General features: G+C 45.1%; 6 protein-coding genes across 16 annotated transcripts; 4 read left to right on the top strand and 2 right to left on the bottom strand.

Moving 5' to 3' along the window:
* Positions 1 to 7,012: 7,012 nt before the first annotated feature.
* On the top strand, positions 7,013 to 54,277 carry IKBKB (inhibitor of nuclear factor kappa B kinase subunit beta). 2 transcript variants are annotated; one of them, XM_082608721.1, is made up of 22 exons: positions 7,013 to 7,099; positions 7,686 to 7,808; positions 18,152 to 18,246; positions 19,048 to 19,165; positions 21,514 to 21,583; positions 33,445 to 33,533; positions 34,558 to 34,647; positions 36,980 to 37,104; positions 40,314 to 40,421; positions 41,580 to 41,709; positions 42,013 to 42,207; positions 42,832 to 42,946; positions 43,576 to 43,699; positions 44,193 to 44,320; positions 44,500 to 44,561; positions 45,561 to 45,670; positions 46,869 to 46,918; positions 47,006 to 47,105; positions 47,297 to 47,444; positions 49,272 to 49,399; positions 51,854 to 51,944; positions 52,984 to 54,277. In XM_082608721.1, the coding sequence occupies exons 2-22, from the start codon at positions 7,704 to 7,706 to the stop codon at positions 53,158 to 53,160; spliced, it is 2,358 nt and encodes a 785-aa protein (XP_082464847.1). In that variant the 5' UTR covers positions 7,013 to 7,099; positions 7,686 to 7,703; the 3' UTR covers positions 53,161 to 54,277. The 2 variants fall into 2 exon arrangements, with proteins under 2 accessions (XP_082464847.1, XP_082464846.1); XM_082608720.1 differs by having other exon boundaries at positions 44,193 to 44,344.
* Positions 54,278 to 84,437: 30,160 nt separating this feature from the next.
* On the top strand, positions 84,438 to 105,242 carry POLB (DNA polymerase beta). Its single transcript, XM_082608752.1, has 14 exons — positions 84,438 to 84,634; positions 84,963 to 85,020; positions 87,777 to 87,843; positions 89,102 to 89,176; positions 89,793 to 89,851; positions 91,832 to 91,881; positions 93,978 to 94,029; positions 95,816 to 95,870; positions 95,968 to 96,040; positions 97,187 to 97,257; positions 97,853 to 97,939; positions 103,318 to 103,382; positions 103,875 to 104,014; positions 105,010 to 105,242. The coding sequence occupies exons 1-14, from the start codon at positions 84,574 to 84,576 to the stop codon at positions 105,102 to 105,104; spliced, it is 1,008 nt and encodes a 335-aa protein (XP_082464878.1). The 5' UTR covers positions 84,438 to 84,573; the 3' UTR covers positions 105,105 to 105,242.
* A 1,531-nt stretch (positions 105,243 to 106,773) lies between these two features.
* DKK4 (dickkopf WNT signaling pathway inhibitor 4) lies at positions 106,774 to 110,002 on the bottom strand (the record flags this gene model as incomplete). Its single annotated transcript, XM_082608618.1, is given in 5 exon segments — positions 106,774 to 107,024; positions 107,931 to 108,129; positions 108,749 to 108,835; positions 108,837 to 108,878; positions 109,892 to 110,002. Coding segments are annotated over 5 exon segments (690 nt in total).
* Positions 110,003 to 121,488: 11,486 nt separating this feature from the next.
* On the top strand, positions 121,489 to 133,549 carry VDAC3 (voltage dependent anion channel 3). Its single transcript, XM_082608491.1, has 9 exons — positions 121,489 to 121,644; positions 123,802 to 123,870; positions 124,692 to 124,741; positions 127,656 to 127,808; positions 128,649 to 128,701; positions 129,776 to 130,003; positions 131,226 to 131,376; positions 132,199 to 132,256; positions 133,406 to 133,549. The coding sequence occupies exons 2-9, from the start codon at positions 123,804 to 123,806 to the stop codon at positions 133,495 to 133,497; spliced, it is 852 nt and encodes a 283-aa protein (XP_082464617.1). The 5' UTR covers positions 121,489 to 121,644; positions 123,802 to 123,803; the 3' UTR covers positions 133,498 to 133,549.
* A 16,582-nt stretch (positions 133,550 to 150,131) lies between these two features.
* On the bottom strand, positions 150,132 to 256,844 carry SLC20A2 (solute carrier family 20 member 2). Of its 9 annotated transcripts, none has more exons than XM_082608460.1 (14): positions 256,737 to 256,820; positions 252,432 to 252,826; positions 250,938 to 251,036; positions 250,068 to 250,126; positions 199,100 to 199,626; positions 193,355 to 193,495; positions 192,002 to 192,087; positions 189,201 to 189,297; positions 180,140 to 180,256; positions 175,063 to 175,266; positions 172,987 to 173,554; positions 164,017 to 164,202; positions 162,648 to 162,732; positions 150,132 to 151,628 (listed from the first exon to the last, which is right to left on the bottom strand). In XM_082608460.1, the coding sequence occupies exons 5-14, from the start codon at positions 199,386 to 199,388 to the stop codon at positions 151,464 to 151,466; spliced, it is 1,938 nt and encodes a 645-aa protein (XP_082464586.1). In that variant the 5' UTR covers positions 199,389 to 199,626; positions 250,068 to 250,126; positions 250,938 to 251,036; positions 252,432 to 252,826; positions 256,737 to 256,820; the 3' UTR covers positions 150,132 to 151,463. The 9 variants fall into 9 exon arrangements, with proteins under 9 accessions (XP_082464586.1, XP_082464580.1, XP_082464581.1 ...); XM_082608454.1 differs by lacking the exon at positions 256,737 to 256,820 and adding an exon at positions 256,659 to 256,732 and having other exon boundaries at positions 252,432 to 254,931; XM_082608455.1 differs by lacking the exon at positions 256,737 to 256,820 and adding an exon at positions 256,659 to 256,716.
* On the top strand, positions 256,801 to 269,442 carry SMIM19 (small integral membrane protein 19). 2 transcript variants are annotated; one of them, XM_082608465.1, is made up of 5 exons: positions 256,812 to 256,899; positions 258,541 to 258,660; positions 260,925 to 261,062; positions 262,590 to 262,714; positions 267,959 to 269,442. In XM_082608465.1, the coding sequence occupies exons 3-5, from the start codon at positions 260,929 to 260,931 to the stop codon at positions 268,021 to 268,023; spliced, it is 324 nt and encodes a 107-aa protein (XP_082464591.1). In that variant the 5' UTR covers positions 256,812 to 256,899; positions 258,541 to 258,660; positions 260,925 to 260,928; the 3' UTR covers positions 268,024 to 269,442. The 2 variants fall into 2 exon arrangements, with proteins under 2 accessions (XP_082464590.1, XP_082464591.1); XM_082608464.1 differs by lacking the exon at positions 258,541 to 258,660 and having other exon boundaries at positions 256,801 to 256,899.
* Positions 269,443 to 288,358: the final 18,916 nt, after the last annotated feature.

Here is a 288,358-nt window from a genome sequence, read left to right as displayed (position 1 = left end):
GTGGGTGGGCCCGGAAAGGACAGGCTTGGGGCCTCAGCCTAAAGCGTTGGGATCTGAATCTAGTTTAGAAGCCGTGCAGGCTGCCTGAGGGCCCCTGGCTGTGCTCTGTTGGGGACCTAACTGAGGACGGGGCTGTGGCCGAGAAGAGTGGGCTGCTCTGCCCGAGATGTCAGAGGGATCTGGCTCTTTGTCCACAAGCAGGAGGCCTGGAGCTGGGCGGCCAGGGCAGGTGGGAGGTGGAGGTGGGGGAAGCTGGGCCAGGTGGTGGGAATGGAAACTGCTCAAGAGAAGCTGTCTGAGGCCTATTTCAAATCGCCTGTGGTGCTGGGATGTAAATGTCTCCATCTCTGCAAACCTTTGGCAAAGTCTGCAAATACGAGTCCTGCGAATGATGCTTTGGGTGAATTCGAGCTGAAGGGCTGTCTTCCAGGTCTGGGCAGAGAACTGGATCCACAAACCCAGGGGGGCAAAAGGATTTAATTTAAATCCTGATGGGGTTTCTCAGGTGGTGCAGTGGTTAAGAACCCTCCTGCCAATGCAGGGGACACAGGTTCGAGCCCTGGTCCGGGAAGATCCCACATGCCACGGAGCAACTAAGCCCGTGCGCCACAACTACTGAGCCCGCGTGCCACAACTACTGAAGCCCGCGCGCCTAGAGCCTGTGCTCCGCGACAAGAGAAGCCACCGCAATGAGAAGCCCGCGCACCACAACGAAGAGTAGCCCCCGCTCGCTGCAAGTAGAGAAAGCCGCGCACAGCAACAAAGACACAACGCAGGCATAAATAAATAAATACACAATTCTGTTAAAAAAAATTGAAGTCTTTTTTTAAAGATTAGTGATAATGGCTCTTAAGGACTAGAAGAGAGTGTGGTGACAAAATCGCTGGCTGTGGTGGAGAGGAAGACCGATTTAGAAAGGACAGTCAAGAATTCAGCAAAAGCAGGAGCTCAAAATCAGAGGAGGCTGCGAAGCACACTATCTTTTAACACCACCACCTCTTACATCAAATTCCTGGAGAGACGTGAAAGGTGAATGGACACAGGGCCTTTCACCGTTAAGTGGGGGCCTGCTGGAGCCCACTTCACTTGAATCACAAAGGACGAGGATCTCAGCTGAATTCTGGATTATTGCATTTAAAAACTAACAGTATTAGGACTTCCCCGGTGGCGCAGTGGTTAAGAATCCGCCTGCCAACGCAGGGGACATGAGTTCGAGCCCTGGTCCAGGAAGATCCCACATGCCACCGAGCAACTAAGCCCGTGCGCCACAACTACTGAGCCTGCGCTCTAGAGCCCGCAAGCCACAACTCCTGAGCCTGCACACCCTAGAGCCCATGATCTGCAACAAAAGGAGCCACCACAATGAGAAGCCCATGCACCTCAATGAAGAGTAGAGACCCCACTTGCCACAGCTTGTAGAAGGGTGACTGAGGACATGGGAAGAGACGTGACCCAAGGTATTCGGTTCACCTAGCAAGCTGGGTGCGTGCGAATGTTTCAGGACTGCAAGCGGTACTGATTGTTTTGGGCACTGACCCACGCATGTCCTTGGTATAATCGGGAACATAAGGAAATAAGGAGGTGCACTGATTAGATGTTCAAGGAAGGCACAGCCTGCACTAAACAGAACCCTTTGTATTAGATAAGGTTATAAGTAAAGTACATCTAGCTCTTAAAATGTGCTTTTGATTACAAAAAGTATAATAGATATAAGATAAAGCTTAAAAAAGTACGCCATAGTGGACTGAGGGCTTGGCTGTTTTGCCTGAGCGAGCAACAGCCCTCTGCCACTGTGCTTTAACGCATACATCTCGTGTGTTGGACTCATTTTCGTCCCTGACTGAACAGCTGCAACACAACTAGAGAAAGCCCGTGCTCAGCAATGAAGACCCAATGCAGCCGAAAAAGAAAGACAAAAGAACACAAAAAAGTATTAATAACTACTATTCAAATGGGTGTTAATAAGCACCAAGCTCTGTACTGGGCACTTTATAGATCTTATCTCACTTAAACCATATAACCATGAGGAGTAGGTTTTATTAGCCTCCAATTTATTTTTTTAAATTTTATTGAAGTATAAGTTGATTTACAATGTTGTGTTAATTTCTGCTGTATAACAAAGTGACTCAGCTATACATATATATATTCTTTTTCATATTCTTTTCCATTATGGTTTATCACAGGATATTGAATATAGTTCCCTGTGCTCTACAGGAGGACCTTGTTGTTTATACATTCTCTATATAATAGTTTGCACCTGCTAATCCCAAACTCCCAATCCATCCCTCCCCAACCGCCCTCCCCCTTGGCAACCACCGGTCTGTTCTCTATGTCCGTGAGTCTGTTTCTGTTTCATAGATAAGTCCATTTGTGTCATATTTTAGATTCCACATATAAGTGATATCGTATGGTATTTGTCTTTCTCTGACTTGGTTCATGCAGTATGATCATCTCTAGGTCCATCCATGTTGCTGCAAATGGCATTATTTCATTCTTCTTAATGGCTGAGTAATATTCCATTGTATATATGTACCACATCTTCTTTATCCATTCATCTGTCAGTGGACATTTAGGTTGTTTCTATGTCCTGGCTATCGTGAACAGTGCTGCTATGAACATAGGGATGCATGTATCTTTTCGAATTACGGTTTTCTCCAGGTATATGCCTAGGAGTGGGATTGCTGGGTCATATGGTAACTCTATTTTTAGTTTTTTAGGGAGCCTCCATACTGCTCTCCATAGTGGCTGTATCAATTTACATTCCTACCAACAGTCTAAGAGGGTTCCCTTTTCTCCACATCTTCTCCAGCATTTATTATTTGTAGACTTTTAAATGATTATTAGCCCCCAATTTAGAGATGAGAAAACTAAGGCTCAGTGAGGGCCAGTGAACTGCCTGTTCACAAAGCCAAGAAAACGCAGAGCCAGGATTAGAACCACATCTCTCTGACTCCAGAGACCACTTATAAGCAAATGCTAAAGGGTGCAGTACCACCAAGTCTTTGCCTTGGCCAATTCACCCATTCATTCCGTAAACTCTTATTCAGCACCTGTGATATTCCAAGCACTAGGAATGTAGCAGGGAATAAAATCTCTGCTCCCATGGGGCACAGGTAAGAGCTCAGAACTGAGGTGAGCTAAGAAACATCCTAAGGTATGAGCACACACACCCAGCCCACATCCACGGTTTCCCCACCACCACGGCCAAGGGATGGGCAGCTGTGCTTTAGCAGCTCCTTCCTCTTTAATTCGCATTTACTGGAATAAAAACATGTGCATGTACAAATGAAAGGAGCTTACAAGCTGATTTCCTCCCCCAGCTATCATCCCTCTCAGGACAGGGACTCAGGGCCCCAAATCCCCAGCTTTCCGTGTTTCACCCAAGGTTTGAGGCACGATGGCCGGACTGGCCCAGGGCTCATTCACAGAGGTGGAAGTTAGCTACAGTTTCTTCCCTTCCTCACTGCAGCCGGCTCTGCGCTGAGCCACGTAGGGTCTGGGCTGAAGTTCATTCTCACCATCAGTCTCCACCAGCCCATTCCCACCTCCCACTGTCTCCCCTAGAAGAAAGGCGGGATTTCTTTATGTCCTCCAACTGAACAAGTTTTCCAACTTTTGCGACAAAAGATTTTTTGTTTGTTGAAGGAGCAGGTCCTGACTTGCAGAGCTCTCTCCCTGCAGGGCTGGGATAAAACAAACTCAGAAGGATAGTGAAAGAGTTGCTGAAATCACTGAACCAGAGCTGACTCTGGGGCTGGGGGACTGGGGAAATCCTCCCTCTGCCAAGTGGTCTGTTTTATTGCTTTCTTATCTTTTAAGCTGGCTTCTCTTACTATGACTCAGCTCCCAGATTGCTCAGAAAACAATCCTTTTCTCACTCAAGGGAGCTCAGTGCTGTTTTGTTCTCAAAGATCGAGCAAGAGGATAGTTATTTTTGACTTACCCTGTGAAGAAGACTTTTATTTTAAAATAACCCCATTGGAAACGTTACCCTTATCACCAACACCATACCGCCTCTACAGCAGAACAAATTAGCACTGGACTTTGTATTGCCTTGTCCCCAACTCTCATCACTTGGGGACCCTCAGTGAGTCGTACGCCTCCAGTAAGATTCTAGGTGCCTCTAATGAGAGTTGGATACCCTAGACCAGCAGTACCCAGGGCTGTGCGGGGCACTCATGCTGCTCAGTGTTTCTGGATCACCCTAAATAGCACATTCAGCCTCAAAACAGGAAGGAAAAGGAAGACTTTTCTGCTGCATCTGAAAATATTTTTTGTAAAAAATCTGCTCAGTCATCTCTAGAACAGGATAAAGACCAGACGTAGGCAGTGGATGCGTCTTACTTGGAGGGAAAAAGGGACTTAACATGATAAGCATCTCAGGACATGATAAAACCCAGAGATTCCTTCCTGTGCCATCATTAATTTTTTTTTAAATCCAGTAATATGTGACTTATCAGAGAGATTTATATTCAGTTGGAAACCAAGCTATTTTTAGCTGAGCAAATGAGAATTCTTAAATTATAGTGGTGCAGAGTGAACCTTTGGCATATCTCTGGATGTCTCACTAAGTTTCTCAGGGACAGTGATTTTCAGTGGTGACAGCATTAAAAAGAAACCTTTTGTGATGTGAAACAGGAAACACACTCTAGAGAGGGGCCAGCACCTGTAGAACTCGGTAAAATTTTATTTATGAAAATAAATTTATTTTAAAAATTGATGTATTAAGGAGACTCTTAGGACTTCCCTGGTGGCACAGTGGTTAAGAATCCGCCTGCCAATGCAGGGGACACAGGGTCGAGCCCTGGTCTGGGAAGATCCCACATGCCGCAGAGCAACTAAGCCCGTGCGCCACAACTACTGGGCCTACGTTCTAGAGCCCGCGAGCCACAACTACTGAGCCCACGTGCCAAAACTACTGAGCCCGCGTGCCACAACTACTGAAGCCCGCGTGCCTAGAGCCCATGCTCCACAACAAGAGAAGCCATTGCAATGAGAAGCCCGCGCACCACAACAAAGAGCAGCCCCCACTCGCCGCAACTAGAGAAAGCCCGCGCGCAGCAACGAAGACCCAACGCAGCCAAAAATTAAAAAAAAAAAGAGAGAGAGACACTTAGACTGCACTTAGAATATGTCAGGCACTATTCTCAGTGTTTTACAACTGTTTACTCATGTTCTTTTCTCTTCCTGCTTTGAGGCCCAGCGTGCTGTTTAGCAGAAGCAATAGGATAAGTGGAGAAACTCTGAGCATCCTGGCGTGGCTAGGGCAGCCCTCGGCACACCGACCCGTCTGCTTGGGTTGACGTCTGCTCCTAAGAGTAAACTTCAGCCTCAGGCTCTGTCCAGGCAGGAGCGTCCTCTGTGTCAGGCACGGCTCTTACCATCTTATCACCTGTCCTTCACAACACCCCTGCCCTCCCAGCCCTCCTGTCTCTGACTTGTGTGCCCTCTTACCTCCTGCTGCTTTTAGGCTGAACCAGATGAAACTGCTAATCTTCGTTGCTGATGTTTCAACTGGTTTTGTTTTATTTAAAGAATGATAATTTCATGCAATTCACCCTTATATTGCCTCCCTTTAAAAAAAAATTGAGGTGTAGTTGATTTACAATATAATTAGTTTCAAGTGTACAACATAGTGATTCAAAATTTTTTATAGAATATACTCCACTTATAGTTATTAGAAAATATTGGCTCTATTCCCTGTGCTGTACAATGTATCCTTGTAGCTTATTTATTTAATACGTTGTAGTTTGTACCTCTTAATTCCCTACCCCTATCGTGCCCCTCCCCCTTTCTGTCTCCACACTGGTAGCCCCTAGTTTGTTCTCTATATCTGTGAGTTTGTTTCTTTTTGTTATATTCACTAGTTTGTTGTATTTTTTACATTCCACATATAAGTGATACCACACAGTGTTTGTCTTTCTCTGTCTGACTTATTTCACTTAGCATAATACCCTCCAAGCCCATCCATTAATACTGCCTACATTTTAAAGAAGAAAAATGGCTGCTTAGAATGGTCTAAGTATCAATAACTTGCCCTAAATTCTCAGAGGTTCTCAATAGCAGTACCCGGATTCAAAATCCAGTTTGCTCCCTTCTGAACTTACTAGTATGCTACTTTTAAGAGTGTGCACCCAAGAACCAGCTGCTGGGGTTTAAGCATCAGATCATCATCCTCTTATAAGGCTGTGACTTTGGGATAAAGATTTTTTGCTCTGTGCGTCAGTTTTCTCATCTGTAAAATGGGGATAATAATAATGCAGTATTGTCCAATTTGTAGGATGGTCTTGACAATTGGATGAGGAAATCCAAGTACAGAATTTAGACAGTGTCAGGCACTCAGTAAGCACTCTATAAAGTGAGCTATTATCTTCAGGTTGCCCTTAATACTTTTTTTCCTGCTTGAGTAAATATACCAACACACAGAGGCCTCTCCTTTGTCTGCTAATATGAGGGCCTCGAACTGAGAAAGTCAATAGTAAAAACCTAATTATGATGCCAAGTAGGTAGGAGATGACCGATTAACAGCTGTTCTCACAATTTCCAGACGACACTGGGGCTGAACCTGCAGTTCTGTGTTACGCTACTGGATTCTTTCCCTTGTTCTTTATTTTTTTAAAGGAGGAAACGGGGCTGTCACTCCTCCTAGGGACGACAGGTGTGACTTATCATTCTCGATATGAGCCAAGGAGCCTCCAGACAGGGCAGGGAGCGCAGCCCGGGAACAGGAGGCCCAGGGCAATTCGTGTAAACCGGCCCTAAACCAGTCCTAGCAGGGGCCGGGAAATTCCCCCAGTTCAAAGTCTAGGAAGCGTGTCAGGCTGACCCCAGGGGTGCCAGGTGAGGAAATCCTCATCTTCCCTGTCCCAGAAGCCGCTCAGGTCGAAGTCGCTAAGTCTAAAGAGGACTCTGGCGTTTCTTAGGGCTGGTCAACGGACGGAGCGGGGCGGGGCCTGGGCCGCGCAGTCCCTTTAAGGCCTCAGCCCACGTGCTCCATGACGTCAGAGTAGGAAGTGTTTGAGGAAGTGGCGCTCGGCTGGTGGGTTTGAGATTCCCGCATTTTAATGTCGTCTGGGTGGCGCCCGCGCCCCGCCGCCAGGTGAGTCCCTCGGGCGGGCGCCCCCGGTGTCACCTGTCCGGCGGGCTCCCACCCCTCCTCTCCGGGGCTCGCGGGGACGCCCGTGACGGGTTCTGAGTCGGGGGTTCCTGGGCGGGGGGAGCTGGGAGGCCCCGGAGCCCGGCCCCGGCGGGGTGGTGCCGGGTGGCGGCCGTGAGGCGGGGGCCCGGGACGGGGCGGTGATTCGTCCGCGCCGCGGTGACGCAGGGACCGCGGGGAGCTGGGAGGGGAGGCGCCCCGGCCAGCGGTCAGGGCACCCGGGCGGGGTCCCGGCTGGGGATCCCCTTGCAGGTCCTGGGCAGTGGGGCGCCCCGTCCTTTGAGGGACTCTCCTCCCTGCTGCTTCCATACAGCTTGGGGAGGGGGGGTCGGTGGAGGGGCTGCGAAAGGCCGGAGTTGGCTACCAAAACCAAAACCAAACCAAACAACCTGGTTTATGTACGAGGTGAAAACCACTTCCGATTTTTCTCCTTTCACATGGAAGGGCTGTAGTATCTCTTGTCCATCTCCTTGCGTTCCATTCTTCCTTAACCTTCGCTTTTTGTCCCCCACCGCCAAATTGCTTACAGAGTTAGCAGGACATCAGTATGAGCTGGTCACCTTCCCTGCCAACCCAGACATGCGGGGCCTGGGAAATGAAAGAACGGCTTGGGACAGGGGGATTTGGGAACGTCATCCGATGGCACAATCAGGTAGGCCCGGTGCCACTGGGAAGAGCTGGGGGCGGCGGGGTTGGGGGCAGGCTCCCCCCTCACTGCCTCTGCCCGACCCTGGGCTCCCTGGGTGAACGGGGCTCCCCTTGGCCATGGGCTTCTTGGGAGAGAGTGAGAGAGGGGGCCTCAGGGCCCCTAAGCTGACTCTAGGTTAGTGGTCTCCAAGCTTTAATGACTGTGTCACCTAAATAAATAGTAAAAAAAAAAAAAAAAAAAAAAAAAGTTTAAGCTTTCAGCTTCAGTTATATATATTGAAAATTCTATATCTATGCTAACCTTAGACTAACACCTACTAATACATTGTGTAGTAATATATTACATGTTATGAAACATGCAAAAATAGAAAAATCTACAGTGTGAAAATAATAAAATATTTTTAAATGTTTGAAAAGTTAATTTAAAAAATATTTTAAGTACTTACCAATTGTGATGTCTTCCCAGTATTGTTTGCAATACTTCACAGCACGAATTATACAGAGACACACGAAAGTGAGAATTATCGTTAAGGATGGTGGGTGAACATCCGTATTTCAAATAATTTTTATAGTTCTGAATTCTTTGGACCGATTTCTTTTTAGCTCTGCTAGATCCTGATTGTTTTGTTTTAAACGTCTTCACTGGAGTATGATCGCTTCACAATTGTGTGTTAGTTTCTGCTGGATAACAAAGTGATCCTCATTGTTTTTATTCCTTATGTGTCTGACGTGAGTTTCTCACCCCACAAGCGTTAGGTCTTCCATATTACTGTTTGTTTGTACTGGTGTTACATGCACTGAAATTCTCCACAGCAGTGTCTTTAAGCCATTCGTCCATTTTATGAGAGTTATTTTGTTAAAATCGGATAATACCATCCATAATTCTACCAAAGTGGGGCACACGGAAACTGCAGCACATCCTCCATCCCCTGCCTGTGGAATGCCCATCTTCCTTGGGATCCCTCGTGTGTCAGAAGCGGCACATGACCTGACAGATGATCTGAGGACGGTGCTGTACGGTTAATATCAGGAACGCTTCATTCGGTGTTTATTTTTTGGATTCCAGTCTTGGGAAACCCCTACATATACCCAATTTGGAGACCACTGCTTGAGGGAACCCCCTCTCACCAAATAGATAATACTAGTTTCTTGACCCAAAATTCAGACACCCCAGAGCCCCTGAGGGAAGAAGGCTCCTGCTTTTTAATCAAGGGCCACGAGCATCTTTTTGGACTCAAGAGATGGAAAATTTCGTACCGCTTCCCAGGAGCCTGGCTGCAGCCAGCAGGGAGGGTCATCCAGGCCCCCGGCCAGCCACACAGAGGGCCATCTCAGACAGCCACCCTCCTGTATCAACTGGAAGACATTTTAGGTCCTGCCCTGAACCCTGTCAGCTCTGAGTGGATGAAGCAGCCCCTGGAGGAATGTGAGAGCCAGAGCTGGAGGGCAGAGGACAGTCCTGCAGCTGGTAATTCTCACACTCACCCAGGAGACGCCAATTCCAGCAAACCCTGTGGCTGGGACGGGGTTGGGGGAGGGGGGCAGGGGGTGCAGCCAGGGGCCTGGCATCAGGAAAGGAGAGTCAGATCCTTCCACAGCCCCACGCAGACCTGGGCCGGGCTGCTCCCAGACAGGCCAGGGCTTCTGGAGTCTTGACTACAGCACGTGTCCCGCTGCAGCTGAACTGGAGACATCTTGGTTTCCTGCGGGAAGAGTTCTATCAGGATGTGCCGAGTGTCTGCCACCTCTCACCCCAAGTGGCCTCCATCTGCTCTCTGGGCTTGGGATACGCTTGTCAGACGGAGTTTGTTTCTGGCTTTACAGCTGCGAGCCCAAGAGTGTGCGTGTGTGTGCGTGTGTGTGTGTGTGTGGACTTGTTTTCTAGAATTACTGCTTTCCAGTTTCTTCTCCTGTTCAGAAACCTTACTTTTTAGAAAGCCAAAGGCAGAGCTCTCGTTCTCCCGTTTGCGGCCCCTCCACCCCCTGCCTTTCCCCCGTCGGCTCCCGGCTGAGCCCTGTGTGGGACGAGCCCCTCCCTCCTGGACATCTTTGTGTGCATTCTGCCCCTGCCTCCAGGACCCCGTGTAGACCACCTCCCACGGAGCCGGCAGGACCCCTCGTCCCACGGGAGCTGGTTCTCACTGAGCCCTTCACCCTCGCTCGTTTGGGCGGCCTCACGCGCTGCGTGGTTTTCTGCCTAGGAGTGTTCTCATCAGCCTGGGCACTGCCTGGCTTTGGGCTTCTTTCACTCCCCCCCCCCCAGAGACTCTCTTCGTGTTACACGTGTGTTAGGTGCACAGGGTCGTCCACTCCTGGCTAAAGGCCTTTCTGGAGAAGGGAAGGAGCCGCTCATCAAGTGTTATAAATGTAAGCTCCCAGCTGTGATCACTGCGACCCAGGAGAGGGGCCCGGTGCAGTGAGACCTTGTCCCGGAGGCCGGGGCCCGTCAGGGGGTCTGGAAGGCTGCCCCAAGGAAGCAGCGCTGGACAGGAGACCTGAGGGTTGGTGGAAGCTAGCCGGGCAGAGAAGGCGGGAGGAGGATTCCAGGCCCAGGGCGCGGCCTGTTCAGAGCCCCTGCTGGAGGGTTGGGAGGGGTAGGTCATGGCAGGTGGATGTGAGCGGAAGGGCTGCTGCAGGGAGCCCCGCTTGGGCTGCAGGAACACATGGCGGGGCCCAGGCAGTGCTGGGCTGGGAAGTCAGCTGTCCGAATAAACTCCCCTACGCCTGCAGCGGGACGGCTCCCACCGCGGCTTGTTTCTTGCCGCTGGCGGCTTAACCTCCTTTCTCACCGAATTCCTGAATATTAGCAGTCAGCTCTCGGGATCCGGTACTGGGCCCCCACTGGCAGTGCCCCGTCTGTTGGGGAGACCAGTTAAGTAAGAGGTTTCCGGAGCAGTCCAGGTGCGACATTGGACTGGGCTGATGGTGGTGGACGTCAGGGGAAGTGGGCAGATTTAAGAGCTTTTCAGGGTGACATTGGCAGGACACGGGTGGAGTGGACGGTGAGGCGCTGGGGGAGAGGTGTCCAGCGTTCCCAGGTGTGTCGTGAGTCCTGGCTCCGTCCAGGAAGCACTCCAGGTCCTCCGGGCGTTCCCCCCTGGGGGAAGTCCCTGGGCTGCTCTGGGTGCTTAGGGGAGGGTCTTTAATCGGTGTTCAGAATCGGAACACGAGTGTGTTCTCGGGGTGGGGACACCCCTGCTTTCAGAACCTCTGGAGGAGAGCAGCTGGGATAGGGAGGTGGTTACTTAACTCCAGTTGGGCAGAGTAATTGCTTATATTCGACATGACAACTGTGTACGTTTTTCTCATATGCCATGTACCTTGTCTACAAGAGAGAATATTTGTCCTTCGTCACAGGAGAAGCATAAAGGAGCCTAAGCCTTGGTGTGCTCAGTCAGATGAGTCAGACTAATGATCAGACCCATCATTTTTTTTTCAGTATTTTTAAAATTAATTAATTAATTAATTTTAAGTTTTGGCTGCGTTGGGTCTTCGTTGCTGCACGCGGGCTTTCTCTAGTTGTGGTGAGTGGGGGCTACTCTTCGTTGCGGTGCACGGGCTTCTCATTGCGGTGGCTTCTCTTGTTGCGGAGCATGGGCTCTAAGCACGCGGGCTTCAGTACTTGTGGCACGTGGGCTCAGTAGTTGTGGCGCAAGGGCTTAGTTGCTCCGCGGCATGTGGGATCTTCCCGGGCCAGGGCTCGAACCCGTGTCCCCTGCACTGGCAGGCGAATTCTTCACCACTGTGCCATGAGGGGAGTCCAGACCCATCATTTATTGAGGACGTCCTGTATGCCAGCACGAGCGAGGTGTTTCACGTGCATTATCTCCAGTCTGCTCAGCCACCCTAAATGGACGTACTGTTGTCTTTCCTCCCTTTTTATAACTGAGGAAACTGCAGCCTAGAGAAGTCAACCCCTTACTCAGAGAGGCTAAGCTAGTAAGTAAAGGAGCGGGAATCTTCTGAACCTACATCTGTTTGAATCCCAGCCTCATGCCTCCTCCACTGGCTTGTGGCTTCTCCAAGGTGGGGATCCAAGGTCAGGGACACCCCGGAACAGGTTCAGTTGAAGCACTAAAGGAAAAACACCCCTTTGGATGACAGACTATATAAGTCTTCCTTGCTAAGCAGAGAACCCTAAAGTGAATCTTTCCCACGGAGGAAAGGCAGTGCAACAAATGACCCGACCCGTGTGCGTGAGTTTTTTGGTTCTCTTACCAAGCATGGGCCTTGACAATCCTTGCTGTGTGGATACTTCCTTAAATCTTCAGCCCAAGGGTCAGTACTTTCTAGATGGGCTGATATTTTCAATAAGGTGTTTGTCAAACACGAAGAAGAAGCAGAGGCGGGGACCTCCGTGACCTCAGCTGCAGCCCCCTTCGGGAGCGAGGGGGGAGAAAACTCAGGACTCGCAGTCGCACAGCCTGAGCTTCAGGGCTCTGGGCCACAGCCTCCCACACGGATTTGAAAGAAGCTGAGATATCGATCCCCTCTGCTCTCAGCTTGTCTGGGCCAGACGTGGCGCTGCTACGCCCTGGAAGCCTCCGGTCACGTCCCAGGGTACCTCACAGATACCACATACTTACTCTGTGTGCTGTGATGGGAAAGGCTGGGAGTTGCTGCCCTGGTCCCCGAGGACACGCCGGTTATCCCTCTAGAAATGGCGCTAGCTCTACTTGTCCCCTCACTGGATGACACTGAGCTCACTTTAGCCTGTCTGTGTGTCTTCAGGCCTTAAACACTTTGAGCACGGGCCTGAGGCCGTCAGGGAAAAAAGGAGGTGACCCTGACATACTGTGCTCTAGTCAAGGGGATAAAGTGAATCCTCAGGAACGTATCGAGTGTAAATATGAGCACCAAATCACGAGGAAGTAATCACAGCTCCTGTTTATCGGGAATGTCATTGCCATTTGTGCCGGGTGCTTTACCCGCACTGTCTCGTCGATGCCCGGAGGCGATCGGAGGCTTCTCAAAGCAGGGTTTCACGGGAGGTGGACTGCAGGTGGTGGGACGGGGAGAGCACCGCCTACACGGGGCTGGGAAGGGAACGGTGCTGCGGGAATGTGCACCAGGCCCTCAAGGATCAGATGCTGCGTCTCATTTAACTGACAGCACCGGCAGGGGTAGGGTCGCCTCCACCTTGTGGATAAAGACTCAGAGGCCTAATGGGCTCAAGGTCGCACATGCACCAGGCGGAGTACAGGGATCATGATCTGACCTGCTTCACCCCTGAGCCCCTGTGGGTGAGTTTGGAGGCCGACGTGCCCGTTAGGTGTTTACTCCGAAGGGAGTTGGGTGGAGTCAGCCGTCTTGGCGTAGACTGGTCACCGGGGTTGAATCAGGGGTGAAGCTGCGGCCAGACCTCGGCCTTCTGACTCTCAGGCCTGGGTTCTGTCCCTAGGATCTCTCTGGGCCCAGCTTCGCACCTCCTTCCTGAAACACTCATCTTGGAGGGAGGACCTGAGGAGGAACAAGGCAGGTATTTCTAATCCCCCTCTTGGATCACAGAGGCCTGTTGGGTGGTTGCCGTGGTAACAAGAGTCGGCTTTCTGACCTGAGTGTGTGGAGGGACCTCTCGGCTTCCCGTGCATGTCCCCTTGTCGTTAGAAGAACACCGTCCGATGGTCTCAGAAGTCTGAGGATGCATGCCCCCCGCCGCCCTCACTTCAGAGTATACCCCCGTTTATACGCCAGGTTCGTGTTTTCCTGTACAAAAGGCAGAGTCGCAGACACTCAAAGGACCTTCATAATCAACTGCCTTTGATGTAGGTACCACTGTGAGCCCCTTTCTCCATTTTCTCAAAATACACATCACTTCTAAATTTTGCCCCAACTTACTAGGAGTCGGATACTGTGATGGTTTGGGCCGAGTCTGGGTTTCCAGAGAACTGAGCTGAGAGAGGGAGGTTCTGAGCCAAGTGGAGAAAGTCATCCATGCCCTCGAGTGTCATTGCTGCTGCGGAACCAAGCCCCCCACCCCCCCGACTTTCAAAAACATCTTTGTAGTCTGTTTACAATGAATTGAATTTCGCTTTCCGGAGCCAGTATGTTTTTAGCAATGGAAGGTCATTCTCTTTGGGTTTCTGTTTCAAGTGAAACATTACTCATGGAAAAACGGGAATGTTTTAGAGTACTTCCTAGAGGGCCACCGGGTAAGAAAAGTTGTGTCTGTGTCTGCATGGGACACTCAGGCCTAGGAAGTCAGGATATCCCCTGCCGCCGGAGGACGAAGCTGAGCTGTCCAGAGTCAGTGTTGGTGTCTGTGCCCACTTAGTCTGTGATGTGTTCCGTGTTCATACGTTAAGTTTGCTCTTTAGGTTTGGTTTGGCTGTTGAGACCAATATCGGATCAGTCTTCAATATCAGAATCTATTTGTGGATTCTGGGATGGGCCAGGTGATGGCTGTGTGTTAGCTCCAGTGTTTGTGTTGGGCAAAAGACTACAGTTATCTACAATCACCCAGCATATACAGGTAAGAGTCTATAAAATATTTTCTAAGTCACTTAATAAGTCAACCCTTTGGGTTTGATTTATCTGTTATCTTTATGAGGGAAGCATACTGTTTATGCTTGGGAGAATAATGACGCCTCCCGAAAAGTCTGCGTCCTGTCCTAACCCCTTGAGCCTGTGACTGTGTTAGGTTACGTGGCAGAGGGAATTAAGGTTGCTAATCAGCTGACTTAAATGGGAAGATTATCCTGGGTGATCTGGGCAGACCCACTGTGACCACAAGGGTCATTAAAAGTGGAAGAGGGAGGCTGGAGAGTCAGTGTCAGAGTGATGCAACCACAAAGACTCAGCTGGTCACTGATGGCTTTGAGCTGCAGGAAGGGGCAATGAGCCAAGGGATGAATGCAGCCTCTAGAAGCTGGGGCGGACGGGGATGTGCCTTCTCCGGAAAGGGACACGGCCTGCCCACATCTTGATTTTAGTCCAGCGAGGCACTTTCCAGACTTCTGACCTCCAGAACTATCAGGAAATAAATTTGTGTTGTTTTAAGCCAGTAAGCTGGTGGCAGTTTGTTGTAGCAGCAATAGAAAACAAATACACTGTTCTGTGTATTGAATTTAAAGTAGGTGCAGATTTTTAAACTCTCAGAGACATCCTGAGGTAACACACCATGCGTGGCAGTATCTTCTTCGAAATGGTTGCATAAAGCACTGTCCATCGCAACGTCACACGCTCCAGTGGACACTGCCAGCAGCGTCGCCTCCTTTTACAGCCTGGCCGTCGGTCTTCTCTCATTGGTAGATCCCGGCATCCCAGCCCGGGTTCCTGTGCGATCCCGCCCACCTGGAAACAAGCATCTAGACGCATGTCAGAGCGACTGTTGGTGAAGTTACTGGAGACCTGGGTGAAAACGTTGTAGTCTGAATGCTTAGTGGGAAGTGAAACTCGAAAGCAGATTCAAATCAGTTCGAGAGCAGAGGAAGCGGGAAGTTCACGCTGTAGAGAACAGAACATCTTTGAGATGTAACTCAAGCCTGTTTGTACCTCGATTAAAGAAATAGTGGTCTCTTGACACACGCCATAACTCTTGACAAGTATTAGCTGGACGTCCACCCAAGTTCACTGGTCCAGCTGCAGTGATGGGTTCAGGAGCAGCAGGGTTGACAGTTTTTGGAAGACGTCAGCTCTTCTTCAGTAGGGCTTCGGAATCCAGGCCAGAGATCAGGATTCTGAGAGCAAAGTGAGTGAACGATGTGGCACAGCCTGGCCATCAGGGCCTGCCTGGCACCAGGGAGTGTTGGCACAGAGGCAGGCATGGACCACCGCAGGGTGAGCCTGGGGAACACTGTGCGGGGTGAGAGGCCATCACAAAAGGCCACATCTTGTATGATCCCACTTAGATGAAACGTCCAGACAGCTAAATCTGTAGAGACAGAGTGTAGACGGGTGGTTGCCTGGCGCTGGAGGGGGCTGGGGAGAAACGGGAAGTGACGGCTGATGGGTGTGGGGTTTCTTTGGGGGATGAGCGTGTTCTAAAACCGACCGTGGCTTTGGCCACGTTACTCTGAATGCGCCCGAACCGTTAACGTGTCTGCTTTATTTATCTATTTACTTTTGGCTGCGCTTGGTCTTCGTTGCTGCGCGCGGGCTTTCTCTAGTTGCGGCGAGCAGGGGCTACTCTTCATTGCGGTATGCGGGCTTCTCACTGCGGTGGCTTCTCTTGTTGCGGAGTATGGGCTCTAGGCGCACGGGCTTCATTAGTTATGGCTCGCGGGTTCAGTAGTTGTGGCTCGCGGGCTCTAGAGCGCAGGCTCAGTAGTTGTGGCGCACGGGCTTGGTTGTTCACTGGCACATGGGATCTTCCCGGACCAGGGCTGGAACCCGTGTCCCCTGCATTGGCAGGCAGATTCTTAACCACTGTGTCAGCAGGGAAGTAAGTCCCCACATGTGTGTTTTAAACAGATGAATTGAATGATATGTGAATTATAGCTCAGTAGAGCTGTTGAAAAAAAATAAGCATGTGAGGTGACTGCATGACAGAGGCTTACCCACAGCCATGTGGGGATTTGATAAAAGCCACTTACTTCTGAGAGTGCCCTGGAGGTGTGGCAAGTACCTGCTTCGGGCCTTGGAGCCGTCACGGTCAAAAAATGCCTCTGCCTTCTTCCCGAAGCTGTTGTTCTTGAATGTCAGCTTTAGGGACAGGTCTGTTGACCAGCGAGTCAGGGGTCTTAGTGGACACCGTCTGTCTCTGTCCTGGACTCCGATTTTCCTTTTCCTCCTGGGTGGGTCCTTGTTCACAGGGATAGTGGCTAGTTTGGTGGACGTGTGACCGCGATGCACTTCCACCGCCCTCGGGAAGCATGTGTTCCTGGGGACCTTGCCACGTCCTCAGCATGCCTCTGATAAGTCCCATCTGTACCGAATGAACTCCTGCACTTACAGAGCTTATGATTCCTTACGGTATGCATTTTCATAAACAGAGACAATGGTCCGACAGGGCCTGTAGGACACCCATCCTTCAGTTGGGAACTAGTAGGATTTTGGTACCATTCTGAAGCCTTTTCTTGCTGGATTTACACTCTGCCCGTCCCACCGGCTGGGGCTTGTCCCAGGGCTCATGGCACGTGGGCTGTTGGGGGAAGGGGTCTCGCCGCAGGTGTGTCGGGTTCGCGGGGTAGGGGTGGAGGTCAGCTTGCTCGCTGATGGCCGGGCCAGCACCCAGGCTGCTACCACAGAGCCATGGCCAGGGCAGCTGCTGACCCTTGGCCGTCCTGGGGGCCCCATGAGCCAGGAGGTGGCAGCTGAGCACTGTCCTGGATTCTGTCTAGACACCCAGGGGAAGGGAAGAGTTAATTCTCGGGGCCCAGGCAGTCGCCCATTCACGAGAACTGTAGTGATTGCCTTCGTTCATGGAGGCTCCATCGAGGGCACTGTGCCAGGTACTGCATTAGAGCTTAAACGCACGAGGAGGGACAGGCCCATAGTTTAACGGAGAAAAGAGAAAATAACCCTGTGACCCTACAGAAAGTAAGTCTTTGGTAGGTAAGTTCAGTGAAGGAGTCGGGGGTCGGTGCCTGGCATCCACACGAGCCAGAGCAGAGACCCTAGAGCACAGGACCGGGCCGATGGTCTGACCTAGACTTGGCGTCAGACGCCTGGGGTGGAGTCGACGGTGGGTGATGGAAAGGCAGGTTAGAGCGCAGCCTGGAAGGGTTTTACATGCCAGGAGTGCCTGTGTGACATGGGTCTGCCCCCAAGGGTGTTACTGAGCACCCCTAAGGGCTGGACACTGTTAGGGGCTCAGCTCCATGACAGCCCTGAAAGGTGGGTGTCAGTGTTCCCATTTTACAGCTGAAGACACTGAGCCAGACCTCGTGGTCTGCCGAGGGTCACAGAGCTGGTACATGGCTGCATCGGGATTTGAATCAGCCTGTGTTCCATCTCCTATACCAGGCTTGCATTCTCTCTGGAGAGAGAAATCCCCCAGAGGCAGAAGCATGAAGACTGAAGCCAGGGCATTAACTGTTAGGTTGAAGTGCAGGGAAGTGCCCTTTGCGTGGGTCGGAGGTCACGTCCAGCAGCGTTGGGGTCTGAGGAGTGAGGACCCTCTGGGGCAGGAGTGGCCAGCAGAGGTCTCGTGGAGGAGGTGGGGATGGAGCAAGGCCTCGGTGTGGACCTGGGATGGACAGAGATGGGGGGGGGGCAGGCTGGGAGGTGGGGCTGGTGGGGACCCACGTGACGGGCTGGACGTGCCTGGGGGACATCTGTTCAAGTGGGCACCCATGCAGACCTCGGGAGCCTGGAGGTGACGGCGGTCCGTGCTCAGGTCCCAGGGAGACAACTTCGGATTTGACCCTCGGCTTTCTCTGATCCTCCCGTATGTGTCCTCTGCAGGAAACGGGCGAGCAGATCGCTATCAAGCAGTGCCGGCAGGAGCTTAGTCCCCGGAACCGCGAGCGCTGGTGCCTGGAGATCCAGATCATGAGGAGGTGAGGGCCTGGTGCACGAGCGGGCCCGGGTGCGGGGCCGCGGGGCCGGGGGACCGCAGGACCGGGGGCCTGGGGCGTCGGAATGACTCTGGAGGGACCTAGCAGGCAGGCCGAGCTTTGGGATGTGGAGCAACAGCCCCAGTTCCGTCTGGGCAGGAGCCATAAATCCCAGTCCCTCAGTAAGGACCCCAGGCCACACTGTCCAGAGGGGTGACTTCTGGAGGAGTGGCAGTTACAGCCCACCACTTGGCCTTGCCAAGGGCTCTTGGGGGTTTTCTTTGTTATATTAAATTATTTAAAATCGCCATCACAGTGAATTTTCCTTTGTTGGCAAAAGTCCTTTTTTCTCCAGTGTTTCCATTTCCGAGCTGGTATGTGAGTCTCCCGAGCCCTGAGCCTGTTGCTCTCGTCTGTTCCTCCAGGGTGCCCTCAGCCAGGAAGGCATGTGGGGAAGCTCACAGGCCGACAGGCCCCAAACAGGGGCTCCCTGCTGGAGCTCAGGGAAAGGGGAGGCATCCCCTTGTTTGTAGGTGCACATGTGCGTGCGCGCACACACACACCCCCCACACACACCCACACACACCCCACACCACACACACACACACACCCCCCACACCCCCACACCCCCCCACACCCACCCATCCCCGCCCAGTGGTGGGCGCCCAGAGCCGGGGCTACGGTGCCCACAGTAGCGCTGCCCGGGCCCTGGGCGAGTGGTGAGCCCCGTGTCTCCCCACCGCTCGCTCTCCAGGGCCCTCGGCGCCTGCAGGCCACCCTCCCTCACTGGTTCCCTCCCCCCAGGCTGAACCACCCCAACGTGGTGGCCGCCCGGGACGTCCCCGAGGGCATGCAGAGCCTGGCTCCCAACGACCTGCCCCTGCTGGCCATGGAGTACTGCCAGGGAGGGGACCTGCGGAAGGTGAGGCTGCGGGGGCCGGGCAGGGCGCTCGGGAGCCTCGGGGTGGGGTCGTGGGGTTGCGGGTGCACGGAGGGCAGGGAGGGGCTTGCCGTACACCCTGCGCAGCTGTCCCTGACGTGACGCGGAAGACCCACCAGGTCCGAGCGCAGGGAGAGGCCGGTCAGACTCCAGGACGGGCCTTCCTCCCTTGGCACGCTGGGGCCACTTGAGCCCTTTGGTGTCATCGTGGCCACTGGCCCGGATTGGAGGGCTTCTCCCAGATGTGGCCACCCGGGGTCCTGGAGCGAGGCAGGAAGGGACTGGCTCGGGCCAGCCGGGCTGGGGACCCAGAGCCCCACTGACTCAGCTTCTGGGCCCCTCTCCCTTTCTTCCCGCCGCATCCACCACGTCCCCTTGCCAGCACGCACGCTGCGGGGTGGGTGTCGGGGACCGTTGTGTGTCCCCCCCCTCCCCAGCGATCTCCGGAACAGTGTCACGACCCGCTCTTACACGTGGCCTCGTGTGATTCTCAGCAGCCCGTGACGTGGGTAAAACGGATGGGATCCCGTGTGAAGGGTGGGCCCCGCAGCCCCGAGGGCCCACGTGGGTGTCCGGGCCTCACACAGCTGCAGCGGCAGAGGCTGGGTCACGGCCGGTGGGTCCCAGCCGCAGGCCCCCCTCCGTCTGTGAAGGGAATAGCGCCCGGCACATGAGGACCGTGAGAGCTCTGGGCAGAAGCTGGTTTTGTATCAAAAAGAGGTTGCCTGTTCGTCTCCACCCCCTCACCTCGCACTCTGGACAAAGGTCTGCATTGTTCGGGGGCGCGGTCAGGATAGCCAGGCGGTTCTTCCATCCGTACTCAGCACTTTCCGGGACCCGGCATCGCATGCTTTCCCAGCACTCTTCCGGCCCCTCCCGCCTTCCCTCTCCAAAGGAGACTATCCGTGAGGGCTGGTGTGCCCGGGTGGCTCTCCCATCCGGGGAGATGGGCTCATCCTGGGGCTCAGGGCAGGATGTGAGCACAGTCATTGTCAACCCCCAGCCCAGGGACTGATAACCGATGACAAATGGGGAACTTGACAACGCTTCCGTTTTCCTCTTTTATCTTCCTAACCTTTGACAGCTGTCTGATTCCTAACTGCAGCTATTTAGGGAGATAAAGCCGTGTCATTGTAGTTGAGTGGACAGTCCTTAGAGGGCAGCGTGGGAGGGGTGGGAGGTGACCAGCTTACAGAGGCACAGGACTTTGGACGTCATCTTGTAGGCAGCAGGGAGCCAGTTGGCCAAGGAAGAAGCTGACACAGACTTTGGCGTGATTGACCTGGCACGGGGTGCAGGATGGTGCAGGGGACGCGGGAAGCGATTGTACCCCACAGGGCCTTGGTCCACACGGTCACCAGGGGACCTGGGGTGCCCACGGTCTGTCCTCTTTGTTCTCCAAATGAGGTGGCTCGTCTTTCCCACCTCTAGAAAGTTCAGAATCCGCACCTGGTCTGGGGAGACAAGCTTGACCAGCACGGGAGCGAGGGTAAAAGCCAGAGCTGATTGAAGGAGTGCCGTGTGTGTGCCTGTCGCAGGGAGCGGCTGGCGGACGTGCACGGGTGTGGGTGTGAATTAACGACGGGGCACCCCGTCGGGAAGTTACTTCCCGAAGTTGAGGCCGGCTTCCAGCAGCAGATGGAGTCCCTCGACAGGCTTGCCAGGGCCAGGAGGGCACAGGGGCTGAGCGTTTGGGCACGAGCCTCAGGTGGACCTGCGTCCTATGGCAGCTCTGCCGCGCAGCGGCCGTGGTGGCAGACGGATGGCTGGACCCCTCCCGTCCAGCACCCTCACCTGTGAAGTGGAAATGCCGCCAGTGCTGGCCTGGGCAGGGGAGCGGGAGAGAGGGTGAAGTGAGACGGGGCAGATGAGGCTGCACTGAGCCCGTCCACGCAGCTCTGCTGGGTGCCAGGCACGTACGAAGTGCCCACTGCCCGGTCCCTGCTGTCATCTCCACCCCACAGCAAGGCCGCGTCGGGGAGGGGGTCGGAGGGAGGTGTTCAGTGGCTCTTTCGGGCTCCCGGGAGCAGTGGACCAACTGTGGCTGAGCTCAGATGGGCCTGCTTCCCGCAGGACCGCGGCCCAGGTGAGACTCTGAGAATGACTCAGGGTTAGGGTCACACACGGGAGCGCTTCTAGGAGCTCTCAGATGCTTCCTCCTTCCCCGCCTGGGCCGACCCTGCCAGTCCTGCCCGGGTGGGCTGTCCACCCAGGTCCCCAAGGCCCAGGGCCCGGGGAGTGCTCAGCCGGCCTCGGCTGGTGAAGGACACTTGGGGGCGCATTGGTGGCTGGTGGCCGCTCCCCTGACGCCTCTTTCCCCTTCTTGACAGTACCTGAACCAGTTTGAGAACTGCTGTGGCCTGCGGGAAGGAGCCATCCTCACCTTGCTGAGCGACATCGGTAAATCCCAGCCCTGGAAGTCAGGCCGTGCCCTCCGGGGAGAGGCCTCTGGGGGCGAGGAGGGGAGATGACTGGTCCTCCGGTCTCTACGGAGGTGGGGTTGTCGGGGACAGACGGTGGTGGAGGACGGGGGACGGTGGGGGTGTCAGCAGGGCCTGGTCGGGCCGGCGCTGGACTCAAATACCTTCCTTCCGGACGAAGTCATGAAGTGAATGATGGTGTATATAGGGTAACAGATTTCCTTTCCCATTTAAAGCTCCACTCCCTACTTTCCCGGAACAGCCAGTGATGGAGCAGGTCGTCTGTTCTTTGAGTGAATTTCATCCCTTGGCAGTGAATTTTTCCACTTCCACACTGGCGGTTCTTTTGCTGGCCGCAGGCTTAGGAAAAACGGGCCTTGTTTATCCCTTTGGTGCCCTTGGTGTCCTCCGAGGAGGGTGTCCATGGCCCTCAGAGAAGGCCTGGCTGGCAGCCCGGCTGGCCTGGGGAGCGGGAGCCTGACCTCAGCCTGCCCGGGTCAGATCCAGTCTCCTCCACCCTGGCGCCTGCTATTATTTAGGAGTAAACCTCCGAGGTTGGTGGTGCAAGGATCTAAAGTTTAGAGGTACCCCAGAGTTCATCACTGAGCCTTTGCCCCCACATTTGGGGAATGACGTCATTTTCACCCCTCTGCCACCACAACCTCTTCGAAGCTGTATTTTTCTTTTTTCCTTCTGTGCGTTCAAACTTTCTTTTTAGGAAAATATCAAACATATAGGAAAGTCGGAAGAGTAGTGAAACCCACACACCCGTCACCCAGGTTCACCAGTTGTTACCGTCTCGCCACGTCTGTAAAGCTGCGTTGGCTGACACTTGGCCTGGGAGGGCAGGGGGGCCTCTGGTCCCCGCGGCTCTGGGTCTGCCTCCCTCTCGCTCTGGTCAAGAAGGAAGTGAGCGGAACCGAGGGATGACATGCTTAAGGTTCGGATCCAAGCGGTCGGACATAGAAAATTCCCTCTCCCCCTGTAGCCGGTGTCCCTGTCCTGTGGATGGGGTTCACGGTGAGGGCAAGTTGACCTGGCGCCAGTTTGGGGTTTTTTTTTTTTCCAGCTCTGTTGAGGTATAACTGACAGGTAACACATGTAAGTTTCAGGTGTGCAGCGTGAAAACATCGCACCGGTTTTACGTGACCAGCGTGGGCGTCCGTCACGGGCCAGACTGCTTCCCTCGTGTGGGTGTGGGTGTGGGTGTGTGGGAGGTGCCCTCTCTGACTCCCTAGGGCGTCCAGTCCTTAGGCCAAGATCCCACCTGTTCCCTCGACACCTTGCCCCACCCTGGCCCATCCACGCTGTGCTTACACATTTACCTGTTTTTTGCCCCAGTGGCCACATCATCAGTTTATTCTCTGTTGGGTTGGAGGCAGGTTAGAAGGTTGGGGAACATTCTTTTGCTCTTCATGGGCAACTTTGGTTTTGTTTCTCTCTGGTTAGAGCTGTTTCAAGTTATTTTTTTGTATGTTATTCCCTCAAATATCGTGCTTCCCCTCATTAGATTATTTGTGCATTCAGGAGATGGTTATTAAGAAAGTCTTTAAATTATTGGCTCAAGCACACGAAACTGTCTACTTCCTCATGCAGCCTTCTACTGCTTCAAGTGACTGTAGTAATATTCATGGAGCCTCTGCTGGTCACGTGTCCCTTGGTGTGGGCATGTATCACATCCAGTTACCTTGGCCTCCTGCGGCAGCTTTCCTGCGATGCATTCAAGGTGTCTGTGTGTAGGTTACATGTAAAGCACAGTCATGAAGACAGGAGACAGGTTCACTCCACGTGCCTATGTGGCTCCGTTCTTCTGTCGGTGGATGAGTATCGAAGGTCTTTAGGTCGCTGATGCCCTGTCTTTCCTCTCTGTGGCCCCAGGTTGGAAATAATGAGGCTTTGAAGTATAGTCAACTAGACTTAAGTCCATGAAGGCCGAGACTTAGTCAGTGCTGTGTCTCTGGCATCTGGAACAGCAGTAGTACCTTATGTAGCAGCTTGTTTGTAAATATTTTTCAAACGAATGAAATAAATCCCAAAAGAAATTAGAATAAGGACGTATTTTTGTATTTAAAAGAACCGCTGTCCACATATAATTAAATTAACACTCCCAGGTCAAATACCAGCGCTTCCACCTGTTGGCAGCGTGACCTAGGGCACGTTATTTAATTCTTAAGGGCAGCAGCTTTATTTGCTGTGAGGTGGGAACGTAACTCACCACGGGAGAACCGCTAGGAGGGTGGAGAGAGGGAGGTGGGACACGTAGTCCCAGCACACGCTCTGCTCGCCGCGTTAATGTGCAGTGAGCCCGTGCTCGTCCCTTCCTCTTGTCCTTCCCCCCTGGGTTTGGGGTCATGGCACCCCTTTTAGAAAACCTCCGTCGCCCTCACTTGGGTTGTGACCCGAGGCTGGGATCCAGTGAGCCAGGCAGGTGGCTGTCTTCTGAGATGTCCCTCCCCGGAAGTGGCTGCCTCCGGGATGCCATCAGGCCCCCTGATTTGGAGGCTTCGGTGGAGGTTGCTGATAAGCCTGTATTGTACTTTCACTCCCTTTTCTGATTTGTGTATGAGATTCATGAAGTTTATTTATTTTGCACAGATGTCGTCACAGAGCCCAAGTCCAGAAGTTTTTCTGGGAGTTCATCTAATGTAACTCTTTTGTATTCTGGAACATTTCCTGAACCTGTTTTGTTCCAGTTTGTCCCAAGGGCCGGCCGCACGTCCCCTTTGTGGAGCTGCCCTGCTGGTTCCTGCCAGGTTGACTTCAGATAAGGGCAGAACCCCACCCTTGCCTGCCAGGTCAGATTCACGACCTTCTCCTCTGGGTGACACCTACTTGCCTTTAACCTCTTCGGTGCCCCTGGCCTCCCAGAGATGCCCACTCAAAGCAGCGTCAGGATGATAGACGCAGGCAGGGTTTTTTCCAGTGAACTTCACATTGCCCAAGAAGATCTTGCAGAGTATGCATGAGTGAGCGAGCAGACGCCGGGCAAGCGCGCGGGTGAGCCCGTGTCCTGTGCCAGGACGGACAGGCCTGTTAGAACATGGCTCTTATGCTAGCAAGAGGTCTGGGGACAGGTGGTAGAGGCAGCTGGAAGTGATCTGTCTTCCGCATAAAGCGACCCTAAAATAGCTCCAGGAAGTTGTATCTCAGTGGACTCTATTTAAACAGTGTGCTCAGTATCCTTTGGAAAACATTGCCATGTGTTTCCCTCTGCCAGCTGACAGCAAACCCCTACACGCTCTGGAGGCCCAGGTCTCTGCTGCCCAAAGAGCGGGGACCTGCCCACACCCAGGCCAGCTGGGCGGGACGGTCAGCGATCACCACGGCCTTACCGGATCTTTGATCTGTACCCTTCTTGATTCTCCAGGTGGCCGGGGTACCGTGGTGACCGACCATCCTGTCCTGTAAGCGTTCAGGGCCCCCGCTCCCCATTTTGTCTGTGCTCCATTCTCTGAGTCACCATCTCTGTCCCTGTTAGAGCTGCTCCTAGCAGGCGTCCAGCCCTTCCACCTTACAGGACAGGGAGGGTTCCAAAGGGAACTCAGGGCTTTAGGGAATCAGAACACTGGGCTCTCTGCTTTGTGTGTATGTAATTGTGGATTTCCTTGCTTATTCTATTGAATACTTACGTTCTGACTGCATTGCTGATTATAATAAAAGATGACTACCTGGTCTCAGCAGTCCAGGTCATTTATATATAAAATACATGGAAAGGCGTAAATAACCAGATTAATGAATGTAATCATAATAAAAGAGAAGACAGCTGCTCTCAGCCCTGGCCTCACTGCCTCTCCAGCTCCGCTGCCTCTGACGAGGGCCTTTCCTCTCTGGAAAACCAAGGTGACTTTCTGGGCCTGCGCATCTTCAGCTTTAAATGAGGCATTTGGGCTGGGTGACCCCTGGGGGCCCTTCTGACTCTGAATATTGCTTTTTCATTGTTCAGGTTCTGATTTTCAGAAAAGTTGCCCAGAATGTCTTTGACATCCACTGCACTGCCCCAGCCTGACTGCTTCCTGCGGTCCTCATGCATCATCTTCTGCCTGGAACCTTGTCTTGATGCTGTCTGTCTATTCCTGCCCCAGCCTGTGTGTCCCTCTCTGCACCTGGGTGACCGCCCGCTGCTTCCAGTATTCTGTGTGCTGGGCCATTCTCACGACATCTTTATCAACCAAATCTTTTCCGAAGTCTGGACATTGAACGCTGACCTCCACCCTCAGCTCCATATCCACGTCTACACGACATTTCTCCCCAAGTCACTTCCAAATTGAAGTCCTAGACGTTTTCCTTAAAGCCGATCCCTTCCTGACGTCCTCTTTCTTGGGTCACTGGCCCTGCCTTTCTGCCAGCTACCCGACACGGGTGCTGACCTCGAATCTCGTCTCTTCCTAGAACCTGCCCTCTTCCTGGTCCTCACCATCCCATTTAAAGAGTCTCCATCCAGGGCTTCCCTGGTGGCACAGTGGTTGAGAGTCTGCCTGCCGATGCAGGGGACGTGGGTTCGTGCCCTGGTCTGGGAGGTCCCACGTGCGCGGAGCGGCTGGGCCCGTGAGCCATGGCTGCTGAGCCTGTGCGTCCGGAGCCTGTGCTCCACAACGGGAAAGGCCACAACAGTGAGAGGCCCGCGTACCACAAAAAAACAAAACAAACAAAAAGTCTCCATCCTTTTCTTCCTGCTGAGCATCCCACTTTCCCTTTCTGTTCCCACCACCTCTGCTTATTCAGTGTCACAGCACATCACTTACCTGGAGTCCTTATTCCCATTTTACTAACCCATCTTTCATGCTTCTGAAAGGATGCTTTCATCATAATCCACCACTAGATCAAGGCCAAACCTCATAGCCTCCCATCTCTCCTGATCCACTCTAGGCAACTTCAAAACCCACTTTTCGATCCCCCTGTGAGCCTTTGTCCGCACGCTCCTTTTTAGAATGCTGCTCCGGCCCCTCCCCACGACCCTGCTCTTTCGACCTGACCCTCCGTGGGGACCGCCCTGGCCTGGTGAGCGCAGTGGGTCTCCCTCTCGGGATTCTTCTGCCCTCGTGGCCTCCTCCACTCAGGACTTGGTTTCCCTGCTATTGTTATGTGACCTCTGCCTGTCCTTGACAGTAAGGACTGACTGCTGTGTTTGGGGCCCATTGACCAGACTGTGCAGTAAGTGAAGAAAACGGTTCGATCCAGTGGCACATTTTCGGCAACACCTGGCACACTTAGGTATGAAGACACTTCCTGAGGATGGTTGAGTGAATGAGAGAATGATTTTGCACTTTTCGCTCAGCACTTGGTGTGACTGCCTCGCTACCTTGCTGATGAGTCATAGGGGCTCTTTTAGCCAGGAAACCATTAGCTGGACTAAATCTCCACATGTCTGCACTTGGCCTTCCAGCCTGTTTTGCTTGGAAAGCCCAGTGACACCAAAGTGACTGGCACATAGTAGGCCTGCGGCCAGTTCTTACTGAGTAAGCGAACGTCCTCTTGCCCTTCTCCCACACTGGTGACTCAGACCACCAACGGGTAACTGTCTTCTTTCCCTTCTTATCCCTGCGTCAGCATTCTGGTCCATTTATCTTTCCATTTCTTCCATCGTTGCTCGGGACTGTATCCCGAGCAACAATATTCTCAAGAGAGCTGAGTAATCTCTTTCGGTTCAGGGTCTGGTCAGTAGGCTTCATGGTCACGATCCTCACACAGCCGCTTCTCGACATGGGAGTCTAGCTGGTCCTGTCTGTTCCCTAATTTGTGGACTGTGGTTTGGGATTCTGGCTCATCAGTAAGAACTCCAGGAGTGCCACCATCTTCAGTTACAATGTTTGTCTCTCCCTCTTGAGCTGAGAGAAAGCTGGGGTCCAGACCTGGGTGCTGTTCCTGACAAGGACAGCAGGGGGGGGCAGGTGCGGACCCCTCCGAGCAGCATCTGTCCTGGGAAATGCCACTGCATGGTGTAAAACAGTTCACACGGAGTACTGCTTGGTGACACTTTTCTGTCACTGGAACATGAGAAATTAACCTGCAGGCTTTTCCGCTTTGTGGTGTGCTTTTCCATTTCTATACACCTGTAGTACCTCTATTGTTAAGGGCTTCATTTTTTTTGTTTTTTTTTTTGCGGTACGCGGGCCTCTCACCGCTGTGGCCTCTCCCGTTGCGGAGCACAGGCTCCAGACGCGCAGGCTCAGCGGCCATGGCTCACGGGTCCAGCCGCTCCGCGGCACGTGGGATCTTCCCAGACCGGGGCACGAACCCGTGTCCCCTGCATCGGCAGGCGGGCTCTTAACCACTACGCTACCAGGGAAGCCCAGGGGCTTCGATTTTTAAGAAACCTTTAGACACAAAGGTATTGTTCTTTTTTTTTTTTTTTTTTTTTTTGCGGTATGCGGGCCTCTCACTGTTGTGGCCTCCCCCGTTGCGGAGCACAGGCTCCGGATGCGCAGGCCCAGCGGCCATGGCTCACGGGCCCAGCCGCTCCGCGGCATATGGGATCCTCCCAGATCGGGGCACGAACCCGTATCCCCTGCATCGGCAGGCGGACTCTCAACCACTGCGCCACCAGGGAGGCCCAAAGGTATTGTTCTTCATCTCAAATTCTTACGTTCCATCCAACTGAAATCAAATTAGATTCTCTTGGCTTGAGACAATTCCGATTCATGACACTCCCCTGAGGTACCGTTGTGTAAAACAAGGCACCTTCAGACTGAACTAAGCCTTTTAAGGACTGATCCCGTAAGGGGAGCTGTCTAAGAGCTCCTGCCCATCAAGGTTTTGACCGTTTCCCTCAGTCCAAGAAACCGTGTATAACAACACCTATAGGATTTTTTAAATTCCGGGCTTTATTAAGTTAACAAAAAAGCATTTGAGAATAAATGACTCCCCCGAAATGAGGACTCAAGTTTGTCACGTACAGTTGCTTAAGCATAAAAACAGACAGCTGTTAATAGTGATCACTGGTGTGGTCACCAGCTTGCCCTCTGTCCTCCCTAGAGACCTGGTGACAACTCTCAGTCTTTGTAGTGTCGAGGGCAGCACTCTCCGTGTGACCTGACTGCCCTCCCTGGGAGCTTCTTGGGACACCCCCCCGGCCTGTGCCCCATGCCACTGGCTCTGAGAGGTTCACATCTAGCTTCAGAGGCCTTACCTTAGTCCGCGTTTCTACTCGCTCTGAATACAGTGAGTTTCAATGTTCATGTATCCTGCTGTTGAACAAACTGACCCACGCCTTTATGTATTACACCCCGACACTGTGTCACATACCCAAGCGGGCCCTTGTGACCCAGTCACTGAGCAGGCACGCCTGGTCTCCCCACGTGGTGCTCCCGCCGGCCATGCGTTCACATTCAGCAGTAGCAGCATCCCTGTGTGCAGTGTCGTGTCTGTGCAGTTATTAGTATTTGTTAGTACACATTGCTTTGATCCTTTAATAAAGCTGAGTCAAATAAAAACGAAAGTGCTGATAAGAAGCATGTCTTTTAAAAGTCACCGTAACCGAGAACAAGGTTTGGGGGAATTTGGTGGGGCACACTTTGAAAGCAGCGAGTGTGTTCCTTCATTTGGACGTTTGCTGGACCTAAGCCAGTCACTGTACCCAGTTATGAAAGAAAAGAAAAGAGGGAACAGGTGTGAAAGGTTGGAACTCTGTGGTCAAAGGCTGGGTTTAAAAAGGCAGATTTAAGGAGAGGTTTTACGATTTGACTTACTATGCGGATGGAACATCCCTGAGAAGATGGGTGTTTATTTATTTATTTTTAAAATAATTTATTTTATTTATTTTTGGCTGCATTGGGTCTTCGTCGCTACGTGCGGGCTTTCTCTAGTTGCGAAGAGCGGGGGCTACCCTCTGTTGTGTTGCACGGGCTTCTCATTGCAGTGGCTTCTCTTGTTGCAGAGCACGGGCTCCAGGCATGTGGGCTTCAGTAGTTGTGGCACGCGGGCTCAGTAGTTGTGGCGCACGGGCTTAGTTGCTTCGCGGCATGTGGGATCTTCCCAGACCAGGGATCGAACCTGTGTCCCCTGCATTGGCAGGCGGATTCTTAACCACTGAGCCACCAGGGAAGTCCCTGAAGTTGGGTGTTTAACTCTCAGTTAGACCTTCTCCAGTGTCTTCAGGAAACATTCAGCATGAGGTCTTTACACAGCATATCTGATCCCTTGGTTTCTGCGGAGGGCTTCTCTCTTGCCTCCCTCCCTGCTGTGCCCTGGCCGAGGACCCGTTAGTAAACCTCTCTTAGTGTTGTGATCACTTTTGCTTTTTACCTTTTTTTTTCCTAATAAAAAAAGGTTCATACCATTACATCGTTGACATCCCTCTGAGTTGGGTAATATAAACCTAAATAATTTTTAATAATTGCCTGTTATATTATGGATCTTCCATAATTTGTTCAGCCGTTCCCTGATTGATGACTTTCCATTAGTTTCTCATTATTTCACTCCACACTATGCAGTCCACATCCGTATTTGTACGTGATAGTGCTTTTGATTTTGTAAGCTGGATTACCAGAGGCGGAAATGAAGGGTCAAATGATATGTATGTCTTAAAATTTAATAGCTTTTGCCATATTTCTTTCCCCCAATTGCACAGCAGTTATTACTCCTTCCAGCAACGTAGGGAGTGCCTTTTATCTCTCATCTAAAATTCCTGCCAGCTGAAGAGGTGAAAGGCATTTCGTTGTGGCTTTTTTTTAACGTATTTTTTCTGGCTGCGCTGGGTCTTCGTTGCTGTGCACAGGCTTTCTCTAGTTGCGGCGAGCAGGGGCTTCTCGTTGCGGAGCACGGGCTCTAGGCGCGTGGGCTTCAGTAGTTGTTGCCCGTGGGCTCAGTAGTTGTGGGTCGCGGGCTCAGTAGTTGTGGCGCACGGGCTTACCTGCTCCGCGGCATGTGGGATCTTCCCGGACCAGGGATTAAACCTGTGTCCCCTGCATTGGCAGGCGGATTCTTAACCACTGCGCCACCAAGGAAGTCCCTCAGTGTTGCTTTAATGTGCACTTTGTGGACGGCCAGTAAGCTTGAGCGACTTTGTGCATAATTGCATAATTGTTCACGGTTTGCGTTTCATTTCTACTCCTGTAAGTTACCGCTTCACGTGTTCTTTGCCCTTTTTCCTACTGGGTTGGTTGCTTTCTTTGTGTTAAAATGGTCTTTCCTTTTTTACATTATTAATTACTAAATTATGTTGATAGTGGATAATATTTATTATTTTTAGATGAACTTAACCTGGCAGAATAGAAATATAGTAATCTTCTCTTGGACCCCATCCTCAGTTTTTATTCTTAGTTCTACTGGTCTGAATCCAAAAACTTTGGAGCCACCTATGTAACCCACCTCTTTGTTTTTTTTTTATGTTTTTTTAAAGTAAAAAGCTATGTATTTTTTTCATTAGAAAAGTAACATAACATTATGATTTTGAAAAATAGAGGTTCAAAAAAGGAAAAACGAAAGTTTTCTTGCTACCCTAACATCTGGGTTGCTTTTTTATTGATTTGTAGTAGCTTTTGTCTGTTAGGTATATGCTTTTTGGCATATGTGCTGCAGATATTCTTTTCCCTTTTTTTGGCCTTTTGCTTTGTGTACAGTGTCTCTTGCCATAAAGCTTTCTTTCTTTTTTTTTAATTGAAGTGTAGTTGATTTACAGTATTTCAAGTGTACAGCAAAGTGATTCAGTTATACATATGTGTGTGTGTGTGTGTGTGTATATATGTGTGTGTGTGTGTGTATATATATATATATATATATATATATATATATATATACACACACACACACATTCTTTTTCAGATTCTTTTCCACTGTAGTTTATTACAGGATACTGAATAGAGTTCCCAGTGCTATACAGTAGGTCCTTGTTGTTTATCTGTTTTATATATAGTAGTGTGTATCTATTAATGTCAACCTTCTAATTTATCCCTCCCCTGCCTTTCCCTTTGGTAACCATTTCTTTTCCATGTCTGTGAGTCAATTTCTGTTTTGTAAATAAGTTTTTACATTCTACATATAAGTGATATCATATGATATTTATCTTTCTCTTTATCTTTCTACTTATTTCACTTACTGTGATAATCTCTGGTTCCATCCATGTGGCTGCGGTTCCATCCATGTGGCTGCACATGGTGTTATTTCATTCTTTTTTATGTCTGAGTAGGATTCATTGTATATATGTACCACATCTTTTTTATCCATTCGTCTGTCAATGGACATTTAGGTTACTTCCATGTCTTGGCTGTTGTATATAGTGCTCCTGTGAACATGGGGGTGCATGTATCTTTTTGTTTATTTTTTAATTTATTTGGTTGCACCGGGTCTTCGTTGCAGCAGGTGGACTCTAGTTGTGGCTCGCCGGCTCCTTAGTTGTGGCATGTGAACTCTTAGTTGCAGCATGCATGTGGGATCTAGTTCTCTGACCAGGGATCGAACCCGGGCCCTCTGCATTGGGAGCACGGAGTCTTAACCACTGCGCCACCAAGGAAGTCCCCTGGGGTGCATGAATCTTCTTGATTTAGAGTTTTTGTCTTTTCCGGGTAAGTGCCCAGGAGTGGGACTGCTGGATCATATGGCAACTCTATTTTTAGGTTTTTAAGGAGCCTCCGTACTCTTTTCCATAGTTGCCATAAAATTTTAAAACTCTTTATGTTATTTGTATTGCTTTTCTTTGTGCCATATAGTTTTCCTCACATGACACTACTTTTTTTGCTAAATTTATCCCGTGGTGTTTTAGAATTTTTGTTGCTAATGTGAATGGGATTTTATTTTCTTTTTCCTTTCAACTGGATCTATGACAGGGAGAAAAACTATTGATTTGTATATACTTGTTTTGCTTCCAGACAACTTACTAAATTTTTCCCAGTTTTTAGTCTATTGAGTCTTCCTGGCATATAGTCAGATCATTTCCAATTAAAGGTAATTTTATCTCTTTCCAATACTTCTTCAGTTTTTTTTCTTTTGTAGTACAGGTTGTTAGGACTTCTGTTGCAGTTATTAAACCTCTCTTAGGGGTAAAAATCATGTCCTGCTTGGAGTCTTAGCCTTGGCTGTCCTGGGTCAGTCGCATAGTCATGTTTGCTCTTCACGGCAGAAGCTGTGGTATCAAGTGACTTCACAGCCAGGTTGTGCAGGCTCCTTCCTTGCCAGCTAGATTCTGAGGCCTTTAAAGTTGGGAACCATGCCCTCCCTGATTTTATGTCCCTCAGAACCCAGCAGAGAACGGGGCGCATAACAGGCACACGTTGGACTGTCAGATGTATTGAAGGCGCCCCCATTCTCTCCTTCCAGAGTCCCCCACTTCTTCCTTGGAGCCATCTCTGCCCTGCAGACTCTACATCAGATGACCAAGTGCTCTCTGCCCACAGGGCCCTTCTCCCTGAGCTGCCCAGCAGAATTTAAATTTTTTTTTGAGCCTCTAGACCAGAGAAGTTCCCCTTCTCAATCTTTATCAGCATCACCTGGAGGGCTTTGTAAAACACAGATTGTGGGGTAACCCCCAGGTTTCTGATTCACTTCGTCTGGGTTGGGACCCAAGGGTTTTGCATTTCTAACAAGTCTGCATGCTGCAGGTCCAGGCAGTGCAGTTTGAGAACCGCCACTCAAGACTGGACTTGGTGACCTCGTGGGTGGAAGGCTCAGAGTTCTTTGCGTGAACGAGGCAGATTCTGGTGCTGGTCCAAGTTCTGCTCACGTAGCTGGGTCCCCTTCCCTTCACCGGGGGGGTGTCTGCCGGTCCCTGTCCCTCCACTGTGATCCCCTGCACCGAGTCAGGGTGTGTGTCGGGGGCACGCGGTAATCATCTTTCACTGGGTAGGCGATTCCAAGTGAAAAGCATTGTCCAGCCTTAACGAAAACTCACTCCCCTTTCCACCCTGTCAGCCTCTGCACTTAGATACCTTCACGAAAACAGGATCATCCATCGGGATCTAAAGCCAGAAAACATCGTCCTGCAGCAAGGGGAACAGAGAGTGAGTGACCCTCCAGGGCCTGCGGAGGGCGGGTGGCAGCTGGGCGGGGGAGGAACCCACTTTGTGTGTTTGCGTTTCTTTGCTCACATATTTGCTTTGATTCTCTGGGAATGCTTTTTGATTTGAACGAAATTCAGCGAAAAGTTCTCGCTTGCAGATTGAGGCAGGTTTGAATGGACCACATTGTTAGTCATCCAAGTTGCAGGAATCTGATAAGAAAAATGTTTGTCTTCCAGCTGACACCCCCAGCCTTTGGGAGTTGCACTTCTTGGAAATGGACTTTTTGTTTTCCATCTGTTTGAGAGCCTCAGCTTTTGAAGCTAACAGGGAGTCCATCTATAAGTTGGTTCTGGACGTGGCTGAGAGGAGGCATTTGGAGCTGGCACCTGCCCATGGGGCCTGGTCCAGCCTGCAGTTTCCCCAGAGCTCTCGGGGACCTTCTCCAGCGCCCCCTGCTCAGGTGTGGGGTAACCTCCCCGCAGGGCTTGGCCCTGTGCTCTTCCTGGCCTTGTTTGTTCAGCTGGGTGACTGGCAGGGGCTCAGCTGAGTGGAATGCAGTAACTCAGCTCACAGACTGTCTGATCTCTTCCACGCAGCTTCCTGCAGCATCCTAGGTGTGACCCATGCCTGTCCTAGCTCTCACCTTTGGCCCAGTTCACGCTCATTCCTGCCAGTTCTAAGATTTGAGAATTAAAGGTATTTACTGAGAAGGAACTGGCCTGGTCCTCTGCGTCTAGGTTTAGCAGTCCTGAGGGCTGGTGCGTGTTCTGCTAATTTTGACCTTCCTCTGGCAGTTGGTCACAGAGCAAGGGAGAACATGTGCCTGGCGTTTTTACATTGTTTTCTTTTGCCTAAATCTACCACGTCCAGGGCACTCTCCCGTGTAGTTGGTGGTCCTTTGGAACTTAGGGTCTTAGGATCGGGAATTCAGAAATATCCTCTGCTCTAACAGAGACGTTCAGAATTCTGGAAGGACAGTATACTCTCATAACCGTCAGGTTTCTCCTCCTCCCTTTTTTTTCAGTTAATACACAAAATTATTGACCTAGGATACGCCAAGGAGCTGGACCAGGGCAGTCTGTGCACTTCCTTTGTGGGGACCCTGCAGTACCTGGTAAGAGACGGGGTTTCCATGTTTGTGTGTCAGTTGCTGTCCGATGGCCGTGTCTGTGGGGCTCTTCCTCCACCCTTGCCTTCTGCCATCTAAGTTTGCCGGCTCTTGGATGTTTCCTGGATGCCTAGGAACTGTTGTATGAGGTCAGACTCATAATCCATTCAAGTCAGCACGCTTTGCCAGCAGAGGCCTTATGGAGGGATGTGGTCATCTTCTCATATCAGAAGGACCCTGCTCCTGGGCCCTCGCAGGAGCCCCATAACCTCTCATGCTGCAGTATTTCACCTGAGGACAAAGAGTTTAAACCAGGTTCTTGCTGGTCTGTAGGGGGCCTCAGTTTCCACGCAGCATCTCAGGGGCCATGGAGGAGAGGGCTGAGCTTCGAGCTCCCACCCTTTCTTTTTGTTATTTGGTCTTCATACTGCGATTCTATTTGAGTCACTCATTCATCCAAGAAATATTGGTCAAGTGTAGTTTTAGAGTTTAGGAGGAAAGCAGGCATCACCCTGATACACAAATAATGAAGAAATTACACTTGTGATCAGTACTGCAAAGGGCAAGTGCAGGGTGTTATGAGAATATATTTTAGGAAGACCTAGCCTGGTCTGGGACCTGAAGGATGGGGGCGGTGGGGAAGGAGGACTGGGGGAGGGGAGAGAGAGGAAGTTCCAGGTAAAGGGATAGGACATGGGAGACCAGAAGGTGTGGCAGGAACCAGAGAAGAAGGAAGAGGGTATCTAGAGTTGAGGCTGGAGAGAGAGGTAGAGGCCAGATTATTCAAAGCCTTGTTGGCTGGGTTAGAGATTTTAAACCTTATCCTGAAACCTCTGGAGAGACATGGAAGGTTTTTAAGTGTGAGACGGATCGGGTTTACCTTTTTTTTTTTTTTTTTGCGGTACGAGGGCCTCTCCCTGTTGTGGCCTCTCCCGTTGCGGAGCACAGGCTCCAGACGCGCAGGCTCAGTAGTTGTGGCTCATGGGCCCAGCCGCTCCGTGGCATGTGGGCTCTTCCCAGACCGGGGCACGAACCCGTGTCCCCTGCATCGGCAGGCGGACTCTCAACCACTGCGCCACCAGGGAAGCCCAGGTTTACCTTTTGAAGAGACCACGCTTGGCACAGCATGAAGGGTGGATTGCAGGTAGTGGGTGAGTGGTAAGGGGGCTGTTGTGCTGAGCTGGTCCGAGCTGGTGGAGGGCCTTGAGGATGTAAAGGATGGTTCAAGAAATGCCTGGAAGAGACCCAGCAGAACTGGGTAATAGATTGTTTGCAGATGATAACCAGTACCTGTTGATTAAAGGAATCCACAGTTTAAAAAAGAAAAACAAAAAAAGGTTGAAAGCCACTGGGCTCGACGAGCTTAATTATCCTACGTGGTTCTTATATAGAAAGAGAGAAAGCAATTATTGAGGTCCTTTTGAGTGTAGCCATACTTCCCGCTAACCCCCCAACCGGGCAGTGGACTGCCGGTTTATCACCTGCCCTGGGGACTAGAGGATTCAGAGCGGGGACTCGGGGCTGTGACTCGGCACGTGTATCCACATAACGTGACCCTGTGGGTCCTGCCCAGTGTCCTCTGGACCCCTCCTCAGCTCCGCAGCAGTTAGTGAGGACCCCAGGCTCTGACAAGGATGCTAGGCCAAATTGTTCACTTGCGGGCCTAAAACTTCTGGCCATAACCGGACACACAGGCTGACCTGTGCGTCCCCACGTTTTTCCTCTTGGTTTGGACTCCGTGGTCCTTCATGAGCGTCATGCCTCCAGCCAGCCCGGGCTCAGTCCTGCCTGCACGCCTTCGCTTGTCACAGTCCTTTCTGGGCTGTCTGCCCTGAGGCACTCTGATCCGTTCCCGTCCCACCTGTGCTGGGAAGCTTTCCTCGGTTGTCCCAGCCTCTCTGCTTGGGCAGCAGCCATGCATCTGGCCTTTCCTACCTGACTGCAACAATCCATCCCGCTGTCCGACCGCATGCTGTGGACCTCGTCACTTTAGGGGACCAGCTGGCACGCAGTGCGTGTGCTGTGAACGAGTGTGCATGGCCGGGATCACTTCCCTTTGTTGTCCGTGCCCTGTCTTCCCCTCCCTGCACAGTGCCGGGAAAAGGGTACACGCTGCCCTCCGGTTCACCTGAAATACCCCCAGGCCCTTGTTTCAGCACCGGGACTGAATGAGGTCCAGAGAGACCTTAGGTACCACCTGCTGAACACGTGGTCACCTCCTCACCTGGATCGGGGCCCCGGGAGCATATGGGGCACGATAAGAGGCTGGGTGCCCCCCCTCCGTGGTAGACCCTCAGGCGGGGAGCAGCTCAGGTATGTCCCCCCATTGTCACCGCAGGCCCCTGAGCTGCTAGAGCAGCAGAAGTACACGGTGACCGTGGACTACTGGAGCTTCGGCACCTTGGCCTTCGAGTGTATCACGGGCTTCCGGCCCTTCCTGCCCAACTGGCAGCCCGTGCAGTGGTGAGTGAGGGCTCGGGGCGGGCCGGCCGCCCGAAGCGGGGAGTGTCCCCCCTGTCTTTGTCAGATGTCACCTCGCCTGTCCTGTCCCTCTGGGCACCCCAGGCTGGGCCTGAGACACCTGTGACCTCTCGCCCAGAGGAAGTCCGTTAAGACCTGGCACGTGGGCAGTCTGAGCTCCCAAAGCCTGGAAAGATGGAAGGTTGTTAAGTGTCAACCTGGATTCTGGACCTTAACAGCTTTAAATCCAGTACTGTGTAAATGACTGCTCTATGCAGGGCTGGAGATCATTGTGTTTACAGAGTGTGTGTGTAGCGTACGCTTACACTGAAAACACTGTGCGTTAGTAAACAAACAAATAGCATGTTCACGTGACAAATTATGAGCTGTATTTACATGAAAATTTATTGTTGACAAATTTTACTGTTTTTAAAAGCGTCAAAAAGTGGCTTAAAATGTGAACTGAATACATTTCCAAAAAGATTTTCTAATAAGAAAAGTCAAAGGATACAATTAAGTTATTAAAAATTACTCTATATTTTGAAACTTCTTTTCTGATTATGATACTAACGTGTGGTTCATTGCATACATAAAAGTTAACCTTTACTGAAATGCATCATTTAAAAACTAACATCCCCCAAATCAGTTAGGATTCATTCAAAATGATTCCTTGAGAGACCACACACTAATTGAAATGATGCTACCGTTGTTCAACATTATTTTTTTATCTCCAGTTTTTATTTTTTGGAGCAGTGGTAAGTTCATGTGGTTCAAACTTCAGAGTATAAAAGTGAGAAGTCATGGTTCCTCCCCACAGGCATCCGGTCCCATTGATTTTGGGTCCTCCTCTGCGGACGTCTTGTATGTGTACAAGCAAATGGGCACGTACCTGTTTGTTAACTCATTTATGTATGCCGCCCCATTTTACCTCAGTGACAGTGTAATGTGCACACTGCCCTGTACGTGCTCTTCCAGGATTTTTACACCGAGAATTTGCTCCAACTGCTGTGAACATATCTCTGTGTCTCCAGCTTCTTCACTGTGCCTGTGTTAATTTAAAAAACAAAGTAGGTTACCATACATACTCTCATAGAACCTGCCTTTCAAACTTGCTACGGAAAATGCTTTCTGTTTTTCCATGTTCTTTGTCACGTCTGTTTGCTGTTCCACAGTAGTTGGTTTAACCTGTTCCCCATTACTGGAAGAATCAGTGGTTTATAATTTTTACTTCTTAAAATAACACCAAGAATAACATCATTGTACGGAAATCCTTGTATGTCCGCATTTATTTCCCTGGGATAAATTCCTAGAAATGGGATCAACAGATCAAAGATTATCCGCGTTTTAAAGGTCTTCCATGTGCACTAACAAATTGCTCCACAGAAAGTTTGTATAAATAATGTTTCCACCAGGAACGTACGAAGCTGCCCCTTTGTGGGTCCACACTGGCTGTTGTCACGTTTCTCAGTATTTTTCTGGAAGTAGCGAAAACATTGACTTTTTCAAAGGACATCATGAGATGGTTTATTTATAAGACTAAGATGTAGCCTTTGAAATCAATTCCAGAAGAGTAGTTTTGTGTGACGCGGTCCAGTTCAGTCACCATTCACATGCCAAGACACTGGAAGAGATGAACCAGGCATGGTCCCAGCTCCTGAGGAGCCTGGTGACATGGCAGAGAGTGCCCTCCTGTGGGGAGTGACTTTAGAAGAGGCAGCGCTCCTAAGCTGGGTTCTGGAGTTGAATTAGCTCATTACATTAGTCACACCTTATCATGTAACCATCATGACAAAAACTTTAAATGTCTGTACCTCTATAGTGTTTTTAACTAACCAAGGAATTACTGCATTTTTTTCAGTTCAAATGTCGAGCGTTTCCATTATTTATAACAAGATGAGTTAAAGTCCATTAGAACTAGAAGAAGAAATGCTATTTGAAGCTATCCCTAATGGCCTGGCATCTTCATAGTAAGTTTTTTGTCTGCAGAGCCAGCCTCCTGTACGGAGCCGGGAGGCCGGGTGACCACTTGCAGGTGGACATCTCTGAAACCCGGTAGCCGTGAGACGTGCCTGTCTTGTCTGCCTTGTAATGCCTCAGGCAGCTTTAGCAATTTCACTCTCATCTCAGATGGCAGGTAGATAGTAATTTCAGGACAAATGCAATTTGAGCTTTATTATCCTATCACTGAGCTACTGTGAAGTACATTTTACGACTGTCCTGAGCAGTAAGCATTTCACTTACTGTGTCCTTTTCTTTATCTGTATAGTTTCCCGTTGATAGACCGAGTTTCTATCAGAGGACCATCCCATTGTGTGTAATGACAGCCTGACGTAGAGCAGGCAGGTTCCAGCTGGACCCCAGCTCTTCCAGGCTACGTGTGCTCCACGTGGTCCGGTTCACCCCTCGCCAGTGAGGCTTCAGGGCTAAAGCATTTTGCGTTTGAATTTCTTACGTGTTTTTGAAAAGGAAGGATGTAGACATTTAGACAGAGTAGAAGGAGCACCAGACTTTGGATCTGAGTCCCCGGTTGTGTGACCTTGGGCAGGTCACCTGATCTTCACTTCCTTACCGCTGAATGGGTGGCTGAAAACCGTCTACCACGTTGGGTCATCGGGCCGAGAAGGGCGTGTTCACAGTCAGTGCTTGGTTATCTGAAGCAGTATTCAGACTTACATCATCACCCTTGTCACCAAGAAGATTTGAAACCAGTTTAAAAATTTGCTTCCTTCAAATACTGTTTCAGATACATCAAAAGGGTCTCTAAGTTGGGAAATGTAACCATTCATTCACCATCAGAAGTAACGCTTAGCCACATGCATTTAGAGGGAAGTGTGTGGCGCGTGCAGGTTTCACGTGAGCAGGACCCTCGTGCAGTAATCTTGGTGTGCACGTCCTAATTTCATCCATACCAAAACGTGAGAGTTTTGTGTTCGATGAAAAGTAGAAGAAAGATCAGGGTGAGGCCAGGAATCAGCAGTACAAGCCTGAAGGTCAGTGACACTCACCGGGCAGTACTGACGGCCTTAAACTCTCAGAGAAGCATCCTAGCAGGACGCAGACGCACTGGCCGGCATCCCAAGGGGTTAACTAGCAACCCGGGGGCATCCCGTCCGGTTGTCATGTGGAAGGCTACCGGTGTAGAGGGGCTGTTGGCTGCTGGGTGACGCAGGGTCGTCACAAGCAGCGTGACAGACCAGGCCCTGCGTCCGCAGGCACTCCAAAGTCCGGCAGAAGAGTGAGATGGACATCGTGGTGAGTGAGGACCTGAACGGAGCCGTGAAGTTCTCCAGCTCGTTACCCCACCCGAGCAACCTCAACAGGTACTGCCCCGGGCCTTCCCGTCCGCGTCGTGTCCTTCCTGTTTTAGAAATGGATGTCGGAGCCGACGTCCTGGTAGCTCTGACATCGGGACATCCTGCTGTGGCCGGCACCTGGCATAATCCATCTCAGTGTTAAACTTAGAACACCTTCCCCCCGACCCCATCTAGAAGTCATCTCTTTCCCGAATTCACACAGCAATCTGTACCTTTCCTCACTCCAAGGAGCTTCTACCTCGCGTGACATTTGGTTTTGCAGAGGGTTTACCTTCTGGTCAGCCGTAAGCCTTTGACGGCCAGGGGATTACGCTTTATTTCTCTTTGCCTGCAGCCTAATCGTGTGTTACTGTCAACAAACAAACCTTTGCGGTTTGAACGGCACTGCCGTCTGGTCTTAGAGCCAGAATATGAGCAGTCAGGTAATCCTATCAGAATTGGGGACTAGTACAGAGGAAAGCTGCCAGGCGGCCACACACAGCTGAGGAGCACGGAGCACAGTGGCTCCTGAGTGTTTGGAGGACGGGGAGAGAGGTACCGAGTGGACTAGCTGTGCGGGATGAGTGGGCGGGCTGGAACTTTCTGGAAGGATCTGGAAAGACGTGCAGGATAGGCATGGGGAAAGATGGGGGGGTGCCCAGGAGAGGCAGCTCGTAGCGGTGCTGGCCTCTGCAGGGCTTTCTTGGGAGCGTGGCGAGGGCTGCTGAGGGTGCCGGCAGGACCCCGCTGGACCGGGAGAAGTGAGAACTTTGTCGTGTGGACCCCTCGAGGGGTCCCCAGGGCGACCGACAAAGCAAATCAGCAGTGAGGGGTCTGGATTGTGTGGGCGGTTCTCCTGAGGTGGGGCGGGCCTGGGAAGCACATGGAAAGCTTTCTGAGGTTCTGGCACAGCCATCTGCCAAGACAGCCCTGATGTGAGGCTGTTGGCGCAGGTCCGGGAGGGGTGAGCGCCTGAGTGAGTCATTTTGTTGGAAAGGCTCGTCTTTCCTCAGGTTAGTTCATCCTCAGGGATCACTTTGGCCCCATCCGCGTGATGGTCACGTTTATGTGAGGTGTGAGTGCCTTTCAGTTCCCACGCGGGGCCCTGAGGCTGGCTCTGGGCCCACACGCATGCACGCCCACACACACACACACACACACACATGCACGGCCCTCTCTTCTCAGCGTCCTGGCCCAGCGGCTGGAGAAGTGGCTGCAGCTGATGCTGATGTGGCACCCCCGACAGAGGGGCACCGACCCCGTCTACGGGCCCAATGGCTGCTTCAAGGCCCTGGACGACATCTTAAACTTGAAGGTGAGCCTACGCCGAGTTAGCCCGAGGCTGCGGGCTGTGGGCTGCCCGACCAGTGGGCAAACACAGGCTCCCGTGAGGGCGTCTCCACGTGAGAGGATGATGGGACCCCTTGCTGACCGACGTGGGTCGTGAGGTTGTAGCTGTGGACGGACAGGAGTGGGAAGACTCCGCCTGTGTGTGGCCCAGCGCTGACCTTCCTCCCCAGGCCGGGCCTCTGGGAGGCTGGGAGGTGTGGGGAGTAGCAGAAGATCCGGGCCAGCAGGCGGGAGTCTGTCAGGTGGTTTGTCCTGGGTTGTGTTGCAGCTGGTTCATGTCTTGAACATGGTCACGGGCACCATTCACACCTACCCCGTGGCAGAGGACGAGAGTCTGCCTAGCTTGAAGGCCCGGATCCAGCAGGACACAGGCATCCCCGAGGAGGACCAGGAGCTGCTGCAGGAAGCGGGTCTGGCCTTGACCCCCGACAAGCCCGCCGCTCAGTGCACCTCCGACGGCAAGGTGAGACTGGCCTCCTGCAGGCGCCCCAGCCCCGCCCGACCCCTGGAGGCTGATCGCCCGTCCCATCCCACTCCTTCATGCCAGGCAGTCTGTTACCACGCAGGGCAGGCGCCTGCCTGTTTTGAGGTTGGAATGCGAGATCCCGTGAACCTGATAGGAGACCTGAGTTACCCCACGCTTCACCCGTTCCTTCCAGACCACTGGGAGTGCCTTTCTTTTGCCTTTGCTGCCAAAGTGATGCTTCATTTTTCCGAGTCAACCAAAACTATTTTTGACACACCTCGTGTGTGCAGAACCGTGCTGACAGCTGCACAGAAAGAGCTGGAAAGTTAACACAGGAGAGAGAGTCACTGGACAGTAAAGCAAACCATCTAAGTTGCACGATATAGACAATCAGAGAATAGAATAGAGTAAGTTGTAGATGAGGTTTGCATTTGGGAATAAGTGTAAAAGGAGCAGCCAAGGGAAGCAGAGGCCGCGGCCCCTAGGAAAGGCTCAGTGGGCGCCCGGCACCTGCTGTCTGAGGACGGTGCTGTCGGGACCCTCCGAAGACTCCCGCCTTGTTGCTTGAGAAAAGGAGGGGCTGGGTCCACGAGGCCTCATTTTGCTCTTGTCCCTTTGCAGCTGAACGAGGGCCGCACCCTGGACATGGATCTCGTTTTCCTCTTTGACAACAGCAGGGTCACCTATGAGACCCAGATCTCCCCACGGCCCCAGCCGGAAAGTGTCAGCTGTATCCGTAAGAGCAGCGTGATCTTTTAAAAGATAATTACTTACAGTGCGTGGGACGAGGCTGGAGGGAGAGCCCTGGACCGAGGGAGGGGTTGCCCCTGAGAAGATGAGTCCCTCCAGCCCTCAGGCAGCCTTCCTCACTTGCACCCATGAGGGGTAGCCCAGGTGAAGAGAGGAAAGGACATCCATCTTCAATTAATGTCAACCTCATTTAAACAGAGGACAGACAGTACTGCCCACAGGCTACTGAACTTGAACCACGTGACCATTTTCTTGATTCTTGAAGTCGTCTTCATATTTTAATAATCAATACGTGCACGCGATACCAAAAAATCAAAAAGATTGTACGGTAGGCAGTAAGTGCCTCCGTCTCCCCAGCTCCTCAGGGAAACCACTGCTGCCTGACTCCTGGGTCTACCTTCCGGGGTGTTCTGTGCGTCTGTAACTTTTGACGTGCCTGTGCTCTACCAGGGCACAAAAATGTCTGCGACGGTAACCAGGCCCAGCACCCGACACGGTTGTGTAGCAGCAGAGCATTACATAACGGAGCAGTGTAGACGTGCCTGCGAGCTCTGCGGGCAGGAGGCGGTCCGTCGCAGGCGCCGCTCCCTGACGGTCGTGTGTGTCTCTGGCCAGTGCAAGAGCCCAAGAGGAGCCTCCCGTTCTTCCAGCTGAGGAAGGTGTGGGGTCAGGTCTGGCACAGCATCCAGGCCCTGAAGGAGGACTGCGGCCGCCTGCAGCAGGGCCAGCGCGCTGCCATGTACGTGCCCAGTGGTTCGCCTTTGCTTGCTCAGAGCTGCCCGGTGGCCCAGCCGCAGGACGGTGGCAGAGGCGAGGGCCCAGGGGTGGCCGCTGGGAGAGCGGGCAGGGGAACGCTGGTCTGGAAGGGTGGGACGGAGGGAGGTTCCGTCAGACCCGACCGGGCCAGTGTGGTCAGCGGGCGGCACTGGGGCCGCGGAAGGGCTCACTGCGGCGTGGGTCGGCCGCCCTCCCCTGACCGTCCTGCCAGGCTGGGCTGCTCTTGCCCCGGGTTGTGGCTGATTTGGGTCACTTCGTGTGGTACTTGGCCTAATTCACCCATTGCCGAGGGCCAGGAGCTTGTCGTTATGGTTATAGGTGGCTGCTCATGTTGCGGTTATACCAGTTACAGCAGGGGCCTGCCGTCTTGTTTGAGCTGGGTTTGCTATCGGTCCAGGAACTGGCACTTGGATGCCAGAGACACCCCGCGGTTCTGTTTCTCGGGGTCCCTGCAGGATGAATCTGCTCCGGAACAACAGCTGCCTGTCCAAGATGAAGAATTCCATGGCCTCTATGTCTCAGCAGCTCAAGGCCAAGCTGGATTTCTTTAAAACCAGCATCCAGATTGACCTGGAGAAGTACAGTGAGCAGAAAGAGTTTGGGATCAGTGAGTGTACTGTCTGTGATGAGTGTCGAGAGACCGTTGCTTTCTTCTCTCCGAGGTGTCTTTTGTTCCCTTGCCATTGAATCGCTTGTTTTCTGTTTGGGTTTGGGGATGTTTTCACTTTGCTTTTAATTTATTTTCCTTCCATTTTTTTTCAGCGTCAGACAAGCTGCTGCTGGCCTGGAGGGAGATGGAGCAGGCCGTGGAGCTCTGTGGACGGGTAGGAGGCACCCTGGGGTCCCCAGCCCGGCCGAGGGCGCGAGGCTCTTCCCCGCCGTCCTCCCCTTTCTCACTGTGTGCTCGGTCGAGCTTGTATGTCGAAAATGAGATTTTCCTCTCCCAGCTCTCTGCCCTCAGCTAGGACTTGCTGGAAAGAGTGGGAGAGGCAGGGGGTGGGGGACAGTGCAGGGGGGCCTGCCGTGGCAGGTCCGGGAGCTGCACAGACTGGAGTCAGGATTACGACGTGATTGTCCTCTTTCCACGAGAAGGGGCCTTGGATGAAGGAGCAACACTCCGTCTTGTCGGAGGTTGTCCTAACCTCCTTGGGACAAGAAATCCCCAGGAAAGAACGGGTCTAAGGGGCAAGTCTTAGGACAGTATAAATCAGATGCCGCTGAAAAGTGCTGATTATGAGGCCAGGGTGTGACGTGGCAGACCTCACACAAATGGAGGACTGTGGACTCCAAGGCTTTTTCCTGGACTTTGTCACCATTTTCCCTGTGAACTGGGGCAGGGAGTTTCACCTCCGAGTCTTAACGTCTGTTTCTATAAATCAGTACCGATGTGCCTCCTTAAAGGTGGGTGTCCATCGGCAGTACCTTGTCCAACCACAGGGACCCCAACGCACCCCCAGTCTTGGCACTCGTGGGTGTAATCCCTGAGGTCATCGATGACTTTGGAGAAGAGAATGTGCCCCGGCCGCTTCTCCACGCCAGGACTGGGCCAGGCCCCGACCTGCTCTATCTCCTCTCACCCTAACGCAGCCCTGTGAGAGCCTAGTTTACAGTGGAGGAAACTGCAGTGCAAGGTCAGGGGACCTGCCCGAGGGCCACACAGCGGACAGGTGGCCGACCCCAGATCCGACTGCAGGGCTCCAAGTGCGGGTCCCTTCCGGCTGGTCAGCTGAGGGTCTGCGGTGAGGCCGGAGGGCTCCCCCGAGAAGCCCATGTCTCAAGAGTTTGTCGCCGCGTCCTTGGCCTCAGCACCTCTCTTCCTGCAGGAGAACGAGGTGAAGCAGCTGGTGGAGCGGATGATGGCGCTGCAGACGGACATCGTGGACCTGCAGCGCAGCCCCGTGGGCCGGAAGCAGGGCGGGACGCTGGACGACCTGTGAGTGTGTGTGTACGCGCGCGTGCCTGTGTGTGTGTGTGAGCGTGTGTTGTGTGAGAGTGAGCCTGTATAGGAATGTGTATGTCTGTGTGTGAGCGTGTGTCTCTCTTTGTATGTGTGGGTATGAGTGTGTGTGTCGGGATGGTTTGAGTGTGGTCCCGGTGGGGCCCCGTGGGCCCGTTCCCCCCGGAGCTCGGCCCCCGTGGGGTCACCTCGGCACACGCAGAGATGAGCACAGGCACAGCTCCGTCACTCTGAGCCTCACAGGATAGAGAAGCGCTGTCTGACCTCACAGTTATGGGGACCAGTTCAGATAACGCCCCCAGCGGTGGCTCGTGAACTACGGAGGCTGCCGTCCCAAGAGCCTTTGCTTGACCAAAGTATCAGATTAGACGCCAGGGCCGCCCAGCCCACCCTCACTCGCCGTGGCCCGAGGAGCAGAAAGTAGAACGGGTGGAGCCTGGCAAGTCTTAGAAGGTGGGATCTGGACACTTCATTTGAGTCTTGATCAGGAACTTGGCCTTGGCTCCGGGAGTGGGGGGCAGTGCAGGGGGGTGCCTAGGCAGAGCAGCCCCGCCTGCAGCCCTGGGAGCGGACAGGAGGGGCAGGTGAGCCTCGGGGCCCCTCAGGAGCTACCTCCTTCGGGCTCAGCCGTGTCCTCTGATGCTTCTATTAGGATTCTTAGGACCAGATGCCGAACATCAGAAATTTAGTTATTTGTAATCCTTATTTTCTCAAGTCATTTAACCCTTTATTCTCCTCTGATTTTCAAACGAAAGTCACCCCTGAAAATGTCAGCCCGTCTCACTGTGTTAGGGGCACGGGGAGGGTGTCTGTGTCTGCTCCTGGGCTTGGGTTTTCGGGGGCCGCATTCTACGGGCTCAGGTCCAGCAACAGACCGCACCCAGAGTCCCGATGGCAGGAGCCGGGCGGGCAGGGAATTCAGAGGAGACTGCTGTCCTGAAGATTCTTACTAGACCTTGGAGGTGTTTGAGTTTTGATAATGAGGCGGGCCTTCCCTTGTCCTGGATTTCACCTGTAACATCACCAGGAACGATCGTTTGCTCCAGTCGGGATGTGCTGCCCGTCTGGCTTCTAGAAATCAGTAGTCCGGACGGCAGGAGTTGGCCCCGGCGCTTCAGGTGAGCTTGTTGACCTCTGCTCGATGCTGACGAAGCTGCTGTCTTGTGTGTTTCAGAGAAGAGCAGGCGCGGGAGCTTTACCGGAGGCTGAGGGAGAAGCCCCGAGGTGAGTGGGCCACCTCCCGGGTCCCTCACTACCCGGGCACCAGGCCAGCGCCCCCCGCGGACCGTGCGACCCCGTCCCTCTTTGCAGACCAGCGAACTGATGGCGACAGTCAGGAAATGGTACGGCTGCTCCTGCAGGCGATCCAAGGCTTTGAGAAGAAAGTGCGAGTGATCTATACGCAGCTCAGGTATCAGGCCGCCTTCCCTCCGGCGGGGTGGAGTGGGGAGGGGCGGTGGGCTGTGTGTGAGGCCTCGCCCACTCGCCTGAGCCCCGCGGGACCTGCACCTGCGGCGCCGAGCGGAGCCTTAACGGCCGGGGCTGCGTCCCGCGTCCTCTGACCCACGTGCCGCTGGAGCTTGTCACGTTTGTTCTTCACAGTAAGACTGTGGTCTGCAAGCAGAAGGCTCTGGAGCTGCTGCCCAAGGTGGAGGAGGTGGTGAGCCTAATGAGCGAGGACGAGAAGACTGTGGTTCGGCTGCAGGAAAAGCGACAGAAGGAGCTCTGGAACCTGCTGAAGATCGCCTGCGTGAGTGACCTCGGCGCGGCCCTGTGCTGCCGTCCCCAGCCCAGCACCCGGCGTGGGGGCCGCGGGGCCACCACCAGCGCTCCGCTGCTGCCGCTTGCTTTCCACTTCTCTGCTCCGTGACTTGGTGTGAGTGGGGAGGGGCGGGGTGGGCGCCTGTGTCCTCGTGTTACTTGTGCGGGTGGCGGCTGTGATCAATCAGCACAGTTACTCTCACGGTCCTGGAGGCCAGAAGGCCGCCATCCAGGTGTCGGCGGGGCCAGGCTCCCTCTGGAGGCTGGAGGGGAGAATCCCTCCTCCGTTGTCGCCTCTTCTTCGATTTCCGCGGCTCCCGGTACTCCTTGGCTTGTGGCATCGTCCCTGCAGTGTCTGCCTCTGTCTCCACGTGACCCTCTTCTCTGCGTCTCTTTTCTGAGTATCTCTTGTAAAAACACTTGTCGCTGGATTCAGGTCCCACCCACGTAGTCCAGGGTGATCTCATCACAGGCTCCTTAGCTACACCTGCAAAGATCCTTTCTCCAGACGAGGCCACACGCCCAGGTTCCTGGAGGTCTGCATGCAGCCCCAGCAGCGCGTGCCCGTGTGGCCTGGTGGGTCCTGAGCTGTGCCGTGCTGCGCAGCACTCAGCCCACACTTTGTGTGCCCGCCGTCTCAGCGTAGCTGTGATCCCACTGAGTTGCTCAGAGAGAGCCCTCAGCACAGAAGAGCCCAGGACAGAGGAGGGAGAAGAGCCAGGTAGAAGCCGTGTCTTGGAAGCGAGCTGGTGGGACAGACCGCGCCCGCCGCCCTGCGGGCTGAAGGGCAGCTGAGGAGGTGACTGCAGAGCGACTTGGTCGCGGATCAGGGCAGCACGGCTGCATGAGGTGGAGCGGCCACCGCGGCCTGGGGTGTCAGAGCACCTTGGTCTCCTGTCCTGCGATGGTGCGAGTCACAGAAGGTCACTTAGGACCTTTGTGTGTCTGTCTTCTACTTGGAAAGAGTAAACACACCTTCCTTCTAATTTCCTTGTAAGAGTTTGTTAAGCGACCCAACTAATAGAGCCCTCAGATCTCTCTGTAGTTAGAATCTGGGTTTTTTTAGTAGATTGATTGATTGATTGATTTTTGGCTGTGTTGGGTCTTTGTTGCTGCGTGCGGGCTTTCTCTAGTTGCTGCGAGCAGGGGCTACTCTTTGTTGCGGTGCACAGGCTCTAGGCACACGGGCTTCAGTAGTTGTGGCATGTGGGCTCAGTAGTTGTGGCTCGCGGGCTCTAGAGTGCGGGCTCAGTAGTTGTGGCGCACGGGCTTAGTTGCTCCGCGGCATGTGGGACCTTCCCGGACCAGGACTCGAACCCGTGTCCCCTGGATTGGCAAGCGGATTCTTAACCACTGCGCCACCAGGGAAGCTCCTAGAAACTTTTACCAAAAAGCACACCTATAGATACAGAAACAGTTTCTAAACTGAAATGCAAACCATCAAATAGCGATGTTGACCTATTTCTCCAGGAAGGGCCTGTGTCTCGTGGCCAGTTGTCTCATGAGAAAATACCCTGGTGTGGTGCCTGGGACTTCCCTGGCAGTCCAGTGGTTAAAGACTTCACCTTCCAATGCAGGGGGTGCAAGTTTGATCCCTGGTCAGGGAGCTAAAATCCCACATGCCTCTCAGCCAAAAAACCAAAACATAAAAAACAGAAGCAATATTGCAACAAATTCAATATAAACTTTAGAAAGGGTCCACATCGGAAAAAAAAAAAAAAACTTGAAAGAAAGAAAATACCCTGGTGTGAATGCAAAATGTGAAACATCTGTTTGCTCCAAAACTGCTGACTCTCTTCCTGGTTTTGTCGTCTAGAGCAAGGTGCGAGGTCCCGTCAGTGGAAGCCCGGACAGCATGAACACATCCCGCCTGAGTCACCCCAGCCAGCTTCTGTCTCAGCCTTGCCCAGCCCCTGACAGCTTACCCGAGGCCATCAAGAAGAGGTGCGTCCCCGTTCGCCGTGCCCAGTGCAGGAGTCGGGCGTGTCGGTCACCTGTCGGCGGTTCTGTGCGTGTTTGCCGGGCGCTGCGGGGACAGATGCGGCGTTTTGCTCCCAGAGCTCCTCCTGACTTGCCGACTAAGGTTTCCTCGTCTGAGGTCGGGTTGCTTGTTGCTGGACGGGAACCTTGAAAGTGCTGGCCAGTCGCTGCTGTCCGCTAGTCCACCCATCGCGGTCTGCTCATAGAACCAGGTCCCTGCGGGCGTGCCCTGGCCTCCACGCCTGAGTCGCGTGTCACTGGTCCCCCCCGTGGCTTCTCCCTGCCCCACTCATCACCTGCACCCCTGCCGCAGAGCTGGGAGCAGAGAGCCCCAGAGCCCTTCCGGCGAACTTCTCCCTCCCTGCTTCCCCCGCCAGTGCTGCTTCCAGGCCCCACTGGTCAAATCAGTCTTCACAGGAGACCATTTTTCTTTTTTTTTTTTTTTTTTTTTTGCGGTATGCGGACCTCTCACTGTTGTGGCCTCTCCCGTTGCGGAGCACAGGCTCCGGACGCGCAGGCTCAGTGGCCATGGCTCACGGGCCCAGCCGCTCCGCGGCACGTGGGATCTTCCCGGACCGGGGCACGAACCCGTGTCCCCTGCATCGGCAGGCGGACTCTCAACCACTGCACCACCAGGGAAGCCCCACAGGAGACCACTTTGATCGAGTTATTCCTCGAGTTATTTAGGGACCAGCCATGGCTTCCTCCTGCCTCGGGGTCCAAGCCTGAGCCTTCTCAGGCCTTCAAGCCACCTCCGCATTCTGACCCACTGCTCCCGGGCAGATTCCTGGCTCTGCCGTCAGGGGTCTTAAAGCCTGGTCCAGACCAGCAGCATCGGAGGGTTCTGGGTACTTGCCAGAAATGCAGATTTGGGGTCAGGAGCTCGGGGTGGGGCGGAGCAGTCCTGTTGAACCAGCCCTGGCTGACCCTCCTGCGCCCTGAAGTTCCAGAACCTCGGCTCCGCTGACACCTTTCCCCGCAGCCACCCTCCCTCTTCGCCCACCTCCTCCACGGCCCTGGCACACGAGCACAGGGATCCTTCTCCTCCTGGACCACCTTTGGGGGTTTTTTTGTTTCTGGTTCAGTCTCACATTTATTCAGCACCTTCCCTTTGCTGGGCCCCAGGCAGTGGAGACAGTTAAAATCGGTTCCTGTGGGCAGATCTATAGAATGGAAAATACATTAATGATTGCCGAGGGCAGGGGGCAGGGCAGGAATGGGGAGTGACCGGCGACAGGTACAAGGTTTCTTTTTGGGTGATGAAAGCATTCCAAAACTGGATTACCAGGATGGTTGCACAACTCCAAAAATGTACTCGAACTATGGAACTGTGCACCTTAAATGGGTGAACTTTATGGTTTGTAAATTTATCTCAATACAGCTGTTTTAAAAAATCCTGTTCCTGTACTTGGGGGCTTTGTAGCCTCTACAGTTTTGGATTTTTTATTTTTAATTATTTTTAATTTTTTATTTTTTTTGCCGCTTGGCTGGCGGGATCTTAGTTCCCTGACCAGGGACTGAACCCGGGTCCTCAGCAGTGAAAGCGCAGAGTCCTAACCACTGGACTGCCAGGGAAGTCCCTGTTTTGGATTCTTAATTCTCTCCCAACTTACTGTTAGCTCCTTGAGGATGGTAACCAGGTCCCGCGCCTCTCACGGGGCCTCTGGGGCCGGCCCGGAGCCTGGAGCCTGGTTAGTAGTCCATGGATGAGTCTGGGCAGCGCCGTGCTTTGTTCCGTCCATCAGTGCCCCCTTCACGGTGAGGGGAGGGCATCGAGGGCCCTTCCTCCTGGATTTGTCACTCTCTTTCCATGAGATCCTCAAAGCTCTGGAGAAGTCATCCCGGGGGCACAGGCCGCTGTCTGTGTCTCCACGTCCTCAAGCCAAGGTTAGAAAGGACAGATGCCTCGCCCTGCTCTCCTCTTTCTCACTGCGGCCGGTTCTCAGGGGGACACGTGCATTTCTCATCAGAGGGAAGGGGAGAGAGCGCGGTAAACAAATCAGTTCCCAGAACTTGCTTCCCCCAGATGTCAACGAGCTGGGGACATCTGGGGGAAATTGCATGGTGTGTATATTTTTGTCCGTTTCAAAAAGTGGAAAACAGGTGGTTTGGGAGAGATCTTCAGATTACGGCAGTTAGGAGAGAATCTAGTTAAGTCAGAAAGAGCTTTGTTATTAAGCCGGGTCGCTGCTTTTTCACGTGGTGAACAGTGATGCTCGTAGCTGGATTCGAGCTTCTGTAACAGCACTTAACTAGACAGATGAAATCACTTAGGCAATAACACAGTGTTTTAAGACACTCAGCCTCAGAATAATTATTTAATTTTTAAAACCTTTCCAGAAGCTCTTTAGCGTATTTGTAAACACTTTTGAAAAGTTGACATTGACCACGTTCTAATAATTCAATCGTTTTTTTTAGTGAAGACCTCGTGGCTGAAGCACACACCCTGTGCACCCAGCTGGAAAACGCCCTGCAGGACACCATGAAGGACCAGGACCAGAGCTTAAGGGTAATGGCCCGTGGGAGCCCCCGCCGCCCCACGCCCTTTCTTTCCACAGCAAACGAGAAAAAGCAGATCGAAAGGCGATGCCGTGCCTCCTCGATCTCAGTGTACACTTAGGATTTTCTAGTACGTGCTTCTTATTCACCGTGATAGCAATGCTGATGCCTGTTGAACGTGTGCAGGTACTTTGTGCGCATTATGTCATTTCATCCTTGCTACCCTTGCTCCTTACGAAGAAGGTAACCTCATTGTGAGAAGGCCTCTCCCCTGCTGCACCTTCTGTACAACTGCCGGGCATCTGTGTGTGGGGTGCAGTGCTGGGCTCCGGGAACAAAGCAAGAGCCCATCACCACCCCGCCTCTCAGGGACTCGGGGCTTAGCAGTCCTAGTTACAGGGAAGCTGACCTAAAGAAAAACGAGTCCAGATGCAGGTACGTTGAGACAAAGCTGAAGTTGCCGCGAGGATGCGAACTCATCCGCTTGGCTCTTCGGCCTTTTCCTGCCGATACAGTCACATGCTAGCGTCTCCAGAACTTCTGATTTGGGGGAAGAATCGGAGGGGATACTGCTCATTGTCATCACTTCTTACTTATTCAAGTGTCCTTCTCTGGTTTGGGGCTTTCTGTGTCTCTTCTTGCTGTTCTTCCTCCTCCAAGCCGTGTATACTTTGATCCTTTCACTGCCCGTTGGCACTTCTGCCAGAGGAAAAGGAAGTCTGACCAGGCCATTTCACCTGGTGAGGTTGGAGGTCGAGAGCTGAGGTTAGCCCAGGGTACCAGCTGCCCGCAGTGAGCATGAGTCTGTGCTGTGAGCTGCAGTAACAATACTTAAATCACCTTCCTGGAATCTCAGGGCTCCAAGCCCATCTGAAGAAAAGGCTCCGGCACGGTTTTGCAGACGTAGCTGTAGCTCAGGGGTACCCTGCAGAAACAAGGCTGTCTTAACGAGAGGAATTCATTTTCCCTCTAAACTGTGCTGGTTGCCTCCCGAACAAGGCAGATGTCTAGGTGGCCATGGTGTCTTTAACGTGCCCGTTGACTTTCAGTCTCTAGACTGGAGCTGGTTGCAGTCGGGGGAGGAGGAGAAGCCTGGAGCGGGCCTCCTGATGGTGGGCGGCCCTGACCCTGCCGGGCTGCCTGGCCTGAGGCCCCCGGGGCCCCGCCACGTCGCGTCCAGTGTTCTCGGCACCCAGATGGAGATCTCGCTTCCCCAGCAGCCATGACCATCACCGTGGACCGAGGATGCAGCCCTCCGGGGCAGTGCCAGCAGCTTGTCTGCACGCTGGACGTCCTCCGCCACAGAGGCCCAGCAGACGTGGATGCCGAGCACGGCGTCTGGGGAGATGGAGCCACGGCAGCCACTGCCTCTGAGCGGAGAGAAGTGCTCCGAGTACGGTGGCTCCACAGACCACTGGCCACACGTCTAACTGACTTTTAGGGCGAAGTATGAACGGCACTTGGTGCTAGCTGTCCTCTCCTGACCCCTCCTGATCTCCAGAGGCCTCATCCACCTGTCTTCATAGCTAAGGTTTAATCTGGATCCGGCTTCTCTTGAAACCGTGGATTCAGCCCAGCCCGGTCCTCCCTCCTCTTCTGACTTCACGGCTGCTAACGTTTTCCTTCTGCCTTCGACCTTGGGCCAGGCTGGGTGAGTGCTGCTTTCCCCATCCGGAGTCTCTCCAGCCAGAGTGAGTCGCTGGTGCCAGGAGGGGAGAGCGTCTCCCTTCCTGTGGGTCCCAAAGAGTCCCCGGGAGCAAGCTGCCATGGAGAAGAAGGAAAGAAGAGGAAGGTGTCTGTCAACCACCAGCTTGCTGACCCCTGTGCCCACACCCCCTGCCCCTGGGTGTGGCAGGGTGCACGGGGCAGTTCCCATCCCTCGTATCATCCAGCGGTATTATTAAATGGATTTATATTTAAAAAACAGATTCTCTATTTTGTAACATGACTCAAATCCCACAGTCTATTTTTATAATACCTCTGGTTGGGACTTACGAACTCGAAGCCCAACTTTAATGGAAAGTTTTATGAAATTGAATGGTGCCTGATCAAACAGTGCCAGAGCGCCAGCACTGCCTCTTTGACGTTTCACAAAAGCTGCTCCTTCCTATAACAGCAGGAAAGCAAAGTGAGTTCAGATGATAAACAGGCAAGTTTGGTTGGAGAAGAAAGTGGGACGAGAAGAGTTTCACAGAGTGCCTTCCATGGAGGCGGTACAGTGGGTTCTGTGTCAGGGAAGTTTGGGAAACGCTTCATGCTTTAACTGCCTCTTGGAGATTCACCTTGTGCACTGGTTTATTAAAGAATCTGAAAGATCTATAATAATAAACTGGCTTAAATCTACCTAAATCCACTGTTTACCCAATTCATTTGACAGTAGAGCCTTTTTCTTTTTTCTCCCGTGTACATGTAACATTGATTGACGTCCCAAAGAACTGAGTTTGATAAAGCGTGATTTTGGAAACACTGGTGAGGAACACAGTGGGACATTCTACCAGAAAGGTAGGCTGGGACGGGGTCAGATTAGGGAGGGAATGAATGTGGAGTTAAGAGTCAGGGGCTGATTTTGTAGGCAGTTGGGAGCCACTGAAGAATTTTGAACAAGGAAGGACACATCACCAAAGCTAATGTTTTAAAACGAGTGATGTAACTGGAATATGCTAATTGGTTGAAAAAGTGAAAATTCTGGAGGTAGGACTTCCACTTCCAAAAGGTGGAACAGATGTACTTTTTTCCTGTTCCTCCTGCTAGTACAGCTGAGATCCTTGGACGTTATTTATAAACAAAGGTAAGACCCCAAAAGGCAGTGAGAAGGAGGCAGACCAGCTAGGGACCTTGGCCCTGAGCGGTGATGTGGTGGTGAGTTCCCTGGGTTTTCCTCTTGCCTCCTGTGTCCCTGACGGAAGGCTGGAGATGCCGACCAATGGCACAAACAAAGAAGCTGCTCTCCAACTCTGTTAGATTCCTAGGTCTGCTGTAACAAATCACCACAAACTATATGGCTTAAAACAGACATTTATTCTCACAGGTCTGGAGGCCGAAGTCTGAGATCAAGTCCTCCAAGGTCCCTAGGGGAGATTCTGTTCCTTGCTCCTTCCAGCTTCTGGTGGGTGCAGGAGATCCTTGACTTGGTGGCTGCAGCTCTGCCCCTGTGGTCACATTGCCACCTCTTTTTCTATCTGTCAAATCTCCCCTGTGTACCTTTCATAAAAAACCCTCGTGATTGAATTTAGGGCTGATCTGGATAATCCAAGATAAGTGCCTAAGAGGCACATAATTTGATCAAGACCCTTAATTTGGTCTCATGTTTTACAATATAAGACGATATTTATAGATTCTGGGGATTAGGATGTGGACATTTCTTCCTGGGGGGCCACCATGGAACCCACTACAGTCCACCATCTAGCCCCCCAAAGTTCACATTCGTCACATGCAAAATACATTCACCCCATCCCGAAAAGTCTCAACCCACTACAGAATCAACACGAAGACCAAAATCTAAATATCATCAGCTCAGAAGTCTTGAATCTCATCATCAACATCAGGTTTGGCAGGCTCTGGGTGTGATCCATCCTGTGACAAAATCCCTCCATCTGTGGGCCTGTGAAACAAGAAAACGATTTGTCTGCTTCCAAAATACAATGGCGAGATAGGCATGGGATAGACATTCCCATTCCAAAGGGGAGAAATTGGAAGGAATAAAGGAGTCACTAGCCCGAAGCAAGTTTGAAATCTACCAGGGTAAATTCCGTTAGGTTTCAAGTCCTGAGAATAATTTTCTGTCACTTGAGGCTCTGTCCACTGAACCCAAGGCAGCTTCATAGGCCTCTGCACCCACTGCCTCTGTAACTGCTCTTCCAGTCTCTTCCTTTGCACCCATGGCTCTGCCCTCAGAGTCATTCCTCCTTTGTCTTGACAGCTAGCACATGTTTACAACCAAGTCACTCTGTCAACCATTTCCTGGCTCTGGAGTTTTAGAAGTCCAGTAGACTTATGCCATCCTCTCTCTGTCCTTTTCAAACCAAGCTTGTTTCTGCTGATATAACATTCTTAATAATCTTGTGGGTCTCCTGTGTATGTCATGGGAGTCCACACCGTTAACAAAAGATCCACAGGTCTTTCTTGGATAACTCCACTTCTATTCCTGGCTTCTGCTGAGATGAGTGAGTGGGTCTGTGAGTCACACAAACAATCTCTTCAGCAAAAGGTTGTCCAGCTGCGCCCTTGGACTTCTCTCCAACAGTGAGTTTTTTAATTTTAGTATCCTTTGCAATATGGATAGATGGAGAATCTCCTAAATCATCAAATGCTGCTGCTTTTCTTCTTAACAGTTCTTTCTTCAATTTATTTCTTTTGTCTTGCATTTTACTGTAAGCAGCAAGGAGAAATCACACTGCACCTTTAACACTTTGCTTGGAAATCTCTGCAATAAAATACCCAAGTTCATTGCTTACAAGTTCCGCTGTCCACATAATGGTAGAACACAATGGCAGAGCCAAGTAGCATTCACATCTACCGACATTCTGTTTATGATGATGTATGTATCCTCTGAGACATTAGAAACTTTTTCTACCATGCTTCTCACTTTCTGAGCCCTCATCATCAATTTCTTTAACACTCATTTATACCAATAGTCTGTTTAAGGCAACCTAGGCTTTTCCTCTCATGCATCTCAGAATTCTTCTAGCATCTAATCATTATATAATTTGAAAGCCATTTCCACAGTTTTAGAGTTTTTTAACAGTAGCACCTCACTTTCCAGTACCAAACTATAACAAGTTGCCACAAACTGGGTGGCTTAAAACAACAGATACGTGTTCTCTCACAGTTCTGGAGGCCAGAACTCTGAAATCAGGATGCTGGCAGGGCTGTGCTCCCTCCAGAAGTTGTAGGAGAGATACGTTCCTTTCCTTTTCCAGCTTCTGGCGGCTCCAGGTGGTCCTTGGCTTGTGGCTACATCTGTTCAGTTTCTGCCAATGTGATCATATTGCCTTCTCTTCCATCCATCAAATCTCCCCTGTGCATCTCTTATAAGGACACTTGTCACTAGATTTAGAGCCAATCCAGATAACCTAGGGTGAGCTTCTCCTCTCAGAGTCCTTAACTGAATCACGTATTTTGCCGTATAAGGGAATGTTCACAGGCTCTGGGAACTAGGACATGGGCAAGCCTTTGGGGGTGTGCACCCACCTCACTACATCAGGTGAAGGGTCAGGACGGGGCAGCCTCGCAAGACAGAAGTGGAAACGATAACCACTCTATGGCAGCCAAACATCACAAAACATACTGCCCCACCCCTGCTTGCAAAGACCAAGGGGGAAACTTAAACTTCCACACACATCAGGCCACAATTAAGTGCCCCACTGGAGTGATGGGGCGGGGAACTGGGACTTTCATTGATGCCGGACAGTAACAAGGCCTCTCCTGCTGGTATCAGGGGAGACCACGTGGGGATGCCCAGCAGGAACGAGGCGTTCCTGCCCCCAGGTGACAGCAGGCCTACTGGGGAGCCGGGACTCCTATTGCCCCCCAACTGTGAGGAAGAGCCCTTTCCACTCGGGAAGCCTGGGCTTCCACTCCCACTTGCTGGTGATGAGATAGCACCCTGCTTCCCCCATGGATATCGGAGGAGGCCTGCTAAGACAGGAATTAAATGAAAGCCAGAGTCTCATAACCTGAGACTCAGATGTCCAGGTCTTATTCCAAAATCACTCATCATACCAAGAGTTAGGAAACCTCAACTGAGAAAAGGTAACCCAACAGACACAGACACCCAAATGGCAGAGATTTAGAATTATCTGAAAAGGATTTCAAAGCAGCCATCATTTAAACATGCTTCAAACAATAATTATGAGCTAGCTTGAAACAAACAAAAATAGTCTCAGCAAAGAAACAGAAGATGTAAAGAAGAGCCAAGTGGAAATTTTAGGACTGAAAAATACATGAAGTAAAATAAATGAAGTAAGAATATCAATGGATAGGCTCAGCAGCAGAATGGAGGGAAACAAATCAGTGAACTTGAAAATAGAACGATAGAAATTTCTCAATCAGAACAACAGAGAGAAAACATTGGGAAAAAGCAACAACAGAGACTTAAAGGCCTGTGGGGCTATAACAAAAGAGCTAATATTTATGTCATCTAAGTCCCAAAAAGGAGAGCAGAAAAGAGGTGTAGCTGAAAAGTATTCAAAGAACGAATACCTGTAAATCCTTCAAATTTGGCAAAAAATATAAACCTGTATATTCAAGAAGCTGAGCAAACCCCAAACAGGATAAACTCTCACAAAGAAAGAAATGTATATGAAGACACATACAGTCAAACCCCTAGAAACTAAAGATAAAGGGAAAAAATGTGTAAAACTACAAGAAATACACCTTAGTTATGGAGGACGGGAAACTATTTGAATGATAGCAGATTTTTCATCAGAAACCATGGAAGTCAGAAGAAGTGGTATATTTTTCAGGTTCTGGTAGAAAAGAACTGTCAACCCCAAATCCTGTGTCCAGCTAAAATATACTAGAGGCATATTCAGGAATGCCTTCTGAATGAAGGGGGAAGTCACGACATTCTCAAATCAAAGAAAATGAAGGGAATTTGTAGCCAGTAGACACACCCTAAAAGAATGGCTAAAGGAAGCTCTCTAAACAGAGTGAAAAGGATAAAAGAAGCATTCTTGGAACTTCAGTAAGTTAGGAAGAATAAAAGAAAGACTAAAAATATGGATAAATATAATAGACTTTCTTTTCTGGAGTTTTCTAAGTTATGTTGGTGGTTGAAGCAGAAATTATAACATAGTTTGATATGGTTCTCAGTATATGTACAGGAAGTATTTAAGACAATTTTACTATAAATGGGATAGAGTAAAAGATACAAAGAGAAGCAAGGTTCCTATACTTCACTTGAATTCAGAGGGAATTCATAAATTGACACTTTAGGCTCAGGTATCAAACTGTGATAAGATATGCATATATAATAGAACACCTAGAGCAACCTGAAAAAGGTATACCAAGAGGTACACTCAAAAACACCATAAATAAATTGAAATGGAAGCCTAAAAGATGTTCAAGAAACTTACAGAAAAGGAGGAAAAAGACAAAGAGAAGCTAGAAGCACAGAGGAAAACCAGAAAGCAACCTAAAATGAAATGGGAGACTTGAGCCTTAACACATCAATAATTATATTAAATGTAAATAGACTGAAATGCAGCAATTAAAAGATACTGGCAGAGCGGATCTGAAAAAGACCCCAATATATGCTGTCTACAAGAATCTCATTTCAAATATAATGATCAAAGCAGGTTGAGAGTCTAAGGATGGAAGAGATATACCATGCAAACATTAATCAAAAAATGCAGGAGTGACTATATTAATGTCAGGTAAATTATACTTCAGAGCTAAGAAAATTACCAGTGACAGGGAAGAACATCATAGTAATAAATTGCAGCAGTCCATGGAAAGACATAGCAACTCTAAATCTATATGCACCAAACAACAGAGATGCAAAATATATAAAGCAAAAACTGATAGAGCTGCAAGGTGGAAAAGACAAGTCCACAAGTTAGTTGGGGATGTTAACAATTCATAGAACTACTATATAAAATCAGCAATATATAAAGGATATAGAAGAACTCAACAGCACCATCACCCGACAGGATCTCATCAACATTTATAGAGCCTTCCCCCAACAACAGAATACATATTCCTTTCAAGCACCCATGGAACATACACTAAGATAGACCAAATCCTGGCTCATAAGACAAACCTCAAAAAACTTACAAAAATTTATATACAGAGTGTGTTCTCTGGCCATAGTGGAATCACGCCAGGAATGAGCAACAGAAATATAGCAGGAAAATCCCAAACATACGCAAACTAAAAAACATGCTTCTATATAGCTCATGGACCAAAGAGGAAGTCTCACAGGAAATTTTAAGAATACATTGAACTGAAAGAAAATAAAAATACAATATATCAAAATTTGTGGGATACAGCTAAACCAATTGAAAGAGAAATTTATAGCACCAAATGACCTCAAGGACTTAAAAAAAAGAGCAAAATAATCAAAAGCAAGCAAAAGGAACAAAACAAGAAAAGACCAGAAATCAAAGGCATTGACAAAAAGGAAAACAAAATCAGTAAAACAATGAGCTGCTTCTCTGTTAAGATCAAAGAGAGAAGACACAAATTATCAATATCAGGAATAAAACAAGATGATATTATCAATGTTGCAGATATCAAAAGAATAGGAAAGGAATACTGTGAACAACTCTATGCAATAAATGTGACAGCTTAGATTAAATGAACCAATTCCTTGAAAAGCACAAGCTATCGCAACTCATCAAATATGAAATAATTTGAATAGCCTTATAGCCATGAAGGAAATTGAATTTGTAATTTTAAAAATCCCTGAAAAAGAGATCTCCAGGCCCAGATGGTTACATTGGAAAGTTCTACCAAACAATGAAAGAATTAACACATGCTCCACTATCTCTTGCAGAAAATAGAACAGGAGGAAATACTTCCCAATTCATTTTGTGAAGGCACTATTAACATGGTACCAAACTAGACAAAAACAGTACAGAAAATGAAAGTTAACGCATAAACATCTTCACGAACATAGATGCAAAAATCCTTAACAGAATATTAATGAAAATTCAGCAGTGTAACAACCCATGACCAAGTGTGGGTTTTTTTTCCATGGATACAAAGCTGGTTCAATATTTGGAAATCCATCAGTGTAATCACATATTAAGAGGCTAAAGAAGAAAAATCACACGATCATATCAGTTGATGCAGAAAAACTCTGGACAGTATTTAACATCCATTCAAGGTAAAAGGCTGAGAAAAATGGAAATGGAAGGAATCTTCCTCAACTGAATCATCTACAAAAACCCAACAGCATCTACAAAAACCCAACAGCAACCACTTAATGATGAAAGACTGAGTGCTTTCCCCTTACATTTCAAATAAAGCAGGGATGTCCTCTCTCACCCCTGCTGTTCAATATAGTAGTAGAAGTGTTAGCACAATAAGGCAAGAAAAGGAAATAAAAGACATAGGGATGGGAAATGAAGAGATAAAACTGTCCCTATTTGCAGATGACACGATGGTTTATGTAGAAATCCCAAAGAATCTACAAAAGCTCTCCTAAAGCTAAAAAGTGACTTAAGCAAAGTCACAGAATACAAAGATAAACATTCAAAATTCTATACTAGATGAGCACATGAAACCCCAAATTAAAAATACACTAGCATTTATAATTACTCAAAACCAAATTAATACTTAGGTGTATTAATATCCAGCATATATAAACAGCTCATACAACTCAATGTAAAAAAAACAAACAACCTGATTAAAAAATGGGCAGAAGAACTGAATAGACATTTTTCCAAAGAGGAAATGCATTTGGCCAACAGGCACATGAAAAGATGCTCAACATGGCTAATCATCAGGGAAATGCAAATCAGAACCACAATGAGATACTACCTCACACCTGTCAGAATGGCTATAATCAAAAAGAACATAAATAACAAATGTTGGCAAGGATGTGGAGAAAAGGGAACACTTGCACACTGTCAGTGGGAATATAAATTGGTGCAACCACTGTGGAAAACAGTATAGAGATTCATTAAAAACCTAAAAAGAGAATTACCATATGATCCAGCAATTCCACTCCTGGGTGTTTATCTGAAAGAAATGAAAACACTAATTCGAAAAGATACATAGACTCCACTATTTGTAGCAGCATTATTTACAATAGCCAAGATATGGAAGCAACCTAAGTGTCCATCAACAGATGAGTGGATAAAGGAGATGTGGTACATCTATACAATGGAATACTACTCAGCCATAAAAAATGAAATTTTGCCATTTGCAGCAACATGGATGGACTTGGAGGGCATTATGCTTAGTGAAAGAAGTCAGACAGAGAAAGACAAATACTGTATAATATCACTTATATGTGAAACCTAAAAATACAACAAACTAGTGAATATAACAAAAACGAAGCAGACTCACAGACGTAGAGAACAAACTGGTGGTTACCAGTGAGGGGGGCAGTGGGGAGGGGCATTGTAGGGGAGGGGGAGTGGGAGGTACAAACAGGGGTAAGACAGGCTACAAGGGTGTGTGTGCAACACGGGGAATAGAGCCAATACTTTGTAATAACTGTAAATGGATTGTAGCCTTTAAAATTGTATAAAAAACTGAGAATAATAAGAAATTTGAAAATCATAAAATAAAAATGGATCCAAAGGCAAAAAAAAAAAAAAGATACTTAGTGTAAACCTAACAAAACGTGTATAGGACCTGTATGCTGAAAACTATAAAATGCTGATGAAAGAATCCAAAGAACTAAATAAATGGAGAGAAATACCATGTTGTGGATTGGATGACTCAACATTTTAAAGTATCAGTTCTCCCCAAGCTGATAGTCAGGTTTAACACAATTTTTATCAGAATCCAAGCAATACTTTTGGTAGATATAGGCAAGATTATTCTCAAATTTATATGGAGAGACAAAGGAGCTAAATAGCTAAAATAATTCTGAAAGAGAAGAGTGAACTGGATTAATGACTCTACCAGTTTCAAGATATTCTAGTGGTTAGAGAAGTAGACACACAGATCAATTGAACAGAAAAGAGAAACTGGAAATAGACCCACACGAGTACAACCAACAGATTTTTGACAAAGGTGCAAAAGTAATTCAATGGAGGAAGGTTAGTCTTTTCAACAAATGGTTGGATATCCATTAGCAAAAAAAAAAAATTTTGACCTGTCTCACACTTTATATAAAAAATGTCTCAAAATGGATCATAGATTTAAGTGTAAAATGTAAAACTACAAAACTTTTAGGAAAAATACAGAAAATCTTCAGGGTGTAGAGCTTGGTGAAGTTTTCAGACATTATATCAAAATCATGGCCCGTAAAATTTTTAAAATCAATAAAGTAGACGTCATCAAAATTGAAAACTTTTGCCCTGTGAAATATACTTAAGAGAATGAAAAGACAAGCTATAGATTTGGAGAAAATATTTGTAAACCATATATCTCACAAAGGATTCATCTAGAACATATAAAGCGTTCTCAAAACTTAACTTTTTTTTTTTTTTTTACTAACAATCTGATTAGAAGATGGACAAAAGCCATGGAGAGATACTTCACGAAAAAAGGATGCACGGGTGGCAATCATGTAAAGAGATGTTCAATAGAAATTCAAATTAAAATAATTAGTGATACAATATCATTATCACTTACAAAGCAAGTAAATTTTAAAATGGTGACAATATCAAGTCTGAGTGAACCTGTGGGGAGCTGAATCACTCAGACATTGCTCATGGTGTATAAAGTGGTGCCCTGGAATAGTTTGGCAGTTTCTTAAAAAAACTAAATAGATTCCATATGACTCAGCAATCACATTCCTGGCATTTATCCTAGAGAAATGAAATCTTACGTCCACACAGAAAAGTGTTCATTGCAGCTTTATTTTTAAGAGCCAAAAACTGGAAGCAACATTTCCCACAACAGGTGAATAGTTAAACAGACTGTGATACATCATAGCGTGGAGTACTACTCAGCAATAAAAAGACACAAACTATCGACACATGCAACAATTTGGATAGACCTCAAGGACGTTATGCTGAGTGAAAAAAAAAAAGCCAGTCTCAAAGGGTCACATACTGTGTAGTTCCATTTATATAATGTTCTCAAAATGACTATGTTATGAGATGGAGAATAAAGGGAAATGAGTGATTTCCTGGAATTAGTAACGTTGGAGGGGTGGAGGGGGGGTGTTTAAGGGATAACCCGAGGGAGATATTTCTGGTAATAGAATGGTTCTGTATCTTGAGTCTGGTGGTGGTTGCACAAATCTGCATGTGATGACACAGAGCTATACGCACACATTGAATCAGTGTCAGTTACCTGGTCTTTATGTGACCATTGAGAAAAACTAGGTGCAGGGTGTGTGGGACCTCTCTATAGTGTATTTGCAACTTCTTGTAAATCTGTAATTGTTTGGAACTTCCAGTGAATCTATAGTTATTTTAAAATTAAAAGTTTTTTTTAAGAAAGCAAAAAATCCCTGGAGGTAGAAACCCAGTTTTGTGGATGGGTGTTGGGCTGGGGCTTGGAGAGAAGAGGAAGGTGTGGACAGAGAGAGACGGTAATGGTAGAAAAGGAAAGAATGTGAGTGACATGGACACTTAGTAATATATTCTGTGTATATAAGAAGTGTATGTCCATTGCAGCAACACGGATGGACCAGGAGGGCCTTATGCTTAGTAAAATAAGTCAGACAGAGAAAGACAAATGCTCTGTGTTATCACTTATATGTGGAATCTAAAAACAAAACAAATGAATATACATAACAAAACAGAAACAGACTCACAGATATAGAGAACAAGCTAATGGTTACATGGAGGGGGGAGGGGGGAGGGATGGGGGAGGGATATGATGGGGGTAGGGCATTAAAAGGTATAAACTATTATGTATAAAATAAATAAGCTACAAGGATCTATTGCACAGCACAGGAAAATATGGCCGTGATTTGTAATTACTTTAAATGGAGTTTAATCTTTAAAAATTGTGAATCACTATGTTGTACACTTGGAACTAATATAATATTGTAAGTCAACTATACTTCAAAAAAAAGAAGTGCTCAGTACTTCAACAAATTGACAATCTGTTTTCTAGTTAGCGATGCTGGTTTTATCTTATCCTTTTCTTCTATACCTGTTCTGATTAATAAATAATAGGTAGCATCCTCTTTACTCTCCTCACCCCGTTTCACCTTGACGCCAATCTCAGTGAGATTAAAAATTGTTAAAAACAAAGATATGCATTTTTGCCTATTCCAAGTTGCTGAAGATATTTTCATAATCTACATTTACTTTTAGAAGCTTTCTATGTTTAGCATTTAATTTAAAATAATATTTTCAAAAATTTCAATTTTATCCCCCCCCAAAATATATATATATGTCCTTATTAATAGAAGTTTCTAGAAAAGTGCTTCTCAATAGAACTTCGTGTGGCAACAAGAGCCATCTAATCTGCACTGTCCAGTAAGGGGGCAGCTGAGACTTGAAATGTGGTGAGTGCAACTGAGGAACTAGATTTTTCATCTTACTTTTTATTTAATTGCATTTTCAATGTGAATAGCCATGTGTGGCAAGTGACTACTATATTGGACAGTGCATTCTAGAAGGAAAACACTGTCTTTGAAAGATGTATCTGGAGCAGGACCAGCATGTGTAGACTGGTTGAAATATGCCGGGCACTGAACTAACTTTACTTGAAATATATGTTTCATCAGCGATAAAAAGTGTGTAATTTTTTCAACGTGGGACATGTTTTTGAATCAGTGTCATGTCACAATTATGGTTATTGACTTACAGTTATCATTTGCATGTGGGAACTTAGTCATAGCTGTCATTCAGTTGAGCCATGTACACTTGGTACTACCCACGTTGAATCTAATTGCCTTTAAAAATCTATTCAGAAAGATTACCTTTTTTCTTTTTTTTTCCTTTGGCCTCGCCACATGGCACGCGGGATCTTAGTTCCTCAACCATGGATCGAACCCGTGGCCCCCGCGGTGGAAGTGCGCAGTCCTAACCACTGGACCGCCAGGGAAGTCCCAGAAAGATTACCCTTTGATTCAACTTGACACAGAAATGTATTGTGTACGCAGAAACGCATAGAAACAGCAGTGAGCATAAATCTGATGTTGGTCAAATAAATATTTAATGTGGAGATATGAGCATAATTCTACCAAATTCTAATGGGTCATAAGAACAGAATATACCTACAAAAAGGCGAGCCTGTCTGTCACTGAAACACAAGCCAAAGGACAAAGGTCTATCTTGCATGCCAAGCAATGCAATGGAAGGCAAGAGAAACTGCCAGTTCCCTCAGGGAAGCTGAAAAAACTTAAAGCAACAAGAGGCTGGCATGACTCATTCATTTGTCATGGCGATTACTGCTAAGACGTGGTGCCAAAGTTTCGTTGATGGCATTTTTTTCTTACTGGTACAGAAAATCATGGTGTTTCTTACAGTTCAGTGGGTTTAGGTTGTTGAAATACAGCCTTTGGTAGCCCTCACAATTCTGATGAGGTTAAGTGCTATCATTATCCTCATTTTATCCACGAGGAAACTGGGGCTGTAATCAGCTTAAATTAAATGTGATCTTCTTATGGGGCCCAGGAGGTCTCTCAGAAGTGGCTCTCTCTCTCCAGGAAGAGCTGGCTGTGGGGTGAGGACAGCAGTCAGATTTTTCCCATCACAGACTCTCCCAGTTTGTTGGAATGGTGCTGGCTCTCACAGGATGTGCCATTCCTGCATGGATCACTGCACACAACTCACTGAGAAACTGCCTATGGGCCTGGGCCCCCAATAGGAGCACATCCGAGCAGCAGGAAGAGTCCCTCCTCCTCTGTGTCCCTCCAGTGTTCCCAGTGACAAAGCTGATAACCGGGGCAGTCGGCAAGGCGGAGATGTTCCAGCATCAAAAGCAGGACCGTGAAGGGTGGATTTGGGATGAACAGGCAATAAGCCGGTGGTGCGCAGAGTCCAGCCCTTTGACCGTCAGCTTCCATATCCGTCCTCCCACATACACTTAAACTTCCTTCCAACAATAAAACAACTCTGTTTCCACCTAACAAGAGATGAGCATCCCGCATAGAAATGAACATGTTCTCACCCTTACCCCCAAATCAAGAGATACAGTCACTGTATCCATCACCAGCTATATGAATGACTCCCCTAATTGAGTCGCACTAAATTATAAAGTTTTATCTCCAACAACCTGTATATGAAATACTATTAGGAAGAAGGAGAGAGAAGAAAATGGATCGCATGTACAAGTAAGCACACACGTAACAAGCAAAGAGAAACTGCACACAGCCCCTGTGTCCTTGTTTCTGTACCTGACACCTTTGTCTTCCATGAGGCTGGAACTGATCAGATGGCTTTCTTTCCCCGCTACGCGTTCCATATTTCCCCTGCCCTCAGCCAGAGCCTCAGCTGGTCGGGATTCTTTGCCAGGTGCTGTGATCCAAATCTTCATTCCTAAAAAATCCAAATCCAAAATCATAAAGCCTTTTTTTTTTGCTGTAATTTTACATTAATCTTAACTATTGCACATAAAGGTGCCAGGAGACGCTCCAGAGAATACCCTGGGTTCCAGACACAGTTCTCTCTGCCCCGATTGTATAGCAGCAACTCAATTTCTTCCTGGCAGTCAGGATCAATCATTCTAATCAGTAGAGTAGGCACTTTGCTGGCCTGTTGGCTCAGTGGCGTCAGGAACCCAGAATGGGCAGGTGGCAGTCTCATGCTCCAATTCAGGGGAACGCTGCAGGTTGAAGTGTTCCCTCCTTGGGCACTAACACCTCCAGACCAGCAGAGCTCAAGACTGTCAGTGTGGGAAGCAAAAATTCTGCAAGGCTTTTTTTTTGTATATATAGTGAGCAAAGTCTCTCCTTTCACCCTTTCAATCCCAGACCCATGCATTCTCACTATGGCAGAGATCGCATCATATAATGTCCTTTGATTCAATGCGTAGACTGCATCCTATAAGGCAGAATCCCATCCTTTCAGGATGCTGTGTCCCAACTGGTACTGTAACTGTGTCTTCATTAAGCCACTCCAGTTTCTGTTTTCCCAGCCACTTCCGGACGATAGAGTATGTGGCTGCACTTCCTTTGCTGTGAAATGAGCTCTTTCATCAGAAGCAGTACTGTAGGGAGTGGGGTTCTAAGGGTCCGCAGACGGTGGTGCTGACAGAGGCAGATGGGGAGAGCAAGTCCGTGTCCCGAATGCGGAGCTGTTCCAGTGGAATGCTGCCCAGGATGAATCTCTGCCTCTTCCACTATAATCAAGCTGCCGTCATTTGGCTGGCTTGTCTCCCTGGGAACAGTGCCACGCTGGGGGCTCGTGGGAGTCTCTGCTGGCCGGTTAACAGCAGCATTATCCAGCTCTGCCTTGGTCAGAGGAAGGTCATACTATTGAACAAACAGTGTGGTGGCCGGGCAGAGAAACTGACCAGCATCCACTTACCATGTAATTTTGCCCGCCTCGTTATTAACAGGCTCCCTGCGGTGGATCTTCTCTGTGGGCGCTTACAGGAGACACAAGTATCTTCAGTCTCTGCCCATCCTGGGAGGTTCATCCACGTGCCTCTCCTCCAACCTCCCTTGCCCACTCCTTCCATGTCCCTTATCATCCAGCCACCCATGAGTGAAAGCCCAGGAATCAGAGTAGATCCATACTTCTGGCCATTTCTTATTCCAGACAAAGTGGACAAGAACTGCAACGCTCAGAACTGTAACGCTCACCGAGAGGCTTGGCCTTCACTTCTGTGCTTCCGAGCTACCCAGGTGGAGCTGTCGTGCTGCAGCTATTTACTTCCAGGTGGTATCAGCATGTCATGCAGAGCCATCCACAAACCAGGCTTCAGTATTTTCTTCTTTAGTCCGCTGGCCATAAAGAGCACCCCCAAGAGGCCATAGGCATGGATTGAGAAAGAGGAAGAGGAAGCAACATCAGTTAGTGTTGAAGGGGTCTGAGCCACGCACTCCTGCAACTTCACACCCTCCGGACCTTCCCTCCCAGGCAATTACCCCCCTCACCAAAAAAGAACCAGTATTCTGACCTCTCTCACTGTAGATTAGTTTTGCCTATTTGCACTTCACATAAATATGGTCACATAGTATATACTCTTTGGTGTCCGACTTCTTTCCCTCAACATATGACTGTGAGATTCATCCATGTATTGTATCTGTCCATTTATTCGGGTCTTCCGTAAAGCTTTAAACAGCTTAAATATTTTCCCCATGTAGATGTTGTGCGTTAAAAAAATTTCTAGACACTTTGTTGCTTTGTTCTACTGTAACTTAGGCCATTTTTTCCAATATATTTTATTTCTACAGTTTTTTGAACCCTAACCAATAATTTATTCATTTCTATATCTACTTACATCTTTTAATTTTTAAGACATACATTTATGGTTCTTTCTCGATTATACTGACAAAACATTTTTCTTACTTTCAGTCTGGTAGGTCCCTTTTGCTATCTGTCTTGTTGTTGTACTTGGACTGTAGTCAGTTTCTGGCTTTATCCAAACTCACTTTTCAGAGTGACTTTTGCATAGAAGGGTTTTGAAAGATTAAGAAGACTTTGTATAAGGAATCTCATCTTTTCTAGGAATTACGAAAAGAGTATAACCCTCATTGGACTTATTCTGTTGTGTTCTAATAAGGCTCTGCTATTGAGGCCATGCTGTAAGGCCATCCTTGTAGAGGTAGACATGATCTTCTCTGAAGAAAGTGAGTATCCCTGCATCAATCATCTGGAAAGGGCAGTTCCTCAGACCGATGTCAAGATGTTGGAAGGTGGGTCTTAGACTTGGGTGAGAACTCCTGACTTCCTGTGGGACCACACTCTTGCTGGGCTTTTAGGTGGACTGACTATCTGATGATGCTCCCTGGTGGTATGGAAAAATGGCTTCTCCCAAGGGCTAGGCAGGAAGGCAGTATCCCCCTGTAGGGGATCCTAAGATGAAGTGATACACTTTCAGATTATCAAGCATTATGTTGCTCTCTGTGTTCATTCCCATCTAGCTATGCCTAAGTCTTTAGCAAAGCCTTATAATAGTTTCGCCTGGCTCAGGTCTCAGTTGTACACTAAGGACCTTAGGTGAGAATTTGGAGCTAAAGGAGAGACAGTAACTTGTTAACATAGTTATATGTGGTTATAGTTACTAATAAGGGTAATAACTATCAGGTATCGGGTACCCACTCAGTGCCAGGCACTTTACGTAGGCTAACATCTCATCTAATCTTCACAAAAATCCTCAGAGGTAGGTTCTATTTGTATCCTATGTGGACGACGAAATCGAGACTCAGAGAGATGACAAATTTGCACACGTCCCATAGCTACTGGGAGGTGGGTTTTCAATCTGGGTTTCATCTGACTCCAGAGGCCAAACATACTCTTGTCAAATGACTTAACTTCTCAGAACTTAAGTTCTTCTGTTTGAAAACATCTACCTTCTAGGGTTGCCATAAGAATTCAGTGAAATGATGTATATAAAGGTCCCAGGCCATTCACTAGAAGACAGTAGGTATCCCCCAAAATGGTGCTTATCATTATGTTTTCCTTCTGCCTTTCTGGACATTCCTTCTTAATATCTTTCAAGGCTTCCTCTTCTTCTGATGGCCTGCTAAATCGGTGTTCCCTAATTTGTTTTTTTGTTTTGTCTTGGTTTTTTTTTGCGGTACGCGGGCCTCTCACTGTTGTGGCCTCTCCCATTGCGGAGCACAGGCTCCGGATGCGCAGGCTCAGCGGCCATGGCTCACGGGCCCAGCCGCTCTGCGGCATGTGGGATCTTCCCAGACCAGGGCACGAACCCGTGTCCCCTGCATCAGCAGGCAGACTCTCAACCACTACGTCACCAGGGAAGCCCCCTAATTTGTTTTTTAACTAAGCACTCTCCTTAACCCAGGGCTTCAGCCACCATTTTTATTCTGGTGACTTCTAAGTCTTTATCTTCAGCCCTGATCACTGCTGAACTCCAGACCCAGATATCCATTTATCTGACATCCCCACTTGGATGTCTCATAGATACACCAAATTAAATATGTCCCAAACCAAACATATCGTCTTCCTGTTCCAATTCTGGCTTCTGACTCAGTAAGTGGCATCATCAAGTCGCCAGACACCTCACCTAGAAGCCTGGGAACCTTCCTCTATTCCTCATTCCCACTCATCCCTCACACTCAGTCATCAGGTTCTCCCGGGTCTCTTTTTATTACCTCTTGTATCAGTCCCTCCCTCTCTCCCTGTCCTCCCTCAATTTCATTTCTACAGCCACTCTCACTGCCTCAATTCAGACTCTCATCACCTCTATCAGGCACTACTGCAGTATCTTCTAACTGGTTTCCCTACAATCTACTCAACCCTCCTATGTGCCCTCAACATTACTGACAAAATGATCTTTCTGAAAAGCAAATTGTGTCATCTATTTCCTACTTAAAATCTTTCAAGAGCTTCCCATAGCTTTCAGGACAAAGTTCAAATTCAGCACACAAGAGCTTCCCTGGTGGCGCAGTGGTTGAGAGTCCGCCTGCCGATACAGGGGACACGGGTTCGTGCCCCGGTCCGGGAGGATCCCACATGCCGTGGAGCAGCTGGGCCCGTGAGCCATGGCCGCTGAGCCTCCGCGTCCGGAGCCTGTGCTCCACAACGGGAGAGGCCGCAGCGGTGAGAGGCCCGCATACCGCAAAAAAAAAAAAAAAAAATCAGCACACAAGGTCCTTCAAGATATAACTTCTTCCTGATTCTTAAGCTGTATTTCCCACTATTCCTTTATTTTTCAACTTTACCCTTTGTATCTGCTTTAAAGAATTACTTGGGACTTCCCTGGTGGTGCAGTGGTTAAGAATCCGCCTGCCAATGCAGGGATACGGGTTCAAGCCCTGGTCCAGGCAGATCCCACATGCCGCGGAGCAACTGAGCCCGTGCACCACAACTACTGAGCCTGCGCTCTAGAGCCCGTGCTCCGCAACAAGAGAAGCCACTGCAATGAGAACCCTGCACACCGCAATGAAGAGTAGCCCCCGCTCGCCACACCTAGAGAAAGCCCACACGCAGCAACGAAGACCCAACACAGCCAAAAAAAAACAAAAACAAAAACAAAAATCAGTGCTTAAAATAATTGGCTATGAATTTTAAAAAAAAAGGACTTACTTGAACTTCTCTAAAGGAAGCTATTTCTAGCCTCGGGCCTTCAGACGTGTCCTTTGGATGCCCATCCTTCCTCCCTCCTCCGTCCTCCTCCTCTGCCGCCACCTTGCCCAACTGCCCCCCTTTCAACTCCTTCCGTAAAGCTCAGCTCAAGGGGCACTTCTCTGGGGAGCTTTTCCTTGAGCTTGACTCTGGTGTTTCTTCTTCTTCTTTTCTTTTAATTATTATTTTTTATTGGAGTATAATTGCTTTTCCATGTTGTGTTAGTTTCTGCTGTACAATTAAGTCAATCAGCTATAAGTATACCTATATCCCCTCCTCTTGGACCTCCCTCCTACCCCCACCCCATCCCACCCCTCTAGGTCATCACAGAGCACTGAGCTGAGCTTCCTGTGCTTTATAGCAGGTTCCCACTAGCTGTCTATTTTATGCATGGTAGTGCATATATGTCATTCCTAATCTCCCAATTCGTCCCACCCTGTGTCCACATGTCCCTTCACTACATCTATGTCTCTATTCCTGCCCTGCAAATAGGTTCATCTGTACCATTTTTCTAGATTCCATATATATGCGTTAATATACAATAATTGTTTTTCTCTTTATGACTTACTTCACTCTGTATGACAGACTCTAGATCCATCCACCTCACTACAAATGACCCAATTTCATTCCTTTTTATGGCTGAGTAATATTCCATTGTATATATGTACCACATCTTCTTTATCCATTCATCTGTCATTGGACATTTCAGTTGTTTCCATGTCCTGGCTATTGTAAATAGTGCTGCAATGAGCATTGAGGTACATGTGCCCTTTTAAATTATGGTTTTCTCAGGGTATATGCCCAGTAGTGGTATTGCCGTGTCATATGGTAGTTCTATTTAGTTTTTTAAGGAACCTCCATACTGCTCTCCACAGTGGCTATATCAATTTACATTCCCACCAACAATGCATGAGGGTTCCCTTTTCTCCACACCCTCTCCAGCATTTATTGTTTGTAGATTTTTTGATGATGGCCATTCTGACTGGTGTGAGGTGATAACTCATTGTACCTTTGATACGCATTTCTTTAATAATTAGTGATGTTGAGCAGCTTATCATGCGCCTTTTGGCCATCTGTATGTCTTCTTTGGTGAAGTGTCTACTTAGGTCTTCTGCCCATTTTTTAATTGGGTTGTTTGGGTTTTTTTGATATTGAGCTACATGAGTTGTTTGTATATTTTGGAGATTAATCCTTTGTCTGTTGCTTCATTTGCAAATATTTTCTCCCATTCTGTGGGTTGTCTTTTTGTCTTGTTTATGGTTTCCTTTACTGTGCAAAAGCTTTGAAGTTTAAGTAGGTTCCATTTGTTTTTATATTCATTACTCTAGGAGGTGGATCAAAAAAGATCTTGCTGTGGTTTATGTCAAAGAGTGTTTTTCCTATGTTTTCCTCTAAGAGTTTTTTGTTTGTTTGTTTGTTTGTTTTTTGCGGTATGCGGGCCTCTCACTGCTGTGGCCTCTCCCGTTGCGGACCACAGGCTCCAGACGCGCAGGCTCAGTGGCCATGGCTCATGGGCCTAGCCGCTCTGCAGCATGTGGGATCTTCCCAGACTGGGGCACGAACCCATGTCCCCTGCATCGGCAGGCAGACTCTCAACCACTGTGCCACCAGGGAAGCCCTCCTCTAAGAGTTTTATAGTGTCTGGCCGTACATTTAGGTCTTTAATCCATTTTGAGTTTATTTTTGTGTGTGGTGTTAGGAAGTGTTCTAATTTCATTCTTTTACATGTAGCTGTCCAGTTTTCCCAACACCACTTATTGAAGAGGCTGTCTTTTCTCCATTGTATGTTCTTGCCTCCTTTGTCATAAATTAGGTGACCATAGGTGTGTGGGTTTATCGCTGGGCTTTCTATCCTGTACCATTGATCTATATTTCTGTTTTTGTGCCAATATCATACTGTCTTGATTACTGTAGCTTTGTAGTATAGTTTGAAGTCGGGGATCCTTATTCCTCCAGCTCCGTTTTTCTTTCTCAAGATTACTTTGGCTATTTGGGGTCTTTTCTGTTTCCATACAAATTGTAAAATTTTTTGTTCTAATTCTGTGAAGAATACCATTGGTTATTTGATAAGGATTGCATTGAATCTGTAGATTGCTTTGGGTAGTATAGTCATTTTCACAATATCGATTCTTCCTGTCCAAGAACATGGTATATTTCTCCATCTCTTTATGTCATCTTTGATTTCTTTCATCAGTGTTTTATAGTTTTCTGGGTATAGATCTTTTGCCTCCTTAGGTAGGTTTATTCCTAGGTATTTTATTCTTTTTGTTGTGATGGTAAATGAGATTGTTTCCTTAATTTCTCTTTCTGATTTGTCCTTGTTAGTGTATAGGAATGCAAGAGATTTCTGTGAATTAATTTTGTATCCTGCAACTTTACCAGATTCATTGATTAGTTCTAGTAGTTTTCTGGTGGCATCTTTAGGATTTTCTATGTATAGTATCATGTCATCGGCAAACAGTGACAGTTTTACTTCTTCTTTTCCAATTTGTATTCCTTTTATTTCTTTTTCTTCTCTGATTGCCATGGCTAGGACTTCCAAAACTATGTTGAGTAAGAGTGGCAAGAGTGGATCTCCTCGTCTTGTTCCTGATCTTAGTGGAAATGCTTTCAGTTTTTCACCATTGAGAATGCTGTTTGCTGTGGATTTTGTCATATATGGCCTTTATTATGTTGAGGCAGGTTCCCTCTATGCCCATTTTCTGGAGAGTTTTTATCATAAATCAGTGTTGAATTTTGTCAAAAGCTTTTTCTGCATCTATCAAGATGATTATATAGATTTTATTCCTTAATTTGTTAATATGGTGTATCACATTGATTGATTTGTATATATTGAAGAATCCTTGCATTCCTTGGATAAATCCCACTTGATCATGGTGCATGATCCTTTTAATGTGTTGTTGGATTCTGTTTGCTAGTATTTTGTTGAGGATTTTTGCCTGTATATTCATCAGTGATATTGGTCTGTAATTTTCTTTTTTTGTGATATCTTTGTCTAGTTTTGGTATCAGGGTGATGGTGGCCTTATAGAACAAATTTGGGAGTGTTCCTCCCTCTGCAATTTTTTGGAAGAGTTTGAGAAGGATGGGTATTACCCCTTCTGTAAATGTTTGATAGAATTCACCTGTGAAGCCATCTGGTCCTGGACTTTTGTTTGTTAGAAGATTTTTAATTACAGTTTCAATTTCATTACTTGTGATAGGTCTGTTTATATTTTCTAATTCTTCCTTGTTCACTGTTGGAAAATTGTACCTTTCCAATAATTTGTCCATTTCTTCGTGGTTGTCCATTTTATTGGCATATTTTTGTTTGTAGTAGTCTCTTATAATCTTTTGTATTTCTGTGGTGTCAGTTGTGATTTCTCCTTTTTCATTTCTAATTTTATTGATTTGTATCCTCTCCTTTTTTTTCTTGATGAGTCTGGCTAAAGGTTTATCAGTTTTGTTTATCTTCTCAAAAGACCAACTTTTAGTTTTATTGATCTTTGCTATTGTTTTCTTCATTTCTATTTCATTTATTTCTGCTCTGATCTTTATGAGAGAACCAGTATTCTGACTTCTCTCACTGTAGATTAGTTTTGCCTATTTGCACTTCATATAAATGTAGTCACATAGTATATACTCTTTGGTGTCTGACTTCTTTCCCTTAACATATGGCTGTGAGATTCATCCCTGTATTGTATCTGTCCATTTATTCAGGTCTTATGTAAAGCTTTTAAATAACTTAAATATTTTCCCCATATAGATGTTGTGCATTAAAAAATTTCTAGACAGTTTGTTGTTTTGTTCTATTGTAACTTAGGTCATTTTGGGGGGGGGCTGTGTTGGGTCTTCGTTTCTGTGCATGGACTTTCTCTAGTTGCAGCAAGCGGGGGCCACTCTTCATCACGGTGTGCGGGCCTCTCACTGTCGTGGCCTCTCTTGTTGTGGAGCACAAGCTCCAGACACGCAGGCTCAGTAGTTGTGGCTCACGGGCCTAGTTGCTCCGTGGCATGTGGGATCTTCCCAGACCAGGGCTCAAACCTGTGTCCCCTGCATTGGCAGACAGATTTTCAACCACTGCGTCACCAGGGAAGACCCTAACTTAGGTCATTTTTTCCAATATATTTTACTTCTACAATTTTTTTTTTTTTTTTTACTGGCTGTTGCTCATGGGAAAGTATTAATTAATGTTTATAAGTCAATTGTGTATCTGAGAACCTTACTGGGCTTTTATGAGTTATAATAGTTTATCTTGACTCTATTGTGTTATCTGTATAAAAGTTATTTTTAGCTGCAAATAATTATGGCTTTGTCTTTTCCCTTCTAATCCTGATACCTTTTATTTCTTTCTCCTGTCTTACTGCATTGGCTAGGATCTCCAGTACTGTTTGTACAGTTGTGATGATAGTGGACATCTTTGCCCTCTTCTGAGACTAAAGTTTCCCTGTCAAAAAGAGTGTTTACCCTAGGCTTTTAACAGAGTCTTTGTCAAGTGAAGGATATTTTCTACTGTTCAGTTTTCTGAGTCCTTTTAAAACCATAAATTGGTTTGAACTTTATCAAATGCTTTTTATTTATATATTGAGATTATCATGTGATGTATTCTTTCCTTTATCCCATTATAGTGAGAAATTGCATTGTTAGATTTTTCCGGTGTTAAACTGTTCTGGTATTGCTAGGATAAACTCTACTTGCTCAAGATTTTTAAAAATAGACTTTACTTTTTAAAGCAGTTTTGGGCTCACAGCAAAGTTGGGCAGAAGGTGCAGAGATGTCCCATAGACCCCCTGCCCCCACACATGTGTCACCTCCCCCGCCACCAACATCCCCACCAGACGGTACACTTGTTACAACTGATGATCCTATGCTGACACATCATTATCATCCAGAGGCCATAGGTTACATCAGGGTTCACCCTTGGTGTTGTACATTCTGTAGGTTTGGACAAATGTATAATGACATGTATCCACCATTATAGTATTGTACAGAGTAGTTTTGCTGCCATATAATTTTTTGTTTTGAAAATCAGCTAATATTTTATTTGATATTTTTACATTATTTTAATATCTGAAATGGGCCTATACTTTTTCCATGGGCACTCAAAGTAGAATGTATATTTTATGAAATTGAAGGGAAATTCTTTTTTTTCTCATGGTTGATGTACATGGACTGTCATCTTTATGTTGATGGCTCATAAATCTACATTTTTAACCCCAAATTTCAGATTTGTATATCTACCTGTGGTGAACATACCCCATTACCTCAGAAACACTGACTTTATTATCTCCCCTCCCCCAAACCTGTTACTTGTATGTTTTTGATTTCAAGTATTAGCATTGCCTTCCACTGAGTCCTATAAACTGGAGGTTAGTGATCGTGCTGGACCCCTGCATCTTCTTCACTCCCTCCCTATTTTCTACATTTTATTTATTTATTTATTTATTTGCAGTATGCGGGCCTCTCACTGTTGTGGCCTCTCCCGTTGTGGAGCACAGGCTCCGGACGTGCAGGCTCGGAGGCCATGGCTCACGGGCCTAGCTGCTCTGCAGCACGTGGGATCTTCCCAGACCGGGGCACGAACCTGTGTCCCCTGCATCGGCAGGCAGACTCTCAACCACTGCACCACCAGGGAAGCCCCTCTACATTTTAATTTTTTTTTCATTTTCTCTCTCATGTTCTCTTGCCTTAGTTTTTAAAATAGTCTCCCTGTTTTCAGCCCACTTTCTAACACCTCCCACAAAACAAAAATTCATTCTCTACAGTGCTGCTAGAGTGATTTTACTAAAGGAAAATTGAAAAACGTCACTTGGCTATGTGAAATCTTCCAGTGACCCCACAGCACCCAAAGATTAAAGTCTAGTCTCCACAGTCTGGCATACATGATCCCATCTTGGTTTCTTTTTTTTTCAATCTTCTAATTAAAATTTTTTAACTGAAGTATAGTACTTCAGGTGTACAGCAAGGTGACTCAGATATATATATATATACACACACACACACATATATATATACATATATATATATATATACACATACATATATATATATATACATATATATATACACATACATATATATATATATACATATATATATATACACATACATATATATATATATATTCTTTTTCAGATTCTTTTCCATTGTGGGTTATTACAAGATATTGAGTATAGTTCCCTGTGCTATACAGTAGGTCCTTGTTTATCTGTTTTATATATAGTAGTGTGTATCTGTTAATCCCACACTTCTAATTTATCTCTCCCCCCTTTCCCCTTCAATAACCATAAGTTTGTTTTCTATGTCTGTGAGTCTCTTTCTGTTTTGTAAATAAGTTCATTTGCACTCATCTCGGTTCCTGACTTCACATTCCTCTGTATACACCAATTGTTTCTTCTTTATGGAAGGTTTTTCACATGCATCACCTAATCTAATCCTTTTCATGATCATTGGTGGCTCCTCCTGTATTCTTGGTTGATTCCGTGACCTCTCCCTGACCTCTAAACTAGTTGCCCTCCCCGTATCCGACCAGGAGTTCTCTTCTGTAATCTATCTTTACTCCCAAGGTGATTTAATCCTGCCTCATGGCTTTAAATACCACACTATGCTGATTCTTTCACCTCAACCCTGAACTCCAGAATAATGTACCCGACTGCCCCTTCAGCATTGCTGAGCGGATGTGGAACAGGCATCTCACATTCCAAAGTCAGCTCCCGATTTCTCCCTTCCAGTGTGCGCTCCATGGTCTCCCACCTCCTTACATGGCAGCTCCACTTTTCCAGTGGCTCAGTCACGGAACCATGAAGTCATCCCTGACCTCTCTCTCTTGCTCACATCCCACCTCCCATCCATCAGTGACTCCTGTTGGCTCAACCTTCAGCCTAGAGCCGGAATGTGAGTACTTCTTACCATCTCCTCCAGCCTCGCCTGGCCCAAGGCATCATCACTTCCTGCCTGCATTATTGCATTATCCTCCTAACTTGTCTCCCCACTCCTGTTATGTCCCCGCTCCCCTACATCAGCCAGAATAAGTCTTTTCAAACCAAGTCAGATCCAGTCACTCTTCTGCTCACAACCCTGAAAGGGTTCCCACCCTGCTCTTAGTAAAGCCGGAAGTTCTCACAGTGGCCCTGTAGGATCTGGCCCTGCTGTTCTCTGACCTCACCTCCTACCCCCCCTCTGATGCTGTGCTCTGGCCACCTCCCTGGCCTCGGGCTGGCTGCATCCTCCTCTGAACGCACCTCCGACCTCGTCACCTGTTCCCCTCATCCTCGCTCACTCTGCACCACCCACACTAGCCTCCTTGCTGGTCCTCGTATAAAAGAAAAAGATTTCCTTCCAAATGTGGTCTCATTAGTATCACCATTTGTTAAGTGCCTGGATCACTTTCTCCCCAGATATCCTCCTGGGTCCCTTCCTCTTCACCTACATCTCTGTTCATCCGTGGCCTCATCAGAGAGGCCTCTCCTGCTCATCCTCTCTATCCTGGTACCCATCCCCTTCCCCACCTCCCAGGCACTGCCCTGTAACTCTGTTGTCTTGACTTCTTTGTTTTGGTTTTTTTTTTAAAGATTTATTTACTTATTTATTTATTTTATTTTTTTGGCTGTGTTGGGTCTTCGTTGCTGCACGCAGGCTTTCTCTAGTTGAGGCGAGCGGGGGCTACTCTTCGTTGTGGTGCGCGGGCTTCTCATTGCGCTGGCTTCTCTTGTTGCAGAGCACGGACTGTAGGCGCGTGGGCTTCAGTAGTTGTGGCTCGTGGGCTCAGTAGTTGTGGCGCATGGGCTTAGTTGCTCCGTGGCATGTGGGGTCTTCCCAGACCAGGGCTCAAACCCGTGTGCCCTGCATTGGCAGGAGGATTCTTAACCACTGCACCACCAGGGAGGTCCAACTTCTTTGTTTCTATGCCACTTATCACCATCTGATATATTTATTTGTCCCTCCACACCCCCACTAAAAAGCTCCACAAAGCATGGGATTAACAGATACACACTACCATATACAAAGTAGGTAAACAACAAGGATTTACTGTATAGCACAGGGAACTATATTCAATATCTTGTAATAACCTATAATGGAAAAGATTTCAAAAAGAATGTATATATATCTTAAATGTGTATATATTTTAAAAGAATGTATATATATATTTGGTTATATATATATGTATTTTAAAAGAATATATATATTTAAAAAGAATGTATATATATTTGGTCAAAAATATATATGTGTATATATATATGTATATACATATATATATATATATATAACCAAATCACTTTGCTACTGAAACTAACACAATATTGTAAATCAACTATACTTCAATTAAAAAAAAAAACCTCCGCAAGATGGGACTCGGTCTGTTCATTGCTGTATACCCAGACTCCAGAGCAGTGCCTGCCTCTTAGTAGGTATTCAATAAGTGTTTGTTGATTGAATGAGCACCTTTTACCCCAGAGAAACTCCCTCAATCACATTTATCTCAGAAGTACCGAGCACGCTCTCTTTAAATGGTTCAGGCTTTGGGAATCCTAAAACGAAAGACAGGGGCTTTTTGCTGTTACTTTTTTCTCCTGAACAAATGAAACAACTACAGTTATTGTCTTGGGATGGGTGGAAGGGAGGAGGAAATTGACAGATCAAATTTCAAAAATATTATCCCCTACAGCAGTTCTTATGTCCCATTTTCCCAAGAGAGTCCACAGACTTGTAGGTTCTAAAGTAGAGAATGGTTTTTTGGCCAGAGCCAAATGCTATTTCCATGTGGGGCCCTGAGGCCCTGCTCACCACTTGAGTTCCTCTCCACCCCGGCCACCTCTGGCTCTCTCCTTTGTGTGTGAACCTTTCCAGTTCTCCCAATGAGTCCTGTGGCTTCTATAGCTCTCAATCCCTCTTCCTCCTTTTCCCCTCCTATGATCAATTTTATAGACATTCGATAAATATTTATTTTTAAAATTGCTCCAATTAGGAGCCCTGAAAGAGTGCTCAGTGTTATATTCCAAATTAGGTTTTGTTAGTGTCACGATTTGTTAAAATGGTGACAAAAGTTAGGGTGACCCACTTGTCTCGGTTTGCCCAGAATATTCCTGGTTTTAGCCTTGAAAGTTGTATCTTAGTAAACCTCTTCTTTAATAAACCATTTGTATCTTAGTAAACCTCTCAGTCCCTGCCAACCTGGGATGATCAGCCCTCCCACATCATAATCGGTCAGTATCCTGTGTAATTTGAAATATTTGACACTTCACTTCAGCAAGATTACGATTTAGGATATTCATCCAAGTTATATCGAGCACCTCTATATGGCGAACAAAGATGAAGCCCCTTCTCCCATGGAGCTTACAATCCATGTCGGCGGGAGGGAGGGTCGGGCAGGGAGCAGGTAATAGGCAACTAACATGTTTCAAATAGTGTTCATACTAAGAAGAAAATAAAAGGCGGTAATGGGACAGAGAGTGCCTGAAGGTTGTTCAGCACTGTGACTCAAATGATGAGCAGAAAGCAGCCAGGCAGTGGCCGGAACGATGAGACATGAGCCCTGAAGCAGGTACCTGTGTGCACACCTGTGTCCTAGACAAAGGGGAAAGTGGCAAGAAGTGAAGCAGGGGAGTTGGAGCTTGGATTTTATTCTAAGTGCAATGAGAGGGTATTTAAGCAAATGAATGACATATGCTGATACATGTTTTTAAAAAATCACTCTTGTCCTATTTGGAGAGTGGCCTTTAGGGTAGAGGTCCCCAACCGCCAGGGCACAGACTGGTACCTGTTAGGAACCAGGCTGCACAGCACAGCAGGAGGTTCGCGGCAGGAGAATGAGTGAAGCTCCATCTGTATTTACAGCCTCTCCCCATCACTCGCGTTACCGCCTGAGCTCCACCTCCTGTCAGATCAGCGGTGGCATTAGATTCTCATAGGAGCACAAACCGTACTGTGAACTGCGCATGCGAGGGATCTAGGCTGCGCGCTCCTTTTAAGAATCTGATGCCTGATGATCTGAGGTGGAGCCAAGGTGGTGATGCCAGTGCTGGGGAGCGGCTGCAAATACAGATTATCATTAGCAGAGAGGTTTGACTGCACAGAGACCATGATAAATCAATTGTTTGTAGACTCATATCAAAACCCTATCAGTGAGTGGCAAGTGACAACAAGCTCAGGGCTCCCACTGATTCTACATTCTGGTGAGTTGTATGATTATTTCATTATATACTACAATGTAATAATAATAGAAATAAAGTGCACAATAAATGTAAAGCGCTTGAATCATCCCACAACCATCCCCCCCCCGACCCCGGTCCATGGAAAAATTGTCTTCCACGAAACCGGTCCCTGGTGCCAAAAAGGTTGGGGACCACTGCTTTAGGGGATAAGAGCAGAAGTGAGGAGGCCACTAGGAGGCTATGGTAGTCATTGGGAAGCAAAATCATGGTAGACTGGACTAGGGTGGTGGCAGCAGAAGCCGTGAGAGGTGATCCAATTCAGAATAAATATTCTGGAGACAGACCAGACAAGACTTGCTGACGGATTGGATGTGGGGTGTGAAAAGAGCAATTAAGAATGACTCCTAGGATTTTGGCCTGATGGCAGGGTGGATTAAATGTCATTAATGGATATGGGGGAAAGTTAGGGAGAAGCTAGAGGGGCAAGAAGCAAGAGTTTGTAGGACATTTTGTCTTTGAGATGGTATATGAGACTAGAGTTCGAGGGAGATCAGGGCTAGAAAGATAAAAGGAGTCTTCAAGCTAGACTTCGCATTTAAAAGGGCGAAACAGGACAGAGTGGAAAAGCTGGTTAAAGGATCAAAGCCTGAGGCACTTTCCCACAAGGCTGGAGAGTGGAGGAGGGCTGGGAACCAGCACACACACAAACGAACCAACACTTGAGAAGGGGTGGCTAGTAAGGAAGACTGAGGAAGAAGGAAAACCCAGAGCACGGGCTAACTTAGAAGCCAAGTGAAAACAAATTGTTTCCAGGAGAGAGTGAATGAGTGGATCAAATGTTACTAGTTTATCCAAGAAGATGAGGACAGAGAATTGATCATTTTCCTTGGATTTTCTGGCCCTGATCTTTTAAAGGTTGACATAACTCATATAGGGATCCCGCAATTCCCTAAAGTTGTAACTTTCATTACCCAGAGGTGAATAAAAACTTTTTTTTTAATGAGAAATGATCATTCTTCAGAACCAAATAATATGAACATAACCTGGAATAGAGATTGCATAGGAGAAAAGGAGAACAGAGAATATCTAAATGAAGGTGGGAATCAAGGTGGTAAGAAGCTTTAGAATAAAGTTAAAAGGCAAGGGACAAGAGGATAGTGCAAATATGTACAAAAACTTTACAAGTAAAATATACAAAAAAGTGTTAGTAGTAGTATTTTAAAAATCTAACAAGTTCATAACAGATAACTACCCCATTAGAAAAATGAACAGGACTTCCCTGGTGGCGCAGTGGTTAAGAATCCACCTGCCAATGCAGGGGACGTGGGTCCAATCCCTGGTCCAGGAAGACCCCACATGCCATGGAGCAACTAAGCCCATGCGCCACAACTACTGAGCCTGTGTGCCACAACTACTGAAGCCCGTGCACCAAGAGCGCAGCAACGAAGACCCAATGCAGCCCCAAATAAATAAATAAATAAATAAGAAAAATGAACAAAGGATATAAATAGGAAATTTAGAAAAGAATACAAATGTCCAAGAAGCATAACTTAAGATGTACACTGACAGTGTAAATAAAAACAACAAAAAAACCCCACACACAACCTAATCACAAAAACTTATTATATCTAAATAATTATTCCATTATTGAAAAGGATTTAGAAAGGACTGAATTAGAAGACTGGAAGCATATGTCCCAAAATATTAATAATGGTTAAACAGGATGGTGAGATAATCATTTATGTTATTTTCTATTCTCCTTTTATATATTTCTTAGATTTTTCTACAGTAACCATGTATCATTTTGTTAAGCTTTTAATTTATTTATACACAAAGCAATTGCCTGGAATTGGCAGTTGAGTATGAACCCCAGGAGTTACTCTTGTAAGTAACATATTGCTGATGTCACATTTCCGTTTCTTAAGCAGAACTGTAAATTTCTCAGATATAGGTCCTCATGTTGTAATGACAGTTGCATTGCTCATTATCTAGGTTAAGGGGTTCTTAGTGGTTTTTTCACTTTGGCCCCTGCCGCAAAAGGAGGGGAATAAAACATAAAATATCTTTTGACACTGGGTGACATATCTGCTAAAAAGTTTAGTATGGGAGGCATTCCTGTGATCGACAGATTTCATTCCAGGCTCCTGCCGCAGACTTACAGCACTCCTCTGCAGCGTGGACTGAATTGAGGTCTATGTACTCTACTCGCACCCCATCATCTTACACACCCCACCATCTGAAGTTTTGACTTCAGAGTCAAAACCAGACTTCCCTTCTAGGGAGAGGACTGCAGAAAACGTTATGCCTGGGAAGACAGGTACAACGCCTTAGGTTAGGAGTCCAGGTCTTCCCCATAGGAACCCCACTGGGTTGTAATCCTGAGGCTCCCGTTTCCCGTCCGCCAAATCTAAGCTCGGGTCCAACAACCTCCTCCCGGTCCTGCTGGCTCCAGGCTCCTTTTTCTCTCTCGCCGTTGAGGCCCCGCCCCGGCCCCGCCCCCTGCCCCTGGGGTCCCGGCCCCGCCCCGCCCCGAGCGCGTGACGTCACTCGCGCGCCGCGCCCCCGCCCCCCCAGTCAGAATCCCTCATTGTTCAGCCAGTCGCGCTGGATTCGCCGCGTTGGGCTGATCCTGCGTCCTCTCCAGGTTCCAGCCCCTCCCGAAAGCTGGGCGAGGGGACCATCCCTGGCTGTGAGCTCTCTGCGGTCCTCGGGTGCAGGCCACCATGAGCAAACGGAAGGCGCCGCAGGAGACGCTCAACGGGGGCATCACCGACATGCTCACAGGTTAGCCCGGCCCGGCGCCGCTGCCTTTCTCCTCTCCTCCCTCCCCGCTGCTTTCCCTTCCTTCTCTCGAGTCCCGACAGCCCAAGGATGGGGTCGGCCCCTAGCAGCCCGGAGTCTTCCGTGCGGATCTCCCTCCGGCGCCGGTGGCAGATTGTCAGTCCTGCTGGGGACCTTTGAGTCACGCTTGGGCTGCCCTTGGCCTGCCTGGCCGGTGTACAAGCGGGGGTCCCTGTGCCTTAAGAGGTTGTTACGCCCCCTTCCAGGAAACTCAGTTCTCGTTTGTTTACTCGTGGTTCTTGTTCACCCGAGCCTCTTGTTGCCTTTTCAGAACTCGCGAACTTTGAGAAGAACGTGAACCAGGCTATCCACAAGTACAACGCCTACAGGTGGGACGGAGCGGCATTCTCTGTTAGCATGCGTTCTCGGATGTGTGGCAATTAACAGGGCTGAGGGTCCAGTGGATATTAGGACCGTCTGTAGGAGGAGAAAAAAAGCAAGAACTGAGGGTATTGACTCTGGTGGCACCTTACTGCGATATTTCTGAGAGAATTTGGGCAGAGTTCTGTAGGATCAGTTTTGATTAGTTGCCAATTCTGATTGAAAATAAGCTAATACATATTTTTCCCATGATCGAACGTGAATTACTGAAAATGCAGTTTGATTTTAAGTCATAATGAAAGATAGTGGGTGAGGTCTGTGCTGTGAAATAGATGTGGTTCAGGGGAGTCTTTCCATCTGGTTGGTGTGTGGCTGATCTGTCACCTTTTGAATCTCATCCTTGTCCATTTCACCAGGGCCCTTATCCTAGCCGTTAATGCCATATCCACCTGCTTCCGCCCCTTTAATCTGTAAACCTGTCCAAGTCCCTCAGCTCTTAAGAGCAAAAACAAAGCAATCTTCTTCACCTCCCTCTGCCCTCTAGCTAGCACCTTTCTCTTTCCTCCACTTTACAGTTAACCTTGAATAATCTGTATTCCTTGCCTGGAGTTCCTCATCCCCAGTCATTCTTTTTTTTTTTTTTTTTCCGGTACGCGGGCCTCTCACCGTTGTGGCCTCTCCCGTTGCGGAGCACAGGCTCCGGACGCGGAGGCTCAGCGGCCATGGCTCACGGGCGCAGCCGCTCTGAGGCATGTGGGATCCTCCCAGACCGGGGCACGAACCCGTGTCCCCTGCATCGGCAGGCGGACTCTCAACCACCGCGCCACCAGGGAAGCCCCCCAGTCATTCTTTATCTGATTGCAGTGTAATTTCCATCCTGCCATTCCTCTGAAAAGGTTCTCACCCATATCTCATCTTATTGGACGCTCAGTGGCATTCATCTTGACTTCCATGATGGCACGATCTCTGTTCTTTCTCCTCTTCTATCTTACCTTTTAATGTTGGTAGTTCCCAGAGGTCTGCCCTTAGCCCTCTTTTCTCACTTTTATACTTTCCTTGGCAATCTTACCATTCTTGGCTTTGAATACCAGTCAGTGACTCCAGATCTGTATTCACTGGGCTTTTCTCCAGATTTTCAAGCCTGTGTTACCTTTGTCTCTACCCTTTCAAAACTCAACTCAACTCCCATCTTTCCTTCTCACTCACCATAACTAAAAACTGATTACACTCCCTTTCTTTACCTCCTGTGAATTCCTCTGTAAAATATTTGTACTGTGGTCCACACATTTGATGATCTCAACATCCGAGAGAGATTCAACCCCGTATTCTACTTGAGTCTCAGGAGGCTTCAGAGAGGAGGTGTTTAGTCTTCAAGGAGCCCATCAGGAGATAAGAGAGAGGAGGAACAATCTAGAGAAAGGAAACAAAATGAGCCAAGGCACTGAGACGTGAAGGGGTATTGCATTTTCTAGGAAGTCAGTAATTCAGTTTGCATAAGGGGTATAGTCTGAGTGGGCAGTAAGTCTGGAAAAGCAGGTGATGCTCTACCACCCCTGCAGGCTCCTCCCCAGCCCCCAGTCCCCATATACATTTCTCTTGATGTGACCAAAATATTCTCTTGAATGAAATATTTCCTCTTTACCTTGATGAAACCCCAAAGCGTCTGCATACAAAAGGCCTTTCCTGATTTAATTCTTCTTCCCTTTCAGGCTTTGTGCCATAGTGCCAATTATGTGGAACTGCTTGTCTTTGCTGAAACAATTTCCTCCACAAATTGCCCTCAACCTACCTTTGCAGACTCATCATCAGTAACATGCTAATACAGAAGTCGAAATCCAAATCTGAAGGTTATATGTGCTAGAACAGAGTGAAAAACTAAGGCTTCAAAGACTATCCAAAAACTACATTTAGCATTGAAATTATAGACAGGATACCATCAGTGAGCTCCCAGGGTGGACCCAATCTGTCACCAGACTACTGAGCTAGGTATGTGTGGAGATGGCAAGGATACAGGTCACTGCTTTATGTGGAACCGAAATGAGAGCAATGAAAAAAAAGAACTGGTACAAGGACATAGGGGAATAGTTTTAAGCCATGAATTTAAAAATAACCATCCATAAGCCAGTTTGGTATGTAGTAGTTTGAATACGTCTAGGTGGCACATTTTTTTTTTTTTTTTTTTTTTTTTTTTTGCGGTACGTGGGCCTCTCACTGTTGTGGCCTCTCCCGTTGCGGAGCACAGGCTCCGGATGCGCAGGCCCAGCGGCCATGGCTCACGGGCCCAGCCGCTCCGCGGCATATGGGATCCTCCCAGACCGGGGCACGAACCCGTATCCCCTGCATCGGCAGGCGGACTCTCAACCACTGCGCCACCAGGGAGGCCCTAGGTGGCACATTTTTTATGAAAAGAGAGTTATGAACAATTTCTAAAAACTAGCTATTAAAAAAAAAAGCTCAATGATGTTTTCCACTTAATCCCAGAAAGGAAAGACTACTGGTTTCCTGAATCTCCCTAGCTTTACATATACGGTTAAAACTGTCATTCTCAAATGCGAGGGTTTTCAGGATACTTTTACAAGTTAGAGATGCAGGTGGTCTGTCAGCTCATTGAGTTTTAAATTTTTACACGGATGTGGAAAATAAGTTCATCTTGGTGAAAGTTTAAGCTGCATATTTGTTTGTATGTATATTCCAGTTTAAGAAAAACTAATACTTTGCTGGCTTTCTAATTGGTTTTCCCTTTTTTTGTTCGTTTTACTTGTAGAAAAGCAGCATCTGTGATAGCAAAGTACCCACACAAAATAAAGAGTGGAGCAGAAGCTAAGAAACTGGTAAGTTTAGGGAGCGAGTTGATCGAAGAGCTCACACATGTCCCGATCTGATGGGTTCCCACAAAATGAAATTTGCCTCCGAAGCTGCCTTGACCCACACGGGCAGATTTCACTGCTTTCTTGGAATAAGATTAATGCTATTTCAAGCATACTTTTTCAAGCTTGGAGTGTTTTTATTGGGGGAGGGGGTGGATTTAAATTTTTTTTTAACATGTAATTACAATTTTCTTTCTCTACTTTGCCATATATATGTGTACTCATTCTCACACTGAATTTCAGCTTGAGTGTTAGTCCTCAAGAGAGTGCGGTAACGGAGTGGTCGTAGCATGTCTGCTCGCTAGCTGTTCCTTCTGATCCCCAGCTAGAGGAACTTATGTGAGTTAGTGTTCCCAAGGAGATCTCACCCACTAATAAACACATGATTAAGCCCCTTTGCATATTACGGCATTTAGCCCTGTTCTCTGTAATTTCCATGAAGCCCTGTGTGCTAATAGTGTCCCTCTCAGGTGGGACTTGGCATTCTCTGTTCTAACACATCCCTCAGGTGATGCAGGTGTATGCAAAAGACTGAGAACTTCTGTTCTAGAGGAAGTCCACGACAGCATTGTTATAATTTCAAAAATTGGAAAACATCTAAATGTTCTCCTGTAGGGTATTTTTAAAGTAAGTTATGATACATCCATACAATAATACACTATGCGGTCATTAAAGATGTAGTTTATTTATCGATATAGAAATTTGTTCATGATGCATTTTTAAGTTAAAGCACTTTACAAAGCAGTATGATTCTATTTTTGTAAGAAAAAAGTAGGCGTATGTATACACACACACACACGCATATATATACACGCACATAACTTTGCATATGTATATGAGCAAAAAAGAAGTCAGTATATAGCAGATGTTAAGTGGCAAGGTTACAGGTTATTTTAATTTTCAGGGTGATGAAATTAACAAGTGATTCTAGTATTTTCTTTATGCAACTTTATATTTTCTAATTTTTCTACAACAAAAGTTAATTTTGAAAAAGCAAGGTCATTTAGAATTGTCTTATTAGGGCTCCTCTTTTGCCAATCATTTAAACATTTTGTCTTTGGGGGAATATATTTTTACTGGTGCTCAATTTTCTGTGTCCTTTGTTTGAAAACTGGTCATGTGATGATCATTGTTTTTTCATTTCTCATTTTTTCCTTTATCTTTTAGTGATTTGGTAAGTATAATATTTATGTGACTTTTATATTTTTTATTTTCTATGTAGCCTGGAGTAGGAACAAAAATTGCTGAAAAGATTGATGAGTTTTTAGCTACTGGAAAATTGCGTAAACTGGAAAAGGTAAAATGCTGACTTATTTGTTTGCTTATAGTGTCTGCCTTTATGGCAGCTATCATGTAGCACCATTACAGGGTGGGTGACGTCATCCACCCTCTGTTAGATTCAGTGAGAAAAGGAAGGAGCAGTTTATGGCTTTGTAAGTGTCCTATATTTTAAATTTGGAATATTGTTCTTATAAACTGTTCACTTATTTTATGTTGCATTTAAGAGACTATTAGCATCTGTGATAGAATTACTTCTTATTTTCAGTACCATTTAGAAGGGAGATTATAAACTTTGACTAAATGATTGTTATCTTTTAGAATTTCTATGCTTAAACTCTCTCAAGCATTTTTATTGTTTTATTTCACCCTGATGATAGTCATTATATCACTTCTGGTCTTTTTATGAATAAGCCTTTTAAAAGTATTGGATAATTCAGAGAAGAGCCATCTTCATCTGCTTTCTTACTAACCTGTAACCACTGGGGTTTTACATGAATCCTTCTGCATGGGTTATCCGGCCAGTGTAAATGGCTCTTCAAGTCTCTTAGCAGCCTAGTGTATTTCTCATAAGATCACTTGAGTCCTCAAAGCATTCCTAAATCATTGTTAGACTTTTTTTTTTTTCCTTAAAGATTCGGCAGGATGATACGAGTTCATCCATCAATTTCCTGACTCGAGTTAGTGGCATTGGGTAAGACTGTTTTTTTTTTAAAAGAAGATGTTGGGGGTAGGAGTTTATTAATTAATTTATTTATTTTTGCTGTGTTGGGTCTTCGTTTCTGCGTGAGGGCTTTCTCTAGTTGTGGCAAGCAGGGGCCACTCTTCATCATGGTGCGCGGGCCTCTCACTATCGCGGCCTCTCCTGTTGCGGAGCACAGGCTCCAGACGCGCAGGCTCAGTAGTTGTGGCTCACGGGCCTAGTTGCTCCGCGGCATGTGGGATCCTTCCAGACCAGGGCTTGAACCTGTGTCCCCTGCATTAGCAGGCAGATTCTCAACCACTTCGCCACCAGGGAAGCCCCAAGAATTATTTTTTAAGCAGACACAGTAGTAGGGTTGTTTAATTTTTTTATGTCAGCCAAACTAAAGTACATGCTGTTTCTCTTCAAAGCCTGTACCTTTCCACCTCTGCACCTTTGCCCATGCAGTTCACTCACCCATATTTTATATGTCTCAGGCTGGTTCTTCAGAGGCTGCCGCGACTTTAAAAGCCCCATTCAAGGCACATGAATCCAGTTTGAGTCCCCAGCCAGAAATAATCCCTCCTTCCTCTAAGCTCCATTAGCACTTGCTCTGTGGACTTATTATCACTCCCTCCAAATTGTGGCTCTTTTGCCTCTCTGAGCGTGGTATTATCCTAAACATTTAAGCTTTTTCTGTAGTACCTGGCATATGAGCTTGGAACAAGCACTCAGGTCTTTCCTAATGAAGGCATCTCTATCTTAACTTTGAACTAGCAGAGGCTTCTTTGACACTGAGGAGAGTAAAGGTTAACACTGAAACATTAGGGCTGCAGCGCTTTCCTTAACTCTCATCTTGATGGAATGAGGTCATTCTTTTAGGTATATGATGATTGTTCCTTAATGGCAACCATTTGATGAATGTTATTTTAAAATAGATTAAATTCCTAAACCTAGTATACTGAAAAGGAGCATGACTCCTTGGGGACCCAAGACAATTATAAAATGTTAATATTTGTTTTAGAGAGCATCTGTTACATTATTCTCATTGTCCAGGCAAGAAAACTGAATGCAGAAAGTGAGATAGCTGTGGCAGGGCCAGAATCAGAGCCTAGGTCTCCCGGCTCCCAGTTCAGACCTATTATTTCTATGCCACATTGCCTTCCTGATATGAATATCAGTTTCTTTACTGCACAGTTTCTGTACCAAGGCTCTTTGTCATTAAAATCTCAGTTTAAATATCATCTGAGAGGCCTTCCCTCACCACCCAATCTAAAGAAGACCCAGCCACTCTGTCATATTATCCTATTTTAATTCACCTACCAGATATTTTTCTTTGTTTATATATCTGTTTATTGTCTCTCTCTAACCACTGGAATGTAAACAGGTAAGACCAGGGCCCTTATTTGTCTTATTCCTGCTGTATTTTCAGCACCTAGAAGAATATCTGACACATAATAGGTCCTCATTAAATCTCATTTGAGGGCCTCCCTGGTGGCGCAGTGGTTGAGAGTCCGCCTGCCGATGCAGGGGATACGGGTTCGTGCCCCGGTCTGGGAGGATCCCATATGCCGCGGAGTGGCTGGGCCCGTGAGCCATGGCCGCTGGGCCTGCGCATCCGGAGCCTGTGCTCCGCAACGGGAGAGGCCACAACAGTGAGAGGCCCGCATACAGCAAAAAGAAAAAAAAAAAATCTCATTTGAATGAATGGTTTTCAAGTGCCTGTATTTCTGGTGTATGAATAATGTACATGGGCATTATGCCACCTAGCTGCTTGGATGTCTTTTTCATATCTAAATTTATGACTGTCTTCCTAGATTAAGGCTTCGATAATTTGAACATTACCAAAGTAACCACACAATAGTTTAGCAGGTGTTTTTTTTTAGCTCAGCAGTAGCTTTTATGTTTGACAAGAGGAGACATAACTGTTTATTTGTTACAAGGATCCTGAGTTTCACTTGATACTGAGATAATGCTTTTCTTTCTTTGTAGTCCATCTGCTGCAAGGAAGTTTGTAGATGAAGGAATTAAGACATTAGAAGGTGAGTCTGTACAGTAGGTCACTAATTTCAGGTCAGATATAGTCCTGAAGGGCCATGCTCTAACAAACTGGAATTTGAAAAACCCTTTCTCAATTAGTAGAAACGAATGGTAAGATTTTCTTTTTAACTCTACAGTAGAGAACAGATATAAAGTATAGTTTATATTCCCATTTTAAACACGTTTTGGTCTATAATTTAGAAAAAAATCAAGAAGAACAAGAAGTGGCTTCTTGGTTTAAAGGCAATGATTCATTTGTAGATTTTTAGACGATTTTTAAATTGCTTTTGTTTCTTTAATAAAATTCTAGACCGTAAAGTCCTATACATTCAGCCTAAAAGCCAAGTTATGTATATTGAGAAAAATTCTGTTAAGAGGCTTGCAATGCTTATTGAAGGGATTTTTGCTTTCAAAGAAGTGATAAAAATAAAAGTCAAGTAATTATAAAACATTTTCCTTAAACCTAATATAGCAATCTTTTAAATATAATTTACCTCTTCATGCTTTCAAGGGTGTATACTATATGGATTCATTACAGCACATCTGTGGCACTTGGGGATTAATATTTGTGGGCTCAACTATTTATAAGCAACCCAGATGGTCAGGTGGACAGATTTTGGAGACTGACCTGGGTTTGAATCCAGTCTCCACCCCTTTATTAAAATAGTTGACTGTGGGGGCTTCCCTGGTGGCACAGTGGTTGAGAGTCCACCTGCCGATGCAGGGGACATGGGTTCGTGCCCCGGTCCGGGAAGATCCCACATGCCGCGGAGCGGCTGGGCCCGTGAGCCATGGCCGCTGAGCCTGCGCGTCCGGAGCCTGTGCTCCGCAACGGGAGAGGCCACAACAGTGAGAGGCCCGTGTACCGCAAAAAAAAAAAAAAAAAAGTTGACTGTGATACTTCAGTCTCTCAGCTACAAAATGGTATCATAATATCTCTCTCATATGATTTAATGAAATAATGTATGTAAAAGACTTAGCATAGTGCTTGGTACCTAGTAAGTACTTAAAAATAGTAACTGACTCTTAAAGGGCATGATTAATTAGTAATATTATTAACTTAAGAATTTGTGTGAATCACATAGCTAGAGAATGAATTGTTCTAATATATGCATCCCAGAGAGGGTTTGTGCTTTTCTGCTTGTGGCATATATAACTTACCTGAGTGAAATATTGGTTAAAGAGGTCAAGAGTTTGTTTCGCAAAGGTATTCGTTCATCCCTTGGGAGTGTCTAGGATCTCCTGTGGTGGTTTTACATTATTTCACCATTCACAGATACGTAATGTAATAGCTGTCGATATCCCTCTCTCCGTATATAACAAACTCAATATTTCTGTGGCATTTTCGGTCATACATCTTAGTGTTTTCTGTGTGCACACAATTCTGAGAAATATCACGTGCTTATTTTTAATAATAAAGGTGCTTATTTTTCTCCATTTTATGTCTCCAGAGAGAGTTTATGTTTGTGAATATAAGGGCGACCATAGGAATTGCTTTTGAAGCATACTTATCTTGCCATTTCTTTAACAAGGCTCACTCCTGTGCCTGTACCCACTAAAGGACCACCCAGTTGGAACTCGGTCACTTTCGATTTAAGATATTATAGTTTTCTTGATTAAAAAAACGATAATACTGCCTCTCCTTTCAATGGGATTTTTAGCATAGTGCCTGCACAAATCGGTACTCAGTAAATATTAATCCAGTGAAGGAGTGAATGAACAAATGAACAGTATGAATGAACTTCTGCTGCTATTAACCATAAATTAAGCAATATACGTTCTTAGAAGGCTGCTTTTTGCTATACTCAGTGAAGTTTGGTATGATCCTGGTATGTTTTATCTATTCTTCTATGTAACTATAATTGAAATTTTGATTCAGTAAATAAAAATGATTATGCAGTCACTGTTGGATTTTACTATTGACTTGAAGAATCACTTTTATCTAGTTCTTAATATCTGAAAGTTTTTTTCATTTTCTTTTCAAAGTCGTTTCAGTGTGTTTTCCAGGTAGTTATTTGAAAAAAAGGATCACTGAAATTAGCATTTTTTTTCAAAAATGTTTAAATCAGCATCTCAACTTTATTTATCTTCTATACAGATCTCAGAAAAAATGAAGATAAATTGAACCATCATCAGCGAATTGGGCTAAAGTAAGATAGCAAATTTTCTTTTGACACTTGAAATGTAAAAGTAAAAAATTTTATAGCCATTCTTCCGTACACCATAAGTCTTCAGACTTAGCTAAACACAGTCATTTTACTATTCAGAAATGCTAAGATTTGTTGCAGACTCCTATAGAGAATAAGCCTGTATTCACACGTGTTTTTTTACTGCCTTCTAGTTTGTTTGCTTGTTTTGAGTATATCCCACATTCCCTTGACTTTAGCTGGGAACTTCGCCTTAAAATACATAGAACTGAGGGCCTCAGTCGGTCAGGGTGTTTATTTCATGCTTACATTGTAGAAAGCACTGCCTCTGAGGTTAGGATATAAACAGGTTCAGTGTAGCTCTTAAGAAGTTGAGAGTCTACCTGAGAAGACGGGACATGACCATGAAACACTAAATTTTTTTAAAAAGGAAAAGGAAGAAAACCCAGACACCTAAATACCAGAATAGGAATAACTAGTAGACGTGTCGTCTGTCAGCATGGGTAATTACTTTGTCAAGTGCAAGATACAGACCCCCCCCCTTATGACTGATTATTTACAGAACATAGTGTACATGCATAAGCACGTATCTCCTCTGGTCTTAGGTTGTCTTGTTGGCCATTCAGTCCTAATAACCTTCTGAACTTCCCTGTTAATGCCTTACCACAATATTTTAAAACTTACACTGCCTTTCCAAAACTCTGAACCAGTAAAAGATCAGGATGGTGTAGTTCTCACTCTCCTTGCATTTACATAGTAAATGGAGATCTTCTGAAGAACTTGCTTGTTGTGAGAATTGGTTTTGAACAGGCACTTTATCATTCTTAGATGTTATTTAATACTAAGATAGTTTTTTTGTTTTTTTTTTTTTTTTTGCGGTACGCGGGCTTCTCACTGTGTGGCCTCTCCCGTTGCGGAGCACAGGCTCCGGACGCGCAGGCTCAGCGGCCATGGCTCACGGGCCCAGCTGCTCTGCGGCATGTGGGATCCCCCCAGACCGGGGCACGAACCCGCATCGCCTGCATCGGCAGGCGGACTCTCAACCACTGTGCCACCAGGGAAGCCCTAAGATAGTATTTTTAATAGCCTTATTGAAATATCATTTCATATACCATGTAATTCACCCACTTAAAAGTGTGCAATTCAGTGGTTTTTTATATTCACAGAGTTGTGCAGCCATGACCGTAGTCAATTTTAGAACATTTTTGTTGTCCCCAGAAAAGCCCAAACCCATGAGCCATCATGCCTCATTTCTTCCCAACTACCCTTCCCTCCCCCAGCCCCTGGCAACCACTATTCTACTTTCTGTCTCTATAGATTTGTTTATTCTAGATATTTCATGTAAATGAAATCATAATATATGGTCTTTTGTGACTGACTTCTTTCACTTAGCATAATGTTGTCTCGGTTCATCCATATTGTAGGATATTTTAAAATACAAGTGTTTTTCAGGATCTAAGAGCAATAAACTGTAATCCCTGGATTTGCCAGTAGGGAACAGTCTAACTTGGAACCGTATTAACTTAAATATATTTATTTACTCTTGGTATGTGAATGCGAAGTTTATTTAAAATAAGTTTGGATGGAATATCTGGAATATCACAAAGCATGACACTTAAGGATTTTGATCCAAGTTAAGGAATAAACCTCTCCCCACCCCCCCAATTTTACTCTTGTCGTAATGAATTTTAGTCTTGAGTTTTGAAAGATCTGCTTGTATAAGGACACTCGATAAAGTAGGCAGTTTAATTTCTAAGATTCAAATTTCCCAAAAAATCTGTCTTTATAGATATTTTGAGGACTTTGAGAAAAGAATTCCTCGTGAAGAGATGTTACAAATGCAAGTAAGAGTGTGCTGAATTGTATTCTTTGATTAGAATTGAGAATGTCAATTGGTGAAAAGCCATTTTTAGAATACTGACTTAATTTTTCTTCTATTAGGATATTATACTAAGTGAAGTTGGCAAAGTGGATTCTGAGTACATTGCTACAGTCTGTGGCAGTTTCAGAAGAGGTAACATACTTCCTAAGCTTAGGTTATTCATGTTAAATGATGTTAAAATTGCCTAATGTATATGAAAAACATGGATTAAAAAGATGTAATTTATGTTACTTTATAGATTTACTAAGATCTAGTAGTCTTAACTAAATTTATTTGTTTACAAATGGGAATATAAATTAGAGGAAATTCATCCTGATTTTATTATAGGATGGGTTTTTTTGATGACTAGTTCTAATAAAATTATTATAAAATAATTTTAGGTATATTAAATGCTAATAGTGGTTATCTGGCTAGATGCTAGTGAAGCCATGAGTAGTTTTTTTGTTTGTTGTTTACCTTATTTAATTTTCTAAGTTTTCTCTAATGGATCTGCGTTTAATGTCTCAGAGACATCAGCTCAGAACCAATTCTCAAAACACCCAGATTCTTCAGCAGATCTTGATTTACTCTGTGAATGTGAACAAAGTGAGACCCACCCAATCCTGGTCTCTTACTGTTTCAAAATGTTGGAAGGGTAACCTAAAGTTTAAAATAGTACCGTAAAAAATTGAAATAGAACTTTATTTAAAACCTTGAACTAGATGTCTGACTGAATCTCTGGCCACCTCTGGAGTTTTGCTTAGGAAGTGGTAATAGGCTATCAGAAATTCTCTGGGTAGCTGCTATAAGAATCTAGCATTCTTATCTATGATGCCATAATCGTAGTTGTTACCAGTACTCATTAAGTGAATTCATTCAGAAGAATTGAAATGAATTTTCTGATTAACCTTTGCAGAGTTAGAGCATATTGTTTAATTTGAGATTTTTAAATATTTAGTGTTCATAGATATATTTTAAAGGTATATTTAAATGTTATTTTTATTCATTATTGAGTAGTTACTTAGGTACATTTTTAATAATATTTAACCAATTGTATGCAACGTATATCTAACATCAGTTACTGTTGTTATCCCAGATTCTGCTGTTTACATCAATATACCTGAATAGTTGGACAGAAAATTGAACTCTTTTAACTAATTCTGAATATGAAGCACATTGAAATAGAAAGTTAGGCTGTAAGAAGTAAGACTCTTCTATGTGTGTCATCACCTTGGTTCTGTGTTTGCCTAATTGATACATTTGTGAGGAGAATTCCATACGTATTTTTTGCATTCACAGGTGCAGAGTCCAGTGGCGACATGGATGTTCTTCTGACCCATCCACACTTTACCTCTGAGTCAACCAAACAGGTGCCTCAGAATTTATAAGCAAATGTGATCGGTCTTACACAGCAGTGAATATCATTTTCTAAATGATAATTGGATATTTTCAGAATGAGTTTTTGTTTTAATCTTTCTGAAAGTCAGTTGAAGTGTTTTGTACTGACTGAATTCTTTGAGAGGAAGAGTAAGTTGTTGGAAGGGATACGCATTGTTTGTCCACAAAGAACTGGCAGGACAGTCTAACATTTGAAAGAGATGAAATTTCGTAAACTACTTCCAGAATTATTTATTTGTCTATCAAGAAACTTAAGCTCTGTTAGAAGACCCATGAAGGCAAAATGCTTTTGATTTTGGAATATATACCTTTTAAAGATGAAGCAGGTAACTTTTTGTTTAATGAAACAGATAAAGACAAATGATGTCTATTTGGGGGTATCATGATATTGGTGAAAAGTGGTGGTTTCATTTGATAAGGTGAATTTTCTGTTAGAAGAAAAAGTACTCAGAACATAGGAAAACTAGGCATTTCTGCATAGAGCATCAGAAAACTCATTTTAGAAATGCTCTCGTGCTGTAACAGACTAATTGCTTTTTTTCTTATTCCCTAATTATGATTCTACAGCCAAAGCTGTTACATCGTGTTGTGGAGCAGTTACAAAAGGTCCATTTTATTACAGACACTCTGTCAAAAGGGGAAACAAAGTTCATGGTAAGTACTCGCTTGAGTTAACACATTTAAAAAAAAACTGTGGAAACTGTCCAGTAACCATTCTGAGTGTGACCTCACTGTAGCTTAGTGTCACGGTCAGTAAATAGGACATCCTAGACCTTAGAGGAGATATATTCTCTAATCTGAGAATATTTTAGTAAAGAGGGTGTTTTTGTTTTTTTGTTTTTTTTTTAATTTATTTGGTTGCTCAGGTCTTAGTTGCTGCAGGTGAGCTCCTTAGTTGCAGCTCAAGGGCTCCTTAGTTGTGGCATGCGAATCTTTGTTGCAGCATGCCTGTGGGATCTAGTTCCCGGACCAGGGATCGAACCCTGCATTGGGAGCGTGGAGTCTTAACCACTGTGCCACTAGGGAAGTCCCAGTAAAGAGTTTTATTCTAAATTCCCCACTCGTAAATAATCTGTGCCATTGGAATAGGTAATTATGCATAATCTGCTATTTTTAAAATATCCATAATGACTTTAATATATTATATTTTTTCCCTAAAATAACAAATACTCTTTGACTCAGAATATATTAATAAGTGAGATTAGAATTGTCTGAAGAGTATTAATCTATTACAAGACCAAAGAAAGAAGGCATCAGGGTACGTGATAGAACGTTCAGGGGAAGAACCATGCTGTGTGAAATGATAAGTAGGGGGCTCGTAGAGGGGGCACCTGTGGAGTCGTCCCAGTGAAACCCATTGTGATGGACCGTCAAAGTCCTGTGTTCTTCCTAGGGGATTAAGATTTGAGGATTCAAGACAAATAGCAAATGGATTAAGAACATTAATAAATGGTCCTGGGCTTCCCTGGTGGCGCAGTGGTTGAGAGTCCGCCTGCCGATGCAGGGGACACAGGTTCATGCCCCGGTCCGGGAAGATCCCACATGCCACGGAGCGGCTGGGCCCGTGAGCCATGGTCGCTGAGCAATGGGAGAGGCCACAACAGTGAGAGGCCCGTGTACCGCAAAAAAATAAATAAATAAATAAATAAATGGTCCTGTATAAAAACCGAAGGCAAACAGAAATCTAGGGCTAATGTAATAAAGGCTTACATTTATCTGCTGCTCACTTAAATACAGCATTTGGGCGCTCTTTTCTCCATGCCCCCCTTTTCCTAAGTCATGTGACTGAAAGGAAAGAGACTGTGCTTTTGGAGCATGGACACGCTAAAATTAGCAAGAGTCTCACTGTGTAGATTTGACCGTCTTAGCCAAAAGTAGAAGAAGATGGTTGAGATAGATAATTGAATTACCATGTCATTCAGAAAATGGAACGGTGGTTGCCAGGGCATGGGCGGGGCAGCGGGGAGATGAGTGAGTGTTTATGGGGACAGAATGTCAGCTGGGGAAGATGAAAAAGTCCTGAAGACGGTGGTGATGGTCGCACAACAGTGTGAGTGTACTTAATGCCACTGAACTGCACACTTCAAAAGGGTTAAAGTGGTGTATTTTATGTTATGTGTATTTAATCATATATGCAAAAACACGTCATTTGATTCAGCATGGTGATTTTAATGGGCTGTGAAAGTATATTGCCTAAGTTGTCACACTTTATCAATATTTTCAAAAGAACTTTGGGAAAGGTAAACCTAAAAATTCTAGTCAGTGTTTGGGAATTACATTTATGAGCTGTTCTCCCTAGTCTGTCAGTTTTGAGCTCTTACCCTATGCCCAAAAATATATGCACACATGAGATATTAATAAAAATAGGATTTGTATATGCCATATGAACACCCTTTTAAATGTAGATTGACTTTAAATGACTCAAAATGAATGTGCATAAATCTTACGGTTAAAGACCATTCAATCAGATAAAATTCTAAAAATCATGTGCTAGACAAGATAGGTTGTTTTTTTTAAATAGTAGGAAAGTGTCCTGGTATGCCACTGGGGACCCCTTCTGGCCTGACTCTCTTCCTTCAGTAGTCATCTCTGTGAAAGCACTGGACTCTCTCCTGGGGAAGCGCAGCAGCTGTTTTCAGAGTTAGCCACCAGGAAGGTGTGTTTACACAATAAAAAAGCAGAAGCATTTTTTTACAGTCTGAACAGTATTCTTCTGTGCCCAAAGAGATCCAGAGGGAAGACCTACAGAGGCTGTAGTAATCCAGCTAGCAAGAATACAAGGAAAAATTACAAGCTGGTGGGCTGGGTGTAACCTGAAAAGGAAGGTGGGTAGCCAAGTATATGAACGTAAAGAGTTGCTGACATAGTGGAACTGGGTTATCCTAGTAGCTGCTCAAAGAGGAGAAATCCTTTGTCTAGGAAGGTCAGAGGCAGCCAAATCCCAGTGGTGCTGCAGAGTCGGCCGGTCCAGACCTCACAGTATCTGTGGTATGTGAAAGACTAGGAGCACTCACCCATCCTAGGATACGGGCTGGAGTTGTGGAAATCGTGGCTCTATCTTGCCTTCCGTTCTCTCGGTCATACCTGGCAGCACGTGTACAGGTATTGCCAGAAAGGGAATCCTCCAAACCTCTTTCCAGAAGAAAACAGGTTAAAAAATAAGAAAGCAGGCTTTTTGTTTGTTTTTAAAGTATAGAAGACTTAGGCCACAATAAGAGACTAAGGCCTGTATGTTGTGACATAGGAATCCATCTTAGTGGATGATCTGTATATAAAGTTTGTATACTGTACATGTAGTTCATGTCTTTACTGAAGCTTAGAAAATGCCATGTTTGAGCCTGCTGTTTTGACATTTATAATTAGTGTTTGTTAGGATGAGAAGCACTCCAGGTCAACTTTCAAATCATTTTATTTTGGAGGCAATAAGAAGTGATTTGTATCTTGTTGCAAACACGGTGGGTGTTGGTATGTTGCATCGTAGGAAAGTAGATTTGGATACGGAGGCTTTAAGATCTTTTGGCTCCATTACCAATTTGTTGTGTGACATTGACAAGTTGCTTTACTTCTCTAAGGCCTTAATTTTCTTATTTTTAAAATGATATCCTTGCCCTCTGTCAAAGGACTGTTACGCAGATCAGATTAAGTAATATATGTGGAAACGTTGAAGGGTTTGTACAAATATCGTTTGAAGATACTGAATCTTCAAAGAGTTGTGCAGTGTTATACTAGTATAATACATAATAATAATATAAAAATAATATATTTCTATTTGGAAATAGATCAGTTGGAAGAAGGTAGTAACCTGGAAAGAATTAAATTGGGGAACAGAAAAAGGGATAGAAAGAGAGAAGATGGTGCTATGAAAGAACAAAGTGGGGAGAATGAGTGTCAGTAGGAATGAGAAGGTGTATTCAGTCAATTCACCAAATACATACTTAGCATCTACTACATTCCAGGCTCTGCTCTAGGAGAATGGGATAGATCAGTGAATTTATGTAGAACTTTTATTTGAGGGTATGGGAAGGGACTGCTACTTAACAGTGAACCTATTAAGTAGATAAAGCGTTAGGTTAAGATAATAAGTATTATTTTTAAAAAAGAAAGGGAGTGCAGGAGACGGTATTAAAGAGGACGGCCTTATTGAGAAGATGAGGCCTGGGGAAAGACTTGAAGTAAGGAAGTTAGGCAGGCAGGTCTCTGTGGGGAGAGAGAGGCAGGCAGGAGTCAGGGCAGTGACCCTGAGCACATGAACATGAGCAGAGCTCACCAAAGGAGTTAAGATCTCTAGGTTTCTGAAAGGAAATTGGCTGCAAAATGAATTCAGCTTATGAAGTGGAATAAACTCCACTCCATATCGATCCACTTGATTTCAGAACGTCTTGTTGCTATAAGCACTGACTAAATAGTTTTAAAGATATGACCATCTGTGTGGTTTTTAAGTTATCTTCAAAACATGAATTCTCTTAAACTAACAGTAATCAAAGCTTAGGAAAGCCAGGGTTATTTCAGATCTTCTTGTAAACTCAGGGCCTTTCATTAATTGAGCTATTCTTCCTGTGAATATAATAACATTTGGAAGAAAAACCAATTTCCTCTGCATTTAGATGCCTTTTTACTTTATATATGGTGAGTACCACTCAAATTTTAGCGTTTCGTGCAGGTTTGAGCTCGGAGGATGATTTTCTGTGAAATATCTACAGCGAGGATTCACAGGACAATAGAAGATACCTTGGCTACACTGGGGAAATGAAAGAGGCTTTATTTCAGACAGTCAGCATGAAGCGACCTAACTGAAATGCCAAACAAAATTAATCCACTCAATCGAATAAAGAATTTACAGTAATACAGAGAAATGCTTTAACATTAGCACTTCAGAAAAAGTGCAGGAAATAAAATTAGCCTTGAGGAAAGGAACAAAGCCATTAGATGAAATCCTATTACTGATGTGACAAACAGAAAGATCATTGCCTGTGCGTTCAGACATCCAGATCTGCAAGGTAATGCCTCATGGTAATTCCATTTGAAGGTTGAGTTGGAGCTTGTTAGTGCCTAAGAAGGTAGGTTTCATATTTGAAGATAAACAGGTTTCATTAATCTCTCAGGAATAGGAGTTGCTAAAGAAAATACCCATTTTAGATTTTAGATTTTGATTTTTCTATGTTGCTGAGTGAAAAGTATGTCTTTTAGTGACGTGTGTATCAACTCGACTGCTCTTTAGGACCAGAAACCTGTCACTTGTGTAGTTTTCTTAGAATGTGGCATTTGAAGCTTTATATTTGAAATTTGGTGATGTTTGTATTTCTTTTTACATATTTATGCGTTGCCGCCCAGTCCATAAACTTTCCCCATTTTCCTGGAAAAGGAAAAGATAACAAAACAGACCTTGATAATTGTTGTTTAAAAACTGCAGAAGTATTAAAAAAGAAAACTGCAGAAGTATAATGAAAACTCACCTGTAGAGAAGGAAGAAAACGATCCTCTAATTTTCTTTTAATTTTTTCTTAATTTTCCCCTCTCTGTCTTTTCTGATTTCTGGGAGATTTCCTCAATTTCAACTTCTTCTACTTCTATCATATTTTAAATTTTTATTTAAATCTTTTCCTTGAATTTTCTTTTTCTGTAGAATTCTGTCCTTATTCTGAGATCTGAGAATATTACTGATAGCTTTTGTGTCTGTTTTCTTCTCCCTGAATAATCATTGTTTCTTCCAAGTTGCTTTTTTCTGTTTGTTTTGGTCTCTGTCTTTCACGCTTTCCTTGATTAGCTTCTTGTTTAGAGTCACACAAAAGCCAGACCCTCATAACCGGAACCCTTGCCTGCTGTTTCATGTGGTTCTTTAGTTATCATGAAGCACAGTAGGAAGGCAGGGATAATATATAGTGCATAGAAAAGCTACTAAGTTACAAGCGCTCACAATTCTAAAACTGCCTCCATTTAAAGCAAAAATAACTTCACAGTTAACAATATTTGATTAGAATTAAGCCTTAAGTTTAAAAAAATCTTTAAACATTATTTTTAAATATACATTTTAGGGTGTTTGCCAGCTTCCCAGTAAAAATGATGAAAAGGAATATCCACACAGGAGAATTGATATCAGGTATTACTCAACATTTATTGCTGACCTATTAACTTTTCCCTTCTTTTCCCCTTTTCCCCCTCCCTCTGTATGTCTTGGAATTTGCATAAATGTCTAAGACCCCTTTTCATTCCAAAGTGCCATGTGTCTGTGCAATAGACAATGTTTAGCCTGAAAGTATATAAAGAATAATGACTGTCTACAGAACCTACTTTATTATCTCTAGGTTCACCATGGTGCCTTCTGCAGCTCAAAGTAGATCCTGCCTGGGGAGAGTTGGTTGTAACAAGTGATACTGCTTTGCATTTGTCCACACCTCTTGCAGAGCATAGTTTACTGAAACCTCAACTAACTGCAAGGTTGAGGTCATTTGAATGGTCTACCTAATGATGGTGTCCTCTTCAGTTATTGGACCACACAGACTTGTTTTGTGCCTTAATGATTTTAAGAGTCCTATTTTTGCTAAATTGAAAATATGTAGTAAAAGATTGGTGAATTGTTTATTGGTTGTAGGTTGATACCCAAGGATCAGTATTACTGTGGTGTGCTCTATTTCACTGGGAGTGATATTTTCAATAAGAATATGAGAGCTCATGCCCTAGAAAAAGGCTTCACAATCAATGAATACACAATCCGTCCCTTGGGAGTCACTGGTGAGTATTTTTGTCTGCATTAGAGATAATCCCAGTCATCTGGATATTTTGGTTTAGCAACTTTGGTTTTTCTAAAAAGCCTTTTAGTAACCGTGCCAGTTAATTGCAGTTTCTTTGGTATTGTTAGTCCCTCAGGCAACAAAAAAAGCTTTAATCCATAGGTGCTCCCAGGCCCTCAGTTGAAGGCCCATGATGACAAGATTCATTTATTTCCAGCTCTTAGAATGGATTAAATTCTTTCTACCTCTGATGGTCAGTAAATAATCTTACTGATCTAAAGTGTTTTTGTTTTCTTAAATGTATCTCCAAGACTTCCAAAGAACCCAGTTATTTTTGCTGTTAGTGCCAGGCCAAACTTGGTAGCTTTGGCTCCAAGCTTTTAAAGTTTAAAGAGTAAGAATTTCTTAATCTCTGTTTTATAGATCTTGTTAACATTTCACAGTTTACTATGTAGTTTACTATTCTCTTCTAGGAAGATGAAGATTTTGTCCTTTTGTCCTAAAAGTGTTTTTCATCCCTGGTAGATGAGGGCTGTGCTTCTCACATGTCGATGTGTATACAAACCATGTGAGAACCTTGTTAAATGCAGATTTTAATTCAGTGGGCTTCTGCATTGCCAGTAAGCTGCCAGGTGGGGCCAGTACTGCTAGTCCGGGGACCGTATATTGAGTTGCAAAGGAACTCACTAGAGTATTTTCTCGAATACAGTGGAGATCCAGCAGACAGAAAAATCATGGATTAGGGCCACTTCAGATGGCCAGAGTTGGGATACTGAGGTTCTTTGTGTAGTGCCAGTAATATGTGTGGCCAAGCACAGACACAAGCTCATGGGGGAGGGGGAGGGCGGTCAATATCTTTTTTTTTTTTTTTTTTTTGAGTGGCTTGGGGACTATTTTCTTTTTCCTCTGGAAGTGAGTCCTGTGTAGCTCTTAGTCCTGAAACCTCTAAACTCCAGAACTGGCTCATGAGGAAGGTTGTGTTCTCCCTCCTTGCAGGAGTTGCTGGAGAGCCGCTGCCCGTGGATAGCGAGAAGGACATCTTCGACTACATCCAGTGGAAATACCGGGAACCCAAGGATCGAAGTGAATGAGGCCCGTCCTCCCCGGCACAGCCCAATAGGTCTTAATTTATTTCTTAACCTTTGCTACATAAGGGTCTGTGGTGTTTTTAAATAATTGTTTCTTCATGCTGTAGCTTGCATTAGTCAATAAAACCTCTTGTACTATTATCAGATGATCTTGTGCTTATTTTATTAGCAAATATGTTTAAATTTATATATCCTGTTCATGATCACACTTTACTAAGGGTCAGTGGAGAGGATTAAGAGATGAGATGAGGGCTTCCCTGGTGGCGCAGTGGTTGAGAGTCTGCCTGCTGATGCAGGGGACACGGGTTCGTGCCCCAGTCCGGGAAGATCCCACATGCTGCAGAGCGGCTGGGCCCGTGAGCCATGGCCGCTGAGCCTGTGCGTCCGGAGCCTGTGCTCCACAACGGGAGAGGCCACAACAGTGAGAGGCCCGCATACCGCAAAAAAAAAAAAAAAAAAAAAAAAAAAAGAGATGATAACACATCTTAAATGGGAATTTTTGTTTTCTCATTTTCTGCCCTTATGCTATAAACCACATTACCTCATTACCTTTCCTCCTATTTACTGATTGTAAATTAGTCAATTGGGCAAGCCTTTGGAAGAGGGTTCAATCTTTTTTAGAGACTTTTTTCTATGCTTGGCCCATATGCGATTTTGTAACATATACTTATAACCTAATTCCAAGAACAGGTGTGTGGTTTATCTCTTAAATGAAATCTGTAGCAGTTGATTGTAATCCATCAGAAAGAGCTTCCCTAATTAAAACCACTTTTAATATGTACCCGTATGTATAAACTATGGTCTCTTAAACTTCGAACAAAGGTTTTACTTTTTTTGCCCTGGTTTTCCTCCAGTGTAACTTTTAAGTTCAGATGGTCAAAAATGTATAAGTAGAGGGCTTCTCTGGTGGCGCAGTGGTTGACAGTCTGCCTGCCGATGCAGGGGATGCAGGTTCGTGCCCCGGTCTGGGAGGATCCCACATGCCGTGGAGCGGCTGGGCCCGTGAGCCATGGCCCCTGAGCCTGCGCGTCTGGAGCCTGTGCTCCGCAATGGGAGAGGCCACAACAGTGAGAGGCCCGCGTACCGCAAAAAAAAAAAAAAAAAAAATGTATAAGTAAAGCACTCCTTGAAAGCCCTAGCTTTGAAATATAGAAATTATGTAAATACAAAATATAGGAAGTTCTCAAATGGTACGTAGAGCTATTGAAAACAAAATAATGTAAAAATGCTTTGTAACTTGTGGTGGGCTATACAAACATAAGATACTACCTTTTGAATCTTACTTCTTTATTAACCAAGTTATTTTGTAGCAAAACGGTATTTCCCTTCCAAGAAATAAATGATTATAAACAATGGGAGTTTTAAGGAAAAATAAAGTATTTGCTGTGATAATTTTCCCTGCTAACTACTGTCAGGTACATAACTTAACCAGAAATTACGTAAAGATTTATTTGAACTAACTGAATCCCTAGATCAAAGTTAAATTTGTTATAGAATCACATCACTTTTCTGCAGAAATAGACAACAAGCCCAAACTAGTTTCCATTCATCACAAGGCAGCTTCTTCAGCTCAGTCTGTTTCACTTACTACAAGATTTGATTTTAAGAGTTATTTGTATGGGAAGATTTTTAAGTTCTTGTCTGAGACTTCTGCTTGAAGACGTGCAGCCGTTTAGATTTTCTGGCACACTCTTAACCGTGAGTGTTGTTGATTTCCAGTTGCCTGACTTCTACATGATAGTCCAGGACCACAGTCACAGCGCTGGAAGATTTCTGGAGCTTGCGCGGTATCTTTGTGCCCTCTCCTAGAGCAGACCTGTCCCTCCAATGGGACCGGTTTACAAATTTTAGTCCAAAAATGACGAGCACAGCAAAGTCCAGGTCCACAGTCGAAAGTTCTAAGACAGCTTTCTCCCTCTTGTCCTGTAACAAGATTGATACGGGCTTTAGTAATAAGCAGGGGGAATGGTGGCTTGTGAGGGCATGACTGGGTTAGGGCATGACTGGGTTAGGGCGTGGGGTGTAGGATAAGGTCGCAAAGTAAAGATAGAACAGCATGCCTGGCTCCTGGGCTGAAAGCAACAATGGAGTGGACATCTCAGTCTTCCCGAACAGAATTTACTGCTTTATAAAGTTAAAACATTTATTAAAGAAAGATGGGATTTCCAGTCTTGAGACGTGAAATAAGTATCACTCATCAGTGTTTTATTAAATGGGATTTGTACTGACCCAAAGAGAGACCACTGCTTACACAGGCGGGCGATTAGCCATCTTCAACAAACAAGAATGGCCAATTCACCACCTTCAAAATCCTAGCTGCTTTATGTCAAAGATTGGAATTTGAGACTACAATTCTGTAAAAAGCATCTTAGTGAAGTTTATATTTTGTCCAAGAATGAAAAGTTATTGCATCTGTGTTCATCTCTCTTTTATTTTGTATTCTGAGGATCTAGAAAGGGAAATTTCTATTTGTTAAATTATAGGCTGTAAAAAGATGTGCATATAAAATTTAATTTAACAATTAAAGGCTTTCTTGCTAATCAGCCTGTTATTATAGGTATCCCCCGTCCTCTTGGCCTGCCAACTACCTTGTGCTCTTCCCACCATGATCTCCATAGCTGTTTACGGAAAGAGATTGGAAATAGGACATGCTCCCTAGGTGTTTCAGGGGTGGAGAGGCATAAGTCAGTTTCAGCCTATCCTTAAGAGCCTAAGGAGGAGAAAATGTTTTTCTTAAAAAAAAAAAAAAAAAAAAAAAAAAATATATATATATATATATATATATATATATATATATATATATATATATGCTCAGAATGCTGCTCTTACCCTTACTGCCTTGTGATTTTTTAATATCTGGCTTCCTCTTGGGTTTGTTTTCCTGAATTGGGTGCTCACTTGTTCCTTGTGTATCTGTGTCGTCTTGGTCATCCATCTGCCTCTCCAGTATTGGGGTTGCATCTTCCGTTGCCGTGCAAACATCTGAGAGACAAGCAGGTGGAGTTAGAGGATGAGAACCCCACACAGGCTCATTATCAGACTGTCACGGGGTTTGGCAGTCCTTCCGCCTTCAGTTTCTGTATAAGTTTCTAGATTTCCGGGACACAGGCACTAAATATTTACATCTCACATATGGCAAAGCAGGTGCTTAAGTAATTAATGGAATCTAAGTGAAAACAGAAGAACTTGAAAGATTCCAACTTGAACCCTTGCTTTAAAATCATCTCCAAGTTGTTGGCAAGAACTGTTGCCGGGAGAGAAACTATTTTGCTGCATCGGGAAGAGGCAGCTGCGGAGAACCACTTGGGAGCCTTTAGAGAGTGCCTGTCGTGGAATACCCTAGTCTAAGAGACCGGATGCGGGCTTCCCTGGTGGCGCAGTGGTTGAGAGTCCGCCTGCCGATGCAGGGGACACGGGTTCGTGCCCCGGTCAGGGAGGATCCCACATGCCGCGGAGCGGCTGGGCCCGTGAGCCATGGCCGCTGGGCCTGCGCATCCGGAGCCTGTGCTCCGCAACGGGAGAGGCCATAGCAGTGAGAGGCCCGCATACCGCAAAAAAAAAAAAAAAAAAAAGAGACCCGGATGCTGTGTCTGCTCTTTGGAAGCGCTGCAGTCCTGCAAGTCTTCGTGCTGACTCACCATTCACACAGAGCACACGGTAGCCCGCTGGCACCACCTCCGTGATCCACGACAGGTAGCACAGGATGGCCTCTCCTCCTGGGGTTTGAGGCAGAAATTTTCCAGTGTTGCAGTCTTTGTCAGACACGCACTGTGAACCCTGTAAAGAGAAGCTGTTGTCGCAGGGCTAGGGAATCCAGCGAGATGTGAAGAGTTTTTATTCCAGGCAGGAGATGGAGAAAGCCAAAAAGAGAGGCACTTTAAACGCTGAGGCAAACCTCAAGCAGCATCTTGACTTTTCACTAGAATTGGTTTTCTTTCACAAAGGGGAGAGCAAATCACCAACGAAGAGGCCTATGTGCTGCAAAGGTTATTTGTGCCTGAAAAATTGTCCTACTTTTAAACATAGAATTTCATCTTTTATGCTCTCTGTGAAAATGGAAGAAAATGTTTTCCCACGTGTGTCTTCGAGACGGTTATGAGATTTTTTGATATGTATCTAGAAGCTCTAGATGCTGTGCGATAGTTTAATGAAGTGTTGGTGTTTGTGGCCTCCCTATTTGACCTTTTTACTCCAGTGCATCACATCAGTCACCATTTGCCACGTAGGCCCCTCTGTGGGCCAACCCAACCATCCTTTGATTTCTAGTCATGCCTCATTTGCAGAGAAACAGATACCGAGTTTTCTCATCTACGGTTGATGCTTTTTCATATGTATATGAAACATTTCCTATAAAACAATTCTGTGAAGTGAGAGGGTTGGCACGCAGCATGTAACTTCTGACTCCCATATTCCCTGGCTGTGTGGCCTTGGTTAAATTCCTCAGCGTCTCTGAGCCCACTTCCGCCATCTGTCTTTAGGAGATGTGATAGCTGTCTCAAGCTCTGAGGAGGAGGAAATGAGATAGTATGTATAAAAGGCCTGGCACGTGGTGTATAGCTTTCTAAATGTTAGCTTACTCCCTGATTTATAGGTGAATTGATAGCTCAATGCCCTGAAAAGCCACTTGGCTCATCTGGTGAGTTCATGCTAAAGCGACTGGATTCTTCCAGGGTGCCTTCCACAGCCTCAATCCAGCCCACCATCTAGATGAGCCATTTCAGATGCTCATCTGCGTGATGGCTTCACTCGAGCCCAGCGCCCAGCCCTCCTCCTCCTCTACCGAGCGTTACCTTCCGGGCCCCTTGCGCATCCGCAGAGCTCTTGATGTTGTTGGCATCCAGAACCAGGACTCCCAGGGGGGCGCGTAGCCAGCCAAGCCGCAGCAGGACCACCACCACCATCCTGGACCTTCTCAGCCCTCCCTGTGTCCTCCTCGAAGCTGGGCTGCTCTGAGCCCACGATGGAGCTTTTGCCAAAATGGGAACTCGGCAAGTCGCCTGGGATTGCTTTTTCTGAAAGACAAGCAAATCTTCATTGGAGGAAGGTGTGTGAAATCGGACGAGCGAGGTCTGACCGGAGGGTTCCCTCTGCAACTGTTTATAGACGCACCCCCTCCTTTCTCTCCTCCTCCTTCCTCCTTCATTTCCTTCCTTCTTACCCCACACAGGCTCCAACAAATCCCCTCAAATCTGTTTGATCAATAGTTCAAAACAAGGACTCAATAGAGGGGCAGCAGAGGCAGGGCTGCAGCCGCTGCTCCTCCAGGGGGTGAATTCCTCTTAAGTAGCGCATAGCAGAGTCAGTTCAAAGGGCCAGCAGAAGAGCAGGATGTCTGTATCAAAAGCGAACTCTGATAATCACCTGCCTGTCCTACCTTCTGTAATCCTGTGAGGGTGGAGGGAGTCTGCTCTAAGGTCTGTTTTCACAGCTAGTTGTGCTCCAAGAAAGAATGAATCCTGTTAGCCAGTACGCTCTGCGGGATGCCAAAAACTAATGAGTTACAAAAACTATACTGAGAAACTTTACACTGTGCTCAGACAGTGAAGACAGATAGAAAAGAGACAAAATGCCCCACTGAGTGTCTCTGGTATTCAGATGTAAAAATCCCAATAGCTTAAGAGCTGTGAATGTAACAGCACCTGTCCTGACTAAATGTCAATTGGAAAATAATTCTCCTTAAAATGAAAATGGAACTGTTTGATGTTAGGGCTATTTAATTAGGAAGATAATGATTTATAAAAATTGCCATTTTTTAATGATAGGGACAACCGCAGAAAGCCCATTTTATATACAGTTTTATACAATTTAATAGGAAGTTTAGGTGTATTTTATGAGCAATGGATTTAATTTGCATTATATGATGTTGAAGTGACTTAAGCAGAACAGGCTCCAAGACTGTAACTCATTTCAGATGGGATTTCATGCATTTTCAAGTTTCCTAATTTGAATTTTTAAAAAAATGCTTCATCCCTTTTTCTCTGATTTTTTTTTTTTTCCAGCCAGACCGTTAGCGAAGTCGAGTGATTTAGACATGTGCTTATCACTGCCTAAGTCCTTTAAGGGTAGATCTGGGTCCCCAAATCCCTTCATTGTTTGCTTTGTTCTCAGGGTAAATTCATCCCCGTACCTGGGGTGTAAGGCGCCGTTTAAAATCTACCAGTGCCCCTTATCTATGCCATCAATGGTGACCTTGGTGTTACTGGGTCTTCCTCCAGAAACACCTGACATCAGTCCGTCAAGAGGTACCTGGACATTCTGTGTCAGGGGACCATTCCCAGCCTCGAGGGACGCCTGGTGCCCAGTGGCTGGGGCAGGTGACCTGAGGGTCTGTTACCTGGCTCTTTTCCTGGGGTGGGATGCCTGTCCCCATCGTGTGGCACAGCGGAGCTATTTCTTCTGCAAGTACTACTTGTTTTCATGTAAACTGAGAGCATCAAACACCCTTTGAGAGTAGGATACTCCTGGTGACTAGGGGTGTTACAGAATTTATTTTGAAGTTGGACAATTATGGCCAAACATAAAGGAGAGAGCTCCAGGCTTCGCTCTCTGCTGGGTTTCCCTGCTTCCTGTTCCCTAACAGAAGAGAGAATACCAGGGCACCAGAGGCCTCTGGCAAAACACACAGACAAAAAGGACTGGAGCCAAACGTTCACTGAGTACTTTGTACTTAACAGAACCTATGTATAGGTGTTGGGAATAAAAGATAAAGCACAGTCCTTGCCCCTGAGGGGTTGGTGTCCAAGAAGATCTACATGTAGAGATGATTTTGATATATTATAACAAGCACTAAGATAAAGATAGAAATGTGGGGCTGAAGGATCACAGAGGAGGGTGTGATTGGACCTTCTGGAGGAATGAAGGAATGCCTCTACAGAGGTGGGGTCATCTGAGCTGGGTTTTGTGGGATGAATAGGAGTTTCCTAGGTTGAGAAGTAGGGGATGGTCTTACCCCAGGCTCAGAGGGTGACGTGTGTGCCGGGGAAGGGAGGTGCATTTTGGTTCTAGAGAATCTGTGTGGCTGGGGCAGATGGTGGAGAGACAAGCGGAGGCTAGACTGTGAGGAACCTGATAACAGGCAAAGGACACCGGGTATTATTTCATATGCAGTAGAAAGTCATCGGCGCGATATTTGAACTTGAACATGGCAGGATCTAATTTGCTTTTTAGGAAAGCAGTGCTGGTGGCGGTGTGGAGCTAGGGTTGCAGTGGGTTGAAAGTGGATGCTGGGCCAATGAAGAGGAGGAGGAGGAGGCAGAGGAGGGCCAGTGTAAGGCAGTGACACGGTGACAGTGAGAACCAGCCAAGGGTGGGATTGTGCACTGGAGTCCCTATCATTTGATGTGGGGGGTGGCGGGTGAGTGAGACAGAAGAGCTGAGGTTACCCTGACGTTTCTAATTCCACACACAGGTGGATGGCTATGGCACTGAAGACGGAATTCGAGATGGAAAGCAGATTGTGGGGGAAGGGTGACAGAGGCCAGGAGAAACGCGATCCAAATCATCAAGGCTTTGCTGGGTACCTTAACATGGAAGATGGAAGATTAACCTCCGTGTCTTCCAGGAGCGATGCTCCCACAGACCGAGAGGGGTGAGGATGCAGACACACCAGATGCAGGAGGCTACAAACAGGGCAACAAAACCGAAAAGCAGGCTCCTCTCTGTCTCTGTCTCCGCTTGACTTTCTCTCGGCCTTGTAAGAGTGCAGGCTTTGGAGTCAGGCCGACCTGATCTGAGCACCAGTCTGGCCTCCCTTATAGCCCCCGATTCCCCCACTCTCCCAGGCATCCAGCTGCCCACCATGGTGTTTATAAAACTCTATTGTGAGTGGGTACTTCTTTGTCTCTACAACGAGGTGATAAGCTCTGGGTGGGCAGGGCTATAGCTGTTCATCTTTGTATCCTCATGCTTTGAGGGCCTGGCATATAATAGAAGCTCCATAAGTTGTTTTATGTGATGGATGGCTGCAGAGATAAATGGATTTATAGTGACTTTGTGCCCTTGAACAAGGTGCTTCACCTTTCTAGGCTGTATCTACACAACTGTAAAGCGGGCATGACCTCCCCATAATGACTATATTCTGAGGGTTTAATGTGTGAATACATGTAGAGGGCCTGGTACCATAACTGGTACTCATAAAACTCTATAAACCAATGTCCCTCACTCATTTCCAAGCCTGGACTTTCCATCCTCACGTAAACTTCAGGACCTAGCATGACGCACAGCCCTCCCACGGAGGATTTCAGGAGAAGTATGTGCAACCCAAAGCACCGAAGAAAAATCTCCCCTAATTAGTCTATTATTTCTAGGTCTCCCAAAAGCCAGAGCAATTTTGAGGAACTAAGTACGAGAAGTCTCCCTGGAAGATGACTTTCGGTGTATTTTCATATCGGCTGAGGCTGCTTGCGCGCTAATGATCGCTGTTCATCAGCCAGGTTGCCTTGTGGGCACACTTACCGCCCTAAGGCTGAGCTCAATGACTGGGGATGATGGAGCAGTGGGGAGAGGAAGGCTTTATTAGTGCTTCTGCTTAAAAGGCGTTTTTTTTTTCTGCTCTTAGGTCAGGGCCCGGAGTTCCCAGGCACAGACAGCAGAGCACATGCAGAGCCCACTGCCCCCACGGGGAGCCGTGGCCCCGCTAGCCACACAACGAAGGAAGCCCCCCCGTGCACTTCCGGCCAGGATGCTGCCACGGGGCGCCCCCTGGCAAGGACCGCGGGTCAACTGGCAACCCCGCGCCGGTCCTCCTCGTGCCTCCGGGGGCTGCTGGGCAGTACTGACTGAGCTCAGAGGAAATGAAAATTCTCGAGAAGAAATTCCCCGGGGCTCCTGGTTCAGCACGGCGGGGGATGCCGGCCCCCGGGTGACTCCTGGCCAGGGCGGAGGTGCGGCGTGGGCTGGTGTGTGGGTGTGACACCTGCATCCTCCGGGGACAGCGGCAGAGGCGGCGCCGTGAGTTACGTTCACTCCGGAACGGACAGTTTTATTTGTTACGTCTCCTGTGTCGGCACCAGTGTGATTTCCATACACTTTGGTTTTCTTAAAAGCAAATCAAAAGAGCCGAAACCAGCGGGTCTTTGGCAGGCTCTCCCGGGAAATGGTGAGTAAATGAAAGATGAGGGGGCGGGTTGATGAGGGGAGACAAAGATTGCAGGATCTGTATAATCACAGCGCTGGTGTAAGCGCTGCCGCTGAGGTACCTGAGGTCAGGAGGCACATAGCTGCCGGCCCAGGAAGCGGGTTTACCAGATGTCTTGCCCCTCAGGGCGGGCCCGCTTCCAGAAACGGTCTGGGAGACTGGGTCCAGCCCATCACCAACTGTGTGGCCTTGGCTAGCTCACGTACCTCTCAGCCTCAGCTCCTCGCGGCCTGCAGGGCTCTTCCAGACCAGTTTTCCAGGAGTGTGTGATGCCAGGGGTGGGGGGGATGGTGGCGGGGAGGAGGGGTTGGGGGGTCAGCCACCATGAGGCTCACTCCAGGGGCACCACGCAGACCGGCGTCTGTGTGAGCGGCTCCCTTTGGCGTTGGCCAACCAACCACGTGGCGCTGGGACCTGCCTTTCCCGTAAGGCAGCCTCCGTTCTCCTGACCCCAACCTGGCGTCCAGCTGGAAACAGCACTAGGGGCCCCGAGCTTCCTTCGTCAAGGTTGTGCTCTGACTTCTTTTTGCTTAAAAAAATTAGATGATGTTGTGTGTGACTCATCAATCCTAAATGCCTTGTCCACCCTACCCCATTCCTGGGCACTCTCCATACCTCTCTGTAACAAAAATCCCACGGACCAGGTGCTTCTATACAAGCTGAAGTCTGAGGTCAGGGTGCCTGTGTGGTCAGGTTTATGTCAGGCGAAGGCCTGCTTCCTGGCTCGTAAACGGCCACCTTCTCACTATGTCCTCACGTGGAGGAGGGGGAGAGGGAGCTCTGCGGCGCCTCTTTCACAAGGGCACGAATCCCATTCATGAGGGCCTCACCTCATGACCTAAGCACCTCCGGAGGCCCCCCTCCTAACACCATCACACTAGGGGTTAGGACTGCAACGCGTGAATCTGGGGACACGAGCGTTCAGGCCTCAGCAGTGCTTTTCCTCCTCTGCGTCCTGCAGTCCCTGACACACTCGTGTTACACAAGACACAGAGGTGGGGGTAGTGACAGCAGATGCTGGGATGAAAAGGCAAGAAAAGGTTTGTAAAAAGCTGACCGTATCTCGATACACATTCGCTGGAAACAGTGTCACTCATCTTAGGTCACAGCAGGAGTCAGCCTGTTGGGACAGTGTCGGCACCACTGTGACTTGGGGAACAGATATCCTTTCACCGATGCCACTGAGGGTCCCAGCAGCATGCACTCCCCATGTGTGGGCGATTTTGGGTGGTTTCTTTTTCAGCTGGATTACATTTATGTTTATAGAGGAGATCACGAGGCCCTTTCAGCCCCTTGGTTCTATGAAACTCTCATACGGAGCACCGACTTGCAAAGCAAGGTATTTTCAGAGTCCAGTTTGTTTTATTCTCTTTACTGACTGTAATTTAATAGTAAATACACTGCAGGGAGGAGAGCAGAAACCTATAAAACTGAGTGGAATTCAACCTCATTCTTCTTTTCATTTCATCGTTTTCCTTCTCCACCTTTGTCCCCCACATTCTTTTTCATTTGAGTCTTTCTCTTTTGCCTCATTTTGTTCATTCTCTTATTGTCTCCTCCCTCTGCATCCCCACAACTAACCCCGCTTATTCCTCTTTTCCCTTGTGTCCAGTCCTAGGCAATGGTGTTCTGGTGGCCTTTCAGAGCCTGGGGGCATGGTCACCTGACCTGAGGATCACCCCGTGGCAGCCGTCCAGGCCAGGGAGTGGCCTCCAGGCCCGGGTGGGTGAGGGGGGGTGTGATCTGTAAGCAGGAGTGGTGTCTCTAAGTGGGAGGCTGGAGGGTTGTAGAGGGAGAGCAAGGAACGAAGGCCCCCCTGCGACACTGTGTATGACTCTGAGGGACGGAGAGTGGACCCCTGCGGCGGTCCGCACATCCCAGGACGCCTGTTTCAGGGAAGGAGCGTGCAAAGGGGAATCCTCCAGCCTGCAGACAAGATGGGTTCTGCTGTCTTTGGGTTTGGACCCTACCTGGGGTCTGATTCTTTTTCCTTGAAGGTAGGGGGTGAATCCCATAGCGTTAGGAGATCCCAGACCTGCCTGGAGTCCCAATTCTGAAGACGTAAATTTTTCTAAATGAATGGCTCTGGCAACAAACAACAAAACAATGGTAATTATATGAGGTAAAGGACACCCTTAACCAACCTTACTGTGGTAATTATATTTTGATATATATTTGTATCAAATCATCACACTGTACACCTGAAACTTACACCGTGGTTCATGTCAATCACATCTCCATAGAGGGGGTGAGGTGGGGTGGTGAATGGCTGCCCTGAGCTCTGCACACAGGGGCTCCCGAGTCCCCACTGGAGGGGTGGGGCTACAGGCCTCGCCTCTCCCTGGGGTGTTCTCCAGGGGCCCCTAGCTGTAGACTCCCTCCCCGCAGCCCCTCCACACCCCTTCAGGGTGAGTCTGTGTCTGCCTGCTCCATCGTCCTGGGGCTTGTGATGTGTGTGACTCACTGACACGATCTGGCTCCGGCCCATGGTGAACCGTGGTGTGTGGTCCAAGCCTCCTCAGAACTTTGGCCACAGAAAGCCATCTGGTGGAACCCCCTGGGTGGGCCCCATCTGGATGGATGGTGTACTCCTGGGGATCTCCGTTTTAAAGATGAAGACACCAAGGCTCAGAGAGGTCAAGTAACTTGCCCAAGGTCACACAGCTGGTGAGTTGCAGACCTCGGATTTAACATAAGTTTTCTGGTTCCAAAGTTGATTCTTCCTTCTACACCACACCATACAGCTCACTAACCTAAGGCCATTCCCCAAAACATCAAGTTGCCTGAAACACAGCTATATATTCACTAAGGGGACACTGCCTATTAACTATTTTTAGGTTCCATATGAGTATGCCATCCTCTTTTTTCTTAATTTATGTTTCACGTATAAGTGATCATAGTGCTTCACTAGCAAGTGTTTAAGATGAGCTAATTTGCAGGTTGTGTCAGCCAGGCTGTACCCTAATCCACATGTGGAACGTTGACAAAATTGGTTTCCTCATAAAAACAATTTGTAAATGTTTGCTGCCCTTTTGACATTCAACTTGGACTCTAACTTGGGTAGGAAAGCCCCCATAACTGTGTTCACAACCGTATGGAGAGCTTGGATGAGGCTCTGGGGGCAAGGGGAGGACAGGGGTCATCACCCTGACTCGAGTCCCAAGCCCCCTGCCCTCCAGCAGGGTTAGCTATTCTTTACCTTGGTTTCTTGCGCCCCCTTGTGGCCAAGCGTGAAGGGAGCTCCCAGAAGGCCCTAAATAAATTTCAGGGACTGATCCCAGAGGCATTTCCCAATTTTGGATGGAAATTGCCCACGGAACAGCATGCCCTTCTCATGAACCTAGGTACTTCCCCACCTTATGAAAGTGAGTTTAACTTTTCTGATTATAACAGAAACACGTCTCCAAATTTTAGAAATTTTGGAAAATACAGAGAAGTGTGAAGAAAATAAAAATCACATATACTCTGACCCAGCAGAGATAGTCACTGTCAGATTTTGGAAACATTTTCCCGATTTTTTTCTATGTACGTACATATACACACACATATACAGCATCTGTTTATTTTATATATATATATATATATATATATATATATATATGTATTATTAATCTATCACCAGTCCACAATTAGCCATTACTAAAGCCTACATCTACCTATGTGGGCCTCCTCTACCCAGTCTCTCTGTCTGCCTTGCTTCTTCTTAAAGTAAAACTGTAACACACACACACACACACACACACACACATGCACGGAATTACACTGTACTTAAACTTTTGTTTCCTCCCCCCCCCTTTTTTTAAGCCCATTATGATTTAAATTTATTTATTTATTTTATTTTTGGCTGTGTTGGGTCTTCGTTTCTGTGCGAAGGCTTTCTCTAGTTGTGGCAAGCGGGGGCCACTCTTCATCGCGGTGCGCGGGCCTCTCACTATCGCGGCCTCTCTTGTTGCGGAGCACAGGCTCCAGACGCGCAGGCTCAGTAATTGTGGCTCACGGGCTCAGTTGCTCCGCGGCATGTGGGATCTTCCCAGACCAGGGCTCGAACACGTGTCCCCTGCATTGGCAGGCAGATTCTCAACCACTGCGCCACCAGGGAAGCCCCCTCCCCCCCCTTTATTAACTGCGCCTTTCCCCCAGATCATCAGATATTATCAGAGCACACGGCTGTACCATATCCCAGAAGACGGGTGTATTATAATTTAATGAATCCTCTAAATGTTGGCCATTAAGTTGTTTTTAATTTCTTACTACTGTAATTCATTCAAGCTATTCAAGATGAACCTTTGCACGAGTCTGTTTCCTTGAGAAGGGTCCTCAGACATGGAATTTCAGGGTATGATATACACCCTGAATATACAATAACACAGTCTTGGATGTCTGTCCCTCTGCACTGCAAGCCATGCCCCTCTTGTCCACCGGACCCATCCCTGGCACAGCGAGGCGCTTTCACCGCTGGGTCCCTGTGCTCTGCTGCCCCCTTGAGGAGGCCCAGGGATGGGGCTGGTCCCTCCTCTTCTTCAAAGATGCCAAGGGGATCCTCACCCTTCATCAGAATTCTGAAGTCCTTGAAAACAAACAAGTGGGCCCTTTTTTCTTTAAAGAAACAGGGAATTAAATAACACCGCTGGCTTCAGAATCTTAATTTTCCTTACACTTAGGGCAATCGAGCTACTAAATCTTCACAGTGGGGCTTCTGTTCTTAGGGTTTTTCTTTTTTCTTCTCATTTTTGAGGGTAAAACTATACTAACCTTCTGAGATTTTCTCTCACAAAGGTAACACAGGCAGACGATCAGGTTACCTTGACTACAGCAGGTGACCTGTGCTGGGAGCCTGCTCACCAGGGCCTCTGGACACACACAACACGGATGTGTCTGGGCGTGTGCTCCTCCATCAGCTCTGAGCATGGTGTCCTGTATGCAGTAAGCACGTAGCAAATGTGTCACAAATGAAGGAGTCCAAAGCCCCTTCCCTGCCCTAAAATTCTGGTTCTAGACATTTTATAGGCGAAGAATGCCAGGTGAATAGAAGTTGGACTGAGAAAGTCCTTTCTATGCTTCCCAAGAGCTTAGAGCCCATTGTGGGTCGGGGGTGAGCAATGGCTCTAGTTCGGAGCCAACAGAGGCCAGAGGCTTGATATGGACGTTGAGGGTTAACGTGGATCCTGCTAAGCCGACGGGGCCAGAGAGGTGGCAAGCAAAGGAGTGATTCCCTCTGCAGCCGCCGTTTTCCTTAACAATTTCTTTTACCCCCTTCCTGCATCAGGTGCTGGGAGAAAGAGGAGGTCTCTTGGTGCATGACCTGGGACTGGTGTTATCAGTTCCCTTCGGAAGAAAGGTCTTTGGATAAAGAAGCCCAAGGAAGGAATGTTGCCAAATTCCCATTCAAAGTGCTCTTTACAGCCTTCAGTGGCCTGTTGTACTCGACAAAGTCCAGGTCTGTGCCAAAGTACAGGCTGAAGTTGTGGCTCTGATATCTGTATGTATGTGAATAAACGTAGTTTTGCCTGTACAGCTTTTAATCACTTATAGCATATTAATTTTCATCTGTGTTATTAACTAATGAACATTTTCCATATGCCAGGTAGATTGTTACGTGCTCTGGATACATTATTTTCTTTACATTATTTTCTTTACTTCTTTACTGTTTCACAGATGTAGAAACAGAGGCATAGAGAGGTTAAGTTGCTCGCCAAACACCACAGAGTTGGCAGATGTGAGATACAAACCCAGCCTCTTTTGACTACAAAGCTCATTTTGTTTAGCCTACTAAGTTCTATTGCTTTGCTGATGACATTTATCATCTTCTGCCTCATTCGGCAGGTATTTGTCCAAATCTTACATTATGAGTCCTTTGGGAGCATTTATCTTATCTCTTATTAGCCTGAAATGCCTTACACACAGCAGGGAAATAATCTTTGCCTCTTGATTCAAGCAGCAATCTGGTACCAGGAACTGAATATCACAGACTTTGTGGGGGTTTTTTCTTCCCAACTTTTTATTTTGAAAAATTTTAAACTTATCGGAAAGTTTCAAGAATAATGCAACGAACATCCACATATGCTCCACCTAGCTACACCAATTGTTAACACTTCACATGTTTTTTCCCTTGACCATTTGAGAGTTAGTTGCAGACACATGCTATTTCACTCCTAAATACTTCAGCAGGTATGTCCTAAACACCAGGCCATTTCTGCATAATCAAGGTATAATCATGACTCTCAGAAAATTTTACATGTTACAATACTACTATAGTCGACATTCAAGTTTTCTCAGTTGACCCAAGAATGATCCTCAACAGATGCTTTTTGTTTTTTGATCCTGGGTGCAATTTAGGATCACATTGCTCTTGGAGTCATATCTTTGTCTCCTTTAATCTAGAACACTAGCCTTTTTCTTAATATTTCATGAAATTTACATTTACGAAGAGACCAGGTGGTTGTTTTGCAGAATGTCCCTCAATTTGGATTGTCCCTCAATCTGATTGTTTCCTTGTGAATAGAGAGAAGTCACTTTTTTGGCAAGAATGAGCATGTGGTGTCAGTCTGTACCATCCCTGGTGATGTCAAGTTTGATCACTCGGTTGAGGGTGACTTCTTTGATGTGAAGGTACCCTTTTCTCTTCACTAAGTAACCTGTGGGATGACACTTTGGAACTGTATGAATATCCTCAACCGTCCAGCATCTACTGATGAATTTTGCTTGAATCAGTTATTGGTGGCTCCAAGTGGTGATTTCCTATTTCTATAATTTCTTCTACACTTATGAGCTGCAGTTCGTCTCTGAAGGAGAGCTCTCCCGCCTCCATCTCCTCTCTGCCTTTGAATTATCATTTACCCTGTGTCATCTTGAATAAGTCACGTCACTTACCCCCTCGGGACTTATTTTTCTCATCCTTAAGACGAGATGACCTAAGGGCCACATTCTTGAATTTTAGTCACCCTGAGACGAAATCCCCATACAGGTCTGCCAGGCATCCGCCAGAGAAGGAGACGCCGGGGTCGGCTGTGCCAGGATCCACTGCGGAGTGGTTGGTACCGCCGCATCCGCCGCCACGGCCCCTCCCCTGGCAACGGTAACTAGTAGCCTACGCGCCCTCTCGCGAGAGCGGGCCCCTCGCGGACAAAGGTGCGGTCCCCCGGCCTGCGCGCCCCACGTCAACCCCCCCCCCCCCGTCCCTGCGCGCCGGGCCCTGCCGCGCACGCGCGTACTCGGACGGTTGGAGATGTAGGTCCGACCCCGGCGCGACACTCCGGCGCAGCCGCGACGCGGGGCTCAGGGCGCGCAGGCGCCGCGGGCGTGGGGCCGCGCAGGCGCGGACGGCGTTGCTCTGAAGAAGACCTTCTTCGGTGCCCTGGCGGAGCGGGCGCGCCCTCCTGGCTGAGCGGACAGGTCCTCCCGTCGGAGGTAAGGCGAGCCGGGGCCGCGGGCCGGCGGCCGGGCGGGGGCGGGGCGGCGACCGGCAGGGCCCTGCGGGAGGAAGGGCCGCCTAACGGGGCGCGGGCCCGCGGGCGGGGTCGGCGGGTACCGGCCCCTCGGGTGATGGACCGCCGCGCCGCCACCTGCTCGCGCCCGCCTGGCCCCCAGGACTCTCCGGGCGTCAGGCCGGACGGGAGGTTGGTTTCGAGGGAAGTCGGGTCCTCGAACCCCGAACCCACCCCCGCCCCCGGCTTCCTCCCCGGCATTGGAGTCCAGCATCAGGGGGTCGCTTCCACTCCCTGCCGCCGAGGGGAGGATGCTGAATGTGCACCTTCAAGGGGCGAGGCGAGCTGACGGTCCCGTTAGTAATCCTGTGAAGCTGGGTTATAACTAACCCGCCACCCCCCACCCCTCGACTGCGGCTCCTGCAACCCCGGTGCGCTGTGCGTGCCCACGGACAAGTGCATTTGTAGTCATGGAAATGTGCGGAACGTGACGTCTCCGGGGCTTCTCGAGTTTTTGCTTGATCATACCAGCAGTGCACTTCCCATCAGGATCCTGGGCCTGAAAAAGTAAGCTTGAACTAGGCAAAATTGAGGTCCAACCCCCTACACGACTTTTGCAAAGTGTCTGGCAGGTCGTTTTGAAAAAGCAGCAAGATGCTAAAAGACTGTAATGGGTCCCTGGATGGATGTTTCTAAACATTTAAGTGTATCTTTTCTCTTGTCGGTAGAGAAAAAAACCAGACTGTAAAACCTTAACATTTCTATTTGAATACGAAGTGCCTGCGTTTTAGACTGAACTTCGGGAAACATTTCAACAGATACCGGCATCGGTTGTGGTCATAAAGAGTAATATCAGATTGCAGTTGGCAATGTGTAAAAAGCCAAAAATTGATCCTTTGAACACAAAGGACTGAATTGTAAATCAATTGCTCTGGGAGTGAACTATGAAACCTTGTGGCTTAGAACAAAGCTTTACGATGCTATGAGTCAGTACATTTATCTCCTCTCACCTTTAGGCTTTCTTCTTAACTTTATATATATTTTAATACTCTGTTCTCTTAACATATCCTAATATCTGTCATGGTTGACAGGTTTAGGTTAAGGGACAAATTTTAAGTGAATTCACAATTACGAAGTGCACTATAAAGTGTGTGTAGTGTTCAGGTGTGGTGGAATAGGCAGAAGCTTATCAGGCCAGACTAAGAGCTCGGCCAAATAGAAGTAAATACCTTCGGCTGTGTAGGTGGTTCAGGGGCTAGCTGGTGCTCTGGATGTTTCTGGTGTAGTACTGGGGCCACTGGGGTTGCTTGAGGTGGTTCTACGACCTGTTGGATGTGGCTTTTGAAGCTGCTGCAGGAAGAGGTTTCCCGTGGTGCACAGGGCAAAGGGGTGGTATGTCCAGCAGTGTCGATAGGCCTGAGATTTTGATGTGAGGGTCATCTTGGCAGTAGAAAGGCTGGCTGAATACTAAGTAGGCAAGATGAGAAGTCAAGCCCCTTGGGTGTTGAAGGCTGTAACTGTAGAGTGTATACTGATTTGGGGGAGCAGACTGCTGCAGGTAGACCCTGTCCTGTATCTGGTTACTAGGTAAGATTATGCACTTTATTTTAAGAAGAGTTTTGAGAGAGGGCATACTCTGGGTGAATACATTTCAATTAGTGTGGTAATTCTTAAGAACTGAATGTCAGAGCGGCAAAAACGGTAACCCCGAAGATGTTTAATTGCATCCGTTTTACAGATCCTCAGAAAATTTACCTTGACACCTTACACAGCTCTTTGGCTTTATAACAGCCCAAGAAATGTTTTTCTAATGTACATTTTTGCATTTTTTTAAAAAGTAAAAGCCCAGTTTAACAGAGCATCTCCTTCAGCCTGGGAGAAATTTCTTTTCTTTGCAGTGCAATCAGAAAGATGATCTTTGTGAATCTCATGAAAAACCCTTTTATCCTCTAGCATTCTGGAAAGCTCTTTTTAAAGGAGCAGCATGCTTTCTCTCAACTTGGCTTGCATTAGGGCATAAGCATTAATGACGCAAAGGAAGAAAAAACTCTATACCTCTTCTCACAGAACTAAACAGCTGAACTGTGAATAACTACTAAATAGTTACTTTTATTCCCTTGTCCTCATTTTTCTTTGTAAGATATGTGTAACACACCGACTTACTGTGACCTAGGAAAGGCTGCCAAGGATGTCTTCAACAAAGGATATGGTAAGTATGCTACTGTGAATTGCCAATTTGGGGGGTAAGCATTAGTACTGAATGCCTACTATATGGGAGATACTGTGCTTAGTAAAATGAGGTTAAGTCAGCATTAATCTATTTTACAAGATTTAAGGGGATCACCATTAGCAGGTTACTAGACTTCTGTTTTTAGAGGTAGAGTCCCACAGGCATTAAAAGCTGTTGTGTACATTAACACATGCATAGCATTTGCGTATTTAATATCATCTGTCAGGTGAAATCATATAAATCTGTAATATGTGTGCCTCCTTTGGTTAGCCCTGGGGACAACTAACGTACGGGGTGTAGTTTTCCTCCTCCAAATAATGGCAGTATTTTCACGAGAGTGAAGACACAGCTTTTGACTTCTTTGGAGGAACATGCAGTGTTTGAAAGCAAGTGGACATTTATTTTTAGTTTTAAAAATTTAGTCTTTACATTTTAAATTTTTTGTGCTGTACACATTTGATTTTTTATTAACTAGTAATGTTAATTATATATTTTAAGCTTTATATATATATCTTCATAATTTCTAATAATTTTGGTTCTTAAAATAGTACATATTCCTTTCATCCATTTGTTTTTTTAACTTATATTTTCATAATATGCCTTTATTATTTTGAGGGACTTAAAAATTAAACTTAAGTTATTTTGTTATAATTCAGTTCCTTGTGGAACTCTCACCTAACAAGAATACTGAGTATTTTCCATATGGAATGTACTATGGACTATTTTCATAATTTCTAAGTTGCAAAGACTGGAGTGCATGTCACATTTTGTACATTAATTTTTTGTGTGTGTGTGTCTAGGATTTGGCATGGTCAAAATGGATCTGAGAACCAAGTCATGTAGTGGAGTGGTAAGTACTTAATATATATATATATATATATATATTTTTCAGTTAAATAATTAATTAATTTTATTTTCGGCTGCGTTGGGTCTTTGTTGCTGCACGTGGGTTTCTCTAGTTGTGGCAAGCGGGGGCTGCTCTTCGTTGCGGTGCACGGGCTCCTCATCGCGGTGGCTTCTCTTGTTGCGGAGCACGGGCTCTAGGTGCACGGGCTTCAGTAGTTGTGGCGCATGGGCTCCGTAGTTGTGGCTCGCAGGCTCTAGAGCGCAGGCTCAGTAGTTGTGGCGCACGGGCCTAGTTGCTCTGCGGCATGTGGGATCTTCCCGGACCAGGGATCAAACCCGTGTCCCCTGCATTGGCAGGCGGATTCTCAGCCGCTGCACCACCAGGGAAGCCCCTTAATATATCTTTAATAGATGTAGCATAATTAACTTAAAGGAACCTGTTTAAAAATCATTGTTTAGTCAAGTTACTTGAAACGACATACTTCTGGTGCTACGCTGTCTTCCCTACAGCTTTGTCCTGCTCTCACATTTCAGTGAGCTGCTCAGCCACTTGAGCTCAAGGACAGTCAGGTTGAATTTGGGGGGAGACCCTTTGTGTTTGTCATAATAAGAGTATTCTGAGTCTTATTCTCAGAAGATACAGAATATATGTATACATACGTATGTATATATATATATATTTTTGACCCATGCCATATCTTTATACTTTCATGAATATGTGTATGGACACTAAAATCTTTGCTTCCCTTGTATTGGGTTCATGCAAATTTTGTTGCCCTTTTGCAAAAACAAATTAATTTTAGTCTCTGTCCCTTCATGATTAGTTGAAACAAATGTAGAAATGCATGTAGAAGATTAGTCTACAGTTTTTATTAATGTTCATAAAGTCTTTTTTACTGGAAGTTAAGAATATGGTAAAGGATATATCAGTGTATTATCAAAGCATCACTAACCAGAGCTTTCTTTAAGTAAGTCTCAGCAAATAGATCAACTTTACCTTCACCTTATTCTCTGATTTCTCTTTATTGGCTGCATCTTTTTTGTTTGGTATTTACCTATTCAAACCAGCACAAATTTTATTTCTGAATATAATGATTAAATTAGAAGGGCAAGAAGCATGTGGAGTGTTTATGGTGCTTTGTCTTATGTTTCGTATAGTCCTGGTTTGTCACTATGATTCTTTCCCTGGGTTTTCTAGCAGTAAGTAAATATGTATGCAGCTACCCTACTAGGATGGGATTCTGTTATATTGTCTATTAAAATAGAAAAGTTATACTCATTTTGATTAGTACTTCAGAATTTGCTCAAGGTAGGTTTGTGTTGCAGAAATCAACAACTAAAATTTTATCTCCCTTTCATGCTGCTGTTGTGTGTGAATATTCATTCAGATGGTAAGAAAAACAGTATATTTGTGTGCTTGTTTTTATGGTTGCTCTTGTTCTCTGGTACTGATTGAGGGTAAATTTCATCCACTGCTCCAAATTTTCTCGATCGTATCTTGGTATTTTTATGATATGCCATCTATAACAGTCACATTTTCATGATTGTTTTGTTGCATACTAGCATTTAATGCAGAACCATAAATGTTATGTGCATGTTATAAATATATTTTGCACTGTTTGAGCTAATTATGAAATTAGACAAAAACTGAAGCAATTGTGAGCCTGGAACTCAACTTAGGAAAATTCTAGCCTTTTCTTTGAGATTTGTACCTCTGGCATTTTAGATTTTTGACAGAGCTTCAGACTAAGAAATGATGATAAGAAAGAAATACAGACTAAATACTCTTTTACCTTTATTTTTTGCACCAAAATTAAGGTTTATATTTGCTATACTTGCAAGTTTATGAAAGGTAAATGTGAAAAATGAAACACTAGGTAGCTGGATCTACTAAAAGAAAGTGATGTGAACTATTAAACATGACTAGCATTTTATCGTGTTTTACCAAGGCCTTGCCCTTAGTGTGCAGTGTGATATTCTCTTTGAAAACTTTCTGCGTGGTGTAGATAAACAGATCACAGTTTCCCAGTTGTTTCATCGGCCTGTAGAATGAGCGTTAGGGGGCAGGGTTGGCGGGGTTTCATTACTGTTGGCAATATTTCAGAAATGTTCTTTAAAAACAGGGCCAATCAGAAACGTTTTTTTCTTGACAGTTCATAGATTGACAGTGACAGGTGTTGACTGTTTGCTTCCCCTAGAAGGAGATCTATTTCTAATTGCTTATTGTCATACGACTGAGGGACACCTAACTGGGAGGAGGATATATTTTAAGGCATTCATAGTAACTATTTGACAGGGAAGAAGGATAAGTTACAACATTCCATTTTCTTGTGAAAAATGGGTACTTTCAATTATTGAAATTGTTTATGCTGATAGTCTTACGGATAGTTTTGTGGACAAAAGCAATAAAGTTTTTATAACAGTGTGAATATACTTAATGCCAGTGAACTGTACACATAAAAATGGTTAAAATGGTAAATTTTATGTTAAGTGTATTTCACCACAATAAAAATAAGGCTTTTTAATGCATTAAAGTTCTGGCCCTATTAAAAGGGGGGCAATCTAGGGCTTCTAGTGTTTGGGGATTTTTAAGGACTTTAAAGTTAACTAATAGTTCAAAAGGTATGATAGAGAACTGATAGTCTTTTTCATGTCATGAAAGTACATATTTAAGATTCAGTATTTTTGTCTTTTTAGAAAAGGCGTTTATTTTCAGTAAAAATATTTTTCTTTTAAAAGAGAGATTCCCATTTAGTAAGAGAGTATATGGCACAGAAATATCAGTAAGAGAGGTGGAGTAATGGGAAAAGTGGTGAAAAGTGAGTCGTGTTGGTTTCTGCCACATTGAACATTACTTTCTGGAATGCATATTTTCTATCTGATGAGCTGATTTTAAAGTAATTATTTTTTCTTACCAGGAATTTTGTACTTCTGGTCATGCTTACACTGATACAGGGAAAGCATCAGGCAACCTAGAGACCAAATACAAGATTTGTGACTATGGACTGACCTTCACCCAAAAGTGGAACACAGACAATACTCTTGGGACAGAAATCTCTTTGGAGAATAAGGTAAGAGAGCGTTGGAACTTATTTGTAGGGTAGAGTTATCTTGGGGATAAAATGATGAACAAATCCCCAAGATATAATTTGAGATCTTGCACCCTGTCTAGTTTTCATATTTTTTCTCTGCATGTGGCCTTCTTTGGTATGTTTTATGTTTCTAGAAAGTAAGGTTTTGTTGCTGCGTACATAATTATGATATCTTTTGTTCTGACCAGTTCTAAAATACTTACTGTTACACAGCTGAGCCTCTCCTGAGTAGACCAAGCTATTTGTAGTGATCTAATTTAATTTTGTTTTGTAATCATTGCAAAATTGACTCCACAGAAAAGTGTTTCTAAAATTCTTTAATGTTTTCAAAGAGAAAATCTTTCAGCAGTTATTTGTCAAGTGCCTGCTACATTCAGGGCACTATTTTTTGAAGTATGTTTATTTGCACATTACCATATATAGATAATGCATATGTATGTATAGCTGAATAAATTACTTAGGTTGGCTTGTTAAATGTCCAGTTATAATAATTTCAAGAGAGTATCACAGTTATTTTGTTGTATTGGGATTTTGTGGTTTTGTACTCTAGTTTACATTATTGGCTATAACAGGATTTGACCTATATGTTTTAGCCTTTTTTTGGGTGAGAGAATCATGATGAAGCCTGGGGGTGAGGGGAGTGGGATGGGGGCAGGGAAGGAAGAAGAGGGAATTTATTAAATCATTTAATATTTGGCTTTCTTTAATGACTTTCTTATTTGTTAGAGAGGAAGTTAGAGAAAACTTTAGAATTGGTTTTTCAAGTCAAGAAAAGAATTAAAAATTGCTGATTGTTAATTTGAAATCTTTATTTTCCAGTTGGCTGAAGGGTTGAAACTGACTCTTGATACCATATTTGTACCGAACACAGGGTAATTATCCCAACCCCATTTTCTGAAATGGTCTTGTGGCTTGAAGGGATAGAGAGGTCTAGGGCAGGGAGCTACAGGAGGAGCTCTGGAGGTGAGGGGCACTGAGACCTGTGTGTGCAGGAGGGAGGGAGGGACCCTCCCTGAGGACACTCCCTATGACACTCAAAGAGGCACATAGTAGAAAAAATTCAGGAGCTAGAGGGGTCTGAGACGAGATATTTTTTAAGCTGTCCTGAAGATTCATGGATGTGATGTCTTGCTGAGAAGTCAACATCTTAAGAGAAGAGTGTAGTCTCCTGGCACCAGAACACTGCAAAGAATAGTTCCACTTACTTGATTTCTTAGCCTTTATAAATCCCCCAACTTCTCTGACTCAGTTTTTTCATCTGAAAAATGGGGATTATGTTGTTTCCCACCTGCCTCTCTCTAAAGGACAGGCGCTCGACGGGGGCCACGTGGCATTTCTCCTCCACTGTAACAGCAGGCGCGTCCCTCCTGCTACACACCTGTGTTGTCTGCAGGACAAGCGCAGGACTACTAAGAACTGATTTCGTGTCTTCAGTATTGTCCTTCAAATATGTACACTTCTGTTCCATCCATCTAACATTGTCCAGGGAGAAAACACTGGCCTAAGGAAAATAAATATGCTTATTAAAAAAAAAAGTACACTTCTCTCTATGACAGGTTAATAGTTTAGAAGTCTGTCGGGTGTTACCTTTTGTAGCATTTGGAAACATTTAAAGAAATTTGGTTTCTTGTATGTCTGTATACATACACATTCAGATTATTAATTTGGTACTGAAATATCTTATACCTTTTATACTTATACATGAAATTAATCATGAAATACCCTATCATTTGAACTTACAGTGAGGAATAGGTAAAAAATAGTATATATATTTCTACTCCTAACAAAATTACATTTGTAGAGCTGTCATTTGAAACATTTTTACTGTATATGTGCCACCTGCCAAAACAGTATTTACATTATGGGAGAGGAGGGATCTTACCCTAAAGATTTCTGGACAGCAGTGAAAACTTGTACTGTTTTCATTTTTTTTTTTTTTTTCACAGAAAGAAGAGTGGGAAATTGAAGGCCTCCTATAAACGGGATTGTTTCAGTGTTGGCAGTAATGTTGATATAGATTTTTCTGGACCAACCATCTATGGCTGGGCTGTGTTGGCCATTGAAGGTTGGCTTGCTGGCTATCAGATGAGTTTTGACACAGCCAAATCCAAACTGTCACAGAATAATTTCGCCCTGGGTTACAAGGCTGCAGACTTCCAGCTGCACACTCACGTGTGAGTGTTCATAGTTGAGAGTTCCTCCTTTAGTGCCGGCACAGTTGCCCAGAAGGATGGTAGCCATTAGCATGAGGAGAAGGTTGGAAGGGGTGGTGCTGGCATGACGTCATGCCCTGGTGGACATCCAGCCTCGCTGCGCCGCTCGTAGTCGGCAAAGCACTGCAGGGTTAGTGCACTTGGCGCTGATGCTGTGCCGCTGGCAGTTGCTGGCCTCTGAGCCTGTACCCCAGCCACTGGGATGGAGAGAGCCCGGGGCAGGGGTCACCTCCTGGTAGAAGGGACCCTTTGGAGGCGTTCCTGCTTCCTCCGGTTCCCTGTTCATCTTGTCAGTTTCTAGAAGCAGGTCTGTTAGGATCGTGAGCAACCCCCTGATTGCTCTGAGCGTCCTGGAGCATCCCCGGTGTAATTCTCTGGAGGTTTTCAGGTACCCTGGTCAGAACCCAGTTACCTGGGTTGTATTCCGAAGTCCTCAGAGCAGTCCTGGGTTCCAGTCTTAGGCTGTCGGTCACATGAATTTGAACTTTGAAACTGCATTTCATGTCTTGGCCTACTGGGCACTGCTGCTGTCCCAGGAAGAAAAGCGTCAGCTCTGTGTTTTTGAAGTGTTGCAGATTGCTTTCCGCTGGACACTCTATTCCGCTTATGGTGACTAAAATAAAGTCGCTAGTGGTGTAGAAAGAGGCACTGAAATTGATGAGACAGTACTATGAAAACTCGGGAACTGACTGCTCAGGTGCTCTGAAGCAATACGTCGCGTACTTCCCTGGGGCCGTGCACTGTAGCTATTGTCTGGAGGGTGCTCTCTCATGCTAAGGTGGTGTTCCGAGTGACATCCAGAATTGGCTTGTACTACTATATATTAGTTTTCGCAGAATCTTTATATAACCCTACTTTGGAGTTTCTAAATACTGTGAACATCTCAGAGACATACAGTTCATACTTCCTTGAGGTGTCTGCCTTTGTGCACAATTGAATTGTGTCTAAGAAATTCATGTCATGTGGAGGAGCCAAGTAAATGAGTCAGATGTTACTGTGCTTTAATTAGGTGGCTATAAATCACCTAACTGGTTTGTTGGGAAGTCAGCTCTGCTAGAAGTCTGCTGAAGTCTGTAGCTATAAAATAAGACCCTGATTTAGGTAGTCTTAGACATTGTTTCCATGTTGCAACAAACTAGATACAACAACAAACTAGATGACTTTCCTTGTGCTGTGAACACAGGAACGACGGCACAGAGTTTGGAGGCTCGATCTACCAGAGGGTGAACGAGAAGGTCGAGACGTCAGTAAGCCTCGCGTGGACGGCCGGCAGCAACAACACCCGCTTCGGCATCGCCGCCAAGTACAAGCTGGACTGTAGAACTTCCCTATGTGTAAGAACGGGCTGCAGATCGGGTCTGCTCTTAGGGTTTCCTCTGAGTCGTAAATGGATGCTGTGATGTGGTTGTAGTTGGCATGTTCTTTATCAACTTTGAGCTACTCACTGTGTAGTGAAAAGAGCATATACCTGAAGTCAGGAACTGTGGGTTCTAATCTTACTTCCTCCTGTATTTGTCGTCCGGCCTTCTAAAGTCATTTTATCTCTTTGGCCTCAACATTTTCTGATCTATAAGTTCCTGGGTTTTGATGACTATTCCTGTTGTCATTGGTAATTCTTGTTAATAACACTAATTGAGCTCTTAGATCTCAGGTCCTGTGCTAAGACTTTATGTGTATTATCTCATTTAACCCTCACAACTACTCTATTTGGTGAGCAGTATTACCCTCATCCGCATTTTATAGATGAGGGAGCTGAGACTTAGAGAGGTCAGGTAACTTGCCCAAGGTCACACAGTAAGAGACAGTGCCAAGATTTGATCCCAGATCTGTCACCAGAGTTCATGCTCTTACCACTGTCGGAGGTTGTAAAACTGGTAACTCAAAAGAATTCAGTTCACAGGAGGGGTGTTTGGCTGCACAGTGTTTTAAAATTTTGCTCGAGGCCTTTAAGCATGCATTCTCAAGGTCCCCTCTGTCCGCTACTGACTTCTTAAAAGATTTATCTTTTATTAATTAAGTTTTCAGTTTTACTAATTCTGGATTGGTCCTAAGGTGTTTCAGCTTTGGAAATCTGATGCATGGAGTGGTTGTGTTGGACTTACATACTATGAAATTGATTGTTTTCTAACTGTTTCTATTTCATCTCCTAATCTTAGGCTAAAGTGAATAATGCCAGCCTGATTGGACTGGGTTATACTCAGACCCTTCGACCAGGTGAGTAAAGGAGTGAATAACTATGGGCTTGGGGTAGAAGGTGATTGAGGAATAATGAAAATAACCTACAGACAACCTGCAATCACTTTAGGTTGATTCAGACCGTCTTGTAACATTTGGTTGTTCGAAGTAAAACAGATTAAGCACTTTTGTTTAAAAAAGTATTTTTGTACAGTAAGTTCCCTACATATAAATGAGTTCCATTCCAAGAGCTCATTTGTAAGTCCAGTTTGTTCGTAAGTCCAACAGAGTTAGCCTAGGTACCCAGCTAACACAATCAGCTATAGCACTGTACTGTAATAGGTTTATAATACTTTTCACACAAATAATACATAAAAAAACAAGCACAACAAATAAAACATGTTTAGTCTCACAGTACAGTACCCTGAAAAGCACAGTAGTCCAGTACAACAGCTGGCACACAGGGGCTGGCATCGAGTGGACAGGCAAGAAGAGTGACTGACTGGAGGAGGGAGAGGAGGTGGGAGATGGTAGAGTTGAAGGGTCATCAGCAATAGGAGACGGACGGCAAGCGGCCATTTCCCTCATGGCTGACGGTGATGGCACAGGTTCTGGCTCCTTGCTGGATTCAATTCTGTCTACCCTCTTGAAGAAATGATCTAGTGATGTCTGGGTAGTACTGTACCAGCTACATCACCACTGCTTTTATGCTTGCTTCTGGACATGCTGGGCTTGAAATAGAGATGCCGTACTACTGTATTCTATACTGTACAGTAAAGCACACAAAAGCACAAGAACTTGTAGAGGATGCACACATGTGACAAGGTACGCCAGACACGTGAACTAACTTACATGACTGGACACGTGAACACACGTTCGCATCTTTGAAAGTTCAACTTGGAGGTTTGTGTAAAGGGGACTTACTGTATTCCTGATAATAACTTGGTTACTGTGGCTTGTGAGTTTGGTTGATCACTCATCATTCTTAACCCTGAACTCCAAATAAAGTGTGCCATGACTGTGCTTTACAGATCAGGTGGCTGTGGGTACCCTGGCATCGAGTTAGTAACAGAGGTAATCTCATAGCCAGCTGTAACCCATGCCGTTGACTCCACCCACTGTTTCTAGGAAATGCAGATCTGATCGTAATGCTTGTTACAAGTGACTGTGGTGTTTGCTTCCTCCTAGGAGTGAAACTGACCCTGTCAGCTCTGATCGACGGCAAGAACTTCAGTGCAGGAGGGCACAAGGTCGGGCTGGGGTTTGAGCTGGAAGCTTAATGTGCTCGTGAATAAAGCATCAGCTCTGTCCCTGCAGGGGAAGAGAAAGGAACCCACTATGTTTTGGCCTTAAAATTCTTCTGTGAAATTTCAAAAGTGTGAACTTTTTATTCTTCCAAAGAATTGTAATCCTCCTCACACAGAAGCCTAGATATCGAGTCCAGCCTAAGGGAGGTGTGCCTGAAGGCATGCCCGGAAGTTGTCATGTCCGTGCCACATTTCAGTTCAGTTCCGCGGTGTTATTTTCAGTGTGTTGCTCAGCGACAGTGTAGTGTCATGTTACAAAGGAGATGACCCGACCCTCCAGTTGTCCATCACGTCCTGCATGTCCCACACCACTTTTTCATGACCTTGTAATGGTAGTGGAATCTTTCGTTTTGCGTCAGAATAAATAAAATGAACCCATCACGTTTGGAACATAATTGCTCATCTCACTTGCCAGTGCTGGTTTCTTATATTTGGTGTGACTGATGTTGCTGTGGAAAACGCTCATCCGTGGGATTTGTGTCTGAATCATCTGTGCTGCCGCCCGTCCCCGCCACCCTTGTTTACCGCCCTCCTGCTGCTCTTCTGCAGTCAGGCCGAGCTGTCAAACCGTGCGTTTTGTTCTGGGGGCTTAGAAGCACATCTGCCGAGGTCCTTGCTACCTGTTGCAGTGTGAGAGACTGTATCCTGTTGGTAGTTTGTAAAGCTGCTGAGGGAGAGTGAGCGTGTGAGTGGATGAAAAGAGGGCAAAGGGAAGAGTACAATTGGGGGAAATGCTGCCCGGGAGAGGCTGGTGGGCGGGGCCACAGCTGGATGGGGCGCATCCGTGGCCCGCCCGGGCATCAGGACAGTGCTTTTGATGACTAGATCTAGAAGAATGATGGCCAGAGGATGGAAATAGCAGTTGAGAAAAGAAATGAGTAGACTATCGTGTCTTCAGGGCTTACTGGTAAATCATCTCTCTATGAGTAGAGCTCCTTTTGAAAAAAATTTTTTTTTAACAAAATATATGATGGTTGCTACAGATTCAGTCAGTGTGGACATAAATAAAAGTGAAAATTCCCATTCCTCTCTCCAGTCCCTCTTTCTTCCACTGCCACTAACAGTTTGACATATGTCCTTGGGATATTTTTCAGTGTCTTTAGAGATTACATAAATATCTATCTATATATATAAAATGTTAAAATGCATATCTTTTCTTGCAACATACTTATAAAGTTAACAGCAGAGTCCTCTTTGTTTGTATAAATATGCCTCATATTTTTTATTTTTATACTTTTGTATAAATGTGGCATTTATTTATTCCCCTTTTTCCTATATCCAGTCTGCTTTACAAAGAGTGCTGCGTTGAATATCTTTGTCCGTTTATGTTTGTCCACTTCCGTGAGTATTCCCATGGCAGCACTGCCCAGTAGAACTTGCTGTGGTGATGAAAATGAGGTATGTCTGCACTGTCCCACACGGCAGCCACTAGCCACGCGAAGCTGTTGAGCGCTTGAAATGTAAGTAGGTCAGTGGAAGAACTCAGTTTTTAATTCTATTTCATTTAAATTACTTTAAAAATTGAATAGCCACATGTATTGTAGGGGCTGTCATATGAGAGGTGCAGGTCTACAGGATCGGTTTCTGGAAGTGAGATTGCTGAGTCATAGGTTGTGCACATTCGATAAGTAGTACAAAATCGCCCTTCAGAAATTCTGTACCAATCTGTGTTTTCTACCAGTGGTGGTGAAGAGGTACCCATTTCCCCGTATCCACAGTAACGCCGAATGTCATCAGACGTCAAGATGTTTACCAGTTTTAGAGGTGAAAAATGATACCTTGCTTTAATTGCATCTCCCTAATGGCCAGTGAGATGGAGCTGTTTTCATATGTTTACTAATCATTTATAATTCTCTGATTTGCCTATTCAAGTTCCTTGCTCAGCTTCCAGATGAGTCATCTTAAAAACAACTGGACACGATTGCTTTTGGAAAATTGCAGTGCCGCAAGGTATTTCCCTACCACCACCAAAGATGACCTTTACTAGAATCCGAATTCCAACCACCACTTCTTATGTCAGAAGATATCTGTGATACCAGCCACATGATACAGTTTTATCTTCTCACTGTCTTTGTGGGTTGAGCCACCATTACAGGAGGTTAAATATAACAGAAAAGGAAAAGGGAATGAGGGGCGTAAACGACAAATTCATTCTGTGTTGTTGACACCTGTACCTTCCAGGGAGAACTCTGTGCAGACTGAACGGGGATGGGATGCTGAGCTGGGCTGGCGGACGCGCCGGGAACTCCTCGGGTTAGAGGGGTGTGGCTGTGGATGTGTCTCTTCAGTGTGGTGGTGTTTAGGGGCGGTGGACGGAAATGATGGGGCTGGGGCATGAGGAGGTGCAAGGAAATGCTGCTGAGATGCTCCCCTAATTAACTGCTTCGTTACTTACCTGATGAGGTTGGTTGTACTTGCGGCCTGAGTTAGATGGGAAGGAGATTGCTGTAGGTCGGTGCTTTATCCTTCTCCCTTTTAAGTGACGTGTTCTCACAGAGCTAAAGAGCCATACTTGGGGTTGATCCAATAACCCAGACGTGAACGTAGGGACGTGAAGTTCAGCCTTTATTCCGCAGTTTTACTGACTCATATTGCTGGCTGGGCTGTGTTCTGAGTACCCTCGTCGTTACATTGTAGCAGAAAGGGAAGCACATTTCTTGAGCTTCTGTGCCGGGCCCTGTCCTGGTCATCTACGTGACGTAACCTGCTGGCTGCTCACACAAACAGCTTGGCGTGCAGTCGCCCGGGAGAGGAAGCCATGCCAGGGGTCCTGGGACAGAGGTCTTCCTTGTGGTTTCTCATGTGGAAATCCTCACTACTAGCTCTCCTTCCCTGTAAAATGCACCTGAGCAGTTCCCCCCTCCGCTGCCGCCCCCGTCTCTCCAGTTTAGCCTTGTAACTCCTGTGGCCACTCATTTATTTGATCGTATTTAATTTGAAAAACGGATCCATTCAGGACCCGGCTGGGATCCTCATTCTTGAGCCTTACCCTCAAGGTAGCTTATTTGCCCTTCAGTGCAGCCTGGGAGCAGAGAACCAACATTCTGGTTTAGACACATCTTATGTCAGGTGGTTCTTTGATTCGGTGGCTCCGTGCCTGGGAATTTGCCTTAAGGAAACCATCAGAGATGCACACAGATGGATGTCCAGGGTTTCTCACTGCAGTGTTCTTTATAATAGAGACGAATTGATCACTGTGCAAATGGGGGTGATGAAATGAATGGGGGGTGATGGTATGTCTCTCCAGTAAGTGGAATATTACTCAGCCATCAAGAATCATGTGTTTGAGGAGTAAGAATCATTGAGGATTGTTCACAATGTTACACAGAGAAAGCGAGGTGAAAAACTAATTTCAGTTTTATTTAAGAAAAATGTTTATGCAAATATAGGAGAAAATACTCCAGAATATTAATGTTCATTACCTCAGGAAGGTGGAATCATAACTAATTTTTATTTGTTTTATGTTTTACTACAATTTTTCTGGTTTTCTAAAGTGAATTTCTTATTTCTGTAACCAGGGGCAAGCTCTCCTAATCAATGTTATTGTGAAAAAGGCAGAGGGCTCCTCGCGGGCCACAGCAGGCAGCGTATCTGGCAGTGGTGAGTGTGTTCAGGGCTCAGCAGAGGACGCGCCCCCCGGTCCCAGGGTCCGTGAGGCTGGCCATCAGCCAAGGCAAGAAACACCAGTGGTTCGTTCCTGCTTGCTCCCCTTGGGAAAGTTACCCAGACAGAGACATTGAGCAAAGTGTTCATGTTGCTCGTGGTGAGAAACTAATAGGCATGAGGTTTTTACTGGATTTTGTAAGAAGAGATGAAAGTTCACACACCTTATTTTAAATATTAATTCCCTCTGCAAGAGACGGTGCATCGCTAATCCATCATCATAGTCTGAGCATAACTGCTCAAAGGGCAGAGGACAGTCAATGTCCTGAAGCTTCATTTAGTTACTAAGTGTCTGTGCTTGGAAGCTCACTGCCAACTTGGCCAGGCTCAGGTTCTAGAACCTGGGACAGAAGGAGCCCTGAGAGAGAGAGCCGGGGCTGTTTGTGGGCCACCCCGCCGTGTTCTCTGCACGCACATGCACGTGGAGCCCCCCTTCCCTTTAAGCCTGCATTCTGTGTGCTCTTGGGTCAGTTTCCAAGTAGTGGGATTGCTGGGTCATATGGTAGTTCTATTTTTAGTTTTTTTTTTTTTTTACATCTTTATTGGAGTATAACTGCTCAACAATGGTGTGTTAGTTTCTGCTTTATAACAAAGTGAATCAGTTATACATATGTTCCCATATCCCCTCCCTCTTGCGCCTCCCTCCCACCCTCCCTATCCCACCCCTCCAGGCGGTCACAGAGCACCGAGCTGATCTCCCTGTGCTATGCGGCTGCTTCCCACTAGCTATCTACCTTACGTTTGGTAGTGTATATATGTCCATGCCACTCTTTCACTTTGTCACAGCTTACCCTTCCCCCTCCCCATATCCTCAAGTCCATTCTCTAGTAGGTCTGTGTCTTTATTCCTGTCTTACCCCTATGTTCTTCATGACATTTTTTTTTCTTAAATTCCATATATATGTGTCAACATACAGTATTTGTCTTTCTCTTTCTGACTTACTTCACTCTGTATGACAGACTCTAGGTCCATCCACCTCATTACAGATAGCTCAATTTCATTTCTTTTTATGGCTGAGTAATATTCCATTGTATATATGTGCCACATCTTCTTTACCCATTCATCCGATGATGACACTTAGGTTGTTTCCAGCTCCGGGCTATTGTGAATAGGGCTGCGATGAACATTTTGGTACATGTCTCTTTTTGAATTATGGTTTTCTCAGGGTATATGCCCAGTAGTGGGATTACTGGGTCATATGGTAGTTCTATTTGTAGTTTTTTAAGGAACCTCCATACCGTTCTCCATAGTGGCTGTACCAATTCACATTCCCACCAGCAGTGCAAGAGTGTTCCCTTTTTTCCACACCCTCTCCAGCATTTATTGTTTCTAGATTTCTTGATGATGGCCATTCTGACTGGTGTGAGATGATATCTCATTGTAGTTTTGATTTGCATTTCTCTAATGAGTAAAGATGTTGAGCATCCTTTCATGTGTTTGTTGGCAGTCTGTATATCTTCTGTGGAGAAATGTCTATTTAGGTCTTCTGCCCATTTTTGGATTGGGTTGTTTCTTTTTTTGTTATTGAGCTGCATGAGCTGCTTATAAATTTTGGAGATTAATCCTTTGTCAGTTGCTTCATTTGCAAATATTTTCTCCCATTCTGAGGGCTGTCTTTTCCTCTTGTTTATGGTTTCCTTTGCTGTGCAAAAGCTTTTAAGTTTCATTAGGTCCCATGTGTTTATTTTTGTCTTTATTTCCATTTCTCTAGGAGGTGGGTCAAAAAGGATCTTGCTGTGATTTATGTCATAGAGTGTTGTGCCTATGTGTTCCTCTAAGAGTTTGATAGTGTCTGGCCTTACATTTAGGTCTTTAATCCATTTTGAGCTTATGTTTGTGTATGGTGTTAGAGAGTGATCTAATCTCATACTTTTACATGTCCTTGTCCAGTTTTCCCAGCACCACTTATTGAAGAGGCTGTCCTTTCTCCACTGTATATTCCTGCCTCCTTTATCAAAGATAAGGTGACCATATGTGCGTGGGTTTATCTCTGGGCTTTCTATCCTGTTCCATTGATCTATCTTTCTGTTTTTGTGCCAGTACCATACTGTCTTGATTACTGTAGCTTTGTAGTATAGTCTGAAGTCAGGGAGTCTGATTCCTCCAGCTCCATTTTTCTTTCTCAAGATTGCTTTGGCTATTCGGGGTCTTTTGTGTTTCCATACAAATTGTGAAATTTTTTGTTCTAGTTCTGTGAAAAATGCCAGTGGTAGTTTGATAGGGATTGCATTGAATCTGTAGATTGCTTTGGGTAGTAGAGTCATTTTCACAATGTTGATTCTTCCAATCCAAGAACATGGTATATCTCTCCATCTATTTGTATCATCTTTAATTTCTTTCATCGGTGTCTTATAATTTTCTGCATACAGGTCTTTTGTCTCCTTAGGTAGGTTTATTCCTAGATATTTTATTCTTTTTGTTGCAGTGGTAAATGGGAGTGTTTTCTTGATTTCACTTTCATATTTTCATCATTAGTATATAGGAAGGCCAGAGATTTCTCTGCATTAATTTTGTATCCTGCTACTTTACCAAATTCATTGATTAGCTCTAGTAGTTTTCTGGTAGCATCTTTAGGATTCTCTATGTATAGTATCATGTCATCTGCAAACAGTGACAGCTTTACTTCTTCTTTTCCGATTTGGATTCCTTTTATTTCCTTTTCTTCTCTGATTGCTATGGCTAAAACTTCCAAAACTAAGTTGAATAAGAGTGAGAGTGGGCAACCTTGTCTTGTTCCTGATCTTAGTGGAAATGGTTTCAGTTTTTCACCACTGAGGACGATGTTGGCTGTGGGTTTGTCATATATGGCCTTTATTATGTTGAGGAAAGTTCCCTCTATGCCTACTTTCTGCAGGGTTTTTATCATAAATGGGTGTTGAATTTTGTCGAAAGCTTTCTCTGCATCTATTGAGATGATCATATGGTTTTTCTCCTTCAATTTGTTAATATGGTGTATGACATTGATTGATTTGCGTATATTGAAGAATCCTTGCATTCCTGGAATAAACCCCACTTGATCATGGTGTATGATCCTTTTAATGTGCTGTTGGATTCTGTTTGCTAGTATTTTGTTGAGGATTTTTGCATCTATGTTCAGTGATATTGGCCTGTAGTTTTCTTTCTTTGTGACATCCTTGCCTGGTTTTGGTATCAAGGTGATGGTGGCCTCGTAGAATGAGTTTGGGAGTGTTCCTCCCTCCGCTATATTTTGGAAGAGTTTGAGAAGGATAGGTGTTAGCTCTTCTCTAAATGTTTGATAGAATTTGCCTGTGAAGCCATCTGGTCCTGGGCTTTTGTTTGTTGGAAGATTTTATCACAGTTTCAATTTCAGTGCTTGTGATTGGTCTGTTCATATTTTCTATTTCTTCCTGATTCAGTCTTGGCAGGTTGTGCATTTCTAAGAATTTGTCCATTTCTTCCAGGTTGTCCATTTTATTGGCATATAGTTGCTTGTAGTAATCTCTCATGATCCTTTGTATTTCTGCAGTGTCAGTTGTTACTTCTCCTTTTTCATTTCTAATTCTATTGATTTGAGTCCTCTCCCTTTTTTTCTTCATGAGTCTGGCTAATGGTTTATCAATTTTGTTTATCTTCTCAAAGAACCAGCTTTTAGTTTTATTGATCTTTGCTCTTGTTTCCTTCATTTCTTTTTCATTTATTTCTGATCTGATTTTTATGATTTCTTTCCTTCTGCTAACTTTGGGGTGTTTTTGTTCTTCTTTCTCTAATTGCTTTAGGTGCAAGGTTAGGTTGTTTATTCGAGATGTTTCCTGTTTCTTAAGGTGGGATTGTACTGCTATAAACTTCCCTCTTAGAACTGCTTTTGCTGCATCCCATAGGTTTTGGGTCGTCGTGTCTCCATTGTCATTTGTTTCTAGGTATTTTTTGATTTCCTCTTTGATTTCTTCAATGATCACTTCGTTATTAAGTAGTGTATTGTTTAGCCTCCATGTGTTTGTATTTTTTACAGATCTTTTCCTGTAATTGATATCTAGTCTCATAGCGTTGTGGTTGGAAAAGATACTTGATACAATTTCAATTTTCTTAAATTTACCAAGGCTTGATTTGTGACCCAAGATATGATCTATCCTGGAGAATGTTCCATGAGCACTTGAGAAAAATGTGTATTCTGTTGTTTTTGGATGGAATGTCCTATAAATATCAATTAAGTCCACCTTGTTTAATGTATCATTTAAAGCTTGTGTTTCCTTATTTATTTTCATTTTGGATGATCTGTCCATTGGTGAAAGTGGGGTGTTAAAGTCCCCTACTATGAATGTGTTACTGTCGATTTCCCCTTTTATGGCTGTTAGTATTTGCCTTATGTATTGAGGTGCTCCTATGTTGGGTGCATAAATATTTACAATTGTTATATCTTCTTCTTGGATCGATCCCTTGATCATTATGTAGTGTCCTTCTTTGTCTCTTCTAGTAGTCTTTATTTTAAAGTCTGTTTTGTCTGATATGAGAATTGCTACTCCTGCTTTCTTTTGGTTTCTACATTTGCATGGAATATCTTTTTCCATCCCCTTACTTTCAGTCTGTATGTGTCTCTAAGTCTGAAGTGGGTCTCTTGTAGACAGAATATATATAGGTCTTGTTTTTGTATCCATTCAGCCAATCTGTGTCTTTTGGTGGGAGCATTTAGTCCATTTACATTTAAGGTAATTGTCGATGTGTATGTTCCTATTCCCATTTTCTTAATTGTTTTGGGTTCGTTATTGTAGGTCTTTTCCTTCTGTTGTGTTTCTTGCCTACAGAAGTTCCTTTAGCATTTGTTGTAAAGCTGGTTTGGTGGTGCTGAACTCCCTCAGCTTTTGCTTGTCTGTAAACGTTTTAATTTCTCCATCAAATCTGAATGAGATCCTTGCTGGGTAAAGTAATCTTGGTTGCAGGTTTTTCTCCTTCATCACTTTAAGTATGTCCTGCCATTCCCTTCTGGCTTGCAGAGTTTCTCCTGAAAGATCAGCTGTCAACCTTATGGGGATTCCCTTGTGTGTTATTTGTTGTTTTTCCCTTGCTGCTTTTAATATGTTTTCTTTGTATTTAATTTTTGACAGTTTGATTAATATGTGTCTTGGCGTATTTCTTCTTGGATTTATTCTGTAATGGACTCTCTGTCCCTCCTGGACTTGATTAACTATTTCCTTTCCCATATTAGGGAAGTTTTCAACTATAATCTCTTCAAATATTTTCTTATTCCCTTTCTTTTTCTCTTCTTCTTCTGGAACCCATATAATTTGAAAGTTGGTGCGTTTAATGTTGTCCCAGAGGTCTCTGAGACTGTCCTCTGTTCTTTTCATTCTTTTTTCTTTATTTTGCTCTGCATCAGTTATTTCCACTATTTTATCTTCCACGTCTCTTATCCGTTCTTCTGCCTCAGTTATTCTATTGATCCCATCTAGAGTTTTAATTTCATTTATTGTGTTGTTCATCGTTGCTTGTTTCATCTTTAGTTCTTCTAGGTCCTTGTTAACTGTTTCTTGCATTTTGTCTATTCTGTTTCCAAGATTTTGGATCATCTTTACTATCATTATTCTGAGTTCTTTTTCAGGTAGACTGCCTATTTCCTCTTCATTTATTAGGTCTGGTGGGTTTTTATCTTGCTCCTTCACCTGCTGTGTGTTTTTCTGCCTTCTCATTTTGCTTATCTTACTGTGTTTGGGGTCTCCTTTTTGCAGGCTGCAGGTTCGTAGTTCCTGTTGTTTTTGGTGTCTGTCCCCAGTGGCTAAGGTTGGTTCAATGGGTTGTGTAGGCCTCCTGGTGGAGGGGACTAGTGCCTGTGTTCTGGTGGATGAGGCTGGATCTTGTCTTTCTGGTGGGCAGGTCCACGTCTGGTGGTGTGTTTTGGGGTGTCTGTGGACTTTTTATGATTTTAGGCAGCCTGTCTGCTAATGGGTGGCGTTGTGTTCCTGTCTTGCTAGTTGTTTGGCATAGGGTGTCCAGCACTGTAGCTTGCTGGTCGTTGACTGAAGCTGGGTGCTGGTGTTGAGATGGAGATCTCTGGAAGATTTTCGCCATTTGATATTATGTGGAGCTGGGAGGTCTCTTGTGGACCCGTGTCCTGAAGTTGGCTCTCCCACCTCAGAGGCACAGCACTGACTCCTGGCTGCAGCACCAAGAGCCTTTCATCCACACGGCTCCTCAATTTGGGATGATTTGTTGTCTATTCAGGTATTCCACAGATGCAGGGTACATCAAGTTGATTGTGGAGCTTTAATCCACTGTTTCTGAGGATGCTGGAAGAGATTTCCCTTTCTCTTCTTTGTTCTCACAGCTCCCGGGTCTCAGCTTTGGATTTGGCTCCGCCTCTACGTGTAGGTCGCCGGAGGGCATCTGTTCTTCGCTCAGGACAGGGTTAAAGGAGCAGCCGCTTCGGGGACTCTGGCTCACTCAGGCCGTGGGGGAGGGAGGGGCACGGAGTGCAGGGCGAGCCTGCGACGGCAGAGGCCGGCGTGACGTTGCACCAGCCCGAGGCGCGCTGTGCGCTCTCCCAGGGGAGCCATCCCTGGATCCCGGGACCCGGGCAGTGGCGGGCTGCACAGGCTCCCCAGAAGGGGGGGCGTGGACAGTGACCTGCGCTTGCACACAGGCCTCTTGGCGGCGGCAGCAGCAGCCCCAGCGTCCCACGCTCGTCTCTGGGGTCCACGCTTTCAGCTGTGGCTCGCGCCCGTCTCTGGAGCTCCCTTAAGCAGCGCTCTTAATCCCCTCTCCTCGCGCACCAGGAAACAAAGAGGGAAGAAAAAGTCTCTTGCCTCTTCGGCAGCTCCAGACCTTTTCCCAGACTCCCGGCTAGCTGTGGTGCATTAGCCCCTTCAGGCTGTGTTCACGCTGCCAGCCCCAGTCCTCTCCCTGCGCTCCGACCGAAGCCTGAGCCTCAGCTCCCAGCCGCGCCCGCCCCGTCGGGCAAGCAGACAAGCCTCTCGGGCCGGTGAGTGCCGGTCGGCCCCGATCCTCTGTGCAGGAATCTCTCCGCTTTTCCCTTCGCACCCCTGTTGCTGCGCTCTCCTCCGCGACTCGGAAGCTTCCCCCCTCCACCACCCGCAGTCTCCGCCCGCAAAGGGGCTTCCTAGTGTGTGGAAACCTTTCCTCCTTCACAGCTCCCTCCCACTGGTGCAGGTCCCGTCCCTATCCTTTTGTCTCTGTTTATTCTTTTTTTCTTTTGCCCTACGCAGGTACGTGGGGAGTTTCTTGCCTTTTGGGAGGTCTGAGGTCTTCTGCCAGCGTTCAGTAGGTGTTCTGTAGTTGTTGTTCCACATGTTGATGTATTTCTGGTGTATCTGTGGGGAGGAAGGTGATCTCCACGTCTTACTTTCCTCCATCTTCCCCGGAAGTCTAGGAGCTGCATCCTATTTTTAGTTTTTTAAGGAACCTCCATACTGTTCTCCATAGTGGCTGTATCAATTTACATTCCCACCAACAGTGCGGGAGTGTTCCCTTTTCTCCACATCCTCTCCAGCATTTATTGTTTGTAGATTTTTTGATGATGGCCATTCTGACCGGTGTGAGATGATACCTCATAGTAGTTTTTTTGTGTTTTTGTTTTGTTTTGCGGTATGTGCATCTGCGGTACACGGGCCTCGCACTGTTGTGGCCTCTCCTGTTGCAGAGCACAGGCTCCGGATGCGCAGGCTCAGCGGCCATGGCTCACGGGCCCAGCCGCTCTGCAGCACGTGGGATCTTCCCGGACTGGGGCACGAACCCGTGTCCCCTCATTGGCAGGTGGACTCTCAACCACTGCGCCACCAGGGAAGCCCTCACTGTAGTTTTGATTTGCATTTCTCTAATGATTAATGATGTTGAGCATTCTTTCGTGTGTTTGTTGGCAATCTGTATATCTTCTTTGGAGAAATGTCTATTTAATTTGTATGGAAACACAAAAGACCCCGAATAGCCAAAGCAATCTTGAGAATGAAAAACGGAGCTGGAGGAATCAGGCTCCCTGACTTCAGACTATACTACAAAGCTACAGTAATCAAGACAGTGGTACTGGCACGAAAACAGAAATATAGGTCAGTGGAACAGGATAGAAAGCCCAGAGATGACCCACGCACATATGGTCACCTTATCTTTGACAAAGGAGGCAAGAATATACAGTGGGGAAAAGACAGCCTCTTCAGTAAGTCGTGCTGGGAAAACTGGACAGGTACATGTAAAAGAATGAAATTAGAACACTTCCTAACACCATACACAAAAATAAACTCCAAATGGATTAAAGACCTAAATGTAAGGCCAGAAACTATCAAACTCTTAGAGGAAAACAGAGGCAGAGAACACTTTCTGATATAAATCACAACAAGATCCTTTTGGACCCACCTCCCAGAGAAATGGAAATAAAAACAAAGATAAACAAATGGGACCTGATGAAACTTCAAAGCTTTTGCACAGCAAAGGAAACCATAAACAAGACCAAAAGACAACCCTCAGAATGGGAGAAAATATTTGCAAATGAAGCAACTGACAAAGGATTAATCTCCAAAATTTCGAAGCAGCTCATGCAGCTCAATATCAAAAAAAACAAACAACCCAATCCAAAAATGGGCAGAAGACCCCTGTTCTTTTGCCCTCCACTTAAACTTGACGTTCAGGTTCTGCCTTCAGCCTTGGTCATTCTCCACCTCGACGCCCTGGGGGTATGTTGGAGTGAGGAGCTTTTTCGAATGCACTGGCCTGTCCTCCTCAGTGTCAGGGCAACAGCTCCGTCCGCCCTCCCTGGGGCCGTGAACAGACTGCGGGTCAGGACGAGGTGGCTTCGTCCTCACCACTGTGAATGCTGCCTGACACTAGCTCGGGGCGACAGTGACACCAGTCAGCAGTGCTGGGCCGGGCTGCGCAGCCTGTGTGGCACGGAGGAGGGGGGCGCTTGTGCTCCGACCGGTCATTCTCCCCAGTGCAGCAGTCAGACGCACTCCCTCCCACAGAGAGTCCGGAGTGTGATGCTGGCGGTGGCCCATCACACGGAGACGTCCGGCATGTTCACGCCTGCTGTGTGCGCTTTTAACCCTCCCTCCCCGGAGAGATGGCCAGGCAGGCTCCCGGCTGGCGCTGAGTGCGGCGTGTGCTCCCTTCCACGGCCTCGAGCTGCTTCTCATCCCTCACCGCCCACCGCGCCCGTCTTCCTTCCTGGACGGCGGAGCCTCTCCGGACCTTTCCTGCGAGTGGCCTGTCAGACGCCTCTTCTCCGCTATTCCGCCGGCATCTAAAAGGTGCCATTTCCCAACAGAACCAGTGCTCTCACTGCCATGCTGCGCTGGGAGTCTTCGCCAAATTCCTGCCTCTTCCGTGAAAGCTTCCCTTCCCCAGGCTCCTGGCCTCCAGAAACATCCCCCTGGCGGCAGTCACCCTACGGCAGATTTCCTTTCCCAACGCCCCCTGAAGATGAGCTCCCAGAGACCGATCCTTCTATCCTCCTAGCCTTCTGTCCTCTAGCCTCCTGTGGCCAGGCCAGCACTTGGCACATGATGGGCGTACAGTGGTCGTTTACTGAATGAAGAAAGTGAGCCGTCAGGCAGGTGGGCCTGGTTTGGAGTTTCTGCATCCGGATTGCGGTCCTCCTTTGGCAGGTACTCATAGTTACCTGTGGCCATCAAAGCAGCACAGGTAATTCCTGACATTTCTAGGAACTCTTTGAATTATGACATAATGAACATTCCATGAGGTGACTTCACTGCTGCAATTTTAAGTTCTGGAAAGAGGGCCATGGCCGCAATTACATCTGAGCCCACTAGGTGCCGCTGTTGTCGCTGCCCATGGAAGATGTTGGCCCGGGGGTGGGGTCCCTGCTTCTGTCCTGGAGGTCTGTCTCCTTCCTTTTGACCTCCTCCCTCGCTTCCCCAACACCTCCCAACTCATAGTTTGGAATCTACATTTGGGTTTGGTTTAACCTCTGAATTTCAGGTCTTGGGGAACAGGCAGCAAATCCATCCTGCTCTGGCTCTGTGGATGGTCTCATTTTGTTCCAGGCAGTGGAGATTGAGAGCAGTTGCTCACCCTTACTGACTCTGAAATTCCCTACTTAAAATCCGATTTAATTCCTCGTGTTTCTTTATAAAAACAGTCAGAATAACCCTCTCACCCTTTTTCCTGGGCTTCCTTTCCAAGGTCTTAATCGTGTTCCTTCTCTGACCCTCTCTTGGCCATGGCACCATCCTTTATCTAGAGACCACATTTGTGGACACGGTCTGATAGCCGCTGAACCGGAGGAAACAGAGATCCAGTCAGGCCCGGGGCTGCTCTGTCCTGTTACCATTGGGCTGCCTGAACTTTTTCTCATCCCGTGCCTCAGTTTCCCCAGTGGCTGGCCAGCTCCAGGTTTCAAAGGCCAATGTTTCAAAAGGAATGGTGGTGGGGTGACGGAGTGTAGGTGATTTTTTTCTTAATATGTTTCGGGGGCATTTCATTGTCTTTCCAATAATAAAGGATGATGTACTGTAGAGGTATTTAGGAAGGTGACAGTCCGAGAACAGAGTTACATCCCCTCGTGAGAGTTTAACCACATTCCGCCGGCGTCCCCAAGCCTGCAGAGAAGCCATTCTCCCCGTTCTTTAGCCTCTAGTTTTGCCTCGCTCAGCTTACCGCAGTTAATCTACTTTTCTTCATCACCTAATTCAACGATGCCCTTTGAAGGCTCCTGTGGGAAATCATCCTTAAAAAGTGGAAGGAGAACAGGCCCCTGCTTACGGAGCCCTAATGTGGGGACCCGCTCCGGCCCCTCTCCTGCCACTGTCCCAGGGACCCTCACGGCCCGTGTGGTCCCATTGCCCCATGAGGAACGTGTGCCCCGCTGCCCCCTGGAGAACCTGGAGGCAGTGGGCGGGGTGGCCTACACACAGCCTCCTGTGAGGCCCCGCAGAGCCTGTGTAATCTTCCCTCAGGTGCCCTTTTCCTGCCTCCCTCTGTACTTGGATAAGCTCGCTGATGCCACAGATCTTTACACTCTACCGTTTTCTGAGGGATGAGATGGTTTTAAATCTCTACTGTGCAGCTTATTCTGAGGAGACAGGGAGATTGATTCTTTCAATTATCTTCTAGAAAATGAACAAATGTGTTTACATATTTGCTCAGGAGGTCAGTTCATTTGGAAAAGCAGAGAATGAAGTACAAGAACCTTGTCCCGGAGCTCGAGCTCCTCCTGCAGCATGTGCTGCATGCAGGCTCTGCCCCAAGGGGAGGCCGTGTCCCCAGGTGTTCCTGAGCTGCACGCCACTGTCTCTGCACAGCGCAGCATCTGGTGATAGAGTCACAGATGCCAGGGATGTGGGAGGGTCCCTTGTCCGAGGAGTGTTGGCATTTTTAGAGGAAGAGGCTGATTAACTCAAAGGAAAGACTATCAGGCGTCCCCTCCCCTGGGTGGGGGGATCCCTCCTCTGCCCTCATCCCAGTCATGTAACAGGCAGGGAGGGGCAGCGGGGAAGGCTTGTCTCTGCACACAGCTTAGTCATTGCCTAGTCTCAGTGTTGTGGTCAGAAAAGATGCTTGATATGATTTCAGTTTTCTTAAATTTACTGTGAATTGATTTGTGGCCTAGCATGTGATCTATCCTGGAGATTGTTACATGTGCACTTGAAAATGGTGTGTATTCTGCTGCTTTGGGGTAGAATGTTTTATAAACAGCAATGGACTGGCCTGAAGGCCAGTGTTTCTGGACTGATTTTCCGTCTGGATGATCTCTCCACTGACGTCAGTTAGGTGTTCAAGTCCCCTGCAAATATTGTGTTACTGTCAGTTTCTCCCTTTATGTTTGTTAATATTTGCACTATGGATTTAGGTGCGCCTATGTTGGGTGCATATATACTTACAATTGTTATATCTTCTTGGATTGACCTTGGATTAATCCTTTGATCATTATGTAATGTCCTTGTCTTCTGTTACAGTCTTTGTTTCCATTTGTATGGAATATCTTTCTCCATCCTTTCACTTTAAGTCTGTGTGTCTAGATCTTTTTTTTTTTTTTTTTTTTTTGCAGTACGCGGGCCTCTCACTGTTGTGGCCTCTCCCATTGCGGAGCACAGGCTCTGGACGCACAGGCTCAGCGGCCATGGCTCACGGGCCCAGCCGCTCCGCGGCACGTGGGATCTTCCTGGACTGGGGCACAAACCCATGTCCCCTGTATCGGCAGGCAGACTCTCAACCACTGCGCCACCAGGGAAGCCCTGTGTGTCTAGATCTTAAATGATTCTCTTGGAGGCCGTCACTGAGGGCCCAGTGTGGGTGTGACCTTTGTCCCACTTCATATCCAGGGCCTCTGTGGGGCTGAGATAGCAGCCTTTCTCCCAGGACACAGCTTGCAAACTGACACCGTGTCGTGCTGTTATTTTTCTTACAAAGTTTAGGAGGAAAGAGAACTTCTCGAATGCGTGGTTTTAACAAACGCAGGGACACGAAAGGCTTAAAATGCCATTTAAAAATCAGGGTGGGCAGGTTTCTTTGTGGAGGAGAACTGTTTACACCTGGCCAGCTCTCCTCACCTCTTACCTTTCCGGCTCCAGAGGAGATGGACTCCTGCTGCAGAGACTGGAAGAGTTTCCTTCTGAAGCTCCTGATGCTTCACGGAGCTGGGTTTTTGAGCTGCTTGAGCAAGAAGGGAGATAGGACATGCGTTCCTGCTGGGTCCTCAGCTCTGGACGTGTGAGCTGCGGCCCCAACTCCCCTGAGTCTGGCTGACTTAAGAGCGAAGTGGGAAGACGGAGCAGAGTGTGACGGTCCCTTTAACAAAGGTCCCATGGGGGACCAGCCCTCCTGGCAGACGGCTCATCACCGAAGGCTCAGTGTGTGTGGACGCACGGCAATTTCGGGATGGCGGGCTGTGCGGGCCATTCTTTCCTTTTCTCCCTCATGTGTACTTTCTGCACAAACATGTAGTAGTAGTAAAATAAGAGAAAAAAAGGTATTTGAAAAATAGAAGTAAACGAATTATAGCTTTTATTTTTGTGGAAACTCAATAAGAAACATTATATAGGTATTTAGAAAAAGACTTGAGAGGCCAAACTTTTGAGGGGCATGTTTTTATTATAAATGTAATATGGTTGATTAATGAAAAATCACAATGAAGTACCGAGAAAATGTTTGTCAATATAAAAGTTTTAGCAGCATTTCCATAGTTTCAGGCTCTAGCATTAGTCACACTTCCTCCCGCTATCAAAAAAGAAGACACCAGTGGGGCTCCAGCAGCCCCACTTAGTGAAGGCCTCAAGGAACTCCTCAAGTCCAGTGTATTGTCTAACAGCTCAGCCCTCCCCACTCCTGAGCTTCCACAATGTCAAAGCACTTGCCTCCGTGTCTGAGGTTAGAGGTCCATCCTTCAGGCTGCAGGGGAGGGGGCGGAAATTTAAACTGGACTTGATATGTAGTGCTTGATCACGCGTCCTTACCGCTTGTACCTTCTCTACACGGACAACAAGGAAGGGCCAAGATCTGGCACGGGGCAGCGGTGGCAGCGTGGTGGCGGGGAGGGGGACCGGAAGTGGGACGTGCACATGTGGGGGGCTGGTGCCTCACCATACACCCTGCTCCAGGGCAGCTCAGAGCATGGTGGTCCTGCCGCATCCCAGGCTAATGGTAGGATTAGTGACAAGGGGAAACAAAGAGTATGAAAATATAATACTGGCAAACTATTCCCCTGCTTCTTTGGTACTTTCCAAACTTCTCTGATCAAAAAAGGATAAGGGAAGCACACCATTAAAAAATTACAGTTTTAAGTATTTACAGAAGCAATTATGATATATTACATAATCAATACACAGTATATGAACAAATTCTTCAGTGAAAGCACTTGTGAACTCCTGTTCCAGTATTCAATAGCACACTGACACACATACACCTTCCCAAACGGGTATCATCCATCCTGTATCTCACTTACGTTACAGTATATTAAATGGGAAAAAAAATACCGTTTTCCAATCTACACTTTCCTTTTCAAAGGTTCTTAAAATTTGCCACTGAAATCAGTATGTACAAAGATTTGTTGAATATCGAATCCTAGGCAAGTGTCTCCACTCCCATTTCGAGTATGTCTGAAATAGCACTACCTATTATTCTATGTATACCATATATATTTAATATATAAGTAACCGCACCATGTTATATCACCACGATACCAGCTTAGTGCACATGATTATGTACAGTAGTCAAGTTAGCTCTGGAGGACGACTCTACACCTGGGTGGACGGTGTGGTTTGGAACATCACAGAGGGTCGTGGAGGCGCTGGCGGGAGACAGCACGCAGTGCCCACACGCAGCCCGGCCCATCCCTCGTTTACCGGCTGGAAGAGGACCGGTCACACGAATGGAAGGACCCCGTACACGAGCAGAGCCATGACAGCAGCACTGAACAGCCCTGCTACAGGCACGGTCACGAACCAGGCCACAAAGATGTTCCGGAAGAGGCGCCAGTCCACGGCCTTGCGTGAGCGAATCCAGCCCACGGCCACCACCGAACCCACCTGGAGGGGCACAGGCGTTTCAGAGTCAAACCAGAGGCGAGACACAGTCTACACACTCGACCGATGTTAACTGGCTCATCTCAGAAATACACTACATCACAGGATTCCCAATTCTTCCCCCTAAATTGGGTAAGAGCTTTTTAAAAGACTTTTTAGATTTTAGGTACAATTACTTTAGGATTATTCCATTCAGAATATGGTTCTGATGCACTTTTCCACCTGTATTCTGCTCTATTTGAGTGGAAGCTTAGCCAACCAAATGTTTTCTATTCCCCCTGCACTTTATCAACTAGCGATGACCGCCCTCGTTTTAAAGATTTAAAGTATCCCAGGCAGGATACTTCTTATTACAGTACGTGAACCTGCTATAAGCACACAAGGAAATGGCAATAAAGTACCCTTCTCCCGGAATAACAGCATCATAAAATGTTGGAGCTGGAGACCTCTGCAAATATCTAATCCATCTAATCCCCGTGGCTCAGTTTGCAGAGAATAAAACATTTCCAGAGGGTCTGGGACATGAGGAGATTTGTAAATCACGGCAGGTTGAGAACTAGAGCTGAGGCCTCTTGATCTTAAACTGGTTTTCTCCACTATCTCCAACTGCCTTGCAGTCCTTGTACTTTAGCTGATTAAAAAATTAATTAACTAAATGGAGCATAAATATAATTGGATCTAAACTGTCAATCATGCCTCACAAAATGATAGAGATACTTGAAAATCAGAATGTTAACCTGGATTAAGATATTCTTCTGTACACTCGCAGTTCATTTTGTGATTTGTTGAAAATGTACAAGGGAAACCCCCACAACTTTAAGTATCTAAAAATGGAAAGCATAAGAAAGTACAAATCCTGTAGCATCTCACGCCTCACTCAGGCTCTGGTGAAGCTCAGAGACATGCCCCTGACGGCACCCTTGGCCACTGGGAGGGGGGCCCTGAAGATCTCCAGGAAACAGGCTTCGTCTCTACTGACCCACAAATACTTCAGAGTCAGAAAGGGCCAATGAGGTTCAAAGAGCAACTGGGGTCTATTCTGGGGTCAACAGAAAAAATAAAATCCAACACTTTGCTTGTTTATGGAAGCAAACTGGAACATCAAAACCAGCAGCATATTTAAAGGCAGTTAATCTGACATTTGGACAACCCAAGCCGTGATTAACCAGCGATTCCATACACCTCCAGGTAGCAACGAACAACCCATCAGAGGGGCATCAAAATGATCATTCTATGTAAACCCTTTGTCTATAACCAGTGTACTGCACGAACCTGATTATCCTGCTTAGCAGTTCCTAGCACACGCCAGCCAATTGAGACTTTTCTACTGCAAAAGGACTAGCTAGGTTCTGCTGGTCCTCGAATATGGTCAAATCCACTAACACTAGTTTCCGAGATTAGACTCTCCTTGTTACCATCCCTCCAGGGCCTGTCCCTCTTCAGCGCACTTCAGCTCGGCTCACACACAGAGAACATGCTCAAGTCTCAAGGTTATCTATGCCCTCTTCCTGTGTTAAAACACTTTTCTTAGAAAAGCATAGAAGTAATATAATCATATTATAGCAAGTTTATGTGATAGGAGTGGACAATTACCCACTACTAGTGGGTTACCCAAAAACACCACTATTGTCATGTTTATATATTCCTTTCTACTATTTTTTATAAATATACCTTTATTTGTAAACAATAGGGTACACTACTATTTCCTTTCTTTAAGAAAGTAAGCATCTTCCCATAGTGCTCACAGACTTCATGAGTATCATGTAAAATGGTACACCCTATAGGTGTATGTACCTTAATTTATTTAAACATTTCCAATTTGCCTCTAATCTTTCCCTATTAGAAATAATTTCATGATTAATATACTCATTCATATAGCTTATATTTAGGCTTTAAAAAATAATATTCCCTGAAATGGATTATTAGTTACAGGGGGCATTTAAAAAATATCTTGAAATAATGTGGAAACTTAGAGAAAATCTGCAAGAACTCTCACACACCCCTTACGCAAATTCACCAATTTTTAATATTTTGCCACAATCATGAAGAAACATTTTAATACCACTGAAATATCCTGTTCCTCACCAACTGCCCGCCTGCCCCCCCACAAACTTCTGCTAAAGATTTAGCAATCCAAGCTTTATTACAGGGGTTGCAAAGTGGTGATTTACCAACTCCCTTCCCATGTTATCAGATGGAATGTTACTTTGAGAAAGAACTCTTTCCTCTCCTAATGCATCTTGATACCTACTGCCAAATCAGTTGTAAATATACAAGGGCAGCCATAATCTGTGAATTTCAGCATACTATAATGATCCTGTAAATTGTTCTCTTTTTGCTAATCAATCAACAAAACGTGTTACTGTTGCTTTTATTTGCATATCTTTAATTACTACTAAGGCTGAACTTTATTTATATATCCAATTTTACTCTCTCTAGTCTTTAGATATAAAAATTGTCCCTTCCATAAAGATGCAAAACATGACACCAAAATATAAAACATGGGAGGTGGGGGAGGAGTAAAAAAACGTAGAGCTCTTAGAATGTGTTGGAACTTCAATGACTATCAGTTTAAAACAAGTAGATATAGGTTGATGTATATGAACTACACGATAACCACAAATCAAAAACTTATAACAGATGCACAAAAAGCAAAGAGAAAGGAACTCAAGCATAACACTAAGGAAAATCATCATCAAACTATAAGGGAAGAGACTAAAAGAGGAAGAAAAGAACAAAGGACTACAAAAACAACCAGAAAACAAATAAAGTGGCAATAAGTACATACCTATCAATGATCACTTTAAACATAAATGGACTAAATGCTTCAATCAAAAGACACAGGGCGGCTGAATAGATTAAAAAACAAGACCCATCTATATGCTGCCTACAAGAGACTCACTTCAGAGCTAAAGACACCCATAGACTGAAACTGAAGGGATGAGAAAAGGTATTCCATGCAAATGGAAATGAAAAGAAAGCTGGGGTAGCAATACTCATATCAGACAAAATAGACTTTAAAACACAGTCTATAACAAAAGATAACAAAGGGCATTATATAATGATAAGAGGGTCAATCCAAGAAGAGGATATAACATTTAGAGACATATATATGCACCTAACATAGGAACACTTATATAAAGCAAATATTAACAGACATAAAGGGAGAAACTGACAATAATACAATAACAGTGGGGGACTTTAACTCTCCACTTACATCAATGGATAGACTGATCATCCAGACAAAATATCAGAAAGGAAACACTGGTCTTAAATGACACATCAGATGATCATCTACAGAACATTCCATCCAAAACCTGCAGTATATACATTCTTTTCAAGTGCACGTGGAACTTCCTCCAGGATGGATCACACAAAACTAGTCTCAATAAATTTAAGAAGATTAAAATTATATCAAGCATCTTTTTCAACCACAACAGTATGAAACTAAAAATCAATTACAGGGAAAAAAAATGGAAAAAACACTATAACAACAAAAGACTAAACAACCTGCTACCGAAAAACCAATGGATCAATGAAGAAATCAAAGAGGAAATAAAAAGATACCTTGACAGATAACTGAAAGTAAAAACACAACTGTCCAAAATCTGTGGAATGCAGCAAAAGTTGTTCTAAGAGGAAAGTTTATAGTGATACAGGCTTACCTCAAGAAACAAGAAAAATCTCAAATAACCTAACTTTCCATCTAAAGGAATTAGAAAAGGAAGAACAAAGCCCAAAGTAGCAGAAAGAAGGAATAATAAAGATCAGAGAGGGAATAGAGACCAAAAAAAAAAAAAAAAAGAAAAAGAAAAGATCAGTGAAACCAGAGATATTTTTCTTCAAAAAAAAAAAAAAAAACCTGACAAACCTTTATCCAGACTCATGATAAAAAGAGAGGGGGCACAAATAAACAAAATTAGAAATGAAAGAGAAGTTGCTATCAATATCAAACAAGCATAAGAGACAACTACAAACAGTTATATGCCAACAAACTGGACAACTTAGAAGAAATGGATAAATTCCCAGGCACATACAATCTTCTAAGACTGAGTCAGGAATAAAAGATCTGAACAGACCAATAACTAGTATTGAAACTGAATCCATAATCAAAAAACTCCCAATAAACAGAAGCCCAGGACCAGAGGGCTTGACAGAGGAATTCTACCAAACATTTAAATAATTAATACCTATCCTTCTCAAACTATTCCAAAAAATTGAAGAGGAGAGAACACTTCCAAACCCGTTTTATGAGGCCAGTATTACCCGGATATCAAAACCAGACAAAGATGCTACAAAAAAGGAAAATTACAGGACAATATCCTTGATAAACACAGATGCAAAACTCAACAAAACATTAGCAAACTGAATTCAACAATACATAAAAAAGATAATACACCATGATCAAGTGGGATTTATTCCTGGGATGCAAGGATAGTTTAATGTCCACAAATCAATCAACATGATACACCTCATTAACAAAATGAAGGATAAAAATCACATGATCACCTCAATAGATGCAGAAAAAGCATTTAACAAAATTCCACGTCCTTTTATGATAAAATAATCTTAACAAAGTTGGTATGGAGGGAACATATCTCAACATAATAAAGGCCATTTATGATAAACCCACAGCTAACATCATACTCAATGGTGAAAAACTGAAAGCTTTTCCTCTAAGATCAGGAACAAGACAAGCATGTCCACTCTCATCACTTCTATTTAACATCGTTTTGGAAATCCCATCCACAGCAATCAAATAAAAAGAGAGAGAGAAATAAAAGGCATCCAACTGGAAAGGAAGAAGTAAAACTGTCACTGTTTGCAGATGACATGATCCTATATTTAGAAAACCCTAAGGACTTCACCAAAAAACTGCTAGAACTAATAAGTGAGTTCAGTAAAGTTGCAAGATACAAGAGTAATATAAAGAAATCTGTTGGATTTCCATACACTAATAATGAACTATCAGAAAGAGAAACCAAGAAAACAATCCCATTTATAGTTAAACCAAAAAGGATAAAATACCTGTGAGTAGATTTAACCAAGCAGGTGAAAGACCTGTACTCTGAACACTAGAAGACACTGATGAAGGAAACTGGAGACAATACGAATAAATGGAAAGATACCTTGTGTTCATGGACTGGAAGAATAATATTGTTAAAATGTCAACACTACCCAAAGCAATCTACAGATTTAATGCAAAGCCTATCAAAATACCCATGACATTTTTCACAGAACTAGAACAAATAGTCCTAAAATTTGTGTGGAACCACAAAAGACCCTGGATAGCCAAAGCAATCTTGAGAAAAGAGAACAAAGCTGGAGGTATCATGCTCCTTGACTTCAGACTACACTATAAAGCTACAGTAATCAAAACAGTATGTTACTGCACAAGAACAGACAAACAGTTCAATGGAACAGAATAGAGAGCCCAGAAATAAACTCAGGCACTTATGGTCAATTAATCTATGACAAAGGAGGCAAGAATATACAATGGGGAAAAAACAATCTCTTCAATAAGTGGTGCTGGGAAAACTGGACAGCTACATGTAAAAGAATGAAATTATAACATCTTCTCACGCCATATACAAAAACTCAAAATGGGTTAAAGACCTAAATGCAAGACCTGACGCCATAAAACTCCTAGCAGAAAACAAAGGCAGTATGGTCTTTGACATTGGTCTTAGCAATATTTTTTTTGGATATGTCTCCTCAGGCAAGGGAAACAAAAGCAAAAATAAACAAACAGGACCTAATCAAACTAAAAAGCTTTTGCACAGTGAATGAAACCATCAACAAAATGAAAAGGTAACCTACTTAATGGGAGAAGATATTTGCAAATGATATGTCCAATAAGGGGGGAATATCCAAATATATAAACAATTCATACAACTCAATATAAAAAAAGAAACAACCCGATTAAAAAATGGGCAGAGGGGGCTTCCCTGGTGGCGCAGTGGTTGAGAGTCCGCCTGCCGATGCAGGGGACATGGGTTCGTGCCCCGGTCCAGGAAGATCCCACATGCCGCGGAGCGGCTAGGCCCGTGGGCCATGGCCGCTGAGCCTGCACGTCCGGAGCCTGTGCTCCGCAACGGGAGAGGCCACAACAGGGAGAGGCCCGCATACCGCAAAAAAAAAAAAAAAAAAAAAAAAAAAAATGGGCAGAGGACCTAAATAGGCATTTTTTCAAAAAGACGTATAGATGGCTAGCAGGCACATGAAAAGCTGCTCGAAGTCACTAATCATCGGGGAAATGCAAATCAAAACCACAATGAGACATCACCTCACACCTGTCAGAATGGCTATCAACAAGAAGACCACAAATAACACATGTTGGCAAGGATGTGGAGAAAAGGGAACCCTGGTACACTGTTGGTGGAAATGTAAACTGGTGCAGCCACTATGGAAACCAGTATGGCGGTTCCTTAAAAAATTGGTAATAGAACTACTATATAATCCAGCAATTCCACTCATGGGTATTTCTCCAAAGAAAATGAAAACACTAACTTGAAAAGATATGTGCACCCAACACTCACAGCAACATTATTTACATACAAGAGCCAAGATATGGAAGCAACGTAAGTGTCCATCAACAGATGGATAAAGAAGTACTGTGGCACAAGGGAATATTACTCAGCCATAAAAAGGAATGAAACGCTGCCATGTGCAACAACATGGATGAATCTGGAGGGTATTATGCTAAGTGACATAAGTCAGAGAGACACAAATACTGTATGTTTTTACTTATATGTGGAATCTAAAAAATAAGACAAATAAATATAACAAAATAGAAAGAGGCTCACAGAATCAGAGAACAAACTAGTTCTTACCAGAAGGGACAGGGGTGGGGAGAAGGGTAAGAGATGAAGAGGATTAAAAGGTACAAACCACTAGGTATAAAATAAATAAGTTATAAGAGTGTAATGTACAGCACAGGGAATATAATCAATATTTTATAATAATTTTGTATGGAGTATCATCTATAAAAATATCAAATTACTATGTTGTACACCTGGAACTACTATATTGTAAGTCAACTATAATTCAATTTAATAAACACCAGCTAAAATAACATCATGATAACATAAAAAAGCCTCTTCATGTATTGTGCCCATTTACATATAGGAATCTAAATGTGTCTCTTATTTGTTTATGTGGTATTTAAATAAATATTAACTTTGATATTTAATGCAAATACTTTCTCAATCCAGTATTTTGCTTTCACTTTTAAGTTTCTAATTTCATGCAATATAATATGCTATGCTTTCCTTCTGTGATTTATCCTTAGCTTGAATATTGATAAATTCTCATTTATTTTAAATTTTCTAAGATAAAATTCTGTTTTATTCTAAATTTTAAAATAGTTTAAAAACATCAAGCCATCAGATATATGTTCACATATTTTGAGAACTGTGGGTCTACTTTTATTTTTCTAGGGTGATAACCAGTTACTCAACTTCACTTATTGGTTAAAATTTTCCTGCCCCAAACTATATGCTCATATTACTAGGTTCTATCTCTGGTCTATCTACTTTTTTATACAAGTATCTAATTTTCTATTATTGTGGTAAAATACATAATGCAAAATTTATCATTTTAACAATTTTTAAGTGTACAAGTTAGTGGCATATAGATCCTCATTGTTTGGCAGCCATCACCACCATTTATCTGCAGAACTTTTTCGTCATCCCAAACTGAAACTCTCTGCCCACCAGCCCTCCTTCCCCCCACCCTCCTGCCTCCTGTTTCCTTATAGCAGACTTCCTATCTGGTGAGGCTACTCCCTCTTCATCGCTTTTCTCTGTAGATCATTTTATATTCTTGCTAATTTAACCTACCAAATTAACTTTAGCCTTATTTTGGAAAGTTATGAGAAAAATTTGGGTGGGCTAGTGTTTGAGGACTTTCCCACCCAATGACAGTGTGTCTCACATTCAGGTTTTCTTTTACCTCTGAGCAAAGCTTTGTGCCTTTTTCATGTACATCATTCACTTTACTAGGATTTTCAAATGTCTTTTTGGCACGTATTTCAACAGATGACCGTACGTTGTTTTCTAATGGATCGCTGAGCCGTGTGTTATTGAGGATGTCTATAAACACCCATTTGTTGAGCCCTGTGAGGGGCCAGCCCTGCATAGGCACCAGCCCTGCCCTGTTCAGAGCCTGCATTCTGATAATCCAGATCAATGTGGTCCTGCTGAAACATTCTTTCATGATGTTGTTGATGTCATTTACTAGCATCTTAAAGTTTTAAAATCAACATTCATATGTAAACACAGCTTTCATTGTTTGTGATCTTTTTAATCAGGTTTCGGTATTAGGGTTATTCAGTATATGTTTTATAGACCAAACGAGAGTTTCCTGTTTTATTTTGGTTTTTTCTCCTACATTATGGAAAGTTCATATAATGTGAGAATTATCTATTCTTTTAAGATGGAAAAGATTAGCCAGTGAATCCATCTACAACTGGAGTCAGCAGTGTCCTCCTCCTTTTTGCCTTTTCAGGTGAGAAGAATTGTTTTTGGAGAACTTCCTTAATTTCTTCCTATTGCTCTGGTCAGGTTTTCCACTTTTTTTCTACTTTTTGTGTCACACTTATTTGTCATGTATATTTTTGCAAAAAATAATTCATTTTACAGAGGTTTTCAAATCCTTAGCATACAGCTATATGGTTTTATATTTTAAAATTCTCTCCCAAATCTGTTATGATGACTTTCGCCTTTCTAACTTAATTCCCCTCCTTTTCTTTTCTAAGAATTTGATGTTATTTTGTTAGTAAACACTTTCCTCTCCCCTTCTCCTTCACTAGTTTTGTTTTAAAATTTATTTTGCTTTTATATTCTTCTTGCTGTTTCCTGAGAACTTTTATTGTTCTGAACTTTTTATAAAATACTAATCTGACTGTTTGGTTCTTTTATTTTCCCTTTGCTCAATTAAAGCATGTAAATACATGAATTTTTATCTGAGCATAAGTTTGCTATGTATACACACACGGACACACAATTTGTTTTTTTCTCTTTTCCAAGAAATCTATGATTATAATTTTTCAACTCCTTGATTCAACTGTTACTTAAAAAGAGCATTTAAAAATGTCCAAGGGGATACTTCCTTTTTTCAACATATATTTTTAGTTTAACTTATTTGGGATTAGAGATTGTGTAGAATATCTGTTCTTATTTTATAAATTTAGTTGTGATTTTGATCATGGTCTTCTGAATTTATGACTAATTTTTATAAACGTTTCATGATATGTGACAAGAAGGCATAAAAATTTGATATATATTTATTAATTATACTGCTATAAATCAAATCCTTTGTATTCCTAAGTACTTCTGTCTTCTTCATTTGTTACAGACTTAGACACATTAATTTCTGAGTTCTAACAGCTTTTGCCTTATGTTTTTAGTTGTTATGTTATTTGGATCACAAGGGGCCCAGAGTCCCATGTCTTCACTACTGATGAGGTCTTTTGTTGATATAAGGTGGTATTCTTTGCTGCGTTCCGACTTGCCTCTTAATAAGTTGAGTGTGTTTCCAGATTAAGTCCATCACCAGGCACTAACAGCAACAGAATTACCGAGAAGTAGGGGAACCAGACAGCATCGATATTACAAGTCATCTAAGGTAGCCCTTTCATCTTCCAGATTAGAAACTGAAACCTAGAGGCTAGTGGTCCTATTTGTACTTATTTTTTAAATTGAAGTATAATTGATTTACAATGTTGTATTAGTTTCGGGTGTACAGTAAAATTATTCAGCCATATATATGTATTTTCAGATTCTTTTCCATTATAGGTTATTACAAGATATTGAGTATAGTTCCCTGTGCTATACAGTAAGTCCTTGTTGTTTATCTATTTTACATATAGCAGTGTGTATCTGTTAATCCCATACCCCTAATTTATCCCTCTTCCTCCGTTACCCCTTTGGTAACCATAAGTTTGTTTTTTATGTCTGTGAGTCTGTTCCTGATTTGTAAATGAGATCATTTGTATCATTTTTTAGATTCCACATATGAGTGATATCATATGGTATTTGTCTCTGTCTGACTTACTTCACTGAGTATGATCATTTCTAGGTCCATCCATGTTGCTGCAAATGGCATGATTTCATTCTTTTTTTATAAGCCTTTCACATTTAGCGGTGCTTGTTTACAGACACACTGGTTGGAGTTTTCAGGCTGTGTGTAAATGGAGAGCCCCTCGCTGTCTTGGTCACTGCGGTACCCTTGGTGCCCAGAGTGGGAACAAACAAGCTTTTCAGGAATGACAGGAATCCAGGAACCTAGGAGAATCTGCAAGTCGCTTTTGCTTTGTTGAAGTTGTTGGTGGGTATATTTGCATACAGGGGGCCCATTGGAGATATTTTAGAATTCCTCCAGGTACTGGGCAGCCCTCGGTTACGAGGCCTGGGTTCCAGCCCCGGCCCACCCCGGGGGTCCTTGGGTAACTCCCTGAAACTCTCGGGGCCTGTTTCCTCTTCCTTCATCTTTAAGGTTCCTTGTGGCTCCAACAGTCCAGGTACTAGACAAGGAATTCCCTCTCCCACTGAGTTCTAGAGCACACGACAGTGGTTAATATCATCCGGAATTCACTCGAAGCGACTTGAGTTGCTTCAACCACCTTATAGAAGAAAAAAGAACTGAAACAATCGTGTCTTACGATTCCATGGAAACGATTTCTGCCTACGTCTGTCCACCTGTCAACTCCTGGGCCCCTGGGCCTACAAACACGGTTCGTGGACGCACAACCTCAATGCAAAAGCCACTGTGGAAACAACGAGAGAACCAGGACATGTGGAAGGAGGGTGAGCTCCCGCCAGGCACGCGTGGAGCGGCCAGGTCTGCGGGACGGGAGGCGACCCGAACCGCTGTCGGTGGGAAGGGCCGGGAGGGGCCGTCTGAGGAGGCAAACGCCCCCGGGAGACCCCGCCGTGACTCTTCCACCGACCGCGTGCCGAGCGCTGCCCGAGCTCCCCTCGGCCCCGGGTGACCGGGCAGGACGCGCGGGCGCCGGCTTACCTTGCAGTGCGTGGTGCTGACGGGCAGCCCGACGTTGGAGGCGGTGACCACGGTGAACGCTGAGGCCAGCTCGATGGTGAAGCCGCTGCGGAGGAGACAGGGGACGCGTCACGGGCGCTGCCGGTGGCTCGCCGGCCCTGGGTGCCCAGGCCTCACCAGGACGCTCCTTGGGTGGACTGCGCCCCACGGCATCAGCAGAACCAGGGGCTGCGGCATGGCAGCAACATGGCACCAACGCTTGGCATGAGGCTGCTTGCGGCCCTAAGGAGCCTCGTTTTCCCGGTATGTTTTCAAAAACCACACCCTGTAGGAGCTGGGTCAGAAATTCCTGCTGAGCCGAAGACGGTGAATCGTCACGTCTAAAGTGGCGCAGGGAAAACTACGCTCTCATTTTTAAAACGTGTACGTATCATAAGGGAGTGAATTTTTTCTCAGATCACTAATTTTTCTTCAAATCAATCTTATAAGAGAATCTTTCATTAAAATGACTTTCAAGGGGGAAAAGATCTCTTACAATAGGTAGTTTCAAGTTTTAGCTGTATTTGGAAAGTTCTCCTGTGAATTTGTTATTTAACCAATAGCTCTAAAGCAGTGGTCCCCGACCTTTTTGGCACCAGGGTCCGGTTTGGTGGAAGACAGTTTTTCCACGGGGGGATGGTTCAGGTGGTAGTGCGAGCCAGAGGGGGATGGTTCAGGCGGTAATGCGAGCCAGGGGGAGCCATGGGGAGCGGCAGATGAAGTTTCACTGGCTGGCTCACCCTCGCCCCCCACTCACCTCTTGCTGTGTGGCCTGGTCCCTAACAGGCCACGGACCGCTGCCGGTCTGCGGACCAGGGGTTGGGAACCCCTGCTCTAGAGGATACACACTAGAAGGACCATAGGAAACCACGTGGGAGTCTCCAAACCCCACCCCAGGGCATGGGCACCCCTCCTGCCGGCTTAGCCCAGGAAGCAAAGGAAGGATGTAGAGTAAACCTTGAAGGGCCGCAGGGGACAGCTGCCTGCAGCCAGCAGGTGGCGCTGGTGAGCAGAGGATTTTCGGGAAAGGCAGGCCCAAGAGCGCTTCTCTCCCTCCCCACCCTGCTCTCTGGACCTCAGGCGGGGTAAGGGCAGTGGGAGTGCGGGAGGGGAACGGGGTGCGGGTGTGGCTGCAGGTGGATTCGCTTTTTCTCTTCCCTTCCTGCTTCTCCCTCCATTCTCATCCCTCCCACTCCCGCCCTCACCTCGTGCCACCGCGGACCAGGGCTGAGCAGTACATGAGGGTGACGGGTGAGGATGGCGCACGGGGACCCCGCTGCAGACCCGGCTGTGCAGAGAGCCACGCTGGGACGTCCAGACACACCCACTCCGCGCCGCCCCGGCGGCTTACCTGGACGGCGTGATGGGGGTGAGGTCCTTCCCCATGGTCTGGATCACTCTTCTCCCCCAAACCCAGAGGCCTGTACAAATTCCAACCCCTCCGTAAAACAGCAGCCAGACGGGAGTCACTGCTTCTTGTAGGACCGCACCTTGTTCGTAAATCAGCCACAGAGCTACCAGGGGACCAATGGCATTACTGGGAGAAAAAAGAGGTTAATTGTACAAACATGGTACATGCATACAGATGACGCTGTACATGACATGCAGGGGCTTCTCTTCTTGAGAACAGCCCATCTGTCACATTTGTGGCTTGCCTATGTAATCTACAGGTGATAAAAATGATTTAGTAACTTTCTTGGTTGTGGTTTAAAAAAAACAGAAAGTTTACCATCTTGACTATTTTTAAGTGTACAGTTCAGTAGTGTGAAGGATATTCACACTGTTGTGACACAGGCCTCTAGAACTTTTCATCGTGGAAATCTGAAACTCTGTACTCATTAAATAAGAACTCCCTTTGCCCCTGCCCCACCCCCGGTAACAACCGTTTAACTTCATCTCTGAGTTGGAGTAGCTCTGCGAGGTTTCTCCTTAAGGGCAAGCGTATGGTATTTGTCTTTTTGTGGCTAGTTTATTTCACTTAGCATAATGCCTTTAAGATTCATCCATGTTGTAGCATATAACAGAATTTCCGTCCTTTTTAAGGTGGAATATTCCACTGTGTGTGTGTGTATACACACACACACACACACACACACCGTATCTTGTTTAGCCATTCATCTGTTGATGGACACTGGGGTTGCCTCCACGTCTTGGCTATTGTGAATAGTGCTGCTGTGAACACGGGTGTGAAAATGTCTCTTTGAGACCCTGCTTTCCATTCTTTTGGGTATAAGCCCAGTAGTGGGATTGCTGGGTCATATGGTAATTCTATTTTTAATTTTTTGAGGAATCTTCAGACTGTTTTCCACAGTGGTTACACCACTTTACATTCCCACCAACAGTGCACAAGAGTTCCAATTTCTCACATCCTTACCAACACTTATTTTGTTTTTAGAGTAGCCATATTAATGGTTGTGTGATTTGTAAATTTTTTTTTCTTCTGGCTATGTTGGGTCTTCGTGGCGGTGCATGGGCTTTCCCTAGTTGCGGTGAGCGGGGGCTACTCTTTGCTGCAGTGTGTGGGCTTCTCATTGCGGTGGCTTCCCTTGTTGTGGAGCATGGGCTCTAGGCGCACGGGCTTCAGTAGTTGCAGCACACAGACTCAGTAGTTGTGGCACGCGGGCCCTAGAGCGCGCAGGCTTCAGTAGTTGCGGCATGTGGGCTCTAGAGTGCACGGGCTTCAGTAGTCGTGGCAAGCAGGCTCAGTAGTTGTGGCTCGCGGGCTCTAGAACACAGGCTCAGTAGTTGTGGCGCACGGGCTTAGTTGCTCTGTGGCATGTGGGATCTTCCTGGACCAGGGATCGAACCCATGTCCCCTGCATTGGCAGGCGGATTCTTAACCACTGCACCACCAGGGAAGTCCCTAATTTTTTTAAAGTACTGAAAAATCACAAGAAGTGGATACAAGTTCTTTTTTTCCTTTCTTTCTTTCTCTGTTTCTTTCCATTTTCACTGCCAGCACAGCTACTAATATTAGCTACCAATTTGGGGCAGCTGTGCCAGCCTCCCCACTATGGGATCACAAACATTACTGCTAATCATTAGTTCTCAGGCCCACCCCTTAAACTGGCTATTGTCACTCCCATTCTACTGATGAGAAAACTGATGCCAAAGTCATGTCCCTAGCAGGAAGCAGAACTGGGGTGTGAGCTTAGGACTCACTCAGGTGCTTACCCCTCCCCCCAGACCCACTATCATCACTCAGGCCCTTGGCAGGCATGCACTGACTTTTTTGGGGGGATGCCACAGCTCTTTTTCTTTTTTAAATTAACACTTTATTTCTTTAGAGCAGTTGAAGATTCATAGCAAAACTGAGGGGAAGGTACAGCGGTTTCCCATATACCCTCTGGTCCACACATGCATAGCCTCCCCATCATCAACATCCCCACCAGAGTGGAACATGTATTACAACCGATGAACCCATACTGACACATCAGAATCATCTGAAGCCCATAGTTTACAGTAGCGTTCATTCTTGGTGTTGTACATTCTATGGGTTTAGACAAATGGATAATAAATGACATGTATCCATCATCAGGGTATCATACAGAGAACTTTCACTGCCCTAAAAATCCCCTGTGCTGTACGCATTCATCCCTCCTTCCCACCCCAACCCCTGATCTTCTGTCTCCATAGTTTTGCCTTTTCCAGAAAGTCATATCGTTGGAACCATACAGTATGCAGCTTTTCATATTGGCTTCTTCCATTCAGTAATATGCATTTAAGGTTCCTGCCTGTAATTTCATGGCTTGATAACTCATTTCTTTTTAGTGCTGAATAGCATTGTGTAAATGTACCAGTTTTTATCCATCCACCTATTGAAGGACATCTTGGTTGCTTCTATGTTTTGGCAATTTTGCGTAAAGCTGCTATAAACATCCAGGTACAGGTTTTTGTGTGGATATAAGCTTATTAGGATAAATACCAAGGAGCACGACTACTGGATGGTATAATAAGAGTATGCTTAGGTTTGTAAGGAACTGTCCCATTGTCTTCCAAAGCAGCTGTACCATTTTGTATTCTCACCAGAAATGAATGAGAGTTCCTGTTGCTTCACATCCTTGCCAGCACTTGGTGTTGTCAGATCAGTTGACCGTCATATTTATGTGGGTCTATTTCTGGGCTCTCTATTCTGATTTATTGATTTATCTGTCTATTCTTTCACCAATACCATACTGTCTTGTTACTGCGGCTTTACTAGCAAGCTTGAAGTCGGGTAGTATCAGTCCTTCAAGTTTGTTCTCCTTCAATTTTGCGTTGGCTATTCTGGGTTTTTTGCCTCTCCATATAAACTTTAGAATCAGTTTATCAGTATCCATAAAATAACTTTCTGAGGTTTTGATTGGGATTGCATTGAATCTATAGATCAAGATGTGAAGAACTGACATCTTGGCAATACTGAGTCTTCTTATCCTTGAACATGGAAAACCTCTCCATTTATTTCATTCTTTGATTTCATCCATCAGTTTTACAGTTTTCCGCATATAGATCCTGTACACATTTTGTTAGATTTATCCCTAAGTATTTCAAGGTGCCAGTGTACATGGTACACTGTTTTTTAATTTCAAACTCCACCTGTTCTCTGCTAATACGTAGGAAGTGATTGATTTTTGTATATTAACCTGTATCCTGCGTCCTTGTTATAATTGCTTATTAGTTCCAGGAGGTTTTTTTTTGGTCAGTTCTTTCGGATTTTCTACATAGATGGTCATGTCATCTTCAAACAAAGACAGTTTTATTTCTTCTTTCCTAATCTGTATACGTTTATTTCCCTTTCTTGTCCTAGTGCATTAGCTAGAACTTTCAGCACAATTTGAAAAGCAGTGCTGAAAGGGGACATCTATGCCTTGTTCCTGATCTTAGTGGAAAAGCTTTGAGTTTCTCACCATTAAGTATGATATTAGCTGTAGTTTTTTGGTATTTTTTTATCAAGTTGAGGAGTTCCCCTTCTATTCCTAGTTTACTGAGAGTTTTTATCACGAATAGGTATTGGATTTTGTTAAATGCTTTCTTCTGCATCTATTGATATGATCAGGTGACTTTTTCTTTTTAGCCTACTGACATGATGGATTACATTAACTAATTTTCAAATGTTGAACCAGTCTTGCATACCTCAGAGAAAGCTCACTTGGTCATGCTGGATAATTCTCTTTATACATTGTTGGATTCAATTTCCTAATAGTTTGTTGAGTTTTTTCTTCAGCGAAGTTCATAAGAAATACAGGTCTATAGTTTTCTTATAATGTCTTTCACTGGTTTTGGTACTAGGGTAATGCTGGCCTTACAGAATGAGTTAGGAAGTATTCCTTTTGCTTCTATCCTCTGAAAGAAATTTGTAGACAAGTATAATTTCTTCCTTAGATATTTGGCAGAATTCATCAGTGAACCTATCTGGGCCCGGTGCTTTCTGTTTTGAAAGGGTATTAATTATTGATTCAATTTCCTTAATAGATATAGGCCTATCAGATAGTCTATTTCTTCTTGTGTGAGTTTGGGCAGTTCTGTCTTTCAAGGAATTGGTCCATTTCACCTAGGTTATCAAATTGGTTATTCATAGTATTGCTTTTATAGTATTTTGTAGTATTATCCTTTTAACGTCCATAGGATCTATAGTGATGTCCCTCTTCCCTTTCTGATATTAGTAATTTGTGTTCTCTCTTTTTCTCTGAGTTAGCCTGGCTAGAAGCTTATCAACTTCATTAATATTTTCAAAGAACCAGCTTTTTGTTTCATTGATTTTCTCTATTAGTTTCCTGACTTCAATTTCATTTATTTCTGCTCTAATTCTTATTATTTCTTTACTTCTGCTTACCTTGGATTTAATTTGCTCTTCTTTTCCTATTTTTCTAGGCTGGAAACTTAGATTGATTTTATTATTATTATTATTTATTATTTACTGATTTTATATCTTCCTTCTTGCCTAATATATGAATTCAATGCAATTTGAACCAGTCTTGCATACCTCAGAGAAAGCTCACTTGGTCATGCTGGATAATTCTCTTTATACATTGTTGGATTCAACTTGCTAAGAGTTTGTTGATCCGCCTGCCAATGCAGGGGACACAGGTTCGATCCCTGGTCCGGGAAGATCCCACATGCGACGGAGCAACTAAGCCCACGCACCACAACTCCTGAGCCTGCACTCTAGAGCCCACGAGCCACAACTACTGAAGCCCGTGTGCTGCAACTACTGAAGCCCGCATGCCTAGAGCCCATGCTCCGCAACAAGAGAAGCCACCACAATGAGAAGCTCGTGCACCACAACGGTAGTAGCCCCCGCTCACCACAACTAGAGAAACTCTGCGTGCAGCAATTCAATTCAATTTTCTTCTAAGCACTGTTTTTGCTGCTTCCCACAAATTTTGATGTGCTTTCATTTTCATTTAGTTCAAATATTTTAAAATTCCTCTTGATATTCCTTCTTTGATCCAAGTGTTATTTAGAAGTGTGGTTTTTTTGGTTTGTTTTTTTTTTGCGGTACACGGGCCTCTCACTGTCGTGGCCTCTCCTGTTGTGGAGCACAGGCTCCGGACGCGCAGGCTCAGCGGCCCTGGCTCACGGGCCTAGCCACTCCGCAGCATGTGGGATCTTCCTGGACCAGGGCACGAACCCGTGTCCCCTGCATCGGCAGGCAGATTCTCAACCACTGTGCCACCAGGGAAACCCAGAAGTGTGTTGTTTAATCTCCACATATTTTGGGATTTTCCAGTTATCTTTCTGTTATTGATTTCTAGTTTAATTCCACTGTAGTCTGAAAGCACACACTGTATTAGTTCTACTCTTTTAAATGTGCTAAGGTGTGTTTTATGGCCCAGAACGTGGCCTATCTTGCTGAATGATCCATGTGAGCTTGAGAAGAATGTAAAGTCTGCTGTTTTTGGAAGAAGTAGTCTACAGATATGTTATTTGCAGTGGACTGATGATTTGTTGAGCTCAGCTATGTCCTTACTGATTTTTTGCTTGCTGGATCTGTACATGTCTGCTCTGTCTGAAATTAATACAGTTATTCCTACTTTCTTTTTATTAGTGTTAGCATGCTATATTTTCCTCCTTCCATTTACTTTTAACCTATATGCATCTTTATATTTAAAGTGGGTTTCTTGTAGACAACATAGAGTTGGGTCTTATTTTTTTATCCACTCTGACAATCTCTGTCTTTTTTTTTTTTTTTTATTGCGGTACGCGGGCCTCTCACTGCGGTGGCCTCTCCCGTTGTGGAGCACAGGCTCCGGACGCGCAGGCTCAGCGGCCATGGCTCACGGGCCCAGCCGCTCCACGGCACATGGGATCTTCCCGGACCGGGGCACGAACCCGTGTCCCCTGCATCGGCAGGCGGACTCTCAACCACTGCGCCACCAGGGAAGCCCTGTTACGGTGTTTTTGATCTCCAGTATTGTTTTTGGTTCTTTCTTAGGATTTCCTTCTCTCTGCTTACCTTGCTCATCTAATGGATGCCTACTTTATCCATTAGAGACCTCAGCATATGAATCGTAGCTGTTTGAAATTCCTCGTCTGATAATTCCGACATCCCAGCCGTGTCTGGTTCTGAATTTTGCTCCGTCTCTTCAAATTGTGTTTTTTGCCTCTTGGTATGCCTTGTAAATTCTTCTTGATAACCCGACATGATCTCCTGGGTAGAAGGAACTGCTGTAAATAGGCCTTTAGTGATGTGGTGGTAGGTCTGGGGATGGAGAAGCCTTCGGTAGTCCTTTGATGAGGTCTCGGTCTCTCAGTGAGCCTGTCCCTCTGGACTGTGAACTTCACAAGTGTTTCTCAGTTTCTGCTTCCCCTGTAAGTGGGACAGGATGGCTGGAGGTGGGTGCTTCTCTTCACCCAAGTGGAAGGTGAGGGAAGTCTGGAGTGTATTTCCCCTCCCCAGGTCAGTTAGGCTGTGGTAATCCCCCTGCAGGCTGGGCTCCGGTGACCTGGTTTCCCCTGGGAGCAGGCCTGGTTAAGCACACAGTTGCTCTCTTCTGTCAAATGCTTTCCCTCCCCCGACAGGAGCAGGAGGGGATTTCTCTTCCCTGATATTCACTGTGAGGACCTGGTACAGCTCTTGGATGTAAAACTCACAATATCATGGGGTCCCCCTACCATGGGTCCCCTGGAGCCTCTAACTCTCTACTTGTCCCCCCTGAGCCTCCAGGGTCCATCATTCCAGTCCCGGTTTCCCTGGTTCCCATGGCAGCTTCCACTCCTGAGTCACTCTTCCAGGACTCCCTGCATCTGTCTGTCCCTCCAATCTTGGGGGCAGTGGTTTGTCCTGTGTCCTCCTGTCCTTTCCGGATCCAAGAAGAGTTGTTGATTTTTCAGTCCATTCGGTCTTCTCCTGTTGTTAGGGTGGAGTGACAACTTCCAGGCTCCCTATGGGCTTTCAACAGCCTCTGTAGCTCTCAGCCCACGCTCCACTCTGCAGACTGAGTCACAGAGAGCCAGTTCCCAAGTCCGCTTCTCTCCAGCTGTGTGACTCTGGGCAAGAAAGTCACATTTCTGAGCTTCAGATTCCCTGTCTTTGAAGGATACCACTTAGGACTGCAAAGGACTGCTCTGTGGAGGGTTACGGTAAGTCACAAGGGGTTCAGCTCCGAGCCCTGGTACAGACTTGATAACTTCTTCCGGAATGAACAGAAGCCCCCTCTTCACATCACACTATTATTTCTAAAACCTTGCTTTCATCAGACCATATCCCTGCTCAAAAGCCTCAAAAGCAGCCCCCAAACTGCAAACAGTTGCTCTAAACTCTGGTCACCTATAGCAGCTACCGCCTAGACTTTTCCTCTGGCCTTTTTTTTTTTTTTTGCTGTACGCGGGCCTCCCACTGTTGTGGCCTCTCCCTGTTGCGGAGCACAGGCTCCAGACGCGCAGGCTCAGCAGCCATGGCTCACGGGCCCAGCCGCTCCGTGGCATGTGGGATCCTCCCGGACCGGGGCACGAACCTGTGTCCCCTGCATCGGCAGGCGGACTCTCAACCACTGCGTCACCAGGGAAGCCCTTCCTCTGGCCTTTAAATGCTGTTTTGGGGTGTTCTGTTACTTTTCTACGTGTATGTCTTTCTTGTCTCCTTAACTGGAATTTAAACTCCTAAAGGACAGGGACCCAATTCATAACACTTTGACAGTACCAGGCTTTCAATAAAGAATTTGTGGATAAAGAGGAGGAAGTGGGCTGGTGGGGGAGGGCAGAAAAAAAATTATTAAGAGGAGACAGAACATGGTGCCCCCAATTAAGTAACATGGCGACCCCTAGACGGCACTGAGCAGAACATAAGATGTCCAGGCCTCTTCTCTGGAACAAAGACTTCTTTTAAAAAGAACAGAAACGCTGTTGCACGTGGGTAGACAGTGTAAAACAGTCATATAACTGAGCAAAAACAAAAAAGCAACAGTGGCATGTTTTCCTGATTTGGACAGAAACATTAGCCTGTGTGATAACTATAATAATAGTAAGAGTGAAAATGTAGGGATACTGATTATGGGAGAGCACTGTCTTGAGCTTGTTATATAAAGCATCTCACTTAATCTTCACAGAAATCCCATGTGGTTGGTACTAGCTTTACTCCCACTTCACAGATTGGGACACTGAGGCTTTGGGAAATTCAGTGACTGGTTCGGAGCTGCCCAGCCAGTGAGAGGGGGGTAGAGACTACACATTCGGGGGTTCCACGATCCACCGACCTGAGCGTCTCCACGCTCTTGCTTGTGGCTCTTCCTGGAACACCCCCCCGCAAGGCATGTCCTGCCTCGGGCCCTCGCACCTGCTGTTCCCTCTTCCGGAATGTTCTCCTACAGACGAGCACACGGCTGTGCCCTCAGCCCCTGCAGGTGCCACTCAGCGAGCCCTCCTGACCCGAGCAGCCGTCCAACACGGCAGCCCCCCAGGGGTCCCACCCCCCTTTCTACTCTTCTCTTCCCTTTAACGCGTGTCACCGTCTGGAACACTACAGGAGCTACTTATTCACAGGAGACCCTTGAACAACTCGGCGGAAATCCGGGTACTGCTCCCTCTGACTCAAAACCAAAAGGAGCTGATGAATGACTCAGGCAGGGCAGGAAGCTGGAACGGGGCGGGCAGAGTCAGGGCTGAAAGCCCACGGCTTCTGATCCCGCCTGTTGTGCTCTCCGACCCAACACAAACCTTCCCCCACACCTAGTTCATCTAAAGGTCCGTGCAGTGAAGATGCGGGTGCTACACTCGTGGGGGAAAAGCCCATGTCGGTGGACCCGGGCAGCACAGAGCCGCGAGGTTCCAGGGTGGCCGTGTGTCTGCCGTGCGCCTCCCCCCCGGCCCCGCCCCACCCCGCCCGCGCGCCCTGGGCACTGACCTCACGTCGTTGCCGCCGTGCGCGAAGGAGCCGAAGCAGGCGGTGAGGACCTGCAGGAAGTGGAAGAGCAGGTGGACCTCGGCCGAGTCCTTCTCCTCCTTCTCGTCGTCCGCCGCGTCGTCGTGCGGCGGCTCGGGCTCGGCCAGCGGGGTGGCCAGGCGCACCTCCACGCCGCCCTCCTCGGCCTCGATCTCGGCCTCGGCCACGGCGTTGCAGTAGCTGGAGTAGCTGTCGTAGCGCAGCCGCCGGCGGGAGTAGGCCACGGCGTCGGCCACCAGCTTCTCGCTGTCCTCGGGCGCGGGCACTTCGCCGCGGCGCGTGGCCAGGCCGGGCAGCCCGCAGATGGCCGCCGTGTAGCACGTGTAGCTGTTGTTGCGCCGCAGCAGCCGCGGGGCCCCGTCCGGCGCCGGCCGCTCATCGCGGATGCGGTGCAGCAGGTCCTTGTAGAGCCCCGAGTCCTTGTGCACCGTGTGGTACACGTGGCCGTCGCCGCGCGCCGGGCCGTCGAAGCCGAAGGTCCCGTTAGACACGGGCGGCTTGGCGCCGTGCGTCATGGACAGCGCCCGGCCTGCAGGGGGACAAGGGGACGGACTGAGAGCCGCGGTCATCTGGGGAAGGCGGGGTGGCGGGTGCTTCTGCTTTTGCCCACGTGCTCCATTTTCTAACGTGACTATGAAGGCCCTGCAGTATGGTTCAAAGAACAGGGGAAACTTGGAAACATACAACAAAGGGTAAGTAAAACTAATAATATGGTAGTTAAAAAATGATGTTACGGTCTCTTTCAATGTGTCTTCCAGAAATCGCGGTAGCACTCTCTTCCTTTTCTAGGAACCAGTAAAAGGAGGATTCCCTGTAAGGAGCTCATTTTACAAAAAACTTCATACAAGAGGGACCCAACCCAGAACCCTGTGAGATACACGCTGTAGGTGCTCCTTAAAAATATGACACAAATGGACTCATCTATGAAACAGAAACAGAATCACAGGCATAGAGAACAGACTGGCGGTTGCCAAGGGGGAGGGGCTGGGGGAGGGATGGAGTGGGAGGGTGGGATTAGCAGATGTAATCTATAATAGAGAGAATGGATAAACAACAAGGTCCTACTGTGTAGCACAGAGAACAATATTCAATATCCTGTGATAAACCATAATGGGAAAGAATATTTTTTAAAAAGGATGTATATATATGTATAACTGAGTCACTTTGCTGTAGAGCAGAAATTAACACAACATTGTAAATCAACTATACTTCAATTTCAAAAAAAAAGGCCAGGGTTTGGTGGCGCAGTGGTTGAGAGTCCGCCTGCCGATGCAGGGGACACGGGTTCGTGCCCTGGTCGGGGAGGATCCCACATGCCGCGGAGCAGCTGGGCCCATGAGCCATGGCCGCTGAGCCTGCGTGTCCGGAGCCTGTGCTCCGCAACGGGAGAGGCCACAACAGTGAGGGGCCCGCGTACCGCGAAAAAAAAAAAAAAAAAAAAAAAAGGCCAGTCTGGGCAGTCAAAGGCGCATCTGTCAGATCAGTGGGCAGAGTTTGTTTGCCTTCTTTGGCGAAGTCCCAAACGCAGCCTGGAAATCGGTGCCAGTGCCCCTACAGGGAGGCGGGCCAGGCAGACGCTGGTGCCTGCCCATCACTGTCCACAGATGCTGTAGGACAAAGGACCCACCCCCCCAACATGGTCCTGATGGTTTCTGTGATTCTCTAGCGGGACCCCCTCCCGTTCCAATGTCAGCTTTCGCCCTGCGTCTTCCAGGAGGAAGGCGTTCGTATTAAGCTGGATAAACCGACCTTCTGATCTCCAGCAGTTAGGTGACTGCACGTGGAAGATGCAGGTGAGGCACTCAGAGGGGTGGTACGGGGGGGTCTGGGCGCCACTGGGAGACTGTAGGTAAATGGCTCTTGGAGGAAAATCACAGGACACGAGTAAGCCTGCTCTGCAACTGCCTGGTCCTTGAGGCCTCTTTAGCGCCTGGGTTTTCTCAAAGCAGAACCTGGGGGACACTTGTGTGCACTGGAGCCTCAGTGCCACACGCAGGCCGGCAGGCCCAGAGCCACCCCAGCCCCCAGGGGTCTTACCGTACGGTACGCGGGGGTGGTGTCCCCCTGTCGTGCTTTCTGAGGTCCCGGATGGCTCCGCGGCCGACCCGGTGAGGGGGACGGTGCTGTCGTCATGAGCCCTGGCACCCGGTAGCTCTTTAAACACTGGGGACTCTGCTTCCTGAATTTTGTTGAGGCTTTCATCAGAGACTCGCGATAAAGCACTTTCTTTTTGTAATTTGCCTAAAGAAAATACAATCATAACTGAAAATTTTGTCAGAGAATTCTTGTTACTGACAAATGAATATAAAAATAAATATTTATCTTGTTACTTACGTACTTACTTTGGGAATGAAGAAAAAAGTTAGACAAAATAAAGTGGAGAGTTCAATCATCTGGGAAACACAGGCTAGAAAACTCAGCTATGGAGGGAAAGATGGAGGCTTAGGCCTGAGTTATCTCATCCAAGACCAACAAAAAAGCAGGATTAGACTGATTCCCAAGGTAAACAATCTGTAAGTTCTACAACTATCTAGACTGGCCTTCTGTTTTCTTAAACTAACCTCAGAATCCCTGAAATGTTTATCCTCTTTGTCTTCAAAGATACTGTTATAGTCTGCTTGGTTTTCTTCTGTTCAATAAATGACTGCTCTCAGATTTCTTCAGGTCACCAAATCTTAGCAAACAAATAAATCATTTTCCTCAAAAGGAACAGAGAGGGCTTCCCTGGTGGCGCAGTGGTTGAGAGTCCGCCTACCGATGCAGGGGACACGGGTTCGTGCCCTGGTCCGGGAAGATCCCACATGCTGTAGAGCGGCTGGGCCCGTGAGCCATGGCCACTGAGCCTGCCCGTCCGGATCCTGTGCTCCGCAACGGGAGAGGCCACAAACGTGAGAGGGCTGCGTACCGCAAAAAAAAAAAAAAGGAACAGAGAGATTCTACTTACTTTTTAAAATCCTTTACTTTCAAAAGAAACCAGGGATTTTTAAAAAACAGTTTGAAGCTGGAGAGCATTCTTTTTAATCAAATCTGGTGTGTGGTGCTGGTGGTTTATGACCTTGCTCCCTCACCCGAGCGATGTCTAAGCTCTTACCTACGCCGCTGAAATGGAGACATTCTCCGTTCCTCTGAACACACTCAGCATCACCTCTGTTTCTATACTTACCTAGATAGTCAGATACAAGATAGATTTTTTTTAAACTAAATTTATTACCTACTGCAAGGAACAAAAAAAGTGTGCATACAGATCTCTGACCTCAAGTTGCTTACAATCTAGATGAGAAAAGATAATATTTGTAAAGATTATAATAACAATTTTTTAAAAACACCTTTTTGTTTTTGTTTTTGTGGCCACACTGCGTGGCTTGTGGTATCTCAGTTCCCCGACCAGGGATCGAACCCGTGCCCCCCTGCAGTGGAAGCGTGGAGTCCTAACCACTGGACCACCAGGGAATTCCCCAAAAAACCTGTTAACACATGAAACAGGTATTATTATTTTCTCTCCTTTATAAACAGCAAACTGAGGCCCAGAGAGATTAAGTCATTTGCCGAAGGTAACATAGGTAGCAAAATGCAGTCAGTTTACTCTCTGTCCACGCCTTTAACCACAGTCTGTACTTAAATTAATAGAAAAAGATACATATATAATGAAATGTCAAAATACATGGCATTGACCAAAAAAATCTCCTGGGAAGCCAGTATGGGTAGTGATGTCAGTTTCCTGCTGTAACATTATAGCCTAAATGTGGAAGAAAAGATTTTATGGTCCATTTCACATTAAGGTTCAGCTATTAGAAAAAGCCTTTACACATCAGAGCATTTAAGTATAGTTTATCACTTCCCATGGGGTTAAGTCAGCCAAGCAGGATGTTTAAGGGGGGCTCCTTCTCAGCCTAGAGTGGGAACGGCTACACAGGAGACGAAGCAGCAGCTGGTTATCAATCTGTCATCAATGTGGCTTCACCACTTAGTTTCAAGTTGTATGTTTTTTTTTATTATTAGTTTTTAAATTTACATGCAGTAAATTGGCTCTGTCTGTGTGTGTAGAATCTTGAGTCTAACAAATGTCTAGATTCCTACAGACAATCCACAATCAGGATAGGGAAGGGTTCCATCAGCCCCTAAAGCCCCGCTGGCAGGCAGCCCCTCTGCCCATCCCTAGCCTGTGACAACCACTGATCTGCTCTCTGTCCCTACAGTTTTGTCTTTTCCACACGTCATATAAATGGAACCATAAGACATGAGCTTTTGAGGCTGGCTTCTCTGACCTGGCATGATTAATGCGTCTGAGGTTCATCCAAGTTGTTGCGGGTTTCAGTAGCTCACTCTTCTTCACTGCCAAGTAGTGTTCTAATACATGGATGTATTTATTTACATAAATATGTAAATATTTATATAAATATTTACATAAATATGTGCTTGCTTATTCGTTCTGTGGATAATCCATGCTGTTTCTAGTTTTTGGTGATGGCAAATAAAGCTGCCATAAACATTCATATCCAGGCTTTTGTGTGAATTTAAATTTGCATTTCTCTAGGGTAAATACCTAGGAGTGGGTAAGTGTATATTTAACCTTATAAGAAACCACCAAACTGCTTTCCTGAGAGGCTGCACCATTTTGCGTTCCCACCAGGAGTACACGAGCATTCCAGCTGCTGCTCAGTCTGTAACTTGTCTTTTTTTTTGTGTGTGGTACGTGGGCCTCTCACTGTTGTGGCCTCTCCCATTGCGGAGCTCAGACTCCGGACGCGCAGGCTCAGCGGCCATGGCTCACGGGCCTAGCTGCTCTGCGGCACGTGGGATCTTCCTGGACCGGGGCACGAACCTGTGTCTCCTGCATCGGCAGGCGGACTCTCAACCACTGCGCCACCAGGGAAGCCCGTAACTTGTCTTTTTAAATTCTCTTAATAGTGTTTCTCACAGAGCAATAGTTTCTAACTTTGATGAAGTGTGATTTACCAACTTCTTTTATGAACTGTTTTTGATATCATATCTAAAAACGCTTTGCTTTACCAATGGTCTCAAAAGTTTTCCCTTTTTTGTCCTAAAAGTTTTATAGTTTTCTATTTTACATTTTTATCTAGGATGCATCTTGAGTTAATTTTTACAAGGTGTAAGGCTTAGGTCAAGGTTCTCTTTTTGGCATTCAATATCCAGCTGTTCCAATACCATTTATTGTAAGGACCATTCTTCCTCCATTGAACTGACTTTGTATTTTGTCAAAAATCATTTGACCATATATATTTGTGGCTCTGTTTCTGGACTCTACTCTGTTCTGTTAATCTAGGTGTCTCTCTTCACCAATTCCACACTTTCCTGTAGCTTTATAGTGGCTCTTAAGGCCAAGCAGTATAGGTCTTTCAAATTTACTCTTTTCCAAAATTGCTTTGGCTATTCCATTTCCTTTCCCTTTCCATATAAATTTTTAAGGTGACTTGTCTAAATCTACAAAATATCCTGCTGGGATTTTTATTTAAATTGTGTTAAATGTATAGATTGATTTGAGACGAACTGACATCTTTCCGGTATTGAGTCTTTGTGTTCATGAGCATGGTATGTCTCCTCATTTGTTTTGTTCTTCTTTGAAATATGGGTTTCTCAAATTCAGATATATCCGTATGAACGTGCGATTGTAAGGTACACTCTGAGGCCAAAAGTAAATACTTCTTTTAAGAGCCCTGTGAAAGGCTCTGTGTGGCCTCCAGACTTGGAATTCAATCATGTTGCCACTGACAGGAAAATACCTCCTGCAATTTTCTGAGCCACAGTCTTCTTCTTCTTCTTCTTTTTTTTTATTGCTTTCATTGAGGTATAATTTCCATACAGTGAAATTTATACATTTTAAATGTACAGGTAGATGACCTGTGACAAATGACTACAGCCTGTAACTACTCCCCAATTAACAGAGTCCTGCAAAGTGCCTCCTGTCCCTAAAGTTCCCTCCTGTCCCTGCAAAGCTCCATCCTGTCCCTAAAGTTCCCTCCTGTCCCTGGAAAGTTCCCTCCAGTCCCTACAAAGTTCCCTCCTGTCCCTGCAAAGTCCTCTCCTGTCCCTAAAGTTCCCTCCTGTCCCTGGAAAGTTCCCTCCAGTCCCTACAAAGTTCCCTCCTGTCCCTGCAACGTTCCCTCCTGTCCTTACAAAGCTCCCTTCTGTCCCTACAGACTTCTCTCCTGTCCCTACAGAGTTCCCCTCCTGTCCCTAAACTTCCCTCCTGTCCCTGCAAAGCTCCCTCCTGTCCCTACAAAGCTCCCTCCTGTCCCTACAGAGTTCTCTCCTGTCCCTGCAAAGCTCCCTCCTGTCCCTACAGAGTTCTCTCCTGTCCCTGCAAAGCTCCCTCCTGTCCCTACAGAGTTCTCCTCCTGTCCCTGCAAAGTCCCCTCCTGTCCCTAAAGTTCCCTCTTGTCCCTTGTGCCCCTTTGCAGTCGGTTTCCAGCAACCAGTGCTTTCTACCGCTGTGGATTACCGTTCCCTGGAATCATGCAGTATGCACTCCTTTGTGTCTGGCTTCTCCTGGTACTTCTCCTCTTCACTGCTAATTCATCTTCTATTGTATGAATAGACCATAATTTGGTTATCCATTCGCTTGTTAATGAGCATGTGGGTTGTTTCCATTTTTTGCCTAGTATGACTGACCAATTTGTGTACAAGTCTTTTTATTTCTCTTGGATAAATACCTAAGAGTGGAATTAATGGGCCACATGTTAAATGTTTGCTTAACCTTACAGGAAACTGCTCAACTAACTTCCCCCATGGCTGTACCAGTTTTTATTTCACCATAAATATATGAGAATTCCAGTTATCACACTTGTAATCTAGTCTTTCTACCCTTAGCCATTCTTGAGGGAGGGAAGTGCTGTCTGACTGTGGTGTTGATCTGTATAATCTAATGTTTCTCATCAGGCAGTTACCTTCCATTAGCCATGGCAACTAGGACCTCACTCTCACCTGGGTCCCAAGTTACCAAGGAAAAGTTTGAGCCAGAAAGCCGTCAGGAGCCATCAGCCAAGGACTGGCCTGACCTCGGTGTGTGTTCCCTCTGTCAGTCAGGATCACGTGGATGACAGCGAGGGCTCAGCAGTCAGAGCACTCTTGCAGATCAGAACAGCAAAGCCCTTACCTGCTATCTTTCTCCGCATCCACGGACACACAAAGAGCCACACGAAGAGGGCGAACAGCAGCGCGACCCCGAAGGAGATGAGCACGATCGCCCACATGGGAAGGACAAGGCCCAGCACTGGGGATAAAGGGGATACTTCTCAAACGTTGGGCATCACATCCACATCCCTGCCATTCCCCAAACCTGAAACGAAATCACCTGGATTCCGTGTTTAATAAAACTCTCAACCAAAACAGATGTGCTAGGCTTTCAGGGGTACAAAGCTGTGTGTTTAAGACACACAGCTTTGCAAATATGTGGTTAAATCAGTAAGTAACCTAATTATTAAAAATCGACCAACTTGGCACAGACGGCATATTAAGTTGGGAATAAACCCATTTACAGTATTATCTCAATATCTAAATTCCTGAGTGGACAAACAGGGGTAACAAAGGGTCTGCCTTCCCTCCTAGTGCCCCCACCCCCGCCCCCGGGCAGCACGAAGCCCTGGGCTGCAGCGGGCACAGCAAGGCTGGCAGCTGCCTCTTTGGTTTCTCAATAGTCAGCAGCCCGGCTTTAAATGGACATGACGCTCGGACCACACACACAAACCTTTTTTAACATCAGATTAAACTGAGAAACAGCAGACACAGGAAGAGTCTGCTGCCCCCTTCGTAAGTGCCTGAAAGCAGGGCGTAAATTTCTTGTGAGAAACGTGCCTTCCTTGTTCCAGGAAGAGCAAAGTGACCCTCACCGCTGGAAACAAGGCACCAATACCAAGATAAGTCTGCACAAACAGACCTTGCTAAAATAACTGTTCTATTCTGTTTCCTCCCTGTATTTCCTAGTCACTTTCCATAATTTATCACCCTTTGTCAAAATGGTATATAAGTCCCAAAGTCTAACTGCTGCTTTGCATGTTCATGTCTTTTCTGTGAAGGCCTCCATATGCATAAACCAACCGTTTCTACTGTTAAAATAAAATAAAAACTTAGATAGGAAAGTTTTTTAAAAGGACACTGACTTTCAAACTCAACTCTTCTTTGAAGTGTCAACTCATGGAATTACAACATAGAAAAACTTTTCATTACTATCCAGTCCAGCACACGAAGCGGCCATTCCATCAGCCAGTGAAAGTATGGAGGGTGGAGAAACAGCAGGCTTCCTAGCCCTGTGGGCCCCAGAGCCCAGCTCTCCCGGCCGCACAGGCGTGACTCACACACGCTCACAGGTGCACCCTTGCACAGGCACAAAGATACAGGCACAGGAGCACTCACTACAGCATTATTTGTAATGGGAAGAATTTTCAAGACGACTGATACACGCATCATTCTATGGAAACGTGAAGTCAGTGTGGTGCAGAGTGTAAAAATGAGGTCGATCTAAACGTACTCATAAGGAAAGAGGCCGCGATCTAGTTAAGTAAGAAAGGCCATCTGGATCATGGTGTGTGTAGCATGACCCAATTTATGTTTAGATGAGAAAACAACCCCACACATACACTCCTACCATATGTGTGAATAGACAGAAAAAGTTCTGGGAAGAATCAGTGGTTCCTCCTGTGGAGAGACGAGAAATTGGAGGGCGCTCTCCCTTCTCACTACATATACTTTTGTACTGTTAACTTTGTAAATTTATAACGGGCACACACTTTTGTAAATTGTTAAACTTTTTTTCAAAGTTTGAAAGGAGTGAACTATTTAAAAGTCTGCTCTTAAATCTCTAATGATACAGGCTTTGTTAGTTACACTGTTAGGCACTCTATACCTACAAACCAACTTACAGTTAGTTACTCAGGTAAGGTATTATTAGACATTCTGGTAAAGGTAAGAGGGAGAACAGGTAGTTAATACTCTAAACGGGGAGTCAGGATTAACATATATAAATATAAAAAACAGAAAACCAAGATCACCCAGCCTTAGTACAGTGGAGGGGTCACTGGTGGCCAGCAGACACTCAGAGGTCAGGCCACTCCACCCTCAAACGCCCGGTTACACCAGACAGCACATGGCCCCATGGAGGCTGTACTGAGGCACCTGGCAGCCCTGCTCCAGCCCCGGCTGTGGCCTCGGATCCGAGGCTTGGAGCTGCTTGTAGAACCACTCAGGCTGACCTCACTGGCCGCGCTCATGGCCACGGCTTCCTGCTTCTGCTTTCTGTCTTCATGCCAGTGTCTGATACATGTGGTAAAAGACCACTCCAAAGCTGTTTCTTGCTAACTGTTAATTACCAACATCAAACTGATGAACGAACATCAACACCAACTACAGCTTAAAAATACTTGGCTTTTGAAGAGGTTTCACGGTTTCCTTGGTGGTTCCTGGTTCTGTTGATGACAAAATTGTTACTTGGGCTACTTTTGGCTTCACTGAGTTAACTTGATCTAAGACAGGCGAGCTCTGGGTACCCTGGGGAGGGGATGCAGTTTGGGAGCTGGAAGTGGGAATATTTAAACGAGTGGATACTTTTGCTCCCAGGCCGTGTTTGCTTCCTTCCCTGCCGAGCAGAGCGCGCACAACAAGGCGGGGCGGGGCAGCTCTACGGGGCGCCTCCCGGCCCGTCTCCACGCTCTCCGCGGAGGTCACGTGACTTCTGGAGGGTGTCAGGACCCACATCCGAAAGGGAGCAACTGAGACCGGCTACACGACTGCTGATGCTTCTCTTAGACAATAAGCCACAACGTCACCCGACCCTTGAACCTTTACCATCACAACCACCTTCGCCATCGGTTTGGCCTGGGAAGTGGCCAAGAAGGTCCGAAGTCACCCTCTGAGCCACAAGAACTGGACGGGAGGTCAGGGGCTCCACACGTCACTGAGGGTGGAAGGGGTGGGAGACAGACGATAAAACCAAGCGTGCGAAGCACAGCAAAGGAACCAGGAAAGCGGGGGCAGTCATCAGTGGGGAGTAAGAGGGGAGGGGCTTCCCTGGTGGTGCGGTGGTTGGGAGTCCGCCTGCCGATGCAGGGGGCGTGGGTTCGTGCCCCGGTCTGGGAAGATCCCACATGCTGCGGAGCGGCTGGGCCCGTGAGCCATGGCCGCTGAGCCTGCGCATCCGGAGCCTGTGCTCCACAACGGGAGAGGCCACAACAGTGAGAGGCCCGCGTACTGGAAAAAAAAAAAAAAGAGGAGAGAGGAACAGAACGGGGACAGGATTTGGGTCTTACCAAATTATTATACCAACTTAGTAAATTAACAGAGCATCAGAAGTGCACAGGATTAACGTACATACAAAACAGAAACAGACTCACAGGCACAGAAAACAAACTTATGGTTACAAAGGGGAAAGTGGGGGGGTAAATTAGCAGTTTGGGGATTAACAAATACACACTGCAATATATAAATAAGGATCTACTGTATAGCACAGGGAACTATACTCAGTATTTTGAAATAAGCTATAAGGTTAAATCTTACAGTAGAAGAACCTGAAAAAGAATATATATGTGTGTGTGTGTGTGTGTGTGTATAAAACTGACACCTGAAACTGTACACTTGAAAAAAAAAAGAGTGCACCAGCATTTACTTTTACTTTTTTTTTTTTTTTTTGCGGTACGTGGGCCTCTCACTGCTGTGGCCTCTCCCGTTGCGGAGCACAGGCTCCGGACGCGCAGGCTCAGCGGCCATGGCTCACGGGCCCAGCCGCTCCGCGGCATGTGGGATCTTCCCGGACCGGGGCACGAACCCATGTCCCCTGCATCGGCAGGCGGACTCCCAACCACTGCGCTACCAGGGAAGCCCAGCATTTACTTTTAAAGCCTGCATATAAGAAATGCAGACTGACAGTTACGGGACGCAGCTCTAAACTGTACTAAATACATAAAATCAACTTTCATGGATAAAAAAACAATTAAATGCAAAAGTCCAGCACGGAAAAGCCTTTGAATCAACGTACCTCCAGGGGAGAACTTTTTTTCTTCTGAAAATTCAAGGTTGACCTTTTCACAACAAAAGTTTTGACAAAAATACTTCGCACTGATCAGCCTTCCTGCGAGGATCTCAAATTGTTTTCCGGTCACAACGCGCCAGAGGGCACTGACACCCGGCGCCATCACCCCGCGGAAGGCAAAGCAGGACTCGGCTTGAATTGCTCCGGTCCCCGCGGCCAAGAGCGGCTGCCAGGAGCCCACACTGGGCGCTCGCAAGCCCAGGCCTCACTCCAGCCCCTAAATGGCCTTTCATCTCAAGCTCTTTCATTTTCTGAACAGCAAAGATACGATGAATAGTGATTTAGCTCTAACCACAAGCATCCTTGCAACTCTCTCCCAGATCCCCCGAAGATCAGGATATCCAAGTGACATGGGAAAAAGCAGAGAACTTTTTAGAAACACAGTCTTCTGGAGTCATTATTACTTTGCTACATCTCTTGGTTTTCATATATAACCATCCATTTTAGAATCTAATAAAATAAATTAAGCTTCTATAAAACCAGTAAGGCTTTTTTAGCCCATAGTACTTCCCTTATACTACTCATCAGCCTCTCCTGCACCCTCTCTTCTCTCTCTCTCGGGTTTAATTTTATAAATAATATATGGTTATAAAAATATCAGCCATAGATAATCATCAAGGACCTACTCTATAGCACAGGGAACTCTACTCAATACTCTGTAATAACATATATGGCAAAAGAATCTGAAAAAGAATATATATATATATATATATATATGTATAACGGAATCACTTTGCTGTATACCTGAAGCTAGCATAGCATTGTAAATCAACTATACTTCAATACAAAATAAAAATTAAAAAAATGTCAGCTGTATAAAACCGTATCACGTACAAGTGTGAAAATCCCTCGTTGTCCGTCCTTCTTGACCCCACTTCCCAGAGTAACACTGTTAACTATTCGGTGTGTATCTTTTCAGGCACTTTCTAGACATACACATATGGTGCAGAGTGTTTGTGAGAATTTTTTTTCTTTTCCTTAAATTTAATAGATGTAAATCACACTGCATATATATTCTGTGCCTTTATTTCTCACATAACAATATATTATGGACATCTTTCCACAGTAACACCCACACACAGACACACGTCTGCCTCATTTGTAGAATCACTTTTTACTAGTCCTCCCTTCCCTGATAAATGAAGTTTCTAGTTTTTGTTTTGTTTCAGATCAACACGTTCAAGCATAAGAGGAGCTCCCTATGTGAAAGGAATCCTGGGGCAACTTTAAGAAAATGAAGCATTGTTTTGAAATTCAAAAATGCTATTTCCTAATTTGTCCTATAGTTGGGATTTTTCTTTTATGTATATGGTACCAGCTTTCTCAAACCAGGGTTCATTTATAATAATTCTGAGAAGGAAGTGAGTTGAAATCACTCTGTTCTGAATCAAGCTCTCAGTGATACTGGAGACGCTTCTCAGCCCAGGCCTTCCCCACCCAGGGCCCTGGGCTGGGAGTCACTGCAGCTCCAACGTCCAGCTTCTCTATAGCCCGGAACATTCTCTACAGCTAACACGGAACACAGAGGTCCTCTGGGAACAAAGCTCCTTCTCCCAAGTCAGTGGGGACCTGAGAGGTGGCTGATGCTCTGGTTCCTTCGGGGAGGCTGGACCAGAAGAGCTGCCACTGGAGGAGGAGGAGATGGAGGAGAAGGGGGAGGGGAGAGGGGGGAGGAGGAGGAAGAGAAGATAGAAGAGGAGGGGGAGGCAGCTCCATCTCAGGTGCAGACCACTCTGGGGAGGCCAGAAACCAGGCCTGGTTAAGTCTGAGAATTCATCTGCTAGTAAGGAGTGAGCAAAGGTTGCTAGCTAGAGCTTTAGAAGAGCACCCCTTACATGAGAACCGTGATAAGCCAGCAGCGTTTACGGTAAAAGGTTATGATAAAGAGGTAGTTAGGGCAGGGGTCCTCTAAATGCACACGCATCCGATCACCCAGGGTCTCCCTGGTAAACACAGACTGCTGGGCTGCATTTCTGGTTCATCAGGTCGAGGGCTGAGCCTGAGAATCTGCATTTTTGACCAGTGTCCATGTGATGCTGATGCTGCCGGTCTAGGGACCACACTTTGACTTAGAAAGCTTCGTTAGCTGATCTGCTCTGACGCCTCAAAGCCGTGTGCCATGAACCTCAGCGTTTGTTCTCTAAATGCTGAACAAAAAACAGGTCCTGTACAGCCAAAGGCTTTCCTTAAAAATAAACTTCAGGCTTCTATCTAACCCAACCCAAGTCAGTACTTTATTTTCCTCAAGTTATTTTTGCTGCTTGCAAATTATTTTTTAAAGGACAAAAATGCAAAGACAATTTTTTAAAGTGCAACTCAGTTTCTGAAGGATGACTTCTGAGAAAAGTCATGTCAAACGCAAAGTAAAACAAATCAAACTAGGCTCAAGATATAAACAACTTCAAAATAACTTAGGAGGAACAGAGGAAGTCAAACCAGAACCCTGTAACTCAACAGCCCACAGGTCCCCACTGAATTCACGTCCATCTAGAAAAATGCGACTTATCAGAATCTCTGAGAGTTGACACGGGGTAAGGTGAACGCTGCCACTCTTTTTTGTGAGCAAACTTTTCATTCTTTCCTTGTATCTCTGGGGCCTATGTGTTGAATGGAAGCGTTCTAAGGAAGAAAAGGACTAGGAAGAATAAATTCCAACAGGCAGAAAGGCAAATTCTGAAAGGGGCGGAGGACCGCGTCACTGGGGAAGTGATTCTTCCCAGCCCAACCCTATCCCCACCTATGACGCCACAGCCACAGATGACCATAGGATGGAATTCATGTCTAGTTTTAACCTTAGACGTTTACATAAAAATAGGATTTAGACTCACCTATTGAATATCCCATAAGCACTCCCCAGGAGCCAAGACATTAGCAAAGTCCTTTTCTGACTGAGTGTACTCTGATCATCATTAACAGGCACTAGGTACTGCGTGTCTTAGCCCTGCCCCATCGTGTGTCAGAAGAACGTCCTATAACTGGGGCTCGGGACCAGGCTGCCCACTTAAAGTCTGCTTCTGCACCTGACTAGTTATATGACCTTGGGCACTCAGTCAGCATCACTGTGCCTGCTGCCCACCTGTCAGGGGGCGTTAGCAATATTACCAATTTCCCAGTGGAGTTCAGAGGACGCAAAGGATTAATTCCTGTAGAACTCAGCTCAGTAAAAGCGTTTATTTATTATTTATTTTTCACAACTTCTCTATGACGTATTTATATTACCCTTAGTTGCCTCATCCGTTATCTAGTTTCATTTTCTCTAGAATTTACTCTCTTAGTGATCTGATTCTTCTAGCAAATTTGCAATAAAACTGCAGCTAAAGATGAGAAAAAGAAAAAGAAGTGATGGAAAAAATAGGTAAGTATGGGAAAAGTCAAATTTTAATAAAAATCATACAGTTGTGGTCTCCTGACATTCAGACCGAGAACCAGGGAGCAAGAAGAATAGAGGCTAGAAAAAAAAAATGCAGAAACAGAACTAAATGGTCGTCATTTACACCAATTTCCACTTCCAGGACCCGCACCACGGCCTTCATTTGTTTAATCTCTTAAATCACTAGCCCGGGAGGTGTCTGGCTATTGACGGCCGGTAGGCTTTTTGTTCTGTTACCCTGGGCTCTGAGAGCCTGCACAGAACCAAGAACACGGGCTCAGGTGGACAAGACATCTCTCTGTTACAGCTGACTTCCCACCTGGCGCTCCGGGACCCGCCCAGCACCACGTGGAAGCTTCGTGAGATTCACAGACTTGGGGTGGGGTGAACTTCAACTTCATGGTATGCAACTGCTTTTTCTCTGCCTCTGTTGTTTTGTTATGGATCATGAAAACAGTCTGTGACAGACACACTTCATATTCCGTGAAGGATCAAGCCCGAAGGGCCGTCAGGCCACTGTCATCCGAGGCTAGGGTTTCATCTCCCTCCAGCTCACCATGACGTTCAGCCTGGTGCTTTTCAGATAACTTAGAGCCGCTGTGGTGCCTCACGCTCCCTCCCTTCACCCAAAGTCTGAAAGCCCGGACCTCGAGCATTCAAGCTGTAAGAGCGGTGCTTTGAGCGCTGAGAAGATGCCAAAGTAGAAGGTTACACAGCGTTCAGAATCATTCACAAAGAGTGTAGTACACAAACATAGAATTAGGTATGGCTATACAACCCGAGAAAACCTGGCTGGAGAAATTAATAAGGATTTCCCCCGTTTGGGAAGAGGGCGCTTTCAACTGTAATACGACACACCATTTAGCAGAAACTTTATCTTTTGAACAGAGAGAGGGAGGTTTTTATCAGATATAGCCCGTAACTGAATCTTAATCCTTAAAGGACACTTACAAGAAGGAAAACGACGCACACAAACGTCTCTGCTGACTCTGGACATCCCACAGCAATGGACGTGTTCAGGATCTAGCTGTAAGGGGCACATCTCACAGAGGGGAATGGTGGACCCTCTCTACCAAGATACGCATGGAAATGGTGAGTGAGAACGGTTCACCACCTCCTCCGCACGGGAATGTTATGCAAATGACAGTACTGTACGTAAGTTCTTCTTTACCCACTGAAAACGTAAAAGAAAGGAACTTTTAACCCTGCTCCACCCCAAACCCCAAACCCTTGAAAAGAAAGAACAAAAGACATCGGAATGGGAAGAAAAGGAGCAATTCTGAAAAGAAAGTCATCACTGGTTCCAGTATCTGAAACGCAGAACCAGAACAGAAGGGCTCTAGTCCCTGGACTCACTGGTCTGACGAGTTCTGGGGGGGTTAGATGTTTGTGCTGTAGACCACGTGACAGCCCCGCCCCGGACTGTCCCTAGGTGGTGACCTACTGCTTATGCGAGCTCCCCCCTGCCTCCGGGGGCCCCCCCAGCTCAGGGAGGCTCAGGCTGTCCGATCATGTTCTGTGACTCAGCACCGGGAATCGGAGGCAGAAGGCGGATTGCAGTTTTCTTTTTTTAACCTTTAGTCTGTTGCCTGTGTATTTCACACCTCTCTTGAGTATTTAGAACAAGTAAAGGCATCTCCTACTCTTTTCACTGCTCCGTAATGAGTAAGGATCCTGAGTAGTGCTTCTGACTGTTGGCCAACAAATCCACCACGGCCGCTGGACTCTGACACCACCTGCTGGCCATGACCTTCCGAGGACTCTTACCTGGGGCTCCTGTGTACATGATGGAAAACACATTGATCGCGATGGTAGCGGCATAGAACACGGGAAGCGCCCGGAGGCCGTTGGGAACGGGGTCCTCCTGCGGGGTAAGGAGATAAGGGGGCAGGTCAGGACTCCAGGGGCATCTGCAGGCAGCACAGGCAAAATGACACAAGTCAGTTCTGGGAAAGCCCTGTCCCTGCCGCGGTCTGTGTGCACCTCCAGACCCAGGGCTGGCCTGGGCTGACCCTCCTCCTACACGAGTGCTGTGGCAAAGGGCCCACGATGGTGACCAGCAGACACGTTAATGTGCTGGGATCACATGAGGTGGTGGCAGATGTGGGGACAGAGAAGGGCTGTTGGTGAGGCCAGCTTCTGGGACTAAAGCCCTGACCCGGAGCACTCACTATTCTAGCTACATTGACATTGGTCCCAAAATCCACTTTCAACAAATATTTTGAGGCCTGACCCTCTGAGGATGCCCTGAGAAAGTCAAATGACTTCAGCACCACGGCATTACTACTAGATTTTATGGTACTCCGTGACACGATCCGGGTTTGCTGTGTTGAAATATATAAAGCAAGGAAATACAGGACCACGTGCTATGACTTTCAGAATCCTTTCACGAGGTGGAGCATTTCACCTTCAACTATTAAAAAGTGAAAAGAACTGTGGGTTCCTTGTCTAAGAAAACATTTTTTTACAACCTTAGGCTTCTGGTACAACACTTCCGAAATCTAATATTTCAGCGAGAACAGTACTGCACGTGTTTTAGGCAAAGTCACACCTGGGAGAATATTCGAAATTTAGAGTTTACAGAGGAAAAGTACAGAGTTTGAGGGTTTAGATCTACAGAGGATTTTGAAGCAAAAATATGAACCGGAACTCCCTGACGCAAAACTGGCATGTAGGTGTTGCTTAAATAATTCAAACATGGGCTAATTTCTGATGACCATGTAAGACACTCTTGTACATTGGTATGAGTCTGTGACCCACCCACGATAAAAGGAAAATTAGGTCTAAGCCTTGATGTGAGCTACAGAAGTCAGGATCAGTACAGACTATCTCACAGGTTCCTACTGTCACGTGCAAACGTGTGCAAATCAAGTACATGTGCAGAACTGTAAACTCATCAAGAACCCCGCCTGCAGTGTCTCAAGCGGCCACCAGCACTTGTCAGGAGGCCTGAGGTGAATGGAAGTGAGATGGCAGGAAAGGAAGAGCTGGGGTGGAAGGTGATTCAGCCGCACGGGAGTCCCAGCCACAGTCACAGGCAGGGCAGGTACAAAGGGATGGGCAGGAGCCTGGGATGAGGCACGTCCCTTGCCGATCTGCCGTGGACCTGGGACAGGAACCCAGGCTGAACTGAAAACGAAACGCTGAGCTGCTCACATGCCTACTGCCTCCGCTTCCAAAATGCTGTTTTCTGGGGGACGACGGCTGCTACAGAAAGACTCCCAGGCAGTAACTTCTCAAGGCGTAAAGTCTTCAGTTTGCGTGTTGTAACTGAATCACCTTATGTTTTCTCAAATAACCTATTCTTAAAACGCAAATGGAAGCTGTCTCATTGAGACCCGTCTCTGTTCCTCCTCCTGTCTCGATCCCTCCCTCCCTCCTTCCTTTCCTTCCTTCCCTGCACCCATCACCTGCCCCCCATCCAGGCAGCCATCCCTCTCTCTTAACAGATATTCAACCGGCGTCTCTGAAGGGCTAAGCAGTGCTGGGCGCCGTCTACACGTGCGAAGAGACAGTCCCGGTTTCTACTCTCACAGACCTTACGGTCAAATAGCGAACAGGGGGCCAAGCAGGAGATAAATCGCTGCACAACGACGCGAGTGCAATGATAAGAAGGCAGTGAGCGTGTGGGGATACAGAGGGAGGTCCCCAAGCGGAGGCTGGGGCAGGAGCACCTGGGAAGTGACTCCTGGCGGGGGGCAGATGACGGGGGTGGAGGGGGGGCAAGAGTGGGTGGCACCTTCCAAGATGTTACTGGGTCCTAGGACAGCTGGACCCCGGAGAAGGGCTGGTAAGTTTGTGATCATCCAAGAGACTGAGCCCCGCCTAGAAGAAGAGCTGTGCCTAGAAGAAGAGCTGTGTCTTCAAGCAAGGAGACCGCTGAAGGCAGGCGTGTCCCGATGTGCTTGCGTGTGCTGAGCAGCCAAAGGCAAGCAGCAGGGCTTATGAAACGCTGCAACAACCCCTTGACAGGCAAATCAAAATGTAACCAAGGTTTTTTTTTTTGTTTCTTGCCGAGAATACTGATCTCAGTAAGCTTCCATTTTCATCTCATTTTATTTTTGATAAAAATGTACCCACACCACCACCACCCTGCCCCCGTAGGTGTTATTTCCTTCTTTTTATCCTATCCTCAAGGATAGGAAGAAAACCAGTGTCTGAAACTTCCTTTCTCCATTAAAAAAGAGAAAACACCTTACATTTGGGTAAATTCTCCAGCTGTTTTTAGTGCTAGTTAATTTCAAAATTGTAACACTATCTTTCTCTATTCTGTTTACTGTTCACAAAATAATTACCTTTCCTTTTTTGAGGTGTGAGCACAGTGCCCAAGAATGCTGACCAATGAACTAAGTCATATGGCAGGACACCTCATGTCCAGTGCTGGTTCTGGGGGAGCCCCTGGGTACTCTATCCACCTCTTCCCGCCTACTTTAGAATAATGTCTAATTCCAACTTCAGGGGGCTGTGCCTTAACAATTATTCCTCTGACCCCTCTCACTATTAATTTCTATTGAGTGGAACCAAAATTAGGTCTAAAACTTAATTAAAAAAATAATAGCCTCACTTACCTTTTTTAAGATGAACATTCTGATCAGTACAAACAGCACGCCAGACATGAAACCAGACAACAGCGGAGATATAAACCAAGAAGCAACTGAATAATTAAAAGAAAATCTAATGAATGTTAAAATTCTACACAACTCAGGTCCTATTTATATAATACAGTGATACCAACATATAGCACATACATTAGTAAACATTCCTGGAATTGTTCACCTTGACTCAGAACCCAACAAACCCACTGCCTTGGCAGACTGACCTCCACACGGGGGTCACCGTCCTCACACACAGACCCCAGGCCACGGCACACACACCACCTCCCAGCTCCGGCCTCCGACGACGGTTCCTTTGATTCCCACTGAGCCCCTTCTGCCTGACCTTCATGCAGCCCCGTCCTGTGCCAGCTGTAAGGGCCACGGAAAAGGGGACCACCTTCCCTTTCAATTTCCAAGGCCAGCCTGGTACTGTCACCCCGTAGCCTCTGGCTGCACACTGGAAACATCTGCAGAGTTTTCAAAAACTAGTTACATTCTGGGTCCACCCACAGAATTCTGATTTAAAAGGTTTGGAATGGGGTCTGGGCACTGATATCTTTAAATTGCTCTCCCAGGTAATTCGAAAGTGCAGCCAGAATCAAGCACCACTGTTCTAGAAGCCTGGGACCTCGGGTGAGTTTCCTGGGATGTCAGGTGAGTTTCCTGGGGTCAGCAGAGTTCCCTGGCAATCTGTGTCCTGCTTGCAGTTCAGGGATCCGCTTATCCTAGGGCTCCTAAGGCCACTATGATTCGTAAAAGGTTGGAGATGGGCGAGAGAGAGTGTTTTTCACAATGGGCGTGTTGGTACTTATGGGGCTGAAAGGACGTCCCCCTTGCTGAAAAAGTCAGACCCAGGAAGTAGGTTGTCAAACCTCTCTTAACAGTCCCCACTGGGCAGCCCACATCCCAGAAGGAGCACCAGGCAGACTGGGCGTCTCCTGGATGCAGTGGGGCAAGTAGCACTCGGCTCACTTCCATGCTTCCCCATCACCAGGAACTCTGACTCCTGGACCAGGGCCCAGTTTTTCTCTGCCTACACACTGATTTCAACCAGATAAATTTCTTAACGCCCCAGAACAACAGATACTGATTTTCAAAGCTGGATGACAATGTAGCATCTGAAAAGAGCATCTGGAGTTAAAAACTGCATAACAGTTCATAATCTCTGCTAACAGAAATTTTAAGGGAAAATGTTCATAGACCTATCCATATAGGTCTTCTAAATGTTAACACTGAAAGAAAAAAAGTATAACAGTGACTTTTAATAACACTTACTCTAGAAAATGTAAAGTTTCCTGCTTATAAGTGAAAGAAAATGGCAATTACCAATCTTGACCAGCTCCATCCACTGCACACCTTTTGTACCAATTGCGACGAGGGAGAATCCAATGGTGGCCCCAACAATGCAGTGAGTCCCCGAGATCGGGAGCCTCAGGAAGGATGCAATGAGCTGCCAGACGGCGGAGCCTGTGGGTTGAAGATAAAAAACAAAGGCAGAAAAAAGTCAGATATACAGCGGGGTGTCTCAAATAGCCATAGAAGGAAGAAACCCAAATTACCTTCTCCTTCCCAATGCCTCCCTGGGGTTAATTGTCTCTGGATTCTTTTTTTTTTTTTTTTTTTGTAATTTGATATCTTTATTTCTTAAAAATAATATATCATTTTTTTACAACTTTATTGGAGTATAATTGCTTCACAATGGTGTGTTAGTTTCTGCTTTATAACAAAGTGAATCAGTCATACATATACATCTGTTCCCATATCCCTTCCCTCTTGCATCTCCCTCCCTCCCACCCTCCCTATCCCACCCCTCCAGGTGGTCACAAAGCACTGAGCTGATCTCCCTGTGCTATGCGGCTGCTTCCCACTAGCTATCTACCATGCCACTCTCTCACTTTGTCACAGCTTACCCTTCCCCCTCCCCATATCCTCAAGTCCATTCTCAAGTAGGTCTGTGTCTTTATTCCTGTTTTACCCCTAGGTTCTTCATGACATTTTTTCCCCTTAAATTCCATATATATGTGTTAGCATACGGTATTTGTCTTTCTCTTTCTGACTTACTTCACTCTGTATGACAGACTCTAGGTCTATCCACCTCATTACAAATAGCTCAATTTCGTTTCTTTTTATGGCTGAGTAATATACCATTGTATATATGTGCCACATCTTCTTGTTTCTTTACAAAGCCCCAAGAGAAACCACTCAAATAACTTTAGCCAAAGGAACATTCTTCAACACTGAAGCGATAATGCTGACTTATTCAAAGGAAAGTATTTGAAAGTATTTAAAGAAAAGCCCTGTGATGTCAGTTCCTAGTTGCCCCTGTCACGGTCAAGCCAAGGGTGCTGGTGATGAGGTGAGTTCTGATGTGAAGTGTGGCCAGGACCAAGGAGGAGACTGAGGACTAATGAACATGGAGAAACAGGAAAGGCTGCGTACTGGAAAAGATTCTGCTGTAGTTACGCTGTTCAGTCACATCAAGAGGAGGCTAGATACTGCCTATGTATATTAGTCGGTACAAGAGAGAGTATAAAATACAAACATCAAGTCACGATGCTGTACACCTGAAGCCAATATAACGTCACGTCGAATATACCTCAATAAAAACAAAGAGCGAGTGTGTGTAATCCCACGTTACTTTTCGCAGTTCTGCCTCTCCTGTGAGAAGTACCTATGATATTTAACCCCACGCTGGGCATCTACCCTCTGTGCCTGCCCGGGCGGCTGGGCCTTTTTTGGCCCGCTCCCTCCAGGCCTTCTAATTCTCAGGAATTAAGAGGATCCCTGGGTTCGGGCTTTGTGTCCTTTTACCTCGATTTCGCCACCCTTCTCTAGGCTTCGTGTTCTTCCAGGCTACAGTTCACTTCAGATATTTTCATAAGCAGATCAAGTTTTGCAAGGAGTATTAAAAGCATCGGCTGGGGAGAGGTCACTTTCGGAAACAGCTGTTGAAAAGCTCACACAGGGCTGCAGGGGACAAAGGGCCTGGCTGATAAGCAGGGCACGGCATTAATCCCAAGTGTTAACTCTGGAAATCTGGCTGCTTGGTAGCAGCAGCTTTAAACAGACCCCTGGCATTTTCTCCAAAAACACCTGCGTCACAGAGGCTCGTGAGAGGTCGTGCGGGTCCCCATTCGCGGAGCAAGCCTGACAGCTGCTCTGGGAGTGCCAGGCAGGCTGACCTTTGTGTCGCAGCGGGCCGTGACCCCGAACCTACCCCCTGAAACGTGTGCTGGGAGGAGGAGGGCCAGCCTTGGGCTGCCAAACCAGTGACAGGCTTGATGGCAGCAGCCAGGCTCCCCCGCGGGCAGTCCTGCAAGCCCGGACATCTAAGCCCTGGGCTCCTCAGGGACTAGTTGTTTTAAAAATAAAGCCGGACTCTGGAGCGCGTTTCACACCACAGAACCAGAACTTAAAAAGCAAATATTCTTACAAAAAGTAAAATAGTGATGTTAAGAGAATGGGATAAACTCACTCACGTGAATTCAGACCATGAGGTTTTCAATCCTGAAAGCCACTCTCTCTGGCTGACTTTATAACAGGAGGGTTTGTAAGGAAAGGTAGGGGGACGGGGCTGCCTGAGAGAGGGAGGAAGGGGGCAGTGGGCACTGGGGAGCAGGGGACAGAGGGGAGGACGGGGCCTTGCAAGGCGAGAGTGGGCCGGAGGCCCTCCTTGACCTGGGGAATTCCTGGAGGTGAATGGGATTAACGTTAAGAAAAACAGAGGGAAAAAGAGAGAGTTTCACCTAAGATAATGATGTCCTGCAAAGAAGGAGGAGATTAAGCCCAGGATGAGGCTGCCAGACAAAACCTGGGCAAAGTGGAGGTTAAAATGGGTGTCTGAGGCCACGGGCTCCTGGAGGATGAAAGAATGGCAGAGAAGGTACAGGTCACGCGGAGGCAAAGAAGACTCAGCACTTCCTAGGGTGCTTCCAGGAGAGGGCTCGGTCGTGCTGTCGTGGGTATTCCCACGAAAAGATGGCGCGTTCTGAATTCTCAGTGGATTTGGGGAACCATGGGCAGTTTCACGCTAAGCGGATCGACTGTTGCTTTAGGGCTGAGCTAGAGTCCCCGGAGATGCCTTGTTCAGGGAGTGTGGCTGGCATGAACAATTTCTCCTACCCAATCAACTTAACAGCTTCTACCACAACGTTACCAGCAAGCACAGAGACCCATGGGCTTGGGGTGACGATTATAAAGAGAAAAGAGAAAAAAAAATAAAGAGACGGGGAGAACAGGGACAAAGAAAGGGATGTTGACTTTGAAAGAGGAAGATTGGGAGAACTCAGGCATCTGAACAGAATCATCTTGGTTTGAGCCAATCATGATTATACCACCATCTTAAAATTCCCCAGTTCCCATGTACAAGGAACCCAGTTTTAAAAGTCTAGGTAACTCTCACCAATTCCCAACAAAATAGGCTTTGAGATTCTTCTAACCACACACCAAAAAAAAAAAAAAAAAAAAAAAAAAAGACATCAAAGCAAACAAAATCAAGTTATTCAAGCAAAACCCCCAAATGCTTTGGTTGACCTAAATTCTAGTGGAGGTAAGTATCCTTCATTCTTTGAGTGTAGAGACCAAGGCCAGGGGTGGGAAAACCCCAAAACTGGACAACTTATGCTGTCTACACAGCAAGTTAGTGGTGACGTGGAGCTCAGCCCACAGGCCTTCCGTCCACCCAGGGTCCTGGGGCAGCCTCACAAACAAACCTCCTCAGTAAGCACCACCACTCCCCAAAGGGCTCATCCAACGCAAGAAGGAACCTCTGTTAAGATTGAACTTCATCACTGTATAGCACAGGGAACTCTACTCAATACTCTGTGATGACCTATATGGGAAAGAATCTATAAAAAGAGCCGATATATGTATATGTATAACTGACTCACTTTACTGTACACCTGAAGCTAACACAACATTGTAAATCAACTACACTCCAATTATAAAATTAAAAAAAAAAGACTTGAATTTCATCAGTGTTTTTCTTTATTTCTCTTCTACTTTCAATATATCTTGTCCGCATCATACCGACTGGCAAAATCTTAATTTCCACTTGATATGATTACGTCTTAGATATTGATCATGACAACTGAGGGTGAATTTGACAAACAACTGTCAAACTGTCAGGGAAACGTCAGTTATACCGGACTGTGATGAGACGTACATGTTCAGTGAAGGTGAACAATTCAATCGTTACAGTCGCTGTTGTAGTAAATGACTTTTAATTCTTAAAAATAATGATGGGGGCTTCCCTGGTGGCGCAGTGGTTGAGAGTCCGCCTGCCGATGCAGGGGACGCGGGTTCGTGCCCCGGTCTGGGAGGATCCCACATGCCGCAGAGCGGCTGGGCCCGTGGGCCATGGCCGCTGAGCCTGCGCGTCCGGAGCCTGTGCTCCACAACGGGAGAGGCCACAACAGTGAGAGGCCCGCGTACCGCAAAAAAAAAAAAAAAAAAAAAAAAAAAATGACGAATTAAAGTAATCACGAGCCTTACATCTTTCAAACAACATGTGCAGCTGACAAAGAGGAACTCCTCAGCACATATGACCTGCTTACTGTGCTTTAGTAGTATTTAATCCCTTACCGAGGACATCCATCTTCCAATCAAAGGCCTCAACGACTCTACTTCTCCAACTAACCCGCTGTAACGAGAAGATGATGGGCCATCTTCAACCTGGCAAATGACCTGCACATTCTGGGGGCTTAAGAAGTGCTGGTGGTGGTAAACCCCTGGGGATCCATGGGATGTAGCCGTGTTCTTGGTCCACCAGCATCCGGCCTCCCGGTGCAGGGCTCTCCCCACAAAAGCACGTGCCCTGTTGAAAGCAGAAGGTGGCAGGACTCCCCTCTCCCCCCCTCCCCCACTACCCGTGTAGACACGCCATCTGCTGTGCATCACTTCGACCTAGAGGCAAGCATAGGAGGAGCTTGTCGGCAGCACCTAAGGCCCTGCTGCCCGAATCTTCCAGCTCAGCAAGGGCAGCGCCCACGGTGCTGCCAGTGTGGAGTCGCCTCGGGTAGGGGAGGAACCCCACGCCCGACACCACCAGTAAAAGGTCCTACTGCAAACAGGTGACATACAAGTGATCTTCCGGTGGAAAACAGAACAAGCGTACTAGGGTTTCCCTGGTGGCGCAGTGGTTGAGAGTCCGCCTGCCGATGCAGGGGACGTGGGTTCGTGCCCCAGTCCGGGAGGATCCCACATGCCGCGGAGCAGCTAGGCCCGTGAGCCATGGCCGCTGAGGCTGCACGTCCGGAGCCTGTGCTCCGCAACGGGAGAGGCCGCAACAGTGAGAGGCCCGCGTACCGCAAAAAAAAAAACACAAGCATACTAGATGGAGCTCCCAGGGGTGGAATCAGAAAATCCAAACAAACACTAACAAAAGGAACACAAATGACAGAGAAGACCAGAATTTCTTGAAAACACAGTCACTTAAGAGTCAATTGGCAACTGCTCTAAAACTTCAGTGGAGAATACAGAAGTTACGCTAATAAATACTGGTTTTGGGCAACCAAGTTTTCAAAACATTACTTCCTAACTGATGAAAAATCTATGAAAAAATAGAAATGAACCTTCAAGGTTTATAAATAAACCTAAGTAAACCTCTCAAACACATTCACTTAGACGTGCTCTTTCTTTAATAACTTTTAAACAGCTTTAAAATGACAAAGAGCTATGCTACAAATATCTTTTTCTGGACTTTATGAAAAGCGCTGACTTAGCCAAAATCTATTTGAACAAGCAAGTCTGCCATACATTCAAGGAAAGAAATGGTTGCTTGATATTTGAACGCTGACCAAAATCATAACTGAATTAAAACACAGAGAGCACAAATAAGATATAGTAAATGAGAAATCTGAAAAAGTATATACATATACATATGGCTGAATCACTTTGCTGTACACCTGAAACTAATGCAACATTGTAAATCAACTGGACTTCAATTAAAAAAAAAAAGAATCATCAAACCAGTTTTTGAAAAGTTAAAACAAAAATCTCATTTATGGATATGACAAATGAGAAATGGGTCAGTGGACACATTCCCGCGGGTGGAAAGACGAGGCTACTTACCGACCATGGCACTGACCTCCCCGGCCATAAGCGTCTGCACGGTGTGGTTGTACAGGTTCACGTCAATGATGCCTTTCCGGATGGTCTCTCCGACTTTGGCCCCCAGTAACACCGAGCCGGTGGTTTCAAAGATTGAAGCCAGGATGCAAGCCTGCCTCAAGGTCACCACACCCGAGCCCACGGCGGTACCAAACGAATTGGCAACATCATTGGCACCCACGGAAAACGCCAAGATAAAAGCTATGAAAAAACCCAAGATGACCATCCACAGATACTCATCTGTGGCCATTTTGGAAAGGGGGCTCCGGGTACTTTTCTTTTGCAGAAGTATTTGAAAGCCACCGAGCTTGAGGTTCAAACGTCGTCAGGCCGAGAGTTCTCGTAAACAATGAGTCTGCTCTGGAAAGTGCCGTATGATGTTGGAGCTGCACAAACTGCTAGCTGCTGGTTTTCAAACTACTGTCAGGACAGTTCATTGGGTTGTGTTCAGTCAGCGGTAAAACACATTCCATATTTTCCTTTCCAGTCTGGTAACAGGAAGAAGACAAAAGAGATCAATTACCCTGAGGAACCGGTGACAACAGTTTGTTCTTTCAGAAAGAAATGTTTGGAAACTGCTGATAGGATCTCACGCTGGCATGTGGCAGATCTGACCATAAAGCAACACAAGGAAGATTATCATCAGGCTAACTGCCCAGCCCACCCCCAGAAAAGCTGATTCTAGAACCTTCCAGGGTGGAGGTGCTTTATGATCACAGACTGATAGGAAGTCTTAATAGGATACATTTTTATGCAATTTGAAAAATATATGTGGTCTTTATTTTAGAAAGAAAAAATTGCCTTGGATGAGCACAAGATAAGGAAACGAGAAATTCAGAGTTACTGAGTTTTTCAAATACGTGGATCATGCCTAATTTCTTGGAGCAGGGTGACCCAATGTGGCTCTGTGACACTGTGGGGTGTGGCAACTCTCTACCTGACCATTTGCACACCCTGAGCTCAGCAGGCCCCGGTCAGACATGAAGTGACTCTTTCAAAAGGTGACAGGGTGGGAACTGAAGGGGCTCCCGGGGACAGGGAAGCTGGAGTGAAGCCACCCTGTCAGAGCAAGAAGCAGATCAGGTCACTTCGCCCTGCTTCCCACCTCGCTCGGGGAACAGCCAGAGGCCTGACCACGGCCTGGGAGGCCCTCCCAGATCTCCGTGGGGCTCCCCCACCAGATCTCCTCGGGGCTCCCCACCAGATCTCCTCGGGCCCCCCCACCAGATCTCCTCAGGGCTCCCCCCGCACATCTCCTCGGGGCTCCCCACCAGATCTCCTCGGGCCCCCCCACCAGATCTCCTCAGGGCTCCCCACCAGATCTCCTCGGGCCCCCCCACCAGATCTCCTCGGGGCCCCCCACCAGATCTCCTCAGGGCTCCCCCCACAGATCTCCTCGGGGCTCCCCCCACAGATCTCCTCGGGGCTCCCCACCAGATCTCCTCGGGGCTCCCCACCAGATCTCCTTGGGCTCCTCCCCCACCAGATCTCATTGGGCTCCTCCCCCACCAGATCTCCTCAGGCCCCCCACCAGATCTCCTCAGGCCCCCCCACCAGATCTCCTTGGGCTCCTCCCCCACCAGATCTCCTAGGGCCCCCCCACCAGATCTCCTCGGGCTCCCCGCCCAACCTCCTCATGCCTCCCCCCCAACCCTGCCCGGGCTCACTGACCTCAGCTCCTGCCCACCCCCACCCTCACTATCTCGCTCACCTCAGGGCCTTTGTACCTCTGGTCCCTCTGCCAGAAACAGCCTGTCTGATGGCTGCACAGCTCGTCGCCTGCTCCAAGTCCCTCTCCACCCAGATGTCACCAGAGCAGCCCCCCCTGACCCTGTCGAGGAGCATCCCCCATGCCCTTACCCCTCTCTCTCACCCGGCCTTTTTTCTTTTCTACCGACCACCTCATTCATTCACTCACTCACTCACTCACTCCTGTCTGGCCCCTCATGGGACGCAAGGACTGTGCTGTGTCTCCAGCACACAGACTAGCGCCTGGCACGGGGTAAGCCCTAATCAAGCTGTTGAACAAGTGAAGAAAGAAGCTGTTAAACAAATGAAATAACTCTTGCATAGGCTTCCTCCTGGGATGAAGATGTGACATCACAAAATTAATACATATGTGAAGTAAACATGTCACTAAAAGCCTCAGACCGGTGGTGTTCTATTATTATATAGTCAAAGTACCACATCTGTGTAGTTCCTTTGAGTGGTTCTAGGCATCGGGAATGGTGCCCATAAATGCTAACTGAACTGAATAAAATAGGCTCATACACCACGTCATACACAATATGATCAATCAACATTAAGGTTATTTAGAGGGAAAAAAGCAGGACATAAAATTTATGTACCTGTGATTGTGGCAATGTTAAAAGGCATATAAAAGACCAAAAGGTAATCACTAAAATGGTAACAGTGGTTGAGTTTAAGAAGCAGTGTCAGAGATCATTTTTTCCTTTCCTCCAAAAACTGTATACCATGGTGACGTGCTTTTCAAATTAAAATAATACATAAAAAACAAATCAATAAACATATATTGAGAACCATCTTTTTAAAAAATATAATTCACTAAAATGTGGTGAGTACACGTGCTGGGAGGGCAGGGTAGGCAATGCTACAAGGCACACGATGAAATAAAAACTGCGCCCTGACCACCTTCGCATTTTCTAAGCTTTGTAGTCCATGCAATTCTGGAGATTCTGGGCCCAACGGAGACACGGGAAAAGACCACTCTAAAGGCAAGAGACAACGTTCTATAAATGAAAATACAAAATTAAACCATTCTGGACCAATATTATCTTAAAATATAAAAGAATTCTAGATGAAAGCTCATCTGTCAGGGTAGGTGGCCCAGAGAGCCAACAAGGACAACGCTCAAGAGATATTTACTGCATGCCCCCGTGTGCCCGTCACGAGGAGGATGCTGAGTGATGACGGACGGGGTCCTGCACGTGCGGAGCTCCCGTCCAGGGAGGGAAACACATGCTCATCGACAAACACACGTCAGACCATCAGCTGCAGCCGATGCTATGGAGGCAGGAGGCTCTTGCTGTACGTGCAGCATCCTGAGCCCACGAATGGGGGCAAGTCCTGGTCTGCGCGGGCAGGAGAGGGTCCCCTGCCATCTGAGGATGGGGGGTCAACCTGCGACTGGGGTAGATGTTCCAGGCGGTTCCCAGCTGGGAAGGAGCGGGATGAGGGGAGGGGACCGGTGGCAGCCGGGGTGAGGGGACCCACGATGGAAGCTGAGCTGGACCATATTAAAGACTGTGGTCACCGCCTAACAACAGGGGGCGCTGAAAGGGAGCTGACATGCTCAGACCCTCCTTCTGGGAGGCCCCCTGGCCACAGTGGGGAGCGGGGACAGGATGGAGGCCGGGGTGGACGTGGGGAGACTGCGCAGACAGGGTGTCCTGGGCCCAGGGCAGGGGTGGTGACGGGGAAGAGAAGTGATGTAAAGAAGCCAACCATGGCGTTGGCTTGTCAACAGCGGTGGAGAGAGGAGAGCTGGCGCCTACCTGTGGAGCTGGGCTGAAAAGTCACTGAGCGGGGTGTGTTCTCCCTTCTGCACTGTACTTGGTTTTGTGTGTCGGTGGCAGGATGGTGTCTGAGCACAGCTCGTGGCTGGACACGGCACACACAGGGGTGAAGGCAGCTCAGCAGCGATGCCCTCAGCCCAGCTTTGCTTGGAGTGAGGCTTTTCATTGTCTTTATGGTCCCCCTGGCACCATTTCAGAGCAGGGATTCCCTCTCCTACTTAGATGACCTTAGATAACTTGTCTCCACAACTGTGTCTATGTTTTCTCCTCCACACTCAAACCCTCAGCCAACCAGCTTAAGTCCAAAAGCAGCTGGTTGAGGAGAAATGCTTGCCCCTTTTCTGAGACCAGATGATTTCTATCTTGCATATTTACCTGGCCAGCTTCTTATTGCAAGTACTAACACCCTTTCTCCACTGATTTTTATCAAATGTGAGCAAAATACAGAGCTTAAATAACCACACAATCTGCTCTATGGAAAGAGATAGCAACACCACTGAAACCGAGCCCTTGGCAGGCCAGAGGACCACTGTGCAGGAGGCCACAGTGGGAGTTTGCCAAGAACACAGCCCAAATTCAGAGCGGCTGAGGCCCGACCAGGATGCCATCGGGGAGTGCTGGTGTCTGAAAGTAGGATTTTGAAGGGAGGTGATCACATCAGTGGGGAAATCTGACTTATTCAATAAATGATGCTGGGACAACGTGCGAGCTGCTATCTGGAAGGAAGAAAAAAGTGAGATCCCTACCTCACACCAACTTAAAGATTTAACCGTAAAAATTGAAACCTGAAGAAAATTAGAACATAGGTAAATATTTACTTAACATTGGGATGGGGAAGCCTAGACATGACATTGAAGGTGGTTAATGGAAAGAATCAACACATGTGAGTTCACGGGAATCCTGCAGCTGGAGACAGAGGAGTCTGAGGTGTGGAAGCATCACTTGGAAATGCCTCTTCTCGTCCTCAGCAATGGTTCTCAACAAGGGGCCGTGCTGTTTGGAACCTCCAGCAAATGCCTTCTTCCTTCTAACTCTCCTAGGAGGGTTTTTCTTTCTTTCTTTTTTTTTTTTTAGCAGTACGCGGGCCTCTCACTGTTGTGGCCTCTCCCGTTGCGGAGCACAGGCTCCGGACGCGCAGGCTCAGCGGCCATGGCTCACGGGCCCAGCCGCTCCGCGGCATGTGAGATCTTTCCGGACCGGGGCACGAACCCGTGTCCCCTGCATTGGCAGGCGGACTCTCAACCACTGCGCCACCAGGGAAGCCCTAGGAGGGCTTTTCTGAAAACGGTCAGGACGAGGAGGGGGGAGGTTGGAACAAGCTTCCTCTTTGCCTCTCCTTCCCCGAGTGTGAAAGCCCCTAAATGGCCGGGATTCACAGGACCGAACGTTACGAGATAGTCGTCAATTTTCAGACGCCATCAACCTCCTGCACTGGAGGAACAGAGCCCTTCAACTGTTGGACTTATCGCAGGAGGTACTGAGGGTTCCATGAGCTGTGTCGAAACGCGTCCTGTTCACAAGGTCCCGTCTTTCCTCCGTGCCTTCTGAGTTCAAGCAGCTCGGTTCGGCTCTCCTGCCCTCGTGTCTAGGCCTTCAGCTCTGAATGAGCCCTCCTCAGGGCTCCTGAGTTGAGGCTTACAGATTCTCTTCTTCCACGAGCCTCCGCCTCAACTCTCCCTAACACCCTCTTCTCCACCCTAGAAACCGGAATGTTAGAGGAAGGGTGAAAACAAACGTTCTCAGGATATTTCTAGTCACGTTTGTATGCTGTTTAAAAACAGCAATGTTGCTGAGTTGTAGCACTTAATAGACATTTGTGCACAGAGGAGCGTGGGTGGGAGGGTCCTGCTCTGAAATGCTGCCAAAGGCGACACCCGAGGAAACCCCTGGCCCTTCCAGCAAAGGTGCTGCTCCAGCCCCCCTCCACCCTGCACACCCCTCCCCCAAGCCTGGGGTCTAACCATCTCCCCAGTCCAGCTACCAGCCCCAGACAACCAGGTTGGTGGCAGACTGTGGCCTGTTCAGGAGCTCAGACCCACACAGAAAAGAATCCCAAAGATGACTTTTGGCTTCTTCCCCAAGCACACACCTATTTTCATCAATTCATGTGCCAATTCCAAACTCAGCTTTTTAAAGAACGCCTCTCATCCTGAAGGATGCTTACTGAGCTGCCCTTACATTTCACCCAATAACTTTGCAGTCCTTCTCCTGTCCCTATGATGCAGAAGGAATTCAATACATCTGTAAAATGTCTTATTTCCTGGGTCTGCTAGGAAACAGCTAAGTAGGGCAAGGTCCTACTTGACCAGGCTTCATCTCATTTACTGACATGAGCTGAGTCATAATTAATAGTTGCTTACATCCTCCAGCTTGATACACCTAAAAGCAGATATGAGGAGAGTATCCACTGGGTGGCTTCTGGGCTGTGCGGATCTTTTCCCTGACACTCAGGGGCCACACCCAGGCCAGGCCCTCCCTTTGACAGATGACGGGAAAGAGCCAGGTCCCCCATGCAGAGAACCTGGGGCTCTGAACTTATTTTCCAACACCTCCCCTGAGGCCCAAGTGCTGCACACACACCCTCTGAAAATGTACCACCTGCTTTCCCGGAAACCAGGACTGGATCTTGAATTCTGACACTTAAGTTGAAATATCTCTTCAGGGGTGCGACGTAAAATCCAGTGACCCTCTGCTACATGTGGGTGAGCCTGACTAGTAAGACAAAGAAACGACTAGCTTTTCCTGGTAATATTTAAATAAAACGGAAGATTCACTTTTGGAATCTTATGACTTGCAGAGAACAGTACAGCAGAAACATTTTTCTTTCACCATTCAGGATGTAGATCTTGTCATAAGGAGTTTCTTTTAACAACATCATTCTTGAATAGCTCACGGAAACATTGACGGCAAACGCTTAAATGTTAAAAAGACAGTTTAGGGCTTCCCTGGTGGCGCAGTGGTTGAGAGTCCGCCTGCTGATGCAGGGGGCACGGCTTCGCGCCCCAGTCCGGGAAGATCCCACATGCCGCGGAGCGGCTGGGCCCGTGAGCCATGGCCGCTGAGCCTGCGCGTCCGGAGCCTGTGCTCCGCAACGCGAGAGGCCACAGCAGTGAGAGGCCCACATACCGCAAAAAAAAAGACAGTTTCAAAAGTAATAGTATATTTAGGGTAGATAACGCTGAGTTTCATATTTTCACACGAATGATAAAAAATGGAAAATGATAAAAAAAAAAATGGAAACATTACTAGAATGGGTCTGAAACTGGCCTCCGCCCCCTTTAAACAGCATATTCACAGGTAAGCGGAGCGGCCCTGGGAGCAGACGTGCCTGGAGAAAGGCAGGTGGATGCTGTTCTGATGACGGCAGAGGCAGGGGGATGGGCACAGGGGACGAGGAGGGGAGAAGAGGGAGAAAATGACGTCAGAAGGCAAGGTGACAATGCAGCCAGAGGTCAGGCACCACCTGGGACAGGGGTTTGGAGGCAGAGGACGCAGGTAACAGAGGCAGGAGAAGCAGGTGTCCTCGCTGGGGCCTGAGCACGGACACAGAGCCTGGAAACGACGACGTATGACGTGCAAAGTGAACGACGTGGGACTTCCCTGGTGGCGCAGTGGCTAAGCCTCCGCGCTCCCAATGCAGGGGGCCCGGGTTCCATCCCTGGTCGGGGAACTGGATCCTGCAGGCACGCCGCAACTAAGGAGCCCGGCTGCTGTAGCTAAGACCTGGTGCAACCAAATAAATTAAAACAAAAAAAAAAGGGAACGACGCAAACTGGAACTGAAGTGGCCAGGACGTCGGCCAACAGATGCGGCCCCTGCCCAGCCCCGTGTGTCCTTTGCCTCCTCCTTTTCTCTCTGCTGTTAGAAAGGAGCATTTGTTTCTCCTGCCCAGAGAAAGGGAAAGAGCACAGGACCAGTCAGAGCCCCGGGTCCATGCCACTCCAGCCTCCTCCTGGCTCCACAGCCCTGGGCAAGTCATATCAACGCCTCATCTGAAAAGTAGGAAGAACAGCACACAGCATGGTGGTGGGTGAGGGCCCCCGGCTCAGCGCCAGGGATCCACACGTGGCGACCTGCCGTTACTGGCAGCTAAAGCCCTGGGCAATGGTCAGGAAACCTGAAGCCCAAGCCTGGAGCCGCTACTAACTAGCAACGTGACCATGGGTAAGTCCTGTCTCACCATCTGCAAAGGGGGACAGGAATAGCAAACCTAATGCATGCGAAGTGTTTTGTAAGTTGCGGTTAGCCTCAAGCAACGTGAAGTTATGGTATCACTGTAGTCACAGGAATTGTAACAGCATGAGGTTCCCAAATCCTTCTAGAAGCATCTTTCTCACTCGTATGCCCCCGTCTCCCTCCAGTGCGGCTCTTCTTCCTCGATGTACCGACTCTGGCCTTGTCTTTGCTTGAAGACTGACATACACTGTAAGGTGCAGGGACTTCTTTGAGGGGTGGAGGGAGGCGAAGAGGCAGAGAAAAAAGAACCCTAAAAGGTACTAAGAGAAAAAATCCACACAAAATGGTAAAGCTGCTTTGGAAAACAATTTGGTGGTTTCTTATACAATACAGCATACTAGCCAGCAGTCCCATTCTGAGGTGCATTTACCCAAGAGAAATGGAAACACACGTCTCCACAGGAAACTTTCTGTTCTCTCTCTTGAGTTTGGTGGTGGTTATACTACTGTGCATGTGTGCCCAAACTCATGGAACTGTACACTTACAACTGGTGGGCTTGACTGTATATAAATTATGCCTCAATCAAGCTGATTAGAAAATAATACTGTAATATATAAATAGGTGAGGTGATGGATGCACTAATTAACGAGATGTAGATGTACAAATACATATCAAATCATCACGGCGTACACTTTATTTATTTATTTATTTATTATGTTTTTTTGCGGTACACGGGCCTCTCACTGTTGTGACCTCTCCCGTTGCGGAGCACAGGCTCCGGACGCACAGGCTCAGCGGCCATGGCTCACGGGCCCAGCCGCTCCGCGGCATATGGGATCCTCCCAGACCGGGGCACGAACCCGTATCCCCTGCATCGGCAGGCGGACTCTCAACCACTGCGCCACCAGGGAAGCCCGACACTTTAAATTGTAACATTTAAATGGTAGTATCTTACCATTTTATTTGTCAATTATATCTCAACAAAGCTGAGAAAAAAAGAAGGAAAACAACAGGGTCATCTTTGATATTTCCCCTTCCTGTACTGCCACACTGTCCCCCCAACCCCCAAGTCCCCTAGGATAAGGTATAAAAGTTAAATAGTTAAAAACAGAAAGAAAGAGCCACTCCCTTACCTGAGGAAAGAAGGAACATTCCACTCAGACACAGTAAAACCAGCCAGTGCAACCAGTGGAGCCAGGGGTCAGGGGCAGGCTGTCACCCTTGCTGCAGACAATGATGTCAAGAAGCAAAGAGCACACCAGATCAGAGGAGGAGGCTGCACTGCACAGGGAAAGGCCCACAGAAAGGGACGCAGACACAGCTTTTCCTAGGCCACAGACGAGAGAGGAAGGCCTGCTGCTGGGAGAGCCTACTGACCGCCCTTCAAGATGGGCACTTAGTGCTTCCACAGAGAAGAGAACAGCGGCCTTCCCGTGGAGGTAAGTCTCCAGCAGTGCCGCAGGACCCAAAAAGAGGTACCCTTCAAGGTTAGGGCAAATATAAGCATTTCAGCTGAAAATCACTTCTGTGGAGGGCCACAGACGGCAGGTACTTGAAATGTGAACTTGTGGACATCTCATGGACCAAAGCTTCCGGGAGGTCAGTTACAGTAGACAAGAGCATGAGATAATAAAAGTGTCACCTTGTTTGACACTCCAATACCAAACTCAAAAACCGGTCCAGTAATGTCATCTCCCAAAAGTACAGTCAGAAATGATTTACACAGTTCCGAGCAACGGTGTTTATTTTCATGTGAGGAACGGTGCTTGTACACTTGCCAGGCTGGGCCAGAGGCAGGGCCATCCCAGTCCTCTACCTTGAACGAGGAGGACTCAGGTAGGGAATGGGTGTTCTTTATGACATCAGTCTCAAAAGTTCAAGAAAACAAGTAAATAACTTAAAATGTGAAGAAATACTCATGTACAAAGATGTTTATTAACAGGGTCATTTATAATGATCATGAAAAAGAGGAAACCACCTAACTGTCCCCAGACAGGAGAATGGCTGCAGAAACACGGGTGACTTCTAAAGATGAAATATTATGTAGTCACTCAAATGGTGTAACTTGAGAGTTTTACATGACATTGGAACATAGTAATAATGCTAAGTGAAAAATCCATACACAAAATGGCCTGGGCCATATTTCAACCGTGTTTAAGAATGCACCGGGGGCTAAGGGACTAAAGAAACAGGCCCAGTAAGAGCGACTCTCTCTAGGTGTTTACTTTTTTTTTTTTTTTTTTTTTTTTGCGGTACGTGGGCGTCTCACTGTTGTGGCCTCTCCCGTTGCGGAGCACAGGCTCCAGCGTGCAGGCTCAGCGGCTATGGCCCACAGGCCCAGCCGCTCCGTGGCATGTGGGATCCTCCCGGACCGGGGCACAAACCCGTGTCCCCTGCATCGGCAGGCGGACTCTCAACCACTTCCCTCAACCACCAGGGAAGCCCTACATTTTTTGATATTATGAAAATTGTCTACAATGAGCAATTACTACTTTTATCAATAAAAAAAACCTTCAAACACTACAAAGAAAAGTACTTTTTTTTTAAAGTTAGGCATGTACAACCAAAATATGCTTAGTTTTTCCTAGTAAAGAAAATGAATTTCATATGAATCTGTTTTCAGCCTAGGCCTCTCAGACAATTCTTTCTTCCTTACGACCCATGACTTAAGACGCAGAATACGTCTTCTGTTCTCTTCATTTATCTTATCTTTGTTTTTCACTTTCATGGCTGTCCCTTTGTTCTGGTGCCTGAGCCCTCGGTGGATAGGTCTCTGCATGGTCTGTGGCCTCGATGTGCAGGAGTCTAAAGGTTCCTCCTCGGTCGCACGTGCTCTTTCTCTGGATTCTTTCTTCATCCTTCTCATGCTCCTCTGGAGGCTTTGGCCATCAGGACTGAACTTCACCCAAAGAGTAAGAAAATTTCCTGATGGTCCAAGTACTTCACAGTAGTTGAGGTTAATGTTTACAAGAAACAACCTATGATTCACTCTTTTAGCCTATCTTGGGTCACAGAATTAGAGATCATAAAACGTTCGATCTGAAGGGACTTTTAGAAGTTATCTATTCCAGTTTTGGTCCTTCTGAAGATGTGACTGTCCCAACTGAGAGTACAGGTTGTGATCACCCACTTACTGTGTAGGCGGCGCTCAAACCAAACCTGTGTGAAGGCAGCGGAAGTGATGCCCCTGGCTGACATGCATCGGGCTTTCTTGATGACACTACTCCTGACCCCGGAAGTTGGGATACCTCGAGGTCCTGGCCTCAGCCAGGGGTGGGGAGGCAGAGACCATGGGGAAATAGCAGAGGGTGATAAAGAGAGCGCGTTACCGAGAAGGCTGCAGAGCCTGCACCCTGGAATGTTTTCAGGGTCAGCTGATGTCTCAAGTGCTGTCCAGCTCTATTATTTTACATCATCCAGAGACCACAGGGCCAGGAAGAGGCAGTTTAGCCTGGAACTATGAACCACAGGATTGTCCTGTGGGGAGAGGGAGTGGAAATTTCTGACCCTCTCCTGAGCAGTGCAGTCAACGGCCTTCATGAATTTATGGAACGTGAACAAACTTATTTTGGTCCTCTAGCTAGAGTTTCCACTGCAGAGCCTGTCGGCTCAGCTCTTCCGTACCAGGCCCCATTCTGGATATATTCACTCTCCCTCCTGCATTTTTGTCATTCTGACATTTAAATTTCTTGTTGGCTCATAAAGCGTGTGTGTTATTCAGATGTTTTCCACACAGCCTTTTGCTCCCTGGGAAGGCACTGTCTAAACCTAGTAAGTAAAAATATTTTTTAAAGGATGAAGAAATAAAAGCAAAATTAATTCAAATGAATTAAAAGTTAAAGGAGTTAGGATGATTTGGGCCTGAAGAAGGGAAGATTTAGGAGGTCCTACATGACTTAGATGAAAAATATTTCTTAGAAACGGAAAGACGGCCTCAGGAGGCATAAGTGCTAGTTTCCTGGAGGTGTTCAAATGGGACCTGAATGACTGAGTGGTGGGTTAGAGCAACAAAGCCCCTACTTATTGTTTCCATTTTAAATGGATAATTCAGTGATTCCATGAAAAGGTTACCAAAAGGAAATACATTATCAGCCACTCTTGACCCAGTTGGAGACACAGCAAACACTCTTTCCAACGACAGGCGAATGGATAAACAAGATGTGGCACATACATACAATGGAATATTACTCAGCCATAAAAAGGAACGAAACTGGGTCATTTGTAGACACGTGGATGGACCTAGAGTCTGTCATAGAGTGAAGTAAGCCAGAAAGAGAAAAGCAAGTATCATATATTAACGCATACATGTGGAACCTAGAAAAATGGTACAGATGAACCTATTTGCAGGGCAGAAATAGAGATGTAGACGTAGAGAACGGACATGTGAACACAGAGGGGGAAGGGGAGGGTGGGATGAATTGGGAGATTAGGTTTGACATAAATACACTACCATGTGTAAGTAAAACAGATAGCTAGTGGGAACCTGCTGTATAGCACAGGGAGCTCAGCTCAGTGCTCTGTGACGACCTAGAGGGGTGGGATGCGGGCTAGGGGGTGGGAGGGAGGTCCAAGGAGAGGATATATGTATACATAGAGCTGCTTCACTTTGTTATACGGCAGAAACTAACACAACACTGTAAAGCAATTATACCCCAATTAAAAAAAAAAAAAGTCTTTCATCGTAAGAAGAAAAACTACACTCAGGAGGAAAAAACTTTGTAACTGAATGGGTTGCCACACACTGCCATAAGCTCCCACTGGAAATGTGGAATTACTTGCAGTGAAGATTTGAAAGATAGATTATTACCATCTTGCGGAGTGTTTTAGGTGTGATACTGCTTGAAAGCCAGGGACTTAGAATAGCTGAGCTTTACACATTTTCCTCCGACTCCAAGACAGAAGTGGCTCCTGAACGTTTTTCCCTTTCTGTAGGCATTATAGACAGATTACCTCCAAATATTCTAGGTAAATTTTTTTCTTCACTCATAACCAAAAATAGATGCGTTTTCACGAGCAAATCACTTAACATCCCTTCTATCAACTGGCAAACCTAGGATCACTTGTTCCAGTTCTGTGCCCTGAAGTGTTGGGCTGCTTGGCTAAGTTCCAGGAACTATATTAGGGAAATACTTTCCTCCAGCCACAGTTTAAAATGGAACTATGTATATAAATAGATATCTTGGTTCTTACATATTTACTTGCTAATTCTGTTCCAAGTATCATGGACGCTCAATAAAAATGTGAATGACACAAAAACATTGATTCCTGATACCACTACGTATTATTTCTATTAATGGAACATTAGTATAAATAGAAGAGTTGATGAAGATTCTTATCTTAAGTATTCTCCATGCTCAACTTATAGCCCCATATTTCTTGTTCTCATTACAGAGGTTCTTAAGCAATAGTTCTTAGGCAGCAGAAGCAAGAGAGGACAGATAACTATGAAAATGATTTAGTCGGACTTTCTGTGATGTAGCAAAGTCTGTTCAAGGCTCTGAAGTGCCTCATCAGAAGGCTGCCATGCAAGCTTGATTCAATTCCACCAGTAAGTGCAAAACAGCAGTGTAAGCAGCCCAAACAAGGCAATAAGTCCATAAATTGTTCATCTGGTTGGTAAGTCAGGTGAAAATTTAGCAGTTCTTCATATCTCTGAGACTATGAAATTAAAGTCTTGTTACTAAATTAAGAAACCATACGCATTTACTTGATATCACCTTCAAAGAACCACGGAGACAAAAGTTAAAAAATATAAGAGGGGCTTCCCTGGTGGCGCAGTGGTTGAGAGTCTGCCTGCCAATTCAGGGGACATGGGTTCGTGCCCCCGTCCAGGAAGATCCCACATGCCGCGGAGCGGCTGGGCCCGTGAGCCATGGCCGCTGAGCCTGCGCGTCTGGAGCCTGTGCTCTGCAACGGGAGAGGCCACAACAGTGAGAGGCCCGCGTACCACAAAAAAAAAAAAAAAAAAAAAAAAATATATATATATATATATATATATATAAAAGAGAGATAAGACAGTTTATAAGATTTCTTTGAAAATTACTTCCCAATTCTGAGACTGCTCCCAGCACTTCATTCCTTATGCATGATTAAGATAAACTTTCTTGGGCAAGTCACTAGCTCCCTTTGCCTCAGTTTTTCCTTCAGAAAACTTAGAGCTGGGGAGGATGCTTTGATGTGAACATAAAGAGCTTTCTTAAAATAACCAGAAAGCAACCAGATATAAGCTACTCTTTAGTGATGTTTTAAATCAGTTAAGAGAAGAAAAATATGTAATTATACTGTCTTTTATCATTACCTACTTAATTACCTTTACTGGAGTTCGTGTGTGTATTCAAATTGCTGTCTTGTGTCACTTCCTTTCAGCCTAACGAACTTCTATTAGTATTTCTTGTAAGGCAGATCTGCTAGGAGGGGATTCTCTCAGTTTTCATTTTCTTGGGAATGCTTTTATTTTGAAAGACAGCTCTGCAGGATGCAGGACTCTCTCAGCACTTTCACACGTATTCTCACTGCCTGCGGGCCTCCACTGTTCCTGATGAGATAGATGTCAGCTGTAGTTTTGGTGGGCTTCCCTCATACTCCCCAAGTCACTTCTCCCTTGCTGCTTTCCGATTTTCTCACTTTCAACATTTTGACTATAATATGTCTGGGTGTGGATCTCTTTGTGTTTATCCTCCTTGGCGTTTGTTAAGCATTTCGGGTGTGTAGGTTACTGTTTTTCATCAGCTTGGGGAAGTTGTCAGCCATGACTTCTTTGAGTGTTTCTTCTGGCCCTTTCTCTCTCTTGTACTTCTGGTATTCCCATTGTGACACTTAACAGTGGCCTATATTTTTCTGAGGTTCTGTTCATTTTTCTTCATTCTTCTCTCTTTCAGTTTTCAGACCAGATAATCTCTGTCATTCTATCTTCTAGTTTGCTGATTCCTTCTTCTGACAACTCACATCCACGGTGCAGCCCCCTAATGAGTTTTTCATTTTGGTTACTGTACTTTTCAACTCAAAAATATCCACTTTAAAAAAATGTTTTAATTGTGGTTAAAATAAACATAAAATTTACCGTTTAACCATTTTAAGTGTATAGTTCAGTGACATTAAGTACATTCACATTATTGTGCAAACATCCCAATCATCCATCTACAGAACTTTTCATCTCAAACGGAAACTCTATACCCATCAGACAGTAATTTTCCATTCTCCCTGGGAACCACCATTTTACCTTCTGCCTCTATGAATTTGACTACTCTATCATATGAGTGACATCATACAGTATTTCTTTTTGTGACTGTCTTAATTTCACTTAGCATAATGTCTTCAACGTTCACCCATGTTGTAGCATGTGTCAGAATTTCCTTCCTTTTTTTAGGTTGAGTAATAGTCCATTGTACGTATAGACCACATTTTGTTTATTCATTCATCTGCTGATAGACCTCTGGGTTGCTTCTACCTCTTGGCTATAGTGAATAATGCTACTAAAATGGGTGCACAAATACCTCTTCAGGTCCCTGCTTTCAAATCTTTCGGGTATACACCCAGAGGTGGGATTGCTGGGTCGTATGGTGATTCTGGTTTTAATTGTTTGAGGAACTGCCGTACTATTTTGTACCACAGCTGCACCACTGTACCTTCCCCCCAGCAGTGCACAAAGTTCCAATTTCTCCACATGCTCACCAACACATTATTTTCTATTTTATTTTGTTTTTTAATAGTAGCCATCCTAACGGGTGTGAGGTGATATGTCTCACTGCGATTTTGCTTTTCATTTCCCTAATGATTAGTGATGATGAGCATCTTTTCATGTGCTTGCTGGCCATTTGTAAATCTTCTTTGGAGAAATGTCTATTTAAGCCCTTTGCCCATTTTTGAGGCAGGTTGTTTTTTTTGCTGTTGTAGGAGCTTTTTACACATTTATATTTTGGATAATAACCCTTTATCAGATACATGATCTACAAATGCTTCCTCCCATTCTGTAGGTTGGCTTTTCACTCTACTGATTGTGTCTTTCGAGGTGCAGAAGCTTTTAATTTTGAGGCAGTCCAATTTATCTGTCCTTACTTTTGCTGCTTTTGCTTTTGCTGTCGTATCTACATTTGGTTCTTTTTTTTTTTTATCATTTCTATCTCTTTAACGAGTCTCTATCTATGCGATGAGTCACTGCTCCCACATCTTCCTTTAATTCTTTAAGAATGGTTTCTTTTAGTTTTTGAACTAAGACAATAAAATAATAGCTTCTTTGAAGTCTTTGTCTGCTAAGTTCAGTAACTGGGCCCCTCCAAAAGCAGCCTCTACTGCCCAGTTTCTCTAACATGTCCCATAATTTTCTGTTGAAAAATGGACATTTTAGACAATATATTGTAGCAACTCTGGTTACTGGTTACTCCCTCCCCACCAGAGGTTGTTGTTATTTGGTTGTTTGTTTACTTGGCTGGACTCATTCTGTGGAAGTCTACTTTCCCTACAGGGTACAGCTGTTGATGTCTCTGCTCAGATATTTCTCCCTTTTATTATACTTTAGTCTGGCTTGCTAGGGATCACCCATGGGACAGCATAAGACACTTACTGGTCAAAGGTTGTGCTTAAGTCCCCTTAGCTAGTTAGAGTTTCACCCTCTACCATGACGTTTGGGGCTTAGAAACTACTTTCACAGTTCAGAGAGCAAGGGGTGGAGGGAAGGTCTGAATATAAAGGAGCTGCACAAGAGTTGGAATTATTATGTATCCTGGCTGTGCTGGTGGCCATAAAAACCTGAGCATGTGCAAAACCTCATACCACTGTACACCAGAAAAAGTGAACTTTACTGTATGTAAATTTTTAAGTGACTGGATTTGCCTTTTAAGAAAAGATACCTCTACACCGGTACTGCTCTTACACAGCTGGATCCAATTTGATCACTTGGGTTCTTAAAAGCTCAGGACTTAATATTTAATAGGGGGACAGAAAACAAAATCTTTCTTATTATACTATTGCCTACTTGGGGGTCATTTCTTCTCGGAACACAATACAAACTAAACTTAAAAAAACATATCCTTCTAATGCTTAATAGTTAGTATGATAAGGTCAAGCTTTTATATCTGACCAAAGAAGTCTCTTCTGGATTAGACATCATCATTTTTCTTCAAGTAAAAATTCTGGATTTCCTTAATCGTTACTGACAAGGCCCACAGAGCCTGAAGACACTATGACTTAAAGATCCAGGAAAAATCAAGCGAATGTAAACAAAAGTAGAGATGGCAAAAATCAGGCCTGACAGACGAGGTGTGAGGCTGGACGCATGGCCTGCCGGGTCCCCAGGGATCCTCAAGTCTGTACAGCAGGCTGAGGCACAGAGTGACAGAACAACTCAGTGAGACTCTCTTCCCGCACCAGTCGCCACTTTAATTTCAGATCAAGTTGAAAGCAATCCCTCTTTTTTAATTTTAAACCTTTACGATAGTAGATGAGCTCATTTATAACTCCCAACCACCTCGCTACGTTGAGTGCATCCATACCCTCTCATTTTTGCTTTTAATCTTCCGAGTAAAGGCAAAAACAAACAAAACAAAAACGGAATGAACAAACAAAAAAACAAAAAGGAAGAAACTCAGTCCAAATTTTTAAGCCAAGATTCATTCTCCTCTTGCTCTTACAAAAGCCACACTTTCCCTCGACAGCCACCAGTTTCCTGCCTTTTCTAATGTAGCCTATAGTTTCACGAAATACTTTTATCTGCTTTATCCCTTTTATTGTTTTTATTTTTATTTTTTAATATATTTATTTATTTATTTATTTTTGGCCGTGTTGGATCTTCGTTGTTGCGCGCGGACTTTCTCTAGTTCTGGCGAGTGGGGGCTACTCTTCGTTGAGGTGCGCGGGCTTCTCATTGTGGTGGCTTCTCCTGTTGCGGAGCACGGGCTCTAGGTGCACGGGTTTCAGTAGTTGTGGTGCACGGGCTTACTTGATACCATGTGGGATCTTCCCAGACCAGGGCTCGAACCTGTGTCCCCTGCATTGGCAGATGGATTCTTAACCACTGCGCCTCCAGGAAAGTCCCTGCTTTACCCCTTTTGAAAAGATGCTCTCTTCCTTCCTTCGTGCCACTCAACTGGCAAAGCCTTCTATCAATCAAACTGTGACCACCTGCTTATTCATCTTGATACACATCTGTGCTCTCACTGTGTGCGGACAGCTCTGTGTCTCCCTGAAGTTGGAATCACTTGGTGGCAAGGATGTGCGCAAGTGGCCTCCACGGTCCTCACTGGGAACAGGGCTCCATCCACTGAGTATCTGACTATCTGGGTTAAATGGTTCACCCACTGCTCTTTTCCCCTCCCCTGCCCAGAGAAAATGAAGATAAACCCGTGGGGGATGTGCCTATACTTCCTCGGGGAGGCAAGAGTGTGGAGAAGGATTACGAGATTATTCCTACTGTATAAGTGCAGGAGAAAGCAACAAAGATGATGAAGAAAGGAAAGAGGATGAGGAGAAGAACGCTCCTTGTAAGGATGAAAACAGTAAGAAGGAAATTTGAAAAACCAGCTTTCTCAGTTCTCAGGATTCCAGGAAACACTACTGATGAGTAACAAAGCTTCTGAACCAAAGACTAGGGTCAAAACATGGTTGTACAGGATCCTAGATTCCTTCTGGTTTCTCAAGGCTCTTTGGCTTTAAATTAAGCTTAAGGTATCAGTCCTGTTGAAAGTGGATTCAACTGAATCTCAGTCCAGACCTCCGTCTTCAAGTGAACCTGGGGATGGATCCACTCATTTGGGCCGAGGCTTAGGAATAGACTGAAATGAGAGACCCTTTACATAACCATCAAAAGGACTTACCCTCTCGACTCACCATACAAAGTGGGTAGAAAGGGAGGTCTCCTGCTTCTGTTCAAGACTTTTTTTTTTTTTTAAGACTTTCTTAAATCAATGGCCACCCGTACCAAAACAGCTCCCCCAAACAGCCTTCTGATTAAGGCCACAGGGACATGCTGGCAGCCTGTGGCAGAAGTAACTAAGACAGCCGGTGCTGCCCTACAGGGCCATCACTCACCTCAGTAAACGCTGCTGAGATACACGCAGATACCACACGGCTAAGTACTGTGGAAACACTACCCGAGGCCCCCAGCACGTGGTTCCACCACCCACTACTCTGGATCTACGATCCAGAAGGATGGCCCCTGACAAAACTTAAGTGGGTAATCGTAACACTAGGCACACCATTTTAATGACTTTTTAAAATATGCTGGATTCCCCAGCTCCCTGCCTTCGCTCTCCACATAACACTGAACCTGAGACCCTGGCCAATGTGACATTCATGTGAGAGTTCACGGAACCTCCAGAGCACCCAGTAGTGACGGCAGACCCCTGCCGAATGCCCTTCACACTGCAGAATTAACAGGATCCACCTCCACTGGTAACTGCTACACATCAGCCTAAGTGGGCCTCTTCCCAAGAAACAAGATCTCAAGTCTTTTCCAGTTTTCCATTGTAAAAATAATATGCATGCATATAAAAATTTTGGTAAATATGGAAAAGGAGAAAGTAAGGCAAGGAACAATGCTCCTAGCCCACCACTGCAAAATGACCATTGTTTTTGTGAACATTTTGGTGTACTAGTTTTATCCACAGCGGTAGACATTAATTATGTAAGCCACTGGGAAGCCACAGGTGAATTAAATAAAATATAGAAGTCAAAGTAAAAATGAGTTACAGGGCTTCCCTGGTGGTGCAGTGGTTAAGAATCCTCCTGCCCATGCAGGGGACACGGGTTCGATCCCTGGTCCGGGAAGATCCCACATGCCGCGGAGCAACTAAGCCCGTGCGCCACAACTACTGAGCCTGCGCTCTAGAGCCCGCAAGCCACAAGTACTGAGCCCATGTGCCACAACTACTGAAGCCCGTGTGCCTAGAGCCCGTGCTCCGCAACAAGAGAAGCCACCGCAATGAGAAGCCCGTGCACTGCAACGAAGAGCAGCCCACGCTCGCTGCAACTGGAGAAAGCCCGCGCGCAGCAACGAAGACCAACGCAGCCAAAAATAAATAAGTAGATAAATTTATTAAAAAGAAATTAATTACAATAGTTCCTTTCTGAAAAGAAAGTTTTTCATTATTACATAAGTAATATATGCTCGTTGAAGAAAAAAGGTCTAAAATACAGGTAACCAAAAAGCCAGGGGGAGAAACATGATGCATGAGCTCATTTCCTACAGATAGCTATTGTTTATATTTGGTGCACTGCATTCTTTTTTTATGTACATATAAATGCCTTCCTTTTAAAACAGGAATTAAAGCCATTAGCCCATTTAAAAATGCCTTCCATTCAAAAAATGAGGCGATACACGTTTTCTGTAACCTGCTAGTTTTACTCCATGTACATCCAACATCTTCATTTCAAATGGCTGCAGTGTGTTGCATTATATAGCAACACCATAAATTATTTAACCTGTACCTTATTTGGTTGTCTCTGGGGATCTTTTATTGAATTATTAGGTAATTCTTGTGTAGTCTAATAACCAGCTAAGGAGTTTTTTTTCCTCTCCTTTCGAAGAAGTTAATTTTTTTGACTCAACAACTACCATGAGACAAAGTTAATCCCAAACCACTTAACCACTCTCATTAAAAAAAAATTTTTTTTTAATTAATTAATTTACTTCTGGCTGCGTTGGGTCTTTGTTGCTGCACACGGGCTTTCTCTAGTTGTGGCGAGCGGGGCCTACTCTTCATTGCGGTGCGCGGGCTTCTCATTGCGGTGGCTTCGCTTGTTGTGGAGCACGGGCTCTAGGCACGCGGGCTTCAGTCATTGTGGCACGTGGGCTCAGTAGTTGTGGCTCATGGGCTCTAGAGCGCAGGCTCAGTAGTTGTTGTGCACGGGCTTAGTTGCTCCGCGGCATGTGGGATCTTCCTGGGCCAGGGCTCGAACCCGTGTCCCCTGCACTGGCAGGCAGACTCTTCTTAAACCACTGCGCCACCAGGGAAGTCCCACCACTCTCATTTTTAATGACACATCTGTGGACTAGATATGACTGATTTTAGACACAAAATTACTTTTGCCAGGGCGAAATACCCAAGAAGACTATTTTGTCATTTCTCTTTGTACAGAAATGAAAATAGCCTTTTGCCTGCTACCATGAAGAACCAAATCAAGCAGCCATTTGCATTTCCTCTACTGGATATATAGTTATTGAGAGTTCAGGGGGTTTTTAAAGACAGTATTTTCTATTCAGAGACTGATCCAGGGCGTTAGAAGTCAGTCGTCTCTGCTCTGTGAATCACTAAGACAAACCTGTCTTCTCTGTGTGCAACCACCACAGGGACCGGGTCTCACATACTCTGTGCGTGGACACAGATGTAGAACGTGACAGTACACGCGGCCTCATGTCTGAGAAGTCAGTTTTTTCCAACATAATGAGGTCTGAAGACTCAGTGACAGCCTTGGAATACTCACCTGCCACCTTCACCCTCTGTCGCCCATGACAAGGCAAACGAGTCTGCGCCAGACTGCCCTCACTTGAAGGAATGTTGAATACTCTGCAAATGTGTGATAAAGAACAGCTATAAAAGCTAAGGATGCCACTATCCCAGTTCTCAGCGCTGAGCTCTGAGGGCCTCAGAGCCGGGCTAAGGCAGGACGTGGCCTCTCTGGGGACAACAGTGCGATCCTGGTGCGACACTTTCTAGGCAGCACTGGCAAAACATGTCCTCAGAGAACCCTTTCTTCACTCTGATCACAGGAAGCTCTGATTGTCCTAAACGCTATACAAAGTGTAACAGACACACTCTCCGTAGTTTGTTTTCAACCCCAGACAACTCCTTCAAGCAAAAGTACAAAGGAAAAACACACAAAAGGGCAAAGACAACTAAATTAAGATGCATTTTTATTATGTGCAAAATGGGGGGCTGCAGGGGGAGGAGAGAGACTCTTAGGAATAAGTACCTGGACTGGGGAGGGTCAGAACTGCCAGCTGCCCGATTCGAGATCATTAATTACATGGGCAAGGGCGGAGCACCTGTGGCCTTGGACGGTGCAACAGAATAATTCACTAGGTATTTGTGTTAAGTGCCTACTAGGTGTCCCGTTGGTTGTTTGCTGCGGATACAAAACAAAAGGATAAACAGGTCCCTATCCTCCGGCTCTAAGGGAGACCCACTATCACAATATATTTAGGTCCCCCTGTCCCCAGCTTCCAGGTGGCAGGTGGAACTCCCCCTGCAGGCACGAGGGATGGCATCCTGCAGGCGGAAGGGACAGAGTTGGGAAGATGGGGTGGCATCACAGCCTGTCCCCTGTCCCCACGCTTCTTCTGAAATGGGGAAGAGCCCCCCCTGAAATGGGGACTGTCACAGCAGTCTGCGGCACAGAGGGGTCACGGGCCAACATCAAGGGGCTCCCCATTTTCACAGCTGCCCAAACCTGCCCCCAGGTGGCTGCTGACAAGTCACACGGGGAGCAGTCTATTTAATGACACTGTGATATCTATTTAATGACACTGTGATAGAGCAAAAGCAGGAGATATAACACAATAGGACTCCTATCACAATATGCCATCTGCTCCTCGTCTGAAATGGGCACTGTCTTAACTACTGAGTTCAGAAAAGTAATTGCAAAATTCTCCTGGGTAATTATTAGTCTTCTCTCAGTGACAGAGGAAATCCAGAGCAAAGTTAGGGCTAGAGGGGGCTCTGACAGGTCATTTAACTCCTGACTTCAGACAGAATATTGAAAACACTGCAAGCAAATATAAACCCAGTTTTAGATGACTTCAGGAAAAACGTTTACATTTTCCAGTACCCAAGTTCCCCATTTTGTAATACTGTCCTTTGTACCCCATCTAGTGGTCCTCCAACTTCATCCGAATCACTTGGGGGGCTAGCTAAAACCAGATTGCTGGGTCCCACCTGCACAGTTTCTGAATCAACAGGTCTTGGGTGGGGCCTGAGAATGTGCATTCCTCACAAGCTCCCAGGTGGTACTGATGCTGAGGGTACTAGGACCACACATTGAGGGCCACGGTTCTCACCTAACCCTTACTGGACCGAACCCTTACATCCTCAACAGAACTGGATACTAGTTGGCCGTCGTCCCCCGGTCCAGAGGCACAGAGATACTGGAATCACAATCCAAGAGTCCCCTGGTCATTTTTTTCCCTTCAGCCTAAATAATAGAAGTTCCCTAACATCTTATTATAGGCACCATTTTTCAACCCTTTAATCATTTTTGAGGTTCTCTGCTGGGATCTCTCCAAGTCCCTTTTAGTTGTGGAGCCGTGAACTAGACCCGGAACCTTAGTCAGAGATGGTATGAGGTTAAGTATAAAGGGAAAATGACTCACAGATGCATACCACATCCTCCTCTGACTAATGTCCAGTACCCGAGCTTGCCTTGTTAGCCCCCTCTGAGTCCTGCCCTTCTGACACCGTTATGGGCTGCAGTAATGCTGAGTTGACCTTCGAAACGCCTTTCTTCAGAGAAGCTCAAAGCACTTCTCTAACTAACACAACTGTGGACTCGACATCCCCAGCCAGATTGGGGATGAAGTAACTTGTTCAATCGTGTATCAGTTTAAGAGGGAGAGAACATCGGGAACCCCAATTCAGGTTTCTATCCAGACATCACTCTGTGGAGAAAGATGCTCCTTACTTTTATTGCTTTTATGCGGTATCGAGTTTCCTCCTTTATAGACTAATAAACAGTCCCTTTCCAGGTGCAGGTGAAACTCCTGATCTCCTTCCCTGTGTGGGGAATGGTCCCGGAGACCTGGGGCTGTGGATCAGGCCCTGGGGGCCATCCCCCTCTTAACCTCCATCACTTCCCCAGCTGCTGGAAGAGACGGGGAAGCAGGGCCCCGGGGCACTGCCGGCTGCCCGAGTCCTAAAAGGCGGAAGCCCAGAGGGGCTGAAAGCAGCCCGCGGGGGACCCCCGACCCTCCCCATGTGTCTACGGTTCCTTCCTTCTATTCCTCGCTCTGCAGGTTTACTCAGTGAGCAAGTCGCGGCCCAGGCTCTGTCCCGCCTCATCTGAGCATGTGGGCTCTTTGAGTGTAGGAACTATACTTTCTTTGTGCATTGTATGGCTCTGGGGGTGCTTAATACATGCTAAATAGTAACAGCCGTCCCAGCATTTCCAGAAGCAATCGGCATTCCTGCCGAGGGCCAGATCCTATTACCATACACTTGTGCCCAAGACAGGCAGCGCTGAAGACACCTCTCTGCTTCCTGCTCCTTTCACCCAGAACTCACTGTATCAACTCCTATTCCTGCAAGAGTCCCTTCTGACAGAGAACATTCTAGAAGTGTGATCACTGAGCACATGCATGAGGCTCCCAACCAAAAGGCAACCTGTTAGGTAATGTAAGTCTAGCCACACAGTTACCTATTAAAAACCGCATGTGGACGATAGGGGAGCCAGAGAAGAGGTTCCTCTCCACGTCCCTGAAAAGCCCTCAAAGCTTCAGATCAGAAGACTCTTCTCTAGGACTGAAGCCGCAGTAAAAGAAATCTACTGCGATCAGGAGTCACTCTCTCAGAGCCTCTGGGGCTATACCTATTTTAAGAGGGAGAGGACTAGGACAGGAGGGCAGGCTGCCAGGGAGAGCAGCTTAAACAGGGCTGGAGGCCACACCTGCACAAAGTTAAGTGCAGGAGGGCTACGGGAAGCTCAGGTGTCCCCGGCACACGGCTGAAACCACGGGTCCCGGGCTCCTTCCACAGGCCACAAAGCTGCCCGTGTTTCTCAGCATCTGGACCCCCTGTTGGTGACTCTAGGTTGAGCTCACTGTGATTGGTCACGGCCAAGGTCACAAGTAGTCAACAGAGCCTCTTCTCAGGAGGGCACCGAGACCACAGTCCCTTTACCAGCCCCCCAGGGTGAGCCGCAGGAGGAGAATCGCGGCTCCAGCAAACAGGAGAAATTCCCACGCTGACACTGACATCACCTCCTGGCCTAGATCACTCTCTCAAAGGGCATAAATCACAAAAGCAAACACTCGGAAAGTGTCTACGAGCATTTTAGTAACTCCTCCTAAAAGAACATACGCTTCCTTGTAGTAAAGACACCTTTGGAAATTTCTTTCTGTTAAATTAAAAACATGGATAAATCTTAGACAGCTTTTCTTTTTTGCAGGAGTAAACTACAGTTGAGCAGATGAATAATAGCTTGAAAAGGATCTAATACCCAACCACAGTGTACCTCTAGAAACACTCCACTGAGGAAACACTCCACTGAGACTCTGATGCTGCCTTATTAACAGACAAAAGGAAGAGCAGTTACTCTCTTTGGATAAAAGTATATATTCTGAAGAATATCCTGGAACAAAGTCCCTTTAACTGCTGAAGATGACATTACAGACTTTTCTGTTATAATTACAATGAATCCGGATGGCAAATTTCTCTTCTACTCAATAAAAAGACTTAAGTTTAAAAAAAAAAAAGTTTATTTCTAAAAATAGCCCAAGAACTCAGTTCTATTTTCCCATCTTACATTCTTTTCCTACTAAATGTACCAGTGAAACATTTCCTTTCATTGTTGGCACCTTGGGTTGTTCGGATTTAAAATCAGACAATACATACTAACAAAGAAGTCTTTAAATGCAGCTTTCCAAATGGAAAATGGCATCTGAGGGCAAGCCTTCCTCCCAGCCCACAGATGATGGAGCCCTAACGCCTGGGAGCAGCTACTACCCCCCGTTAGAACTGTTTCATTAAAATCAACATTCCAGGGCGGGGGGAGATAATGTACGTATTAATTGATAAAGAAATTCCTGCTGGGTTCTGTGTCATAAGCAAGTTGTGGCATGAAGTCAGAGTCTTCTGAATTAAAACACACTTTGAACTAAGCAAGGTGATTCAGACTTAATTGAAAATATTCTACATTAAAATCTTTAGTTTTCTTCAGTCCAAATTTAAGCTGGCGACTTGTTACAGTAAGAGCAGTCAAGATTAGGGAATTCTTCCAGAAGATAATTTCAATTACTTTCCAAAAGCTTCCTCCTAAATTCATTTTATTTTTTAAGGGCTTCTCTCTAGGAGCATATGGATTTAAGCACCAAATGCTCCTTTAACAGAAACTGTCCATCTACACATTTTACAAAATTACATTTGACACTGACTCCCATTATTTCTGCGCATAAAGTTGTAGCTCACAGTAAGTGTAACAGGAATCCACTTTCAACATTTTTTTCCCTCTAAGAGTTAGGTAACCATTGAAAATAAAGCTCAATGACACACCATTCCATTAATCAAATATTTGAGCAGATAAAGTATATAACAGTCCACAGATTCCTTTTGCAAAGATAAAAATAGTAAGAATCACATACTTTCTCTTGGGAAAATCGAGTAAGGCAGGTTTCTTACATTAGGATACATTTAAGGAAAGCCCTTTCGCCACCATTCTTAGAAGCCTCTAAAGTGCCCACCCCAGAGTTCCCAGTTTTCCCAAGAGATAAAAAATTACTATGATAGCAACATTAGGAAGATTTAAGGAGGAAAGAACAAAGAGAAATCTGAAAGGTTCACCCAGTACTCACAAGTACTTTCAAAGAAAATCGGGGCTGCAATTCTTCCAAGACTGCTCTCTGGGGATCTCCAGCACAACCTGAGTCTAAAATAGACGCCTCTCACACGGGGCGGAGAAGTCACATTTCAGCTTGCTAACTTCTACTTGGGTAAACAGTTTTACAACTCATAGAACAAACCCTGGCTAAAATTAACTGCACCGGCGCAGCGGGCAGGAACTCGCTGGTCTGCATCATGTGTGCGGGGATTTATTCACTGGGACAACATCGGTGTCCTCTTAATGGGAGATCTGGCCAAGGGGCGTGCCCTGGGGAACAATACGGAGCATCATGATTATGCTAATTATTGAATTCAGTCCCATGGTGCTATCTCCTTTTACGCTGTTTTCCTGTTTTCGCAAGTACTGACAGAGGGGGAGAGAGTAAGCTCTTTTTCACAGCAGGCGTTCACTTGAGTTTTAAGCACTTTCAAATCAGACAAAACTTTGGCAACAAGGTGGCAGCGCCGTATGCTCTTCACGAGGAAAAACCAAGTAAAGGGATAGTCTGTCAGATTATTTACACAGCATGATTAGCCGTGGTACTACCTGAAATTAAACAGGCATCAAAGACACATACCAGCAAGTCTACCAACAAAGAGCGGTAAATGAAAGCTCTTTTTTTTGATACGTAATGAACGAATTTCGTTTGCCTTCTGGCTTTGTCTTCTGAACCTCCCAAGGAGCCGCTGTGAGGATACAGGTTCACTAATAAATGACAACTGAGAACAAATATCTCAAATATTTGCAAAAGGCATCGTCCTTAGCAAGAAGCATGTTGAAGTGTATTTAACTGCCTGGCTGTCTGGAACTGGTCAATTGTCCTTTAGAGGTGACAGACCACCTATAAATCATGTTGAAGCTCAAGTTGACAGTTAAAGACCCCAAGTACAGAGCTGATATTCAAAAGAAAACTGGAAGTAACACGGAACTTTCTTTGAAAAATACAAATTGCCTTAATAAGTACAACTTGGATCAAAGACACAGAACTGCTTATCTACACAAGATGGTTCACACTAGTTTGTGTAGATATTTAAGTTCTTATGACATATTTTGCTCTTACTGGACCCTTTAGGAGAGCTATCCAGGCACACTACGAACAGCAATCAAATCTCCAAACATCTCTGGGAGATGTCATTTTCCCATTTTGTTTTTTCAACAGATGGGTAAACAGGGAAATTCAATGCCTTGTCCAGCGCTTCTCACTGAATCAACACGGGATTATTCCACCTCTGCTCCTAACCTCTCTATGACATGTCTTCCATGTTAACTATTCAGCTATAATCCTACAAATCTTTTCAGAGCTGTCCGTTTTCCCAATTTTAAAATGTCATATGTCAGTTTAGATTTCAAGAGATTTATTCTGCTCAGCTCCCAAATTCCAGGTCTGAGCTCTGAGGCTCACACCCCAACTCCCTGGTACAGACAGGTGACATGGACCCATAAGACCTGGCTGTGTCCTTATGAAGCACTTGGCCACCTGTGGCACGCCACCCAAAGTGGCGAAGGGTTGGTTTTCACTGGCATGAGCTGGCAGCCGCCAGCACAATCCCCCTCCCGGTTGTTTACAAAAACTGCTGGCTGCCAGTCTGGGCTTCCACCCCCAGGCCCAGCCTTAGGCGGCTACAGCCAGCACGTGCTCACCCCCGTGAGATGGTAGCTGCCCTGCACTCACCATCCCAACCCCAGGCACTGAAGTGGGCCCCCCAACTCTGCGCCAAAAGAAAAGAACTTATCGAAGATGGCTGACCTGTGATTAACATATCAGTTCTCAGTGATCCACAGCAGACTTACTCCGGAATTCTTAATGCCAAGGGAGGACACCAAGAGGCTATTTTAGACACAATTATCCTTATCCTATTATGTCACAGTTCAGTCAAAGAGTTTCTAAGCCAAAACATTATTTCTAGCCTAAACTGAAAAGAAAGAAAAAAGCCAATACACCCTAAATACTTATGCATAGGATCTGGCATCGCAGAGGGCCAAGATGATGGACCCACACCCCTTACACTGAAGGCAGGGGACGCCGAGCAGTTTTCCCGTTCTTCACATGTCAAATATGCTGGGTATGACTCCACTGTTGCTTTCAACAGAGGCCACACCTGTTCCAAAATGCAAGAACTAAAACATTCCAAAGAAAATAGTGTAGCCTCCAATGTACGAGTCACCCTGCTGTTTCCTTTTCATTAGTGAAAAGAATGTGAGAGTCAGCTGTACTCTTGTTCCAGGCATACCTGTGACAGTAGAGAAAAATCTCTGTGCCTCATTTTAAAGCAAGGTAAAGCCTCCCCGTTCGCTGTCCTGAACTGCGGGTGGCAGGGATGAGGAGCTGTGCGCATGGGGGCCGGCGCCTAGGGGCTCTTCAGTCCCACAGACCCATGACATCCAGACAAAGACAACTGTTCTGACGAACTCACGTTACTGGACTGGCCTGGATAACGACCCTCCGGAGCAGCTACCTCTATAATTTAATATTTTCTAGTCACATTAAAAAAGTAAAAAGAAACAGGTGAAATTAATTTTAATCACATTTTTACTTAACTCAATACATCCAAGACGCTGTCAGTTCAACATGTAATGAATATAAAGATCGCCAGTGAGAGGGTGGGAGAAATGGAAAGCCGAGGAACTCAGACAAACAGGAAGAAAACGACTCAGAAAAGAGAAAGGACTAAAAGGAGGACAAACAGACCAAAACGAGGAGAGATGAAAAGGAGAAAAGCGTTTCTCCCTGGGTACGGAATCGAGTTATAGAATCATGTAACTAATACTGTTCCCGGAAGACTGGAATGTAGCCGTTCCGGGACGTGCTGCTGAGGATACAGAAAGGAAAGACAAGGTCTCTATGTCGAGGAGCTCACGGCTGAGTGACAGGGAGGGACACCCCCAGCCCCAACCTGGCAAATACACCATTCTGGTAAATAGGGCGATGCAGTTATGTGCTGTGGGCCATGGGAGCACAGGGGAGGGGGGCAGCTTCATTTTTAAATGAAGGTGATTTCTAATGAAATTTTTTTATTGAAGTCTAGTTGACTTTCAATTTTGTATTAGTTTCAAGTGTACCGCAAAGTGATTCAGTTATATACATATAGATATTTCTTTTTCAGATTCTTTTCCCATATAGGTTTTTACAAAATATTGAGTAGAGTTCCCTGTGCTCTACAGTAGGTCCTTGTTATCTACTTCCTATATTGTAGTGTGTTCATGTTACTCCCAAATTCCTAATTTATCCCCCCCCCACTGAAATTTTAAATATATGTCCTAGAGTATTTCAGGATTCTGAATTTTATTTTGGAATATAGAAGAGTCATAGATAGATTATTCCAAAATATTTAAAAATGACATCTGGAACCAGCAGTAAAGTTTCCCCTCTGAGTGATTTATCGTCTTCAAATTACACCTGGTTATTTGGCCTAACTAGTGAAGGTACAAGGCAGGAAAAAAGTAGGAGGGGAAAAAATTCACATCTCCCCACGGTCCCCAGTTTCTCAGAGGATGGCATAAAGTACTCAAAAGCTTCGTGCTGAAAAAAACATCCCCAGCCCACTGGGGAGAAAGTCTTCTTTGGACCATAGCTGGGGAGTCAGTAAGACCTGGTTCAAAAGGCAGCCCCACCCACCAGCTGTATGACCCCAGGCAGCTCAGGCGGCCTGTGAGTCTGCTTCCTCGCCACCCATAAAACAGGGGCGATGGTGCGACAGCAAGGGGCGGCGTGAGGACTCCGGGCCGGCCAGGCACCCGGTCAGGCACGGCCACACACGCGCTCTCAATACACCACTGCGCCTTTAGGGTCGCACCCTTTCCACGTTCAGTGCAGCCCTTGCAGAAGGTCGGTTTGGGATGTCACTGAGTGAGGGTGAAAGCCTCCCTACTTTCATACTTCCAAGCTTCAAAAAAGAAAACGTTGAAAGGGGCTTCAAACAACTGTTAAGTATTTCAGGGGAGCCAGGGTCTGCCAACTGTCTCTGAAAACCCTGTGGCCTGGACAGCCTGCTCAGTTCTCCTCTATTAGAGCAGCTCGGGCTGCAAGCCTAAGGCTGGATCAGAATTCAGGGACACTGACCAACAGTATGCCCAAATTTTATATCTGGTAGGTGGTGCAGTAATAGCCCCCTATCTGTTCCTGCTTCCCTGTATCCAAACCCTGGAAGAGCCCCTGCCCACACTGACCTGGGCTTGGCCTGCAGACATCACCCAAAGACTTAAGGGCGGGCCCAGGGGAGCCGGCCGCCTCCTGCTGCACTTCGGAGCCCTGAGACCACCACCTGGAGACTCCCGGCTAGCCTTCTGAGGATGAGACCACGTGGACACAGACTTGCCCTCTGCCACTGAAGCCCCACCCCGGGCAGCCCGACGACGGCCCGACGGGCCAGGAGGCCATCCCAGGCCATGCGGCCCCCAGCCAAGCCACCAGCTAACTGCAAAGACCAGCCGGGCTAGCTCCAACCGGAAGAGCCACCGGGGTGACCTCCCGAACTGTGAGATAGAAGGTTTCCTTTTCCCAGCTGCTAGAATTAGGTGGCTTGTTATATAGCAAACGCTCACAAATATACAATCTTCAAAAGGTCTGTAAAAGTGCATCCTTTTACTTCCAAACGAAATCCTTTAAGACTAATCTACGTCTATCTTACTCTTAAAAATTCACAATTCTAGCTTTAAAAAAAATCCACAATTCTGATGACTACATCTACTTTGTCATCTCCACTATCACGTTAATCAAACTAAAATGAAACAGTGATATGGTCTGATGATAAAACTGCTAAAAAGGTAAGGACTCTATTTATTTCATCCTATAACTGGAAACAAATATAAGTGGCCTTCGATGCTACAACTCTCTGTGCTGAAGTAATGACTTCTCCATCCTGGCCTTCAGAGTGATTACATGGGCAGAGTTCACAGCCTTTCAGTCCCGTCTTAATACTTCAGAAGTGGATTAAGAGTACCATTTACACACACATGAGCAGAGAAATCTGACTCAAAGAATAAACCACTTTTTCTCCAGCATTTTTTGCAAGCTAAAAATATATATACACATAGTAGCAAGTTCAAGACAGTTCTTTATTAAGCCTTTGATAAACAGCTAATTCTGCATAATTTATAACAATTATATCAGGACTATGAAAATAAGGGCAGCATTATTACTGCTGTTGTTTGAATACTTATTTTAACAGAGTTAATTTTTTAAGTATCTTAGAAGTCTCTGGGGGAAATTTATCCTCACCATACATTCCTAATAGTCATCCATTTAACAAACACTTGTTAAACAACTGCTTCCTGCCACTAAGAAACTCCCAAGCATTTGCAAGATTTGAACAAACGGCAGGCTGCCCAAGACTATAGCAGAAAATGGTGTTAGTGACAGTTCTACCTTCAAGAGGCTTATAATCTGATAGGAGACATGACAGTATATATATAAACTTTCTACCATATAAGAGGGTAATCAGTAAGCATCCCAAAGGGTAAAAATCCTTTCCAGTAGGAATCTAAGAAAAGAAGAGGAGGCTTCTAGTTGGGTTAGTCAAGAAAGGCATCGTGGAGAAAGTGGCATGTGAATTGAGCCTCTGCCTGCTGATAAGCTTTCAACAGTAAAAGGAGAGGAAAGAACATTATACAGAACCAACAACATGAGCAAAGATGGAGAAAAAGGAAGGCTGTGATGCATGTCTGTAGACTGTATGTCTGGGAAATGGATTTCAGCTCTGTCAATTAATAGCTGTTTAGATCACTAATAGAGTTCCTTAATTTCTCCAAGTTTATGCTGTAAAGTGTCCAATGATTGTATGGAGTCCAGAGCAAGACTGCCCGGGTTCCTTCTAGTTTCACACTTAATAGTTGTTGACCCTGGGCAATTACTCTCTCTGTGTCTCAGTTTCATCATCTTTAGAATGGGCATAACAATATACAAATTTCAAAGGGTGATTATGAAGATTAAATGAGTTTATATTTGTAAAGCATGCAGAACAGTGCCTGGTGCTTAATATATAAATATTTTGTTAAATAAACAAACTAATGTTCATGCATACATAGCAAGATAGATAGATAGTTAGATAGCTAGACCAATAGACAGATGTGTATCAATACAGAAATACAGATATAGCTGTATCACCAAGGACAGAACGTGTATGTAGTAGGTGCTAGATATATTTAATTTTTTCCTTCGTCTGAAGTTCACAGAGCACTGTACTAGAACACAAGGGTCAGGCCATGTTTTCCCGTGCCTCAACATTAGCCTCCACTCAGAAGATCAGAGACTGTCCTGTCCCTCCCCTTCTCTCTTGGGGCAACCGTTGTGCATGTGAGATGCTAGGTTTAAACTGCTAGACAGACACAGCGCGGCTGCCAGATTCAAACAAAGCTGTACTAAAGTCTCATGTAATAAATGTACCTTCATTGGAAACATAAGCATAGGCTCATTTAAGTACAGTCGGAACCTCTATAATTTATTAGTATTCAAGCTAATCTAAAACAAGAAACCTTAAATGTACTGTAATTTGAGATTTCAGGGGGAAAAAAGTAGACAAGGCCACATGATTCAAAAGGTAGGTTAATGAAATCTTACTAATTCTAGTCTAATTTGGCTTCAAGTAGTTATATATCCAAACTGAAAACACTTTTAAATGCAGTTTTATTACTTGAACCTATTAACAAATATTAAACTGAGTTCCCTCTGTTTTTAAGATGAAAATACAGATTATACTAAAAAAAATACTGCTAAAAGTACTTGAAAATATTCTGCTGTGTTGAAATAAGTAAAAATTTCCTGCAGTCTTACACTATTTGTTTCGAAACCTCTTTTTCATAGATAATGGAGCAGTAAAAATTTCACCCACCACAGATCAAACTGTATTGTCAATTCCGCACTGGTGAACAGAATGTGAACTAACAAGTTATGCTGAACTGCTAATCGTAAATGCCCACTTCTCAGTCGACTCCATCCAACTATAGGGAAACTATTAAGAATCAGACAACAAGCTATTAACCTCCAAAACCTTCTGGCACATTAGCACTCAGTATTCACTTCTGTTATTTCAGCCACGCTGTTTCACAAGCAATTAAGCCAACTTCAACAGCTCCTACAATCTCTTTTCAGGGTAAGGACTAAAAGAGGGCTGTAGGTGAGCCCTTTAATAGAGCCGTGCTGCTGGGTTCATTCGAATCCCAACTTCACTACCTACTAGCTTAGCAACCATAGGCAAGTTAACAGACTGTTGTAAAAATGAGTCAATGGACATACAACACTCAGAACAGTACTTGGCATGGATTTTTAAAAAAAATATTTATTTTACCTATGTAAAATAATGATGTAGGGGAACTCCTGTTTGAACCACCTGTACATAGTAGAGAATCTACTTTGGGGCTCTGGGTTTTTACAGGAAACTTGCAGGGTAAAGCTGAAAGGACCCTCATAATAGCAGCCCAAGGCTGCCCGTTTTACTAATAATAATTTCAAGTAAGTTCTCATGGCTCCTGTGTTCCATTCTCAAGTTGCCAAGCATTCATAAGATGCCTAAGTGTGTGGGAAAACATGACACTTGGTACCAGTTTACCAAAACAGTTGGGAAATCAAGGATTTGCTTTCTAACTTTTAACAGTTTTGTTGTAAATGGATGTGGTCTGTTCTCAACCAGACACACTGAGAAGTGGTCACTTCGGGGGTAAGCAGTTCAAAATCAACCTCAAATTAGAAGAGCTGAAATATTCATAAGAGAGTCTAACTTCACCTGGCTACAAGAACCCGGTAGGTGGCTGGTTTCAATAGGAGGACAGAGTCCAGTCCCTTGAGATAAATGTACATGATTCTATCCCTTAAGTACTGTATATTTCATTTAAAAAAGTGCTCCAATGAGGGCTCATGTTTCAGAATATCAGCAATAAACAAAAAAACAGAAGGATTAACAACTCAGCTCTTAAAACTGTAATAGCCCAGAAATTATAATAATCCAAGAGGCCATTCTCAGAAACACAGAGACTGGCTCCTTTACACAGACCCTGGTTCACAAAAAGAAGCGTGGACAAACGGTACCAGGGTATTGGGGTTGATTGTAGACTGTGAAACAGGAGACAATGATCCATTTTAGACCTTAGTGCTCACACTGTAAGACTCGGTTTCTTCTTTTTCTTGACATTCTCTTCCTGTCTCTCTAATTGCCAGGAAAGGGTGCATTTCCCAGTTCTTTGAGTCAGATCTGTTTTTAAAAAAACGTTCCTAAAAAATAACTAAAAATAATTCTTTTTAGTTTCACTAATTAAGATCCTTTCACGTCAACTACATTGAAACGAGGAGTTCTTGATAAATCCAGATTTCTTTAAGGCTTAACATGGGGAATACAGCCAATATTTTATAATAACTATAAGTGAAGCATAACCTTTAAAAATTGTGAATCACTACATTGTAGACCTGTAACTTATAAAACATTGTACAACTATACTTCAATTTTAAAAAGTAAAAAAAAAACCCCTCTTTTTAAATAAGATGATGGACACGTAAAAGAGTAGCATATTAATAAATTCCAACTAACACTCTGATTTTGAATAAGAAAATTCTTGTTATTATTCAACTCTAAGATATGATATTGGATTATAGGATAATAAACAGCCAGTCAGACAAAGGGTATTCTAGTTGTTCATACACAGCCTATCAGAAAAACATGCAAATCATGATGTCAGACTAGTACTTACTGTTCTTTGTGTAAAAGTGTTAAATAAGCCATATCTTCTGCTAAGATTGTAGTGGTAGGCCACTGTACAGGAAAAATAATTAAGATAAAACCCCGAACAGTATCCAAAAGAATCTCTCTGAGATCATTCACTAAAGTAATCTCTTTCAAAATTTAATCCTGGGCACTGAAGAAAAGGAGGAATCAATCACATTTAAGTTATGATTCTTTAGAATGTGTTGGACAATTCTGAGACACACTGAGAAAAAAAGTATTAACAACAGCCAAGAGAAGACGGCAGCTAAAACTTAAGGGTCAGAGATGAGATCAAAATTAGAAACATATAATGTCTGGAGAACCGTCCATATAAGGGTATCTTTAAATCAGTAACTAAGTTAGGATAATCCACTGGGCAAAGTAAACAGCTGCCATCATCGGAGTGGCTGATTCTTCATCTCTCATTCAGAAACCTCTGTACCATCTCAGCAGCCAAACGTGACATGACTTTACGCTCGACAATGTTTGAAGCTATTGTCAAAGCTGGTCTTGACTTTCCTAGTCCCAGGTGAGAAACTCATATACTTCGATCTTTCCTTTTTATAAAAGTATAAAAAAGCAACAGTAAAGGATGAACTTCTGCCGAGCCTTCCTCACCACATCTGGTACAGCATATTTACTTACACTCTCCAACCCCATGGACTTTCTGATTCCCCAGAGCAGGCTGCTTTCCCCTCTCATTGACTTATTCATCAGACTTTCAGGGAACTTGTTAAGCTGGTGCCAAGCATGAGAAAGGTGAAATAAATAAGGATCTTACCTTCTAGGAGTTCAGTGTGGTATGGAAGACAGACACAAATGATTGCAATACAGTGTAAGGCCTATAATAGAAGTCTGCACGAAAGGAGGGTTGCAACTGTCTTTGGGACTTGGGGAGGGTCTGCGACGGAAATGACCAGGCAGAGAAAGAGCGAAAGGCATTTGGGGCAGAGTGATCAGTCCAGGCAAAAGCTCGGAGCCTGTTCTGAGAATAGCAAAAACTATGTGCCCAGAGCGTAAGTGACAGGATGTGAATGGGGGAAGAGGCAAAAGATTAGGCTGCAAAAGTCGACTGCTGAGGTCCCTATGTGCCAGGCTAACTCGGTGGTCCACTGTCTGGTAGCCCTGAGGCTCTCCACTCCGGCTACACATTAAAATCTCCTGGGAAGCTTTAAAACAAAATATTGATGTCTGGTGTTTGTTAGTATCAATTAATTGGTCCAGGATGGGGACTGGGCATTGGTGTTTTTTAACAGTCTTCCCACGTGACTCTGTTATGTGGCGGGGGTGAGAACAGCCACTACAGGCAACAGGGAGTCAACACAACCGTATGCACAGGATGGGGCTGTAAGAACACTAACAAAATAAATAAATAACTGGGCAACAGTGTGAAGAGTAGATCAGAGGCACAGAGACCCGGGGAGGAATGTCAATGGACAGGTTACCGAATACAGTCGAGAGGTAAGAGTCCAAGCCAGTAGTTAGTATAACCTTTCCTGGGTCACTGACCTGTGTGAAAGTCAATGAGAAAGGTCAGATGCCTTCTCCTCAAGAAAAATGCACCTAGGTCAAAAAATAAACACATAATTTCACGGGATTATGAACCTCTCTGAGCAGTGGACTCAAGTGAAGAAACCCTGACCTAAAAGCAGTGATAGAAAGAGGAGAGACTTTTGAGGTAGAATCAATAGCATTGATGACTCCCAGGGGAGGGGAAGGAAGCGGGATTCAGGCTGACACCACCGCTTCTAGCTTTAGAATTGTTAGTGATAAACATGGATTCGTGCACTTACTTAAGTGTCAGGAGCGACACTAAGCACTTAACGTGTACTCCTCTCAGGGAATCTTCCCAATTCTAGAAGACAGGCTGCAATCAGGTTGATCACCGAAGAAACTGAGATTTAGAGACATTAAGGCGCTTGTCCAAGGTCATGCGGCATTAAGTGGCGGAGCAGGAATTCAATCCTCCAGAGCCTGCGGTGCCCCCGGCACCTCTGGAGGGTGGAGAGGAGACAGGACAGAGCAGAAGTAGATTGAGGATGAGAGGAGGCGGGGGGGGTGGGGAGGGAACACACAAATTAGTTTTAGACATGCTGTGTTCCAGACAGTGTAAGACATGTCAGTGGTACTATCTGCTACGTCAGGAAAAAAATAGAAAGGAGCTCAAGAGGGGACAGCAGACGACATAGCAGTAGAATGTTTAGGGAGTCCTCTCGGTGAGCCGGGCACCGTGCTAAGGGCTTCTCTCGGGGCGTAAGCGCTATCGTTACCTTCCCTCTACAAGGAAACAGACTTGGGAGATCAGGTCCCAGAGCCAGCAAGTGGTGGAGCCCATCTCCTTAAGCCCTAACCTAGACCTCTCTGGTGCCATAAAAAAGAATGGAACCCATGGTCGGAAGTGTCAGCAGCCCCCGAGCTGTTCTAAGACCACTAGTGTGAGATACAGGGTTTTTTGTTTTTTTGTTTTTTTAAAGCTTTATAATTAAAAAGAAAAAAAAAAAAAAACTTGACAGTATTTATCCATTTCCACAACCTAAAGGATTTTTATATTGTTTCAGTTACTGAGGGGCGATAAGAGATATCTGTGTCTCACCCAAGTGAAATATCAGAGCCACATCTGCACAGGGCAGTATGCAGACTTGGATGCAGGCCTGTGCAGACAACAAGCAAGACACAAATTCCAGGCAGTGTTATTATCATCTGAGTCAGGATTCAGAATAATTAGTCTAATGAAGATAGTGTCCTATGTTTCCGGAGGCCACAATGAAGCCAGGAAGTGGTGAAATTTCCTTTTTTACTCTCTTTTTGCAGCATGAAAAGAATGTGGCTTTTCTCCTCTCTAAAGAAACAAAAATAAAGTCCACACACTACAGGCCTAGACTAGTTACTTCAGGTTTAACAGTGGAATAACTTATGCGCCGCAAGTTTCAGATAAAAACCTGTTATATTTTAACATTTCAGCACCTTTGAAACACCTGTACTGGCAATCATGTAACCTTTGAGTTAAAACCATCCCCTCTATAAAAGTACTTTAAAAGAGCCTACAATATTATCCTAGAATTTTCTCCTGTTTTGGAATTTAAGCACCTGAGAGAAGAAATGACAATCCGATTAAAAGGGTTTTGAAGTCCTATGGTACAACCTTTCACTTAGAGCAGGAATGCCTTCTACAGCCCCTGTCCTGGTCCCCCATCATAGGCTTGAAGTCATTACTCTCCAGGGCACCCACCCCATCACTGGAGAACTCTCACCAGAGCTCAGAGCAGGTCACAATCCTTTGCCTTGTGATGTCCACTCCTTCAGATATTTACTGAGCACTTGTGCGTCCACACGCACGAGCTCTCCACACCACCTTCCGGTCCTGCCAGTGCCTAACGCACGTCGCTCTTCAACACCCTCTCCTTCTGCTCCGACAACCCAACTCCTCCTCCGGTGCTTCCTCCCGCGACTTCACTTCTCAGCCCACCACCGGTCTCCCTCCCCTGCTGATGTCTCACCTCAGCATGGGTCACCGGAGTAAACACATTCACCAGGTGTGGTCTAACGTCTATTTTCAGCAGCCGCATCACAGAGAGGCTCACAGAAGCCTGTGGCCAAATAAACTCAGCTCGTTTTTGTCTCAGGTGCGTGTGGGGCAGTCCTCAACTCCTGCAGATGGTTCCTCCTGAGGCTACTTCATCTTGCTGGTTTTAGAACATGACCACAACCTATTCAGATTACTCTGGATCCAGTCTGCTATGTGTGGGATTAGTCATCTCTCCTAGGTTGATGTCAGCCTTCCTCGAGGCAACAGCCTTGTTGAAAATCTGATGAAAGCCATAAAATGTACACAGTTTTGCAACCAATATCAAATGATCCCTGGACCCCCATGAAGCCCATCTATTGGCCTGTTTAAGGTGAAACCTTAGGAATTCTAGGACCTATGAAAAACACCTACGGTCACTAGAATTCATTCAGATCCATTTCTAAAATAATTGATTCTCCTATCTAATGCCCAACTTAATACCCAGAAGCAGCCAATTAACTGGAATTCAACTGAACTTAACTCACTCATTCTATCAGAGAAGATATCCAGAAACTAAGAAATCTGCCTAAAACCAAACCACAGGTTTTAAGACTACTTTAGACACAAAAGCACAAGCACCTGAAGTTATACGTACAAAGATACGTGTTGCATCACTGTTTGTAGTGACAAAAAAAAGTGTGTGGGGAGGAACATCCTGAATATCCATCTGCAGGGAAGTGGTTGAATAAATTATGGTATATTGAAAATTTTAATTCATTTTTTGGAAACAAGAGTTAGAGCTGATCTATTGACATGGAGAGATATCCATGATACATTAAGGAGGAAAAGCAAGCTTCAGAATAATATATTGAGTATGATCCTACTTAAAAGCAAAAAAACCCGACAAACCTTACATCCTTAGACATACTTTTCTGAATACAGGAAAAGGTGTGGAAGAATTCGCATCTGTGAACATGGGTGGGGGATGAATTCTTTTTTTCTTTGTTCATCCTTGTATACTTTCACTTGTTACAAGCAAATGCTGCTTTTGCAAGGTAATAAATTTTAAAAAGAAAAGAAACTAAATAAAGCTGACAATAGGATCTATAAATAGATTCAGCTCTCTCATCCCAACACTCCAGGCAGGTTTTCTTTTTCTTTGGCTGCACCCCACGGCATGCAGGATTTTAGTTCCTGGACCAGGGACTGAACCCGTGCCCCGCGCAATGGAAGCGTGACGTCTTAACCACTGGACCACCAGGGAAGTCCCAGGCAGGTTTTCTAAATGCCTAATTTCTCCCAAAGTTTCCCACCCACAGTATACCTTGGATGAAATCTAACTTCCTTTTTGACTTTTCAGTGATTCTGAGTTTTTCACTGTTTGGGGTACTTGATTCCATGTCACAGGCACTCTTCTGTAATACAGAGTAAAGCTGTGCTTTGTAGATTAAACGTGTCCACAGTTCACAAGTGTGATTATTTTCCCCCTTAGGAAAATACGCACCTCAGCAGAGCCGTAAATAAAAGGTATGCGGAATCCACATTAGTCCAATACGCAGGAGATGGATGCATGAAACACAAACACCAGCAAATTCTAAGGTGAAGACATATGAGCAGAGATGCCATTCCTGTCGGTTCAGGGGTTCTCAACCTTGGCTAAACATCAGAATTACCTGGAAGCATTTTTTAAAAATACCAGTGCCTGGGCGCCACTTCCAGAGATTCTAAGTTAACTGGCCTGGGTGTAGGTACTTGTTTAATTTTTAAAGCTAACTAGATAATTCAGACAGAGTTAAGAACCGCTGCTTTTTACAGTTATCCTCTTCCTTCCTTTCTCCCAATCTTTTACAAAGAGCTTTTTCTTTATCGGTTATTTTAAGGCTACATTTGGGAAAGCCAAAACCGATCAACCAGCTGACCCTGTCCACCGTCTATAATTCATATCGGCCTTATGTGGACTTTTGATGCCCAAATTAAATAAAGTTAGGTAAATCCATGGCTACCACAATTAAGGACCCTTCATATGTCAAAAGAGTATTTGTATTTTCACCTGAATAATTTATCATTTATTATAAACTTTGGAGACAATGATTTTATGAAACATCTTAGGATGCCAAACATTATGTTGGAAAGCAAAAGTGCCAGCACTATTCTACCGATTATCTGAAATTCTGCCAGACATTAGTCAATTAATGGACTTGCTGGTTTTTTGCGCTAATCTAAGTATTTTTCAAAATTCAGCTCTACCACATTGCAGAGAATTGATAAAAAGAAAAAACATTGCATGAACTATCTCCCCCATACAAATTTAGTATCTGAGAACAATTATATGTCCAAGAAAATTTTTGATAAAGTATGAAAGGGGATTCATTAACAAAATGAAATATTTATTTAGTACATATTACATTACAGTACAAAAAAGACAGAATTCTATACTTTGGACGCATGCCACAATTTATACAGAAAGATAGTTTAAAACAAAGGACAATGTATATTACTTAGATGATTTATAATGGCTGGTATACCTACAAGTGTGGACAGCATTAGCATATATTTTCAAAGAAGCTTACAACGGTCCATCAAAGGAGTTTTGATCCAGGAATTGCACTCCTAAGCATTTATCCTAGTGAAACGAAAACTCAGGGCCACACAAAACACCTGTATACAAATGCTCACAACAGCTTTATCTGTAACAGCCCCAAACTGGAAACCACCCAAATGTCCTTCCAAAAGACAAAAGGTTAACCTGTGATACATCCATACCATGCCAGTACTCAGCAATAAAAGGGAACAAACTGATACACGCAACAGTGTGAAGGGATCTCCGGGGCATTATGCCGAGTTAAAAAAGCCAATCTCAAGAGGTCACAGGCTGCATGATTCCATTTATATAAGAGTCTCAAAAGGACGAAATTATAAAGCTGGAGAACACGTTAGTGGTTACCAAGGGTTGGTGGGTAGAGGGAAGGTTATAAAGAGGTAGCAAGCAGAAGCCTTGAGTTGATGGGTCAGTTGTGTGTCCTGGTTGTGGTGGTGGTTACACAGATCTACATGTGATGGAACTGCACACACACACACACACCCCACATATACATACCCACCCACAGAGCCATACACACACACACACCACATATACATACACACCCACAGTCACACACACACACATATACACACCCAGTCACACACACACCCCACATATACACACACACCCAGTCACACACACACCCCACATACACACACACCCCACATATACATACACACTCACACAGTCACACACACATATACATACACACCCACAGTCACACACACATATACATACACACCCACACAGTCACACACACCACATATACATACACACCCACACACACACCGTCACACACACACAGTCTCACAACACACACACCACATATACATACACACCCACACATAGTCACACACACCACATATACACACACCCACACACACCCAGTCACACACACACAGTCTCACAACACACACACCACATATACATACACACCCACACAGTCACACACACCACATATACATACACACCCACACATAGTCACACACACCACATATACATACACACCCACACACACACCGTCACACACACACAGTCTCACAACACACACCACATATACATACACACCCACACATAGTCACACACACCACATATACATACACACCCACACACACACCGAGTCACACACACAGTCTCACAAGACACACCACATATACATACACACCCACACACAGTCACACACACCACATATACATACACACCCACACAGTCACACACACCACATATACATACACACCCACACACACACCGTCACACACACACAGTCTCACAACACACACCACATATACATACACACCCACACATAGTCACACACACCACATATACATACACACCCACACACACCGAGTCACACACACACAGTCTCACAAGACACACCACATATACATACACACCCACACATAGTCACACACAGTGCACGTAAAACTGGAGGAATCTGAATAAGCTCTGTGGATTGTACCGAGGTCTATTTTCCACTCTTGCCCTGGTACTAGCTGCCTCTGGGGGAAACTGGTGAAGGATACACGGGAACTCTATATTTTTACAACTTCCTGTGAATCTGTAACCATTTCAAAACAAAAAGTTTAAAACAAGTTTGAGGCAAACATGAAGGTGGTGACTTACTTACAATAAACCGTTTTTCTTCATCTAAGCGAAGGTATAAACAAGTAAGGGGAGATATACCAGATGGCTGGAGAGGAAAAGATGACGAATAATATTTGCTGAGCATTTATCACACACCAGGCACTACAGCTGATCTCATTCAACTCAACACTCAGTCCAGTGAGGTGGTGGCTGCTAAACAGCCTCACTTTTCAGATGAGTAAACGGAAAGGTAAGAAATTCAATCAAGGTCACACAGCTGGCACGTAGCAATGATGTCCAAGTTAAGACCATCTCAAAGCAAAGAGGATGATTACTGTATCGAGAAGGGTTTAAACAGTAGCTTAATATAGGTAGAGTAGGTGAAATACTACAGATGTAAAATCTTAAATATGCCCACAGCACACACGCCGCACAGCGTGTCTTCCAAGAACTTAAACCCACAACACACATCCGCCCTGGACAACTGAATGCACTTGACCAGAGGTGTATTTGAAACTGTGGTTATTTTTTAGTTATCTTTTAAACTTTTGCTTAGAAATGAGAAGAAGAGTAACATTGATTTCTCCTCTTTAAAAGGTGCTCCCTGAATGGAAACAGGTAGATAAGAGGAAGCCAGAATTCAGAAATAATACAAACAAGGCACTCGAGACGGGGGTGTGGGGGGGGGGCGTGGGGGGGGGGAATAAAGCTGATTGACTGTCACAAAGCCTATCCATGAACGAAAAGGGAAAGCTTGCGATCTCGTCAAGTGCCAGGCAGGATCGTCTGAATGAGGTTAGAATAAGACCAGAATCCTCATACAGTGAACAACAGGGGCTAGCAAGATGAATATTTATTTGCAATAAAATAGTTTTAAATACAATAATGCAGTTAAGGTTGGCTTCGGTATGGCTTAGAAAAAAGCAAAAGGAAACTTTCTGCCCTTTATCGCTCCATCCATAAATTCAATGCAAATAATAAGGTGGGGGGTAGTGGGTGGCAGTTTTAAATAAGATTGGCCACAAGCTGACAGATAAAGCTGGGTGATAGGGACACGGAGGTTCATTGTCAAAGCAGCTTTTGGGACCACTGGTGCCACCTGCCCCACCAGCCCCGATCACATGAAAAAAAGCAAAAAGAACGGAGGCAATTACGGTGACGAACACACCACTGTTCTCCCAGGTCAGGTGGAGATGCTCACTCCTCAGAAGTCCGCTTAAATATCCTTGAGAAAGAGTCAGGGACACCTAAAATGTACAACGGGCAGTCCTTTTAACACTGCAGCTTTTCCTGAAGGATCAAAGAATATTTTCATAAATACAGTTTTTGAAGACTGTTCATCACAGGCTTGTTTACAATGGTGAGAAACCTGATACCTAAATTATCATTAAAGAGGGATTAAATATTTTATGGCGTTCTCTTACAATGGAATACCAAGCAGCTATGGTATTAGCTGCTTGGAAGACATTAACCCACAATAACAGGGTGTGGCAAAGGGAGACAGGAACCAGCGGAAAGCTCTCCAGATGGCCAAAGCTGGAACGATCTGAGCAATACAGTAGCGTTGTGTCAGATTATAACACAAGTATAAATCCCCACTGGTCTACACTGATATAAGTAAACGACTGGACAGATGAATACTGGGGAGAACAGACAAAGCTCCTGTGCTGCAGAATTCCAAACACTGTAGGTAGGTCCCCTGCCCTGCCCCAAAGAGGTGGAGCGTGGCCCCCAACTCCTGACATGGGTGCTGCCTTCTTCCCAAGAGCACAGATGCAAAGGGGAGAAAGAGACAGTAACTTTGCAGTACAGACACCTGACAGGCGCTGCCTCAGTCAGGATACCAAGGTCAGCGTCACACAGACAGCGGGACCCCTTGAAACGATGGGATGAAAACGGCTCTTGGCCCCAGGGGTCTCTCTCCCCCAGACACACAACCCCAGTCGAACCATGAGAAGAACATCAGCCAAACCCCAGTTGAGGGGCCCTCTACAACAGCTGACTAGTATGCCCCCGAACTGTCCAAGTCATAAAAAAACAAGAAAAGTCTATGAGAAACTGTCACAGGCACGGAGAGCCGAAGGAGACCTGAGGACTGAAGTATGGAATCCTGGACAGGATCCTGGAACACAAAAAGACAGGAGGTAAAAAAGCTAAGGAAATCTGAGGAAGCATGGACTTCTGTTAATAACGATGTATCAATACTGGCTCATTAGTTCTGACAAACACACCACACGAAGGTAAGATGTTAATGATCAGGGAAACAGGGAACTCTTGGCGCCAGCTCTGCGATTTTCCATAAACCCAAAGCTGTTCTAAAATAAAAGGATTATTTTTAAAAAATGAAAAAGAAAAATTTTCATGAAGATGTAAACTTATAATGCTGTGGAATGATGGCCAATATATAATAAATGAAAGAAGAATTACTAAACAACATGCATGTTATGAATCTATTTTTGCTTTAAAAATATACATATATGTATTTATACACCAAAAAGTCTGGAAGACCAACCATACATCAAACCACACACCTAGTGATTTCCACCACTTCCTTTATACTTTCCTATAGTATTTGGTTTTGTTTTTCCACTAAGCATTGGTTACTTTTAACATTGAGCCTCAGTACTCCCACCGTCAAGAACACAGTTGTTTTATTTTTGGGAAAAAGTAGCTGTACAGCATAGAATTAATAGGGACCACCTTAGCTCAAAATAAGATGCATTTATAAGACAGCTAAACTTTACTTTTTCAAGGGGAAATATTTTAAAGGCAGAACAGAAAAGTGATTGAAAGCATGGGATTTCATCAGACCTGGAGTACAATCCTGGTTTCACCATTTACCGTCTATGTGACCTTGGGCAGCTCAAAAAGCTCAACATCCTCACTTTCACAGTGGGGAGATGTAACGCTCACCACAAACCTATGCATCTGCAGAACTGCCCTAACATTTATCTGCCTATTTATTTATCAATATAAACACATATTGCACATAATACATAAATGTATTTCATAACCTCAAATTTTATTAGAAAATTACCTGACTAGTAGCAGAGTTCGATGTATGTCAAGAGCCTGGCTCTACTGAGGCTCCATAATGGTAATTGTTGTTGTTACCAATAATAATAATATACAAAAATCCAAGAAAAAATAAAACACTATCAGAAAAAAATTTCATTTCTCAAAGTATATAATATGGAGCACTGAAAGACAAAACCAACACCTCAATCTGCTGTGATGTCCCAAAGCCCTCTGCTAACTAGACATTCATTAGGGTGATTAAACGTGTTAACACGCCCACAGGACTGCTGTGGAGAATCTTCCAGAGAATACCAGTGAAAGCCACTTGTCTAATCCCAGCCAGCTTAAACTAAACTTTGGAATATTAATGCACCAAGTCTCCCTTGCTATGGAAATGAATGTAACATCAATACAAATTAACACCAGCCATAAAATACAAACGAAACTGATTTAAATCCCTTGACTGTAAATAAGGAACTTTAAAGATGCTTTAGACAAGACATATATTTTGATCAAAATTCTGGGCTGGTAGTTCCATTCCAATACTGTTATTTAAAAATTACCCCAAATACAACACTTATAATACACAAAATCACGACAGAATAGACAAGTCTAATCATGCAATGAATTAGTGGACTTTTATAACAAGACTCAACAACCCAGAACAGAAGAATCATTTGTTTCAAGTGAAAAGTTTACCCGGCCTGGTTTATCCTATGGTCTAGGACATAGACCCAGATTTTAAAGAAATTAATCAACCATAATATAAGCAAAATAATATTAAATCACTGTGCCAATTTTTTCTACTACACTAGAAAATGCAGACTGTTCAGTTTGGTTCTGTTAAAAGAAGTTAATTTAAACAGCTTTTAAAATAACAAAAACATAGATATAATCCAGGAACTAAATTTAGGTTCGTATATATAACCCAGTGTTGTGATTACAACTCTACAAAGACTGATTTTATAACACATTCCAAAGTGTCTGTATCCAATAAATCTTAATCTAATTTTCCTGATAGCAGTTGTTACAGAGACCTAGCCCAGTGATGTCATTCTAGCTAAACACTTTAAAACCTGTGGCATATTTCTGTCAAATATGCTTAACTGTAGCAAATTTTAAATTTGAGAATGGATGTGATGTATGGGAAGAAATCACCGTCACTGAGAACTACACCTGGCAAGTAGACTAAGTGAAATAAACTTCTTCTGGTTAAAAAAAAAAAAAGAGGGGATTGACTACAAGGTTAAGTTTTCCTAAAAACTATAAAACCAGGGCTTCCCTGGTGGCACAGTGGTTGAGAGTCCGCCTGCCGATGCAGGGGACACGGGTTCGTGCCCCGGTTCGGGAAGATCCCACATGCCGCGGAGCAGCTGGGCCCGTGAGCCATGGCCACTGAGCCTGCGTGTCCGGAGCCTGTGCTCCGCAACGGGAGAGACCACAACAGTGAGAGGCCCGCGTACCGCAAAAAAACAAAAAAAAAACAAAAAAAACTATAAAACCAAATTTGAAGTGGGAATTCCAAGCATGTGGGGCAGCAACATTATCTACATAATAAGAGTATGTTCATCTACCATGTTCTCTACCGGGTGTTTCCTTCTCCAATCTTTAAACAATAACTGACTAATGGACCATACTGGCACCTCGTATATATTACCTCACTGAATCCGTGTAACATTACTAGACAATTATCACCATTTCAAAGTGAAGACGCTGAGCCTTTGTGCTTTCAGTAACTGACCCAGTTCACACAGGCAATAAGGAGAGACCAGCAATTACTTCATAATTGCAATACACACACACGCACATCCCCCGTTACCTACACATTATATCTGACTTTTTGAGGGTTTTGACCTCTACTTTCTGACTCTCCCAATTAATCTCTTATGACATCAGCTACTTACGTATATTTTTGCATCTGCCCTACTGTATTGCAGTTGTTCACTTATCAACATTCCCTACTCGATGATGAGCTTCCAGCGAGAACGGCTCACACCTTGCTCACCTCTGTAATCCCAGAACACAGTCCTGTATTTAGCACATCTGCATGCATTTCCTGTTAGTACTTAACAGCGGTTTTGATGTTGATTCTGCTCATGGGTGGTGAACATTACAGAACCAGCTTCAAGATACCTGCCAACCACTACCTCAAGGAGGGCAGACGCAGGCAGAAGGGAGATTCAATGTGATCAGCTTGAATCTGTAGGGCTGTTCTTAACGTAGCATTTAGACACTACGTTATGTGGTATATAGGGTTTTTCTTTTTCACGTTTAATCAAGCTGCATCTGCACTCACATAAGTCCACCTCCAGTAGTTCACTGCACAAAACGAAATTACAGGACAGCACGACACTCATGTGCATGCAAGAATGAAGGAAAAATATACGACGATGTAAACCATCAACAGCAGAACGTTCAGATTTTGCCAGAACGCTACCCTTTCATCACAACACGACTCCAGAGTCCAGAGAGGCAAGACCACACAATTCATACGCTTTCCCACACAGGAAACTCACAGGGTTGGTTATTCATGACATTTGGAGACTGGTACCGTATAATTACAAAATGACACAGGTTAGTACTTAAGGAGTCATCAAGTCTCTCAAAATAAAATGAATATTTACAAGATTAAGTTTCTGTTTTGTTATTAAAGTCCTGGAACTTCAAGGAACATATAAAAATACAGATGACCTAGTACTCATATTAGTTAACAGAATTACTGATACTTTTTATTCTTTTAGGGGGCCTTTTACCTACTAAATCTTTGAGTCTGCGGTTTGTGGTTTCCGTTTTCCGTCCAGTTATAGAAATTGATTGCCGAGTCCTTTTGTGGTATTTATCTTTCTCTTCTCATCCTCCACCCACCCCTACCCCCAAACCTGCTTTGGATGTCTGTCTTTAATTTTTCAAGACAAGGCAGTGAAGTGAAATGGCATGAACTCTTGAATAAAGAGTTAAAAATGTTAAAATCATATGTTAAAATCATATGACTCTCCTCTCTTTAAAGTAATATTAGTCTTCTAGAATACCAATCTAATTCTTAGAAGCAGAAAACACAGGAAGCTCAATGTTCCAAGAAAAGTCAATAATAATTGATTCATCCTGGCTACCCAGGAAATACACAGCAAGGACCTGTGTTCTATGCAAGTACAGACAACAAATGCATCTAGTAATACCTGCCACCCAGGGACAAGGAAAATAGAAAAAGAGCTCACGGAGCAAATGCACAAAAGGTACAGGAAGAAAACAGCATAAATGTAGGGCTGAGCAGGAATCAGAGCTCGATGGAAGCCGTGACAGATCAGTGAGCTCTACAGACAGAAGCAGACGGAGGTGGTGGAGGAGAGGTCGTCACCGACGGGAGGTGAAAGAAGTGAGCAGAGGCGAGGAGGAACCAGGCAGGGGTGAGAGGACAGGAACTGAATTACAAGAGGGGACAAGAAAGGACGCGGGGCCCGCGAGGGAGGAGGCATGCCCAAGGGACAGACAGCATTTTCAATGGAAGATGAGTCATAGAAAGAGGAAGGAAGGAAGCAAAATGCAAAGACACCAAACAAGAAATTCTGGACAAATGAGGAAAAACGTGAAAGTGAGACCAGGTGATAAATAAGTAGGGTAAAAGGCAAAAAAAAAAAAAAAAAAAAAGGGATAAAGTAAAAGAAACCTCTGGAAATGGAAATATTAAAAGGAGACAAGGGCCTCCCTGGTGGCGCAGTGGTTGAGAGTCCGCCTGCCGATGCTAGGGGACACGGGTTCGTGCCCCGGTCTGGGAGGATCCCATATGCCGCGGAGTGGCTGGGCCCGTGAGCCATGGCCGCTGGGCCTGCGCGTCCGGAGCCTGTGCTCCGCAACGGGAGAGGCCACAACAGTGAGAGGCCCGCATACCGCAAAAAAAAAAAAAAAAAAAAAAAAAAAGGAGACAAATGGTTTCTGGAATTTCACTATATTAAATTAAATTTTTAAACCTGTTCTTTTGTTTCTGTTTCTCTCTGCTGGGTAAAACTTGATTGAGAACAATGGTTTCCAGTCTCCAGAGGAGAAAAGTATTGATGAGGTCAACTGACTTAGCAGCAAAACTAAGAAGAGCTGAAAACAATAAAATTTACTTATGTCAGTTAACCATCTTAGCTCTAACCCACAAACTAATTTTCTTTCTTTTTTTTTTCGTCAACTTGTTTCATCCATACCTATTTCCTCCCTCCTGTATTATTATTATTTTTTAACATCTTTATTGGGGTATAATTGCTTTACAATGGTGTGTTAGTTTCTGCTTTATAACAAAGTGAATCAGCTATACATATACATATATCCCCATATCTCCTCCCTCTTGCGTCTCCCTCCCCCCCTCCCTATCCCACCCCTCTAGGTGGTCACAAAGCACGAGCAGATCTCCCTGTGCTATGTGGCTGCTTCCCACTAGCTACCTGTTTTACGTTTGGTAGTGTATATATGTCCATGCCACTCTCTCACTTCGTCCCAGCTTACCCTTCCCCCTCCCCATGTCCTCAAGTCCATTCTCTACGTCTGCATCTTTATTCCTGTCCTGTCCCTAGGTTCTTCAGAATTTTTTTTTTTAGATTCCATATACATGTGTTAGCATACGGTATTTGTTTTTCTTTCTGACTTACTTCACTCTGTATGACAGACTTTAGGTCCATCCACCTCACTACAAATAACTCAATTTCGTTTCTTTTATGGCTGGCTGAGTAATATTCCATTGTGTATATGTGCCACATCTTCTTTATCCATTCATCTGTTGATGGACACTTAGGTTGCTTCCATGTCCTGGCTATTGTAAATAGAGCTGCAATGAACATTGTGGCACATGACTCTTTTTGAATTATGGTTTTCTCAGGGTATATGCCCAGTAGTGGGATTGCTGGGTCATATGGTAGTTCTACTTTTAGTTTTTTAAGGAACCTCCATACTGTTCTTCATAGTGGCTGTACCAATTCACATTCCCACCAGCAGTGCAAGAGGGTTCCCTTTTCTCCACACCCTCTCCAGCATTTATTGTTCCACAAACTAATTTTCACACTGACACATACACATCAATGACCTTAGTGACCAACTGCTTCATTTACTAATCACAAAAGCTTTCTCTCTCCCTCACTTTGTCTCTCTCTGTGCTTATCAGTATTTGGAGAAATCCCTGCTTCTTAATACTGCCCTAAAAAAGAAAGGGCAGAGTAAGAAGGTGACATTTACACCAATACTGCTAAAAAAAAAAAAAAAAAAGGTCTGATGGAAGCTTAACACAAGGTTAAAACAATAACAGTGAAAAGATGCAAATTTCCTATAAATTTCTACGACCCACCTTATTCTGGACTCCTACATAACTGAAAACAGAACACAGAGATCATCCTTCATTTCCATCTAGAAACAACAGAAGAAAACAAAACACTTAACAAGAACATAAAAACAATAAGGAAGAGCTATTCTGAAAAAGAAGGGAAATTATTCTACTCTTAATCCTAGGAAATAACCAAGGGTAGAAGAGCTACCTTACCAAAGGTCTATGTATGAAGCTGTAATTCGTATAACTCTTATTTTTAAGCTGAAAAAATAGAGTCATCAGATTTTCAGTCCAAAAAACTGTGCATGAAAAAAAGCAGGCACACACAGAGGCTGAGAGGAAGATAAAGGAAGATGAACCTAAAGCCGCAAAGCTTTGAACAATCACTGAGAAGCAGCAGTTTCTCAACATCCCGCGCCTTGAGGAATTCTTCAGTGAAAGTCAATTTCTGAGGGCCAACATCCTATTATCAGCTCCCATTTATCCTATTGTATCTACTATTTCTCTATCCACACAGATTGAAACTCTGATCGTAAGCAGATTACCAGCTTTAGCAGCAGGGGAAAAATAACTCAAATATTATACACAAAAGCAATGGGTTAACAAAGACAATGTAAGAAACATGTAAAGAAATATGCTACAGTCTTGTTGCTCATATTTGCAGAACTATCTTCTTTCAGCTGCTCAAAAATCCTAAATGGCATTGGGCCGATTCTTGAAATCTGCCTTTTCTTCAGTGTTTTGTTTTTTTTTTTTTAAACCATTCTTCCATGAATATCGTAACAGGTCACTTGGCCATACAGTCCATTCACAGGCATCTGACATGATTATTTACTTCTGGAAACAGCTGCTGAATTCCAAGGCACTGGGACACTTCTTGAAGGAACAAACCTGGTTCTCTGGTTTCTACTGAGGACACGGTGAAACTAGGATTCTCTGAACTCAGCGATGACACGGAAGCCAAGCTGTGCTGTTTCCAAGGTAAGATGCCTTGAAAAAACAAAAAAGCTAAAAATCAATCAGATTTTAAAAACAAAAAAACTCTAATAGTGAAAATTCTCACACAGTGTTACATTTTCGCTAAGACTGAAAAATAAGTAACTCAGATAAAAAATTTCAATCCTTCACTTCAACTTTAAATATATTTTCAAAAAAATTTTATAGGGCATCACAGGTTATACAATAAAAAATACTGCAAATAATTGACTGTTCCTGAAATTAACAAAAAATATCCATTAAAATTGTAAAGAAATTCTGGTGACTGATGTTTTGATGTTTACCATGGCCAGGATAGAAGATGGGCTTTGAGAAAACACAATTTCTCTGCGTTCATATCTTATTTGGAAATGGTATGAACAAGCATGATTTATACTGAGCTGTAAAGTGAGCTACAGAACTGATGACCTGGAAAATTTCTTCTAGCCATAAAATTCTGAAATTGCATACTATCTGGTGATAAAATCTAGACACCACTGAACCAGCTGTAGGCAAGCCATCTGACTTTGCCCTGATTTGCTCATCTATAAAAGACAGGGCTGGTTCTTCTTACATGGGGAGATGGGTACTAGGATCACCTGCGGATGGCTTAAAATACAGATGCCTGCCCAGCTCCAGCTCTAAAGAGCTCTAACCTCTGGGATTAGGCTAAGGCATCTGTTCCTGTTACTGTATAACGAACCCTGGGTCATTCTGTCTACACTCATACTTAAAGAACCACCACACTAGGTCACGTTCGGGACGCAGCTCTACAGCCCTAAGAGTCATAAAACAGGGCAGTAGGGATGCCATTACTCCAGCTTGACAGGTTTAAGACAAACAAATCGCTGTGTCATTTTCTCCTTCCCTAAAAATCCCCCGTTCAGAGAAGATGCCAAAACTAAGATTAAGGCTAACGTGCCAATTGGATAAACACTTCAATGGAGATTATTTTTAGCCCAAATTGTCCCAACTATATCCTCGCATATTTAAATAGAACACAACTGCAGGACAATATTCATAGTCATAAGCTGCTGCTCTGACAGGCCATCCCAAAATATGAGCTGATGTTAAAATGATAGCAGCAACATGCCATTTCTTACTCAAATTATAAAGCTGCCCCCAAGGGTCTTCCCTGGTGGCGCAGTGGTTGAGAGTCCGCCTGCCGATGCAGGGGACACGGGTTCGTGCCCCGGTCCGGGAAGATCCCACATCCCGCGGAGCGGCTGGGCCCGTGAGCCATGGCCGCTGAGCCTGCGCGTCCGGAGCCTGTGCTCCGCAACGGGAGAGGCCACAACAGTGAGAGGCCCGCGTACCACAAAAAAAAAATAAAAAAAAAAAAGCTGCCCCCAAGACAAAGGTCACACCCTCCTCCCCAGCAGAAGCGACATGTCACGCAGAACACCGTACCTGCAGAGCTGCTAACCGGGGCTGTGGCCCAGGCTTCACTCCAGGGCACCTCCTCCTCTGATTCCTGGACAGCGGGTACGGTGACGTGTGCGCTCCCCTATCGGCCGAGTCACGTGGATTCAATGGGCTCTGTTGGTGCCCAGCACCCCCAAAATAATATTGTCAGCTCCCGACTAAAGGGATACAAAACTGGGCTTTCAGAGTACACCACTTCCCTTCATCTCGCTGGATTTTGTTTGCAGGCCCTCATCCAAGTCCACATGGCTTCAAAGTGACCTCACTCCAGGTTTGTCACCAAACCAACAGTGCCGTTCAGTTTTTTTCCACCAAGTAAATATCACTTGGTTGGAAGAGGCCTCCGGGCCCCAAGAGTGTGTTCCACTGTCCAAGACAAGCTGAAAAAGTGGGTCAAGATTTCACAAAAGGACAAGGCAAACGGACAGATGGGCACAGGAAGCCTTTAGTAATGCTCCCATCCTGGTAAATTACATTCACCAGGGGCTTAAAAGTGTTTAAAAAAGAAGAGTTCTTTCACATGAGTTATTTGACACTGAATTAGTACCTTGAACAGCCACTGCCCTTTGTCCTGGTGAATCACTGTCCTAGAATTCGACACCTAGCAAGAGTCCTAGTCCCACTCAGCCTGGAGGTTCAAAATTTGGTTTTTCTCCTCTTGCCCTCAGTCATTTCAAAATACAGTCCCCTCAACCATCTCGTTATCAACCTCTTCTGCCTGGAAAATCCAGCATTGTTTCTGCAGCTCAGAGTCACTGCCACCATGTATGCTACTTTGAAATTTTTAAAGAGCTTCCTTTACAGCTGAGAAACTAGGGTCAACTTTTAGCTCTCTTTTCTGTCTTTGATAAAGTACAACTCCCCAGAGAACTCACACTGATTCAAGAGCCAGGCTGCCTGGGTTCATATCCCACCTCCCTGCTTACTACTCACATTGTGGTCTCGGGCAGGTGACTTAATTACCTCCCCGTGCCTCAGTTTCCTCATGTGAAAAATGGGATTATAACTGTACCTACGTCAAAGGACTGTTGTGAGAGTCAAATACACTGACATGTAAAAGCACATTTTAAGCACTACATCAATGTTAGCTATCATTATTTGCTTTATGTAACTCCAAATTCTCGTATTGTTCCACGTGTGTACACGATGTTTGCCCACCTGAAATGCTACCTACTCGAGGACTGGGACCACATTTTGAATATTTCTGATGTTCCCCTCATGGCACCTAATATTCACTCAATAGGTAAAAATAAACCTACTCGGTACAAATTATTATACTGGATGAACAAGGAAGTTCTCAAACACAGACCTGTGTAAACATGTATTCCCTGCCCTCGAGTAGCCTGTATTTTGGGTGGGGAAACAAAACACAGGAAACGCTCATGCAACCATATAAAGCCATAAAAGATTAAATGCCAAAGTATGTGGTTTAAACAGCTACCATTCAAAGGGCTCACTGTGAGCTGGGACGTTGGAGAGGGCAAGCCTGCAGTGGCCCTGCCCCTAGAGGTGACTTGGATTTCCACGACAGGTGGGAACAGAGAGAGGACTCCAGTGTATCTGCTCATTCCACAAATATTTACTGCACACCTTCCGTAGGCCGGCCTCTGTCCTTGGCTCTTGGAATACGGCCACGAGGGACCCAGAAACGGCCCCTGCGCCCCGGGACCTAAAAGGGCACTCACTCCACGTGAGAGCCAAGTTCTGAAGTAAGGAAGAGGGGCCTGTCCGCCAACCCGATGAAACACAACATCCCTTAAATGTCTCGTGAACAGGAGCCAATGCTGGCATTACAGTCACTCCGGCTTCCAACAATGGCAAACATACAGAAATTAATAACTTTTCATGTACTGTATTCTAAATATCTTCCATTGTTTATGAAGCACATTAAAGAGATATTCTCCAGATTTCTGGATACAGATAACATATAAGAGATTTACAGACACACACAGTATTACTGGAACAGTTTTCGTCATAGAGGCTGCGGAGGCCCAGCTGCTCAATTTTGCCCAAATGAAAGCCTATTCATTAAAGCCCTGTGCTTTGTCTCCTCCCACCCTTTTCGCTTCTTCTTCTACTAGTGGCTGCCCACAGATATCAAATATCTACTAGAAAAGTGCCTGAAGATACAAGTGTTGGCAGGAATCAGTTAGTCACGGTGGGTGGAAGTGTTAACACATGCATCTTTGTCTTCCTACATCCGTCCACTCATCTCCTCCCAGAAGAGAACGCCTTCAGGTAAAGGAACCCTCTTATAAATACCGACTGGCAAAGCATTCTCACTCCTTTCTTCTCCAATGACGGACCACTATCTGAAGATGCGTTAAGTCCAATATGCTCTAATCACAAATATGACACATTTCCAAGCGCTTCGCTCATCCTCTGCAGGCCTCTCACCCGATCCTACTCTCCCAAGATGCAAACTGCTGGATCCCACCATCATTCTCATCATTGTTACGCCTACATAAATTATTACATTGTACCTCTGGAAACACAGAATAAACTTCTTGTTTAAGGAAGTCAAAACTACTCAATTAAATCCAGTCAAAATCTTAACTTCTTCATGCACAAAGTACTGGACTCAAATATGTTTAAGACATGTAAAGGCAAACTGAAAAGTAAGGTAGAACCCCTACAATGTAGATTACTTAACATTCTCAACATTTACATACCCATGTAAGTTAGACTCATCAACAAAGTAACAGCCAACCCCGTTTTTATTTCCTTGGTTTGGTACTGGAAAATCATGTTCCTGTTTCACTGTCATTCGTTAACCCTTAATTAGGAACGTTGCTTAGAAACTATATATGGAAAAGGGGCACCTTTCAGAAGGGACCATGAAGGCTTTCCCAACATTTACTTTTTTCCAACATCCAAGCATAGCCTGTTTATTGGGTGACAATGACATGTAATGGGAACTCTGATAAAGAGACACAGGGCTTTGGAAACTATTGAATACCCCAATAAAGGGACTAATTGTGCAAATGCAAAGCCTTATTCCAACTTGAAAAACACATTAAATTACTCTATGAGTCATTTTATATTGCCCACACCCTTATTTTACAAAAAACAGAAACAGAAGCAATTAATGTACATATTCCGCATTTGGACACGTTCAAATCAAACTCGTGTACTCAAGTATTTCTAAGCAACCTATGTTTATGCAAAAAGCTATCCGGAAGATTAAATGAGAAAAGGATGTAGACCATTTGGCAAAGGCCTGGCAAGCAATCAGTACTCAACATGGCACATTATTATCGTTCCTAATTTTCCAACTCTGTAATCATACTAAACAGTTACAAAGTTATGCACATGATTATGTATATATAATATATATTAACTAATATGTGGTACTACTAGAAATAAAGCTTTTATGTTATGTACCAAGCCATGCTCTTCATCCAGAGGTGAGTTTAATTTTAACAGAGTGATCCACAAAGAAGCAGAGAAAGCTGGATAAGCGGTAGGATGTTAAATGTTACCTCTAATCTCTGCTTATCAATTAAGGATACAACCTCTACATGGCCTAGTATGAATTATAATCAGCAGTCAGCTGATCCTGGAGAACTCGCTCAAAATGAATAGTTAAGACCTCAAGCACGTGGACAAGTGGCCATTTATTTGCAAGGCTGTGCCAACCACTGAAATCTGATTACTTCAATACTCATGCTGAAATCCTACATAAATTCATTACCTGTCTCATGCTAGAATTTTGCAAGTCCTTAGAAAAATTTTAAATATCCAAAAGTCACTTAAACTGACAAGACTACAGCATCCTGGGCACATCCAGTTTTTAGAACACTTCAATAGCCTCGGCCACGCATCATTTATTATGACAGGGAACATGCAAAGCCAGTGAGAGCACGTGCTTTCCTAAGCAAATATTAAAAATAACCCTATGCCCTCATTACGAAAAAGGAAAATTTTCGCGTTTCCAGCTTAATCTCGACCCTGGGCCAATGCACACTCCCCCCTCCCACGCCGAGACGGCGCCCGGGCGTGCCGAGGTGGGGCTGGAAGCTGCTCGCGCTCTCGGGAGGACCCGTCCCCTCTCCCCGCGCGCTCGGACGAGGCGCGGCTAGACCCACGTGGACTCCAGGCGGCGGCAGCCGGACCCACCGCCGGGGTCGCCGCCCAGGGTCGCGGGGAGGGGCCGGGGGCGGGGCCAGCGCCGCGCCGCGAGACCGGGGAAGGGAGCCGGGCTGCACTCACGCGCCCGGGGGGCGGCACCGGGGCCGTCGCGGCGTCCCTCCGGTTCGCACACTGAGAGGGGGGCGGGGGGGGAAAGACCTGGCTCCTCGTTCCATCCGGAAGCCGCCGGGCCGGCAGGAAATGACGAAGCAGTGGTCGTCCGGTCCGTGCGGTAACCGGCTCCGCGCGTCCGGCCGCGACTGCCGGGGAAAGAGCGCGGAGCAGAGCAGCCAGGCCGCGTGCCGCCTACAGAGCGAGCGGCGTGAGTCGCCCCGCCCCGCCCCGCCCCGCCCCGCCCCGCCCCTCCATGCGGGGGGAGGGGGAAGGGGAGAGGGAGGGGAGGGGAAGGGGAGAGGGAGGGGAGGGGAAGGGGAGAGGGAGGGGAGGGAGCCGGAGGGAGCCCGAGGGCGCCCCTAGCCCCGCGCCCGGCCGTCCCAGCTCCTCTGCCGCCGCGCCCCAGGCCGGAGGGAACAGTGAGGCCCGCAGCTCCAGAATCGCGGATCGAAAGGCAGAGGCCGCCGCCTGCGCAGCGCAGGGCACCCGGGATGGGAGGATGGGGGGTTGGGGGGGTGTAGCGGGCGCGCTTCAGGATCGCACCGCGCGCCGCCCGCGGCAGCCGAGCCCTGGCGGCTCCGGCCCCCGCCGCCTGCCGGGGTGGGGGTTACATTGTTTGCCCTAGACTGCTAGACTGCTCCTCTTTCCGGGACTGGCAGGTCTCACGAGTCTGGGCAGGGCCGGAAGCGCCCACGTTTGGGAGTCCAGCGTGCGACTCTAGCCTGGGTGGTTTTGGGCGAGTTGTATGCCCAGTCCCCCCACCCCGCGTCGTCTGCCAGGTGGAGCTTTCGTGCCTCCCAGCAGGGTGCTGGTGACAATTAAATGCATATGTGGACTGCCCAGCACAGGCCCCTCAGATGTTAATTGCCTTCGTCTTGCTGGTTGAAGGCCTGTGACTTTGTACCCTCCCGCTTCAGCAACCCAAGCTTTAGCGTTTCAGAGGACTGAGGGAAAACCACATTGATGCGATGGGTTGTGTTGTAAGGAGCTCGTAGAACTGTATGAGTGACTCCAATCTGAACCTGTTTCAAAATAGCAAAGCTCTAAGTGAGAGACGAAATGGATACCATTCAAGACATGATGACAAGTGATCCTCAAAACTGAACCACCTCAACACGGCATCTGGAACCCCAAATACGGAAAAAAAATTTAAAACTTAATGATACAGCCGCTTGATCCCAGGAAGAGTACTAGTTCTCTACTTAAAAGTTTGTCAAACTGAAATCAAGCCCCAGTTGTCACATTTTGCCAACTTTATCTCTGGATAGTTATGTTCAGCTCATCCTAGCAACTCCTTACTGAAATAGCTCAAGCATTGATTTACAGGAAAAATAATGTGGAAAAGGTGCCGTTTTCTCAGAAAAGCCCTGAATGACAATCCAAGCACATGGTGGTCTTGCTGAAACATCCATTAACTTGCCAGGAACGAACCACTGTAACGCCCCTGGGCATTGTGCATTAGACTTAGAGGGAGGCTGTGAGGTGTGCAGTAGCCGCTCAGCAGGCATGCGTGTGTACACTTGGTTAGACTGTGGTGACCTGGGAGGGGACCGGTCATAGTTCAGGCCACATGGGAGCTGTGGTCTGTACTGTGACTTTGTACAGGACTGCTCCTTATTCCTGGCAGTCTTACAAAGGCATGCCATTGGTCATGATGGAGGACCAAGCAGGAGAGGCCTACCCTTCTTTCACAACTATACTACTAAGTAACTCAAGTGCGTGTCCCCAGAACAGTAGTGTCATTGCGTACCAATCAAGTTGTATAATTCACAGTAAAACTTCACCATTCTTGGTCAGCAGAATTTCAGAATCCTTCCCTAAATATAATGAAACACTGTCATATTTATAGGAGGAGGAAGACAGCTCTGTAGGAATACACCATTTATTGAGTGGCACATGAACAGAATTTTGTGGAACACTGAAGCAAGAAATTCATCCGGCTCAGATCCAGTCAGGTGTTAGAAAACAGGTAGGAAATGCTTTCATAGTGTGTCAGATAAAGGGCACCTGCAGAATGTTTCAGTAGCCATTGTTACGGCTGCTCCCCTTTTCTTCTCCAATTTGTTAGTAACTCCCAATCCTGAAACCTGCCACTGTCACTGCATGGCCGTGCCGGCCCTTCCACAGCCCCTCAAATCAGACCTCTGAAGTCATCTCTTATGGCCAAAGCCAGTCATCGTTATTTTATGTTTTGGCACCAATGAAAATCTAGAAAAAAAATTCTAGATTCCATAAATTGTAAAGACAGTTATAGTCTCTGATGGTCCAAAAGTATCCATTCCTAAGGTAGGCTGATTACTATGAATCATGTAACTATTCATGTAATTATGAATAATGTTACATCCAGAGAAACTCTGGAGTTCAATTTTAAGGAATAAGAATTGAAACTGTGAATAACGCCAAATCCCCCTGCGCCTCCCACTCTCTTAAAAAAAAAATCCATAGCCAATCTTTAATATCTAGGAATTGGGTATGTTTAATGATTTAATAATATTTAGATCTTGCATCTATAAAGTTTTAAGTTCTGTTTTTATTATTCTCTGGCTAATTTTTAAAAGACCAATCTTTATGCTCATCAGACGCCAATAGATGTTTCAGAGGAATGACTCTTGCCCTCAGTGTGTAGAATTTAAGTTAAATGGCCATTCACGATACTCGCTTTAATACAGTCTGTCTGCAAACGTCTGACAGAGACTTCAGGTGCCAGAACGGGGCCAACATGCCACCTGGCCTGGGAGCAGACCCCAAGGAAATTTCATTCATTTTATGCAGAGGCAAACTGTAAGAAAGAAAACAGACTCTGCCCTTAATGTACACTTATTAACTTACTGAGCCAAATCTACACTAAAGAACATTTTGGGGACTTCCTTGGTGGCACAGTGGATAAGACTCCACGCTCCCAGTGCAGGGGGCCTGGGTTCGATCCCTGGTCAGAGAACTAGATCCCACATGTGTGCTGCAACTAAGAGTTCACATGCCACAGCTAAGGGGCCGGCAAGCCGCAACTAAGGAGCCCTGGAGAGGCAACTAAGGAGCCCACTTACCGCAAGTAAGACCCAGTGCAACCAAATAAATAAATAAATATTTAACAAAAAGAAAGAGACCATCACCTTTAAAAAAAACACAACAACATTTTGGAGGCTCACAGGACAGATTGCAAGATATTTCAGTGGAGGAATTTCTGCAGTGCCTTCACTGTTGTAGGATGTCTAGAAAAAATTGCAAAACAATTTCTTGGACATTCCAGATACTTTTTTTGTTGGTATTAGAAAATGGCTATCTTAGTAGAAACGACAGTACAGTTACCACCTGTCATTTGTTCAGTTTGTCTCCTTTTGATAGAGTATCTAAAACAACACTTCTGAATTTCTTTCACATATTAGGTCATTTTACTTAGACTTAACCTAGTTTAGATTTAACACAAGAGCAGAACTTTCTCTTTAAGGAAAAATTCAGTGAACTTTTCCCAAATGCAAATAAGGAACCAGTACTCTTTCCCTTGCTACTTGATACACTTGCTGTTACCATTCATTTTCTGTGGGAATGTCCAAAGAATGCATTTCCTTGAATAGAAGTCACAGCTGTGTAAATAGCAAAAAGTAACTTTTTATCCCATAGCTTCCACAGTGGGCCAGGAGGCCAAAACTCGATAAAGCTCCAGACATTTTCGTTTTCCAGGTGTGTCGGGCCTGTGGAAGAGCGCGGTCCTGGCTGGCGCATCTCATCCAGAATGCTGTCACGAGTCTAACGCTGTGCTTCTCCCTTAGCATCCCAGCCAGTTGTGTGGACCTCTGTTTAAAGTATTCAGTTGCTTTCGTCCCGGTGATAGTTACACTTTGGAAACCGTTCAGTGACATTTCAACCCCTTTCCTTTCAGAAATATGATTTTTAAATCCCGAGTTTGAACCTTTATGTAGGAGCTGTGATGTTTCAAAGTCAGAAATAGGCGAAAATGCGTTCCATGCCTTAGTGATCTAGACCAGGGTTGGCCAACATTTTCTTAACGGGCCAGATGGGAAACATTTTAGGCTTTGAGGGCTGTGAGGCAAAAATGGAAGATGCTCCGCTTAAAATGTGTCCGTTTAGAAACGTAAAACCATTCTTGGCTCCCGGGCCACACAAAGACAGGCAGGGGGCTGGAGCTGGCCAGCAGGCCCTCTGTTTGCCAGCCCTTGTCCAGCCGTCACACCATCACTAACTGAAAGAAACCCTGCCCTCTTTGCTGCCTTACAGTCCCATGCCTGGCGGTTACGGAGTGATGGGTGACGAGGGCTCTATCGATTACAGCGTTCACGAGGCCTGGAATGAAGCCACCAACGTGTACCTGGTCGTGATACTTGTCAGCTTTGGGCTCTTCATGTATGCCAAGAGGTAAAGGCTTTAGGTTCTCAGGGTCGATAAGAACCTGGGCATTTATACGTTTTGTAGGTTGGTTTGTTTGATCTCAGTTAAATGCACAAAAGTAATTTCATCAGCGTTTTTGTTCCTGCTATGAAATCACTGTCTAGTCGGGTCAGCCCTCACATACTGGACACCAGGATTTGGCTTGGAAAACCCAGCTGCTCTGAGAGATGGGGATTTAAGTGCGGCTCTTGGCACCCAGACCAGATGCTCTGTACTCCTATTCTATCATTTCTGATATAGCTCAGTTTTCTCATTCAGCCAGCTTCACTGTGACCCTTGGATGAGCACATATTTTGGGCCAGTGTCCCTGAAATGCACAAACTCTAACTCCTATGTGTTCAGCAATTCTGTCTTCGCAAATTGCAAGCCTTCCCTTCTGTTTCTTGTGCATAGTATTGGTATGATCCAATTACTTGTCTGTCCATCCCCCAAAACTCAGTCCCCTGAGAACAAGGACTTTTATTTAACCTATGTGTCTCTGATGTGCCACATGGTGTAAATCCTCAATAAATATTTCTTGCTGTGATTCCAGATGCTGTAGCGTAATTCAGCTGTTCTTTTCCACACTCCCTGGCTCCTTTCCTTCAAGTACAGTTAAAAAAAAATGCATGGTGAGGGGCGTGCTTTGAAGAGGAAAAACAGCAGTAGTTGGATTGAGCTGCTCCTGCCCGTAGCCATGTGCTTCGTGGCGTCCTCTACCAAGGTCAAAGGCATTAAACAGTTCAGGATAATTAGTCGACCAAGAATAATTGATGCTCGGCCCGGGGAACAGTTCAGACCCACACTTGCCACGGGACCTGCATTCTCGCCCTTCCCGACCCTGAGACCCCTGAGCCGCTGGCCCGCTGGCCACCTGGACTCTCGGGGCTGGGGCGCGGGGGCGGGGTGGGGAAGGCGAGAGGAGGCCTCCACAGAGCATGGGGGAGCCGCTGGCAGGTAACAGCCTTCCCCTAAAAATAGCCACCGTCTCCTCCCCACCCCACTGTTTTAAAGGCAGAGACAGACTGTTGTTAATTTTAACTAGATGACCCCACTAAGGCCATGCTACTCTATTTAAGAAATCATTTATTCATTGTTTTTCAAAATTAAGGTCTGCTCACATTCTGTTTATTCTCTGCCCGCAATAACTTAGTTTTATTTGCATGACATGAGAGGGAGGGAAAAAAAATCATACTTTTTTTGTCTGAGCATTTTTCCATACAACAGGGCTTTTTTGTGGGGATTGAGGGGAGACGCTTTGTTGTATGAAGTGGGCATGTTCAGCTACTGCCTTTTCTTTCTTATAACCCTGTGACTGTACACGTACAGCTTCATACTTCTAGTGAAAGAAAGAATACTTGAGCCCAGGAAGCATCTCACGGGGACAAAATAGAAGATGGACTCGGGGCCACTTACGTCCTTTTAATGCAGCTTCTGGTTACTACGATCGTGTGAATGTTACAGTCCTACAGCTATGAATACAAATCTCTTTTCTGCATTGGTTTTGTGTTTTAGAAATAAAAGGAAAATTATGAGGATATTCAGTGTGCCACCTCCAGCAGACTCTCTGTCAGAACCCAACTTTTATGACACAATAAGCAAAATTCGTTTAAGACAGCAACTGGAAATGTACTCCATTTGTAAGTATATTCTGTGCTTAATTACATACGTAAGCATATTTAAGATAGACTCTTTGGGGTTGAGTCTCGTTGGCAAAGGTTATCAGAAATAGCTGATAATGACACAGGAAACTATATTCAATATCCTGTAATAAACCATAATGGAAAAGAATATGACAAAGAATATATGTATGTATATCTGAATCACTTTGCTGTACAGCAGAAACTAACACAACATTGTAAATCAACTATACTTCAATTAAAAAGAATTATTTTTTATTTTAAGAAAGAAATAGCTGGTAATGAAAACGTAGGGCCTTTTTTAGATGCTCAACACAGTATCAGCAAACCCGGTTTGCATGAAGTTAGTGTTTCAGGACACTTCACTTATTTGGGCCCCTTCCAAGACCCTGAGAAAAGCCCTAGCAACGTGTTTCACATTTTGAAAATTGGGCAGAAATTAGATGCCTTAACAATGGGTGAGGCTGCCGTCTCATCCTTCTCTAATTTCCCTCCTTTGCACTTCCCTCGTGTGTAATGGCGTTGAGGTGGCCAAGAGCATTTTGGGGATCTGGCTGAGGGGACATCGAGTTGAACCTACTTTAGTTTGGGTTTGAAATTTTGTGTTTATAGAGTTTGCAGTCACTTCTGTTACAATTAAATTACTATGTGCTTCAGCCATAGCAGTACAGGAACGGCTTCCAGGCCAGAGGTTATTAACACGTCCTATGGTACCAAACCCTGTGAGCAAGTGGTGGAGAAAACACGAAGGTTAAAGGGAAAGGAGCCAGGATGAATTGTACATCCAAGCCATGGCCTTTGACGTCACCACTTAAAACAATGAGGTGTGGTTTCCATGGTGTATCATTAAGTGAGAAAAGGCAAGATGTAATGATATATTTGCCAGGGTACTGCTTCTTGAAAATCAAATGACCAAAACATCCCTATCTACGTGTAATAAAAATGTTCTATAGAATTTTTTTTTGAAATATAGTTGATTTACAATGTTGTATTAGTTTCAGGTATACAGCACAGTGATTCAGCTATATATATATATATATATATATATATATATATAATATTGAGTATGGTTCCCCGTGCTATACAGTAGGTCCTCGTTGGTGATCCGCTTCATATACAGTAGTACACGTATGTTAATCCCAACCTCCCAATTCATTCCTCCCCAACTCCTTTCCCCTTTGGCAGCCACAAGTCTGTTCTCTGTGTCTGTGGGTCTATTTCCATTTTGTAAGTAAGTTCATTTGTATCTTTTTTTTTTTAAGATTCCACATGTAAGTGATGTGATATTTGTCTTTCTCTGTCTGACTTACTTCACTTAGTACAGTGATCTCTAGGTCCATCTATGTTGCTGCAAATGGCATTATTTCATTCTTACGGCTGAGTAATATTTCATTATATATATATATATATATATATATATATATACCACCTCTTCTTTATCCAGTCATCTGTATATGGACATTTAGATTGCTTCCGTGTCTTGGCTATTGTAAACAGCACTGTAATGAACATTGGGGTGCATGTATCTTTTCAAATTATAGTTTTCTCTGGATATATGCCCAGGCGTGGGATTGCTGGATCATATGGTAACTCTATTTTTAATTTTTTAAGGAACCTCCGTACTGTTTTCCATAGTGGCTGTACCAATTTACCTTCCCACCAACAGTGTAGGAGGGTTCCCTTTTCTCCACACCCTCTCCAGCATTTATTATTTATAGACTTTTTGATGATGGCCATTCTGACTGGTGTGAGGTGATACCTCATTGTAGTTTTGATTTGCATTTCTCTAATAAATAACCATGTTGAGCATCTTTTCACGTGCCTGTATGTCTTCTTTGGAGAAATGTCTATTTAGATCATCTGCCCATTTTTTGATTGGGTTGTTTCTAAAAATGTTCTGTATAATTACACAAGCCTGGAGGAAGGCTTGGAAAGATATATATCAGATTATTAACATTCATTACCTTGATGGGAACACTGTGGGACTCAAGGGAAAAGATTGGATATTTTTAAAAGAAATATGTCTGTGTGTTTGCGCACACGCATAGAGAGAAGCAAGAAAGAGTGATCAGCAAGATGTTACTGGTATATGTCTCAGGTGGAGTGGAATTTCAGGTGAAAAGTAGAAAAACCATATATGTATTTTTTACACAAGTAGAACCTCTAGAAATTTCTTCAGCATAAATTTTATCCTGAGAAGTAGTAACAGCAGTTCCTTTGGGGAAAGGAGCTGCAGGACTAATCAGGTGGGAGGAAGGTACACCTTCCCTGTTTCCTCTTTTGTCCCTTGTGCATTCATGTTTTACTAGTTCAGAATAAGAAGTAAAACTGAATGTAACAGAGCAGCATTATTCACAGTAGCCAAAAGATGGAAACAACCCAAGTGTCCTTGACCGATGGATCCACAGAATGTGGTCTATACATGCATAGGATGTTATTCGCCTTTAAGAGGAAGGAAATTCTTTTTTTTTTTTTTTTTGGCTGCATTGAGTCTTCTTTGCTGCGCGCGGGCTTTCTGTAGTTGCAGTGGGCGGGGGCTACTCTTCCTTGTGGTGCGCAGGCTTCTCATTGTGGTGGCTTCTCATTGTGGAGCACAGGCTCAGTAGTTGCAGCACGTGGGCTCAGTAGTTGTGGCTCACGGGCTCTAGAGCGCAGGCTCAGTAGTTGTGGCGCACGGGCTTAGTTGCTCCGCGGCATGTGGGATCTTCCCGGACCAGAGCACGAACCCATGTCCCCTGCATTGGCAGGCGGATTCTTAACCACTGCGCCACCAGGGAAGCTCCAAGAGGAAGGAAATTCTGACACATGCTACAACATGGATGCACCTTGAAGACATTATGCTTCGTAATTATTTTTGTTGTGAAGTGGTAGAAGCCAGTCACAAAAGAACAAATATTGTGTGATTTCTCTTCTGTGTAGCAAATGCACAGAGACAGAAAGCAGAGTCGTCACCAGGAGTGGGGGAGGAGAGAGTGGGGAGTTACTGTGTAATGAGGACAGAGGTCAGTGTGGGGTGATCGAAAAGAGGTGCTGGCGGTGGCAGCACAACCGTGTGCATGCAGGTAAGGTCCCTGAGCTGTACACTTAAAAATGGCTAAAATGGTAAGGTTTATGTTTTTGTATTTCACCTCAAAAAAAAATATCCTTAAGAAAATTTAAGTATTTAAAAAACAAAAACAGGGAACCAGAAGCTCTGTAGAAAATTATAAGTAAAGAGTTAGGTTTTCATTGATGCCTAGTCAAAACAGAAGTTTGTGGGAGTTCCCTGGCGGCCTAGCGGTTATGATTCGGTGTTTTCACTGCAGAGGCCTCCGTTCGATCCCTGGTCAGGGAACTAAGATCCCACATGGCTGGAGGCACAGCCAAATACAAAAAACAAACAAACAAAAATCAGAAGTTAGATCCAATCAAAAAGTATTCAGTAGTATAGCATATACAATTATAAAGCCAGTGTACAGCTGTTTTTTTTCTTCTTTGATGAGAATGGCATAAAATGAAGTTTATCAGAACACCTGTGTTTGTAAGGCATGTTAGTTTTCTGTTGCTGCTATATTACCACAAATTCAGTGGCTTAACACAACACAGATCATACAATTAGAGATTAAAAGTCCTACAGCAGATTCACTGGCTAAAATCAAGGTGTCGGCAGAGTTCTGTTTCTTTCTGGATGCTCTAAAGGAGAAGCTGTTTCTTTGCCTTTTCCAGCTTCTAGAAACCACCATGTTGCTTGCTTTGTGGCTTCATTCGCCCATCCTCAAAGCCAGTAGCACTGCATCTTTCTGATCATTCTTCCATTTTTATAGTTCCTTCTCTCTCTGAACTCTGCCAGGAAAGGTTTTCTGATTTTCAGGGCCCCTGTGATCAGGTTGAGCCAGATAATCCAGGGTAATCCCCCTTCTCAAGGTCCTTACCTTAAACACATCTTTAAAGTTCCTTCTGCCCCAGAAGGTAACATATTCACAGATTATGGGGATTAGGATGTGGACATCTTTGGAAGCCATTGTTCCTGTAAACAGTGAGTATTTGCACATTTAAAGAGTCCAGGGACTTCCCTCGTGACACAGTGGTTAAGAATCCACCTGCCAGGGCTTCCCTGGTGGTGCAGTGGTTAAGAATCTGCCTGCCAATGCAGGGGACATGGGTTTGAGCCCTGGTCCGGGAAGATCCCACATGCCGCGGAGCAACTAAGCCCGTGAGCCATGGCTGCTGAGCCTGCACTCTGGAGCCCATGAGCCCGCGTGCCACAACTTCTGAAGCCAGGCGCCTACAGCCCAAGCTCTGCAACAAGAGAAGCCACCGCAGTGAAAAGGCCGTGCATTGCAACAAAGAGTAGCCCCCACTCTCTGCAACTAGAGAAAGCCCGCGCCCAGCAACTAAGACCCAACAATGAAGACCCAATGCAGCCATAAATAAATAAATAAATTTATTTAAAAAATAAAGATTCCCATCACATTGCATCATTCTTAGTGCTGATGGCATGTCTAGTCCTGACTTAGTCTGAAGGTTCAAGAGGAAATAGCAAACAAAATTCTTTTCCTTAAAGAGGACTCCCCAAATTGTAAAGCTTTCGGCCACAATAATCTGGATCCACCCTGAGTATATAAACAAATAGTATTTCTTCCTTGGCTGGTAAAAACTTAATGAAGAGACTGAAAGTTTGAAAGCCAAGCAGTGAATGACATTTGCAAAGACTTTAGCCCTGCACTCTCTCTAGTTTCAGTTTAAGACCTTCAATAAATATTTCTCAGAAGCACAAAAAGAACACAGAATTGCAAGTCTGTTTTTTCTTCTAGTTTGTATTAATTAATACATTAATGTATTAATGTAAATCTCTTAGGCTTGTCATTTAAAATATAGTCAAGTTCCTTATGATGTGGACAAAAGCATTATTATTAACTTATCTTGAGGTGGAGATGGGGAATAAGAAAAAAGGACATTACAGAATGTTAATTTAAGTTTAGTAGCTTAATTAGTGTTTACCCTATATTTCAATGCTCTGAATAATCCTGATGTACAAAACAATAATAATAAACATCCGAAAATAGATATCAGCACTGCTGAGAAATTAGAGGATCATGAAGTATAATAAATTTCCTCTAATGAGTAAAAAATTGTTTAATTCTAAGCTAGTTCTTTACTGAGAATCATGACTGTGATTTAATGACGTGAGCTCATAATTATTTTGCGATCTTATTAATCGTATCTCCTTTTTTCTTGCTTATTATTTTGTTTGTTTTTCAATAGCCAGAAAGTATGATTATCAGCAGCCACAGAGCCAAGCTGACAGTGTACAGCTCTCATTGGAATGAAATCTCAGAAAATGAGCAGCAGAAATGATCGTTGTGCAAGAGGGCAGTCTCCTCACGCTGCTAAATCATGAGCAGCATTTTTTTTTAAACTTGTCTCCATAAAGTCATTTTATTTGTGACTTTTCCCCACTCTTTTGGTGTGTTTTGTTTCACTTTTTTAAACCTCATCTCCAAATCATTTGTTCCACAAATAAGAAATTCCTCAAAAGGCCTGAACACAGAGAGTCTGCACGTACCTAGGAAGATAGACTGTCACCAGAGACGGTGACTTTACCTTGTGAAGACTTTGATCCCTTCAGGATACAATCAGGAAATAAAAACACATCTTTGGAAGCAGGAGTCTGGAGCTGATGCCACTTTGGAACTTATTTGCCAACTTAAAAAATAAAAATCTAATCATTGGAAGAACTTCCTCTTTGACTGTGTTCTGGGATAAATATAATATGGATAACGGACTAACGTGTGTTCTTATGGCTGTTGTTACCTCTAACTGAATTAACCGTTTTTGCTACTTCACAATTTGCACAGTAAACTGTCTTTTCTGTGTTGTGAAATTGTGATGCGCACCCCCCTGCTAACTGTAGAAGTTTTCTGTGACTGGAGTTTGTTCCCCTTAATTGTATTCCCAGGAGTTTCTTCCACCAGAAGAATCTTCTTTCGGCCGTGCTGGGGCTACACTGCGGAATACATGGGCACCTCTGACTGGTGTCAGCGGCTTGCTTTTGGGTCATGTGACCATCAGTTTTTAATGTAACTGTATGGTTTCTTAGGCTTTTTTTAGCATAATAAGCTTCCCTGCAGACCCTCATATCTTGTACTGTACATTTTTGTACTGTACATTGAAATGTTTTCACCCAATTTTTCATATTTAAATAAAAGCCGGTTGGAGATAGTGGCAGGGAAGTTCAACTGTCCATGTAACTGTCCATAAATTCATTTTTGAATCAAAACTATAATTTTAAGAGTTAGAGTTAATATTTCAAGCATTATTGCCGTTTCCTTTATAATTATGAAGTAAAGGATATAAATCTTAAATGAAAAGGTTTAGACCAAATAAAATCATTTCAGGGAAATTGCATTTACTTTTAAAATTTAAATCTTTCAAATATATGTATATTGTACAAGGTGAATTGTTGACCAAATGGAATAATTCTTTCTTAACTCACAGATGAGTTTGAACGCACCGCCTGTATGTAGAATAAATACTCGGACTGAAGGATTGTAAACATTTACAGTTATGACCTGGGGATAGCAGAGCAGCAAGGGGACAGTCTTCTTAAACTTTGTTCTGGTGTAATCAGGAACGGGAGCAGTTTACCTGCTGTCCCTGATGTGGGGCACAAATCTGGACAAACTACGAAAACTGGCTACTCAGCTGATTTGTACAGTGCACCTAAATAAACATCAATCACAACGAAATGGACTGTGATGGTTTTTTATTTGCATCCACTAGACAGAGACAGCCACGACTAAAACCTCACAGATCATTTGGTGAGAGTGGAACTCTGGCAAGTGAGAGAGGAAGATTCCTCCTCATTTCTTCTCTAAAGCCCGCTGATGGGAGTCACGCCTCCACCAGCAGGATCAACAGCAAGTCCTCCTTTGAAGTTTCTTCTCTGCTTCCACAGCTGAGCTGGGAAAGCGGAGGATGCCCTGCAGCCACACTTCAAAGGGACACCAGTTGACTGTCCTGCTTCTGCCCCTGAATCCACCAAGGGTTCGATGGAACTATTTTCTTTGGAAGAAAAAAGGCATGACTAATAAACAGGTCAGTAACACTTGTGTTCTCTGTTTCCTCATTTCTCTCTTTTACTGCATAAGATGCTCCGCGGTAAGCACGGCGGGCAGCCTCCCTGGGTGCACAGCTGGGCCCAGCCCGCTGCTCCAGGGAGCACAGATGCTGGCTAATGACCCCACACCGTTTCAGGTGGAGCTCCTGATAGGATTCATGAGAAAACGAGATGCAGAGTTTAGGGTGAAATTGCTGTAATGTCGGAAATATAAGTATTGAGTAAAAATAAGAGAGAAATGGTAATAAAAATAATTTCAGATATTAAGAATAAATGTATCTTAGTACTATATATAAAATAATCAACAAATTTCATATATCACTTATATGTGGAATCTAAAAAAATGATACAAGTGAACTTATTTACAAAACAAACTTACGGTTACCAAAGGGGAAAGGGGTGGGGGAAGGATAAGTTAGGAGTTGGGGTTTAACATATACACACTACTATATATGAAATAGATAACCAACAAGGACCTACTGTATCGCACAGGGAACTCTACTCAATATTCTGTAATAACTTATATGGGAAAAGAATCTGAAAAAGAATGGATATATGTATAAGTAAAACTGAACCGCTTAGCTGTACACCTGAAACTAATACAACATTGTAAATCAACTATACTCCAATATAAGATAAAAATTCTTTAAAAAGAATAAATGTGTCTTAGAAAATATAATTAAAGAGAGAAGGGGGATTCCCTGATGGCACAGTGATTAAGAATCCGCCTGCCAACGCAGGGGACACGGGTTCGAGCCCTGGTCCGGGAAGATCCCACATGCTGCGGAGCAACTAAGCCCGTGCGCCACAACTACCGAGCCTGCGCTCTAGAGCCCGTGAGCCACAACTACTGAGCCCGCGTGCCACAACTACTGAAGCCCACGTGCCTAGAGCCTGTGCTCTGCAACAAGAGAAGACACCGCAATGAGATGCCCGTGCATCACCACGAAGAGTAGCCCCCGCTCACCACAACTTGAGAAAGCCCACGCACAGCAACGAAGACCCAACACAGCCAATAAATAAATAAATAAATAATTTTTTTAATAAAAGAGAGAAGGGATCAAAGCATATTACAGGGAGCCAGGTGATTCGTTCTACACACAGTTACGGAGGACAAACTTTGCTAGCCATATGTCATCCTCTATAGGCTATTTGATTCTAATGACAGAATAGGAATAGGTGCTGGAGAACCGGAGGTAGAAAGGACACCTGGCTTACATCCAACCTGTATGCAAAGTAGTGAGGCTCATAGAAGAGGGACTGGAGCTTAGTCTTAAACTGTTTCCCACTTGACACCCTAATAAATCCAGAGCCAGACTCACACAAAACTACAAAGCAAGAAACATTTCCCACCTGTCTTTTTGTCCCTTTTCAACCTCCTATCAGTCTCTTTGGACGAGACAGGTCTTGACTGAGGATTTAAGAGTGGGGATGAGGAATTAAGCTAAGAACTAAGGAGGTGGAAGAACATGGAAACTTCCAGCAGCAGGTCGTCTTTCTTCTATCCTGGACCTCTCGCCCCAAAATAAACGAGTGACCTTTAGCACTGGAGTCTATGCTGACCTTTATTTTGTTTAGATATAGTGAAAAGCTAAAGCCATTTATGCAGCATTCCACACCAGAGGTAGGAAAGTGATAAGTCAAAGGGGAAGCCAGTCACTGTCTGGGGTTGTTGGTAGCCGTTCAGCACCAGATTTGATACTGAAGGACAACTGTGCTGTTCACGTCTTTTATTTTTGATGTTTCTAGTTCCAAAGTTTCTTCTTTTCCAAATCAAGAAATGACAGAGGTCTCACTGTTACGAGAGAGTGGCTCCATCCCAGGGATTTGTATGAAAAAAATATTTTGACAAATTGCAAGCTAGCTGAAGAAAGTTGGGGCTTTTTAACTGCAACCAATATTGATGTTATTAAACTCAACTGCAAATGCCTTTGGCCTCAGAAATCTGAAAAATAAATGCACCACAGAAATGTAAAGTATTTATGACATAACAAGTTAATGTATGTTTATTATATTCATTTTGGGGGAAGGGATTGCAAGTGTCTCTGAATAACCTTTTATCTTGAGGTTTTAAAAAAAGGCCCATTTAAGTTGATTACAAGCTAATATAAATCTTATATCTGAAATGCTTTCTAGCGCCCAGTACCAGAACAGTAACTAGCCCAAAGTAAATACTTGGTAGGTAGTTGCTGAAATAATTAATTTACTGGCAGCAATTTACAGAATTGATGTTTATTTTTTATATTTTATTTTTTATTTTTATTTTATTTTTTTTAATTTTTATTTTTTTTGCAGTATGCGGGCCTCTCACTGTTGTGGCCTCTCCCGTTGTGGAGCACAGGCTCCGGACGCACAGGCTCAGCAGCCGTGACTCACGGGCCCAGCCACTCTGCGGCATGTGGGATCCTCCCGGACCGGTGCACGAACCCGCGTCCCCTGACTCGGCAGGCGGACTCTCAACCACTGAGCCACCAGGGAAGCCCTATTTTTTATATTTTAAAAAAGTGTTTGTAGGTTCTGTTTCTGGTAATGGAGGAATAACTCTGTCAGACTAACTCTCTTACAGATAATGAGTTCAGAACAAAACATAAAAACAACTATCTGAAGGAAACCATAAGCAGACAAACCAGGAAGAAGATGACACTTGAAAGAAGGAATGGCACTGGCTGAGATTTATGTTTAAATGGGTTTTTTGCCTGAAGGTATTTCTTAGTCCACCAGTTGAGAATAGCTAGAACTCAAGGAGAAAGCTACAGTGAAATTGGTTTGAGGAACAGGGCAGTGTTCAGAGCTTCTAGACTGAAAAGTGAGGGGGAACATCACAGAAAGAAGTGAACCCCAGAAGGGGGCACCCCAAAATATATATGTAAATTCTGCCAAGTCCTTGGCTGATCCCTGAATTACGAATCTACATGAGAGACCCTAAGGAGACTGGCAGAAAACAAACAGCTGAAAGGCTGAAAGAACTAAGCAGGGTATTCAGCTGTTGCCTACCATTGGAGATACAATTTGAATCCTGCCAAATTAATTACCTGCTAGAACAAAACTCAACACTTTTCAGAGGAAGATAAAAGAATCTAGAGTCTCTTAACACTGTATCATCCACAATGCCCAACATACAATCAAAAATTACAGGAAAGAGAAGAGCAGGAAAATGTGATCCACAGTCAAGAGAAGAAATGGGACAACATGGTCCATCAAGAGAAAGAACAGTCAGTGTAAACTGACTCCAAGATGACCCAGATGTTGAACTATCAGACAAGGACTTCAAAGTAGCTGTTACAAATATGTTTAGATAAATGAAATACTTTCAGGTAAATGATAATTGAAAGGCTTTATCATCAGCAGATCTGCTGTAAAAGAAATACTAAAGGAAGTTCTTTGGGGGAAAAAAGAAAGAGAAGTGATAGCAGCTGGAAACTCAAATCTAAGCAAAGTCTAGGCCTAATGGATGACCCGTTGGGGAAAGACAATGATGGAGCAAGTAGGGGCTCTTATCAAGTGGGAATAAAGAGTATGTAGGACTTTTTGTACTATTTTAACCTTCTATAAGCTTGAAATTCCTTTTTTAAGTTATAGAAAAAGTATTTGTCAGTCAACTTCTTAGTCAACCAGAATCTGTTTTTTGTATCACACCAATCATTGGCGAAACTGAAAAACAGGCAGTGTGTCTGAAGGCGTCTTGGACAACATGATGCTTCTCTCTTCTCTACTTCTTCACACAGTTTCCAATGTCCTTCTGTCTATCAAAATCTATTCCAAGAAAGAATCTAAAACGCACTTCCACAAAAGTATAAATGACTGATAAAACAGGATGTTTGTTCTGCATTTTAACAGAGAGAGCCTTCAGCTGGAAAGGAATGGAGGTTTCAGACATTACAGAGAAGTTTAATTTTTAGGCATAAGAGAGCCTTTACGGCCTCTGAAATCATTATGTAAGCAACTAACTAAACTCCACCTAGTCATGTGGCTACCACATCCAATTCTGCGCTTCTCCATCATCTTAGTTCAAACTCTAGCCATGAGAATGTCACCTCTTCCCCACCAAAATCATGAAATGCATTGGAATCCCTAAATAAAGAGAGTGATTCTACAGTTTTGTATCTGTTCAAACAGTCAACCCTGTCTCATCCCAGTGAGGTAGGAAGAGAGATGAGCTTTTGGTTACCATTTTACCAATGAGGACAAGAGAACAACGGGATTGACTCGTCCAGTCCTGGACTTCTGCAAGACTGAGAAATGTATGGATTAAATGGGAAGAAATGTCTCCAGGGGCAAACAGAGAGAGGTACGAAGGCAGGTATATAAAAAGGCAGTTTCTGACAAACATATAGTTTGCTGTCAAGTTTTTTCTTTATCCACTACAGTGGATACTTTAAAAATTCTAGGTGTTTAACAAAGAATCACTTAATTAAATCATCCAAGAAGGCAGCCAGGCCTATGGAATAAAGCTGTCTTAATAGTTTTCTATTTTTTCCCAGTGCAAGAGAGTAATAGTGTTTCTACCATCCTTGCAGCCCTTGCTAGAAGTCCTGTATACTTTGTGACAGTGATTAAACTCCAACAACATATAGTAGTTTATTTTATTTATTTTTTTAGTGGCTTACAATAACAAACATTTATTTTCTCACAGTTGAAGAATTCGAGAGCAGGGTCTCTGGGTGGCTCAGGGTCTCTCGAGGTAGCAGTGAGTATGTCAGCCTTCAGGTGGGGTCACCTTCAGCTGAAAGCTGGAAGGGCTGCTTCCAAGGCGGCTCCCTCACATGCTGATGGCAGGAGACCTCACTTCTTCACCATGTGAGCTGTATCATGTTAATACCCTCCTAAAAGCAAAAAAAAAAAAAAGGATGGATTTATTTTCCTTAAAATATCCCAGAGCACAGTAAGTATACTATATATTTTTAAGGTGTTACAATTTTAAATATATATATATAATTATTCTTCAAAAAACATTGGTAGTTAAATCTCAGTTCATCATACCAAAGAAAATGGTCGCCTGGAAAGTCAAAAAAAGCAAACAATCCCAAAACATTAACCTTTTTTTTGTGTGTGGTTACACATTTTGCCTTTCCAAATTTGTTTTGCTACACCAGTATTTTAATTGGTTTGTGATTTCTTAAACTCCTTCACCCTAACAGTAAAGGCCAGCAAATGCAAAGCTCTTTGAATTCCAAAGGGAACAAAGCTGGCCTGGGGCTGTGAAGGGATTGCAGGTAATCTACAGATGCGCCATTTGGTTTCAGAAAATCTTTAGTGGACCAATTCCATCTTTTGAAAGAGTAGTCATGATGCAGGTTTTTACAAATTAATTTCTCTGTTGTTACATTCAGGTTTAGTAGATTACCACAGCCTTACATTTTTAATTTACTTAAGTCACCATCTCCCACAATTTATAATTCTTAAGCAAAATCTAATGGATCTAGAGATTATCATACTAAGTGAAGTAAGTCAGGCAAGGACAAATATATGATGTCACTTATATGTGGAATATATGCTTTGTTTGTTTATTAAGCAAATCAAGTATGCTTCAAAAGAGTTACAAGATTTTTAAAAACACTAGTCCTTAATTACTGTTGTGGAGAACTTCGAGTTGAATGTATTAACCACACACTTACTGTTCTGCTAGCTGACAGCTTTGACTGACACTTGACATTTGCTTTTTCAAGCTATTTGAGGGTAAATTTGGCCTGAAACAGTTCTGAACAGAGGGAAGCCACTTCATGGTCCAAACAATCCATTTCCTTTTGAACTCTGTTATAACTTGTGATTTTTGGCCAATCAGAAGGATCTAGTTCATCTTCCTCCTAAGAATTTAAAATATAATTTGAATTTGATTTAGTTTGTATCAAGCCACATTTAATACAATCAAAGACAATTCTTCATTTCCGTATGTTTCAGGACAATTTTGAAAGCACCAATAGAGATACAAAATGAACTAGGTAATGGTTTAGTTAATAGAACACCCAGTTTGAAACCTGAGTTCCAGCCTATTTCTATCTGTGTGGTATGTATTTGAATTTGAGCGTGGCTCACTAACTTCACCAGGCCTCAATTTGTTCACCTGTTAAATGGAAATAAGACTGCCTTTACCCCAGGGATGTTCACATCCTAAGTGATATACCACCTGATCCCCTGGGAAGGCAATGGAATGATCCTTGGTGATGTTCAATATTTTTTTTACTGTGTAATCAGTGTCTATATTTAAGAGCTCGAAGGAGCAGAATCAGACAAGGATGGAGTCCCTACAGCATGTATTCATCAGCTTTCTCTGCAGTCCCAGGCAAAGCAGCCAGCTCATGAAAACGTATGAAGTACAGGAATCAAGCATCAAACAAAACTGCCACATGTGAATGCACAGCTAGGTATCTCACGACATCTAAAACCCTTTGGTCTCTGTGTCATCCTTCAAGTAATGAAAATATCTCCATTTTTTCCAGATGGAAATATGGGCACAGAGAAATCAGGGGAGAGGCCCAATGTTAAAAACCAGAATTATGTTGTCTCTTGAGATCCTTGTCCCTCTGTGCTTCTTATGATTCTCATAGAAACAGAATGGTTTGGAGGTTCAAGCATTGTTTCCAGTAGAAAATAATGCAGATGTTACTGCTGGGGAATAAATTAGCACACCTAATTTATCAATCTTATTCAACTCCCTTGGAGATCAAAGAAAAGTCAAGCAAATTGCAGCAAGTTTTCCTTACAGTATTTTTAGAGCATCATTCCCAAATACTCAAATATAGAGGATTCTTTTCCTTTTCTTTGTATTCATTTGATTACCCCATAGTTTATAAATCACATGTCTGTTTTGTACACTTTGTACCAGACAAGTCTGGGCATGCAAAGCTTGTAGCCAGTTCACAAAAGCCACTTAACATATTTGTTTGTCATTTAAGTTATGACTTTGAAAACAAAAGAAGACAAGGGCTTTCACAGTGACAGGCAGGTTTACATAAGCTGCTGCACACACTAAATTCAAAATAACTCTAGTTCATATTGAAAAAGTTATTCTTTCATTGCCGCTCTGTCATAACACTCTTTGATATTTTTTTAAGATATCCACAGTAATTAATAAGTATGACACAAAGCTTTCCCTACCTCTTCTCCTGTGTATCCTTTTTGTAAGTCACAGAAACTGCAGCCACCAAGGCTTTCTACTGATGATTGGATGAAGTCTTGCTTTTCCTCCAAAGCACTTATCCTGACACGCTGTAAATCAGGAAAAGAGCCAAGAGACATAGGCTTAGGAGCACATATAGGATGTGGGGTTGGTTCACTTGCTTCTTTTTAGTATCTCTTTCTGCTACAGTTTCAGTTCACTTACTCAAGAATATACAAGTTAAAAAAAGAAGAAGACTCCTACAGTGCAGGTACCATCAGTGACCCAGTGAGCACAAAGTCAGTAGGTGTGTGTGGTGGATGTGCATCCGAGGGGCTAGCAGTGTGAGCTGTGGCCTGAGAAAGACCTGATTTCCATCCCAGCTCTTTTTCTACCAGCTTCGCTGTGTCCTTACCTATAAAATGGAGATAATAACTCCCACCTCAAAGAACTATTTTCAGGGTTAAATGAAATTCCCAATGTTAACTGCTCAGCATAGTGTCTGACAATATGTCTTCCATAAGAATTGTTGTATACTCGCTTTGAGCCAGCCTATTTATTTTATGCTAAAAATAAAGTAAAGCGTTGCTAGGATGAATAAAAAAAAAAGACCATTCTCAGGAGTGAAATATTTGTATGATATAATTTTTAAAATAATGGAGTTTCTTACTTTCAGTAACACACAGTAACAGAACATGCATAGATTATGGCAAACCTGTTTAATGAACAAGTAAGAACCACTTAGAATTATCATAGCAGGATATCATGGAAAGGGGGTTAGATCTGCTTGATTTCAATTCTACCATTATTCCTTGAACAAATTTCTTTATCTTTGATCTTTAGCTTCATTGTTTGTTAAATAAACCCCTGGAAGGGGTGTAGTGAGGATAAGATATTAAAACCAAATATATGTCTGTCTATCGGTCTAAGATAATATATTAAAGCTATATACATATCTATCCATCTATCTACCTGCCTATCTATCTATCTAGAGAGAGACTACACAATAAACTATATAGAGTAGTGATTATTCCAATATTATGATAAAATTTTTTACTGCAAGTAAGATTTTTAAATTAAGTGCTAAAAATTAATATGATATATGCAAACATTCTCTTTGCAAAATTATTTACATAATTGCTTACCTAATCCATTTGTATAATTAAAACTTAACCTGAAGGGAGTTGTGACTGTGATGGGCACATGGGGTGGGGGGAGCGAGTTTCTATTTCTTTACCTGAGTGGTAATAACAAGGGTGTATCTGCCTTATCATTACTAATTAAGCTATACATTTGTTTAGTGTGGGTTTTGGTGTCTGTGTTGTATTATACAATAACATTTTTTTAAATAAAAAATTCACTCAGTACAATAGCCAAGACATGTAAGCAACCTAAGTGTCCATCAACAGAGGAATAAAGAAAAAATATATATATGTATATGTGTATATATATATATTTTTTTTCATTTCCCCAATGGAATATTACTCAGCCATAAAAAAGAATGAAATAATGCCATTTGCAGCAACATCAATGGACTTAGAGATAATCATACTAAGAGAAGTATAAAGACAAGTGACAGAGAAAGACAAGTATTATATGATATCACTTATTTGTGGAATCTAAAAAGATGATCCAAATGAACGTATTTACAAAACAGAAACAGACTCACAGACATAGAAAACAATCTTATGTCACCAAAGGGGGCGGGGGGGAGAGCTAAATTAGGAGTTGGGGATTAACATATACACACTACTATATATAAAATAGATAGACAACAAGGACCTACTGCATAGCACAGGGAACTAAATTCAATACCTTGTAATAACCTATAATGGAAAAGAATATACATATATACATATATATCACTTTGCTGTACACCTGAAACTAACAAAACATTGTAAAAGGGGCTTCCCTGGTGACGCAGTGGTTAAGAATCTGCCTGCCAGTGCAGGGGGACACGGGTTCAATCCCTGGTCCAGGAAGATCCCACATGCTGTGGAGCAACTAAGCCCATGTGCCACAACTACTGAGCCTGCGCTCTAGAGCCCGCGAGCCACAACTACTGAAGCCCGTGCGCCTAAAGCCTGTGCTCCACAAGAGAAGCCACTGCAATGAGATACCTGCGCACTGCAACGAAGAGTAGCCCCCACTCGCCGCAACTACAGAAAGCCCACGCAGCAATGAAGACCCAATGCAGCCAAAAATAAATAAAATAAATACATTTATTTTAAAAAACCCCAAAAAACTTGTAAATCAACTGTATTTCAATTAAAATTTTTTTCTTAAATTCACTCAGCCTGGGAAATCCCTGGCAGTCCAATGGTTAAGACTCTTTGCTTTCACTTCCGAGGGTGCGGATTCAGTCCCTGGTTGGGGAACTAAGACCCCACAAGCCACAAGTCTTAACCAAAAAAAAAAAAATTCACTCAACCTAGTTACTGTATGAACTACTACAAACGTGAAATCATAGAAGACTGATTCAGGTTTAATTATGTTTTTAAAACATATAAAATAGAATTAACACACAAATAAATGAGTGATATTGATTCCTACCTTTTTATCGGGTTCTTCCACCAACACACCAAATTGCTATCTGAGTTTTCCACTTTCATGTGAAAATTTTTGGATGCAATAAGCATGGTGTGCCCACCTAAAGAACAAAAAGTGTAGCCAGTTAAAAAGAGATCAGTGGGGGCTTCCCTGGGGCTTCCCTCGTGGCGCAGTGGTTGAGAATCTGCCTGCTAATGCAGGGGACGTGGGTTCGAGCCCTGGTCTGGGAAGATCCCACATGCCGGGAGCAACTAGGCCTGTGAGCCACAGCTACTGAGCCTGCGCATCTGGAGCCTGTGCTCCGCAATGAGAGAGGCCACAACAGTGAGAGGCCCACGCACCGCGATGAAGAGTGGCCCCTGCTTGCCACAACTAGAGAAAGCCCTTGCACAGAAACGAAGACCCAACACAGCCAAAAATAAAAATTAATAAATTAAAAGAAGGCTCAACATTAAAAAAATAAAAAAAAGAGATCAGTGGAAGACGTTTAATATGAGTTCACTTTTGTATGGCTATTAAAAGAATAAAAAGATGCCTTACCACTCTCTCTCTTCAGGTGGATAGGGAGGGTGGGAGGGAGACGCAAGAGGGAGGAGATATGGGGATATATGTATACGTATAGCTGATTCACTTTGTTATATGGCAGAAACTAACCATTGTAAAGCAATTATACTCCAATAAAGATATTTTTTTTAAAAAGATGCCTTAGCCATAATATTGAGTAAGTTACTATTACCTCTAATGAAAATGTGAAAGTTGCCATTACTCTGTTACTAAGTAGAAAACATGTGACTAGTTATCTTTGGGATACTTACTGGAGCTTTCTCGAGGTAAAGGAATAGAGAGGTACCTTATGACCAAAGCTTCATGAGGGATCAGAAGCAGAAAACCTGTCAAGAAATAAGGAAAACCTGATCTCCCTCCCTTGGCCCCTTGGACTTCTGCTCTCTTCTCCCTGCAGACAGCCTCCCCTCCTTGAAGAGCAGCACACATGCCCCGAAGGGCTGCCCTGCTTCAGGCTCTCTTGGGACCAGCATCTGATGCTGTCTTTTACGCACTCTGTCTGAGTTCCAATTCCAAGTCACTGTGGACAAAAGAGACCATGGGAGCGGAAGGTTCTCTGCTAATGCATTGTAGGGGCGAGAGGAAATGACTTACTGGAATTCCACATAGATAACGACACGGCCACTACCATGGGTCATTTATTCATTCCACCAACATGGAACTACCATGAGTCAGAATGCACTGGGGATTCAGAGATGAACAACACTCAGTCCTTACCCTTGAGGAGGTCAGACTTCAGAAAGCAAAACAGAACATCACAAGAAATTCCTTAAAGCAGATAAAATAAAGGAAGTATAAATAAAGTCTTTCAAGATCTTAGAGGAGGTGGTGACTAATTTCATGGAGCAGATTATAGTAGAATAATCTTGAAGAATGATTATTGGGCCTCCCTGGTGGCGCAGTGGTTGAGAGTCCGCCTGCCGATGCAGGGGATACGGGTTCGTGCCCCGGTCTGGGAGGATCCCATATGCCGCGGAGCGGCTGGGCCCGTGAGCCATGGCCGCTGGGCCTGCGCGTCCGGAGCCTGTGCTCCGCAATGGGAGAGTCCACAACAGTGAGAGGCCCGCATACCGCAAAAAGAAAAAAAAAAAAAAAAAAAAAAAAAAAGAATGATTATTAACACTCACAAACAGACTCCAGCAAAAGATATGTTAATTTACTTTCATCAAAATTGGGAATATCTCTTCAGTGAAGGACACTATGGATTAAGTCTTGACGGGTCCAAGAGGAGATTTTTTTTTTAATTGGAGTATATTTGCTTTACAATGTTAGTTTCTGCTGTACAGCAAAGTGACTCAGCCACACGTATACATACATCTCCTCTTCCTTGGACTTCCTTCCCATTTAAGTCACCACAGAGCACTGAGTAGCGTTCCCTGTGCTATACAGTCTATTCTCATTAGTTATCTATTTTATACATAGTAGTGTATATATGTCAATCCCAATCTCCCAATCCATCCCAACCCCCCTTCCTCCACTTGGTATCCATACGTTTGTTCTCTATGTCTGTCTCTATTTCTGCTTTGCAAATAAGTTCATCTATACCATTTTTCTAGATTCCACATATATACATTAATATATTTGTTTTTCTCTTTCTGACTTACACTTCACTCTGTATAACAGTCTCTAGGTCCATCTGTGTGTCTGCAAATGGCACAATTTCATTCTTTTATATGGCTGAGTAATATTCCATTGTATATATGTGCCACATCTTCTTTATCTATTCATCTGTTGATGGACACTTAGGTTGCTTCCATGTCCTGGTTATTGTAAATAGTGCTGCAATGAACATTGGGGTGCGTGTATCTTTTTGAATTATGGTTTTCTCTGGGTATATGCCCAGGAGTGGGATTTATGGGTCACATGGTAGTTCTATTTTTAGTGTTCTAAGGAACCTCCATACTGTTCTCCATAGTGGCTGTATCGATTTACATTCCCACCAACAGTGTGGGTTCCCTTTTCTCCACACCCTCTCCAGCATTTATTTGTAGACTTTTTGATGATGGCCATTCTGACCAGTGTGAGGTGATACCTCATTGTGGTTTTGATTTGCATCTCTCTAATAATTAGTGATGTTGAGTGTGTTATAGAGCCTGCGAGCCACAACTACTGAGCCCGCGTGCCACAACTACTGAAGCCTGCATGCCTAGAGCCTGTGCACAAGAGAAGCCACCGCAATGAGAAGCCCGTGCACTGCAGGAAGAGTAGCCCCCTCTCACCGCAACTAGAGAAAGCCTGCTCAGAGCAACGAAGACCCAACGCAGCCAAAAATAAATAAATAAATTTATTTTTAAAAAAAGAATTGCTTCATATTTTTTGGCCTTTGTGGTATGATTTACTATATTAAAGTAATAAATGAATAATAAATAATTGACATTATTTACTTATTAGTATCTACTTAATGCAATAGGCGAGCTCCTGAAAAGTAGTATATAAATAAAATTAAGAACAGAAAGAATAGAATTTGCAATGACTGAGCTCTGTGAAGAAATTCTATTGTTAATTGCCCAATAATTAAAGAATCTTCTTGCAAATAAGCTGGCAGCATTAGAGTGTGGGAAAATAATAGAATCTGGAGTAATAAAACCTGGGTTTCAGTTCTGATTCTGCAGAGTATGAGCTGTATGATACCCAAATGCTCTCAGCCACAGTTTTCCTCTGTAAAACAGGTAGGGATTATTTCACACTATTGTTGCACTTTGCACATTATAAAGGAATATACAGGTGTGAGCTGTTGCTATGATTACTGCAGAGCCTTTTAATATACAGGTTCTTGTGTGATCCTCCTGCATCTGGTGGTGGAGACAGAGCTGATTTTATTATATTTTTCTATTCAGATAAGGAAAGTAAGGGTCAGGAAAGTCTAAGGATTGACCTAAGGTAACATCTCACCAAAGGTGACAGAGGCAAGAACCCAGATCCAACTTTTTTGGCTCCTGAGTCAGTACTTTGCACTATACCACACTGCCTCAGACTTAGGAGTAGGGAGGGGAAGTGGAGGGAAAGGGGAGATGAGTTGTTACACATCCATATGCTTTCCCTGCTACAGTGGAGAGTGGGCAGGTATGGGAACCAGTCGTGGCTGAAATTCTAGGTCTATCTCTTATTAGCTGTGTCATCCTGGATATAATATGTAAGATCACTGAGTCTCCCTTTAGTCAACTATAAAATAAAGATAATAATATTTAATTTGTAAGGTGGCTAAGAGTAAATAAAATGATGTGCGTCTTACACATGGTACATAAAAAGCATTCGTTAAGGCACATATTAGTGCCAAATTCAGTCCCACAAAGCTATGGGAGAAAAGAAACCCAGTCTGTCTAAAGTGGCATGTGGAAAGGCAGTAGTTCAGCCTGCCCTGCTCTCCTACAGGGCTGCTTGGGGACCAGGAGAAGAGAAACATTCTCATCTTCCATGAATTTCCCCCATGCAGTCATTCTAGCCATTGAAATTGCCTGCACTTCAGAACATCCTTCCCACTTCTTCCTGAGAAGCAACAATGGAATTCTTTCTTTTTTTTTTTAATAGAAGTATAGTTGATTTACAATGTTGTGTTAATTACTGCTGTACAGCAAAGTGATTCAGTTATACACATGTATACATTATTTTTCATATTCTTTTTCCACTATGGTTTATCACAGGATATTGAGTATATTTCCCTGTGCTCTACAGTAGGACCTTGTGGTCCATCTATTCTCTGTATAATAGTTTGCATCTGCTAAGCCCCACCTCCCACTCCATCCCTCCCCCAGCCCCCTCCCCCTTGGCAACCACCAGTCTGTTCTCTATGTCTGTGATTCCGTTTCTCTTTCATAGATAGGTTCATTTGTGTCATACTTTAGGTTCCACATACAAGCGATATCATATGATATTTGCCCTTCTCTTTCTGACTTACTTCTCTTAGTGTGATAATCTCTAGCTGCATCCATCTTGCTGCAAGTGGCATTATTTTGTTCTTTTTTATGGCTGAGTAGTATTAACAATGGAATTATTTCTTGATTACTAAAGGAAATGGAAGGTTTTCAGTCTCAGATGGCAGACTGAGTACATAAAAGTATAAACTCTGCATTAAGATGCTAATAAATAATATCTTTAAAACTTTAACAATAAAGAGGCTAGGAAGGTGTGTCATCAACAAACAAGGGAGTTTGACAAACTTCTGTAAAACAAAAGGTGTGTAGTGAGGTGAGTGATGAAGCAGACCCTCTGGAGCCCAGATTATGGGACTGCGTTGCAGGCACTGGGGTGAGAGTGGACCTACAGACAGCCCTGAAGAGCCTTCAGGTCCCATGGTGGGCACGAAGTGAGGGTGAACACAGGGACTGGTTAGAGACTTACACATGACAATACTCCTCCCCCATAATTCTCCCTATTTCTCTATGCACGATGCCTTATAGCCAGGCGTTTAAACCCCAAGCAAAGACAAAACATCTTTTCTAAAGACATCAGAAGAATTCTCCGGGGAGAACTAAAGAGGCTAGACTGATGGTGACCCAAGTAAAACCCCCCTCTTCTCGGTTCTCTGCAGAGCACAGCCTCCGCCAGCCTGTCTGCCTAAGTCTAAAGCAAAGTGTGTCCAGAGGAAAACTCCCACCTCTGTACCCAGTACTCGCAGTCAGTCTTTGAATGTCCACATTTCCAAATATAAGCAGATACCCAAAGCTAATCAGACATTTGAGTCAGACGTGCAAAGTGGAAGAGAAAGAACAAGTACACAAAAAGAAAAACTGTCCCTAGAAGACATAGAACTCATTAATGAAACAGAAGATAACACTTTAAATACTGTAATTAGTACCAACAGAGATATGAGTAAAAAAATACATTCATGAAACAAGGAAAGGAATCCGTGGAAAAGAAACAGAAAATTAGAAAGAGCTCTTAGAAAGACAAACAGAAAGATTTTTGAAATTACAAATTCAACAGAAGGGTTGGAAGGCAAAATCAAAGAAATCCCTCAGAAAGTAAACCAAAATGACAAACATACAGAAAACTTAACCAAAAAATAAGAGGCATAGAGCCTTAATCTGGGAGGCCTGACTTATAACTAGTAAGTTTTCCAGAAGCAGAGAACAAAGAAAACAGAAGGAATGAGTTTATCCGAAAAACTATCATAAGTTCCAGAGGTTGTAGGGAAAGAGACTACAGGTTGTCCAGAAAGATAAGTGAAAAAAGAGCCATACCTAGAAATCTCACTGTGAAGTTTGAGAACTCCAGAGATTTAAAAAATTCGAAAAGCCTCCAAACAGCAAACAGGAAGGAAGAGGTTTATAAGACACCTGTCCCACCAGCGTGATGGCAGGATAATGGCCCTTCAGACGGGCAAGGCTGCAGAAAATTTACTTCCCACCCACTCCTTTACTGGAAACACTTGGGAAGGTTTTCTGGTAAAACAAGGAGTAGGGTCTAGGCTACAGTGCCTGTGAGCCAGGGGAGTACTGATGGTGGCCGTGTAGTGGGCCCAGAAATCGACCAGGTCCAGATCAGAGCATGGGGGTCCTGGAGGGGAGGACCCAGGGAGAAAGACGGTGCCACCATTTATTTAGACCAAATAGGATGATTCACTCAGAAAATATAAACAAAGATATTGGGTTGGCCAAAAGTTCATTCGGGTTTTTCTGTAACATCTTACAGAAAACCTGAATGAACTTTTTGGCTAACCCAATATAATAAAAGCATTGGATCCAAGAAAGTAACCAGAGACACCAGAAAAAGCAAAAAGCTGTATGAGAAAACCACAGTCTACACATGAGAAAACTGGAGTTTCAAAAAGAAAAATGGAATAGTTTCCAAGCAATAGATAACATATAAGAACCTGGAAGAGTGGGGATCTGGTCAAGAAGACATATCACGTTAACACGTCTGTTCCTTCTTACAACAGCGAAAGAGAAATTAGAAACTCATGAGAAAAAGTATAAGAAAGACATTTTCCAAATACAAGGCAAACTGCAATGTGGCCTGTTTGAATCGCACGTTAGAACCTCGTATGTGAGGGACACAGGTGCTTGGGAGAAAGCATTGTGTTTAAAGACACTATTTGACAGTCATGATAATATCAATGCTGCTAATTATCTTTAACATTTAGCATCGATTTATAGACAAACAGCAGAAAAGAGCATTAGGATTGCAACGCAGGCTATGCTTGTAACCACCTCTGATATTTTAAAATAAAGGTTCAGCCCCCAGAGTTGAGATGGAGAGGAAGAGCCTGGTCACTAACATTCATAACACAACATGGGGAGTTGGGGGGAAAGAGTCCATCTCGATGGAGCCAGAAATGGAGGTTGAAGTGTCCTGTGAGAGCTGCAGTGGTGTCAGGGCACCAAATCCTTAACTGTTATGGCAGGAATTGAATAGATAACATTTAAAGCTGATGAATCAGTAGCGGTACAGATACACAATGGTGTAGATGTGTAATTTACCGATAGGGAGCAAACTCCTAGAATAAATAACAATAGAACGAGGCTAAAAGTGACGGCCGTGGTAGGAGGAGATGAAGTACAGAGGAGTGAGGGCGGGGGGCAGTTTGCTTTCCTTGTAGCCCCTTTACAACGTGATTTTTAGTTTTTTTGTTTGTTTGTTTGTTTGCCCGCACCGCGGAGCATGTGAGATCTTAGTTCCCCAACCAGGGATCGAACCCTGCCCCCTGCAGTGGAAGCCCGGAGTCTTAACCACTGGACTGCCAGGGAAGTCCCTACAGTATGTTTTTTTAGTCTGATAAAAGTTCTAATTTTTTTTTCAGCTTAATTAAAGTCTAGTATGCATTGCATATTATGTTGACACTTTTTACATACTCCTGTCCCATTTTACAGAAGGGACACTGAGGCTTAGAGATGCTGAATACATCCCTTGATGCACAGCTCCTAAGAGCAGCACCCAAATGCCAGCCCAGGTGACAGGAGCTCTTATTCTCTCTTTTTTAAAAAATTTATTAATTTAATTTATTTACTTTTGGCTGCGTTGGGTCTTCGTTGCTGCACGCGGGTTTTCTCTAGTTGCGGCTAGTGGGAGCTACTCCTCGTTGCGGTGCGCAGGCTTCTCACTGCGGTGGCTTCTCTTGTTGTGGAGCACGGGCTCTAGGCTCCCGGGCTCAGTAGTTGTGGCGCACGGGCTTAGCTGCTCCGTGGCATGTGGGATCTTCCCGGACCAGGGCTCGAACCCGTGTCCCCTGCATTGGCAGGCAGATTCCTAACCAGGGCTCAAACCCGTGTCCCCTGCATTGGCAGGCGGATTCCTAACCACTGCGCCACCAGGGAACCCCAGGAGCTCCTATTCTTGATGCAATATCATCATTCAGGTGATTCCCAGCCGGATTCTCCAGTGCTCAGATGAAGGGTGCAGACTGACTTAGGAAGAAGCGTGCTACAAGCATGGAGGCTTTTCCTCCACAGCCCTGCAGGGCACAAGGAGGTTACACATCCCAGCTTCAGTAGAGAAGAATCAAGCTGAGAATTTATTTATGGGACTGTTTTAAAGAAGGGAATATCTGTGACGAGATGAATTCCTAAAGACCACTCTCAATGTGTACTTACAGAATTTTAGGGAAATCATCTATACACACCATTGGTTTAGCTCTGAGGTGGCCTCCACCCCACTCCCAGCACATGCGCCCACGTACACCCAGGCCCATGTAGTAGCTTAAAACCACCAGCTCTTCAGCATAGTTGTCTCACCCCAACCTCTAATTTTCTTGGAGGAAGCACGCAGTATATTGCCCCACTTAATTTTAATAGGGTCTTTTTCATTTGTGAAAAATTTTAATGGATAAAAAAGAGCAAGTCCTAAAAAAAAAACAAAACACTTTTTTTTAAAAAAAAAAGAGGTACCTCTTGTCTTAATTTCAGTTCTTCTACCATCATCCTACTCCTGGCAACTTCCTCCTGTTTCAGCAGATGGTTTCTTTGACGCATCAAAGTGTGTTGTGCATTTCTAAGGCTATCTGAAAGTGCATATCTTTTTTTTCTGGCCGTGCTGTGTCGCTTGTGGCATCTTAGTTCCCTCGACCAGGGACTGAGCCTGGCCCCACGGCAGTGGAAGTGCGGAGTCCGAGCCACTGGACCACCAGGGAATTCCCATGAAAGTGAGTATCTTACTATCTCTGATTTATTTATTTATTATAAATTTATTTATTTATTTGGCTACGTTGGGTCTTCGTTTCTGTGCGCGGACTTACTCTAGTTGCGGCGAGCGGGGGCTACTCTTCATTGCGGTGCGCGGGCTTCTCATTGCGGTGGCTTCTCTTTGCTGCGGAGCACGGGCTCTAGGTGCGCGGGCTCAGTAGCTGTTGTGCACGGGCTTCGCTGATCGGCGGCATGTGGGATCTTCCCAGACCAGGGCT

The sequence above is a fragment of the Mesoplodon mirus genome (genome assembly GCF_964341445.2).
Source record: "Mesoplodon mirus genome assembly, chromosome: 20".
NCBI lineage: Eukaryota > Metazoa > Chordata > Mammalia > Artiodactyla > Ziphiidae > Mesoplodon > Mesoplodon mirus.
Note: the sequence above shows the minus strand (reverse complement) of the source record. Positions and strands in the feature narration are given on the sequence as shown.

Excerpts from the sequence above, each read along its gene's own strand:
- IKBKB (XM_082608720.1), top strand. The coding sequence starts at position 7,704 with ATGAGCTGGTCACCTTCCCTGCCAACCCAGACATGCGGGGCCTGGGAA. Across the intron at positions 33,534-34,557 it reads TGCAGCAAGGGGAACAGAGA|TTAATACACAAAATTATTGA; the intron begins GTGAGTGACCCT and ends CTTTTTTTTCAG. Across the intron at positions 43,700-44,192 it reads CAGGGCCAGCGCGCTGCCAT|GATGAATCTGCTCCGGAACA; the intron begins GTACGTGCCCAG and ends GGGTCCCTGCAG.
- POLB (XM_082608752.1), top strand. The coding sequence starts at position 84,574 with ATGAGCAAACGGAAGGCGCCGCAGGAGACGCTCAACGGGGGCATCACC. Across the intron at positions 87,844-89,101 it reads GAGCAGAAGCTAAGAAACTG|CCTGGAGTAGGAACAAAAAT; the intron begins GTAAGTTTAGGG and ends TTTTCTATGTAG. Across the intron at positions 91,882-93,977 it reads AGGAATTAAGACATTAGAAG|ATCTCAGAAAAAATGAAGAT; the intron begins GTGAGTCTGTAC and ends TCTTCTATACAG.
- VDAC3 (XM_082608491.1), top strand. The coding sequence starts at position 123,804 with ATGTGTAACACACCGACTTACTGTGACCTAGGAAAGGCTGCCAAGGAT. Across the intron at positions 123,871-124,691 it reads TGTCTTCAACAAAGGATATG|GATTTGGCATGGTCAAAATG; the intron begins GTAAGTATGCTA and ends GTGTGTGTCTAG. Across the intron at positions 128,702-129,775 it reads ATATTTGTACCGAACACAGG|AAAGAAGAGTGGGAAATTGA; the intron begins GTAATTATCCCA and ends TTTTTTTCACAG.
- SLC20A2 (XM_082608456.1), bottom strand. The coding sequence starts at position 199,388 with ATGGCCACAGATGAGTATCTGTGGATGGTCATCTTGGGTTTTTTCATA. Across the intron at positions 193,496-199,099 it reads GGAGGTCAGTGCCATGGTCG|GCTCCGCCGTCTGGCAGCTC; the intron begins GTAAGTAGCCTC and ends TTCAACCCACAG. Across the intron at positions 192,088-193,354 it reads GATGGAGCTGGTCAAGATTG|TTGCTTCTTGGTTTATATCT; the intron begins GTAATTGCCATT and ends TTAATTATTCAG.
- SMIM19 (XM_082608464.1), top strand. The coding sequence starts at position 260,929 with ATGCCTGGCGGTTACGGAGTGATGGGTGACGAGGGCTCTATCGATTAC. Across the intron at positions 261,063-262,589 it reads CTCTTCATGTATGCCAAGAG|AAATAAAAGGAAAATTATGA; the intron begins GTAAAGGCTTTA and ends TTTGTGTTTTAG. Across the intron at positions 262,715-267,958 it reads ACTGGAAATGTACTCCATTT|CCAGAAAGTATGATTATCAG; the intron begins GTAAGTATATTC and ends GTTTTTCAATAG.